The sequence below is a fragment of the Anastrepha ludens genome, chromosome 4 (assembly GCF_028408465.1).
Source record: "Anastrepha ludens isolate Willacy chromosome 4, idAnaLude1.1, whole genome shotgun sequence".
NCBI classification, from domain to species: domain Eukaryota; kingdom Metazoa; phylum Arthropoda; class Insecta; order Diptera; family Tephritidae; genus Anastrepha; species Anastrepha ludens.
The window spans coordinates 121,873,588-122,091,840 of record NC_071500.1 but is presented as its reverse complement, the minus strand read 5'-3'; the positions used below and the strand labels follow the sequence as shown (position 1 = coordinate 122,091,840).

General features: G+C 36.9%; 4 protein-coding genes and 1 long non-coding RNA gene across 9 annotated transcripts; 3 read left to right on the top strand and 2 right to left on the bottom strand.

Moving 5' to 3' along the window:
* Nucleotides 1-10,664: 10,664 nt before the first annotated feature.
* Nucleotides 10,665-169,624, bottom strand: LOC128860929 (nuclear hormone receptor FTZ-F1). 2 transcript variants are annotated; one of them, XM_054098727.1, is made up of 10 exons: nt 166,884-169,624; nt 151,646-153,288; nt 55,217-55,693; nt 25,389-25,609; nt 24,999-25,276; nt 20,459-20,515; nt 20,189-20,387; nt 16,218-16,476; nt 16,042-16,142; nt 10,665-13,813 (listed from the first exon to the last, which is right to left on the bottom strand). In XM_054098727.1, exons 2-10 carry the CDS (start codon nt 153,183-153,185, stop codon nt 13,664-13,666), a joined length of 3,282 nt encoding a protein of 1,093 aa, XP_053954702.1. In that variant the 5' UTR covers nt 153,186-153,288; nt 166,884-169,624; the 3' UTR covers nt 10,665-13,663. The 2 variants fall into 2 exon arrangements, with proteins under 2 accessions (XP_053954702.1, XP_053954703.1); XM_054098728.1 differs by lacking the exons at nt 151,646-153,288; nt 166,884-169,624 and having other exon boundaries at nt 55,217-62,579.
* On the top strand, nt 115,003-115,687 carry LOC128860931 (uncharacterized). Its single transcript, XM_054098731.1, has 2 exons — nt 115,003-115,527; nt 115,587-115,687. The coding sequence occupies exon 1, from the start codon at nt 115,062-115,064 to the stop codon at nt 115,497-115,499; it is 438 nt and encodes a 145-aa protein (XP_053954706.1). The 5' UTR covers nt 115,003-115,061; the 3' UTR covers nt 115,500-115,527; nt 115,587-115,687.
* Nucleotides 169,625-170,018: 394 nt separating the features above from the next.
* On the top strand, nt 170,019-170,575 carry LOC128860932 (uncharacterized). Its single transcript, XR_008454320.1, has 2 exons — nt 170,019-170,107; nt 170,194-170,575. It is a non-coding gene; the product is annotated as an uncharacterized LOC128860932 (long non-coding RNA).
* A 7,753-nt stretch (nt 170,576-178,328) lies between these two features.
* LOC128860930 (E3 ubiquitin-protein ligase rnf146) lies at nt 178,329-195,728 on the top strand. 4 transcript variants are annotated; one of them, XR_008454318.1, is made up of 5 exons: nt 178,333-179,017; nt 185,200-185,353; nt 185,800-186,351; nt 190,140-190,318; nt 190,374-195,728. XR_008454318.1 is itself a non-coding variant. In XM_054098729.1 (4 exons), exons 2-4 carry the CDS (start codon nt 178,595-178,597, stop codon nt 186,681-186,683), a joined length of 1,461 nt encoding a protein of 486 aa, XP_053954704.1. In that variant the 5' UTR covers nt 178,329-178,410; nt 178,592-178,594; the 3' UTR covers nt 186,684-190,102. The 4 variants fall into 4 exon arrangements, 2 of the variants coding, with proteins under 2 accessions (XP_053954704.1, XP_053954705.1); XR_008454319.1 differs by having other exon boundaries at nt 194,757-194,918; XM_054098729.1 differs by lacking the exons at nt 190,140-190,318; nt 190,374-195,728 and having other exon boundaries at nt 178,329-178,410; nt 178,592-179,017; nt 185,800-190,102.
* Nucleotides 195,729-198,637: 2,909 nt separating this feature from the next.
* LOC128860928 (protein I'm not dead yet-like) lies at nt 198,638-212,435 on the bottom strand. Its single transcript, XM_054098726.1, has 13 exons — nt 212,345-212,435; nt 212,159-212,279; nt 211,975-212,091; nt 211,757-211,905; nt 211,587-211,701; nt 211,457-211,503; nt 211,263-211,388; nt 207,746-208,051; nt 206,091-206,188; nt 205,942-206,028; nt 205,670-205,863; nt 201,855-201,992; nt 198,638-198,906 (listed from the first exon to the last, which is right to left on the bottom strand). Exons 1-13 carry the CDS (start codon nt 212,353-212,355, stop codon nt 198,808-198,810), a joined length of 1,608 nt encoding a protein of 535 aa, XP_053954701.1. The 5' UTR covers nt 212,356-212,435; the 3' UTR covers nt 198,638-198,807.
* Nucleotides 212,436-218,253: the final 5,818 nt, after the last annotated feature.

The window sequence follows — 218,253 nt, the reverse complement described above, 5'->3', positions numbered from 1 at the left end:
AATGTCCGCCGATTGAGAAGAGCCGCTGCGACCCTCATGGAAGAATTGAGTGTACATCCGCCATTTTAAATGATTAAAATAAAAAAAAATTTATATTATTTTAATGCCGATTTTGAAAAAAATATATTGACTTCTTCATTTTAAATAATTTTAATGAAAATTAGGGAAAATGTGTATCTGTCCCCTTAAACGTGGTGGTAAATATTTCACCGATAGAGCTTCAGTGCAAAAAATTTATTATAATTGCGCATTTTGAGAAAACAATTTGCTCCCAACGAAATATGGAAAATTTTACCATATTTTCTCAGATAGACTTCAAAAAAGTATTTGTTTATGAAATCGGTAAGACTTGCGAGTGTGAAAGAATACTCGATTTGGATGAAAATATCCCTTAAGAAACCGCAACTGATGCTAAATTAAAAGAAATAATTTATGGGTAGCTTTACAAGTTTCCAAAAAGCAGTTAGTATTTAATAATAGGTAATAGACATACTAATACTATACGAGGTGCTCCAGGATTTTGTTTTTGGTGTTTTCTTGAAGCTTTTCTTTCATTTTTTAAATGGACGCTGAGAGTCACCCTATGGTTGAATGTACTCCACAACTATACTTTAAGCCTTTAAACATATCACCTGTTAAAGTAATCGGTATTGCCAAGATTAAGTTTCCCAAGAAAGTTTTAGAGAGAGAGCATAAGCGAGAATATGTTTAGAAACTCGAGTTCAGCTGAATATGCTGATATGTACATGCCTACTCATTTTTAAGAATTTCATCAATAATTTTCATAAGAATATCAAAGTAATATTTTTGCAAGAATAAGCGTCTGTTCATTTAGCCAAAGCAATCAGTCAATATCTCATACCGCACAATTAGATATCTGGTCTAACAATGGAAAACGAACAATGAAAAACGTTGGTTATTGACAACGGTTTTATTGTTTTTCAAAATTTTCTTCATGATGACCAATACTCTGCTGCATTCGTAGGAACACTCCTTTTATCACACAAAGTGATCATACAAAATCTTATTGTTGCTCGTCATACTCTCACATCTCACAGTATGTGATTTGACGATCTTGCTAAATCATTTTGGCGATCTTGCTCAATCGTCAACATTTTTTGACACAACAATTGATTTTGGATGACTTTTTCAGAATTTGTCGACCACGAGGAAATGTTGTTTATAGTGACAAAGTAATCCTACGAAAATGTCCAATTTTGTTTTACCGAGATATATTTTTAAAGCTACCGTAAGCAACATTAATATGGCTCACACATTAAAACGTGAGTGCGTGCGTTTATGGTAAAATATGTCAAACTTTCCAACGGAAATGTTATATAGAGCCTGACAATACTAAAAGTGTCTAAGGCTAAAAATACTATATAGTACAAATAGCAACTCTCGTATATGTAGTCATCACATGATGCCTTTGCTCAAGGTTGGTTAGACTTGAAAATCTGAGAAGTTGGACAACAACAATAGCCACTCCCCTTATAATGGTACAAACGAAAAATGTAATACAATTATTATTTAACACCTTGTTGACCGGCAATTTTACGCTGAATCTACTATATCATGTCACCGAGCATTATTTCAATGTGGAAATGAAACAATATAAATTGAATTGTACTTATACATAATTAATTGCAATGCAATTTTGAACATGCCTTTTATATAACTTTTAATTTAAATAGCTACTGCAACAGCCAGCCGTTGTTAACCCTTTCGCGATATTGTTGCCATATGGCAACAGTAAACTTTAAAAGGCCGTCAACACTCTCTTGTAAAAAGTTTCAACTTTTTTGTTACATATTTTCAAAAATTGAAGTTTAATGGTTAAACAGAAATAAAATAAATAATAACCGCCCATTATATATCCGTAATACAACATTTTTAAAGAAAGCCTTCTGGCATATAGCACTTCACTCTGAAATTTGTATTTTGCATTTTTAGATTTTTGAGGCATTTTGGGCAAATTTTTTCAACAATTTTTGAATAAAGTATGTAGAATAATTGTTCAATCTGTCATTTGGCATATAAATATTTTTTCGCTCGCTGCTTTAAAAGCTGTGCTAATTTTTAAAACTAAGATTGTTGCCATATGGCAACAAATTTCTCGTAAGGAGTTAACTTGCATTAGATTGCAGAAGAAGTTTATTTGCGATTGAAACCAATACAATACATTTGTTGCCATATGGCAACATTAAAAAAAAAGCACTTAACAAAAAAAATAAAAATAAAAATTTATTTGTATTGTTATTGGTCCTAAAATAAATACTCAGACAAAAATTTGGATTTTTTGGATGGCGCAATAAAAAGATGTAGCGAAAGGGTTAACACGATCTCAGCTTTTTCGTAAACAAACCGCCGTCACAATCTCCATGGCGTAAGCAAATCATCTGACTATTTCAAAGTCACTGAGAGCCGGTTAACGGTCTGACGTTGGCCACCCTCTGCATTCGGTGCATCGTCATTTATTAAAAGTTAATTTCGCCCGAACTTAGACGCCCCTATGTATATATGTACATAGACTTGTTCTGCTTTAGATTCTTTCAAATTGTTAATTATATTGGGTGTGGGAATAAGTTTCAGTCCTTTCTTAGCCAAAGTAAAGAATTATTTAAACAATCAAGTAATGAATGATATTATGTGAAGTATGCGGTATTGGAACCTACAACTTTATTCCATCTTTCAGGCAGCATACAGACTCCTCTGACGAAAAATTCGAGTAGTTTTTTTTTGATCCATTCATTGAGCCAGTTTGCGGTGCTCTCGTAAGAGCGGTTCACCTCTCCAACATTGGCTGACTGCATTGATCGGCACAGATGGTAATCCGAAGGTACACTGTCGGGAAATACGGCGGGTGGGGCAAGATTTCCCAATTCAGTCTCTCTAAATATTTCTCGACGGATTTAGCAACGTGTGACCTGGCGTTGTCATGCAGCAAAATCAGTTTGTCATGTTTACCGACATTCCGTTTTCACATAGATCCCTGTGGCACCTTCTTTCTGGACCATTCCCATCGCGTGCAGACGTTTACAAACTGTTGATTTGTCAGCATCCAACTCTTTAGACATATCATCAAGGGTTCGACATGCGTCTTCATCCAATAATTGTTGTAGTTAAGTGTCCTCGAATTTCGAATCGGTGCCCTTTTGCGATCTTTATCACTCAAATCAAAATTGTAGACATATTTGTATTACAAGAGCGAACATAAAAGTAGTATCAGTAGCGACACTTCTTTTACGAGGGCGGAAATTTATTCCTATATATACATATATATATATATATAATTGGCGCGTACACCGTTTTTGGGTATTTGGCCGATGTGGTGTGCGTCTTGATGTTATTCCACAAATGAAGGGACCTACAGTTTTAAGCCGACTCCGAACGGCAGATATTTTTATGAGGAGCTTTTTCATGGCAGAAATACACTCGGGGCTTGCCATTGCCTGCCGAGGGGCGACCGCTATTAGAAAAATATTTTTCTTTAATTTTCGTGTTTCACCGAGATTTAAACCTACGTTCTCTACCACTCTGGCACTCCCCAAGTAGCACTAAATCGCCGTTTTAATACCGTTTTAAGACTTCCAATAGGCAGATATCTATAGCCAGCCAGAGAAGAGCGATGAGATTTAGGTTGGCGCACTGCCCCAGGCCATCGAAGAATCTTAATCGTCTAGCAGCCAAAACCGGACATTGAAGCTATACTTGAAATGTCTTTTCGCAGGCAAAGCAAAAATCAGAAAACATAGTCATGCGAGTTTAATGAGTCAGGAGTGTAATAGAAGTTTATTACAAAATGTTTTAATATTTTTTGTTGTTGTTGCTTGAAACACATCTCTGAGATGAAAATGATAATAATAACAGCAGAATTAATTAGTAGTTATATTTATAAACTATGTGTGTGTATGATCGTTTTTTCTTCGTTTTTTTTTTGTTTTTGTTTTTTTGATTTACTTGTATTTAAGTGTAACAATTAAAACTTAAAACTTTAAAGATTTTTGCTTTCACTTATATTTAAAATCACTTTTTCAACAGGTTCACATTTTTCATTTCGTTACACGGTGTTCAACAATGCCTATTTTGTAGTTTTTTGTTTTGTTATATTATAATTTTTGTTTTTACTTTTAGTTATAAGTGTATATATATCTTCTTCTCTTGTTCGTTTCTCTCTTTTTTTAAATATACATGTGTACTATATACGTAAGTGTATATGTATGTTTCATTTGTTTCTAGCTTAGCTTTTTATACAGTTATGCTTAAATTGTAACATTATTAAATCGCTTATTTTTCTGCTTCGCAACAGATTTGTTTGCTACTTTACATTTACAAGCATTTCATATAATTCATCATACATGCGTACATACATACATACATACATGCAAACTGCACTTCAATTTGGTTCACGCTCGCACTCCTTTTGGCTGCACAACCCTAAAAGAAAATGGCTTCAGCCGATACTCCGAAGAAGTGTCGGATGGATTCTCAAAAGAAAAAAAGGTGAAAAAATACTTATATACTCGCATTATTGCTGATTTGGGTAAGAAATTTAAGTGATAGTACAAAATCGTTAGTCAAAAATATGTCGGACGATTTGTCATCATTTGGCACGAGCTTGACTTATATTCGACCAAGGACTTCTTCGGCAGTTTATAGGTGACATTTTATGCTGTTGCAACAAACCAGAGCAAACAGTATGTAAATGCCATGCAGGTAAACCCTGTGTATTTTATTGTAACCACAAAATGCCAGCTGAAAACCGTTCCGTCCCGATGGCGTCTCCCGTCCCCATCGAAATTGTGTTTAACTGATTGAATTTTTCGACGGAAGTGGGTCAGCTGATCACCACAGTTCAACCCGTTATCCGCTGTCTCGTTGCAATTCTATTCCGGGCCTGTTGCAGTGTAAAAAACGTACAACCAAACAGTCGCAATTCTCGCACATTATAGCCATGGATTCATGTAACGGCTACAGCTTGCGCTGCAGTTCACAGCTGGTTCGAGACTGGTTTGAAGAATAATGCAGTGTTTTTGGGTTAATTTTATGCGAATTTTAACAAAATATAAATAATTAAATTTATAAATTGAGGTACAAACATTTATCAAGAATTAATAAGGAAAACTAATATACATTCAGATGGAACTTTATGTATATATATATACCCTGTGTATGTATGTACAGCCTTTTTGGGTGTTTGCCCGAGCTCCTCCTCCTATTTGTGGTGTGCGTCTTGATGTTGTTCCACAAATGGAGGGATCTAAAGTTTCAAGCCGACTCCGAACGGCAGATATTTTTATGAGGAGCTTTTTTCATGGCAGAAATACACTCGGAGGTTTGCCATTGCCTGCCGAGGGGCGACCGCTTTAGAAAAAACTTTTTCTTAATTTTGGTCTTTCAGCGTGATTCGAACCAACGTTCTCTCTGTGAATTCCGAATGGTAGTCACGCACCAACCCATTCGGCTACGGCGGCCGAATATGTATATACTCGCGCATATTTCGGAAATATTTAATTTAGGTTGGCCTTTTTTTCAAAAAAAGAACACATAAAAAAAATTGCGTCGTATTTATTTTCTAGGGCTAATTTTGCTTCATTTCTAATAGAGATTCCACCTCTTTTGTTTTTTTTTGTTGAAAATTACTTATATGGTAGGGAGGCGTAAGCATTGACCGAGTTTTCCCAATTTCAATTCCAAATTACCTTGGACGAAGTTTCATTTACATTTATCATGCGCACGGGAGGAAAAACAGACAGACATTGCTAAAACTCGTCTCCTCATTTTGAGGATTTTGATATACTCCTATCGTATATAGTATGTCTGGATTCCTTTATGCTGTTACATGCAACCGTTATGTGAATAAAATTATAATACTCGCGGGTGTAATAAGGACATAATTTGTCAAACCAGTAAGTATGGTTGGTAATTATCGAAAAAATGGAGTCCGTGCTCGATTTCACGTAGAGTTTAGTACTAGTTTCAAACTAATGAAAAAGGATACAGAAAGTGACAATTTACACTCAGAGCTAAGTTACAGTTTTGCTCCTCATAGATGTAATTTATGGTATTTAATACTAGTTTGGAACTATTGAAAAATTAAGCACTATATCTGGTCTGACGAATTCAATACTAGAGCCGAATAAACGAAAAGAGGGTACATGAGGTGGAAATTGAAACTTTCAAGGGCATCGTCGCTTTATATTCACCAGTTGCTTGCATCGAAAAGAGAAGCAATGCGAACGAAGCTCGCTAGTAGCGCAATAATACAGTTCTAATGCGTTCGGCCGCCATAGCCGAATGGGTTGGTGCGTGATTATCATTCGGAATTCACAGAGAGATCGTTGGTTCGAATCTCGGTGAAAGCAAAATTAATAAAAACATTTTTCTAATAGCGGTCGCCCCTCGGCAGGCAATGGCAAACCTCCGAGTGTATTTCTGCCATGAAAAAGCTCCTCATAAAAATATCTGCCGTTCGGAGTCGCCTTGAAACTGTAGGTCCCTCCATTTGTGGAACAACATCAACACGCACACCACAAATAGGAGGAGGAGCTCGGCCAAGCACCTAACAGAAGTGTATGCGCCAATTATTTATTTATTTTAATGCGTTCCCCTGCAGGGTAGTTACATTTCTATGTAGAGGTGCCATTAGATATGGCAAGAAAAGCGATTTTTCTGCGCGTTTTGCAGCCAAACGAAAACTTAAATTCTCCTTTGTAAATACTTGAAAAGTGCTCGAAAGTGCTTCTTTTCGATTTTTAAACAAACAGTTACGAAAACGAAACTTGCATAGTCCGATGGCAATTGTCGAAAAGCGCAACGATTGGGAACGCTTCTTTCAAACTTACTAACGTTACACTGGTAAGTTTGCCTATTTTTGGGGAACAAGTCTATCCAATTATTCGGTGATTCATTAACTTGTGGACTAGGTAGGTTTGGCAGCTGCATTGCACAGCAGATCGGAACAGCAATGTCACTTTGGCCACGAAATGGTGGCAGTTTGTGTTGTAAAATACAGAAAATATTATTCAAAGTTTTAATTCCCTATTAATCCGGTATAAATATATATATTCTTATGGAGTCCAGCTGCAAGTGACCTTTAGTTGCTTTCCGAAAGTGATTTACGTGCATAGTATAATTGCACTTTTAGAAATTTCACTGTTTGACAGACTTGCTGAAATTGCTGAGCTTACCATGCCCGGCAGGCCCTTTAGAAATCATACAAAATCGCCTGCTACATACAGTGAACCAAAAAGTAACTGGGACACTAATATTCAAAAAAATCTAATTTATAAAAATAAATTCACAGATTTTTCAAAAATCATTTGCGTTGAATATATTTCATTTTTGCTATTCAATATACACAAATGTTCTTTTAATATTAACGGTAACTCCATTTATTTACGTAATAACAGCAATATCATAATTTTTCAAGGTCAAACAAAAAGCGGAGCACCCCAATTTTTTAGCACATTTAAGTAAACTACATGTACTCCGTTATTTTTTCATAACAAAACTGCAAAAGTTAATTTTATTTGTCAAGTTTTGCCATTGACATTGCAAATTTTTAATAGTGAAGTTAAATAAGTGAACGTCGAGTGATTTAAAAGAACTTATGGCGCCATTCCAAAAGGAAAAGGGTGCGTCCAATCGCGGAAATTTAAAAAAAAAACTTCAATTGACAGTATTTAATATATTGAAAAAATTATGTATAATGAAAACTATTTTTTTCTTGGAAAAATTGGTACTGGAAGAGTTTCCAAAATTAACTTAAATTTGACCCCTTCTCTTGGTCGTTTATACGCTTAATAAACAAGAACCCGAAAATTTCTGCAGTTAATAAAGCCAAGTCACTTAAAAACTCGCCAATTGTGGATATACAAACTACCAGAAATTTTCTCTAGAAAAACTCCACTTCTTTTTAATGCGAGTAAAAGGTTGAACGGTGCTAAAGAAAAGGCAAACAAGCCAATATTATTTTCATTTCGGAAGGCCTATGCTTTGTCTGTAGAACCAAAGATACAGCGCTCAATCCGTTTAATGTGGTTGACGACTGAGACGGACGCACATTGAGTGGACTCGTTTTGTTTTATTGGAGGCGCCATGACTAAAATGAGTTATATTAGAAACATTGAAGGAGTATACCTGTCATGTCCGACCAACTGTCACAGATGCTACTGTCATTAAGCAGAAGGGACGGCGGGCAGTTGGTTGGACTGATGACGGGCCACTTTCTATGGGCGAAGTACATGGAACAGGTAGGCATCTCAGACAGTGCACTCTGCCCAGCATGTGAAGAGGAGGAGAAGACGGCGGGCCACTTTCTGTGCGTCTTGCCGGCCTTTGCTCGAATCAGACTTGAGGTCCTTGGCACTGATGTGTTAAAAAGCAACCACCTTGACTCTTTGGCACTACAAGATCTACTCAGATTTCTTCGGAGGTTTGGTAGATTTAAAGAAAACTAAAAAGGAAAGCCGAGTGCAGTAAAATGGACTTAATGTTGTCTGAGTGCTATACTTGCTAGTCTGACCCGACAAAAAAAAACAAAAAAAAATATTCCCAAGACTGTCGAAAAATTACCGTTACCAACAACTTATACCTTCATGCAGGACAACGACCTAACTACTGATTGTAAGGCAATGGTTGCTTTACAATGTGTAAAAATTCTATTGAACTATCCTTCTCAAAGCTCAGATCTCAATCCCATTATGCACTTATGGGCGCACATTGAAAGAGAATTGCGTAGAATAGCACTTTATGTTTGAGTTGTAAAATTAAGTTATTGTTTTGTTTACCGGAAAACTTCCATAAACATAATAAAAGACTGAATTCAATACTTTGTATTGGCTTTTACTTTTTGAAAATTAATGGAACCGTTCTCAAGTTATAAGCGATAGAGGTCAGAACAAATAAGCGCTTCACTGGTTCACTGTACGTGCACATCACAGTTTTCATAGTACCTACAAAGAGGTTGAAGTGCAAACTTCATAAAGTACCTATCAATCCAGTACCCACAACATATGATGTCAGTTGCTGAGATGACGGCCAGTTTTCTTTAGAGTTGTGCATGTACTCGTAGGTTATGTTGTTTGTTTGCGGATATGCGCGCACGTCTCGTCTATTAGTGAGTTGCCCTCATCAAAACTTTTTATACTTAACACTTCACATACATTTTCAAATTTTATTTTTATTCTTCTTTAATTCGTAAATTTTTTCATTAGATTTGCTTATTTTTACAATGTAGACCTCTTCCCTTCCCTTACAGTTCCCTTATTAGCTATACCTAACCTGCTGCTTTGCTTTTGAACACTCACAAAGAAAAGCAAGTTGCGCGCATTGGAAAGTCATTCGCATCTATGCAGCAAAAATGTTTGAATCTTTTGTGGAAAAGTTTGAAATTTTTCGAAAACTCACAAATGACTTGCCAATGCGTTTTGCCCGCTTTTCTCTTCTTCTAAAAATCTATGTATATATGTAATTTCATCACTTGATATAATTATAAGGTACGCGCTGCACTTACATTTAACTTTAATTAATTTTACAAATACATATACTAATAGTATATATATATATATCTACATATATTTCATAGCTGATTTAACTACACTTAAGCCAATAAGTTTTAGCAGTGGGGGTGTGTTCTCTGTTACATTAATAACAACTTTTTTTCGTAGATGTAAATTTTTGAATTTTCAAATTTTTAAATTTTTTACTTTTATTTAAACAGCACGATTTCGGTTTTTGCATATTTATGTATGCATGTAATAAACATTCGTTACTAATTGAATTCCAAAAAACAAAATATATATATATATAAACCTCAAAACTAATACACGCATACAAACACACATACATGCTTTTTATACTTTGAATTGTACTCAACTAGTCGTACATACATACATACAGGCAGGTGAATGTTGTAAGAAATACGTTGCACTTATTTGATAAGTGCAGTACATCTAGAACAACAAAGCATAGGACACTTTGAAATAAATTACTGTTAGGTTTTTAGTTATTTTTTCTATTTTTTTGTTTTTTGTTTTCGATTTTCTTTTTATTTTACTGCAGCAGAATAAGGAGCATTGCAAATTGATGCAATTGTTTCTAGCTTATTGTGTTTTTTTCTTTTTATTTTTATTTCTCTGTATTTGTATACCTAAACTACTAACAGCTCACACGTTTAAAGTTAACAATAATGAGAGTAGAATGATTTAAAAAAAGCCACAAAATTGCTTAAAAGAGCATAAATTGTATTTGTGTATATTTAAAAACAAAAAGTAAATAATAGTAAAAGGAAAACAACAACAAAACGGTTTTATGAAAATTAAATTTGCGAGTAAAAAACTACATATACAAGTACATACTTAAACTGATAAAGCCTAATTTTACATACCTATATATACATGTATAGTACATACATACATACATACATATATATACATATTATATTAATTATAACAATCAATAACATTAGAACACTATTCAACATTAATCATTCAACCAACAAATTTAGCAAAGAATTATTTTTATACTCTACTTATTTGGATGTTTCTTATTCGTTAAACATTTTAAAGTTTTGTGTACAGTTTCTTTAATGCTTTTTTCTACATATTTAATATTTATAGATTCCGAAAAAATCAGGTAGTTAACTTTATTTACACATATCCATAAGCAGCAACGTTATTTGTTGATTTTGCATGATTCCTTTTTTTTTTTGTTTTTTTTTTTAATTTTTTTCATTTTAAGTGCTGTGTGTACAGTAGTTTGTGTTGTACAAGTCAAAATCTTGCCGGCAAAATAAAGCAAACTGCGTACTTTAATGAGGCAGAGTGGTGGCATATCAGAATGGGCGTGTTCGATTCGGAAATTCAGTTTAACCCTTTTGCATTTACTAAATACCTTGCGTCGGCAAGACGTTTACTGTTTGTTCTAATGGAAAATAACGTTACAGGACTACCAAAATTTTGTTATTTGTTAACAATTTCAATTGAAAACAGAAACAAAAACAAAAAAGGTCTACGTCTACTGGAACTATGCGAATTTGTATAGGGTCAAAGACTAACGCAGCAGCCTTCCAAAAAAATATATAAAAATTCAGTAAGTTTCCTGCTGCTCTAAAATTCTGCGCCTTGTGTTTCTTTAAAGGACCATTTTCTAACAGAGATCATAAATTATACATCACTCTAAACTGCGCTGTGACTATTTTCGTTTTCTTAGCAATCTGTGAAAGGAAAAAGTATCAATTACGAAATCTCGGCAATGCACGAGTAATTTATAGTCATTTATTTGAAAGTTAGCTACAAAATTTTAAAGAGAATATCAACTGGCCTTTAAATACATACAGACATACATATATCGGGCCGGGAGTGTAATAAGCGCTTGAGAGAACTAAAATGCGTTTACCGCCACTATAAAGTGGTCTGTAAAGTTAGAGGATAGTTGGTGAAACGTTCCTCAATGAATTATTTTTATACTAAGAGTAGACTCACAACTCTTTCGCAGCGGAACATACACCAAATTTTTTATGTTATTCCAACAATAAAATCAATATGAAGTTGTTAGCATAAATTACAATTTAGAAATTGCAATTTTCACATTTTTATAAAAAAATAATGTAGTCCTTATATACATACGGATGTATATAATTGGCGCCTACAGATATTCGGCTTTGTTAGATATTTGGCCGGGCTCCCCCTGCAGTTTGTGGTGAGCGTGTTGTTGTTTCACAAATGGCGTAAAGAGCATTGATTTGTCTTGTATTAATACGATTGCATTATATAAAAAACCAAGAAAATTCACTTAAATTTCTTATTTTGGAATAATGCATATGTAAAGGTTTTACGGATATTCACAAAATTTTATTTTTCGTTCCGCTTTTAAAATTTGTATAATTTCAAAGGAAAGGAAAAGAAAAAAAAAAGAAAAAATAAAAGAAAAAAAAAATAAAAAATAAAATAAAAAATTATAATCAATAAATGAGTCTTTTAATCAAAGAACATTTTTTCTCACAAAGTGTGAAGTTATTATTTGTTTTAAACACAAAAAAAAAAAATACATAAACATTATAAATTCGTTTACAATCTAATACAAATCCATTTCTCATTTCACATTTAATATTATGTAGTTTAAAACATTCCACATAATACAAATAAGCAAGAGAAACGAAAAAAGGCAGGACAGGACATAGACGCTGTGAACTATAATTTTTAATAATAATTCTACTTATCAAATCACTCGCTATTTGATTTCATACTTTTCTTGGGCAATATCATTACAGACCGCCGTGACCGAATGAGTTGATGAGCTACTTCGAAATCTCGTGCATGAAACATCAAATGATCCAAAAAGTTTTTTCTAACAGCGGTCTTTTCCCAGCAGACAAAGACAACCCACCTCCGAGTGTAATTCGGGCATGAAAAAAATCATAATAAAAACTGGCGGAAAACTTTAACTGCTTCCATTTCTGGAAAACATCTAGACGACCACCACAAATAGGAGGAGAGGGCGCGGCCAAACACTTACCCGACTGTAAGCGCCAATTATTTATTTATTTCTTATACTATTACTTTCCACTCACTCTAAGGATGTTAGAGGAAAATAAAAAAAAAGTACACATCCACCCACTCACAGCACTCGTTTACCGCTAAGGTCATACTTGCGATTTCCATTATTTGTTTTCATTACGTTTGTTTTGCTTTAGGTTTTGGATTTTCAATATCGCTAGTTCAGTTCGAAAAGTTGCAAATTCACTTTTTCAAAATCATGTATTTTAATGCCAGAAGCGAGAAAAATAAAAATGCATAGTTTCGTAAAATATTAAGCTACCCGTTTTATTTCCATTCGTTTCTATTCAGTGATAAGCAACTTTGCAAAATCCAAAATCCTCACCGAAAATGTGATAAGTCCCAAAGAGTATAAAAACTTTTCATCTACCTTATGAGAGTCGATTATTTTCGAGTTGTTTTATCTTGGAATATGCGAAATTTTGTTTTAGAAGAAAATACCTCTGAAATAATATTATTCCTTCCGGTAAAATGTGAAAAACTGAACTTGGCAAATTTTCACTCTGAGCTAGCGATATGTGTTGGCTTTAACATTATTGTTTTTGTCCTAAATTAATACATGTAAGTATATGTTTTAATTTAATGCTTAATTATTAAATATTTTCCGAACACATTGTTTGCTGTGTTGCTTCTCTATTTTTTGCTTATAATATTATACAATTACATATATATATATGTATATATATAGATTTATAATATAGTAATATGAATAAACGCTTAAGCTATACCAATATACATATATATTATTTAAAAATATAATATTTATCTTTGCTCTGCCTAAACTGCCTAACCTTAAACTTATCTTCGCTCGTCCTCGTCCTTCTATGTTTTACATTTTACAGTTAAATTGCAAGTGTGAAGGGAGATAACGTAAAATCCATGTGCTACTAAATTACTTTTTACTTCCCACATGTTTTTTTTGTTTTTTGTTTGTTTTTGTTTTTTTCATTGTCTAAATCTAAAAACCAACCCTGAATTTTATTCAGCGTCATTCGACAACAAACCAAAATCGTCTCCTGCCGATTTGAAGCGCTTTCATATTTTATACACATTCACTCATATGCACATACATATATGCACATACGTCCGTAGCTCATTTACATTTATGCTTTTCTTTTAGCATGCAGCATTTCCATTAGTAGTGTCTGCGTGGGTGCACTACCGGCACAATGTTTCGAATAGAGATGGTCTTCGCCTCGTGAAGCCATCGCATGGATATCAGGCAGTATGCTAAGCAACCTCCGAAATTTATCCTAAGCCGCAAAATAGAGAGATTAGTGAAGGCGTAAATGTTGAAATGCATTGATTTAGAATAAATATAAAAGGGATAAGGCATATTATTTTCACAGTCTGTCTAATAGAAGCCAACTTAGAAACTATTTAACTAATTCGATCCTAACAAACTGCATTGCATGAGCGTGGAATATTTATTGCATACGCAACATATTTAATAAAACCTATAGTCACCACCATTACCTATAATGACTTCCCATCTTCGAGTCATACTATTTTTAATCGACTCCAAATCAGCCGAATTTGCCTTCCATCGTCGTTCCTTGTTGTCCATATGGAAGGAGCTGCTCCGGCGAAGAAAGTGTTTGAAACGGTAACTGGCGCTCAACGGCGAAGAGGACGTACTCGTGTGCGGTGAAGATGGCCTGGCTTCTTTTGCCTTAAGGAGGACAGCTCCTCCAACACTTTCAAATTTTCTATTTTTTCTTTTGCTTTAAAAATTCATTTACAATCTAAAGAGTATATTTTCAATGTTTTAAGCTTAATAGAAAAAAAAGTCCCTATAAAGTCAGTGAAGTGATGAGCATCGAACGAAAAATTTGTAAGAACGAAAACTTTAATCGCGTTTTTCGCGAAATACGTTTTTTCCGCGCTGTCGAATATAACTCAAAAAGTAATCAAGATATGAATTTAAAATTTTATAGGGATATTCTTTAGCATATTGGCCTTTGCATGTACGTCTAATTCTATATTAATTTTGACTAAAAATATTGTTTTGATCAATTTGTTTATAAAAAAGCGTAGGTTTTTTCTCTTTCCCTTCCTTTTTGAGTTTTTCGTTAAAAAAAAGGTAAGTGAAACCGGAATAACTTATTTTAATGAAAGATTTTTGTCTGGTTGATTTCAGTTGATTACAAGAGACTGTACATTCCACGGCGCAAACTAAAGGAGCACTTTTGAGCAGCAGTAGCGCCGTCATTTTGTTGTTTTTTATTTCAAAAAAAATTTGTGCTTTTTCATTTAAGCATGAATATTAATATGTAATTTATTTTGAGATAATCGACGAGAGTTTTTAGAAAAAAATGATTGAAAACTCGTTGTCTGGAGGAGCTGCTCCCCTTAAGAAAAAGGAAAAGGTGTGCGAAAAGCAAAGACAAAGACAAAGGCGAGACATTATTCGACAGGCTGTAACTCGGTGACGGGCTGTTACGGCCAATTAAGTAAGTAATATTTGTTTCCCTTTGAGTTTTTGCTTAACTATTGCCCAAACATTTTGAATAGGGTATCCAACATGCGACTGTGAAGGCCAATCCAACATTTCCATCTCATTTTGCTGTTTCCACTCTATCCGCTTTGGGCTTCGAAGATTGGGATCGTTGTCTTCTCGTCCAGGGTTGGATAGTTCTTCCAAACATCTTCACAGCCGACGGTAATAATGCTTTTTGGTAAATTTTATTCATCAAAACCGCACTCAAATTGGCGGTAAACACAAATAAATGACCAAATCCTTTTTCGGAGAAGCAACCTTAAACATGAAACTTTACAGGATGTTTAACAGTTCGTCGATTATCAGCAGTACACCAGAACCGGTGTATGCAACTATTTGCCCAAAAAGGAAGATTCGTCCGTGCATATTGCGATTCTGAATTTGCCTTAGCCCATGCAAGTTCTTTCTCAATGTGTGATAATGAGAGTAGCGATGAGCTCCGAAATTTGAGGTATTCTGCACGTAAACGTTCTCGAATCGTGGTTTTAGACGCACTAACACTAATTTTCCTTAACATTTCTTCAGCATCACGCAACGATAAGTTCGACTTTGTCACAAACAAATAAATTATCTTTATTTTGTTTTTCGGATCTCGTCCGAGGAATTCGTCAACGTTTTTAACTTAGATATACCATTACGCCACCATTACGTCTTCGACTTCCTCAAATATTTTGAAGCAGATGCACGTTACATTTTTGGGCCTTTAGGGTGTGTAAATAGGAATACTGCTTCAAATCGTTTTTCATACGCGTAACTCACTTTGTAAAAACAACGCACGCTTTCTAAATTTCTCACAAAACTAACAAATTGAACAACGGGTTTTGCGAAAAGAATTCGCCTATTTGGAAACATTTAAATTCTTTTATAGCGGAATTCTAAGTTTGAATTTTCTCGGTCACGCTTACATTAGAGAGACTGGATATATTTTCAAATACATACTTGTATGTACTTATTATTGTTGCTTAAATGCGCTTAACTTACCGTCACTGATGGATAACAAGTGAGCGTGTAGTCCAAGAGCGCTGCTTGCACATTCTCTTGACCCTCCAAAACGGTCTTCTTATTCACAATGCCACGTACATCTGAAATGATCATTGTAAATTAATAAACAAGAACTATCATTTCGAGGTATACATGAAACAATTTATAGTCCTTACCTGGATTGAGTAGGATTAGGAATTTCATACACACATAATCCCCCATATCGAACTTAAGATCTTGCAAACGACTTTGGAGTTCATTGAAATAGTCCGCCAATTGGGGTACACCAAGCAGGCCTAGCCAGAGCAGATTGAATACCTGACCGTTATTTAATTGCGTTTCATCGGGTAGGCCGTTGTGTATTCGCTGATGCAAATGGTCTAATACCAGCATGTCGGACCACGAATGCTGAAGCAATTTCATTTGGTCATCAACCTAAGGAAAGTAATGAAAGCAAGTTAATTTATATCAGCTAATAATTTTAGAGATTATAAAAATATAATAATAATTATAATTTTTAGAGATTATAAAGCTAGGCAAATAAGAGTCTTATTACAAGGAAAGATTGTCAGCTTAGTTTTTGAGGTTGTTGAATTAGCCTTAAGAAGACCTGCTATATCGCTGATATACTAATTGTAAGTGTTATCATCGAGGTCAACTACAGGCGGTTGGTTTTCCTTAGTTCCCCGAAAACGTTGGACAAATAAATGGTTGTGTATCCCTATTTCAATTTTTTCTAGAGGTACAGTTGCAACATGACCAGATTTTCCAGATTATGCGAAAAAACAGGCAACCATTTGCTTTGAGAAGAAGCTTCCGCGAATAACTTTAGCTGAATTAAGTTTACTTTGGAACACTCATACTATCGATTGCTGTTTTGTTTCCGGTTCATATGTATGGACCCAGGATTGGTCACCTGTTACGATGTCATAGGGGCTCTTTGAACCACCACAGCTGAATTTTTTCAACATTTCTTTACACCAATCCACAGGAGCCCTTTTTTGGGCAATTGTCTAAATACAAATCATCCTGGAGACCACGCGATAAGCCACATGATTGTTTCTGGCACAACAACCGCTTTCGGGACAGCTTTCACGAAATTCATCCCGCAACGATCGACGGCCCGTTGTGCAGTGGCTAAGTGTGGAGCTTCAACGTCAAAGGTTGAAGTAAGTTGATCAATACACTATTGCCTCGTCTCCATGATACACGTCGAAAATTGTAATAAATCATGGCACGAAAATTCTCACGAGTTAGTTCCATCTTTTGAGCGAGATGAATTTTTCAACGAAAAATGAAAAAAGAACGAAAATGCTATATCTTCTTATTCTTAATTGGCGCGATAGGCCTTCCTCTTCCTCTGCTACCACCTTCGGATATCGTATCGAATACTTTCAGTGCCGTAGCGTTTGCCTCCATTCGTACTTGACATAGCCTCCGGAACCGCTGGATCTTTATTCGCTGCTCTATGTCTATGTTTGCGTACAGCTCATACAACTCATTGTACCATCGCCTGCGTTACTCCCCATCGCTAACGTGCAAAGAACCAAAAATCTTACAAAGAATCTTTCTCTCAAACACTGCAAGTGACGCCTCATCGGATATTGTCATCGTCGATGCTTCTGCGCAATACGATAAGACGGGCATGATGAGAACATTGTAAAGTGTTAGTTTTGTTCGTCGAGAGAGGATTTTGCTACTTAACTGCCTACTTAGTTGGCAAGAGAGATTCTACGTTGGATTTCAAATATATCTAAGTTTATGTTAAAAAATACTAAGTTTTTCGATAAAAATATCGAATTACAGCTCATTCCACGTAGTGTTGCAGAAGGGCAAAATAAAAAGGGTATCCCTCGTATCTGCTTATTCTTACAACTTAAGAACGTATTTTAAGTAAACCTGGTATGATAATTTTGTGTGAAACAGAAAGAATCCAAAATACTGTATCAAATCTAAATTTTATAAAAAGAAAATTAAAAAAATTGAGAAAGCTATTTTTTATTTTGAAGATTGAACATTGTCATTTATGAATGAAAAATAATCTCGTTCAAATAACTGCCACGACTGGCTTTACAGTAGGCCATTCGATCAACCCAATTTTTAAGCACATTTTCGATTGTCTGGGTTCCAATTTCATGAATGGCAACTTCGATTTCGTGTTTTAAAGCATCAGGCGTCTCTGGATGGTTCGCACAGCATTTGTCCTTAACGGCTCCCCACAAAAAATAGTCAAACGGGCTTAAATCACAGCTCCGAGGTGGCCAATTGATATCGGAATTTCGGCTGATTATTCGGTTTTCAAAAACGGTAGCCAAAAGTTCGAGTGTAACTTTGGCAGTGTGACGAGTTGCACCGTCCTGTTGAAACCAAATGTCGTCCATGTCATCCTCTTCAATTTTTGGAAACAACTCGTTGAGCATATCACGGTAACTTTCGCCATTTACTGTAACCGCGGCTCCTCGCTCATTTTCGAAAAAAAATGACCCGATGATGCCGCCAGGCCAAAAACCGCACCAAACAGTGACTCGTTGTGGATGCATTTGCTTCTGTACAGTAACGTGTGGATTTTCTGAGCCCCAAATCCGACAATTTTGCTTATTGACGTAGCCACCGATGTGAAAATCAGAAAAGAAGAAGAAAAAGACTCACCACTTTGGAAACAGGTTTTCAATATTTCCCAATTTTGTTCAAGCGTATAGCATCCTATTTCGTAAATGTTAAACCTTTAAGTAAATTATGAACACATTTGACATGTCATTTGTGTTACCATTATCAAAAAAATAGGTGGTTCAAAAAGCAAACGCTATATGGTCCACCCTGTATAATGTGGACGAAACTTCTAATTTAAGACTGTATAATTTGTGATTATGAATGTGGCGCAGAGTGTGTTAAAAACCAGCCACAGATCGCAGCATCGATTCGATTTTTGTGTGCTCAATTAAGAGCTCAAAACTCAAAAACACAGTCTAAAAATGCTCTTCCTGTTAGTGCATACATCACTTACAGAGGGAGACCTCAAGTGCTTACTGTAGTGAAGAGCAACGAGCAACTGCGGTGACAACGCGCTTACAACACGTGCAATGAATGGCACGAGCAGTGAGAGCATGATCCAACTGACGGAGACTTATGCTGGCTCCTGACTTGGAAACAAGTTTTCTAAAGCGAACTCAATGCGTGTATAAGTTAACTCATCGCCAACCTCAATGCAATCCCTGGCATCTACGACGGCGACCGCATTTTATTGCGTTTGTCCATGAATGTGCGCGCCCGCTTACCAACACATAAACACTATTTAAATAAAAAAAGGAAAATACTAAAACAGACACACACTCAGTCGGGCAGTAATGCTGTTGTGTTGGTAAAACCTTTGTGCAATGTGTTGTTGCGTCATGAGCTTGAATTGACTGACGACTGTGTGAATGTTAGGTTGTACGAGTAAATCCATATACTTGTGTGTGTGTGTGTGTGTGTGTGTGTGTGTGTGTGTGTATGTTCAGTTCACTTCGTTCAGCTTTGGTTGGTAAGTAGGTCAGCCAAGCAATCAGTCAGTCAGCGAGCGAGTCAAGCAACAAGCAACAGCAGCAACAACAACAAAAACAACTATAAAGGCAGCAGCCAACAGCAACAGTGCCAACATGAACAAGCAAACGAAATCGAAACTTAATTCAGACTTGAGTGTGGTTGTTGTTTTTGCTGTTGCTGTTGCTGTTGCTGTTGCTGTTGCCACTATTACTGCCTTTTTTAGCTTCTTTTTTTGCTGTTTTTTTGTTGTCGCCTGACGTCCCTTACAACGCCATCACCCCTAGCCATCAGCCTGTGACCTGTGTGTGCGTTTACATAATCGCTACGGCGCGCGCGTACGAAAATTACAGACTCAAAAAAACAAAAAAAAAAAACAAAAAACAAAAAAAAAAACCGAAATACACGAAAATAAATACGAATATATAGTATATGTAAGCACATCAATATGCGCGTAAAATTAATGCATAAAATGCCAACAACAAATTGACCGTGGATTACGTAGCTGTGGCGCTTGAGCTGTGCACTTAATGGTACAATAATTTGTTTCAAGCCATAATTTGGCATTTCTTTATTTGGATTTTGGCTGTTTCGCATCCCTTAGGTGCGACATTTGTATTATTCTCACCTTAAGGTCCTTGAAGAAGACAGTGTTTCTTGCCCAATCCACTTGAGAGAACAGATTCTGATCCAACACTTTGCACATCAGCTCGAAGAGATCAACTTCCACTTGATTGTAGGATTGTTTCTGTAGTAACGCAAAGAGTTGTGTCTGCCATTCCCGATCATCTATTGATTGCACAAAGTCACGTATCATTGGTGAAACCCTGTAAATGGAGACATTAAAAAAAACATTATCACAAATGCAAGGATTGATATTTAAAATACGTTTACTCACCTGAGCGGCTCGATTATGGAATCAGCAGTGCTTGAAGGATGCGTGCCGGAGTCGAAGCTAGAAAGAAGTAGTAAAATGAAATTTTATTAGAGGACTTTAGTATGTTGTTATCAAACATAGAGCATGGGTTGGACATCAATGATTGTTTGAATCAAATCAAAAGAGAGGTGCCGTTTTGTTTTGGAATTTTTAATTCAAAAAAACAGAGACCAAAAGGCAAACCTACATAAGTATTTGTGGTTAAAATAATTTAGTACCCCGTATTAAATAACTTTAAAACAAAATTTAGAAAACAAACCTTGATTTTCTTTACCGATTCGGGCGCGTCTGCCGTTTTGGCATAAGTACTGACTACCGACTTATCATCGGAAAAAACTGAATAATTGCGTGGTTCGCCTTTTTTAACTGGCTTTCAAGATATATAGATTTTTTTCTACAAATGTGAAAATTCCAAAATCTTAAAACGCCTTTGTTTCGTAAACGAAATTTTAGTTAAAAAAATCAGTTTAATTCCTGCGATAATCAAAATACCTTTTAACGGTTAGGCATAATTGTGTGCATGTATTTAATTATATATAAAAAAACTAGCCGCATTTAATTTGATATATAATTTGTTCTAAGAAATCCCACAAATGTATTGTATGTCCTGATTTTCACTGTCCGGCCAGACACAAATAATATACATTTTTTTAAGAAACTTTATGGGGTACATGGAAAAATTGCTCGAAAAAAGACAAGTGGGTACCAATCGACACGTATATGCGCCAGAGCCTAATTTTGACCGCTAAGTGTTATATATTTACTTTCTTATATTTAGTGATTGAAAAGAGCAACATTATAAGTGTTTTTTGTTAATAACTTAACGGAGAAAAAGTCATTTCGCTCCTTCAGATATCTAATCCTGGGATCCTTGGGATCTTGACTTTTTTCGTCAATCAAAGTTTTTCCTTATGCCCCATAAACTGTGTAATTACCAAGAATACCAATACTAAATACTAATAAAAATATTATTAAACATTAAAATCGACTTCTTACTGTCCCCTTCGTCTCTAATTCCTGACCGCTATAACAGTAAAAATTTAAACTTTATGGTTGAATCCTATGAGCGTTTGTATTAAAATTAATAACATTTTATGCCTTAAAATACCAGCATCGCGTCTCTTATAGCAACAATATTCTCGAATAGAACGATTTCATATGTATTGCAATTAAAGAAAATTTGCCGGAGCCTTCCTTTTATTGCCAGTTCAACTAATGAATCAACTGACGACATGAACAGCATACCCACATCTGGTGGCCAATTTTTTTATATTCTTATACTTTAAAACTATTTTCCGATCTGCAGCGGATACTTGTCAATGGTTTGAAAGGTTACTCTCTTCCTTGTCTCGTCCAAGTAAGTTTTAGAAAATTGTGTATTTAATGTACTTTCAAGGCGCGTTCATTAAAGGCGGGGGCATTAGACCAACCACAACGTTTTGCACATTAGAAATTTCATGACAAAAGAAAATACTAAAGAAAAAGATAAGGATGAACTGTGTTGCACAGCCGACAAAGTTGGAACTAGGAGCATAAAACGATAGTGCGAATGGAACACCTTTTCGTGCCGGCATCCGAATGTACACGGCGAAAACAAAAAAATTAATCAGCTGGTCTACCGATATTTTCCTTTATCCTACTCTGATACCCTATATTATTTCGTTATTATGTTTTTTATAGACTTTTATATGACATCTGTGCATCACTTTCTTTTTAATAATTCTGAATGAACAAAATGTCTTACATGCTTGGTGGAAGGCGTTACAGATATACTCGTGAGTCTACCTACACCTGAGCCCCGCTTTTTTTTAATATAATAGAAACATTGATCTCATAAACTATCATGAGTTTTGCCTACTTTTGGCTCATGTCAAATCTAACTAACAACTTGATGAATTTATAACAGCTCCCTGCTGTCCAGGGAAGTAATCCAGTTAATTGCAGGGCCTTAGAAAATTTCTTACATCCAGTGGTTTTTAGTCACATCAGCGGTGTCGATATCAATAACTCTGGTTTGACTTCTCCATAACACAGTGTTGACATTTCTGTTCAGTAAGGTTTGGCAAGTCATCTTGAATTGTTTAATGCCAAAACAACGCTTCCAAATTGTGGAAATGTACATTGAACAAACTAAATCTGTTCGCGAAGTTCATAGAGCACCGGCGGCATCATAGCTCCTTATTTTTTTCGAAATGAAGAAGCAACTGGCGTTACGGTAAATGGTCAGCACTACCAAGCTATGTTAACTGATTTTTTTTTTAATGTAAATTAATCGTTGTTGATGTGGGTTGCCAATTGATGAATTCCTCTATTTTTCCAAAATTTATAATTACTAACATTGAGTGACGGGATTTCTCAGTCACGAATGCGCTAAATTTTTGTGTGACAACAAAAGTTACTCTGTTTCACTCTAGTTCAGCTCCAGACCCACTAACCTGGCTTCCCTATCCAAATTGCAAAAGGCAGAACTAACACAGTCCTTTTTAAGGCCAATAATTGCACGCTCTCATGAAAGATTGTGCCAGCTTGGTTCTGCTCTGCAGCTCGCATCATTTTCTCCAATATCAGGTTACAAAAATCGCACGAACGAAAGGTGCCTTGTCTGTAACCTCGAATGGCTCGAAGAAGTCACTCCCAATTCTGACAGAGCTGGGACTATTACTCAACGCCATTTTTTCATAGCCATATCACTTTTGAAGGAATACCAAATTCATCGTGTGCTATCTTAGGCAACTTTGAAATCGACAAAGAGATGGTGTGAGTCGTAATTTACACCGGACTCAGAATTCGTGTTGACGAGTGCAATTTAAAATACCATCGCATTTTATGAATGATAAAGAGTATTATTTCAATTTTTTGTATTTTTCTTCTCTTTTGTTTGTACTTTTTTCCTTTTTTTGTTTTTGCATTTTTTAATATTTACATTATTTTATTTTTTTATTAATTATTTTATTATTTAAAATTTTATTAAAACTATTTTTCAATATTTTTATTTCAATTAAATAATTAAATTTTTTTATTTAAAATTTAAAATTTCCTTAGAGCATAAAAATAGTAATACTTTTGGAGATATAAAACGATCTAATAAAAAAGAAAGAAACAAAATCATCAGGTATTGCAAAATATTAAAAAAAAAAAATTAAATTTTAACTACGTTATTCGTAAAGTAATAGAATTGCAGGGCTGTTATTTCAGCTTTTAATGGCAATTATTCTTCAAAAGAAATAATAGATATCGTTATTAATAATTTCGAATTTTTTTAAATAAAAAAATATTAATTTTTAAATTATTAGTCATAAAAAAAATTTCTGTTAAATCATTCGGAAACATGAAAAAATTCAAAAATATGTATTTTTATCAAATATCAATTCTGAATTTTCTTCGCAAAACCACTAGTTTCTACCTTATGGCCCTATGTTCCACACTGGAACTCAGGGAATTTAAGATTATGACTAATTTTTACAGTCTGGATCTATATTCAAAACACGCTCCAAGAAATAACGGTAAAAAATTGTTCTATTGCAAAATCCATTCGAGTAGAAATTCTCTATTAAGATTTTCAATATCCAAAGAGGATAAACAATTAGATGCTGGAACTTTTTTTGAAACAAAAGGTTTATATGCCAAATTTTACTGCACCAAATTGGAAATAAGCATTAAAAAATGGGTAGTATTTTTTATTAATCCAGAACCTTAATTCAAACAACCTAATATTCCAAGTTAATAATTTTCAAAAAACTTTTTTAAGTAGGAATTTTTTTCAAAATTTCCACGAACTTTAATTTCATAATGCATACTGAATCTTATTAAATTTTAAGTTGTTAAATAAAACATACTGAGCTGCTCTTCTTCGTCAAAACTGTCCGATGCAAAAATGCCAAATGAACGCCATAAGATTTTAATTACTTAATTTAATTTTCTTTAAATTCTCAATACTTTTCGAAATATTTATTTTGTTATTTATTATAGTTAGTTAAATGAATTTATCACTTTGAACCATTTCACTATTTATTGAAACCGCTTTTGAATCATTTATTTATCACTATCACAAAATAACAGATGTAAATTTTTCGCATTAAGTGTCGAATTTCATCACCCTTAGTGAAATCAGGTATTTTATCATTCCCAATACTCAAATTTCATTACTTATGGCGATTTGACTTCAAAAGTGCCCCGCAGTCAAATGAGCCATTAAGTAAATTATACCCAGTATCTCGTATAATTTCTCTATAACCCCAGATTAATTAAACCGAACCGAATTCAGGAGCCAAGCTCTGAAATTTTCATGACATTTTTCAGTCATCTCGAGCGGTACCTCTCAAATATGTTTTAAAAGCTTACGATTTTGAGCATCTCATTTTTTGTCTTAAATATATCCGCAGCACCTCTCAATCGAGCCGAGTACGAAGATTTTACGATGTGCACGCACGTATGTTTCTATATGTATATGCATCAACAATCGTCATTTAATTTGCATTTGGTTAAATAGTAAATTATGTACCACAGTTTCGATTCGGACGTATTTTGCAGAGATCCAGTTCCAGTGTCGTGACAATTGCCACTACCACCGCGGTTGAGTCCATCGCTGGTGTTATTGCTGTTGCTATTGTTGGCGCCGGTGTTGCCACCATTGCCGCTGACACCACCACCACCACCGCCAGCGCTACCGCCACCACCATTCATAGGCGGAGATATCACACCACCACTTGTATTGACCTGCCCCAGCGCAATGGCAATGGGACTGGGCGATGAATCTGGTGATTGTGTGAGAGAGGACACCTGTGTAAGTAGAATAAATTATTATAGAATGCAGTGTGTTGCTATCTAATAGGATATTTTGTATATATGCAGTTTAATTTTATAGGATTATTTTCTTTTTATCATCTCTTACCTGAGGTATTTGAATTTCTTGCTTTATACTCATATTCGGATATGCTTGTTGGTAGCCAGGCGAGAGTGGTGACGACTTCATGTCAACCGAACCAATTGAAGTGCGTAGCGCTTGCAAGGCCAGTTGTCGTTGTCGCATCATTTGCAGTTTTCGCGCCCTATCACGTTTGTACATGGGCCCGAACTTATTGCGACCACCACGCATCCGATCCGCTCTAACGGCTGGAAAAAAGAGAACATTTCAAATTTAATTGTTAATCACTGTCAATTTACTATATAAGCAATAGTTTAAGCATATCATCGAACAGCATTCCTGCTAGGAAGCTTTAAAGCTTTTGGCTGATGCTTTCGATGGGCTAATCAACAAATATTTTTATTTGTTTATGCCATTATTTTATCGTTACATACTAAAGATAAGTTAAGACTAAAGCCTTGGGAAAACATATATCTGGGATGGGCGAAGTTTAGATCAAAGCTTGTAGAGATGATGTTTAGAATAAGCCTTCGATAAAATAAAGCTAACCTGTTAACCAAGGGTTTCCTGAATCAAAAACATATCAATTGAAAGCTGTCTGAATTGGATGTCGTATTTTAAAAATTTCCATATAAAAGTATTTATCAAAGGTCTATTGAAAATATGTGGCTACCAGTTTGTCTAAAAAGTAGAGTAAATCGATAGACTCAGAGGCGCTTAACCAGCATTTTCTTTCGGAAGGGGTCTTCTATAAAATTCTCTCAATTTTCTAAACAAAAAAAATAATAATAACACACAAAAAACAGTAATGAAAAGAAATTAAATTGAAGTCACACAGGAACAAATAAAAAATAGAAATAAATAGTTGGCACTTCTGTTAGGTGTTTGGCTGAGCTCGTCCTTCTATTTGCGATGTGCGTCTGGATGCTTTTCCACAAATGAAGGCGCCGGCAGTTTTATGCCGCCTCCAAACATCAGATGTCTTTTTATGGGGTTCTTTTTCGTGACAGAAATTCCCTTGGAGGATCGCCATTAGCTGTCGCAGAACGACCACTACTAGAAAACAATTTTTCTATCATTCGATGTTTCATGACCGGGAAACTGGGCCATACTGAGTGGCAGTCACGTACTAACCCATTCGGCTACGGCGGCTGCCAATAAAGACTTTTAATCACTTGAAAAGAAAACTATAATTTGATTTCGATTCGTCGCTTATTTTCAGCAAATTTTTCAAAAATTCTTTCCACGGTGGAAACTTGAGTATTTATAGATATTAATTAAAAAATGTGCTGGCCCATTCAATCGCTCTCGTGTCGTCGTAGTTCTTAAATATACACCCTCTGACTTGATTAAGACCAAATTTAGTTTCAATCAAAACTTTTGTCACTCATGGGGGGAAAAAATCACAAATATGTTATATTAGTTTGGGGAAAAAGAAACCCATTATTTTCTCGGTAAACGGCTTTAGTGATCGATATCTCGTAAAGTATCGATCAAACAATGTAAAGAGTATGTTCGTTGGTGACATTTCACACAACTCAGCAAAATAATGTGCTCTTTTTTGTTTGTTCTGTTCAGTTGAGTGAGTTCAGTGAGTTACAGGGAACAAAGAGAAAATTCGGTGCATTTTACAGTTTTTCTTTGATAAAGGCGAAAATGCAAGCCAGGTTGAAGACCGTTGAAATTGTGAATGATGGTTATGGCGCCGATGCTGTAAAACCTAATTACGTGAAATTTTGGTTTCGTCGATTCCGTTCAGCCATTTTTTAAATATAATCGAAGTTGACCGGAATGTTAGTAGTTTTAAACCATTTGCGCAAAACTAGATTCATAAAAAAAAAAATGTATGTTTCGGTGCCACACCAATTAACACCAAAAACATGAAAGATCGAATTTACATCTGCGAATCCTTGGCCAAACGGAATGAAATCGACCCATTTCTTAAACGGATGGAGACTGGGGATGAGAAATGGGTCACGTACGATTATATTGAGCGAAAACGATTTCCATCCAAGCGTGACGATGCAGGGGAATCATTTATTTTGAGTTGCTTCCGTATGGCCAAACACTAAATTCAGATCTCCACTGCCAACAATCTAGCGATTGACCTGAAACGGTCAGAATTGGCCTACAGAAGAGGTGTTGTATTCCATCAGGACAACGCAAGGCCACACACGTCTGTATTGATTCGCCAAAAACTCCGGGAGTTCGGTTGCGGAGTTTTAATGCATCCGTCATATTGTCTGGACCTGGCACCAAGCGATAACCACCTTCGTTTCTCATTGCAAAACTTCCTGAGTGATAAGAAATTGGTATCGAGAGAATTTGTATCAAAATTTCGGCAATAGTTTGAACCCCAAAAGCTTCCCCTCTATATTACGCACATGGCCTTAAACCCAAATTTTGCAGAACGCTTGCAAACATCGGGCAGAGTATTATGCTCTATATTCGCATGTAGGATCAATCATATGTTGGAAAATCGCACCACCATTAGCAAGTTTTTTATCCCAACACAGATTTTGTCACAAATTGAAATTCATCTGTAACTTCAGTAGGTCAAGGTCAAACTAATTGCTCTGCCACATTTAGTTTATTTAAATAACGACAAACCAGATCAGATGCAAACGAAATTCTATAAATTTGTATGCTGCTCGTTATTTGATAAGTGTCCCTAAAATATTATAAAGTATTGGTTAAAAGACTGCTCGAAAATAAGGTATATTTATTTCTAAACTTTAGTTTACTATTTTTCGTAAACTACATATATTGATTTCTTAGTGTTATTTAAGGCGGGAAATTCACTAAAAAGGTGTTGAAAGGAATCTGCTCCTTTCCCTATCGCTACAGATTGTATAGAAATAATGAAGAAACGCTTCGAACGTGACGGTCCTGCGAGCCACGATTAAGTGCGTTGTTATCATATTCTCTGCCGAAATAATTTCTCTGCACTTCCTGTCACTTACTCGATGGATTATCCCTGTCCCGCGAGTCGTTATGCTATTTCCATATAGTGCCCCGCACCTCACTGTGCACTAAAATGGGAATACAGTGGTGCTCAGAAGATTGGGTTTGAGTGAGTTCGCTTACACTTCACTCGGGATGCCCTTCCCATATGATAACCTTAGTTTTTGTCATTAAGCCAAGCAGTTGCCTACAGGAATCATTTTTAGCATATCATTTCATAGCAAGAAAATGGTGCTAGAAAAAGCTGCAGGTCTGAGCTAGGCAATCGCAAAATGTGCATGAGGTATAAAGGCCAACTGAGGCCAATGACGTAAGATCTTTGGTATCTAGCCTCTTTTATTCAAAGTCAATAGTGCGGGATTAGGAACCACATCCTAAGGTTCCTGGCCCCGGTGTTTACAAATTTACCCTTTCCCATTATGCCAGCGTGTGGTGGTGTAGTTATGTTGGATAGTTTGCAGTCAACTGTATTTTGGATTTCGGTATCCCATTCGAGGGCGCTATTTGTATCTGACTTAAGGCTTCGATTGTTGCTTGATTATAGATAAAATACATAAAAGTCTACAGACTTATTTGATTAGGGAATCGCTGGCATCCAAAGATTAATGTGGTTTTTAATTAGCATTTTTAAGTCATCCGTAAAGTGTGGAGTCTTGTCGCTATAGAAAAAATTACTTCTGGTTGAAAAGTGGATTTTGAGATAGTTGCTCAAGTCAGCCATATTCGATACCCTAGAGCGAATTTCCTCCGTTAGTTATAACATAGGTGAATTTCCAATTGATAATAGTTGAAAAATATTTGCTGCAGGCTGGTAGCCTGCCATCATATTATTTGAGACTATTTCCAAAAATGTTCTTATTTGTGGCAAAACAACTCTTAGTTTCAGTGCAATCTCATACTACCTTTATTGCTCGTGATCATTAGACCAAAAATTTGGCTTATGTGCAGTTCCACATGTGTCAAGTTCACCTTATTAAGCTGAGTGCAACTTCTGGATATTCAATAAACTAAACGCGATTGAGTTCTTTGAAGAGAACCGTTCCGTGAATAGAGGGACGTGTCGAAAATGGAGCTTAACAATCGTTTCGAAAACTGGAAAAAACTTTGAAGGGATATATTGTAGATTTTAAATAGTAAAGATAACAAAATTCATAATTTAAATCTAAATATGATCGTAGTAGTAAGAAAGAGCGGCGGCCAAAAATCTGCGGAAGGGAGAAATTGAAGAGCGGAAGCGATTTTTTTTTAATCGGTACAACATAGCAACTCGGTACAGAGATACATTTATCTTTAAGATATCGACGGATAAGCAAGTCAATCGTGAAGTAAGCATCAACTATGGAGATAATTGAATGTCGTGTCTTGATTAAATTCCTCACCAAGATAGGAGAACTCTTTAAATCATTATGGAATAAATGTCATCCGTTTACCGACACTCTCGCCGAGGAACCTAGGAAATACACAGATTTATAAGTGGCATGAAGTTAATCGAAGATGTTCAGCACTTAGACGATGTCCTCAGACATTGTTGAAACACGCGAAATCTTGAGCATAATCTATGAAGTTTAGAATATCCTCCATAATATTAAGATGTTCATTTAAAAACATTTTTAATTTTGCGACATAGTCTCCTTTTAGGCTTATACACTTCCTCCAACGCTATTCTGGTTTGTTAATCCCTTTCGTATAATAAAAATTTGTCCCATGCTGAAAAATAGCCATTCGTTTCTCCAATCACCTACTTATTTGAATAAAATCTTTTTCCGTCAGCCATTTCTTCAAATTGGGGAACAAATAGTAGTTCGAAGGATCCGAGTGAGCTAAGTCTGGAGAATAGAGGCGATGTGAATCAAGCTGGATCCGTATTTCCACTAATTTTGCGACCAAAACTACTGAGGAGTGAGCTGGTGCGTTGTCGTGATGGAAAAGGAAAATCACACGACTTCCTCGATTCAAAGCGGTCACCCCTCGGCAGGCAATGACAAGCCTTCAAGTGTATTTCTGTCATGAAAGAGCTTCTCATAAAAACCAACTGCCTTTCGGAGGCAGCATAGAGTTATGGTTCTTTCCATTTTTGGAACAACATTAAGAACACCGCGAAATCGGACGAGGAGCTGGGCCCACCACCCAACTAACGTTGTAAGCGCCAATATTATATTTGTATGCTAAACAAATATGCTTTAAAATATAATTTTTCCACTTGCACGTTTGTACCCCTTTCGCGAAATAAGGACAAAAATACCAACAAAACAATATGTTCAGGCCTCAAACTGCTGCGCCAGAAGCGAGGGTGGGGAGTCGTGGAGATGACACCATTCCATGATGCAAACGTGATTGCAGTCCAAACTGCACTTAGCGACCGTTGGGAGGGAGATGACCTGCCACCACCAAGAACTGGGTTTCACAAAAAGAAAAAAGACTACAAAAAGAGCTTTTTTATTTCTTCTCATTTCAGTTTCGTTTTTCCATAGCTCGTTCATTTCGCCGTACACTTCGTATTGCTTTTTCACTCAAACAAGAAACTGTAATTTAGGTCAAGCATATTGTTTACAAATATTCAACGTGTACGTATATGTTACGCGCGCACATCACATACACATCTGCAAACAGGCATGCAAATACATTTGAATAAACCATTGAAAGCGAAAACGAAACGCATACAATGAAAACTAGTTTCGACACAACAACAACAGAAAAAAGCGGAAATGCATGTGTATGTGTGAGCAAGCGGCACAAAAAACTGAGCAACCATGCGAGTGCGTATGTGTGCGCACAAAAAGCAAAACTTATATCGACGTCGCCGCTATTACTGGCCGCGCTGCCAAGTGAAGCAAAGCGACACAACCAACACATCAACACTACTGAGAGCGCAAATGACTCCACAAACTGAATGAGATGCGCCAAAAGCTTTTCTAATGCCTCTCGCGCGTTACAGAAATCTAGTGAAAACCCCCAAAACTATTTCCAATATGTGGATGATGGAGCAATAAGCATATACGTGTGAATGTATGTGCACCCCTTTACACTTTACCCACACAGTGAGTTAATACGTGCGCTCCCAGAGCAAACCGCTCCAGCATTGAAGCATACTTCTCAGCGCTCTCAAAATACACAAATTTGAAGCGCTGTTGGTCGCAGAGTAGTATGAGGGTTTCTTCAAGTGTTTTCTTTCAACAGCAACACTGTCGCTAACAGCAAGAGCAATACCAACGACAACAATTTCCCTTGCTGCTCACCAACAACGAACAGCGAATACGATTCGAAGTGTTGCTGTGTAGCGTGTATTCGATTTTGAGTGGAGTAGGTCAAGGACAGAATGGAAACTGGGACACCACCACATACGCCAATGCGCACCAAGCAACATCTAATGCCGCATCCATCGTCCCATCGCACCATCGTACTCCACTGCTGTGAGCCACAGAGCACCACAGCGACGTTGGCAACGACGAAAGCATTGGAAAGCGCTTGAGTATGAGGAGCTTAACACTCTTGCCGCTTGGTTGACTCAGGCGCGCAACTATTAGCTAATACTAACACCACTATCACTATCACTTTCAGTATTAACAGCAACAATAAAACTATTGCATATTGTACCACATGACCGACCACTTTCATTGGCATTCGTTGTTCGGCGGCATGCGACATTCGGCATTCGCCGCACATCTATTTTGCATGCTTACATCGGATAATCCAATTTGAATTGTGCCGCCAATTTCAAAACGAGGTGAATGCTGTCTCTTATTGTTGGGAGGAGGTCTAGCTAAGGGGGATATGCTCCCATTACATTTTGTGTATACGAAGTAGGAGAAGTGCGTTTGTATACATTAGTACATGCATATATAGAGTACAATACATACATAGGTCATGGTACCGGTAAAAATCAGAATTTTTCATGGCGGAATATTTAATTAGGTCAGTTTCGCAACAGTGAAAAGTATGTAAATAGATTTCTGGAATTCGTATGCCGGTGCATGGGGACAACAAATTCATACATGGACATACAAATAGATACATATGTATATAGAGTTAATATGTACATATATAAAGTGATAGTTCTAAATAAAATTAAGACGTGCGTAAGTAGGTATGCATATATATATACCATATATATGTATATATATAAAAAAGATACACCATTGACAATAAATAAAAAAAAAAAAAATAACGAGATTTTTCTTGCTTCCTCTTCCCTCTTCTAGCTTTTCTTCAATTTGCGCGATTCCTCGATTCTAATGCATGTCCATACGAATATACATTTAAGTTTATACCATAATTTATGTATTGTACATATACATAGCACATATTCGAAAGCCTTTTACATGGAAAGAAATTTTCAACAACGTATGCAAAAAAATTGTTACAAATTAACGCCATTTTTGAGGGACTTCAACTTACACCCTATTACGAGTTCTGCGTGCCCAGAAATTGTCTAAAGACTTATTGGTGAATTTTCTGCAAAGTTTGGAACAATAATTTTCAAGACTTTTATTGCAAAATAAACTATCTTTTCAAAAATTAAAAAAAAAATACATGAAGAACATTGCGAGTATTGTAAAAAGAGAAGTGAAACGATTCCTAACGCCGGGCAGAGGAATTTTTGATAAGCTACTTTCACTCAGCAGAGTAGACTTAAGACTTCTAACTGGTTACTTTATAGGCCACTGCAGTCTAAGATACAACTTAACCAAAATTGGTCTCTCTGAAGCCATCATCTGCCGATTCTGTGCAATGGAACTGAAAATTCAGAATACATCCTTTGTAAATGTCCTGCACTACACCGAAAACGGATACAGCACCTTGGTGGTATTGTCAAGCCTCCATATATATTATATAATATAATAAACCCCGTGTGCCAAAATTTTTAAAAAGCCTCAAAATATAGGTACCTCAGCAGGCTTTGCATAATATTGTAGATCTATTTATTTTGGTTGCAGTGCGCCGTTCGCAGTAGCCTAATAATAATAATAATATTCAAAGAAATGTTTATATGGAAAAAGTGTATAATGCCGTCAACTGGAACAAAAAAATTATTAACTTTAGATTTGCACTTTGTGTACTAAAATTTAATAAGTTATACATATAACTGCATACCAAACATCTTTCTAGAAATTCTAAATAAAAACCGTGTAATTGTGATGAAAAATGTGTGCATTTTTTTCAACTTTTACAAAAAATTCTCAGGTTTAAGTACTTTTTGTAAGACCGAAAGCTATACTTATACTAAACCAAAGAACATTCAAACCAAAAAAAATCACAAAAAAGTCAACAAAACTGGGCAAATGCTGGGGTGCTATCGTTTTGTCGTGGGCAGTAAAAATCCAAATGTATCTTACTAGGTAAACACGGACCGCATTGCTGTGCCTTTAGGTTTATTGCGAGATTTAAGGTAATCGCAATGTACATAGGTATGTATAGAACTTGCATTTTCCTACAAAGACTAAATTCACCATCGCCATTGTAATGGAAGGCAAACCGATTTGAACTGACTGGATCGAGCAACACTTTATTATTTTATGTTAGACCTCCATTTGATCCCTTTCAGGTTATTGCACTTGCTATGCTTGTGTTATGTAAATATATTAGGTTTTTTAAAAATATAGCCAGCGCCACCTACGATAAATTTTGTATATTATTGTAATCTTTTAGATCTGCTGAAGGAAAAAATCGTGCCACAAGAGCATTTAAACAATAGCTAAAATCCATGAATTAAAGTTCGTATTGTTGGAGCATTCATCGAATGTATCAGGTTTGGCGCCTAGTCACTTCCATCTGTTTCTATACCTAAAAAATGCATACGTGGAAAGCATTTTTCGTCAAATGATGCGGCCATAACAGGCGTGGAAGCGTATTTTCCATCCCTTCCAGGTCCTCACTTCAGGGAAGGAGTTCATAAATTGAAATCTTATTGGAACAAATGTATTGATGATGTTCAGGGAGACTGTACTGAATAATAGAATGAATTTAAAACCATACGAGGTGTGTTCAAAAAGTATCAAAAAATTATTTTTCTTATCTTTTAGCTCCTCCTTCGATGACGTCTTTATCTCGTCAATCGTAGCGTAGCGTCGTCCTTTCATGGGCCTCTTCAGTTTCGGGAATAAGAAATAAGAAAAAGTCACAGGGGGCCAGATCTGGGGAATACAGTGACTGTGGCATCAGTAGTGTGCTGTTTTTGGCCAAAAAGCAACGATGTGTGAGCACGGACGTTATAGTGATGCAAGAGCAAATTTTTGTTCTTCCACAAATCCGGGCGTTTCTGGCGGACCGTTTTGCGTAAATTGCGCATAACTTGCAGGTGATATTCCTTATTGACCATTTCACCCTGTGGCAAGAACGCATGATGCACAAAGCCCCTGCAATCGAAGAAAACGGTAAGCAAAACTTTTACATTCGACCGGACTTGGCGCGCTTTTTTCGGTCTTGGTTCGTGCGGCAGCTTCCATTAAGATGATTGAGCTTTGGCTTCTACGTCATAACCATAAACCCACGACTCGTCAGCAGTTATTAGCGTCAGGAGCAAATTTGGGTCGTCGCGGACAGAGTCCCACATCTCAATGTTCATCCGATGCTGCTTTTGGTCGAAATTGAGCAGTTTTGGTACGAATTTTGCGGCGACCCGCAGCCCAAATCATTGAAAAAAATCGAATGGCACGAGCCAATCGATATATCTAGGTCCTTAGCAACTTCTCTAACGGTGATTAGACGATTGGTCAATACTAGTTTCTTCACTTCATCAATTTTTTCGTCTGCTGTTGAATGTTCTGGCGTCCGGCACGCTTTTCGTCGTTCACATCTTCTCAGCCTTCTGAGAACATTTTGTACCCCCGATAAACGTTGCTTTGGTCCAAAGTAGCTCTCCGTACGACACAGTCAATTCTCGGAATGCATCCGCGCACTTAATTTCGTTTTTCACACAAAATTTGATCCATCTTTTTGAATAGGTAAAAATCGAGCGGCTACGTTGGGGCTCATTTCGTCCGAATGGATACAAACGCTCCGGCTTTGAAAGTATTCGATGCGGTACTAGCTGGTGGTAGCAGAGGAAGAGGAAGGCCTCCTCTGCGTTGGAAAGATCAGGTGGAGAAGAACTTGGCTTCATTTGGTGTGTCCAATTGGCGCCGGTTAGCACAAGAAAAAAACGACTGGCGCGCTTTGTTAAACTCGACCGAAGAGAAGAGGAGGAAAAATCGAAGACGAGCCGAAACACGTGCAAGCAAAGCAGCTGTCAACAATTAACTAAACATTCAAACACTCGGCATGAGTGAGAGACATGAGTACCAACATATTGCCACAAAAAAATCGAAATTCGAATATACGCAAACTGCGCAAATTCAAAATTCGCGATACTTTTTGATCACACCTCGTATGTACATACTATATACTCTCATGCATTAATTTTTGCATGCATACATGCTTTGCTAATGACTTCCCCCAGGTTCTCTTCGAATTTGTGGTATGCGTTTCGATTTTGTTTTAATTATATCTGCCACGTCATGACTACAGACAGATTTATAAAAGTTTATCTTTTCTAAGAAGAAAATAAATGTAGGACTCTTCTTAGGGGAAGTCAATTTCAATCATGAGTTTTATGATGAAATATTCGTAACCTCAGCTATGTAAATTGGGACATAATATTGACCAAAAGCTTTTCCGCTTCTCCACTTTTTTTTCGTAACCTGATTTTTTATGTAAACGACTTTACATTATCATATTTTATTTTATAATTTTACCCTTCTATGCACAAAACAAAAATTACAAAAATGTGGCGCTTCATAACAGAGGATAAAAATCAAGCAAACATTTTAAAAAGGAAAGTGAATGGACACAACCAAAGCAATCCTTTTTGTGACACTTTCGAAATTAGTGCTTAGTCATGGTGGACTTATATAGGTGAAGGGATGAGAGCAGTACGAAAGATTTGGCACTGCCTTATTGAAGGTGACTGCCTTTTTGATGCTCTAAAAGGGATAAAAGACAGAAGAATACAAAATGTCTACACTTTTTAACTATTGAGGGGGCGACTATGAAAAATAATTATGCCAAATTTTAAGCAAACGTAACTACTATTTTTATTCAATTTAGTCAAAACCTTGACTATTGAAAAATAATACGAGGGCAAATCCAAGTATATGCTGGCGCTCTGCAGGGAGTCACGGCATCTTGAACCACAGATCGAAATTAAAACCTACAAATTCGATGTGGTCAAGGACTTCATATATGTAGTTTGCTTCCGCTATTACCAGCAACAACGATGTCAACCTTGAAATCAAGCGAACGATAACTCTTGCCAACAGTTGTCAACACTTTGGGGTAAGTGCGCAATAGAGCAGTAAAGCCATCTCCCGACGAACGAAAACAACAATCTACAAGACACTCATCATCCCGGTGCTTCGCTATGGCGCTCAGGTTTGTACAGTCAAACAATCAGATGCAGCCGCTCTTGGAGTTTTCGAGAGGAAAGTACTTTGCAAGATTTTTGGTCCTGCTGGCATATTAGAATAAACCACGAACTGTATGAGCTTTACGGAGATACTAGCGCAGTCAACCGAGTCACCCCGCAGCAACTAAGGTGGCTGGGTCATGTCGTCCGTCCGTAGAAGAAACTGCTCCGGCGAAGAAGGTTTTTGAGACGGTAAATGGCGGTCGACGGCAAAGAGGACATCCTCGTGTAAGATAGAAGGACTAAATTGGAAATGTCTTAGCATTCACATTCCCGCATCCTAGATAAAAGATCCAACTACGGGTTCGAAACACTCGAATGGCTTTCGGTAGATAAAACCCTCTCAAAGTGGGGAAATTGCATGTCAAGAAATTGATAACGTAATTACGACAAAAGCAAGACGGGATCTAGCGTCCATAATATTTAAATAAATAAATTTAGATCAGTCAACATAAGAGATTTACAAAGATTAATCGATTAGATTAGGCGGCCGCCGTAACCGAATGGTGCGTGACTACCATTCGGAATTCACAGAGAGAACGTTGGTTCGAATCTCGCTGAAAACACCAAAATTAAGAAAAACATTTTTCTAATAGCGGTCGCCCCTCGGCAGGCAATGGCAAACCTCCGAGTTTATTTCTGCCATGAAAAAGCTCCTCATAAAAATATCTGCCGTTCGGAGTCGGCTTAAAACTGTAGGTCCCTCCGTTTGTGCAACAACATCAAGACGCACACCACAAATAGGAGGAGGAGCTCGGTCAAACACCCAAAAAGGGTGTACGCGCCAATTATATATATATATAATCGATTAGAGCTATTGCTTTTCAAGCTCTTACTAAACGACTTTATGCGAAAGTGAACGCTGCACTTGAAAAATATTTTTTCCCGCTCCATTGTCTGCTCCATTATTTGCCTTCACCTATAGTAAATTTGATTTACCTACCTTATTACTTTACCCACCGATCTCATTTGACACCTATTATTATTTTTATATGGCCCAAATTAAATCTTCATTGGTTTCACAATTTCTCTATATATTTTCATTTTGAATATCTCGAATATAACAAAATTTCTATGGTATTAACATCGGTGGTCTGGGCAAGCCAATGAAATACTTCTATCCTATTGCACACAGACATAGGCCAGGCTTTACAAATTTAGGTCGCCGGCCTGTGAGAATTTCAATTCAAGTGGAATTTCGCCAGCAGGGCATAGTCACATAACACCTTATGTATTTATTTATGTATATACATGTGTATATATTTATGCTTGTAATAATGTAAACCCACGTACAAAAAATCTGTAATGCTTTTAGCGCTAAGTTATAATCCCATCTCTTAGCATGAAAATTCTACTTGTACCATGACAATGTCTCGTATTTCTGGACTTTCCAGTGGTTTTACAATAGCCAGGTATTAATAATTATTATTTTGGCCTACATATGCGCTTTGCGGGATCTAAAACAACTTCTAATAAGCTGGACACCGCGGCGCCACTACCTACTTAATAACATCCTTTTAATCCGCAAAAAGGATCGGCCAAAAAGTAAGAGAACTTCAACTATCGCAGCAGTGTATGAGGAATACCGAGACGGGTCTTTCACGGCAGGCACGTATAGAGTTCACGTAATCTCTGACATTTTACAACTAAATGACAACACCCACATTTTCGTTTCCTAAAATGGTAATATGATTAAATTTTAGGCGGGGCGTGACTAACAAATAACGAGATCAGACTGACGCTGTTATACGAAAAGTGCATGTCTTCCAAGCGTCAGCAATCGCCAGCTGTTTAGCGAGAAGCCCTCTCTTTCGAATGCAGTAGTTATCGCTTTTGTACACACATCAGTATAGCCAGCCATTATATCCATCGTTCGGATTAGAGTTGTTGTTTTTTTTCGCTTTTTTTCGCGGAAAAATGCTAATATGCGTCAAAATAGTGTCTCTCTAGGGAGAATAAGGAGATCGCAAGACTGATTGAAATTGAAAACTACGCTGATACTATTATAAGCAAGCCAAAGCGAGAGGACTGATCTTCTTTCTTCCAAAGTCTTGAGGTAAAGCAAAAGCTAGCGAGATTTATATAAAGGAATGCGCGCAATCAAAACTCCATAAACGTAAAGCATATTTAAGAAAACATTTTGAACCCATTCAATCCTTTTTATATAGGTTTTATTACTTCACCTCCATTCTACGTGGTGAAAATGATGTCACGGGTCCTCCACCAAGACCATGCAACTGGTCATCTCATACCAGCTGTGAAGAAGTTTCTAGCCAAATACTGCTTAGCAATGTTAGACCAGGGAACCCTGGACGCAAGGTGAGTAAATGAATGTGTCCTTCTTAGGACGCCGTCTTGGACCTCTACCTCGAAGCAATGCAGAAGCAGTCCCGGGATCGAGGGGAAAATCCAAGAGAGAAGGAGGGATGGTTTTAGTGGAGTCACCACACACGTAGAAATTGATAACGTTCCTATATGGTGCGAAGACCTTTTTAACTCAATCTCACCGCCCAAAAAAAAAACAAAAAAAAACAGCAAGCAATGTTAGGCCATCTGCTTTACTCCGTGCAACCTCTATCGGTTTCCTAACGTAAAATTTGCAATATCTAGAGGCCGGACTGTAATTAACGGATGTTGAGTTACTTCGATTACGCCGAGACACAATTGATGTATTTAAATTAAAATTTACTCAGAACTTTCTGTAGCAGGTCCTACAGTTTTATGCCACCTGCGAGCTGTTGAAAATTTTTATTAGAAATTAGAAAAGACTTTTTTTCTCTGCTGGGTGGCGATCACTTTCTAATTAGTTTTGATGTTCCAGGCCCTTAGAGCCTAAGGATTGAACATTCAATTTCGAGCTAGCGGCTTGCAGTTCGGCAAAGCAAACTCAACTATGACGAAAAATTGTGCAAAGTTATAAAAAGCGAAGCAGTGCATTACAACCATCGCAGTCTTATCGGAGTAAATAATTTGTTGATAAAATAATGACTCAGACGCCAGCACCAATCGATATGTACTTAATATGGAAAGAAGCTATTAAGTAAACTAGGCCAACAATCGATATTTATTGAAAACGGATTTTGGTATACATAGATAAGTTAAAGAAATATGTAGAAGAAATTTGTTGGACCTGGTGTTCTCAACATAGTCACATTCTTTTGAACTTGAATAAAATTTTGTTCTCGATTTGATGAACTTCCTAAAATGACTGTCAAGCATTAGCACCACTACAGATGTAACTAAAAACCAAAAGAACTCAACGTAGGATATATAGAAGATATCGCTCGTTTGGTGGAAAAACGTCATAACACAAAAATGTTTTTGTTTTTAGAAAAGTATGCAAATATGACTACGCCCTCTTTTTTCATATTGGGTAGAAAATGTATGGCGATATCTATTAACAGTACCTCGTTAGATGAAGGAGGGCATAGTAAATTGAACATTTTAAAATCGTTTTCCTACAATTTTTGATTTTTGTGTTATGACGTTTTCCCAGTGAGATATAAATTATGCACAGCAGAACTGTGGGACGATGCCACCTTTGCACGTGAATTATAGTATAACTTCTCCCCTGAAAACCTTTACTTCCTTCCGACTTCCTCTGGAAGTGCGAGGTTTGAAGCAAAACCTCTGTGAGTCAATTTTTAAATTTATGAGCTTGTCTACTTTTATTAAAGCTCGGAAGCGTAATTTTTTGGCATCTCTTGTGATTGCTAATTTCCAGCGCAAACACGCAATCAAATCCTCTTTATAGGTACTTATGTGCCTTCTAAGTTACGTTCAAGACGTTGTCATATACTTCAGAAATGTCTTATGTCATATAACCACAAGAAAATCGGTAGGTTCTGTTGTTAGCGCAGTCTATTTTTTTGCTCCATGCTTGCTGAGCGCTCAATTCCTCGTGATCGTTGCTAGAATACCACTTCTACTAGGATATTTGGCGTAGTTCGTCCTCGTTCTGTAAAAGTTAAGCAAAAGTTCTTCTGACGTTTGAATTTTACCAACTTTTTTATCCAATAATAATCAGTTCAAGAGGATGTAACTTTCGCTTGAAAGAAGCTCACGCAATTTCTCAGCCAGTCCAAATAAGTAATACCAAATTCATCAGAAAGTATTTCAGTCCGCAGTATATGATGGACCATTCAGACTGCTTACTTGCCGGCAGCTAGAACTCTCCCTCGTTTTCTCATGGGTGCAAAGCGTAAATGTCTTAGCTAACTCAAGGCAAAGCTGACTGCTGGGCACTTGTACATACATGGAAGCCATGCTCAAGTACCGTTTAGTGACATTACTTTAGTATACAACGCATGAAGCCATAACTCAATTGTGACGCACTTTTGATTAAGAAATCATCTCAAGAAACCAGCGAGTCGAATGCTGTAGGACAATTATGTAGGACATTATACGTGTAATGCGGGCGTATATAAATATTAGTTTGGGGAAAAAGAAATCCATTACTTTCTTGGTAGATGGCTGTAATGATCAAATAGAGTATCGATCAAACAATTTACAGTTTATGCTCGTTGTCAAGGTGAAATTTCACACTAAAAAAATCGTTTGTTGTTTTTTGTTTGTTCCATTCAATTGGGAGTTGCAGAGTATTTTAACTATGGAAGTCAACAATAATTGATATGCGTGAATATCAATACGGATATAGCTGTGTTCTCTATAATACAGGGTGGGCCATGTAAAATTTGCTTTTTGAATCGGCTATAAAAAACAAACTAATCAATATTTTTTCAAACTTTTTTATTTATTTTGAAGATTGAACATTGTCATTTATGAATGAAAAATAATCTCGTTCAAATAACTGCCACGACTGGCTTTACAGTAGGCCATTCGATCAACCCAATTTTTAAGCACATTTTCATGAATGGCAACTTCGATTTCGTGTTTTAAAGCATCAATCGTCTCTGGATGGTTCGCATAGCATTTGTCCTTAACGGCTCCCCACAAAAAATAGTCCAACGGGCTTAAATCACAGCTCCGAGGCGGCCAATTCATATCGGAATTTCGGCTGATTATTCGGTTTTCAAAAACGGTAGCCAAAAGTTCGAGTGTAACTTGGCAGTGTGACAAGTTGCACCGTCCTGTTGAAACCAAATGTCGTCCATGTCATCCTCTTCAATTTTTGCAAACAACTCGTTGAGCATATCACGGTAGCTCTCGCCATTTACTGTAACCGCGGCTCCTCGCTCATTTTCGAAAAAAATGGCTCGATGATGCCGCCAGACCAAAAACCACACCAAACAGTGACTCGTTGTGGATGCATTTGCTTCTCTACAGTGTGGATTTTCGGAGCCCTAAATCTGACAATTTTGCTTATTTGTGAAAATAAGCTTCATCAGATAAGATGATTTCAAATTTCTCACAGTTTGAATAGAAGACTCACCACTTTGGAAATAGGTTTTCAATATTTCCCAATTTTGTTCAAGCGTATAGCGTCCTATTTCGTAAATGTCAAACCTTTAAGTGAATTATGAACACATTTGACATGTCATTTGTGTTACCATTCTCAAAAAAATAGGTGGTTCAAAAAGCAAACACTATATGGCCCACCCTGTAGCAACGCGACATATGGCAAGTTTTGACTACTTCTTTTATTTTTAATTTTTATCCTTTTATAAAAATATAGTTTTTGCTGGAACAAAAGCCATATCACTAAAAGTTTCAAATTTTGTACAAAATTAAAAAAAAGTTACAAATTTGGATCGAAATTCTAAACTTTTTAATCAGAATTTTTTAGAAAAAGAAATGCATTTTGATAGCCCATTAAATTTTAGTATAACAAAGTGCCAATGTGAAGTGACCCAAAGAATTGCGTGGCTACAAAACTGCATACCTAGACTAGAGAGTTTGAAATTTGAATGGTAATTTCTTGAATTTTCATAATGCAAAGTTTGCAACTTTGAGTTCTATTTCTTTTAGTGTAGTATAAACTATGTGTTTATAAAAAAACCATAAAGAAAAAATTTAAAAAAAAAAAAATTAAAAAAAAGCTAAAAAATTAATAAACAAAAACAAAAATTTTAAATTTAAAAAATACTACAAATTTTGGAACATGTCGCACTGCCATTATTGTGTACAAGAGTGTACACATATATATAAATTCGACATTATATATATGTATATATATATCTACATAAGTATGTGAATATAAGCGGACATATACATAGATATAATACAGGATATATGTATATGTACATATATAAAATACATATAGACAAAAACTATTCACATAGGCATATCTCCATATGTATTGCCGGAGTATCTTTTCATATATGTACTAAATTCGAAAAGCTTTATATGTACAATACATATGTATGTATGCTTGTATATACATAGTAAACATATAGGTATTATAAAATTATGCAAACGGAACGTTGGAGCGGAAGGCAAAAATGAAAAGAAGTGAATAAAGAAAGAAAGAAAGAAAAAAACATAAATAATAATGAATTAACAAAAAAAATCGCTCTCTACATGTTGCATTGATTACACACATAAGGAAATCTGGGTCATGAGCGTAAGAGATGGCGCTATGGACCAAGTGCGCATACGCGGAAACGGGACGGCAGTATGAGAGTAGTGGGCATGGGGCACGTACATCTATTATAACCACATACATATGAGCACACACACACACACGCGCGTACAACAAGCTTGCAGATCAATATGTATATCGCACGATGGATGCGGCAGCGCGGCTGCGACCACGGCACTGAGACTGATGGAGCGTCAGCCAAATTGTGGCGGCATTTTGGCTTTTTGCGCTATGATGGAGCGCAATGTGAACCGATTAACTACACGCTCAGTGGCGCCGCTTGTCAACGCGAATGCGACTCTGTGTTGCTAGCCAGCCAGTTTGTAACACAGGATCGTCGAGTTGGTTCGGGGCTGCCTCGGTCGCCGTCGCCGTCGCAGTCCTCGTCATCGTCAGCGCCATAGCTAATTTGGGATACTAACTTGTTTCTGTTTTCGTTTTCGTTTTCATTTTCATTTCAAGTTGGAAGATTGCAACAAACAACGTAAATGAAAATGAAAACGAAAATTGACAGGAACATTTTTTTTTCCTTTTTTTCTCTCTCAAGCTCACTTATGCACTACAATTGAGCGCCGCAGCTGAGTGTCGATTACAAAATGCAATAAAACCAAAGTGTGGTTGAGCTGAAGAATTGACGCTCGTTTGGGCGTATAGCAATTGGAGGCGATGAAATTGCACGAAAATAGTTAAAATCGTTTGATTGTTGCTTTTGGAAAAACAAAAACAAAAACAAACAATATTGACACAGAAATGCGCGTAAGAATTGCCGCAAAGTTGTTAACGTTGCACATTGAATGCGGTCTTGGTTTCAGATGCAAGTGCTCAGCATACATACATGCATACATACTTAAATGTGTAGGTACTTGCCCATATGTATGTATTTGTGTGATATGAATGAATTTATGTATGTGAGGGACATGAATTGAATGACAAGTTCAAATGTTGAAATGGGCTTATGAATGTTCCAAAAGTGTCTCACATACAAACCCATTAATCAATAAAAAAAAACAATCAGGGTTAGAGTTATGCGCGTAAGAAGATTATTAAGGCTCGTGTTGGAAATATGGATGTGCATAGTTGGCACATGACTTGACAAATATTTTTACGAAATTCATCTAAATATAAACTTTTCTTCTTCTCGCCAGCCATTTATTCAAATTGGGGAACAAATAGTAGTCCCATGGATTCGGGGGACCCAAGCCTGGTAAATAGGGCGGATGTGAAGCGAGTTGGAATCTGATTTCCATTAATTTTGCGATTTTGCGACCACAACTACTGAGGCTTGAGCTTGATCTTGGTCGTGATGAAGAAGGAAATTCGCTCGACCTCCTCGGTTCCTCAATACGTGCCAATAGTGCCATCTCTCTGCCTTTGCACGGACTTTTCAATCGACCTTCGGATTTCAAACGCCTAACTCAGTTGCCGTTATGTCAGGCACGAACCCAAGCGACGAAGGAGATCGCGGCTATTTTCTTTCATCGTCGGGGTCACTGGCGAGGTCCATGTTTGACCATTTTCAAAATTAGGAAAAGTTCGATATGTACATACACCAAAATTTTGATTGCACACTTTAAAAAATATTTTATTGATTCCCAAAACGATCTAAATCCATTCCTAACAAAATTTGATCGCCATTTCTTGAAATTTGTAAAAGTTACGCCTTCGTTACATCAGAAGAGTTCGTGAGTCCAACGATGATGACGAACGCAGTGGCAAGCCGTCGACATCAAAAACTGTTGAAAACAGCAATTAAGTGAAAGAAAAGTTGATCCATAACTGCAAATTAACCATCGAAGAACTGACAGATGGCTTGCTTATGGATCCGTTCAGGACATTGTAGTTAATAATTTGGGTTTGCGCCGTCGTCGTTTTCGAAAAAGAAAGCGATGCTCTCGGGATTTATGGATTGCATTGGTATTGTACACCACGAATTTTTGCCAAAAGGTCTGACAGTTAATAAGGACTATTATGTTATTTGGGCGTTGTGGAATGTATCGTGAAGCAATTCCTCGAAAAATAAAGGATTTGTGGGAAAACAACTCGTGGGTTTAGCGACATGATAACGCACCGCCACACACTGTCCGTCAATTTTTGACCAAGAACGAAACGAATACCATCCAACACCCATCGAAATCACCTGAGATGGCTCACTGCGACTCTTTTCTGTCAAATCGAGTCAAAAAGCTTCTTCGGGGAACGCATTTTAACATCCGAAAAGAAGTAATGAAAAAAATCGAAGACGACGCTGATGGCTACAGCGAAAATAGAGTTCCAGAAATGTTTTGTGAGCTGGCTCAAACACTGGCATAAGTGCGTTGCAGTTGATGGAGAAAGTAATTTTAAAGCGATACTATTACTTTGGAGGAATAAACTTGTATTTTGAATTTACTGAATATATTCCGGGAACTTTTTCAACAAGGTGTTATGTTCTAGCGAGAGAACTGGAACACAGTCTTCAAACTGTTTTCACCAAAAGAGATTGTAAGAAACTAGGAATGACTGTCCCCACTTTTTGTAATACTTTTGTAGTCACTAACTAGTCCCTTCTAAACATGAATTAATCTTAATCTGAATTTTAACAGTTGTAACTCAAATTTTAACAGCTCAGCTCATTTAGTCCTTAGTAAGTCTGTCACTCAACAAGTTTGAATGCTTTCGACTACCAAAAAGTATTAAAGATTGGAGTTGTCCAGTGACAAAGTACCTTTCTGAAAAAAATTATAAGTAAAAAAAACTAATTTCTATGTCGTCAAAAAGAGAAGAGAAATAATATATACTTCTCGATAACAAAACAAAAAATGGGCACAGCACTTGAAGAACGTCCGCGGATGATCCTTCACTACATAGAAACAATCGAACATAAAACAATTACATTAGTTTGGATTACCACACGAATTTTCAATCATTCAACGGAAGAAAAATTGATGAAGCAAAGAAAAATTAGAAGAAGAAGACAATAATAATCAACAATCAGAAAAAATAAAATATACATTAAAACAGAGTGTTTTCACACGTGCAAAAGTAATATCAGACTAAGGAAGGCCCAATTGCTTTAGGTTGTCGCTAGAAGTTTTGATCTTTAAAGAGAACTGTAAGTGGATGGTTATACTTTACGAAATGTAAAAGGTAATAATACAAAACTAGCGGTCTTGGAAGAACACAGGCTTAAAAAAATACGATCGGAGGTAAAGTAGCTGAATTTTTGATACTTAAATATAATATATCCACGAAAAGATAGCACAGAAAAAATCTTCGTTGTAGAAGGATCCCCAGAAGACCTCCTTTTATTTCAATTTTTTTTTTTATATTGATATAAATTTTTTAAAAATCTTGCTGCAAAGCATTACCATACTCAAAAAGCTAGTAAAGAAGGATAAAAATCAGACGTTTTATCAAAAGATACTAGTTTTAGCCAAGGCTTATAGATTGCCAGGTTGAGCCAATCTGTTATGGCGAAACACGAAATTGTGCGAGCAACTTCGGCTACCGAGTACCCGGTAACGTGGTAGCCGAATTCTGTCCGATCATTTCACACCCATCCAGTCAGTCATTGTTCCGACGGCAACGAAGCAACATGAACGAAGACTGCGTTGGTTTTTTTCGTACAATTATTTTTTTTTTTTCACCAATGCAACCTAAGTTTTACATAAACAAACCTCTGTCATGACCCCGGTGACGTCAACTACTCAGTTGATTCTTTCAAATTCGCAGGGAGCCGGTTAACGGTCTGATCTTGGCACCACCATCTGAATTCTTTTTACCCTCAATTTTAGTCGGACGAATTTTTGAAATTTTAAAATTTTAAATTTACTACTTAGGGTATAAGCTCATCCGCGATTGATAAGTCAAATAAAAGTTTTGTAAAGGAAAGGAAAAATTAATTTTACGATTACAAAATTCTAATCCATATGATCACAATGAATGAATATCAGTATTTGTAAGAGAAATTGTATTTATTTATATATTTGTATGTTGCGTGTAATTTATATATGTATGTTTAAGTGTAATTCTCACAGTCACAACATATTTCTGAAGAAGCAGGCACTACGTGACGACGTGGCGATTGAAGTTACCTCAGCAGAAATATAATAAATTGTTAAATTTTTTGTTTTTTAATTTTACAATAAATTGACAGTTTTTTAACTTCATGATAAATAGTTTAATTTTCTTATTTTATTTTATAATAAATTGTTTTTTATTTTGTTATTTTATAATAACTTGATAATTTTTTTTTAATTTTATAATAACTTGTTATTGTTTTTTGTTTTGTAAATTTTATGTATAACAAATTGATCATTCTCTCTTTAAAATTTTATAATAAATTGAGAATTTTTTTTGATTCCATAATAAATCGCTAATTTTTTTAATTTTATAATAAATTGATACATTTTGTTTCGCGTATTTTTTTTTCTCTTTTTTATTTTTTTGAGTTTTACTTGGGAGCGAACCATTATTTGTATAGAAGAGCCTATTGTAAAATTTTTGACATGAGTTTCTCTTAATAATCTAAAATATATTGTATGTCCTGCTACACGTTTTAGAAGTAATTAATACTAGTCCTTCTTACTAGCACTACTACCTGAAATGTATTACATCACATTCTATTTAACCTGGAGGTTCTTTGCCTCAGGTTGGAAATTAGTTGAAACCAAATTTCTTTCAGTACTTTTTCCAGCTAGTCTACAGCTGGAACCTATCAGTGCTAAATCGGTGCTAAAGGCACTTATTCTCAACTCTGTATAGTTGTAAGTCTATAAACCAATCTTGCTCGCTTTTGTGAGCCCCCACTGCACTTAACTTTAGCAGCATTTATCGGCAATGCACAAACCGCAACCGGTAGTATTGCATCCGCACATAACTACATAATTACACTCAGCATAATTACCTACACACACTCTTGGATGCATAAACACACCAATACAGAAGGCAAAGGTGTGACCAACGTCAAACCGTTAATCGACTCTCAATGAATTTGAAGGCATCAGCTCATTTGATGACGGTTTGTTTACTTTCAGGGATCGACAAAAACCGAGATTGTGTTGGCGATGTAAAAAAGAATCAACGCAGACATTGTTTATATTACTTCATTGCAGCCTGAACAACGACTGATTGGAGGAGCGTAAGAATACGTGTGAAACGAGCAGGCACAATTGGGCTGTCAAGTCCCTTCTGAAGCAGTAATCAGAGTTACCTGAGCACCGTGGCTATCCTTTTAAACAGAGTAATTAAATAATAATGCGGCATACAGCCACTTTTTAGTCAATAAATCACATTTTAGCATTGGTTACGTTCGAATCATGGCATACTACTCGTGGCATGCATTTCGCTTTTCACTCTTGCATCGTGATAACTGAAAGGCAGCAGGACCTAAGAGGCTCTTAGTGGTATGCAAAGATCATAAGATCTCAACGGTATTAGATGTAAATATAATATTATGAACCGCAATAGCAACACGTAATTTTCAAGGTCAGCGCACAGCGACGCATATTATCGTAAATTTTCTTATAAGTGGACACTGAATTATGCATAGGAACAGCCCACTAAGTACTTGCACACCACTTGCGCAGCACTTGCTCATTCAAATTAGTTAAGAATTGCAGCAGTATGACAGGTGAAGGAAATGTTTATAATATAGCGGTACCATAGTTGAGGTATAGTTGAGGTACCAGTCTGGCACTCCCAAAGTGGCACTCCTCCTTAGTGCAGGCACCGTTTTGATATCATTAGAGACCTCCAACAGGCAAATATACAGAGCCAGCCAGGGTTGTTGATGTAATGGAGAAGATTGATGGGTTGGCGCATACTGTGGAAGAAAGGAGCACCCAGTGACCATAATCTTCCAGCTCCCAAACACAGACATTTATAGAGAAAGTGCTCAATTGTCTCCTTCTCTGAAATAGGTAGGGCAATTCCCCTTTCAAGTCAAGAGATGCCGATGATGAGGGTAGAGGTAGAATTTGTTTGAAATTTTGTTATTCCACCAAAATTTCGGCTTCAGACGCCTTAAAAATGTTGCAGACAACCTATGGGGACTTTGCTCTATCGCGTGCACGTGTTTTCCAAACAATGGCGCTCCCGGGAGGAGCCGAAACCCAAAAAACCACACCAAAGTCGCTCAAATTTTAAGGTTATGCTGACTATTTTTTTCGATTACGAAGGTGTGGTGCACTCGGAGTTCCTTCCGCAAGGCCGATCGGTTAACGCTGAATATTATTTAGACATTTTAAAGCGTTTGCGCGAGAACATTCGTCTTAAAAGGAAGGAATTGTGGGACAACAAGTCATGGTTCTTGCATCACGATAATGCACCAGCTCACATATCACGCCTTGTTCGCGATCATTTGAACAAAAATAATGTTAATATCGTTCCGCAAGCACCGTATTCGCCTGATGTAGCTCCATGTGACCTTTTCCTGTTTCCCAAGCTCAAGTTGCCGCTCCGTGGAAAACATTTTGAGACAATTGATGTCATAAAAGAGAATTCGCAGAAGGAACTGAAATCCATGCCGAAATCGGCCTTCCAGAAATGCTATGATGATTGGAAAAAACTTTGGCATATGTGTATCGCCTCCAATGGTGATTACTTTGAAGGAGATAAAATAAAAATTGAACAATAATTAACCGTTTGTGTTTTATTAAATCAGTCTCGTTCATATTTGAGCAGAAGGTACCTTTCGAAATCTTTCCGCTAATAGAAGCAAATAGTTTTCAAAATCAAAGTTGATGAAATGAGTTAAACCCTTCAATCTTCGTTGACCTAGGATATGGGCAGATAGTACCAAAGAGAGAGGGATTTTAGATGAATAAGTTAAAGCGGCCGTCATAGCCGAATGTGTTGGCGCGTGACTACCATTCAAGTTCGTATCTCCGGTCATGAAACACCAGACGATAGAACGTTTTTTCTAATAGCTGTCGCCTCTCGGCAGGCAATGGCAAACCTCCGGGTGTATTTCTGTCATGTAAAAGCTCCTCATAAAGAATCATCTGCCGTACGCAGTCGGCTTACAACTGTAGGTCCCTCCGTTCTACTCAAATTTGACCTATTATTTTTCAACTAACTGTATAAGGAAAGTATTTTCGTCAAAAAAGGCGACCCTGTTTTTCAAAATTATCAGTAGCTTTCATAACAAAACTGTCCTGACTGCCAAAATGATAAAGAAGACAAAAACAAAAAAACTAAAGATAATAGCAACGAATGCAGCAAAAATGCCAAAACTTATTAACCGCAAAGCAAAATCAACTAAAAGTGAGCCAACAATAAAATTATATAAAAAAGAAAACAAAATCAGTAGTTCGAGATACCTAACTCTCAATTAAGGAAACATATTTTGATTTCAACAACAACAAAAAACAGAGCACTAAAGTGAAACAAAAAAATATGTATTTCAATATATATATTGTACATACATAACTACACATTTATGCATACAAATGCAAAAACATGCATATATTCGTACGTATAAAAAATGTTAAAGTGTTGGCAATATCAAAATGACAGCACATAACCGCACAAAAAGCAGCTTTAAAATACACCACACATACACACATGCACACATATAGAGTATACGCAGTGAAGTAGCGGTGCGAAGGGTCTGCGAAATAGCCCCAAAATATTCAAAGTACAGCAGGAATAAAGTTAAAGTCGGCGTGCTGCTGCGTCGCACTGCTGGAAATAATTGCGAGCATGTGAGTGTGTGTGAATGGGTGACGAACGCATACGAGTATATGTATGGCAAAAAAAAATTAACCAAAAAACGTGCATGTGCATGTACGTCAATATGTATGTATGTACATATAGAAATGGAAGTATTCTCGTCGCACAGCCAGTTACGATAAAGTGGTAACAGCGCCACTGGCCGCAGCGGCGAGCGCCGCCTTTACACATTTTTTGCCTTAATTTGTTTGTTTCGCTTCGTGTCTTGGGATAGGTCGGGCGCTGCTGTTGTCTTCCGCAACACCAAATATGTATGTATGTATGTACCCAAAATCCACCCACTCGCTTTCCCTCCACACCAGCTGTTTCACGTTGAAGCCTCTGGTGGACGAGAACAGTACTACGGTGCTCATTTCTTTGTTTGTATTTTTATTTTTTGTCTCCTCTTTCTTTAGCTCCCTCCTTATTGTTGTCGCCTGACATTCTCGCTTGCCGTGGTTCTATAGTAATTACTTTTCGCTGTGCTGCTGCAATCGGCGCTCGCTCGTTTACGTTGCTAACGGATACTTCTTTTGCCTCCCTTTCGATGCGTATTTCGAAACGTGCATATTTACCGATTAGCGCATATAAATTGATATTCATTTTTTGGCTGTAAGTATTTTTACATGTCTTCAAAGCGTTCTGCGATTCATTTGCTTATTCACAATATTTAAAATATTGTGGAAGGTACGAAAAATAAGAAAGTGAAATGGAATGAAGGAGCGTGAAACATGTTACTCACATCTCAACATGCACACTCTGCAGGCCATATAACGCGGCAGCAAATAAATATGAAAAATTCTCATAAATTATTTTATTTCATTCTATTTTACGGTTACCGTCACATTCACAGTGTTAAATTACACTATGTCATGTAAAATGTATTGCTACGAAATAAGCGTCATATTGTCGGCTCTAGTGAGAGCGCTAATCGATAAGCGAGTATATGTATGCACTCGCATACAGACATTCGTCCAACCAAACCCACTACTACCGTCACCACTCCACATTAAACCCTTACCAGCCTAAACGCGTGCGATGAAAACACTCACAAATTCTTGGTAATCTAGCGGGTAACTCGTATGTGCCTGTGACTGGTGCAGTAGTTTGAGTTTTGTGTAAGGTTAGTAGTAAAAATTCCTTCCGCAATCGCCTCCTCCTTTTAACTCCTCTGGTTTTTCGTTTTTTCGTTTCACATTCAGTTAAGAAGACCAACAACGAACGCGCGAAGACAAAATATCGATTAAATGCTCCTATTTAGGTACCCATCTAACAGCCTAATAAATACTAGAGGGGGATTATAAATACGGTTGTTAATCACTACAAACTAATGGGATATGATTTATTTAGCAAAATGTTATGAATAAGAAAGAATAAGCGAAATTCGTGTTGAATAATGATGCAACATACAAAATGTATCTTTGCTTAAAATAAAATGGAAGGGGAAAAAATGGTATCCTTCCTTAAAATGGAAGGGAAAAGAAATGCTTCTACGGGGTGGCCTGAAAATGAGCAGCCAGCAAACAGAATAGTTTATTGTATGAACCCATAATTGAGAGATAAAAAAGTTCCCGCAAATCACGGTGCAAGTACTCGGTTGTTGGAGAATTTGATTTCTTGTCATTGAATCAGTTGTTGAGTTGACGTAATTTTAGAGTTTTAATTACAAACAAGGCCTCAAGGTTAAGTCAGGTTAGGTTAGAGTAGTTTACGATTCTGTGATTGTGAAGACAGCACCATGTGCAGAATGTAGAGGTGTGGCAAACTTCAGACCGCTAATCGGCTCACAGCGATTGATAAAGAATCAACTGATTTGCTGACGTAACCGGAGTTATGACAGCGGTTTATTTACGAAAAACACAGATTGTATTGGTGTTATACGAGAAAATTCAAAGCACCCACTCCGTATTTTACTTTGTTGCTGTCTGAAAAACGACTGATTGAGCGAAAGCGAGAATACGTGAAAAATGAGTGGGCAGAATTTTGCTGCCGAGTCCCCGGTGACGTGGCAGCCGAAACTACTCTCACAAGACCAAACCTTCTTTCTAATCTAACATTCTTCGTAGAGGGTACAACTTAGGCTGGAGGTTCATTTTGATGCCACAATGTTTGGTATCCGGCTTCACCTTCCAATTCCCCATGCGGCGAAAGCACTTCGTCTCTATAAAATGCAATAAAATAGAGATTCTTTCAAAAGTGACGCCTAAATGTCAGCAGTGAATAAATTCCTAGAACGCACCTTTTTTTATACCATCTTGGACATTTGTCAAGTAGACGGTTGAACAATTTTACACGATAAAACAACGCGCTAAAATTATTCAAACTAATTACGAAAATGTTCGATCTTTAAGATCAACGTATCGCAAAATTCGTAATTTTTTTAAACAAAGTTAGAACACATCCCTTGTAAATGTCCTGCACTGAGTAGAAAACCTCGGTAGTATTGCCGTGCCTCCATATAAATTATGGAACAATAAACCCCGGAATGTGCTAAAGTTTTTAAAAACCCTTAAAATATAGGATACCTCAGCAGGCTTTTCGCAAAAGATCTCTTTTGATCGCAATAGATTTCTTCACACCCCAAATCGGATAAAAGACTTGGCTAAACGAACAACAAAGGATGCATGTGCCGACTTTATTCTATATATGTATATTTGCGCAAATGTATTTAAAAAAGCGCTAATTTTTTCGTTTTTGGAGACCTAATTGGCCTGTTCGTTATAACAATGCTGCTTAGTATAAACTCTTCGAAGAGTAAGTTAAATTCTGCGATACCTGTATTGTGAATTAATGTGAAACTTGGTTGAGATCTTACAGTGCACTCTCGAAGCACTTTCCCAGTAATTATAAAAAAAAATTACCAGTCGTGATTTGATTGAAGCTTGCATAATAACAAGACCGATTTTGACAAGTTTTTTTCTACATGAGAGGTGAGCGTAGCTCAGTTGTCTTCAAACATCGGGGACATCATAAGTCCTTCTAGGTTTAAACTCTGGTATGAGCTCCTAAAATCAGGTGTAACTGAAGTCTAAAACCAAAACTAAATAAGTATTTGACTAATATCTACAGCCAGTATGACAGCCAAAAATTAATCGCACTGAATCGAGCTTTCCTCCAAAAAACAAGCAGTGTAACAAAAGACAAACAAAAAGTAATAGGTCTATTTATAAGTTCGTGCGGTTTTACAACAGATGGCGTAACTTGATTATTATTCCATCGATCCACATTTCCAAACATTCATTGGAGAGCTACTGTCGTAAGGCACAAACGTCAGTATAAGTTTTTTATTTGAAGCGTAAACAACAATATTTTTACCACACTTGAAAATGTCGAATTTCGTGCCAAATAATGTGTTTTTGGGGGGATTTCTTCTTCATTATTTTAATATAAAGAAAAGATGGGAAAAAGTAGTAGTAAGCGATGGACAATATTTTGAATATTAAATTTGTAACCATTTTACGTCAATAAAGTTTCAAATTTCGAAAAAAACCGCACGAACTTATTCATAGTCCTATTAATTTTCCTTAAAGGAAGTGCATCTACTAAGGAATTGGTAGAGGCGGAAGTACCGGCCCATGCGGTCTACGAAAATGTGAAAAAATTGGCCAGGGTTTGGTTCAAAGGACGAACATCTTTTTCGGCGAGATGTTCAATTGCAATGGCTTTTATATAAATCGTAAAGTGCAAAAGAGTAACAAAGTTCCTTCTCGGACCATACATCCCATTCTGTGTGTATAAAAAAAACTCATACTTCAAATTGGACTCCTAATACTCTTACCAGTAGACGCATTCGCTGCTCTTCAAATTTAGTGCATTGCATTACTGGCGATCAGATTTATGTCCTTGTTATCAATGGCATTCGGTTTAACATTAGGACCTACTCTAACTCAGGGAAGAAAATTCATATGCTTCCAAGAACTTGCATTCTAGCAGCATTTCTCAAAAGTTTACAAAGAATGCTTTATGATGAAATTAATGAACTCACCACAACAGATAGAACTTTTGAACTCCATTTTATAGTGAGGCTACCCTTATTTTTGTAAAATAAATAGTTAACTTAGTGTAGGCTAATAAAACATATGCGCTTTCAGTTCTGCCTGATTAGTCCGCATGCCTCACTTAGCAAAAAATGTCAGTCTCAAATGCATTCTTATGACATAAAATATTTACATAAAATAACATTAAAAAAGTTGTAAGGAAAAGTAAATTTTCACTCACCTTCAAGTTTCATGCCAACCTCGAGGCATTTCTGGAATCTGCAGTAGGGGCACCGCTTTCGTTGCGTCTTGTCGATGTGACAGGAACGCTCTGCGACGCATGTGTACACCTTCTTGTTCTGCACGGTGCGTTTGAAGAAACCTTTGCACGATTCACACGTCAGCAGCCCGTAGTGATAGCCACTCACCTTATCACCACAAACGGGGCATAACTCTTCGAAGAGATGTTTGAAATCGATGCCTTCGCCGGAACCACCCGCGCTTGCGCTGGTGCCGCCTGTCGATATGCCCATGTGGCCACTCGATGTGGCGGGTGGCAGGAGTGTCATATAACCGCCAGCAGCATTTGGATTACTGCCATTGAGTACTACAACATTGGCAGCATTGCTGCTGGCGCTACTACCCCCACCAGCGCCACATCCACCACCACCGCCGCTAACGCTTTGCTGCGAATGCGACGACGTATTGTCTTGATAACCTGCCGGGAATACGTATTGTGAATCAAAATTATAAATATACGAATATGGGAAGCTGGGATTGTTGGAATTGTTGGGAATATTCTGTTGTGGCTGAAGCTGCGCCTGCTGCTGTTGTGTTTGGTAGTGATGTTGCTGATGATGTTGTTGTTGCTGCTGCTGCTGCTGTTGCTGTTGCTGCTGGTGATGATGATGATGATGGGTATTGCCCGAATTAGCCGAGCCACCATCACTGGTGCCACTGCCCGTGTTACCCCCACTTGCAGTGCTCAAATGCAGCGCATAAGTGCTGTAATCAGCCTCGGCGCTGTTCAGCGCATTCGCATCTGCATTGACACGATTGGAGGCGGCACTTGAATTAGCATTTGTTTGGCCATTATTAGGACCGCCTGTGCCGCCCAAAGCCGGACTGGACGACTGTTGTGGATCCAGCTGCATTGTGAATGGTGACATATTGAGCGACGATATGAACGACGCCGTTGCTTGTTGTTGTTCCATTTCTAATAACATTTTTTACGCCCTACTATTATTGCACTATTGAACGCGTCGTCCAGGGCACACAACACATTTATGTAGATCCAAACGAATGCAAAACGAATTGCAAAACGACAAGAAAGTTGGCCGCCGACCGCTGCCGACGACGACAATGACAGTGTAACAAATGCGACTGCGAGTGTGCACACGCGCTTCACGAGAAAGATACTTCCAACCAGGCAGTAAATAAGTAACTGAATAGCAGCGCAGCAGGATACAAATAATAATTCGCGATAATTTGGATAATTGCTGCTGACACTACGCCGTTGCCGATTTGCTACGAGATGTAATGTCTTTGCTTACTGGACGGAAATTCTATGCGTAAGAAATCTGTAAGCAAATGCGCGCTAGAGTGCACTAAGGCTGCCTAGCAGGTAGATGAAATTTGCGTTTCGAGTAGTGTACGAGTTTAGGTAATTTAGTAACTAAATTGGGTGCGTATGTTTGTATGTATGCTTTTGTTTGGGTAGAGCATGGCGAATAGCTGTAGAGATAATAAAGGCAACACGCCCTGTAAATGTAGCTACAGGGCTGGTGTAGTCAAAAAAAAGGTACGTGAGCGTAGGAGCGCGCGGGCTAACGTGTCCTCTGACTGTGCGCCTACTGCGAATGTATCACTGCAGTTATAGTGATGACAATGTTTTGACGTTCGATGTTTGGAAATAATTTACGATACGCAAATTAACAAGTTGCTAACATACACACGAACACACAAAATACACACGCACTGTTGATTGGGAATTTCCTCCGTAAGAGCAGACCCTTTCTGTTTTTACTTTAATTTTGTTGTATTTATTTGTCTGTTTTTAGTAATACAATGCACCTTTCTTGGGCCTTTATTTTGGGTATGATGCTTTTTTTATTTCCGTTTCGCTTATTGGCTTACGCTTCTTGATGTTTTCAGAGAACAATAGTTTGCTTGTCACTTTATTGTCATGGGCTCACGTATTACTTGCTTGTAGTTGTTGTAATGCTTGTTAACAGCACTACGTGCTTGTTATATGTATGTAGATACTTCACACTTTACAGAAACAAAAAGGAAAAAGTAAAAATATTATATTTATCTGACAAAATACCAACAATAAAATTTTCGTTGTAAAACTAGGTTTTGGCGTTTTTACCAAAATTTTGCTTTAATTCGAAGACATGCCATGCGTTGCAGTTAGTTTGCGTTATACAATTTCATTATTTTATTTTTATATTTATTTATGTATTTAAACTTTTTTGTTTTAAATTCGAAATGTTTAATTAATATGCATATATACATATACATATGTATATATATTTTGTTTTCCTTTAAATTTCGCTTTCTTTTGGTGGTGCTGTTGAGGTGTATTGGTTGATTGATTGATTTCTAATATGTATGCATATGCACGTACATATGTACGTTGTTTGTGGTAGCGCGCAGACTGTTGTCCTTTGTAAGCAGTGCTACTGCCTTTTTCATTGAGACAGCCAAGCTAGTTGTTTAAACTGTATCTCCTGCTGGCATTTATTTTAGAAATATGTATGTATGTACATATATACCCTTGCTTGCTTTGTTTGGCTTTTATTGCTTCTTCGCTTTTGTATGCACGAAATTGCATCAATTTTCGCGCTGCACTGCTTGGTTGTAACAGCAATTGATTCTCATATCCTTTTGAACTGTTTTCCTTTTTCTTCACACGAAATGCACGCAAATTACGTTTACCCGTCTCTATACACACATATCTATGTGTATGTACAATATATTTTACTATTTTATCTTTGAATTAGTATAAGTTGCTGCTAATAAACGCTAAGTGCTATAATTGCGGTATACACACACACACTTGCATATGCATTCATAAACAACTATAATATAATATACTATATTTATATGCAGGTACTTAAATTTTTCGATTTTTCATCACTAATTCTCACTGCTGGTTTTTTCGTGTTTTTCTTGCTTTTTGTTGTTTTGTTGTTGTATTTGTACAATCTATATACTGTTTGCCTTACGTTTGGGCCTGTAGGGCAGTAGTGTGCTTACAGGTGGGAGGAGAAGGAGCAGCGGTAAATCCAAGAGAGAGAGAGGTTTAATCACATATACTTATTACACATGCACGTATGTATGCGTTGCATGTAATATTCTTATAGCTGAAATCAGCAGCGCGTCCTTTTATTATTGCTTTATGGTTTTTACACTTTTATGCGCTACTATTTAGTTGCCTCACTTGGGGTATTTTTGTTTTTATTGTTGTAGCGCAAAATATTGTATATGTGTGTATGCGCTGCTTGTTTTGGAGTTATTTCTGCGCTTGCTACGTCTATGTTCATTTGCTTTTATGTTTGTTTTGCATTGAGATTGCACTTGAATTACAGAGGAGGCACACATAGAGTTGCACTTTTTGTTTTTGTTTCCTTTTTAATGAGGGATAAATGGTTTACATTGAGGTTGCACTTGTTTTACAATTTTTACAATGGCATAGTTACTTTTTTGCCACGATTTTTTTTTTCTTTTTTTGAGGATATTTCTTGAGGATTGTTGCAAAGGAGGCAGGTGAGTAAAAATTTTGTACACGGTTTTAGTTCGTTTGTGTTTTTTTTTTCTAAATTTTTTATACTTCTTTGTGTTTGTCAAAATTTGTTTATTTATCTAACAACGCTAGAGTGGGCGCGTTCTTCACACACAACACCCACACAATGCTTAGGCTTATCACTCTTGCTGTAGCTTGCTTTTGACTTTATTCCACAATTTTTCGCAGTATTGGTTTCAAGAATTCATAATTTCTATAAATCTTAAACAATTTACTATCCATTTCGAGTTTTTTATAATTTTTTTTTTTTTTTTTTTTGCAATTCACAAAATTGTTATTGACAATAGGTTTGCACTTTTACTGCAGTTACTATTTGTGAATGAAGCGCTGCGACCCATTTTGTTGGTGGGCTCGCAAATCAAAACAACTTGCAACAACACGCATACATACACATGCGAGGCACAAAAAATGGAAAATTGACGTTAACCAATTGCCGAAAAACAAACGAAACGACGTATATCAACAAAAGTCAGCAAACACACGATCCTCGACTTTCGGCGGGTGCTTAGACGCGGAGTTACGTTCGTGGCAAAGTCTAGATATTGCACAATTTGCGTTGAAACGCTTAGAAGTTTTAGTTGTAAATATTTTCAATTGATTTATTTTTTATTTTTCTTATTTTTGTATTTAAACTCCAACCATGGCTGTTGTAATGATTGGAGGTTGCTGCTATTGGTGCTTCTAAAAGCGCAATCTAGGTACTTGCAAGCTGCTGTTGCAGATATTGCAAAACTGCACTAACTGCCACAGTGTGTTTAGTTGGTTGCTTGGTCGGCGGCGGTTTGCTTATATGCTTGTTCAGTTATTGGATTCATTAGTGGCTTGTTTCGTTTTTGTTTTTACTATTGTTGAGCACTGGTGGCTGATCGCTTGGCTATGCCACGGACTTAACTGCTTCCGCTGCTTGTAGGTGCTGTGGTATTAATGCTATTTTTTGTTTTTTTTTTTAATTTATTCTGGTTTGCTGGAGAATTTTGAAGTGTTTCGCTTTTTGGTTAATTTGCTGCTGTTGTTATTTTTATGCTTTCTTGTAAGTTCTGACTTTATTTGGCGCTTGAATGTGTTAAATTGATTATTTTTTTGCAATTAAGTTATTTTATGGAAAGTGCACACAACCACTCATACAAGGAACATAATCCACGGTGCTGTTCTTGTACTAGCAGAAGCGACACTTTTGGCAATAAAGTTATTGTAGAATGAATTAAGAATTTTTTAGATTTTTAGTACTCATTTTTCAGTTGGGTTTTGTTACTTAATAGACTTATTGATATTAATTTTTTTTTTTGTTCTTTTGTAATCTATTGATTTTTAACAAATAATTAATTTTTGGCTCATATTTCGTGTATTTTCATCTTATATTATTTTATGTCGCATGAAAATTTTTTCCGTTCATATTCCTAAAATTGGTTTTTTCACCAAAAATGCGTATCCTTTACCATTAGCTGACTTTATTTCTTTCTTAAATAATTGTATTTAAAATGTTATTATTTTTAGAGGCTCATTTTAATATTTATTTACAAATATTTCCCATTATTTTTTTTCAAACACTTGAATATTGTATTGTTGAGGCAGGTAAGAAGCTGACACTGTGTTATTGTTGTTGTATTGTATTCATATTTTCTGTGTTGTGTGTTTTTTTTTATTCTTTACTACGGATGCTCAGAAGAAATTTTTACCGAAAACACGACCAACATCAACCGCGAATCTCGATTGACTAAACTCAAGCAAAAGCAAACGCTAGGATTCACGCAGTACTCCGTGCGTTGTGCGCTACCTCACAGCTACACAATTGAAGCTATAGTCGTCGTCGCCGTTGCCGTCGCCGTCGGCGTCGTCTTGTTCGTCATTGTCGCAATCATCGTCATCGTTAGCAACGTCGCCGTCGTTGTATGCGTCGCCGCCTCCATCTACATGACTAGTGTATGTATAGGTATAGTATGTACTTTTTCGCTCTCGTAAAACTACTACTAGCCGACTTAACGAAGTACATATTGCACACGAATAGCGCTAACAGCGCTGTTAGCTTTTGAGCATCAATGCTAACTTCACTGCTGCTGCGCTACTGCAAGTCGTTGCAATTTTTAGCAGTATTCATATTGCAACTATTGTACGGTACGTTCGTCTCTGCCATAACTAGAGTTCGCTTTTGTGGCCCCACCGCCCCTTCAGCACCAACGACAGTGTGTATGTGAGTGCTTATTCTGCTCTCTCAATGCTCCAAATAAAAAGTACAACTACTCAAAAATACAAAAATTTGCCATAATATAAGGCACATACATTTTTACATATGCACATAAATAGATGTATATATATATATGTATGTACTTATGTTCATGGACTTGTAAGTTGGCGTATTCATACAAAGTTATATTCAATAATATATTTACGTAAACTTGTATATATGTACATAGCTTGATCACCAATTGCAAGCGTATGTTCCCATGGAAACTCATACATTATCATAATGCTGGCCATATGAGCACAGAGCTTTTAATGGAGCTGCGCCAACCATAAAACAGCACACGAGTATCCCCCAACATATTTATGTAGATATACAGTATTTTTGTATGGATTTGTATTAAGAGCATATACATATGTACGCATGTGGGTAGAAACAGCCACTCAAAACAAATGCATGGAAACACTGAGTTTCAAAAAAAAGTAACTAAGCTAGAAGTTTGAATAAAATTATTAAAAACTCAAAAGGAAATGTGTATTAAAACGTTGGCTTCCAAAGCAGCACTGATGATCACACCAACAATTTTAGAGACCCCAAATGTTTTAAATGCAAATAGATTTTCGTCATGACCATATACATATCTACATTTTGGTCAGCTCCCTTGGCAAAATACCCAAAAGTACTTGCTCATTTTTCATTTCTCGCGTCAAATAAAAAGCCGTTTTGTTTTCTTGTTAACTTTTTGTAAAATCAGGTTAACAACGGAAAAAATCTTTGCTACTTTCGTATATTGTTATGGAAATTCCTTGGGCTAGTGCTTTTTTTTAATTATTGCATCTATATATGTTTTTTTTTATATTTTTGTCCCTTCTTTTCTTCCATTGCTGTCCCCCAGACGCATTTTTGCCCAGTGAAGTGTTCTGACAATTGGTTATAACACAGTTAGGTTAGGTTATGGTGGTACGGTGTGTACGACCAACTCACTTAGACCTTACAGGTCCGTTGTGATGCTACTGTGCAACAGGAGAACCTTAAACCCAAACCATTTTGTGGAGTATCTAAAACCTGCTCTGATTTTAGCTAAGGCTGAACAATTTCAGAGGAAGTTTTTCTCTCTCAACTGTTCTTCATCTTCCTCATCTCTACAACTTCCACAATATTCAAGAGAGAATACTCATAGTCTCAGGGAATGCCTGCCAAATAACCAATGACCGGTTCTCTCCATGACCTATTGGCCTCTTGGATAATGTGGTTTTTATTAATTTGCTCGTGGCCATTGGTATCCCAATGGTAATTCTATCACTAGCAGTTGAAGAGTTGTACCTTTCCTGGCTAGCTCATCGGCTGACATGGCTGCTTGTGGCTTAAATAAATTTATTCAAATGGAACATTGAATAAGCTCAACAAGATTTCGTGCACTTTGGCCTTTGATTTTCCATTGGAAATATTCAAAACAAGCTTTCCATTTATCGCTCAATAAATTTTGAAAATAGGTCTAAATATGTACATATAATTGTTACAAATAGTGTTAGTACTGTTATCATAAATTCCTAGAGTTCCAAGTTGGAGCATAGGGCCACAGTTCTATGTAGCCTCTAGGAAACCTTATTTATCTAAATTTAACAAATACATAAATAAATTCATTCAAGTCGCCTATCAGTTTTTTACCGGTACATTTTTCCACAAATGACAGAAATTTTGGACGTTTTCAAAATAAATTTCCCAAAATAAACTAAAAACAATTTTTCAAATTTGTGATTTTCATTTTGAAATTCGTAATTTTCCAAACCTACTTCCTAAACACGTTGTTTTTCTTTTGAAACGCAGTGTAATTTCCGGACTCTACGTAAAAAACAATACATTCACTCTCAATTAAAGGGCTGTGCTGTCTATATATGAGTAAGCAAACAGAAATTAGTACACCACAACAGCAAAAGAACACACAGTACCGTTTCGAACTGAAGTTAAATCAGTCAGCAGCAAAGGTAAACACGAGAGAAACATGAGCAAACTCTATACCCTACATACATATGCGGGAAAAAGCCAAAAGTGGAAATTGGTTCTAGCTGTTACTAGAGCGATACACAGTTATGCGGCGCAAGTGTGGGGATTTCAGACGTTCGAAGAATTTGTCAAATTCAAGTATTTTTTAAAGAAAATTTTTCATCTACCCACAAATACGCGATCTTATTGTATTTTCTTAGAAACTGGCATGCTAATTGTCATTTATATATGTACATTACATCTTCACCTTAGGTACATTTTAAAACATTACTTGATTGGGACGCTACAAGATTGCCACACAAACTTTCGAAAGTTCTCATAGAGAGAAACATCTTTTCGCCAAAAGCAGTTCAAAGTACAGAGAATATTGAGTGAGTGGAGCTTTGAAATTCGAAGTAGAGAAAAAGTGGAACGCAAACATTGGTTTACTTTTACAATATTTGGATAAGAAAAACAAACAGACATTATGGGAAAGAAGTCTTCAAGGTTTACGGATATGTAAAGAATTAGATCACAATATTAGTAAACGTTACTTAAATGGTAATGGAGGACAACTTGAAGGGTACAGGAAGTTAAACTGCACACTTTGTAACTTAAACGAATTGGAAAACATAAGTCATGTTTTAGAAAGGTGTTCAATTTTGAAAAAGGTCCGATACGTATATTTGAGAAAGTTTTATTTAAGTCATGAAGAAACTATTAATACTTTAAATTTTTTGTATATTTTTCCGACAGACGACCACAGAATGATTACAGTTAATTCTTTATTAATATAATTTTATTTAAATCATTTTTAGGGTAGAATCACAGGAAAATAAAGTCTATCTACCTATCTATATGAAAAATTCAAAGCAGTCACTGTCCATGTTACTTCGTTACCGTTCGCGATTAAGAGAATACAAAAAGAGACGTCTTCCGGAAACCGCTACTTTATTTTTGGCAAATTTAGCAATTGAGTGATGTTAGTACAGCAAATAAGCAAATCTTTGCGTGCAAATGTATGCACTTAGTCTTTCTCTTCCATTTATTTGTTTATTTTCTGTACAAACGTTGCATTCTATCAATCTTGAATAACAACAGGTTGGAAAAGCGTAAAAATACGTGCAAAATGGGCAGGCACAATTGTTGCAAAGGTGCCTATAATGTAGTAGCCAAAATAACTTTCACAATTTTGCTACCGATGGCCAAATCTTATATTCTATAACTTTTGTATTGACAGTTTAGACTAGTTTAAACAGAATTTTGGCAGAGATTACATAAATAGAAAACTATCTAACCAGCTGCCCTACAGGTTCAATGTGCCTTGAATGTATATCCAAATAAAGAGTTCGTATTTTGGCAACAGCTTTAATGCTTATTGACTTTAGAAGAAAATAAAAATTACCGAACTGTGCGGTGGACCCGTACAGCAGCACATTCTCCGACAAAAATTTATGATTCGGCTATTCGAAATTAATTAAAATTTATACAAAACTAAAAAAAAAACACTACGCGGCCCTAATGTAAATGCGCTGTAAATTATTGTATTTTATTATAAAAATCACAACAGCTAATTATTTATTGTGTAGGGTATAATAAAATACAAAAAGTTTGTTTCTCGCTCTCCTATCTCTCTCTCTCCCTCTCTTAAAAAGTTTGTTGAAAGCGAAAGTGAAATATGTAATCGTTGGCTGTGTGCCAACTTGAGTTGGATTAACTTGACTTTGTTAGCTGCTCACTCAGCTCACAATTCGCTGTTAGTTTTTTATTATTAATTTTGTTTACACCTTTAAAGAATGAGTGTCAGCTATTAACAAGATTTCATGTACCAGCAGCACTGACTGCTATTCGCCTAAAGACTTGGTTTTAAGCAGATGCATACAAACACATACACACAAATACACCATATACATGTATGGCAATAAATATTTAGATAGGCACACAGCACAAATCCTTTGAGCCGAACGATCGCATACATTTTTGCCTTATACAAATATGTGTGTATGTGTGTATGCAAATACATAAATATTGATTACGATTTGATTTCTTAATTCACTATCTTAGGACTGTTCGCTCCATATCCGTGCTGTGCCACCATAAGAAACAGCAGGCTGCCCGCTGATTGATTGACCAAGTAACAAAATAACGGACTTGTGCGTTGACTATTCAGCTCGTTCAGCCGCGAGTAGTTTGTTAGCTGCTCATTGACGGTATGTGAAACAAAAACTATGCGACAGAAAGGTACGCCTTTAAATTGCACAAGTAGGTAGACGCCAATTTTTGCGTCAGTGGCTGGTTTGGCTGTTGTTCGTGCCGCCTCTATTGTTATTTGCTGCACAAGAGCACATTTTTTTCTTAGAGCCAACATAGATGCTGTATACTTCCAGGAAGAGAGCTTTGTTTTGGTAAGAAAGCACGCAACTAGTAAACTAAATCCGCAGTGGTTTAAAATCCTTCTTAAATAACTGAACGGCACTAAGTAAAAGTGCAGCTGAAGAATAAAAATTATTTTTCTGGAACAAAAATGTGTTCAACTGCATTTTTCGATTTCAGTTTCGGTCAAAAAGCGAATCTTACTAATATTACAGATAGAGGCACGTGCAGCTTTTGCAAGGTGGTGCAAAATTAGTCGCCGAATATTGTTTTCGAATAACTTTTTTACTAAACAACAAAAAATATTTAAAGTGTAATGTAACAAGTGTCAAATATGATTGAAGTACGAGGTTATTTCAAAAAATTATAAATCTTCCGATAGACTGATTAATTTTGTGTCACCTTGTAATTGTGGCTGTTGCAATTTGAATAAATAAGCACAATTTTCCGCATAATCCAGAAACAAAATTATGCGTAAAGGTTGGGTGTAGCCGCTTTCATTAACACGTTGAATGCCATGGGGGTCACCGGTGATCAGCACTAAATTTTTTTGTAGCGGTGACCCCCACGGCTAGGATTGCAACAAACACATAATTTGGCTAAAATTAAATTTTTTTTAAAATTTTCAATTTTATTTACGTCATTCCAATAGTGTAATTAATATAATGTAGTATAGAACATACAAAAATATTTTATTTAAATATGAGAAATGTGTGTATAAATTTCATGTGTACATAATATGTTTTGCATAGTAACACATTCATGTTGGCGCACTGGCAAACCATGTAAATCGGCGTGGCATTCAACGTGTTAACAACTCCTCTTGCACTTCCTTCCACGCAGCGTGCCTGTAAAAAACTCGATCAACAAAACACTATATTCAGTGTGTATGTAACACACAAGATTCGAAGAGAGAGAACTTCGATCCACCATTCAATAAAGTTTTGTTTTTTAAGCAGAAGCCTGCATTTTTGGTTACTTTTGTAATAAGCTTGCGTGCGCACATGCATCCACGTAAGTTTTTTTCCATCGTCTACAAATATTTTTGGAAAATATATTGATGATGCTGCACGCTATATTGCACTGGCGCTTTTGAATGTCTGCCAACGAGGAACTGCTTTATCAACTCATTTTCCTTAGAAGTGCTTTTTCGCCCTTTGGGGTGTTGTCCCAATGCTTTATATTATATTTATCCCATGTTCCAATATTAAGGATATGTTTAATATTTCCAGAATTATGCTTCCGGATGATTTTATATTCTGCACCAGGGTCCTTTCGCTATGAGACTACATTCTTACTTTTTATCTCAACTTATAGAAGTACTCTAACAAAAACTCTTACTGCAGAATTTGAATCAATTCATTGTTGAATTTTCACTCATCAACGTATCCGTATCGCTGAAAATGTTTGTGAGGGTTCAGCTATTAAACATTGGCTTTTCTAAAATATACGGTAGCGAATTTGAGCAAAATTCAAACTTATATAAGTAATATACTACATCTAATTTTCATTGACAATATTTTTTAACTTTTAAGACAGCGGCAATATTCCATTAATTGTCGAACTACTAAGTTTTTGGAGCGCAGAATTGTTTCAACTGCATTTTCCAAACCTCTATTGATTTGAGTTTTATTCTATCAAAAGAGTTTTGCAGATGCCCAAACAAATGCTACCCCATGATGGTTGCCTCAAAACTCCCAAGTCAAGCGCTCCTGGTTTCTGGAACATCATCGTAGTGTAGAGATGAAGAAACACGAGGCGGTTTCTATATGTCTATTCTACATTTCAATTTATTTTTTCATACTTTCAATCTACGTCACTTTCCAAAGACTTGGTATAAACTAATGTGCAATAAAATAAAGCCTTGCTTAGTCAATATTATCGGGGGAACAAGTTTTACATAACCTTTTTATGACCAGTTTTTTAACAAAGATTAAATTGATATTTAAGCCAAGTTTGTGTTTGTTTACAGCCGCTGTCTAATTTTTGTTTTACAGAAGCGGTGTATAGTGTTACTTATTGTGGAAAATTTATAATCTCTTCAGATTACTTCTTAAATTCGAGTTGTAAAAACACAATTACGACGCATTGCAACTCTGACCACTTTTGTAAACAGATCGGAACAATGTAGCCGTTTTACAAAGAATGTCACATTATAAATCGAATTTCATACGATTTTACACCTCGGCCATTCAGGTTTTTATTTCCATACAGTATAAAAGTTTTTCAGAAATTTTGGGAAGTAAAAATAAAAGTATTGATGCATGTGGAAGAATATGAAACTTAACCGTCTTCCAACTGTCCTATTTCACAGTGTAGCCTCTTCTAACGGACCCCTCTATTAAGCGCACACTTCACTTAAGCGAATATTTTTTTCTATACCAAATCTTATGTATCGGAGGAAGTTACCCTCTCTTGGACGAACAAAAGCTGACTCACGGTGATTGTCCGCCCAAGAGAGGTTTCACTGTATATGTGAAATAAAATAAAGCCGAGCAATCGGGCGTTCGTTTGAATAGAATCGTACTTCCTGTAACATATTTTGCATAAGCGTTTGAAAAATAATGAAAACTTTTAATGTGATTATTAACCACAATTCCATGAAGGTGGGTTCTTCGTGCTTGGCTTGTTTCTTTTCAAGTTTTCTCAAGCATCCCAGTTAAATAAATTTAAAATATTGAAGTCCCATACCTTTCGCTAAATTCTTTTGGCGTTTATTTGCCATGGACATTTTTTGATTTCATGCATTGCATATGTCTTAAGTCACTTATTCATTATAAGATTAAAAATTCTTGAAAACTTTATTTAAATGACTTTAGTAGAAGTTTAACATACAATGTAAGATTTAAATAAATATAGCACAGAAAGTAATTGCCACGTGTTGACAAATTATTTCTTTCCCAATTAATTTTAATCATTTTTTAAAAGAAATTATAGTTCATAAAAACCATATAAATCACAGTTTTTGTGTAAATTAAAAAAAAAAATTAACAATTTTTCATTAAAACTTCACACTCTTCTAGAAAATTCCCCCTTCCAAGTGACTCAAGACTCGCCTCAACACAATCAGCAAAAAAATTGTCAAAAATCAACGCGATTTTTGGATCACTTAAAACTTGAGCTCACGATACTTCCGGAGATTCCTATACCGCATGGGCAAGGTAAGCGATCCCAAGTGCATATACTGCGTGGCGCGAGCGATGACACTGAACGCACGTTTTTCAGTTGTGACAGAGGGCTCGCGGAAACCGACCGAACAGACCGAGCAAATTAATCGGCAAAATCCTCGAACGCGAGGACAGCAGGAACATGGCAATGGCAGGTACATCGGAGACGTACTACGGAAAAATATATAGCCCTCGATACAGTGTAACAAATCAAAGCTTCACAAACAGTGACACAAGAAGACGAGCCTATAGCATGAAAGCAGACTGCAAATACGGTGGACTCAGATGTGGGAGAACAGAATTGGTACTTTATGGATGCCGTTTTGGTTCCCCGAAGTAGTGCAGAAAATAGCCCCGGGAAGGGGGTCTGCACAGAAGGAGAGGCCCTCCTCTGTTTTAGTGGTAACACCACTCAACGCAGTAGACGACGGTCGCTGTAAGTGGGAAGGCATTTTGAACCCTATCTCACCCACAAAAAAAAAATACCGAAGTTTAATGAAGTATAAAACTGCTTAAACGAAATTGTTCAAAAACTTCTGAGTAAAAAATTTTGAATTTTGATCAAAATTTGTCGATTTTCTACAAATTTTGTACAAAGTACGAAACTTTGCTTTATATGGTTGTTGTAGTATGAACTATATTTTTATACAAAAATAATTGAAACATTTTTCTTTTCACACTGACTGTAGTATACGATTCAATACATATATTAAAAGGAAAATGAAATTTCTGAAAACTCAACTTTTTGTGCTCAGGAAAAAAATCATTCATTTAATTGACACCCGTTTACATAACGTAGGGCCTGTACGGACGCTATTTACATTTTATTTCAAATATATTACATTTGATAAATTACAGTTCGTTTCTGGTCTTCATAATACAGCGGAAGTACAATAATAAAATTTAACTAAAAACATTACTGAATGTACGATTCTATTTTATTGCACACCACTTTATATTACAAGAGCTGTTCGAATTTAAAGCCATATAATCATAATTTGTTACCGAACTTTTTCCACTAGCTAATGAAGTGACGTATTCATGTAACTCCCCCTAACAGAATTGACACGCCCCATACAGACTTACGGGTACATACAGAAATTCAGGCAAGAAACTAATTAAGATTTCAGACACTGAAACGGTACAGACTTTTTTAAATAAAAATGCCTCAATTGATTTCTCTTTGATTGCCGATTTACATTAAATTTCCAATTAAAATTTCCAAAGTGCTAAAAAATTGGAAATGTTTTATCAACTTTTCCTTTCCAACGCATCAGCGCCACTACACAAATATAGTCAATATTTGATGCGTCACTTTCGATAATGTATCGCAAGATTTCAAAATGCTACATACATACTTACGCCAAAAGCAAACCTAAAATTACGAAATCTCATCGATACCGCAGCAAAAGGCGTGAAAATGTAACTTTTGTGAATATCGCTTGTGTGTGCGGTCCGCCGCTGTTTGCGATTATTCAACATATTTCGATATTTCAACATGCACACACACAAGCATATACATGCGGACGTGTACCTGCGTTCGCATCCAACTCGGAGCAGGCAGACAGCAAGCCAGCAACGGGCATTTTTTGGGTTTTTCTGATTCTTTCAACACTCGGCCAAACGCCGCCAATTTGAGTTTCCGTTTGCCAAAAAAACAACAATGGAATCATTTTTGCTGAATCCATCGAAAATGAAAACGAAAGTGCGCGTGGAAGTGGAATGATGCAGCGCCGGTTGAGCGGTCGAGCGAATGCTTAGTGAAAGCCACCAAAAGTGAGTAAATAAAACAAAAGTTAGTAAATAGCCGCTTGAATTGGGCCAACACTGCAGAAACCAACGAAAACAGTAATTCAATAAAAACAAAACTTGGTGAACACCAAAAATAACTTCGCCCAAAATATTGAAAACTTCAAAGATGAAAAATGAGTAACAGAATTAAATCAATTTACGGGCATCGCAAAAGTAAGTGGGAAGAAATCGAAAAGTCGATCGCACGCAGCCAATTGACTTTGCCCCTGTCGAGAAACGCGGTTACCAGGCCGGATAATGATGATGAAGACAATGCTGGTGTAGTTGTAGCGCAGATACGTCATAGCAAAGAGGGTGAACGATTGCGAAAATCTCTACCTCGGCGCACAACAATGGCGTCATCGCCAACGGCCTCTTGTGCCTGCCCCCAACAGCACTAACAAGCACGTTGTTTCTTAATTTTCACTCTCACTCGCTCTCTCTCTCTCTCTTTCCCTCAATTGCTCACTGTCGCATCGGCGCTCAGTTAGCCGAAACATGTTTGCAGACCTACAGACATTGCCCAAAAACATGCGCCTCTTCTACTCGATATACTGCCACCAATCAGCCAGCCAGCTAGCCTTGCGCACGAGAAAACGGAATCAAGCGCAGAGCAGTGGAGCCACGGCGCAACGCCGCTGCTACCCTGACCCCAACACACAACGCATCGCTGCGCGCGGATAATGCCTTGCCTACATATCTATGTATGTGTCTGCTGATTGGTTGTGTGCAAAGCGCCGAGTTGTGGGGGGCGCGCATGCGCAATAACTTCAAATAAAAAATTAAAATCCAAAAAGAAGTAAAACAAAACAGCTTGAAGCACTGTATTTTTTGTTTAAATTTTTTCTGTTATTGCAGCATAAACAAGCATTTGCCACAGTATGCAAATGAGTGTTGTGTACGCAGCCGTCTCCCGCCTAGGCCGAGTTACTCCAGCAGCAGCATAGGGGTACGTAATAATGCCTGCGAGGGCGGCGCTCACCACACGCTCGCACACGTGCATACGTAGATGAGTCGCTGCCGCTGGTTTTGTAATTTCATAACATTGAGTTTGATTCGTAACTTTGAACGCGGACATGGCCAGAATGCAAAATTATGTATATTAGCTTACTTTTATCGACGGTCGCACCGATTTTCTAAAAACCTACAACAGAGATATGCACAAAACGCGGTTCTTTTGCTGTGGCAGCCAAAAATAAATTCGATGAACAATAACAAATACTTCTCAATACATCCACAGTTCAATCACTGCGTTTTTGCAGGTTAAATGTTTTCAGCAACTGGCCACTAACTCACCGAAAAACATAAAGGTAGACTACAGCAGTCAGCTCAAATCGCTTAACGGCATGTTTATGTACAGTATAAATGTATTTACAATAAACATATATGGCACATAACTACATAGGTGGAAGTGAGGAACTTACAAAACTTTGGAAACTCCAGCCATTATGGCTTTAATGTAAGAACCGAAAGCATTTAACGATCGCAACAGTATTGGCAGCTAGAAACCCAAACTTTACGATTGGCCAATTTATAAGCTTTAAAGGTCAGAAATAAATGTGATCGCTAGATATGCGTCATTGCTGGACAGAAACAATGATTTTTGATAAAACAAGCAGATTATTTGCAGTTATACGTTAAAAACAAGAAAGGAACCAATCACTGCTTTTGTAAAGTAATTTCATTACCTTAGCTGAAAAATCTTTGGTCAGTTTATGCAACAATTTGCAGCAAAAAAATAATAATAAAAAAATTATCAAAAATCTGCTTGTCATACATAGGATATTTTTCTAGAGCTTGAGAACTTTAAATGATAATGCAAAACAGAAATGAATTGAATGAACTGGTGCAACGAAATTTTGTTTAATTATTATCTGGCAGGTAGTTACATCTCACTTATTTTTTGAATATGAAATCCGGCATATGTTCGCCACGACTACGAGTTACGGGCCCATTATTCAATCAGTCCAATTTTTGACCACTTTCTAATCAACTATAAATGAGCCCAATCAGCAAAAATGCGACGCAAATGATGGTAATTTGGCTTCAATTCTTGCACGAGCAGTATTTCACAGGCACGCAAGCCAAGATCCTTTCGAAAAATTTCCCACGTAGTCGAAGGATAAAGGCCAACAAGTTGCGAACGACGACGTCTTCTTCTTACTTTGGAAGTGTGCTAAATATTATATAATATTTGAAAATGCCAAACTGTCATGTTCCGCCAATCAAAAATGGCAATAATACATGGGCAATAAGTGACAAGGAAAACCCTTACTATAAAAACACCCCTAATTCATTCATTACTATAAAAGGACTCAAAAGAGAGATGCAAAACTCAAAGTTAAAAAAGAGCACGGATTCGTTTTAATTAAAGCTGAAGCGTTAAAAAAGTTGCCCTTTATAAGTTTGGTTAAATTGCTAAAGTTATTTAATCATTCCATTAATCTTCATTATTGGAACATTGGAACCTGTGGAAAGTTGCAGAAATGATAATGATTCCAAGACCGTGAAAAGATCCACATCTGGTTTCTTCATACCGAAAAGCTAATCCTTAATCGATTGACGGTAATTATCGGGTCTAAAAACTGTTTACCTTCAAATAAATTGGGCTTTCGCTGTAAGCTCTCAACCATTGACCAGGTACATGAAACTCATCTGAAGATAATAAAAATGAAATGGCTAATCGGACGAAGACCAAACCTGTCCATATATAAGAAAATAGATATATATATTATAATGTAGTGTAAGCAAATTATAAAACCTGTGTGGTCCTATGGGGTTGCGCCGGTCAAAATAATATGATATAAACGTACTGCAACGACTCCAGAATAAAATCCATCGAGATATTCTCAACTCACCTTGATCCGTTCGCAATAAGGATATTCAACGTGACCTCAAAGTCTATACGGTCGGTAAAGAAATTAAATACAAGCAGAAAACCACTCCCTCAGGCTTCAAAGGCACGTGAATGAGGAAGCTAGCAAACTCCTGGCATGATTGCTGTTAACTTAAGAAAGAGACTGTGAAAATATCTGCAAAAAATTGTACTGCTCGTTAATTTATTGTAATTAGTTGCAGTGGCAACAAACATTGTAATATTTTTTATTTATTTATTTATATAAGCTTATACAATGTAAATTTACATATGTACAACCTAAAAACATGCAGCGCTAGCATCAGAGGCTATCAGCTGACATTGTAATATATTTTACATTGTTTACTCGCATATGTTTGTAATAAAAACATAAAATAAATACAATAAATAAAAAAAATGTATAATAATATTTGACACTTGTGAACTAGACATCTGCAGTGGAGTATAAAGATTTCCATCACTCAACTTTTACTTTGTTTTTTGTGATTTAGTAAAAAAGTTTTTCAAAAACCAAATTGATTGATTAATTTTGCGCCACCTTGTAAGTTAATTGCAATGTTTTTATTTTTCTTGAAAGAGTAAACTGTGCCTTTGGAATACCATTTCGTTCAATAAATTCAATTCCATTTTCAGTACATTTTCGAGAGTTTTGTCAGTTATCGAATGTCAGCTTCTCTTTCATGTTTCAATGCTTGAATTACGATTTGATTTATTGGAAGTTTGCACTTCAACCACATGGTCTTTTGTGCCCGGTTGGCGTAACATTTAGCCTTAACGCCGCCCCGCGCAAAATAATCTAATAGAGTCAAATCGCTGCGTTTAAACGGGCAGTTGACAACAACGATTCGACTGATTATACGATTCTAATGTTTTTCAACTGTATTCGAGCAAATTGCGAGTAATTTTATTAGTGTCTAACCATGAACTGAATTTCTGACACATCACAAATGCTATCTTAGCCGCAAAAAAAAACATCGATAATTCAAATTATAAAAATCCAAACGCTCGATGGACCACTGTGTACACTCTCTATTCCATAAAATCGATATTCTGCTTTGATATTTGGATGTAAATAACTTTAGTTGTCATACTTGGTTAGTATCAAAAGTTAGAAAAATCAAAACCGACATATATTGAGATTTACTAGTTGACGTCCAAAATAAACACGACTGGCGTCATAGAAATGTTTTTGAAGTTACATCCCTAGCTGACTTCCAGTGAAGGCTTGGTGACATTCGGTTCAGTGGAAGCGAAGTTATTGCGTCTGAAGTGCCAGTATGTTTTATGTTTGTGTCATCGGTACAAAAATGAGTTTCGAATAAAGAGCTAATATCAAATTTTGTTTTAAAATCGGTAAAGTGTATGGCGATAAATGTATCAAAAATGAACCGAAATCATCGTTGAAATTCATGGAATCGGGGTTGAATATCTCCAAAACATCGATTTATCGCATATTATCTGACCATTTGGGCTTACGAAAAGTCTGTGCAATAAACTGAAAAATCCGTCTTACAACCACTAAGTTCCCTTTTCTTCTGTTTAGTCTGAACATATCATAAGCTTGAAACATTGTTGTTGTTCTCGCAAAGTGAAAAAATACCAACAATAAAAAGTGAGTAAGAGTTAAACTCAAGTTAAACTACAAGCGGTGAGAAGTTTAAGAAAAATATTTATATTATTTTAGCTTATTTATTTATTCATTTAATCTAAAAAAAATCATTACTTTAAATAAATTAAATATTTATTCTAATTTAATAATTTCAGTGATTAACTACACATTTGGTATTTTATTGTATTTTTTTCCTTTTTATTGTATTTTTCCTCTTACCATTTTGCCTAAATAAAAATCCAAAAATATCAAATGACTTCTCTCATTACTATTAGTGTACAAAATAGGTGCTGGAATAACAAATACATATTTATTGCGAAAAAGAAACTATCGCGCATTTAAGGGTTAAAGCAAAAAAATACATTTTTCCAAATCTTAGAGTGGCGCCAAGTATTTCGCAAAACTCAACTGGGCACACAATTTAAGACTATTCAATACCCAATAACGGTACAGCCAAAAACGGCAATATTCTTAGTAACTTCCCAACTCACCCATTTGCGATTGCCCAATGCCAACATGACTGACTGACCAACTGCCAGAAAAAAATATGTATTATTTTTCCATACTGACTTGAAAATTTTAAAGCTTACCAAACTTGGAGGGACTGATGGACAACCAAAAGAAATCGATTGCATGCAGTATACTCGAACAAAAAATCGACAAATCATCATCAACTACTACAGATTTGCATTTCAGAAAAAAAATTCAGGAAAAAATCAAAATACGGCAGCAATGAAACAACAATAACACAGAAACAAGCGATGAAGGAAGGAACTTAACAGAATGAGTTAAACAAAATCAAAATCAAAACCAAAACCAAGTAATAAAAAAAAAAACGCTGCTACGACAGCAACAAATCCATACAAAACTACAAGAAATTAAAGCCAAAAAAATACAACAAACGGAGGCAACAACAATAACAACGTGCTTGCAAAAACAAAACAATCATCTTAACCTGAAACGAAACCTTGTAACATTTTTCCGTTTCGCCTTAACTTAATTGTCGTTTTTTTTGTTGTTGCTAATTTTTTTGTTTTATTTGTTGCCTGCTGTGTTGCTGTTGCTGCTGCTCTTGTCATAAATGGATATGTGTGTTGTTGTATACAAGTGTGTGCACATGTGGCTAGCTGCTGAGCTGGTTCGCTTGGTAGCTTTGTTGCTTGGTCATGCCGGTTTTCAACATCAGCCTCAGCCTCAGCCAGACAATGTTAGCCAGTTAGCCGCATTTGTGCATACATACAAAGCCAATTGCATTATGCGTAAACGCGAATATGACATATACACGTATACAGGGTGGTCCATATATCGGTTTTTGTTTTTTAAGCATATGTTATTTTGACGGTGGCATCGCCCTCGCAAACTTATTTCTAAGGTCAATGCGCTTGCAGCTCAAACAGTAGGTTCATTTAAAAGGAATTAAAATGCAAATAATTTAGAATGAATTATGCCCACAATGCAGCTTTTGAAAGAGTACCATTGAGCAACATCTCAACATCTATCGATTTGACGGTTCTTTGACTAAAACAATTTTACTAGTATTCTAAATTCGATGCCCGACTTTAGGTATAATTGTTAATGGGTATGTAAGAAATTATTGTTTCAGAAACAATATGCAAATAAATAAATAAATATTCTCTGACGAAGGACTTCAAAAACTGGGTCAACAATTTGGGGTACTGAGAGGTCAGCCTAGGCAGCCACATTTTTTTAATTGTTATAAATATATGGACCACCCTGTATATACAGATATGTTTAGCATGTATTTTTATGTGCAGCCGCATATATATGTACGCATGTATGGATGCATGCGCAGGCTTAACAGAATATTAAGCGAGAAAAATTCCATTTACATACTTTCTGATATATGTGTGTGTACACATAAGCATGTACGTATATGTATGTATAATAATATAAAGGACCAAAACAATAACGATTCCAACGACGAAACAAAAAAGCCCTACAGAAGGCTCAAAACAATGAAGGCAAATAACGACAACAGAAACTAAGAAGAAAACAACAGCGAAAACTCAACAATGCAAACAGCGCAACCTACAACAACACCACTACACTGACACGGAATCTTCAAACCGGTGCTAGCAAAAAGTTTTCTCTTCAAGTTGCGCAGAGTAAATTAACTGAGTAAAGAAAACATTGGCGCTTCCAGGGAGAGTTAGAAAGAGCAGAATAGAGTTGCCGTGAATTAAGTTTTAGTAATATATATGGTAGGCCTGAGGGCTCAAGAATATTAAAAATGCTTTAATTATTTTTAATATCCTCGTGCCTATGTATGTATGTATAGTATAATATGTACGGGGGTCGTTTGTAAAGACCGTGCAAAAATAAAAACTATTTATTGTTTGCGACAAACCTTTGTTATTTTTCGACATCGTTTCCTTTTAGGCTTATAAACTACATCTAAGCTGTTCTAGTTTGCTGATCCCTTCCGAATAATAAGAATTGTCCAGGTCTGAAACAAAGCCATTCGTTTCTGAAATCACCTCCTCGTTTGAATAAAATCTTTTCCCGTTAGTCAGTTTTCCCGCCAGTCATTTCTTCAAATTGGGGAACATATAGTGGTCTGAGGGATCCAGGTCTGGGAACAGCGGAGATGTGAAATGAGTTAAAACCCCATGTCTATTAATTCAGCGACCACAACAAGCGACCACAATTCAAACGAATGACAAACACAAAGAAATAAACCGATCTGGCTGAAACTTGATGGGTGTTCTTCCAAGAGTTGTTTCTTACTACCTCGATACGCACCAGTAGCGCCATCTCTCTGACATTGTAGAGTATGTAGTTTCCGCTGAATTAAAGAAGTATGTAGGTTCCGCTATCTACTCCCAGAATTAAAGTGATGGTGTGAATTCGCTCCCTTTATTGCAAGCTCAATGTGGAATCATTGTAGAAAAAAATACTGACACACATTTTTTTTTATATCAAAATACCATCTAATTGCTAAACTTTAATGCATTGATAGTTTGCCATTTCATTTTATAATAGCATTCAGCCAATTTGGCTTCGAATGTAACAAATTTTTTGGTAATTTCCTTCCCAATACTTTAACATTATTTTAATAGGGCTGCCTTTAACTAAGATTTGCTGGTAGTGCACCTGTTTCGCAGCCTCCGCTTCAATTCATCCCACAGATAATCTAGTTAAGTTCTGACGATTGTGCGAGTGTGTGTGAACATATTCCACATTTGTATATCGTGGGCCGTATGTTGGTGGTATTTGTCGTGAACTTTCGAAATTTTCTAACCCTTTACAGCGCTGATCGGCGCTCCGAATGGTGAAACGGCTTCGTTGCATTATTTCGTCTATTTCTACATCCGATAAAGACAACTATTATGCAAAACAAAGATAATTTTGCACTGAGATGGCGTCAATTCACTTTGTTTTTGACTCACTTCAGAAAAATTGAAATTTTTATTCTATTTTATTTTTATTTTTTTATTATTGTGATTCATAAGTTTTGTTTATTGTTTCTAAAGGTTATCTGGAGCAAAAGTTTGTGATAGCATGGTGAATGTGCTAGACAGCGATGCTTCCTCGTATGCCACATTGGGTAGCAGAATTCAAAGTTTTCTACGGAAAGGCAATTAAGATATGCGATTATTAAAATAGGAAATCGCAGAAAAAGAGATACTGAAGAGTAAAAGCAGATTCCTATTTTTTCACTATTAAAATAGAAATATATTCAATGACAACTAAGAACTAAAGCTCCAATTTGCATTCCAATTTTAAAATATGTAAATACATTCAGTGTTTTAAATCTCTTGGCAACTCTACATACAGCGATGAAGAGCGATTGCGTATTCCAAATCGAAAGCTTCGCCATTGCAGCAAGCCCCAACAAACTCACGTACACACACATGGTGTACACAAGCACAAGCGCATGCATAGTGAACTACGCGACCCAAAAACCTAAAGCCAAAGAATTCACTTTTGCTTTCGGTATGAAATAATCGCTGAGTATTTCGGTTCGTCTCACGTCACTCGACACAGTCATTGCAATTGTTGGTTGTAGTTGTTGTTCGCTGTGCTAGTACGACTGCCAATGTGCTCGCTGTTGCTTAATGGCAAATAGTTGCCGATGTAGCAGTGGACGTCGTTGTCGCCGCCAACAGAGCCATCGGCAGCGAGAGCGTTGCATTCGTTTAGGTGATTAGCAATAAGAGGCCAAACAAACAAATATTCGCAAGAGCGGAGAGCTCGTTATTAAATAGGCAGCAGCGGAAGCGGCTGCGATGCCAACGCGCACACAGTCATATACCTCTCGTTTTGTTGACGCTTAACTACGAGTAGTTAGTTTCTTGGCGATCTTACACCCACCCGAACGCCAATATGAATTGTACTCTCAATTTATGATACTCACTGCTTAAACTTTAAAGTCAAGCGCCACAACTCACCCCGCACAACCGGCATCGATCCTATCCTACTTACAGTCACATTGCCCCACATTAACCTGGCCTACCTCACTTATACGCACACATGTAAACTATTACGGCACACTGCCGCTCGTTTGCGCTCTCACAGGCCGAAACAAACTTGAATGTGGAACGATTTGACGGTGGGTGAAGCAGAGAAAAGCTGAATGGAAATATGTGTGCGAGCAACGAAGATACGACGACTATGGCAACAACAAATATATTCATCATTGAATAATGTAATAAGTGAAAGTGTAGCGCTGACCTACTTTTCGCTATAGATTCAGGTCTATGTTAGATAGATTAATTTCGTTTTCGTTTCACTTCGTCGTTTGGCGATTCGTGCGCGTGTGGCTTCTCACGTGGCCACCCCCGCTGGCCCTACACTCGAATCACGCTCGTCATACAGACTTTAGATTTACATGGTATGACCACTCATTTACATATATACATACATATACCATATCCATATCTATGTATGTTTGTGTTTATGTTAGATTGGGCCATGGTATGGTAGGAAGAAGAAGAAACATTTAAAGATGTTGGCAAGTTTTTCAAATGGGACGTGGGGCGTAGATACATTACAGGTGAGGATTAACAGTTTAGTCGTTTAGATACAGCAACAAAATAAAACGAACAAATAAAAAGCGCGGAAATGGGCGTGAAATATACTCACCAAAAACATGAAGTAGATGAAACGGGGCATAACGCGTGTGTCGATGATGTTGGAGACGCATAGAAGAAAATCCCGTGGCCACTAATGGTGAATATCACAAGCGCTAACGTACATGTGTATGTTTCTATAAAGGCGAGCATGAAGAAAAATATGTGTGGCTATGTATGCATAATATGTATGTACATAACTATGAAAGTAAAGGTTTAGGCTGCACGGAGACACGTGCGCTTAGAATATATACAGCTGGTATTTTGGTTAGAATGTAGGTTAGTGGGTGTTTACAATTTTAGTCATCACCATCATTTACCACAACTAAAATACCCGAGTGACAAAAGTGAAAGAAAAAAAACTACACGCATTAGGGAGGAGTTGCAGGGGAATAGCATACTTAGGACACTACATACATAAATGTGGATGTATGTAAATATCTATATGTGTGTACTGTATGCATTCTGATTGGAATGGATAATATGCTAACACTTGAGAAGGGTAGCCATTTTATAAGAACATACTTCCTACTCCTAATACATAAGCTAAGGCAAATGGCGAAGCGGAAGCAAAAGGGGCACATTGTTGAGATATTTGGATATTCACACACACACACATCCATACATATGTAGTACCTACAAATGTGTACAATATGAAGCAAGAAATAGCAACTTCTTCTACGAGGTCTTATTTGACAGTTATGGAGAATATTTACTTTTTTTATTTTATTTTTTATGATTTTATGATATATTCAACTTTCTCGTCGGATAAATTTTCCGCTTTTCTACTGTTTATATATGATTCTGCAAAAAAGAACCAAAATATATAACTTTTTAATTATTTTTCTTTTAAGATGTCTTATTGATAATTGAATAAAGCTATTTCCACGTGAAACGATTTTTTTCGGCGCCTTATTAATTCATGCAGTAAAGGGCTAATACGGTTATACAACAATATTCACAATAAACGAGTGAGCGAAATCTTAGCAATCCAATTAAATTCAAATTTCCGTACTAAAATCAGCATGTAAATAAGTGTGTAAACAAAGTGTACAAAAATTAGCCTTTTAAGGTCTAGAGTTCATATGAAAATCCGATAAAAATATTTCTAGTTTTACGAAATTTTTTGATTTCGCGGAAACTTTCCTCATTTTTCTTGCACTAAAACGGCCTCAAGATCAATGTCATTAAGACTAAATTCATGGCTGTATATAGAAAAAATATTTACAATAATTTAACCTTATTGATACAAGGTTAGACGATAGAAAGAGTATCCAAATTCAGATAACTTGGATATTGGATTAATGAGAACTGAGACTGCATCGAAGAAATTAAGACACGAATAGAAATGGCAGGATTAGCATTGTGTCACTATAAAAAAGTTCTCTGCAGTCGTGAAATTACCATGCAGCTAAAAATTCGTTTCGTCAAATATCACCTATAGTCAGTAGGTACTTTTTTATGCCAAAAAGATATGAACCCTTAAAATGGTCGACATGAACAGAATAGAAGCCTTTGAAATGTGAATATACAGGCGAATGTTTAAAATCTCATGGACGTACATATAATATAACGTTTGCAACAGTGAAATTCTTCGCGCAATAAACCGGAGTAGGCAGTTGCGGTGGTGAAGCGAAGGAAGACAGCTTACTTAGGGCATATTCTACGAAATCGCAAGTACAAAATGTTGCAACTCATCCTGGAAGGTAAAATATGATATAAAGAAGACGAAGTGTTGAAAAAAAAAAAAAACAAATATAATGGTTAAGTAATATTAGACACTGGACTGGTATAGGACACATCAGAGAGTTGTGACGAGAGACAGAGACGCTTTTAATGAAATTACAAACAATATTTTTTAGAAACTTTAAATTGTAAATTGTAATTGAATTGTAAAGAGAAGAAGCTTTTGTCCACATAGAGCTTATGCTAATCTCCAGATATTACAAAAAATTATTAACTTCATAGTAAGAGTTCTATGAAGTCGTGTGATTAGATCCATGGAAAAGGAGACAAATTTGGTTCATTTTGATATTACTGAGAACGTTTCAATTTTAGGAAGCTTTAATTGTAACTGTACTACAAGGAATACGAAGCTTTCGATACTGATGAAACATCTTACAATACAACATGCAACTATGAAAAGGGATAAATAATTTTCTAGATATACATTCAAACACCGGTAAAAGTTCAATAAAAAACGAAATGAAATACCCATCAGTTATTATATTAGATATTGCTTAAATTTTGCACAGAACTGTAGTAACTAACAAAATCTACGCAGAAGCTTTTCTTCTAACCTTTATGTTATACTAATGTCACACACTGTTAACTAACTAGTATGTAGCCAAGCTCCTTGATAGTTCGAGCCATTTTTCAAAATTTGAAATTCTTCGCAATACGTATGTATATGAAAGTCATGCAAAAAAGGTGTCAAAAAAATTTTTAGGAGAAATTATATTTATCAAAAACATAAATAAAAGTGCACACATTTATTTTACTTCTCTTGATAATACTGTAAAATTTGGTGACAGCAGTTCTCATTAATTCTGATCGGTGTTTGAATTTCAAAATGGAATAAAATGATTTACATACGCACGTTGTTCCGAATATTGAAATATTTCAACAAGCAGCCTTTCTTAGTTCAGGATACTTCGATTCTGGCACAAATTTCCAACATTCAGTAAACTACGATCAATTATATTTTAATTGTAAAGCTTTATCGTATTGCGTCTCTATTAACTCTAATTCTCCAGACGCTTTTTCGGTCATAATAATATTAGAAATGGAAAACTAACCTTTATTAAGTTAATTGTGTTGGGTGGTTTCTTCCATATAACAAATGTGGAGTAAATAGAGAAAATGCGCAAGACCATAAACAAAAAGAAACCTCAAAAATCTGTTGGTTTTTTTTCTACCTGAAACTTGCACTTTCTGAAAATTCAATTATTTATAAAACTGCATACCCGAAATTTTTCTTAAGATTCGGACTAAAAATTTTGGAACTTTGATGAACATTTGCCGAATTTTTACAAATTTTTTGTTGTAGTAAGTACTATACTTTTATAAAAAAATAATTGAAATTGCAAAATAAAAAAAAAATAAATAGTCCAAACCACCACATACAGTTTCTTTTGACGCTGACTGTAGTTTACGATTCAATAATTGAAAGAAAAATGAAATTTCTTTCTTTTGACGCTCACAGTATATAAAGTCGGCAAATTTTAATTCAATAAGTATAGAATATTACTTGCATATACATATCCTCCAGCAACGAACATAAATCACCAAAGTAACAGGAAACTAACGATGATTGGATGGGATTTATGCAGCTCGCGGCAACAAGATAGCTCCTATTGAATTTAAGACCAACAGAGTACCACCTCCAGTGATGGTAAATGTAGGGAAAATTCCCTACATGTAGGGATTTTTGTCGAAAAATGTGGGTGTAGGGAAAAGAAGGACAGATTTTTCTTTAAATCTGTATATGTAGGGTATTTTTAAGATCAGAAAAAATTTTAAAATTGCGGAAAAAATTAAAAAAGTTCACTTGAAATAAAAATCCGCAGTAAGATTTCATGCCAGACTTTTTTCCTTATGGCAGCATACTTTTAAATGCGTTAATACGGCAGCATTGCCATTTTTTTCTTCGTTAATGCTAACGGAATTTTTTTTCGCGCGAAAATTGTTAGTTTTCCTGCGTTTTCTACTGCTTTTCACTTTTAAAGTAAGTTTGCAATTATTTTAGTTTTACCTATTTTTTTATTTAAAATGCATATATTTTACAGAAATGAGCTCCTCCTCTTCGACTGACTCTTGGGAGGAACACCAAGAAAAACAATGCAAATATCGGAAACAAAAGTTCAATAACAAGTGGGTTGACGACGACAATTGTGGCTGGTTGGAAGCTGTGGCTAACGATCCATTTAAATGCAAATGATGAACTGCGGCAAGTCTGATTTGCAGAAGCACGCTGAAACAAAAATGCCCAAAAAAAATATGAAGGCAGTAAAAGAGACGCCTAAAATGAACAGTTTTTTTTTAAGAAAAAACCGAGTAAACCAAATGGTTTCAAACATTTCGAAATAAGACTTAGCATGTTCTTCGCTGAGCATAATGTCGCGTTGCAAGTGGTGGACCATTTAATCGCACTCTTAAAAGAAATCGTGGCGGATTCGGAAATAATAAAAAACTGTGAGCTCGGGAGAAAGAAGTGCACCAGCATAGTAAAAAATGTATTGGCAAAAGAGGAAAAAGACAATTTAGTACAAAAATTAAAAGTAAACAAATTTTCCATAATGATCGATGAGAGCACAGACATCGGACACAGATTTTTCGACGAGGAAAGCGAGCGGGTTTCGGTTAAACTGCTGGATCTAATTCCAATAAGAACTGATTGCACTGCAGAAGCTCTGTACGGAATTTTTAAAGAATCCATTTTATCCCTTGGAATTCCATTCAGCAACATAATAGGCAATTAAAGTACATTTTTTCAGCATATGCAAACATTTCTAATGAACTGATGCGATGGTGCCAGTGTAATGCCAGCAGAATTCCTTTGCATCAAGAATAATTAGGGGCATACCAAATGCTATAGTTCTAATGTGCATCTGTCATTCTCCAGCAATTATTGCAAGTAAGGTTTGTTTAACGCCACCCAGAGGACCTGAGGATCTTTTGCGGCAAATCGGTTCGTACGTTTGAAGAAGTTCCAAAAGATGCGCGCAATTAGAAGCTCTGCAGGAAATGCTAAACGAGAAGAAACAGAAAATCCTTCGGTCTTGTACAACCAGGTGGCTCACTCATCATAAATGCGTCGAAAGTGTATTTCAAAACTGGGATGTGTTATTGACATTTTTCAACCAAGCTGTCACGCAGGACAAATTAAAATCAACAGAGGCGATTTTATTTGAGCTCAACAACCAGTGCAATAAGATTTATTTATTTTTTCTCAAGTATGTACTCAATTACTTCAATAACCTAAACGCACCTTTTCAGTCGAAAGCACCTTTAATACAGGTACTCCAACGAGAATCGATCAAAATATTTTTAGGCTTAGGTCAAAATTTTATTAAAAAGTCTGAGCTTAACATGTGCTGTTAGATCACCACATATTTCTCTTCCGCTTGAGCAAGTTTTTCTCGGATTTGAATGTAACGAGCTCCTAAAAACTGTTCCAAAAACGGCTGCAAACAAAATTATAACATACAGTTTTATATTACTGCTTTGGAAGAGATACAAAGAAGATTACCGCTCAAAACAGAGCGAATCAAAGAAATTGAGTTTTTAAATCTAGAAGTTGCAATGGCGGTAAAGGGAAACAAAAATGATCTCACATTTGAGAACATTTGTAAAATAGTATGTGCAGATGTCAACTCTCTCCCACAAGAGTGGAGAACGTTTGAGTTCAATTTCTCTGAGTCGAAAAATCTAACCTTTTGAAGATGGGAGTTGAAAAGTTTTGGAGCGATGTCTGTAAACTTAAAAATTTCAATGACAATTTGTTTTTCCTATTTTGGCTAAAGTAGCAAAGTTTGTTTTATCTTTACCCATGGTAATGCAGACTCCGAGAGAATTTTTTCTATCGTAACAGATGTTCGCACAAAAAAAGGAATAAGCTCAGTCATCAAGTTTTAACTTCGGTCTGCATTATTCGTTCTTTTTTGCAAAACGAAAGTCAAGATTTCTGCAAATTTCAATGCAATGAATCTCATTTCAAGAAAATGGTATCTGCAGAACTCTATGATCACGTGCAGTAACTCAGGAATTCTAAATATTGACACTATGTTCCTTAGCCAAACGCAAATGAGTACAAAATACAAACCTTTGTATTGTTTTTATTAGTAACTTAGCTTTAGAAAATGAGCTGAAAGTAATTTTTGTGATCCTAGTTTAAAAACTCTGTTATGTTTTCTTTTTAAGTTTGTCTTGTTTTAAACAGAACTAAATGTAATGAAAAAGCCTAATTTTTAGTCTTTTTGCTGAATTTTGTTTTGTATGTATATGTGTTTATAATAGTTATAATAAATATGTGTACTTATATATATTTAAAATAAAATTTGTTTTTATTGTAAAGTGTCAAATCAGCACCAAGTCCAAAACTTATGCAAATAATTCAATTTTGACGTTGCGAGTGTCTCATTATAGTGTAAACACAGGAGAAAAAAATGTAAGGAATTTTGTAGGGAAAATTTTTTGTAAGCGTAAGGAAAAGTAGGGAATGTTTTTGGGCTGTGTAGGGATTTTTCAAAAAATCATTTACCATCACTGAACATCTCTCATGTACAAAATGCGCCATCTTAATTTAGTGAACACAACTGCAGTAGCGGTAAAAGCAATAGCTCCTCGGCATTGACTTTAGTAATGCATACAAAATAATTTTAGTTAACATAACATGAGGATACAAATACAACGCTAAATGCATTCAAGGGGACTCAAGTCATACAAGGGTTTGAGTTAACTTCAGTCATACAAACATACATGGGCATTGTACATATAATAGACATGGGACTGTTGACGTCAATATTTTCGCAGCGTTAAGGGGGTAAAGTTAATTCGGCGCAAAAAAAGGATTGTTTTTAAGATTTTTTTTATATACATCTAATTTAATTTATCAACTTCTATATAATAACACAGCATATTTTCCTGAATTTTCATTGCAAAACATTCAAACTTATCCGAGTGACAGTACATCTCTGTAGGAGCCTCGAGAAGTTGTTTTGCGGTATACATAAAAAACTGGATTTTTTAAAGAAGATGTTTATACAGGTAAGCCTGGGAAAAGGCTTTTGTCGATTTTTCAATGTTTCGTAGCAGTTGATAACCAAAAAACTGATTTTTGCCAAAAAAAAGTGGTTCATTTGCCATTGCAAGACATACCTGGTGATATTTTAATATGGTATCCTTGCCACTATTTTTTTTTAGCTTAAGCACTTCAAATACCTTTTATTGTAAGTCTCGCATTTAATTATTATTTCGATTATTTTTATTAAATACAGTGAGAATACACAAAATTTCCGATTTTTTTTTTTAAATTTCCGTAAGTGAAAAATTTCCGATTTTGCAAAAGATTTTGTGCCGAAGAGGGTACTTCCGAAAGAAATGCGTATGAATTTTCCCTGCCCGTAAGTCTTTGTACCTTGTCACATCCTTTCAACGTCTCCTCTTCGATCATAAAATAGAATGGTAGCATTTCTAAGCAATAGAAACTGGTGAACTGTCCGTTACGTACCGTAAAAGTGATTTGAAAGTTCTTGATTGGCAAATCTAATTTGGCTACAAGCATTTGCGCGTTACTATCACCAGAAGATAATCTGAAAGATGCACTAACACCTCTCTGAGTTACTTACATTACACAAATTAGTAAATGCAGGGTATTATAGAATTTATTTCAAAAAACATTAAGAGCAATTTCGGGGAGCGAAAAAACAACAGCAACAACTGCATATAAAAAACGAGAAAACAGCGGCGACGAAATGCGCGGCGACAGCAATAAAAATTACCGCCAATGCAATAATTACAACAACCAAAAACCAAAACAATATAACAACAAAAAGCGAGTAAAGAAAATGTAGGCAATCAGCAAAGGCAGCGAGCAGCATATAAATGCATTTGTATGCATACATACACACATACGTACTAGTGCATACTACTTATGTATTGTATGCATGTGTATGCAATCGCATACAGTAGTTTTCATTTTCATTTTCGATTTCATTTTCATTTAATACGAAATAAAAACTTACTCACACGACCAACACAACACAAGCTCAAGCACGCGCACACTCACGCGGCCAAATGTGCATGCGAGCACAACAATTGCAACAGCAACGATGAAAACTACAACAACAACAGCTAAGAAGACGAGCGCATACTCGCTCGCTCGCGCTCATTCAGAGTATCGTGAAGCGAGCGGAATAGTGGGGTGCAGTATTTGCTGCCTGCCGTCGTCGCCATAGTTGTAGTCGTTGTTGTTGCCATTGCAGCTTATATGCACATAATACTTACACAAAAACCTTGACACACTTTGCGCGCTACAACAAGCCCAGGGACGGTTTCGACCGCAATTCATGTGAGGTTAGTTGGTTGCTTACTCGTCGTCGTTAGTCGCTCGTCATCGCTGGCTGACTTGTTGTTATAACTCGCTTGTTGGTTGCTCGTCGTAGCGTATGCGTTGCACTGCCCGTTTGTCTTTTTTTGTGTTTTCAGTATTTGTTTCAGTATTGTTTGTTGTGTTACCCCTTTTGCCTTGCATCACCCCTTTCAGGCAACAGCACTGTCCCCCACCTTGGGGAGTTGAGGTGCACAGCCTACGAGCAGCCATCCTATCGCATGATCACATCGATAAATGCGTTTTTTATGGATGAGCAATAAAAGTTACATTCTTTAGCGATTTTTAATAGTGTGAAAAAAATTAAAATAATAAAAAATGAATACAATTTCCTTCAAATATTTAAAATGTTATGGGGGCAAACGTGAATTGTTTTATGAGGAGCTTCAAAGCTACATATGGTTTATCAGCCGCTATAGTATGAATGAATGTACGTGTATATGACGTACTGGCAATATCTCCTTCTATAGTTCGAAACCAACGGCGGATGTAAAACAACTTAATTATGGCAAGAGTTTTTTTCTACCGGCGGTCGCGTTAAATATTCGAGAATATTTTTGCCATGAATGGGCTACTCATAAAGACCCTCCGCCTTTCAACGCGGTCCTACGTTTTTCGGGCAACAACACATCACACAGTACAAATTGGAGGAAAAATGCTCTTTGTTAGTGGTAATTTCACTAAAGGCCAATGAGTATGAACAAAAACTTTTCTTGAAACTCAGAGGGGTGTCCCCATGGGTTCTCATGAACAAGAAAGGAAATTAAATTATTCTGTAGATAGAAGGGAGGTGGAAAAAGAGTTGAAACAGACCAAAGGGCAAGAGCAATAAGCCTAAGGACTAGCAAACTAATTTAAGGCTTATACAAATACACAAATAAAGAAAATAGTAATATTTACATATATAGAAATAAATAGAAATAATATGAAATTGAGGAGGAAAGTAGAAGATGATTTTTACATAGATGAAATTAAGATATACAAATTTCTAAATATATAAGAATAAGTAGATAAGATGAACCGGGGTGGCACCGAATGGGCTAATACTCAACTATAAGTACAATTCGAAGCCCGCTGTTGACTTGAAATAATAAAATTATAGGTTTTTTTAATAACGTTCACAGACAACAAAAAACTACCAACTACCGTTGTTTTGGGATGAAAAATCGTAGTCATAAAAAATCATCTCACCTTCGAAGTTAAACATTTCCAAGTTAATTACAGGTTTCCAAGATACAGACAAAATTCAACAACTCAATAAAAAAGTTAGAGGTCATCGTCAGGCCGGAAACAGAAGTGCAGCGCAACAGCAAGTAACGGGGTGACGAGTGGTGATCAGCTGATCCATTTCCATCGGAAAATTCGGTCGGTTAAACGCAATTGCGACGGGGACGGTTTTTAGCCGACATTTTATGGTTACAATAAAATTAATTTTGTAGTGAAATCTTTTCGTTTTCTATGTTTGTGAAGCAACTCGTTGAAGTTCGTTGTTACAAAAAAAACACAACTTATTTCTAAATTATTGATAATTTGCAGATAATAATCAGAAAAACAACCCTGGGTCTTCACCCAGTCGGAGAAAATAGAAATGAATCCAATTATTTTGCCGTTATAATTTCTCATACTTGTGTGTTGTTGTGTTCTAATTTTGACAAGGGTTACTCGACAAACCGTTACCCGCTAGCCGCTGCAAATCTATTAAAGGGGTCAGTGATTTATTGAGAGAGGATAGTAGTGCTTTCTTAACATTGAAAAACGAGTCCGATATATCAAAGGTCTTAGAATGAGAACTAAAGCCTTGGCATGATGATCGAGACGGCTATTTAAGGTCATATTTTGCTTTACATGATTTTGGAAAAGAGGCCTAAAGTGTCTCGATGCTCAAGAAGGCACATTAAGGTTAAGTACCAGCTTTTTTCTACGACTCACGTCAGTGGGAAGTTTAATAAACTTTATACGACTATTGTATGGAGAAAAATCATATAACACGACTCATGGAAAATCTCTTAAGGCAAAAAGTTTTTCCTGTTTTCAAATATAAAAAATAAAAATAAATAAATAATTGGCGCGTACACTTCTGTTAGGTGTTTGGCCGAGCTCCTCCTCCTATTTGTGGTGTGCGTCTTGATGTTGTTCCACAAATGGAGGGACCTACAGTTTCAAGCCGACTCCGAACGGCAGATATTTTTATGAGGAGATTTTTCATAGCAGAAATACACTCGGAGGTTTGCCATTGCCTGCCGAGGGGCGACCGCTATTAGAAAAATGTTTTTATTAATTCACCGAGATTCGAACCAACGACCTCTCAGTGAATTCCGAATGGTGATCACGCACCAACCCATTCGGCTACGGCGGCCGCTATATAATATATTCTAGTATATTTATGTAAATTTGACTAAGAACCATATTTCAAAGTTGTAATTCCGGGTGCTAGTATGTATCTTCATTAAAGGGAAATGCTATTTGATAGTGAGAAAACAACCTTGATCAAAAAGCACAACCGCCAGGTGACGGTCTAAGATAACTGATTTGAGTGTGGATAGCCACGTCTGTTATTTTCATTCATATCAAAATTTTATCGCCATTGCTTGCCATCATTATCCGTGAATTTTTTATCAAGAATGGAGCGTCAGTCGTAGGGCGTCAGATGTAAAAGATGTTGACACATTACTCGAACCAAAACACCGGACATTGGTGCTTTCGAAAGCCACTCCAGCATTTACTATTTGACACTGAGAAGGTGCAGGTCCTGATCACCAAATCGTTGACGTTGTTCCGGTATCCGACCACGACGAGCTTAGAATAGCACTAACGGAACTAAGGAGCAACAAAGCCGCGGAAGCTGTGGGAGAGCTATTCATACATGGCGGGGACCTAAAGTTATTGGATGATATTGGGATCGTCATCATAAAACTTTGGGGTAAAACTTGAACGACATACCCAGCCTTCTTGGCGTTACGTCTTTCAACACTTCATTCAGCAAGCAAATCCCAGTTCTAGCTTTAGTTCTGCCTAGCGGAACGAATGGGTCTGGTGGTGAACGAGGACAAAACGAAGTACTATACCTCTGGTCATGAAACAAATAATCGGCATATCGGCACCCACACTATTTTGAAGTAGTAAAAAACTTTGTTAAAGTAAAGAAGTAAAAGACTTCCGAACATCTGTGGCATATGGAAGAAAATTCTCAACTTAATATGAAAAAAATTCCCAAAAATCAACATGAATCACTTCAAACACCCATTTTATTATACAAAAAAAGATAACGGGCTGAAAAACTGCATGCCCAGAAGTTTTCTAAAGATTCCGATTAAAAGGTTAAACATTTTAATGATAATTTTTTAAATTTGTTTGGTTTTGTGTTCCTATTATTTTGAACACAGATGTAAATATATGATATATCTGGCATTCATAGTTTTGTTTCAAAAAATCTACTTAAAAATTTTACAGCTTGAAGCGTTTCAACTATTTTAGCTATTCATTAAAACAAAAGAAAACACTTTAATAAAATTAAAATAAAATATTTAAATATACAAAATAAAATTTTTCAACGCTCCTGCTTATCAATTAGCATTCAACGTTTACCAACAAAACGACAAAAGCTGTGTAAACAATTCAAGTTTCGATAATTTTTACGATTATTAATACTAGTTGTTGCACGCATATGGCTGTATGCATGTGTGTGTGTGGTGGCATAAATATATGAATCGCTGCATGCATTGTCCCAATTCCGCGCAAAACTGTATCAATAATCTAGCGCCTATTTATAAATATATTATACATTTCTACATATGTATGTGCGTATGCATGTGAAGTTCATTTCGTGTTTTTTTTCATTTTTTTTTTTTTTTGTTTTTTGAAATTTTAAAAATCTCTAATTTTGAATACAAGAAATGTGACGTAGAAGCTATGTTAAATTATGTTTCTGACGTAAGCGTTCTTCGTTTTTGTTTTTGTATTTGTCTAAAATTTTTATTCAATTCAAATTATGATAAATATGCCATTTTTTATCGAGCGTTGCTTCTTCGTCGCCGCATAACATTAACAAATATTTTATATTTTACATATATTTGATGCAAAATACAATATAACCATTCGAGAAGTAGGTCACGAAGCCACAAAAAAAACACAAAAAAATAAAAACAATTGTAATGCGTCCGAGTTTTTTCGGAAATTACTCTCGCGTTACGGTTGCGCTGCAGTCGCTGTTTGGGTACTTAACACTATGTGTGTATACATACATACAAGCATGTGTATGTATGTAGATGGGTTGACGGACTGTCTGTTTGTCAAACAGTTGTTCGATCGGCTGTGAGTTGGGTTGGACGTCTGCTGCCAACCGCCTGCTTGGGTGCTATCGGTGGGCCGTCTTTGCCAGATTTTATAGAAATATATAAATTTGTATTGGTTTGTGCGAGTGCGAGTGCTCTGTTTTGCTTTTGAGAATGAATTTGTAATTTGTATGCCCCTCACACCTTCTGATTATCCCCTCCTTGTAATTGCACAGCTGTGCGACCATTTAATGCTACCCCCTACCAAACCCCACGCGCCCAAATGTTAACCAACCAGTAAGCCAAACAGTCAGCCACAGTCAGTCAGTCAGTCACTTAGTCACTTGGCCTGTCAGTCAGCGACTATTGCAAAATAGTAGTTTTTGGCACGAGTGCGCAGCAAAGGGTTAAATTTGTATGCGATTCGCATAAAATCATGCGTTTATTTAAGTGTTGGAATGTACTATACATATGTAGCTATTCATGTATGTATGTGTATGTATGTATATTTGAATAAAATTATATATATGTACATACATATGTATTGCGAAATTCTTATTGCGTTACTAAAAACCAAAACAACTGTATGAAGAGTTATAAATAAGTTTTGTCGAAATTTCTCAATCCTCAACGCTAATTTAACTGCGCTTCTACCACTACATATAAAATAAGTAAATGATATTTCAATGTAAGGTAGTTAATAAAATAAAGTAGTAAATAAAATAGGTAACAAAATTATGCTGTTGTTTACGAAATCATTCTTGGTTTTTTGTTTTTTGGTTTGTGGGTGAGTAATTTTTTCCAATGACATTCGGGTGAAAAATTTTCAATTTTGGTTAAAGTAAGCGAATATTAGTAGTCATCCAGTGTTACTTATCCACAATTTTATTATTATTAATTCCTTTACAATTTGGAAGTACCCTGGTTACTACATTTATGTACTGTAAGGTCTCTTTTTATGCGGATTATTTTTATTTGATTTTGAAGTTGTGGAGTTTGCATTTCATCTAAAAATTTCTTGGGCAAACATCCATATAGGCTTGTTTAGGAAGCCTACGTGTAGACAGTCTCCAAAAATCGTGGAACGCTTAAAGCGCACACCATTTATTCCACACTGAAATGTAACATTTATGGATGTAAAGGATAGTTAACTCATCACATCCAGTCAGTAATTTTTTTTTAGAGTTAGCTTTTGAAATTCGGGGATTGCACTGCAAATTTAATTCGAGAAGGTCTGCAACTTTGTAATAAATTAGAAAATCATTTTCTTATTAATGACGCCAATTCTAAACGGTCCTTTAAATTACAACGTGAGCTGCAGAACTGGATATGTGAACATCGTGAGCTACATAAAAAAATAAGTAAAACCACTTCTCGTACTGGTAGCTTCGCAAAACGTGATGAAGGTGGACATCCAAAGACTGCAACGGCACGTGAAATGGTTCAAAAGTGAAGAAGCGACTTGAGCGAAATCCCCGACGAAGGGCCAATCAAATGGCGAAAGAACTGAAAATATCTTACCGCTGCATCCGCCGCATACTGAAAATTCAAATCAAATCCCAAAATCAAGCCTTACAAGATCCGAAAGGCGCATGATCTCACACCAAAGCAGCAACAACTCAGACTTGAGAAAGCGAAGGAGTTACTTCGCTTGGCTGAAAGCGGTCAATTTCCGAACATTGTGCTTTCTGACGAGAAAATTTTTCAAATTGAGCAATTCGAAAATTCCCAAAACGATAGGGTTTATTTGACCGACCGTTCATACAAGAATTTGAGTCAACGATTGGCCACCAGGAGGCATCACCCGCCACAGGTAATGGTTTGGGCTGCTGTAACCGCAGATGGGCGCTCTTCAAACATTTTATCGAGCCTGGCGACAAGGTAAATGTGAAATATTATCGAAAGAGTATTCTGGAGGTTGCTTTGAATTCATGGGCAGACAAACATTTCGGTGGCAGACCATGGACTTTTCAACGGGACTCGGCACAGTCTCACAAAGCTCGAATGAACCAAGAATGGCTAAAAAACAAGGTTCCGAATTTCATAACGTCCACACAATGGCTTTCAAATTCACCAGACGCGAATTCGATGGACTATTCTCTTTGGGCCATTTTGGGCCAAGTCTCGCGGCTCTAAAAAAAGCCATTGCCCCCGAGTGGGCCAAAATACCTGCAAGTCACATTCGGGCAGCTTGCGATTCGTTTCTGGACCGTCTCAACGCCATAGTCAGGGCAAAAGGTGGTCATATCGAGTAAAAATAAATTTATTCTTAATTTTGCATTATTTTCACACATTTCTTACTGTGAATTGAATAAAAGTAATTTTTCAAACTAATTTTATGACCCTCTGGACTCTGTATATTACTTTTCAATAAAATAGAATGAATTGAGTTTGAGTTCAAGTTTATTTTAAGGTTTTATATGAATTTCCTTCAGACATTCGAAGTAATTTACTAAACAGCCTATTTCGTTTAATTTTTGCAAACTTTTTTATGCGCTTTCAATTAATTTATTTTAACTTGTTGTTTTGGTTTTATGCGATTTTGGAAAATTACGGAACGTATCCTTACTTTTTCAAGGTAGGTAAAGGGTTTTTTGAAGCGAATTTTTTATATGTACTTTTCTGTAGAGCATTTTTTTTTAATCCTTGTTGACTTCGCTCGGGCGCGGAGACCTCGACAAGACTTTTCCCTCGTACACGGCTCTGACCTGTTGTTTTTGCGACGTCCCATGTGAAGTCGGCATCTGCTAGCTCGCACAATATCGACCTTCTCCAAATATTCTTTGGACGACCGAGACCTCGGCTCCCTTGCGGGTTTCAGCCCAGTGCCATTCTCGAGAACAGTATCTGGTGGTTTGCTAAAAGTGTGACCTAACTATCGCCACTTTCTACTTTTGATTTGCCATAGGATGGATTCCTCATTCGGTGATCCCCACAACGCATTGTTGCTAATGGTGCTCGGCCAGAATATTCTACAGATCATGCGTAAGTTTTGTTGACGAAAGATTGTAGTATCTGTGTGATGGTGTCACAGACCAGCCATGTTTCACTTCCGTACAACAATACGGACTTCACACATGAACTGAATATTCCCAGCTTAGAGCGCCTGGAGATTTTCGAACTCGCCCCTGCATAAAACGAGATATTACAGTATTAATATATTTTAAAAATTTTGCTTCGCAACAAATCTTAACGGATTTCAAAACGAAATTCCATGGTTATGAACATGAAGCGCTTGTGCTAAAAGAATTTTCTTTTAGTTTTAGACAGATTTTGTAGTGAAGTATCAGGTATTTTTTTAGCTATCGTTAACGATGACAGTGGCTTGACATCTGAGAATGGCAAATGTGTTGAAGTGTTGAAGAAGACGTCGAAATGTCGATTCGTCGTCGTCTCAACTTGTTGGCCTCGACTACACGGAAAATTTTAGGTAAGGATCTTGGCTTGCGTGCCTGTAAAATACAACTCGTGCAAGCGAAATTACCATCATTTGTGTCACATTTTTGCTGATTAGGTTCATTCAGATGTATTATTCAAATTTATTGGAAAAAGTAGTCAAAAATTGAACTGACGAATAAACCACGTAACTCGTAGCCAGGGCGGACGTATATAAATAGTTGCCGCTGAAGGGGTTATATACTTTGTGATCCCGAAAAAACGGACGATTGTCATAATTTTTTTTAAATATATTATGTTTTAGAACTTTTATTTAAATGAGGCATATATCATACTGAAGGGTAACTCTAGAAGAATTCCTTTTTTGTGTTTTTATTTTTAAAAATGTTATTATTTATGGCTGATATCGCCCCTCCCCCGAAACACCGTTTTTTAGAAGAGGATTGCGGTAATCACGGCAGCGCATGAGCAGCTCAACTGAAATCAAAAAAATTAAATGATTATTGTAGAAAAATGTTTTTTAATTTTTTCTCAATATGAAAACCGCTTTCCACAAAAAAAAAAAACGATTTTTGAGGGGTTGAAAAATTAAAAAAAAAAAATTAATTCCAGCGAACTATGCAAATATTTATAAAAAATGAACCGTTCAGATTCACGAGGTTGTAACTTCGAATGATTAAAAACAAAGTTTATGCAAATCGGTCAAATAGTTTTTGATAAATAATGATCACCGCGACGGTAATCTTCCAAAAACACGACTTCGAGATAATCGCGTCTAAAGTTTTGCGTGCACTAGTGCGCCGATCTTTATGATTTTTTTGAGTTTATATTTTTAAGATGATGTACTTTTAGAATATGCCATAAAAATTGTTTCGATTTTTTAGTCCAACACAATGTATATAACCCCCTAAACCATTTTTTAGTGCTTGGGCGAGCTCCTCGTCCTTTTTGTAGTGTGCATCTTGATGTTGACTACGAACGGTAGATGATTTCTTTATGAGGACGTTTTTCAAGGCATACGTACACTCGGAGGTTGGCCATTATCCACCGAGTGACAACCGTTACTAAAAACAACTTTTTCCATTATTTGGTGTTTGATACCAGCGGGCATGTTTTTCGGACCCGGGCTCTACCGAATGATGGTCATTTACCAAACCATTCGATTACGGCGGCCACTCATTTGCGATTTTTGCCATTACGAATTATTATTTCAATAATAAATTAAATTGTTTATAAATTTCCGGACATAACCAGATTTTCTTTATCGATTTTATTTGACAGTTGTCGTGAATATTCCTGCATATTTCTTTAAAGCTTTGAGGTGACACTCGCTCACGAAATTTCCTAAAACTCTCTAATTTTAAGAAAACTTTGTGAATCAAGGTTAATCTACTAAAGGAGGTATCGGTAGACTAGATGATTTGTTGTTTCTTTTTCTTTTCTCTCGCCGAGTACATTCGGATGCCTGCATAAAATGAAATGACGAAAACCGTTCCATTCGCACTATCATCCTTTTATTTTTCTCTTTATTTTCTATTTTCTTTTGTCGTGACATTCTAATGCTATCACCCTTTATAAGTGCGCCTGGCTTGTGATTACTAAAGAAAATTCAATGATTTTGTTGATATAGAGAACTTTTATTATTTTCTCAAATCATTATTTTCATTTTTCTCAAAAACTTGCGCATCGTTGTTGTTTGTACAGAAGTGCAAAAGTGCGTTGAACATAGATTGGAATGTTTTGGACTCAGCAGGATAATATTAGAGTCTCACACTTCCATCGAAATGAACGATTTTTGAAAGGAAGTGAAAGTAACTTTTCGGTAATAGGATTATGTCCACTTATGCAAAAGCAAAAATATAAGCTAAAAATAAAAATTAAAAGAAACTCCTCGCCAATCAATTTTGTAATTGGCGCTCAGATGCGCCCTCAGTTTTAATGTCACAAACTATCTACGGATTAAAAAAAGTCTCATTCTAACGTGGAAAGTGCAGATTAGTTGCATAGAGTTGCTTTTGTTTAGGCGGTTGATTCATTCATAAAAAAGTACGCATTTACATAAATGTGAAACCCAATCGCTGTCCATGGGATAGCGTCACTGAGATCAAGCAAATCATTTTTATCGCCCATAATTCAGTCAGCCTAGACACTTAGAAATGATATGTTAGTCGTATACGTATGTACATACTATACATACACATATGCTCTAAAGCTACATACGCTCACGTATGAGTACCTACGTTACTAAGTTCTGAGCGAGTTGCACTTGTTCTTGGATGTCAGCATTGTTTTGTTTATTATTATTATTGTTGTTGCATATTTGTTGGGTGGTGGCACTGAAAAGTGGTCGCTCTCGACCGTGGTTGCGTCGCTCATGCATGCATCCTTATACTTGAGTATTTTTTTGATTTTTTTGCTTTGTGTTTTATTTATGTATTTTTAGGCGCAGAACTGCACAAGCATATCTACTAAGCGGTTGCTATTTTTACAAACTATGCAATCCACTACCTACATGCACCTTCATACAGGCATACATGCATACATACACCAACAGTTGGATGAATATTTGCATACATACATACATATGTATGTGCGTACAATTGCATTGGCAGGCATTGTGTATTTGTCCGATTGCTTCTGCATTGCATTCGTTGCATTTGCGGTCGCTTCTACAAATCACATTGTTTTTATGCTGTTCTTGTTGTTGCTGTTCAATTTTTTTCGTAACAAATCAGCGCAAGACATTGAAGTGTACACACTTGGCAATGATTGGTGGCTAAGGCAGTGGCAGAAACAAGCTAATTACAAGCGGTTAGATATGTACGTATGGACTTAGATATATTTGCATGCCTATGTGCATGTGTGTGTATGTTCAGTATACAAAATAAAAGTGAAAGCATATCCTGAGTGATTTGCGTTCGTTCAGGGTCTAATTATTTCAATCAAATTTAAAGAATTTATGCAATTCGTAGGGATGTTTTTTATAGATTTCGTTATAAACGTGAAATAATTATCGAAACAGTTATGTACATTTCTTTTCAGCGGTGCCTGGGGTTTATAAAGCGCTTTTCAGTAAGAGCGCTTCAACTTTTTTTTTGAATAAAACACAAACGGTTTGACTTTTTTAACTAATTTTTTTTTTTACTATCGAGTTTGAACATATACATTTAAGTATGAAATTCGATTTCTTTTGCATGACCACCGCGTGCACGTTTTACGAAGTCCAATCGTTGAACCCAATTTTCGACCACTCTTTTGCATAAATCGGCCGAAATTCCAGCAATTTCGCGTTCAATATTGGCTCTGAGCTCACAAATCGTCGCCGGCTTGTTACTGTAGACCAATGACTTCACATAACCCCAAAGAAAATAGTCTAGAGGCGTCAAATCACACGAGCGCGGCGGCCATTCGACCGGTCCATTTCTGGAAATAATGCGCTCATCGAACTTACTCTTCAACAAATCAATTGTAGCGTGTGCTGTGTGGCTTGTGGCCCCGTCCTGTTGAAACCACATGTCGTCTAAGTCCATACCATTCAATTGCGGCCAAAAATAATCGTTTATCATGTCGCGGTATCGATTTCCATTCACAGTAACGTGGCGATCGTTCTCGTCAACGAAAAAATATGGGCCAACTACGCCGCCGGCATGTAAACCGCACCAAACAGTGATTTTTTCGGGATGCAACGGTGCCTCATGAATCACGTGTGGATTGCTTTCTGCCCAGTAACGCATATTTTGCTTGTTGACAAAGCCATTGAGCCAAAAGTGAGCTTCATCACTGAAGAACCGTAAAATGGCCGTAATGCTCTTAAAGTAGCAGCAACAGAACGATTATTTTCATAAAAAATTTGCACGATTTGCAATCGTTGCTCAAGTGTGTAGCGTTCTATGATGAAATGTATACTAATGAAGTTTACAAATGACAAGCGAAAAATAAAAAATATTGCGTTGTTCGCCCTCCCTATCGGAAAAAAGTTGAAGCGCACCTATTGAAAAACGCCTTATTTGATTTATGAAGTTCTCATATCTGTGAGCTTCTAACGAAACAACTTAAATTTACAACATCTTAAACTTACGTAAATCGGCTTAGCACTTTTTTTCCACAAGCGTTACATAGGAGAAGAGGGCAATCATTTATAACGTAGCTTAAGAACACAACTTCTTAGAAATTTATTAGAAATATTAAGTTATTGTATGCCACTGAGATATCAGAATTTATTGACATAAATTTAAAATCAGTTCGAGGGACATCATTCCGTATTTTCATTATAATTTTGTTTGTTTTTTTTTTTTTGTTTGCTTAATATCGTAAAACTCGATAGGATTGGGGTGGAAAGCATGTCGAAATACTTATATTTTGAAATTTGGGGCAGCGCCTACTAATCCGATACGATGTGCTGTACCGAAAACTTTAAACGTCTACTTCTGGACAGTACATTTTTCAAGTAACCCGGACTCATTCATAAGTCGAAGTTTTTTGTACCGATTTAACTGTATATTCACAAATATATTTTGGAAGTGCAAATGGATTTTTAATAGCAATTATTTCTCTTTTTCGGACGAAATTTTTTTTTTTAACTTGCGCGTTTGCACCAACTTCCGCTGTACTTTTGCATCTATTCAAAAGTACAAGGTGGCGCCAAAATTTCCATTGCTCAAAATATCTTTTTTTATTTAGTAAATTATTTTTTTTTTTTTTTTTTTTTTTTTTTAAAACACCTATTGGTGTATTTATTATATAGCAATCTAGCACAAATACTAATAAGCTATTTGAATTTGACTTAATTTGATACGGTTAAAATTACAAAGTACTTATCCTATGATATATGCACTTTTTGTTTCTGTAAATGTTTTGGTCACTACTTTTGTTTGTGACTGGTTTATTTATTATGTATTGTTTATAGATAGTTCACTATTTTTTACACAAGTTCAAATGGTTTCACTCGTTTTAATCTTCTGGTTAAGTCATCGTTTTCGAGGAGCTGGAGGGCCTCAATGTTGACATGTTGTTGAAGTCGTTGTTCATGACTTTGCGCAAACTTTTTGATAACGTTGTCGACAATTTCAACATCCAAATCCTTATGTAAGTTGTCATTTCTGATGTACCACGGAGCATTAACAATAGCACGGAGCACTTTATTTTGAAATCGTTGAATGATCATTCTGTTGCTTTGACTGGTACATCCCCAGAGCTGAATACCATAAGTCCAGATTGGCTTAAGGACTTGCTGATACAAGAGCAGCTTGTTGTATGTTGACAAGGCAGAATGTCTACCCAATAGCCAGTACATCTTTCTGTACTTTATTTTCAACTCTTCTTGTTTTTTCTTGACATGCGGTTTCCACCTGAGTTTTGCGTCAAGGGTCATGCCAAGATATTTCGCTGAATTCTCGTACGGAATGATTTGTTGATTGATGTATACTGGTTTATGGTCGATTCTTTTATTAGTGAAGTCGACGTGCACAGATTTGGTTTCGTTGAGTTTTATACGCCATTTGACTGTCCAGCGCTGTATCTCAGTAATGGCTGTTTGTAATTTTTCTGTTGATTCAATGTTGTTTTCACCAGTGGCCATTATTGCAGTGTCATCAGCAAACGTAGCAACGGTATTATTTGTAAATGTAGGGATATCACTAGTGTATAGGAGATATAGGATTGGTCCTAGTACACTTCCTTGTGGTACTCCCGCTTGAATTTTTTTCAGGTCAGAATAGGTGTCTTCTTGTTTTATTCTGAAGTATTTAGTAAATAATGGGCAAATTTTGTTTCTCAGAGCTCACACAGAGCTGTAGCGCCAAATGATGGTGACTAGGATGCCCGGGTTCAAATCTCCGGGCATGAAACACCAAATAATAGAAAAGAGCGGTGTTGAGCTGCGATAAATGCATTCGGAGGACAAACGTTTGTGGGAGTTTTCTTTGAATAGCGCTTTGTGGTGCACTATGAACTCCTTCCAAATGGACAAACTCTTAGTCCCGATTTACATAGGGAAACATTTGGAAGGAAAGCATTTTGTTCACAGCAGAATAACGGACGGGAAAGAGAGTGGCCACGTACTGCCGACACGCGTTCCCTACTGGCGACACGCTTATTCGTATTCTCAAACTTAAAGACGTAAACTTCAAAAGCAACGAATGATGCCGAAAAGAGAGAAAGATAATTTCCAGTGTCTCCCTTCCAGATGTCTCTGTGTGCAAATCGGGACTTACTGTCTGAGTGTTGTGCGCTTCATGCGTGAATTTAATATCGTTTCTAACAAATGGAAGCGAATATGTTGGCACAAGTCTGAAACTATTTTGAAATAGACTTTGAAACATAAATAAAAATTGTAAAATGTGTATGCAAGGCCAGCTTTTACTATGATTACAATAATACAGGGTGAACGATATGAAGTGTTACCAACTTCACACTGCTTGTATCTGTAAAACAGCTAATGACATCAACGTCAAAATTGTTCTAATGGCAGCTCAATATATTGTTTATAAGCCATCAAAAGCATTTGCGTCTCAGTTTTGTTGAATTTGTTTTTTTCGGTGATGGAATTCAAACGTAATAGTGTGATTGCGTTATATTTGGCTGGAAAATCACAACCAGCCATTGTTCGTGAGCTCAGTCACCTCAAAGTGAATAAAATGTTTGTTTATCGCACTATAAAACGTTACAATGATACTGGTAGCATTGCAAAACGCTATGGAGGTGGCCCAAAAAATGCCGCAACAACGCCAGAAATGGTTCGGAAAGTGAAGGCTCGACTTGAACGAAATCCACGTCGAAGTGGAAGAAAAATGGCCAAAGAACTGAAAATATCGCAAGACAGCATTCGACGCATATTGAAAAATGAGCTCAAGGTCAAGGCTTACAAGTTCCAAAAAGCACACGATCTTTCACCCCAGCAAAAAATAGTTCGGTGCGAAAGAGTAAAGGAGTTGTTGCGCTTGCACGAACGTGGCGAATTTCCTAACATTGGGTTTTCTGATGAAAAAAAATTTCCCAATTGAGCAGTTCATAAACACTCAAAACGATCGTATTTACTTGACCGAACGCTCATACGAGAATTTGAGCCTATGTATGGCCACTCGAAGCAATTTCCCATCGCAAGTAATGGTTTGGGCCGCAGTGACCGCTGATGGGCGCTATCTAATCGTTGTTATCGAGCCTGGTGTCAAAGTGAATGCGACTTATTATCGGGAAAATGTTTTAGAAGCTGCTTTAGAGCCGTGGACACGCAAACATTCCGGTCGTAGACCATGGACGTTCCAACAGGACTCGGCACCGTCTCATGAAGCTCGTGTGAACCAAGAATGGTTAAAAAATCATGTTCCACACTTCATTTCGTCACACAATGGCAAATCCGATGGACCATTCCATCTGGTCCATTTTGGAGAGCAAGGTGAGGACTAATGAATATGCCAGTATGGATGCGCTGAAGAAAGCGATTATACGAGAATGGGGCAAAATACCTCAAGACCACATTCGTGCAGCACGCAACTCATTTTTTGACCGTTTGAAGGCTATAGTCAAGGCAGAAGGTGGTCATATCGAGCTAAAGTGAATATATGTTAAAATTGTAATCATTTTTGAACAATTTTGTCTTTGAAATCAATGAAAACTAATTTCACACAATAAAGTTATGGTGTTTTGAATCGTTCACCCTATATATAACAAAATTGTAGTTACTCATTTTCTTTTTCTAAAATATACTATTTACATAGATTTATAATCTTCTCAACAGATTTGTATCAAAGCGAAACAAAATTATTGCAACGTTATTTTATGTAGAGATAGAAAATGCACATTACTTTGCTCCAGTGCACTGCCATTAACCCTTTGCACATTTTCACAATCAACCCTGTCACCTAGTGGCCTCAATAGTTGCAGTTCTTTTTATGCCAAATATTTTAAATTTAAAGTTACTTAACTTCTTTACGAAATTTGCATACACACACACATAAACATACTATGTATATACCAATGTATGTGTGCCACTATTTCTCAGATAGAAGAAGATAAAAAGGTGTTGAAACGAGGGAAATCTTCTAGTAACTGCAAATATACAAAGTGGGTACGGATGTGCATATGTACGATTGTATATACCCATACATATATACATGTATCTATTACATGTTCAATGGATGGACATATATATATTTAACTTAAGCCGCTGATGACTATTGTCGCCCAGTACTAAGCTGTTTCGCTGACTCGCTTGAAATCCAAGCCAAAACCAAAGTTGAAGCTGCAGCTGAAGCATATACTTACATATACACATACATACACATATATGCATGCATTGGAGCTGATGCCAAGCCAAGTCAGTTTGATGATTATTATTATAAGATTTTCTGTTTTTTTCGTTATAATTATTTTTGTTTTTGTTGCTTCTTATATTGTTGTTGCCATGCTTGTTGCCATATTGCGCGTGAGTCTTCAAGTTTTAGTTCTGTTGCTGTTGCTGTAGCTGTTGTTAGATATGGTGACCCACTAACCTACTTTTGCGATACGAAACAAGTAAAAAGCAAAAGTAAAAACAAAAAAAAACTACGAAGCAACAAAAACTGAAAAACGAAAAGTAGAAAACTGCTGTAGAGCTTTTTGATTATTATTATATAAACAAAGTGGAAATAATCGACGCAATCGGCAAACATCGTCGAGTAGCAAGCAAGCAAATCCATCTACCGAGTATTCTCGCACCCCTCCAACATTCAGCGCTGCTTCATATGTAATCGCCACAGGCGTTCAAAAGCATTTAAAGAGTTTTTTAGTGAGCGCAGGCTCTACCGCCGTCAACTGCGAGCGCTGCGCAAATATACATTTTTTTAATATACATACATATGTATGTGTGTGCGCCTCACACAGTGCTAGCCTCTAGCGCACGCACTGCTACGCATAGACGTCGCACACAACAGCGATCGTTCGACATTCATGCAAATGTGCGTGAGCGGCGTGAGAAGCCCACTCACAATCCGCTCGCAGCAGTCGGTTGAGCAAAGCGGTTAGCAGCGATAATATTCGACAATTCGTTTATAACCTAGCCCAACATGAATTTTGAGCGAAAGAAGGAAAAAAATTAAATAGAAATTAAACAAGCATTTTTTGTTGTTTGCATTTAAGTGTGTGAGCGCATTTTCGCAGATTTCCTCAGTACCAGCGGTGCGTTTCTCTGCAATGCTTTACATGGCGCTGAGTTAGATCGGCGTTGCGTGCACTCCTTGGCAACAAGGCCCTGTATGGCCTTTAGGTACAGAAAGAAATAGCTTGCCATGTTTCCCAATAGTTACCGACGACTGTCAGTCATGGCAGACACACTTTGACATAGTAAGCAACTAACAATCGAGGCGCAACACGTGTTTCCTTCAATGACTTGCTCTGTGTACCTGAAATTTTTCAGACTCGTCTGACTTTTTATAAATTTCACAATAATGAAATCGAAAAGTTTCCAACCAATTAGTGTACAACACGTTTATTCGTGTGAATCGTACATTTGTATTTAAATACATACGCACATGCAAAAGCTCACGCATATTTACACAAATTTGTACCTACCCTGCAGGAAAAGCCACACTAGTAAGGAGACATTCTAGTTCAGATGGTGGTATTTAATAAAGGGTACTGTAAAAGACGCGCCTAGATGTTGATTTAAGAGGGTATTCTAGAGGGTGATTTTTTAGTTATTATCTTTTTGGTTGGTTTAAACCACGCACGTTTCGTGTTTTGTTTCACTGTCAAACATCTTCAGTTTGGTCTACGAGTATAGTTTAACCATGAATCGTCTTACAAACGAACTACGCTTGCAAATCATTGAATTTTATTATAAAAATGCGTGTTCTGTTAAGAAAGTTTAGAGTCGAAAAATTGTGTTCAGCGACGAAGCTCATTTTTGGATTAATGGGTACGTAAATAAGCAGAATTGTCGATTTTGGAGTGAAGATCAGCCAGAAGAATTGCAAGAGCTACCAATGTATCCAGAAAAGGCCACAGTTTGGTACGGTTTATGGGCTGGAGGTATCATTGGACAGTACTTTTTCAAAGATGCTGCGAATCGTAACGTAACTGCGAATGGTGAGCGCTACCGTGAAATGATATCCAACTTTTTCTTGCCCAAAATGCAAGAGCTCGACTTGCATGACATGTGGTTTCAGCAAGACGGTGCCACATGCCACACAGCACGCGTAACAATGGACTTGTTGAAAGGCGAGTTCGGTGAACATTTTATTTCACGTTCGGGACCTGTTAATTGGCCACCCAGATCGTGCGATATAACAACATTAAAGCATTTATATGTGAGATAGCGGCCGAAACATTGGAAAGAGTATGCCAAAATTGGACTAAGCGAATGGACCATTTGAAGCGCAGTCGCGGTCAACATTTACATGAAATAATCTTCAAACATTCAATTATACGGACTGTACTATCGATTTAAATAAAAGTGGCATGCATTTTTCTGAATTTTACGTGTGTTTTTTTGAAAAACTTTCCTATAGCTCTTAAAAAATAACCCTTTAGTATAGAATTTTGAAAAAATCGAGATTTTTTTTGCATATTTTATAAGTTTAGACATTTAAGAATATGTCATTAAGAGGACTTTTTAAAATTCCATTATTTCAGGGGTATAGCCTTTTTGGTGACATGGCATCGATTCCGATCCGACCGCTTCAACTCAACAAAAGACTTTTTTCTCAAAATAACTTTTTTGAGCAGGGGGTAAGGATATCTCGAGTTCTAAGGAACCGATTTATTTCAAATTTGGAGAGGATGTTCTTTATACATTCCTTCATCGGATGATCCTAGCTCGAAACTAGAACCCTTTATTTAGTATTTAAAAAAATTGGAATTGTTAAAAAATTATGTAAAAAAATTTTTGTTTTTTCAAGCAGCCGCCATATTGTGAAAACAATTTTTTTAACTTGTCGAAGGTTCATTTGATAGCGGCATCTATAATATGTAAGAATCCGTATGGTTTTTATTTTGAAGGGTTGGAATCATGTACGGCAGGACACCTTCTTCTTTTTGGACCTCTTACTTTGACTGCGCATAATTTTGTCAATTTTAATTTGTTAGTTTTTCTGGGTTAGGTTTTAATGTAATAATTAATAAACAAATGATAAAAAAATGTATAATGCATTTGTGTATAATACATTTTTTTTGTTTCCTTTGTACAGCGCTTCAAAAACCGGGCGAAATGCATGCCTCTACACTAGAATACCCCCTTAAAACAAAAAATTTAAAAATTGAAATTCTTTCTGCAACGGGGCTGAAGTTGGCCGTAGAAAAAAGAAGCGGTCCTCGTAACTGCGCGAAGAAAAAAAAAGAGTTCATGAAATTGCGAATAGGTGACCATGAAATACTGTCTAGGCGTAATGATTGATGCACGGCTCTGGTTTAAGCAACATTTAGAGGAACCTGAGAGCATGCCACACATACCACTGGTATAACGGCAGAGAAATATTAGAAGACGAGCCTATAGCATGAAGCTGCAAAAAAAACCACCATAGCCTAACCTAACCTCATGATTCAATTATACAGGGTGGGCCATATAACGTTTGCTTTTTGAATCACCTATTTTTTTGAGAATGGTAACACAAATCACATGTCAATTTACTTAAAGGTTTGACATTTACGAAATAGGACGCTATACGCTTGAACAAAATTGGGAAATACAGTGCACTCGCGGTAACTCGAATAGCCGCTAAGTCGAACGACGTGCTAACTCGAACACATTTTTTTCCCCATTGACTAGTTTGTAACTCGAACAATATTAAAGCGCTATAACTCGAACAAAAAAACAAATTTATTTGTACACACATTCTTTTCAAACATGTACATTTTGTACATACATACATATGTAATAGTATATGTATATAAATTATATGTATACTAGTGTATTGTCCATATGAATATTTCGATGTTAATATCCCGTTAGTTTTCTGGGAACAACATCTTGCATTGACCAAATTGCTTTAAATTTGTCATTTGTAGTATATCAGTGCACGTGAGTAATGGATCGTAAAAGGTTGAAGTGTTTAACATTAAAAGAGAGGGCTGAAGTCCTTAACAAAATTAAACGTGGACGTAGTGTTACTTCTCTAGCGAAGGAATATGGGGTAGCCAAGTCCACCATAAGTCTTATAAAAAAGAAAGATAAGGCAATTTTAAAAGCAGTAAACAACACGTTTTTGGGTCCTGGGAAGAGGAGAACTTTAAAAGCTTCTGAGTTTCCTAAAATGAAAGCCGCTTTATACAAATGGTTTCTGTCCCAAAGAAAAAAGAATTACCCAATAAGTGGACTCATCTTGAAAAACATAATTTACAGGTCGAATTTACGCTTTATGATGTTAACAAATGGAATGATGGTGCCGAATTTACCGACACAGAAGTAATAATTGAATCTAGTGATTCTGAGTCTGAGTTAAACAACACAACTGAGACATGTGAGCGGATATCATCTGAGGAGGCAGTTAGCTCTTTCAATAAGGAAATTCAGTGGGCCACAACTGAACAAGTAAGCCCCGCAAAGGTTAACACTCTTCAATTGCTGCGTGAAAAAGTCATATTCAACATTGCTGCAGGCAAGAAAAGACAAACACACATTACAACTTTCTTTTCGGCCTAACTTTTCTGTTAAAGCTGACTTTTTTTGTGTAACTGACACAAAGACTGCCAAATATTTGTTGAAAAGTATTGAAACGAATTAATTATTTTAAACATATTCATGTTCATATCCATATGTAAATAAATAAATAAATTTAATTGAAAAAAATCGATATCGATGACTGTTTTTTTAACATAGCACACTCAATTGATAAGTCGAACAAATTCGATAAATCGAACAGCGCCTGTTTTAATTAGTTCGAGTTATCGCGAGTGCACTGTATTGAAAACCTATTTCCAAAGTGGTGAGTCTTCTTCTTTTCTGATTTTCACATCGGTGGCTACGTCAATAAGCACAATTGTCAGATTTCGGGCTCAGAAAATCTACACGTTACTGTAGAGAAGCAAATGCATCCACAACGAGTCACTGAATGGTTCGGTTTTTGGTCTGGCGGCATCATCGGACCCTTTTTTTCGAAAATGAGCGAGGAGCCGCGGTTATAGTAAATGGCGAGCGTTACCGTGATATGCTCAACGAGTTGTTTCCAAAAATTGAAGAGGATGACATGGACGACATTTGGTTTCAACAGGACGGAGCAACTTGTCACACTGCCAAGTTACACTCGAACTTTTGGCTACCGTTTTTGAAAACCGAATAATCGGCCGAAATTCCGATATGAATTGGCCGCCTCGGAGCTGTGATTTAAGCCCGTTGGACTATTTTTTGTGGGGAGCCGTGCGAACCATCCAGAGACGATTGATGCTTTAAAACACGAAATCGAAGTTGCCATTCATGAAATTGGAGCCCAAACAATCGAAAATGTGCTTAAAGATTGGGTTGATCGAATGGCCTACTGTAAAGCCAGTCGTGGCAGTCATTTGAACGAGATTATTTTTCTTTCATAAATCACAATGTTCAATCTTCAAAATAAAAAAAAGGTTGAAAAAATATTGATTAGTTTTTTTATAGCCGATTCAAAAAGCAAATTTTACATGGCCCACCCTATAGAAGGTTAGGTAAGTAAGCTCCCTCGCTCCCTCTTGACAAATCAGCTCCCTTATTTGAAAACGTGTTGCTTCTTTGTAAAAAAAAGTACATGTTTCACAAAAAAACTTTTGAATTGTAGTAAAAACTAAACTTTTGGTGCAAATTATATGGTCGGCAACACTGTTTCCATTTTGACACGTTGCTTTATTCATATTCGGTGAAAACCGTTTATTTAATTGGAAACATTCGAGTAAGTTTTGTAATGAAAACAAATTATTTTGCAAATTAATAATGTTTTTCATTATTTAGATCGATCATATCCTGATTCTGGTTATAGTCGGTTATTCGAAGCTGTCTTTCTGCTACAGGCAGCACTTGTTTGTGAATACTCATGCAAGTAAATCTCGATCAGGCATTTGTACAAATTCTAATTGAATCTTTTCCTTCATTGGTTGTTAGAACTGCAAATACAATCGCGGTCACCTTTCATATACCACAGTTAGTAAATTATGTTAGAATATTTATAAATAAATTGTATTTAAAAGTTTTTATTTGCAAGAGTTCACAGGCGCGTAAGTGCAGCGGGAGGTGTGTTGAAGAGCTAAGTGGTACAACTGTAGTAAGTCCTCGCACTTTCCTTCTACAAGGGACGTAAGTCGTAGTTATTTATTTGAAGTTAACAATTTTTAATACTTCTGGTTTATAGGTTTTTGGTTTCTGCGCAAGTTCAACGTCCCTACATCTGCTCGAATCAGTGCAGCGTTGCAACACCCCTACGAGTCTCTTTCCGCAATTTGTCTCATTGCATTTGATTAACGTAAATTTATGAATTATATAGCAATATATGTATGAAATATTTGTTTAAGACGCTGTGAATATATTTTCCCAACACTTTCTAGTATTAGGGCCAAGTATTATATATTAAGGTAAACAAACCTTAAACTATAACCAATAAACTTGTAATAAAAAATATACATAACAGCTTATTTTGTTTACTAGTAGCATTTCCTTTTTAATGTAATGAAAATACTCGGTTAGAGACTCCATGTTTTTACTTTTTCTCGTTTCACATCTAACTAATATTTGTTTTACAACTACGAACTAACTTAAAACACATACTTAAGTAACAAAACATAGTTCTGCGTGCTCTTGTGTTGTTAGATAAACATCGAAAATATTCTAAATAAATATTATATTTGCTTTGAAAGAAAACAATAATCTTTTTGTTGTTTTGTTTTAATGTAGTTTTTCTCTAATTACAGGACTAATTAGCTGCTTTACGTACTTTTTATTACCTATAAGCAAGAAGGGGAAAACATTTGTCTCCATTCTTCGTAAATATATCTCTATATATATATATTTAATTGGCGCGTACACCCTTTTTGGGTGTTTGGCCGAGCTCCTTCTTCTATTTGTGGTGTGCGTCTTGATGTTGTTGCACAAATGGAGAGACCTAAAGTTTCAAGCCGACTCCGAACGTCAGATATTTTTATGAGGAGCTTTTTCATGGCAGAAATACACTCGGAGGTTTGCCATTGCCTGCCGAGGGGCGACCACTATTAGAAAAATGTTTTTCTTAATTTTGGTGTTTCACCGAGATTCGAACCAACGTTCTCTCTGTGAATTCCGCACCAACCCATTCGGCTACGGCGGCCGCCTTCGTAATGCAGCCCTAAAATAAAGAAGTGTCAAAGCGCCCTTGACCTAACCTTACTTGCATAAGCCAGCTAGTGTAAATTCCCGATACAAAATCGTTGGATGTTAAACATTCATTTTTTTATTTCATTTTAACTCTAGTCGTATATGTATGTAGGAGAGTAGGCAGAAAGGAGTTCGCCTTAAGTTGTCGGTGAGTTAAGTCGTATTTTCGTGTGCGCGCTTTTGCTAATATAAAGTCGTTCTTTTCAGTTGCCCAAACAGACGTGCCGTACTAAACTTCATCTTTTTAATCACCATCTTTTTAATTTAAAGTTGAAATAACTATTGAATAACATTTTTACTAAATATATTATCTTACATTTGGGGGCTCAACCGTCGCGAATAAAAGTTGATAAAAATTTGGTTAATAAGTTGAAAAAACCAATTCGGAAAATCTAATACCGTGCAGTTTTAATTTTTATTAAAGTCGACCTAATTGTGTTTTAAAGTTGAACAAACACGTTAAGAGAAGGTTAAGTTGAAGTTGCTTAAAATCATAAAAGTTGCTAAAAGTAGAATATATATTTTGATATAAAATATAAACGGTACAATTTATGTCTATGCAAAAAGGCGAATCCAATTTGCAAGTGACAAAACCAACAAGCCGAGAGCAGCGCGCAAAAGCAAGGGCAAAAAGGTCAGCAACAGAAGAGATCGATTTACTGGAAGAAAATATAAAAGAGAAGTTTGAAGTCGACGACGAAGTTTTTCTCGACGCTACCAACGACGAAACATCAGAAAATAAAATAAAAGCAGAAATGACTGAAATTGGCGACCTAATAAAACTTCTAACGTTGAAGTTTCAGAAGGAAGAAGAGCAGCAAAAAACAAAGCAAGCAGCAATTTCAACAGAAAACGTTGATAGTGTAATCGGAGATTTCGATGGTCAATTACCGGTGCGTGTGGAGAGCTGGTTCGAGAATTTTGAGAAATGTGCAGCAGCTCTGAAATGGAGCGATAATCAAAAATATGTTTTCGCTCGCAAAAAGATGACAAAGACGGCTAAACTGTTCGTGGATTCAATTTGTGTTTTTGATTATGATACTCTTAGAAAAGAAGTTGAACGAGAATTTCGCCGTGACTTTGTAAGTGCCGACATACACAAACAATTGCAGGAGAGACGCAAAAAGAGTACAGAAAGTATGCATGAGTATATGTTACACATGCGACGGTTAGGAACGTTCGGCAAAGTAGATGACCCTTCGATCATTAGGTACATTATTGATGGAATAAATGAAAAAGCAGAGAACAAAACTTTTTTACATGCTGCCAAGAACTTTGACGACTTGAAAGCAATGCTTGAAGCTTATGAAAAACAAATAGAAACGAAAAGAGAAGCAAAAGCAAATAATGGTAGAAATTCTAGTGCAACGGAAAGTAATAAAAACAAAAAGAGCAAACGAGAACATTGCTATAATTGCGGGTCTACTGACCATAAAAGAAGCGAATGCAAAGAGCAAACTAAATGTTTTGGGTGCAATAAAACGGGACACATATCCAAAAATTGCCCATCAAGTACGCAAAAAAATAATGACGTAAACTTGGTCCATACAGTTGAGCAGCAGCAAAACATGCAAAAGACTGTACAGATTAACAACATAAAAGTTCGTTGCCTAATCGACAGCGGTGCAGAAATTTCTATAATTGAGCAAACGGTTGCAAAAAAATTAAATTGTTCTCTAAAGAAATGTAGTGACAGTCTTTCGGGTTATGGCAATAAAAAGGTGATTGCTATCGGCAGGTGTGAAGCGAATATTACTGTTGATAATCTTGTTTGTGCGCATAGCTTCTTGGTCGTACCAGACAATTTGTCTAAGTATGAGGTCATCTTAGGTTTTGATTTTATCGGAAAATGCGAATACATTTATGATAGAAGTGGTTATAGATTTACAAAATTTCTTTCGGAAAATGAAAATTGGATTCACAATATTTCGATTGAAAATAAAGAGTTAGAAGTGCCAAAAATATACAAAAATCAAATAGAAAATATTGTTAAAGAGTATTCACCTAAAACCGAAGTGACAAGCCCAATGAGTATGAAAATTGTGTTGTCAGAAGATAAAGTTATTCGACATTTACCGAAGAGACTACCATTGCCAGAACAGAAAGTTGTAAGCGAGCAAGTTGAGGACTGGCTGCAAAAGAAAATAATACGTCCGTCGAGTTCCGAATATTGTAGTCGAGTTGTGATAGTCGATAAAACAGATGGTAAAAAACGTTTGTGTGTAGACTTCCGAGACTTAAATAAAATAGTGCAAAAAGATCGTTTCCCAGTTCCACTCATGGAAGAGGTCATTGAAGCGTTAGAAGGCGCAAGCATATTTACAACTTTGGACCTTGAAAATGCATTTTTTCATGTACCAATAGAAGAGAGTTCGAAGAAGTACACCGCTTTTGTTACCCGCGATGGTATTTATGAATTCAACAGAGCACCGTTTGGGTTCTGTAATTCACCGGCTATGTTTTTACGTTTCGTCAACCACATCTTTCGTAATTTGATTAGAGAAAATGTTATGCAGATGTACATGGATGACGTTATAGTGCCCTCGAAGAATGAAGAAGAAGGTATAGAGAAGTTGAAGAAAGTATTAAGTTTGGCTGAACAGTATGGTCTCCATATTAAATGGCAAAAATGCAAGTTTTTAAAGCACGATGTAGTTTATTTGGGATTATTAATAAAAAACGGATGTGTTTCACCTGATGCAGAGAAATGTCTTGCCATACGAAAGTTCCCAGTGCCTAAAAACGTGAAACAGCTGCAACAAATGTTAGGACTGTTTGGATACTTTAGGAAATTCGTTGAAAATTTTGCTGTAATCACCAAACCACTCACAGACCTTTTGAAGAAGGAGGCCAAATTCGTATTGGGCACCGCAGAAATGACAGCCATTGAAAAAGTAAAAGACATACTAACTAGTCAACCAGTTTTGCGTATCTTTTGCCCGTCAGCACCAACGGAGCTTCATACCGATGCGTCGAAGGATGGTCTTGGAGGAATTCTTTTGCAATTATTCGATGGAAAGCTGCATCCTATATACTATTGGAGTAGAAAAAATACTGCTGAAGAAAGTAAGTTACATAGCTTCTACCTTGAAATAAAAGCTGCATATTATGCTGTACAGAAATTTCGTCACTATCTTCTGGGACGAGAGTTTAAATTAGTCACAGATTGCCAAGCGTTTAAGAGCACTACTACTAAAAAAGAGTTACCACCCGCCGTAACACGTTGGATACTATATCTTGAAGATTATAAATATGTTATAGAGCACCGTAAAGGAACTTCGATGAAGCACGTGGATGCTTTGAGTAGAGCACCAGCGAGTGTTTTAATGATTGACGAAATAAGTGCTAGACTACGCCTAGCCCAAACAAGCGATGAACATTTTAAAGCCGTGAAGCAAATTTTACAAACGCAAGATTATGAAGATTACGTTGTTAAAAATGGTATTTTGTTCAAAAGTCAAAATGGTTTACTACTGCTTGCTGTACCACGTTTAATGGAGCAACAAATTATTAGAGAAGAGCACGAAAAAGGGCACTTTGCGGTTGATAAAACAGTTAATGCGGTTCAACAAAGGTATTTTATACCACATTTACGCCAAAAAGTTGAAAAATATATTAAAAATTGTATCAAATGCATTTTATTCAACAAGAAGCTTGGGAAACAAGAAGGGGAAATGCATATCATTGATAAGGGAGATGCGCCACTGCTGACAATCCACATCGATCACCTTGGACCTTTAGATGCAACAGCAAAATTGTACAAGCATATTTTAATCGTTGTTGATGGATTTAGCAAATTTACTAGGTTGTACCCTACAAAAACAACATCTGCAGAGGAGGTAATCAGAAAAATGTCGGAATGGGCTAACATATTTGGAGCACCGCATCGCATTATCAGTGATAAGGGGTCAGCATTTACATCGACGGCGTTTAAAGACTGGTGTCAGACAGAAAAAGTAGAACACGTCCTGACAACAACGGGTGTGCCGAGAGGCAATGGCCAAGTCGAACGATTGAACCGAGTTGTTATAAATGTTATTTCGAAGTTGTCAGCAGATCGTACAGAAGCCTGGTATTAATACGCTGGCAAAGTGCAAAGAGTCATCAATAGTACCATCAATAAATCAACGAAATACACACCATTTGAAATAATGTTTGGTGTGAAAATGAAAACGCCAATGGATGTCAACATAAATAATATGGTGGAAAGTGAAACAGCCGATATTTTAATATCTAATCGTGACAGTATGAGAGAAAATGTAAGAAGACAAATCGTATACGCTCAGAAAGAATACAAAGAAAACTTTGACAGACGTCGTAAATGCAAACAAATCTACAAATTGGGAGATTTAGTGGCTATCAAACGGTCACAATTTGTCGCAGGGAAAAAGTTGGCCAACGAGTACTTGGGCCCTTATGAGGTGATCAGGGTCAAACGAAACGATAGGTACGATGTAAAGAAGGCAGCAGACTTTGAAGGCCCCAATGCAACATCAACGAGTTGTGACTATATGAAGCCGTGGAAACGGGATGAATCCGATCTATCCGAGACGGATGATATTGTCGAATGGCCGAATGTAGGAGAGTAGGCAGAAAGGAGTTCGCCTTAAGTTGTCGGTGAGTTAAGTCGTATTTTCGTGTGCGCGCTTTTGCTAATATAAAGTCGTTCTTTTCAGTTGCCCAAACAGACGTGCCGTACTAAACTTCATCTTTTTAATCACCATCTTTTTAATTTAAAGTTGAAATAACTATTGAATAACATTTTTACTAAATATATTATCTTACATGTATGTATTAGATAGTCTGTAAAATAATCGGTTAAAAACTAAACAGAGCTCTTCCGATATCTGATGGGTAGTCTGAATTCGGAGCATTTCTCCTTTAGAAGTTTCCCTTCTTTCACGCGCCAAGCGTGCCAGTTTATTTTTGATGAGCTCGGGCGAGCAACTGAATCTCCTTTCAAAAGAACTGATAAGCATTACCAAAGCTACGTAACCACCTTATTGTCCTAAACTTATTGGCTTAGCCCGAAAATAAAAATAACGAAAAGGAATGTTCTATGAACATACTAATTGTTGAGAGGCAAAATAGAAAAATCAATTAATTTGACATGTTGAAATTATTTTAAAATGTTCATAATAAATTTTGAATTTAAATTCATTACAAAATATCAATTTTCAACTTACAAATTTGAAGGTATGTAAGTTATACTTTTTGTAGTTCAATTTTGTACTGACATCCGAATGTACACGGGAAAGAAAAAAAATCAGCTGGCCTACAACTACCACTTTTAATAATTTCGCCTAGGTCCGATCATAGCATTCATAAGATACTCAATTTAATTTGGTGTATATTCATTGTTAAGGTGGTTTCGGCTGGTTTCACAGTTTCTAGTGTTAGAGCTTTCTTTATATTTACCTTCATCTCTATATCTCTATCTCCATATCTATCCTATCTCCATCACTTTCCCTACATTTGTCTCTATTTTTATCTCTATCCCTGTCGCTCTCTCTATCTCTAGCTCTGTCACAATTTCTATCTCTATCATTTCCTCTAGTTCTAGCTCTGTCTATCTTAAAGAGTCGAACTCCTGACATTAATCGTTAGAAGGAGTTAGTACTATAAATTGTTCAGTTCGCAACCTGGTACGATGGTACGTGATAATGCCTATGTACCTAGCCTGAAAAATTTATAATTTGTATCAGTACTAAAATTTATATATGTACTATACATTTCATACATATTTGTGTACATGTTGACGGTCTTTAAATTATTTAAAATGCACTTCAATCAATAATAAGTATGTAAGTGCACACAGCAATCTCTCCTAGGTGCAATTGATATGTATTTCATATTGAAGCGCCGCGCAACTGGTGACGACATGCCATCAGCGGCAGTAATCGCCAAGGTACAGCGCAGCCAACAGCCAACAGCCACATGCAATATGCACTCATAAGTGCTGCTTCAAAATTTCCACTGTGCCAACATTTTTGCTGTTGCTGTTGTTGCTGCTGCAATCGTCGCTGCCGCATTGCAATCTTGCCATCTAGGTGACCTACATTTTACGAGTTGACCTACTTTTTCAATGCGTGTTATTACGAGCATTATCCGCGTTACACACTCCCACCGCCCCCATTTCGACACACTCACACAGTGACTAGCCCATTCGCTGAACGAAAGAAAATGCAATAAATGTCCTTAAATATCAAATGAAATGCGTTCTATGCGATATGTGAATTACAATATATGTTATATATGTACATATGTGTGGATGTGTGTGTGGCATGCGAAGGAAACGGAAACGCACACTTCACTAGAAAAGCGCGCCAGAGGCGGAAGTGCGCCGAGTGGTTATACTACCTACCTAACTCATTATAGCGCATGGTACGTACTTGCCTATATACTTGGATATGTGGGCGTATGTATGTATTTGTGTTACATAATAGCTATGCACATATAGATTTACAGCTTTCATAAAAGTCTTCATAAAAGCATTGGTGATGAGTTGTTCAAAGTAGATGCGGAGTGTGCGATGCATTAGGATGGTCGTTGTTGAAGGAAAAGTCTCACTAGATATCGCACAGTAATTATAAACTATGTATGTATTAAGTGTATGTATATGCATATGAAGAAAGGAGAACTAAGTCCCTGCAGGGAAAGCCAAACTAGTATCGAAACATTCTAATTCAGATGCTGGTGTTTAATAGAAGAAATCGAACTAGTTCGTCATGGACCAGAATAATACCAGTAGTAAAATGATCGATTTTTCCGGAAATCAGGTGACTTTTTTTTATTTAGATAAGAAAGTTTAAGTTTAGATGAGATAAACACTACATCCAAGTCTATCAAATGAAGGCAAGAAGTAATTAATATTTGAATTAAATTATTCGCTTTATAGGTAGCCTCGCATCACAATTCATTAAGATTCGAGAAAGGGATTTATAATATTCTTACATTAGCTCAGTTTAAGCTTTGAAACGTCAAAAGAAATATATCTGAGTTTTTTGTAAGCACTTGAAGCAATTTTATTTTTTTGTATGCTGTAAGCAGATGAATTAAACACTGATTAACCAGAAATGCAATCAAGAAAACATTTCAATTGAATTCAAACGGGTTTTCAAAAACAAACGCCACCCAAGAAATATCCTCGCATCAGCCGGATACGTAAAACATGAATCCGAAAGTTAACTATGTAGCATTATTTTTATTTATGCTCCTAATGTGAATACCTTAAATTTTGAATTTTATATTTTATCCATTATTTTTCTAAATTTTATTTTTGTATTAGCTTTTTGAAGAATTTGTTTCAAGTTCTATAGGATTTATTTAAACTGCAAGTTCGAACCAATTTTTGAACGTTTCCCCAATTACTGTACCAGAAAGAAGTTCCATGTAATTAAGAACATAAAAATTCTGTATATACTTTTAATATGAAACATAATACTTTAAGACTTTAAATGGAATCGAATGGATGGGCGTTATCTAAACTGGTCTAAAACTTACTGGACTAGATTTTGTTTGGTTGGTGACAACTGGTAGTTTAACTGGTATTTTGCTGATGTATGGCCGGACAATTGACATTTCGTAGAACATCGCCGTGTTAAAAATATCACCTGCTGACAAGGAAGAAAATAGAACACGAACTGGTTGAGCTAAGAAATGAAGTGGTAGTATTCCATTTTGCAACTAGTATTTTTCCTTGCAGGGTTGGCGTGGAAGCAAAAACAGGTAAGACTGTTCTCTTTCTCTATAGCAACAAAGAGGTTGGATAGCTATGTATAAAGTAAAGGGTGTAGCGAAAAGGAATTATAATTGGATTCAGCTATGGATGAGGAGTGTTAAAAGACTTAAAGACGGTAGGGAGCTAAGCTCATTTACGGAGGTGAGCTCATTTACTATTTTATTTATAAGAGCTCAATGTCTCCCTGTGTATCGCTTGCTGAAAGGTCTTCTTGTTAATTTCAAGCACACGGCATGTCTCTAAATTATTTCATAAGCCTTTGGGGAATTTCAGCGTTTGTGCCGGGCGAAAACAAATTATAAAATAAAGTTGAATATTTTGACACTAAAAACTATTCACTGCGAGAAACTGAATTTTAACTGTTAGTCAGTAGCAAACTTCTGCCATGTGAAATAGATCGATTTGCTCGTGTACAAAGTAAGCGGTGTGCTGCCCAAGTGGCTCATTCATCCGAAATTTCGTGAAGGGGCATCTTAAGGAATAAAACATTCGGTCCTTGTCCTCATTGAGCTTAGTGTGTTTACCGGCAAGGTAAGTCTCCGCAGCGGCTGTGAGTGTGCAACTCCAGCCAGGAACATCGATTTTCAGCGTTTATAGCAATAACTAAATATTTTACGCGAAAGTCTGATGAGAATTGTACAACAACAAAATTATATTGAATTTATTGAAGGCAAACATGTATTAGCTTTATTTGAAACTTAGAACAGTTGTAAGTAGAATTCGTACGTTTATGAATTGAAATAGAACCCATGAGCTTGGACAATTATTGCATTGAACGGCATGAGGCTAAGAAATCACTTATCCTTGGGATAAGACCTCATTAAACTCGCGCATCGTTACTCGCCGAGCGTCCAGCAAAACAGCGCGAGTTTCATCAATCATGGCATCAATTAGGCGACTAACAGCAGGGATTTAGTAAGCCATTGGTGAATGGTCCAAATCCAGGGTGACGAGTCTTGTCCATAACACCTTCCAATCTTTTGTTTGATTTCCGTGATAGATGTTTCGTTCAAAATATAATCGTTAATGAGCACTTGAAAATAATTGGCCTCATTTTTACGAAAATGCTATTATAGCCTAGACAGACGGTAGCGTTAATCGGGATTATCTCAGCAATTAAATGCAAATAGTGCAGATTGACTGCTCGACTTAATTCTCATAATTTAAGGGGATTAGGGGAATATTCGAGGGCAACCTTTCCGAAAATTACAGTTAATATCTATCACTAACACATTCGAAATTTTATTAATTGTGTTGATCATCACAAATCATTATTTTTTGTATCAGGGCAGCTGATACCCATATCTATCGCCTACGATCCATCTTTTATTGACAAAACTATCCACTAAGCAACTCAGCTGTTCACTTATCCACGTACATACATATGTATTTCAAATGGTTGACACAAAAAACTAATTGACAGCTCAGTGAGGAAAAACTATGTGAGTCCTTTGGAAAAACATTGGACTTGGATTTGTTGCCCTATCCGCTTATATCGAAAAAATCGGTTGCTGTATTTGATGTTTCATTTTTGGAATGTTGGATCCATTAAAAACAGATATCTTTATAAGAATTGTGTTTGTATTTCGCTATGTATTTTAATTTCGTTTTTGAAGCATATTTTTTGAAAAGAAAATGTCTAATAACACACACCTTCGTGTATCGAAAACATTGTTTTCTGAATACAACATATTTCTATTTAGGTTTATAAAAAAAACTTGAAATTGTATTGATCTTAAAACTACAGAGGGTTTTTATTGTAACAAATATCTATGACTAGCTTTTGCATTTTTTAAAGTAAATGTTTCGTAGATCTTGTACTTGATGCGCAAAGCTTGCTTTTGTGGCGTCTGAGTTAACATTTGGCAGTTATCAATAAAGCACTATTTCGAGAATATTCCATACCTTTGAGTCAAATTACGGCTGACGTACCATAAAAGAAACAACAAACCTTTTTCATGTACACCCACATTTTGCCACCGACTACTTACTTACCTACGTATTTAATCTATTCGCCTATTCGTCCCAAAACCCACTTCCCCTCACAGATAGTAGGTACTCGTATGCATGTATGTACTATATACCCCTACACATAAATGGTACGCACGTATTTACATATTACTGGTGCCCATATTATTGTGGACAGAAAATAGCGACTGCAGTCAGGTAAGTAAAATATGAGCACAAATGAAACAACAGTAGCAACAGGCGCCAACCGGTCATAAAAAATCTTCTCAACAAAAACAAATGTTTTCCAAAAAACAAAAAAGAAACAAAAAATCATCGGAAACGAATACAATCGGAACAAACTAGTGTCTCAACAACAATACATACATAAATCTAAAGCACTAAAAAAACTCTGTCAACAATTAGCATTATTCATATTTTTGATTATGACACTCGTATTCGGCATTTTTTCAACGTTCGGTAGTGTATTTGTATGTATATCGTGCTGTCTCAGCGATGAGCGAACAAGAAAATTGGCCAAGTGCAGTAGGCCATGCAAATAGTAAAGTAGGTCACTACCACCACACCGCATCGCACCATCCCGCCTAGCATGTTTTGTCTGCTACACAGTTGTACGAGCTCCAAAAATATGGCGAGTTACGGCGATAGCGACGGCGACGACGAAGACGTGTCCACCGAAATACCTAGTAAGACAGCGATGGAGTAGTAGTGCAGCAACAAAAACAAAAGTCCGCAAGCTATTTAGTAATAACACGAACCAGCTGTAGCAACAACTGATTGCTCGTTATGTCTTGCATTCGTATTGTAATGTGAGTGAGCACTCGGTTTGATATTTTTTAAATTTTATGTACATACATATTGTGTACCCATTTGGCCATTGAAATAAGTTCGCATGCTTTGGACTAGATTTTTCTATGAATTTTTGAAACAGTTTTTGAATTTCTTGAATAATTGTTTTCAGTAACCACATTGTGGGCATTCATTATGAGGGTCAAACTATGTATGAATCTAAGATTTTATTCATAATCGGCCTTTTTGTCATCTTAGGATTACTTGGAAATTTGACCAAATAGTTTTGCAAAATGTTAATTGCCTTGAGAGATGTTAATAATTAACCTTTTAAAACACTTTTTAGGAATTTTTATTTCGAAATCTAATTACGCTAGAAGTTAATGTTTTCTGTGATTATAATGAGAATATTGAATACATATATATTATAACATACTTATATCAAACGATTTTTTGTTCATAGGCCAAGCGTTAGCAAGTAGCGAGCAGAGAATTGACGAATAGAAGGGGCCTAATATTAAAAAAATGTTTAGAAATTTTAAATTTATTTAAAATATTTAAATTATAATTAAAAAAAAAAATTTAGCTGAAATTTGCTAATAAAATATTTAACTTGAAGTTTTGAATTCCCTTAAAAAGTCCTGCAAAAAGAGAATTGTTTTGATATTTTCAATAAATTTATTTTTCAATTTTATGTTACATGGCAGTCCCCACATCTGCAAAGCACTTATGGCTTGTGAGGAATAAAGGTTATTTTGGTTCTTCCACGCTTTTTTCCAAATTACATCTCAAGAATCCTGATAAAAATATAGTAAGGTAGAAAGAACTGCGTGCTCAATTCGTCGGCACTGACTTTTTTTTTAAGTTTGCCAGTATTACAAGGCCCATTACCAGATAGCAAGCAAATGCCATGTAAAACCAAAGTATTCGAACATAAATATAAACAACCAAATTTCAAATTTGAAATTTTAACGCCAGATTGATTTTTTACTGTATGATAAATTTAATTTGGGTATTTGCAAATGTTAAACCATAAACTAAATTTTTAACATATCACGGGTGCTATTTTAGCTGCCAAAGTCAAAGTATCGAGAGTTAAAATACTAAACTTTATATGTATAAATATGGAAACTCATAGCCTGCATTTTATTCTGAAAAAATCAAGTGTCTTGTGTGATAAATCTAATATACAGCCATGGTCATATAAATAGCACATTTAGAGTTTGAAAGCAAAGAGTTGAATATGTTTTTAAATAATTATTTTTTATTGGGAAAAAATCACCATAAAAAAATAAAAAACTTATTTACTTAAACTTTAAAACAAAAAAATAGTCAAAAAGAGTTTCAGTTCTGATTTAATTTACGAGAACGTTGATAACTCACGAAACCTCCTGGACACGTAAAAAGAACATCCTAAAAAATCCAAATAAAAGCAAAAATAGTAAAGAAATCAGATAGTTAAGTAATAATATTGTTTTACCAGATTAGTATTTTGTATTATATCCACTGTTTTTCATTACTTCTTCAAGCCGTCGCTCCATGCTTTCTATAAGCTTGTGGCATCTTCCCTTTGGAATCGAGTACCAAGCCTCCTCAACTGCGGCCCAGAAATCATCAAAATTTTTTTTTTTTTTTTTTTTTTTAGCGATTTTGACCTTAACGTCATTCCACAAATTTTCTATTGGTTTAAAAACAGGGCTCTGCGCCGGCAAATCCAGTACATTAATTTTTTCTCTTCTGAACCATTGCTTGGCTGTCTTTGCTGTATGCTTTGGATCATTGTCCTGCATAAATGTCCAATTTAATGGCATAAACTCAAACACAAATGGCTCTATTTTATTCTGGAGTATATCCAGATACTGAAATCTATCCATTTTACCCACCACGCGTACAATCGGCCCAACACCAAGCCAGGAAAAAGCTCCCCAAACCATGATGCTTCCGCCGCCGTGTTTAATCGTCTTTATTGTGAACCTAGGATTTAGCGCTTGATTTTTTGGAATAGATTTGTCTTTGTGGGCTTTTGCAAAGGCAAGTTTTGTGTTTGAATGTCTTTTTGAGAGGAGTGGTTTCTTCTGCTTATGCGGCCAAATAGCTGGGCTTCGTTAAGTCGACTTCCAACAAGCTTTCTGGGCACCTGTAGACCAGATTCTTGGTTTATTTCAAGCATTATTTGCTGTGCCGACTTAAAAGGACCTGCTTTGCTCTTGCGTATTATAGCTCTATCCACATTAACATCAGACTTTCGCGGCTTTTGTTTTCTTTCCGTTTGTTTTTTTGCTTAGATAGTCTTTCTTAACTAAATTAAGAGCATTATAAACCATTTTCCGAGAGCATATCATCATTTCAGCTATTTCTGCATTGTTTTTTCCGTTTTGACTCATACGGCATATAAGAGCTATTTTCTCCGGCGTGCCATGTTTTCCACGTCCCATTTTTAGTAATTACTTTACAATTTTATTTAAGAAACAAAAAATTATGCTAAAAATCGCTGAAACAATATTACAGTTTTACTCTTCGCTGCATAAATTAAAATGTTCCATTTTTGTGCCACTTCAAAACAACAATAAGCATAAATAAAATAGAACGCAAAAAATTCCATCGAAAAAAAAGGTAAATTCCTCGCATAAATGTAAGCTTTATAACGGTAATAAATGTAAACAAACAAATTGATTTGATCAAAGCAGAGTTCGTACTAAGAACTTAACATATGTATAAGGTTCACATTTGTGCTATTTATCTGTCCATGGCTGTATGTATAAAAATGTATGTACATATGTATATATTAGGCTGGGGAAAGAAATCCCCTTTTGAAGTGTTTTTGGATCCAGTAGGCACCGCAAACAAAACGTGTGCTGTGTTTTGTTGGCATTCTTCCAGCAAATGAGCGACGTGTGCTCGTGATTGCAAACTTCAAAATTATCAACTATAAACTTCAAGTCATACATCAGAATTATTAAAGCAATCTTCCAGGATTTTTCAAGTCTTAGTTTACATATCCCTGGGACAACAAATATCCATCCATGATTACTTAGGAGCCGCGACACATCCCTTTCTCAGATATATAATTATTTAAAACATTTATTATAATTTTTATCTAGTCTAATAGTCTTTTTTTAATTATTCTGGTACATAGAAATTTATAAAACGTAGTACTCCAAAATGCTAGAGTTTTAACAAACACAGGTGTACCTATTTTAGCGGCCATATGTGTACATATACTATATTTGTTCAGCTTTTTGTTGCCATTCCATTTTGTTTATTTACGACGAAATAAAAAGCTACAGAATCTAATTTAATCAAATGAAAAATGGAAAGACTGAAAAATTTGAAATGGAAACAATTAAATAACCCAAAAAAGCCTAACAGTACAACAGCAAGGCAAGGCAACAAAAAATACTTCCAACAGCAAATTGCAAATAAGCATTTAAATATACTACATACAATTGCATGGCAGAAATGTGAATTATAAGAATAAAATAAAACCAAAAAACGAGAAAACTAAAAATAAACTGAACTACAAAAAATAAATCATGAAAATTTAGACAAACAGCAGCAATTATAGTGAGCGAATCCATTAAAGAAAAAATGCACACTTCCTCCTCCCCTACACCCTTCACCGCATTTCACACCGCACACCAACAAACCATGGCAGGCGCGTGAGCAAGTTAAACAACTGTCCAACCGAGCGTGTGCAACGCTGAGCAGCCGTATGCCTGATTGCGCGCCCCTTGGGCCGTGGTGCAGTGACGCAGCGCGGCGGTGACACTCATAAATTGTTACATCACTGCGTACACTTTTGACTGTTGATTTTATTGTTACTGTTTTTTTTTGTTTTTTTTGGTTTTTTTTTTTTTAATTTTTCGATTTCATTTTCGGTAGGTACTGTAACAAGTAATTTTTTTGCGCGTTGTTTTATTTCAGTTATTGCTATTGTTGTTATTGTTGTTTCTTTGCTGATATTGCGTTTATTGTTATAATCGCTATCGCGCTTTTTGCTCATTGTCTTTCTTCGCTTCTGGTGTTGGTATTTTTGATTTTGATTTGCTATTTGCTAATGAATAACTGCAGTTTTCTCGGTTAAACGTGCATATGTATGTATGCCTGAGAGGCATGTGGTCTCGTCCTTCTTATCTTAACTGTAATATTTGTTTTTTGTCTTTTTCTTTCTTTTGAACGTAATGTCTGCCCACTATATCTACTTAGTAGTTGCCAGAGAGAATCGCACTCAATACTAAACGCTCAGAGAGCACCAGTATTTAATATCTACGATTATCTTACGCGCTACACTGAAAAAATTAGGCCCCTACTTTTCAATAGGTATATTAAAACAATTGTTAACATAAAAAAAAAAATTTATGAAAAACATATTTTAACAAAAAAAAACTATTTTAACGAAAAACATGTTTTAACATACTTTCACATTTTAATCATATTTTGATTTTGGTATAATCGGGCCCTTTTTACAAATTTTTTTTGTCCAAAAGTGTTAAAACATACATATGTATTCTAAAAAGGTCTTGCTTTCAGCAGTAAGATGCTGTATGTCAAACTCTCCCTGAATCGATTGATTTATCCCGAGCTTTTCGATCGGCGTGCTCAAACTTTAACAGAATATAGCGGTCATGTGAAAAGCCAGCAGCTATTAGAAACTTACATCGAGCGCTTTATGTGTCTATTATGACCTGAATTGTTCGAAAATATACGCTCCAGAACCGCCTACTTCACATCCCCGTATAATAGCCAAAATACCTTTTAAGTCACAATGTGCCATCATTTTCTGTTATAGAAGATTTTTCTAATTAAGATCATCTTTTGAGTAAATAGTACTCGAAGGCTCTGTTATCAACGGGAGAGAGCGAAAACTCAAGCTTTAAAATTCCAGCATAACTTGTAACTCAGATCTGTCGTCACGTGTCACGGGTTCATTCCTTGTCCCTATGGATAAAGAGATTTATAACAAATATGAAATCGAAAATCACGTATGAACTCAGAAGTGCTGAAGCAGAAAAAGGCATTGTGGAGGAAGGTGATGAAAATGTCTAATTTGCCCTTCTCCCCATGATGTAATGTTTGGCGGCAGTCCCGTGCGGTGAGGGGTTCGACGAAATAGTACGCTTATCCCGCCCTCATAGGACCACTTGCGGGTAGCGTACTACCACAACGCCCATAAAAAAAAAAAAAAAGTTGGTTGCTTAAAGTGATGGTTCATCCAGAATCCAACTAGCGGTTTCGCACCTCTTTGTTGCCACGTCCTCGCTAAAAACTTGTTTAACGGTTATTTACGGCATGACTATATCCAGTCTGTGCGGCTTAAGAACATTATTAGGTTGCTGACGTGTTAGCCAAATAGTTGTATGACACTCTCGAACAGAGGTGTGCCAAGGGTTGACGTTTTCTACTTCCATAAGGCAGTGAATTCACAGAGGAAATGGAAAATCGTTTCCTTTTTTCTGGTAGTTTACACTGTGATAGTGTGTGTTGTGAGGAATGCCCATTTTGTGTGCTTGTTCCCCGATAGACCTGAAGCCTTCTATCACCGCTGTGAGTAATTTCGTTTTATATTTGTCAGTATTGACGTTTGTTTGTGGCTGTATGTGAGCCACAATGTTCTGCTTATTTTGCATGGTGTCCGATCCCTCCATCAGTATACCGTGATTTGTAAATATTTTAAGGAAATTACATTCTTGATTGCACCCAGTATTGTGAATACCGATTCTGCAAGAACGTTATTCATGGCAGATCCCCCTCTTGCCAGTTCATCTGCTTTTTCGTCTCCTTCAATGTTCCGAAGTCTCGGGTTTAGAGGTTGTTGTAACTGAATCCAGTGCCTGGATTGCTGTTTGGCTATCCGAAATAATAGCGATATTGCACCTACAAGTTTACCCTATTACTAGTCCTTCCGCCAGCAAGACACTGCAAGTATTGGGAAGACGCACAGATTTTGCAATTCTAAGTATATGGGAATATATAACAGCTCCAACACCACAATCCATTTTTGAACCAACTGTGTAGACTGCAGTGTCAAAGTTATTTACTAAAAGTTCCTTACCCCATTCTTCCCGAGATAGAAAAGAGCGCCCTCCCCGAGGTATACTGGGTTTGTCGCAATAATAGACTGGCATGAAAATGTTTGCCTTCCAGCTTCATTTAACCCAAATCCACTCATGGTAGCCATCTTCTTGATATGTGTCAGTGCATTAAGAGCTTCCCTGGGGCATGATCTAGATGCACTGATAATTACACAAGCGGATCTTTGTATTTTGCTAAGTAGTTTGGTATTGTGTATTCCAAGACCTTTCCACCAAACTACCAATCCGTATGATAAAATTGATCGGATAACCGCCTTATACAACCATGAAGTATGGTTAGGTTAAAGACCCCATCTTTTTCCAAGCATTCGTTTGCAGGCATACAGAGCAATTTCTGATTTCCTTACAAGTAGGAAGGACGTACTTTCAAAGCAAATATCTGCACTAGTTTATGAAAAGTTAAAAGAAAATATGGTAATATGCCCTTCAATATCAGACATTTCGATGAAGAAACAAAGGCGCGTATGGGCGTTGTTGAATGTGTATCACACAAGATGATCGAACCTTTCCAAGTTCTTTACGAGAAACCAGCTGAATACGTGGCGCAATTTAAGCATACTGTTTTGCTTATGCCCAACGGAGTCAATTTGGTTACTGGTATTCCTTTCACGGAAGAGTACTTCGTTAGTGAGCATAGCATAGCCCAGCCAGAACTGAAAGAACTTGTCGCTACACCTTTGCAGCCAAGTAAGAAGGGTAAAGGTGGTGGAAAAAAGAAGGGTGCTGCTGCTTCAGCTGGCACGGACGCGGCTGCCACGACATCGAAGGTTGAATCCGCACCGGCAGTGGAGACCAAGGCCTGAAGAGTGTCTGCCGTTACTGCCTTTTAACAATAAAAACACAATCTAATGATCAATCAAGATGATATAAGTGAAACCAGCAACAGAAACAACATATTAGAAGCAATAAGGTGTTTAACTAGAATGGAGCAGAAGTAACAAACACAGCCATTTTCTCTGAGCCTCTGCCAGATGTGTGTAGACATGGGTAGAGGAGAATTTTAAGAATTATTGTGCATCTGTGTACTCGTGGGTGTAGAGACAGCTAATGACGACCATCCATTTGTCTCTGCACTGAATTTTTTTTTATTTTAACTGAAACAAGATTTAAAATGTTTACATACACATATAAAAAACAATGTTGCCAACGCGATTCTAAGTAGACAAGTAAAGGAAATTCCTAGGCCCGTGTACCTGCGCATCCTTTCTTGTGATCGGAAATAAAAGCTCTAATAAAAACAAACCAAACAGATGTAAAAATGATGCACATCCTTATCGCTCGTTTGCTGGAAGAGAGTCATAACTCAAAAAATACAAAATTCGCGAAAACAGCTTCAAAGTTTTCAATTTACTATGGCTATCTAAATAAAATTGACTACGCATTTTCATCATAATGAGATGCTGTCGCCACGAATTTTTAGACATTATATTAGAAAAGCTGATGGGCACCATTTCTGCATATTTATGTATATAAAAAACAATTTTTTTCCGTTATGACTTTGTTCCAGCAAACGAATGTTATATTGTACATACGTATGTATGTATGTATATTCATATATTATATAATATACAGCTAAAACAACGAGAAGAAAATAAGCTACAGTAGTTGCAACAAAACAATTACTCCCTTTGTTTCTTTGTAATGCTCGCAGTAGTTTTTTAGGTCGCATTGTACAAACAAAATAAGAAAAACTTCCCCCACACGCACATACCATACATACAAAACAGTTCAACCAAATGCACCATAGAATTGCATATCTAAACATATGGTATGTATGTATAAGATTATAAACTCCCAGGTAATGTAGACTTGCTCGTCGATAAAGGAAGCCACAAATACGGGTATCTTTTTATAGCATATAATTGACGCTTACCCAGTTTGTGGAGTGCTTGGCCGATCTCCACCTTTTAACTGTGGTGCGTGTCTTGATTTTTTCCACAATGGGGGGGACCTATAGTTTTACGCCTCCCCCGAACGGCAGATGGTTTTTAATGAGAAGCTTTTTCATGGTAGAAATACACTCGTCGAGGGGCGCATGAAGGCGCATCAAGTCACATAGGCCACTGGGAATCGTTTTGTCACCAGTCGCGGCGATGCCAAATGGCACATTAGACCTTTACTTGGCGTCTCGTTGAAGATGTGTGTCGATGTTATGCGGATAATCCAGTAACGATCTTAAGAGTAAAGTGAACCTCGTCTCAGTTATTCAAAACCGTCAAAATTTGATCGACAGAGTGGTTTACTGCGAAGTCAGCCAAGGCTGTGCTCAGCCGTGGCTCGTGCTTCACACACGACAATACCTGTATTCGGACCACCTTGTACGCGTGTATATGTGTTGATGTGATTTTACTATCCAATTAACTGCTTACATACGTACAAATGATTATATGAGCCCAGTATATGTGAGCTTAAAGCTCGCCCATTGCTACATTAAAGCCTTTGTTTATATTTGCACAAATACAAATGGAGAATTTTAAAAACTTTTTAAAAATGCTCGGAAATACAAACAAAGCACACATGCTACATGTATAATTAAGTATTAAAGATGTAAGAGTCTGTATTTAAAAAAGTTTTAATAATTCAAGGACTGTAGGTAAAAATGTGATAATAGTGAAAATAATTAACTTACACGAAAAAAAAAGTACAAAAAAATTCAAAACACAAACCTGCAATGTGAACTAACTAAAATAACATAAAATAAAGTACGATAAACAAATAAAATTACATTAAATAAAGGATAGTACTGTAAAATTAAACAAAACTAAAATAAATAAAAACAAATAATGTAAAATAAAATTAATTAAATAAAAAATAATAATAAAAATAAAAAAAAAATTTACTAAATGAAAAAAAAAATTAAATTAAATTAAATTAATTAAATAAATATATTTACGAAAATAAAATATTATTTTGAAATAAAAATAAAAACCCAATAAAATTAAACAAAATTAAATTAAATAAAAATAAATGAAATAAAATATATAAAATAAAATAAATTAAAAAAAGAACCAAATCAGGTAAACCAAAATAAAATAGGACAAACTGAAATAAAATAAAAGTAAAATTAAATTAAATTAAGTTTAATTAGGATAAATAAAAAAATTATAAAAATAATAATTATTTTTAAATAAGCGATAAAAAAAGTATTGTATATAAAATAAAATGAAATGAAACAAAATTAAATTAAATTCATTTAAATTAAGATAAATAAAACCCTTTGCTTGGGCACCTATTGCGGCGCGTCCCAGGTGGTGGATAGGGTACGCCACAGTTATCTTCTGTGGTTAAGTAGGTCATAGCCTTGGTAAAAGCCTACTCGCGAACCCGCCTAGTTCTCGTCAACCAACAACTATGACAGGAGGAACAACATGCTGTGCAGTGTTACTGCACGCGTGCCATAACTGCCATAATTGCTGGCAGTGACCCATATCCACTTCGGTGGACGGCGAGAAGGCACTCGTATAAGTAGGTCATGTCTCTGCTAATACGAATGGAATAAACATGGACTCACGGGGAGAAGGCCACTTCCTTATATCAAAGCCTACCAATCCAAGGTGGAACAGCAAACATGCATAGCTTAGGGTGAGCTAAGTCGCAAGTATGCGGACTCTGGGGCACCTGTCGCACCCCAGTTTCAATTCGACTTACCACGGCATAGGGCTCTGGCGTGGCGAACCCCATTATTTCCCTACTTAAATCCCAGGTTACGACTGCTGACACGTCAGCTGACTGACCGCACCGCAAAAAAATGTATCAATCAATAAACACAAAACAAACAACAAAACAAAAACAAAAAATTCCTTCCCGACGTGGAAGACCTCTTGGCTCCACCAAAGTCATGGCGGGGTCAAAAACCACCCCTTCGGTGGCGAAAGTGCTCACTAAGAGCAAAACCATCAAAGAGACACCACCGCATTCCCTTGTGGCTTCTACTTCCTCCAAAACCGACTCGGCTGCGGAGAACCAATTGATCACCAAAGCTGTTTTGCCAGAAACTGAGAAAACAACTCGGACAGAAGTCTCCAGAAAACCTATCCCTCCTCATCTCCGTCGATATAGAGATCGAAGGCACGCCACTTTCCTTATGGAAAAGCTCGGCAAAACCCCTGAGGAGGAGCTGTCCGACCAACAGAAGTCAACTCTCGATTGGGCCCGGGAATTCTTTCGGAAGTATGAGGCGTCCAAAGAAAATCCTCCTAGTTCCAAGGACCCCAAGAAGCATAAAACTTCCCCTGAGGTCAAATTACGCAAGTTCTGCGAAGTTGCCAGAGATAGTCTGGTCATGGCGGTGGTGGATAAGAGCCACCCCGACGGTTTCGTCTCTCCATCAAGCTGGAAGATTGTGGAGAGAAAACTTCAGTTGGGCTACCTGGACGTTTTGCAGCAGAACCCAGGACCTCCTCCTTTCTGCTCTGATGCGGGATGGTTCCAAACAAGGGTCAAGTTGATCGCGTGCTCAGATCAACGCTCTGTCAGCCTGTACGGCAAGGCCCTCGACCGACTCGACGAGGTATGGCCCGGGGCGAATCTCCAGCTCATCAATAAGAGCGAAATTCCCAACAAACCACGCGGCAGAGCAAGAATACCTGTAGAGCCATCCGATCCGGAAACCATCCTGGAGTTACTGAAGATCGGAAACCCGAACCTACCCACCGAAAACTGGAGGGTAGTTAAGGTGGAAGAGCCTTCAGGAAACTCCAGACATGTCACGCTGCTCCAGGACCAGGAAAGCGTTCAAGCACTGGGCAACCGCAAGGGGATTGTGGCACTCGGGTTCATCACCACTACCATCTGGACCTATCAGCCGAAAAATCTCCTCGCACCCAGCGAAGAGAGCATGGCGGCCCCCGATATGGATGTCGATAAGCCTCTCTCCCAAGCTTCGACGATTGAGTCCGACTCGGAATCAAACAGCGAACTTGTGGGAAACTTATTCAATATTCAACTCGAGGTCGAGGATAAACTTTTAGATAGCGGTGACGACGCGAACGCCACAGTCATTGAATGCTCATCTAACGGTGGTGCAGATTAATCTGCATCACTCTAAGGCTGCCTCAGCAGCCCTCATTCTTCGTCTCTCTGACCTCAGAGAAGATATCATTCTCATCCAAGAACCTTGGATATCAAACGACAAGATATGCGGCCTGAAAGATAGGCACTACACCTTGTTTCAAGGTGAGGCTAACGTCAGATCGCGCTCTTGTATTCTCATTCGAAAACATATTAATGCTTTTCTTCTTCCCTTTAGCAATGCTGACACCATTGCCATAGAGGTTGAAGCTGTCCACGGCCCGATTTGGATTGTGTCGGCTTACATGCCTTACGACGCAGCGGAGGCGCCTCCTCCTGAAGCAGTGAGAAGGCTCGTCAATACGGCGCATCTGAACCAGAAACGCGTCATTATTGGAGCAGACGCTAATGCACATCATATTGTTTGGGGTAGTACAAACAACAACACACGAGGTGAGAAACTCTTTGATTATATTCTAGCGAATAAGCTTGATATATGTAATAGAGGTGATGTCCCTACGTTTCTTAACTCGTCTAGAAGAGAGGTACTCGATATTACTCTTGCTAGCGAATCATGTACACAACTGGTGCAGGATTGGACCGTTGATAAACAGCACTCTTTTTCCGACCACCAATATATAACATTCACTATAAAAGCCGAAACGGCAAAACCCATGAAGTACCTTAAAAAAAACGTATGAATTGGATCAAATATAGGGTTTTTCAGTAAGAGCGCTTCAAGTTTTGAACTTTTTTGAATAAAACACAAACGGTTTGACTTTTTTAACTAATTTTTTTTTTATTATCGAGTTTGAACATATACATTTAAGTATGAAATTCGATTTCTTTTGCATGACCACCGCGTGCACGTTTTACGAAGTCCAATCGTTAAACCTAATTTTCGACCACTCTTTTGCATAAATCGGCCGAAATTCCAGCAATTTCGCGTTCAATATTGGCTCTGAGCTCACAAATCGTCGCCGGCTTGTTACTGTAGACCAATGACTTCACATAACCCCAAAACGGGACGGCTTGTTAAATGGACCGTGAAATGGCCGTAATGCTCTTAAAGTAGCAGCAACAGAACGATTATTTTCATAAAAAATTTGCACGATTTGCAATCGTTGCTCAAGTGTGTAGCGTTCCATGATGAAATGTATACTAATGAAGTTTACAAATGACAAGCGAAAAATAAAAAATATTGCGTCGTTCGCCCTCCCTATCGGAAAAAAGTTGAAGCGCACCTATTGAATAACCCTATATTATATAAAGTGACATCAGGCAGTTTGAAATGGCAAATGAAAACGATATCGAAAACGCTGTCAACATAATAAGGAAGACGTGTCAAATCGCAGCACGACAATCTTGTCCCCTGACAAAAACAGGAGGTAAGCATAAACCTTTTTGGTGGACTCCTGAAATCTTAGAACTTCGCAATCGAACTCGGAAACTATTTAACCAATCTAAAATAACAGACGAATGGGAAGAATATCGGCAATGTCTCAAAGACTTCAAGAAAGCTGTCAGAAGTGCAAAACGCACATCCTGGCGATCATACACTCAAGAATTAGAGAACACTTCATTCCGAAAACGGGGAAACCTTCACACTGCAAGCCAAACGATTTCAGTCAAAATGGTGCACCGAATGCGGACTAAATGCGAATCCAGCAAAGACAGATCTTGTTCTCTTCAATAAGAAACAACAATCTCCTCCACTGCAAACAATAACTTTAAAAGGGGAATCATTACTTCTATCAGATTCAGCTAAATATCTAGGAGTTATTCTAGATAGGAAGTTGAGTTGGAAATTGAACATTGAAAACAGATGTAAAAAAGCTTTCATAGCTCTTTATACTTGTAAGAAAGCTATAGGCAAAACCTGGGGTTTTTCACCTCGGATCATTTATTAGATATATACCTCGATTATCAAACCGATACTCTTCTACGGTGTGGCTGTATGGCGGACAGCACTCGAAAAACGGTGTAGAGTAGCCACAACACCTACTAAGGCTCTAAACACGTTGCTTCACTTGTTCCCTATTGATCTGGCTGGCAAAGCGATTGCAGCGAAAGCAGCGACACGCATGAATGCCATATCGAAATGGAAAAAGTATCTTGGCCATTCGGCCATGCTGAACAGGAACACTGTTATCTCTTCCGACATAGACTATCATATAAGTCTTTCATCACCACCCTTGCTATTCTCCTGTTCACTCCCAACCAGGGAAGAATGGAAGACAAATCTTACCGAAATCGATGGCCCTCTGATTATATATACAGATGGTTCAAAACAACACAGTAAAGTGGGATTTGGAATCTTTTCCAATTCCCCTCACATCAATCTATCATTTAGATCACCCGACTACTGTAGTGTATTCCAAGCGGAAGTATGCGCTATCTGGAGAATATCAGTAGAGGATATCCGCTTTTTCACTGACAGTCAAGCGGCCGTTCGAGCACTCAGCTCCTCATACCCACTCAGATGTGGTTCGATCCTGTCTCTTATCTCTTAACGAGATAAGTGTTCAGAATTCTGTCTAAGTTATCTGGATATCGGGTCACAGTGGATTCGAAGGTAACTGCAAAGCTGATGAGCTCGCGAGAGCTGGAGCTGCGCAATCAAATGTTAGTAACTTACCCACAATCCACTTTCCGCTCTCAACATGTAAAATGATCATTGATCGAGAATTTCACAGCATTGCTGATCGGAGGTGGCGAGTGGAAACTACTTGCGTTACGACCAGACAAATCTGGCCATCCTACAATCTGAAACAGACAAAAACCCTTATAAGCCTTTCGAAACACGAACGAAGGCATATAATATCTCTTATCACCGGCCACTGCCTTTTGGGCACTCACGCACGTCGGCTCGGGGTTCCTTAAAACGACCTGCGATACTGCGAGGACGAAGATGAGGAAGTATCGAGCAGGCATTTGCTGTGCAGTTGTCCCGGCCTAGCCAGAAGTCGACTCGCTCTTCTAGGCTCTCCAACAATTGACAATCTTTTAGTACTCTCGGACCTAAAAATCAAATCTCTCATTAAATTCTCGAAACGAATTAATATCTTGGACCAAAATCTATAGTAAAAATCTCGGTTAGGTGGGGAGATCATATAATATAATGAGTTCTAGGGCATTACAACGGACCCAACTTGCGGTCTATGTGGCACTCCGATGCGTGGTCACCCTTAAGCCAAACAACCAACCAACCAAGATAAATAAAAACATTATATAAAATAAAATTAAACAAAATTAAATTAAACTGAATTAAAATAAATAAAAAAATTATATAAAATAGAGTAAAATTAAATTAATGTAAACTAAACTGAAAAAATAAGACTTATGAAATTTGATTTAATCAAACTGAAGTAAATAAAATAAAACAGACAACATTAAAATGAAATCGAATAAACGATAATAAAATAAAATAACACAAAGTTAATTTAAATTAAATCTAATTTACGTAAATAAATTAAGATAAAATAACGAGTAAAATAAGTAAAAGTAAGTAAGCGGCCGCCGTAGCCGAATGGGTTGGCGCGTGACTACGATTCGGAATTCACCGAGAGGTCGTTAGTTCGAATCTCGGTGAAGGCAAAATTAATAAAAACATTTTTCTAATAGCGGTCGCCCCTCGGCAGGCAATGGCAAACCTCCGAGTGTATTTCTGCCATGAAAAAGCTCCTCATAAAAATATCTACCGTTCGGAGTCGGCTTGAAACTGTAGGTCCCTCCATTTGTGGAACAACATCAAGACGCACACCACAAATAGGAGGAGGAGCTCGGCCAAACACCTAACAGAAGTGTACGCGCCAATTATTTATTTATATTTATTTATTTATGAGTTTTTTATAGAAATTTATGAAAACTAAACGTTGTTGAGCACTGCCTTCTATATGTTCTAGGGTACTAAGATTTTGCATAGATTATTATTTTATTAGATGTAACAAAATGAGAGGGTCCCTAGGTCTCTAAAAAAAACTTGAGTTTTTTGGACCACCCTAGTATGCATGGAATATTGCAGAAATATTGCACAGTTTTTTTTGGAAATTGAAAATGATTAAGCGCTCCAAAATATGAAATTGTCACGCATGTAAAATATGTAAACCTATCAAACACTAAAACCTGATAAAAATGTAAATTTTATTTTTTATTTGGTCATGTAAAATTTTAGAAGTGGAATCTTTGAATGTGTAGAATTTGGACGTTCGAACGCACGGTGTAGAAATGGATAGCAACGCTTTAGAGGGCATTTCGTAGCCAACTGTTCAATAGAGTGGCACGCGGAAAATGCTACGCAAATTGTCTACAAAATCCAATAAACTAAAGAATAACCTGGCATCGCAAAATATTCAAATGGAAAAGTTAATCGTATTTTGGAATAACTGCGTACCAAGCACCTCACACGCTCGAGTGTTTATGTGAGCAATACAAAACCAAAGGTATGAGTATTTTGTACAAAACTTTTCACGACTCAAGTCCCGCCGGTCAAAATTACGCCAATTGTTATGGAATTCAAAGGAAACAAATTGGTTGAGAATAAATCGAAAAACTTGCACAACCATCTTACGCTCATGCGTTGAGCGTTATAAAGTTCACTGGCTTCAAAATAACAAACAATCGTATTGCGTTGGATTTATCTCTTGATTTCTTAGGCTACGTTCCGCTGAAAGACATTCACATTGAAAATCCTAAATCTATCTAACTGAGTATCTGAGTATCGTCAACCATCCAAAAAATTGAAAAATTCTAATGAGGATGAAAGAGATAACGAAAAAACCGAATATGAATTTTAAAATATTCAGAAATATTGTAATATAACAACTCTCAAATTTAAAAATAAAAAGAAAAGAAAACAAGTTACATTTTTTTCGCATTTTAAATTTTATGGACTAATAACATGGAAAATAATTTTCAATGATAACGTCGTTTGCGTGTTCGCAAATACTGTAGTTTTGTTTTGTTAAAAAATGAAAGTTTGCTTTTTTTATATTAAATTCGTCACTATTTTAAAGTGGTGCATTAATTCTGTAAATTTTCCTTCTCGTTTGGAATTTCAGATCGGCCGCTGCGCTGCCAGCCATAGCGGAATGGGTTCGTGCGGTACCAACATTCGGAAGAATTAAACAACGAATGACAGAAAATGTTTTTTTCTAATAGCGACCGCCCTTCGGCAGACAATGGCAAACCTCCGGGTGTATTTATTTCATCAAAAGGATCCTCATAAAGAACCATTTGCGGTTCGGAGGCAACCTAAAACTGTAGGTCCCTCCATTTTGGAAACACTGTGGAAAAACATCAAGACGCACACCACAAATAGGAGGAGCTCAGCCAATTACCAAATAAAGGGTGTAAACGCCAACTATATATATATATTTATGTATATATCCCCTATTAAATAACCTATGAACCACTCTATATATAAATGCTGTACGTTATGCGTATAATAGTTTCAACTGGAGTTTTAAAACACTGACATACTCGTATCAACCGAGCGCCATTTAAATGAGGACCAGTTTGCGCTCGGAATGTGGAAATGGCATCAATTATCTAAGTGGAGAGCCAAATTTTTCATTTCCTGGTTGTAAATGCCTCCAAAGAAAAAGGAAAAATACATACTCGTACTAATAAATCTGCTTACAGTTGGTTCAGAACATAGTTACATAAATTTGCACATTGCAGATGTACTTGAATCGAAGGTGAAATACTTATATACGAGTATGTGTGTACATGTGTCCACAAGTATGTATGTATGTGCAGCATTAACCTTGAATTTATTTGTAAAACCCTCGCATATATCCTTGTGCCAATTAACTGCTTTATAATCCTGCTATCCACAGACTGCTGACATACCTACACACGTGTATATATGGACATATGTGTACACACATCATGAAACTGCACAAAACCTATAATTTTACCACTTAATTGGCCAGAACGGAATTTTCAACTTGAAAATAAGGATGGATTTTCGCATATCATTTGTAGCAAATTTATTTAATTAATTATTTTATGCATCGATAATTAAATAAATAAAAATTAGCTACTAGCCATCAACCATCAGACAACAGCCAGCCAATCAATCAAATGGTCATTGCAAGAAATGTAAAGCAAATTATTGTAAATTCACGCTCTCGAATATTTCTAGTTTCGAGTTTATAGACAAAATTGCATATGAAAAAATGCGCAAATAATAAATTTTGCAATATAATAAATCTATAAACACAAATACAAGAACATGCCTAGAACGAAACCAGGTCAGGGTGCACGCGCGAATAGCTAAGCAGTGAGTGAGTGAGCTGTGGTAGTCGCGATTGGAAGGGTGAGCGCCGGCGATGGCGGGACTGGGTTCCGCTGCACTATATGCAATATTGGTGTTGGCGCGGGGAGGGGTGCGCGTCGCTCAGTGGGCGTTTTGCCACCATCAACACTGAGTGAAAAATATGAAAAGTGAGCAACCAAAACAAAACAAATCCACAGACTTGTAATATTGATTGCATTGTATGACAACAGCGACGAGTGACCAGTCGTCGGCAAAACACGAAGCGTGCCAAAGCGGTACAAACTAAATGCACAAAAAATATTCGATCGCTATAATGCGCGCAGTGTTGTTGCTGCTGTTGTTGGCCATCATTGATGGCTGACGGTAATGCTTTGCAGCAGTAAAATGAAATAAAAGCAGCTCATGTGGAGTAAAGGAGAAGCGGGAGGCGGGTATGCGGGGCCAAGTTGCATTGATGTGCAAAAACGAGGAAAAGAACTGAAAAAGCGCAAAATGCGGCGGCAGCAATTAAGCGATGGAAAAAGGGGAGTAGGTGTGAGGTGAAAGCTGGCGAGAGGTGGTGATGCAGAATAAACAAGACAATTCACGAGTAGTCGATGGCCAACTAGGTGTGATGTCTGTGGCGGCGTGCGGAAGGCCGTTGTAAATAAGCCAACAGGCAGCAAAACGACTACGCCAACCAGCCACCCACCACCCAACAGAAGTGCGCTAAGCGCAAGCAGACAGCTGCTCCCGGCAAATTCGTAAACATAGCACTTACAAATGTATGTATGCGCTATGTGTGAGTGTGTGTGCATGTGTTTTAGTTTAGATTTTTTTTTTGTCGAGCAGTATTGCTCCACTTGCAAGTGCAGCGCCACTGCTGTTGCCACTGCAGTCCCCTCCCCGACTGCATAGGGCGGCGGGGCAGCGTGGTGGCGTATGTGTGCAACGCACAAAAGTGGCACAGGGTCACGTGGCGACCCATTGGCACACTTTTCATAATGGCAATTTTCATTGAGCTAAGGTCAACAACAACAAGCACACTTGCGCACACAAACACACACTTTTGTGCATACGTATAAGTACTAAGGCATAAAGCGACACAATTGCAGATATACAGCTGAAATACATATGTACACATGTATGTACATGTATACAACAACAATAACGACGATATACTATATGACAGCAGCAAAAATGTTTAAAAATGCATTATTCACAATTTTTCATGATTTTTCTGCGTAAATTGTTTCACGTTTTTCTTTATATTTTCTTTTGTATACAGATATTTGTTTGTTCTCATTTTTGTTTAGTATGATGCCACCGCTGTGTATGCACCAGCAGCTTTACCCCACCGGCATACCAACCCAACGGATTGTGTCTTAAAATTCGCGTTAATCGTAAGACTAACAAAAGCAGGTGGTTCGAGGCTTCTGTGCGGATAATAAGAAAATTTTGATTTCATTTAAGCAGGGATCATACATTTTCTTGTCGGAAAATAATTATTTTCTAGTGAAGGTGTGGTAGAAATATGAGTTAGGGCTTTTCTGTATTAAAATAACGAAATGAATTTCAAATTACCAAAAGGGTAAGAAAAAGTTGATAAATTATATAAGAGTACATATGTACTTGCTATCAAGAAATAACAATAATAATAATAAACATATGTATATGGCAACAACTACCATTCGGAATGTAGAGAGAACGTAGGTTCGAATCTCGGTGAAGGAGCAAAATGAAGAAAAACATTTTTCTAATGGCGGTCGCCCCTCGGCAGGCAATGACAAACCTTCGAGTGTATTTCTGCCGTGAAAAGCTCCTCATAAAAAATATCTGCCGTTCGGAATCGGCTTGAAACTGTAGGTCCCTCCATTTGTGGAACAACATCAAGACGCATACCACAAATAGGAGGAGGAGCTCGGCCAAACGCCCAAAAAGGGTGTACGCATCAATTATAATTATACGGCAACCCTGTTCAAAAATGTTTTTCTAAAGCTTCATTTCATACTTTGTGGCACTTTGTGGCACTTTACTATTTCTACTTCTTTATTATAAAGATTATTGTTTTAAAAAATAATAATGTGTAGTTACGTCCACCATCCTTCAATATCACAAAAATAATTTGTATATTTTAGTTACATGGCAACCATATTTTGTTTATTTAGACCTTGTGTCTACAGTCTCTTTTCAGCCTTCTACTTGTAAGCCGGCACAGCGGATCTATTTGCGTTTATACTTTACGTTATATATTACTTAAATAAATCCTGAATTATTATTATAACGAAATAATGCGTGCTATTACAAAAAATTGTATGTAACGAAAGCATTAAAAATGATGGCAACCCTGTTCAAAAACATTTTGTAAGCTTTATTTCATATGCCATTTTTTGCAATATATTACTTCTACCTTGAAAAAAATGTAGTTACGTCGTACCACTCTCCAATAATAAGCCTATCAAAAAAATTAACTATACATAGTATTGCCAAATTTTACAATTTAATTGCATTTAACCAAAACATTCAAAAATGTGCATAAATTATAGACAAGTACGTATGTACGAGTACATGGCAACCTTGTTAAAAGCTACTTTTAAATAACTTAATATTATATTATACTCAATTTTTGACATTTTCCTATTACTATTATTTAATTCTGGTTGGTATTTTAAAAGATAATACCGCAACCCTGAATACCAATAATGTCTAGCTACTTCCACCATGCTTCAACTATTAAGTTATCAAAAAAATTAACTGGAGTCTTTCCAAATATTACAAATTAATTGCGCCTAACCAAAACATTAAAAAATATGCATAAATTATTTATAAGTACGTATATACATGGCAACCCTGTTAAAAACTTTTTTATAAAACTTCATTTTATACTAAATTTGTGGCAATTTGCTACTTCGGCTTTTAAGTATCAAGGATTTTGTATTAAAAATAATGAGGCAAGCCTGAAAATTTATATGGTAATGATGAGCATTCTTCAATAACAAAATACTATTAATTTTTACTACACATCCCAACAGTAGTGGCGGGATCCACCCAGCGATCTCATTAAACTTAAACATACGCTTGTCTGACTAAAAAACCGACCGTCGAGCTGAATTAGGAGTTAAACGTGCCTAAAACTCTGGTGCTGTTGAGAAAGCAAATAACAAACGAAATAACAGCCAGATTTGAGGTTGCACGCGAAGTACAGTTAAAAATTAGAATCTCAGAACGGACTTATGTGAAACCACCTGGTGACACCACTTGAATGAAGTTTTTTCCCCCTGACTGACGGTGGCTAAAGTATAAAAAACTTTAAAATTTGCGCTAAGTCGAAAGTCGCTAACAGACATTGCAATGCAATTTATTTTCTACAGCCGGCCGCCAGATGTTAGCGCTTACAATGTCATACCTTTGATTAGGCTTGTAAGGTAAGGCTTGTGTTATTTGTTTAGCTAAAAATGTAATTAATAATTACACAAGTCGGTTGAAGTAACATCACTCGGTTGGGGAAGCCAGGTGAGGGCAAGCAAGTGCAAATGGTTGCACACAGACGACTTAGAAATACTTTTATATACATACATATATGGATGTGTTCTACAATATATGTATGTATGTGTGTTAATGACGGGACCTCAGACAAAAAATTGCGTAGAATTAATAGAAAAATTCTGTATACACGCGGAAAAATTATTTCAAGACTATTGAGTTGCTGTCATAATAACTACTCGTACAAGAAAAAAGTGCTTTAGCAGGTATGTATGTATGTAGATATGTGCAGCATCTCCAATGAAAAATTGCACAGTCTTCCCTTCTTCAGAACTATACTGAAAAAAGGAAAGCAGGCAATGATGGGTAGGCATCTTTATAGATATGCTTCTTTTTATAATCTTCGCGTATTAGATAACTAGTAGGATCGAAAGAGTTCATGGATCATTTCCCAATGAAATACATTCCCTATGAAATACATCTGTTGTGGGAACGTCTATCAGCCTAATAATAAAAATGTCTTCGCCAGTTTAGACTATCATCAATCAATGGTGTTGCAATTCCGCTTACAGACCGAGCGACATATCTGGGAGTAGTGCTAGATCCGAAGCTTAACTGGAGGCACAATGCAGAAAAGCGAGTGAAAAAAGCTTAATTGCTTAATACATTTGTAAAAGGGTTATCAGTAGAAACTGGTGTCTGAAGCCTAAACTAGCACTTTGGATGTATACCACCATAGTAAGACCGATTATGGTATGCTGGAGCATACCGGAGCATTGGTATGCTGGCCTGCATTAAACAAGCAGTACAACGAGCAGCCTCCACAGGCATACCTGTAGCTATGAGATCGTGCCCGGCAGAGGCCCCAAATGTCATGCTCTACCTTTTCTTCAATAGACTTACAACTACGGCTAACAGCAACGAATACCGTCTTCCTAATAAAAGAAGTTGGTTCTTGGAATGCTAGAATTCTTGGTCATAGTTTTATTTTAGACTTTAGAATAGAGTTTAAGGTAAAGTTCCCCACGCGCAAGCAATGGGGTTTGAATTCAGTACTCGAGGAGAATACAACTGCACTTTAAACTGACGGATCCAACATGGATTACGGCGTCGGCACCGGTGTACCTATAAACGAAATACTTAAAGCTTCCAAGTATTTTCGCCTGAGAAATAGAAATAAAGGGTTTTGCAATAACAGGTGTTATTTTGAATAGCCCGCTATTTCGGTAGATGTCACTTTTGAAGGTGTAATTTTTTGATATTTGACAAGTAAAAACTACGCCATTAATAAAAATGGAACGATACACTCTTAAACAACGCATTGAAAAAAAAAATGGTGAAAATTTGGCAGAGACGGTTATTAAAACTCGAACAGTTTTGGGTCATTGTGAAGCACCTTGTCGGACCGCAATACAGAAATTGGAGAAAAAATTCGAACTGTTGGGACAAATTAGTGATGTGAAAAATGAACCCCGTGCACGGCGCTCAAGAACAGCCGAAATTATTGCTGTTGTAGCCGAAAGTGTTGAAGAAAACCCAGGTTTGTCCATTCCTCGTCGTTCTTTGGAATTAGGCATTCCACAAACGTCATTACACCGTATTTTGCATAAAGATGTGGGTCTTAAAGTTTATAAAGTCCAGTTAACACAAAAACTCAAGCCGGCCGATCATCAACAACGTCGTGTCTTTGCTGGATCGAAAAATCATCTTGAGTGATGAGGCCCATTTCCACCTCGGTGGCTTCGTCAACAAGCAAAATTGTCGGATCTGGGGTTCAGAAAATCGAAGAGTTATTGTTGAAAAGCCTCTCTATCCTTAGCGTGTGACTGTTTGGTGCGGTTTATGGTCCGGCGGAGTCATTGGACCTTACTTTTTCGAAAATGAAGCTGGAGCAACAGTTACGGTAAATGGGTTGAGCTATCGAGAGATGAACAACGATTTTTTATGGCCGGAATTCGTATTAATCTGGACAACGTTTATTTTAAACAACACGGCGCTACGTGCCACACAAGCAACGAAACCATTGATCTTTTACGGGAATAACACCTCTTATTGGAAAACCCTGTAATATTTTCTCGGGATAAGGGAAGGTTGCCGGATAATTAAAAATCACCCATAACAACTATCAGAAGTAAGTATATTTTCAGATAGTCAAGCATCTATCTTACCTTTAAAGTCACCTACAACCAATTCAAAAATCGTCAGACAATGCAAAGAACTTAATGCTTTCGCGCGCACGACAGCCATCACTCTCATCTGGGTACCTGACCAAAGGATGAAAAGGAGGATGAACTGACAAGACAGGGGGCTCTATAACGAATCCGAAGCGTTAAAAATAGGCTGTTCCCAAGCCGTGCGCAAAAGGGAGATCTTCAGAAGCAGGCCGTTGACAGATAGACTAACACGGACACCTGCAAAATAACTACACAAACTTGGCACAATTTCAGCACATCCAGGACTGACGAGTTGTTAAGAAAGCCACGAGCAGACACATGCAGATTCACGTCAACGATAACGGGTCACTGGGCCGTGGGAGACCATACCAAGAAGATGCTGTATCAAAATGGAATCTTTTGTGCTAATTGGGTCTGGGCTGTGCCACTCAGAGAAAGGCAAAGCTGAATCTTTTACAGCAGGGACCGACGGGTCATTGATCAAGATGACTAGTAAACCATGATGAAATGACGTCAATTTAGTAGTCCACTTTCCAACCCAAAAACTGGTTTCTTTATTAAATTTTCGGCATTTTTTCAGCATATCATCACTCTAAAACGAAATAATGGCATTTACATGGCGAGCAAGTGGATGGCGTACAAAGGAATTCCTTAAATTCCTCTCACTTCGCGATCCGTGCCGCCATACAGAAGCTTTCATAAGCTGCTCAGCCACTGTAACATCCATCAATGTCATCAATTGTGTCTGTATGTACATATGTATGTCTATGCCGCGCTGTGACATTGCGGCTGGTGTGGTTAAGTGCGTGTGCTCACGTCTATGTATGCGCCTGCATTGCATTTGTGTAAGTGCGACCGCCAATGTTGCAAATATCAATTAGTGGTGCATGGAGAACTTAAGATAATCAGGCAGTAGACCGCCTTCTCTTACACTAACCGCCAACATAATCAAATTCAGCAACAGTTAGAGTTACGGCAGCAAGCTCGCATTACAGAAATAAAAATAAAAAGTGGAAAATAACAAAAATAACGTATTCTATAGCTAATGGACCTTCGACACACTTCAAAAGTGATAAGAACTAGCGGCGACAGAGACAAATGGAGAGCAAAAAAAGAAGATAGTTAGCGTTTCTATTCAGGGTCAACGTCAGCCCCAAAGTCCATGCAAGTTGTAGTAGTAGTAGTAGTGAGTAGTCTGCGTCATGGCGGAGTGGTGCACTCGCTAGGTAAATACTCGTACACATCTGTATGTAGGCTGTTGTGGATTGTCACGCTGCAGCTGAGTGTGGCGGACGGCCGCAATCGCAATTAATGTTTACTTTTTTTGCTGCATTTTTTTCATTCTCTAATGCTGCACTATCATTGCCACTGTCACTGCCACTGCTGACGCTGGCGCACATACATACTTATCCTTAGCACGCATTCGTTGTTTACACAAATGGCACAAGGTCACCCAGAGACCGCTCGCCTTCCGCCGCCTACCGACTCCCGTCTGCCACGCGTTGTCTACAGCTAACAGTGACTATTTTTGCTATTGTTTTCTAATAGTGCGACGACTGGTTTGTTTGTGTGTTTGTGGATATGATTTTTCGTTTTTAGTAGAACCAAATTGTTGCGCGCCGTTGCGCCGCACTCACTCGCTTGCACTTGCAGTTGCTCGCGCTCTCACTCGCTCACTCAGAATCATAATTGGAACATGACGCATTCAATTTGGGTCAAGTGCAATGCGGCGCTTCTAATATTGGAGATTGAATACAAGGATGCAATGCAACGGAGGTCATTTGGCACTTTGTATGCACACAGATGCATGCACACACACATGCGGTTTCGTATGTAAGCGTTTGCATATGTATGTATGTATGTACAGTGTTGCGCGTAATATGAGCTTTATTGTATAAATAAAAAATTGCCTCTTTCTTAATTTTTCTTTAAAAAATGTTCTCTACATATTCAGCTAATATTGAAAACTTACAAGTGGGAAATTAAATAAATATTCATTCAAAATTCCTGGTTACTGAGTACTTGGAAGTCAAGATTTGAAGTGGCTGTGAAAGTTTGGCCTCCAGATTGCGCGAAAGTATGTTCAGATATGAAGCTGCATATGCGTCTGCGCTTAAAATTTGTATAAAGCAAAAAACGCGCAGTTCTATATGTGCTTACGGAGCAGTTGGGAATGAATTCCGTGCTTTCAAGTTTTGTTATGTAATTTTTATCGGCTTTCTGCAATCTGCTTTATCGGGCATAAAAATTAATTAAAACTTATCTTCCCATTTGTATTCTTCAGTTCTTAATTTAACTCCATAAATATTCATTTGATATTCGTTGAACAGTGTTTTCACAGAGTGAAGTGTTTTCAGTGTACGCGCAGACACATAAGCTAATACATTAAAAACACCGGCTATAAATGCCTTAAAATTAATTGTTGAATAGAGTAAATTTCATGGATTGAGTTGGTCCGGGTTCGGGGTCGATTGTGGCCACAAGTTATAATTTCATAAGACAGACTTTAAAAACATTTTCTGTGTTCAAATTTATTTAAGCCTTTTCAATTCTAATAAAGATTATCGAGGCTTATTTAGAAAAACAATTACAAATTTGTTATTAAGGTAAAAATATTGAAAAAGAAACTTAATATTTCATATTTTCTGTACTGTCTTTACTACATTTGTTGAAATTTTAGCTCTCCTAAATTAGTATATTTCCATACCCTGAATTCAAATTATAAAAAAACAAAAAAAAAATTAAAAAACTCTAATTCGTTGAAAATTACGACCTGTAAAACATTTTGAACCTGAATTTTCGGAGTTTCCTTATGAGGTGCCGTAGATGAGTGGCCTAAACATGACTACTATTGAGTTGGTCCGGGTTCGGGGTCGATTGTGGCCACAAGTTATAATTTCATAAGACAGACTTTAAAAACACTAAGGAATATTTGAAACGAAAAAGTCAGTTGTAGCAAGAGAAGTATTATTGGAATAAAATATTGCTCACTTTTGCATAGGCATCGCCTTTTTTGTAATGCCAACAAAAATATTGAATTTTATTAAAAATATGAGAAAATATTTTTAATCCCAAAATTTTTTGTAAGAAATTATTCCTAAGGCATTTTAAATATTATATTTTACAAAAATCAAATATCATATCATTTATGAATCAGCAAAAAAAGCTTCTTAACTTTTGCTCAATACTGTATGCACCGACATACATACATATGTAAGTATGTATGTGTGTATGTGCATATTTGCACATTCATCAGACTAAACTTTCAGACATGCAAGCAGCAATAAAGCATACGAAAATATCAAATGCAAGCAGAAGAACAAGCATTCAACTCGGCTCGTCTAGCGGTCGGGCGGCGTAGCTAGCTTTCGCTTTCGCATGCACAACTACTGCTATTCTGCCGATGCCGATGTCGCTGCCTCTGCCACTGGCACTACAACACATTGCAACTGCACAAAACTAACTTGCATTTAATGCCTCCGCCGCCTGACATTGACACACTTTTTGCGCGTCGACGCAGACAAACACACACACATACACTCGCAAAGGCAAACATGCTTTCGTCGCTTTCGTCGCGATCATTGTTCTCGGCGTCGTCGTCGTGGTTGTCGTTGGCTACACCTGGAAATGGGTCAAAGTCAACGCTAACAAATCAAATAGACACAGCGAGGCCGTCACTAAGTTGAATTGGGGCAGCACACCACTAATGCTCGTTTTTGTTGTTGCCTGTACAACAAAATTACAAGTGCATTGGTTGCAAGGTCCTCTGTTCGTCTATTATTATTGGATAAATGCATAGAATTTGAAACCAAAACATAATACGCAGCACCACCAACAAAGCCAGCAATGCAACCTTGTCTACCAAGCAGGTTTGTTGTTGTTGTGCAAGTAGAAAAAGTTGGTTTAAAGGTTTTTCTCTAGCGAAGGAAACCTGACCTTTAAGCATTTCAAGGATAAAAGGCTTTAAATGTTGGAAATTGGTTTAAAGTAGCAAAAGTGGCACGCAAATGTGCTGAGAAAATCAGAAAAAATGTAAACGTATAAATACACACACACATATGTGTGTACGTAGAAAGCATTTATATATAGTTATTTTTGTGAATGAAAAAATATTAGTTAAAAAATTCAAGAATATCTACAATATAATAAGTTAGAGATTATAATAAGTATTTGAAAGGTTTGCAAAAAAATAATTGATGGATCCAGGGCATAAAGACTTAAAAAGTCTCACAGATACAGCCTCATTTGCTTGATAAGTTAAATCTTATATGCATGTAAAAATTAGTATTTGTTTGCCTGTACGTACTTTAAAAGCTGTCAAACTAATCATCGGAATGCAATGGAACTTCGTCAATTAATTGCTTGCAATCGCCCGAAGAATTTAGGCATAGTAAAATCGTTTTAAAATAAGGGGGCGTGACACCTCCCATACAATTTTACGGAATACTGAAATTTGGTGCAAGTACATAACATATTAATGCTTAAAACACTGGTTGGTAAAAAGTTCAAAAGTTCATAATTTTAAAATTTCTTTCAAATATTTGGGTTTCTAAAAGTCTATTACCCAACCCTATAAATTTTTCAAAATTTGAACATTACTCTGAGTTTCCCATGCAAGTCGTGATATCCTTACCCACAGATCCTTTATGTTTTGATGCCGAGACTTATAGTTACTTAGGCATCGAGATCGTAAACTAAACTATTTGGGTCTACACTAAAGTTTCTCTTGGAAGTATATAGAATACGAGGCATCCTCTAAATCACTGAAGGGAGCAAAATAGATCTTAAGATCACCCTCAACAATAAAAAAATCTATGAATTCAAGAGTTTCATTTCCTTAATTATTGTGTTTTTTATTTCAATTTGAATAACTGCAATTTTTAAAAAATACACCCGCTATTATTAAATTTTTTTTTTTTGCTTCCTATTCTCAAATTCTCAAAATTAAATACGACGGGTGCATATTGTGATGGAATTATCTCATTAAACAGCGGCATAGGAATAAATAAATTTTTACCTAAATTAAATGTCTATGCATTGCAAGCGTTAAAATTTTACTAAAACTTTGATATAATTTTATTGATCTACTGATCTGTGTGCACAGCCAATGCCAGAATAGTTGCATCTCAAACTAATGAAAAAAAACAATAATTTGTTCGGATAGTAAGTCCACCATATCAAAAGGGAACAAGCTTGCCGACTAAAAAGCTGAGGCTGCAGGAATGGAACCGTTGCATATCTTTGGTTGTGTGATGAACAAGCCCTTCTCGACCTGATCTTTCCAACGTAGAGGAGGCCTTCCACTTCCCCTGCTACCACCAGCTAGTACCGCATCGAATACTTTCAGAGCCGGAACTTTTGTTTCCATTCGGATGACATGTCCCAGCCATCGTCGCCGCGGGATCTTTATTCGCTGCGCTATGTCTATGTCGTCGTAAAGCTCATACAGCTCATTGTTCAATCGCCTGCGATACTCGTCGTCACCAACGTGCAAAGGTCCAAAAATCTCTCCCAAAATCTTTCTCTCAAACACTAAAAATTACGCCTCGTCGGTTGTTGTCATCGTCATTGCTTCTGCGCCATACATTAGGACGGACATGATAAGAGGCTTATAGAGTGAAAGAAATTTACCTCTCAGTTGCCAACTTAATACAAAACAACACTTGCTGGCAAGAGAGATTCTCCGTAGGATTTCAAGGCTGAAATTGTTATCGGTGTTAGTGTTGGTTCTTAAATAAACGAAGGCTTTTACAACCTCAGAATCATAACTGGTTCCGGAGGATGGTTCCGTGTGTAGAAGGCCACATAGGGCCAGATAGCCGTTCACTTAGGAGTGACCAGGACGATTCTTCTGCATACGGTCCAAAAAGCTCACAACTTCCGGGCTTAGCCCAAGAATCCTCTGCAGAGCTTCCGAACACCCGTTCGAGAGCGTGCTAATGTGAGAAGACGAAGCAACCCAGGATAGCTAGTTGTGCGCTGGGATTGGGAGACGCCACATAAATATCGCCGAACGAAAACACGCACTAAGCCTCGGATGAGAACATCTACGGACTAATTAACAAATATTTCGAAGCGTAAAGAACTGCGGCATGGAGCGCAGCGCAACCCATTATGCAAGCTTCAGTACAACAGGCAATAGATAAACCCAACGACCCAGCCATATGCCGTAACAAGGACGTCACTGCGTTCATCCGACACACATCGGTATCGGGACAATCGGTATACACATAAATAGTGAGAGGCCACCTCCCTACCCTTACTGCATCCTGTCAGCATGAACAGTGCAGCACCTTTTGGCCGACTGCAGGCATTTTATGAATCTCAGGAAAATAAGTTTCGACAACCATCTCTCTTCGAAAGTGCTAAAACTAAAACAAAATGTATATTCTATGAATTAACTTTTTGCATTACTTAATTTTTTTTATTAATTTATGTGTCGACTGTAACTGCCTAATAACTTTGATTTTGTATTAAAAAAATAATATTATTAACTAGTGCTACTTTTATTGTAAAATAAGAATTTATTCTTATTTTCCATATTCTCTTCTTCTATACTATAAAGGTGAATGTCTGTACATTGTCCGCGCATCACTACGAAACGACAAATCAAATGACGTAAAAATTTTAATACATTCATATTTTCACCCAATGAAGGTTATAGGCATGTTTTTATGATGGAACTCCCTTCCCACAGCCCCCAGGCCGCGCCACCACTCTCATTCGTCACTAATAATCGAATATTTGCTTAAATTTAATCTAAAAATCTTAGTTTTTCCTATTTCCCACTATTTATAGCACACTCTAGACTTCATAATGCGCACAAGCGGAGCGCGAGCGGGGCCGCGGGTTAGGGCTGGTACTAAATAAAATAAAATAAAGTTTATTGATGGCGGGGGGAAAGTGCGTCATTTGTCTTTATAAATTTCGGTATATCGGTCGAGTTCTAAGCTATCGTTTAGTGCAGTAAAACAACGATATTCAACAAAGTTAAAGTTCTCAGGTACAAAAATAATTACACATTTATATTTTATTTTATTTTATTATTCTTATTCTTTATTTTTAATATGTAGGTATTATTCCTTTTTTAATCTGAAAATCTGAAAAGTCTGCAAAACCTGAAAAATCACTACCACCAACAGAATATTTCCAACCATAATTGCTTCCAACAACAATAGAAAGTGAATAAATTGTTCAACAGCAAATAAATACTTACCAAAACTAGCTTCGCTTACTTCCTGATCATCCATATCATCCATGGACGATAGTGAATCACAATCAATGCTAGCATTCGATGAGTTCATTTGTTGCATCTGTTGTTGTTGTTGTGATTGTTGCTTCTCTGGCTCTGTGGCACCACCGTCCATAGAATTCGGCGACATCACTGTGCCATTCCCACAAGTCTTATTGTTGCTGGCGTGAGTGACGTTTGTATGGGCACTATTGCTATCGCTAATGCAGCTGCCATCAGGCAGAGTTGATACGATGACTACTGCACTAGGCCGCTGAGTGGGCAAACCCCCACCCGCTGTCACCTCGTCAACAGCCTGCAAAACCGTTGCCCGGCTATGGCCCATTGTTGCAATACTGTTCATGCTTTGTACATTATTTTCATTGCTATTGCTGTTAGTGTTGGTGTTATTGTTGTTGTTGTTATTACTGCTTTTACTGCTGCTACTGTTGCTGCTGCTGCTGCTGCTAGCTCTGACAATTTGGCTGTGATTGCTGCTAATGAAATTATTGATAGTGCTTGTGATGCTTTTACTGTTGGCAGTGTCAGTGGTTATTAATGTGGACGTTGTTGTTGTTATTTGGTTATCAGGTGAGTTGTTGTGATGCTCGTTATTCGCTTGGCTATCCAGCGTCAAAATGTTAAAATTATTCCCTGCATTCGCATTCAAATAGTTGACACCCGCAGTCGCAACAGTGGGACCGAGCACTTCTGCTTGCTGCACCTGCTGTTGCGGCCGTGGTTGCAGTTGCTGGTGATGCCGATTCGTTACTGTGCGCCCATTTCTATTGCTGCCATGCCCCCTCTTCGAACGGCTAGTATTGCTGTTATTGCTATTGTTGCTATTATTTCTGTTCCCACTCGTTGTTCTGCTGTCTGTCGGCACGGTAGCCATCACACTGGAATTTAGTGCAGTCACCGTGGTTGCAGCAGCCGTGACCGTGACTGTGGCCTTTGAAAAATTCGCCTCAGCATCGTTGATGGCTTTCAGGGGCAAGTAGTGCGTCACATGTGTAACCTGCGCCGTCTCGCAGCTCGGCATGTCCTTCGCCTCTGTGGCAACGTCGTCCTTGACATATAAAATATTCGAAAAGTTCGACTCGACGTCATTACCATCGTTAATCAAATCGTTTGCAACAATAGTTTTGGCAGGCACCAGCACTTGATTAGCCTCGATATTTATGAGTGAAATATTCTTAAAATTACTATCCGCCGACGGTGAATTGGGGAATTTCAGGTCACAAAGACTGCTAAGCGACACGCCATCAATATTCGCATCAACGGTACGGTGATCGAGCAGCGCGGATTGTTGAATGCAATTGGTAAAGGCGGCATAATCGCTCGTTGGCTTCAAACTGCCCGACCCTTGGTGGATCGTTTTGTGCTCGTATATGAAGGGTGTGACCGGGGCACTGCCAGCGCTAAGCATTTGATCTTTGTGATGATGCGTATGTGTTTGTATGGTGTTGCTGTTGTTACTACTATAACCACTGTCGGACAGCATTGGAACGTTAAAGCCGTCCATTTTAGGACGAAACTATGAAACACTTATACTGATATTGAGAAATGTATTTATATTTTGTACACCTATTTGTAGTAGTAGATTTGTTAAGTCCCAGGTACAATTTCTGAAAATAGAAAGAGAAAAATTGTTGTAGAAAAATGTCGCATAATAAATAAATAATAATTATGCTTTTTTACAACTATGAAAATTTGTCAAAAACACTCTTTCATATTTAAAATTTCCATACTTTCCTTCACACAAATTTCACCTCTAATTTTTTAAAACAAAACAGTTTAAATTAACCGACCAAATATGTTCGATAAATAGAGATTTACTCTTAGACACAAAATTACGATTTGTTTAAATGAGTACACCCGAGGGAGGGGTAATCTCTCCACTTCTATGGAACCTAGACAATAATCTTCTTTAGGACCTTCAAAAAATGAGAGGTAAGATAATTTCATATGCCGATGATATTGTAATAGCAAACTCGGGTAAACACCTTCCAACACTGTGTGAACTTCAGCAAAAATCTCTCAACACACTATCTCTTTGGTGTAAAAGTCGAGGAGAAGTAAATCCGGGTAAAACGGATCTGATACAGTTTAGCAGGAGACATAAAACACCTGCTCTTAAACAAACAGGAAGGGCTAAATATCTAGGACTTGTACTGAATAGAAACCTAAATTGGGGGCTCACAGGCGCAGAGAGTACACACAGCTATGACGGCATTGTACTCCCGCGGAAGGCTAATTGGGAAAAAATGGCGGCTGGAACCCAGAATGATACCACAATACAGTGGTTAGAAGAATTTTCTACTTGTAGTATGGTGGAATACCTTTGAGAAGGGTGTGAACATTAAAAGAGTTGACAAGGCTCGCATCTATTCCTATAACTGTGCAATGTTAACCACACCATCAAAAGCATTATATGCGACATTAAACGCCCTTGCCGTAGATCTTCAGGCAGGATATATCACGCGCAGAGAGGCAATAAGGTTGAACACTTTAAGTAAGTGGTCAAACACGGACTACGGCCACGGTAAAATCCTGGCTGGCATTTTGGAGCTTGCCGGTCAAGTGGACTATGCATTCCCGCCCACACTTCCCATTACCACGTTCACAACCCTCCTACCATCGAGGGAAGAGTGGAAGCGGGACGATTTAAGACAGGACGAGTACATCCATGTATACACAGATGGATCAAAGGTGTATATTCCGAACATCTCCTTAATTTTTCGGATTCCCGACTACTGTAGTATCTTTTAGGCTGAACTGTTGGCAGGTTGTCAAAAAAGTCTTGCGGTATTTTTATTGAATTTTCAATTGTCCATAAAATTGATTATAATAATGCGATTTAAGTCAAATATGTGCCGTATTCTTCGATGACGAGTTCCCAACGAGATGCCAACTTCATAATGCCCCTCTTATAGAAGCTCGCTTCCCTATTGTCAAAAAACTCGGAGAGCCAATTTTCACAGGACTCTCTTGTGGACAACTTCCGACTACCAAGCTCGTTCGCCATGGACAGAAATAGGTGGTAATCACTTGGTGCGAGATCCGGACTATACGGTGGATGCAAAAGAACCTCCCATCCGAGCTCCCGGAGCTTCTGGCGCCACCAAAGATGTGTGTGGCCTGGCGTTGTCCTGATGGAAGACAATTCGGCCTCTGTTGATCAAAGATGGCCTCTTCTGCATGAGTGCTGCATTCAAGCGGCCAGTTGTTGGCAGTACAGGTCCGAATTGAGCGTTTGGCCATAGGGGAGCAGCTCATAGTGGATGATTCCCTGCCAATCCCACCAAACACACAGAAGAACCTTCCTGGCCGTCAATCCAGGCTTGGCCACCGTCTGGGCAGCTTCACCGCTTTTCGGCCACGACCGTTTGCGCTTCACGTTGTCGTAAGTGACCCACTTTTCTTCGCCAGTCACCATCCGCTTCAAAAACGGGTCGATTTTGTTGCGATTCAGAAGCGATTCGCATGCATCCATACGGGCAAAAATGTTGTTTTGCGTCAAGTCATGTGGCACCCATACATCGCGCTTCTTTTTGAATCCAAGCTTCTTCAAATGGTTTATAACGGTTTGATGACTCATGCCCAGCTCTTGGCCGATGCTACGGCTGCTACTATGCCGGTCTCTTTCGATCAATTCAGCGATTTTATCGCAATTTTTGACGACAGGCGTTCCGGACCGTGGCGCATCTTCGATCACCTCTGCACCAGAACGAAAACGTTAAAACCATCATTGTGCGGTGGAAATGGAAACTATATCGGGTCCATAAACTGCACAAATTTTATTGGCAGCATGAGATGCATTTTTGCCTTTATCGTAGTAGTACTGTAAAATATGCCGTATTTTCTCTTTATTTTGCTCCATGTTTGCGACGCTATAACTCACCAACGACTAAAAGCAAACAACAATTAATCAAACACGTATTAGCACGTGAAAAGAGCTTTCCAAAAAGCTCTAGCGTGAACCGATGCGACGAATACAACTAGAACTACGCGCTTGCAAAGACAAGCTTGCGGAAATACCGCAAGACTTTTTTGACAACATTTAAAAGCCGTGATGCTGGACAGTATGATGCAATACCTGGAGATGATATCTGCATTTTCACTGATAGTCAGGCGACGATAAAAACCCTCAAAGAGCAGTCGACAACCTCCAAGGTAGCCATGAAATGCCCCACATCTCTTAACGAGTTGTCTGAGTCATTTCACTAAAGGTAACATTGGTTCCTGGCCATTGTGAAATTAAGGGTAACTGCAGAGCCAAGTTCGCTGATGAGTATACAGACAATGACACAGGCATACCCTTACAAACATGTGAGCTACTTAGCTTTGAGGAAATTGTAAGAACAGCGAATGAAAGATGGTGTAATGAAACCACTTGCAGGATCGCCCGACAATTGTGGCCGACTCTCAAAGCTAAACGCACAGAACCTTGCTAAGCCAAAATAAGCACAGTCTTAACACACTAATTTAAGCTATAACGGAACACTGCCTAATATTCAGACATGCCCAGAGGATGGGTGTGTAAACACATTACTTCTGCAAAAGAAGTCCAGATAAGGAAGAGGAAGAGACGATCTCGCACCTTCTGTGTCATTGTCCTGCTCTATCCAGAGGTAGGTATACCATTTACGTAGACAATCCTTTAATGAATTCGAAGATCTCAGTACTGTGTAAATCCGGAATCTTCTAAAAATTTTGAGAAATGCACACTGCTTTTAAGACAGATAAGGATAAGTTTCCCCCGCGGTATCATTACGAGCTATGAGCCTGAGTGGATCCCACAGTGGCCAACCGTTTCAACCTAACCTTAAATGAGTCCTGTGAGCAGAGTCTTCTTTACGGACGCCTCTAATTTAGTTACATCGTCGATCAAGAGCTTTCCTTGAGCACATTTTGTGCCGAGCTTTTTCAATCCTTCCCCACATACATAAAGCGTTTATGTCAAGATACATATGTCAAGACTCTGACCAGTATTTCGCCGTGTTTGATAAGATTGCGAAAAAACGTTTTCTGTTTTTCTAAATTCGTCCAGTAATACTGAAACTTTTTAATAATCCCGTAATGATTTTATCTAAAGGATGCTCTATGGCTGTCTGTAAAAGGGGTAGCTTCTTTAATACTTCACAATGACCAAAAATCGTATGATACCCCGGGCCATGTTCGAAGATCTGATTTTTATTTGTGAGCGAAGTGAGGCCATACAAGTTTAAAAATAATCTCGTGCGTTTTGAATATATCGTTCATTTACTGTAAGTGTCATAATAAACATATAAAAAAATTCTAGATAAATATGCAGAAATGACCATCAGCTCTTCTTTTTTGTGGTGTAAAAAATGCTGACGATATTTGTTAACGTTAACTCATTATGGTGAATTAATGTATTTACTTTTATTTACGGAGGCATAAAAAATTTAAAACTTTGAAGCCATTTTTCCCCCCGACGTTTTGGTTTCTTCGATTATGACACTCTTGCAGCAAGTGTGGATATGTAAATTTTCGGTAAGCTTCTTATACTCAGTTTGTTCTCTTGAGCTCATAGTAATAAGTGGGTTTCTTTCATGATTAAATTTAGTACAGGGAGCAGCGATCGCATACTGAAACGGATTCGTGGTTTGCTAGTCAAGACTTAATCCACAAAATTTTATGCAAATTGATGGCCCTGCATGCGTTGCATGGAAGCTGCTCACCAAGGATGATATTGTGGTCAATTTATATTTTTTTTATTTACAGAAATTTTTGTAGTGTTCATGATATACTATATTCTCGCAGAGCCAATACCCTTTAGTTTACAAAATAACTCCATATTAATGAAACTTTAAATAAGTGGCTTGAAGGAAAGAAACATATAATATTTATAAATTATTTTGAGTTATACAAAAAATTCGATAAGCATTTGATGAATTTGAACCATTTTAAGGCGAATGATTATATTTATATGTATAATTGGCGCGTACACCCTTTTTGGGTGTTGGACCGAGCTCCTCCTTCTATTTGTGGTGTGCGTCTTGACGTTGTTCCACAAATGGAGGGACCTACAGTGTCAAGCCGACTCCGAAAGACAGATATTTTTATGAGGAGTTTTTTTTCATGGCAGAAATACACTCGGAGGTTTGCCATTGCCTGCCGAGGGGCGACTGCTTTAGAAAAAACTTTTTCTTAATTTTGGTCTTTCACCGAAATTCGAACCTACGTTCTCTCTGAATTCCGAATAGTAGTCATGCACCAACCCTTTCGGCTATGTCGGCCGCCAAGTGAATGATTACTTTAAATAAAAATAGATGGCGTGGAACCATAATAGGGCACGTATATACAATATATGAAAAAAAAATCCCAAATCGGTTATTTCTTGTATTAAGTCCATGGTTACAGATCCAACAGACTAGCGGTTTTTTCAGGTCTCGGAAATATCCGGGATCTTGAAATCTATTATTTCATTTATTAAGACTATGGTTACAGAGATACAAAATTACTTAAATATAATATTTAAAGATAAGCTTTAAAAGTAATTAGAATTGAACTGAGATAAAAATAGAGATCTAGAAAGGGCGAACTCAAGATCGAGTCTATTATGCCACGATGGAACGATATCGCGAGCTGAGGAGGGATGTGGGAAGACGTGAGCTCGAAGAGCTTGAGATGCTAGGCGACAGCAACATGGCCCAAAAATTGTATCAAAATGTCAAGCGCCAGACCAAAGGTTTTAAGACCGGGGCCAGCTCCTGCAAAAACGAAAACAACGATTTGGTGACGGATGAACAAGTCACTCTTAGGTTATGGAGGAATCACTTCTCCCAGTTGATTAATAGTGGATGTAGCAGCATAGATGAGGAAGTAGATACCGATACCCCAGACGCTGACGATGGAATCATCGTGCCTCCCACCCGTCCTAGATTAAGCGAGATTTCAGGCAAAGCGATTCGCTATCTTGTGCTCTGCTATCAAAACACAGGGAGTCTTCGCATCTTGGACAATATGTTAGTGTTGACAACCAACAATTCGAAGTTGTGAAGGACTTTATCTACCTTAGGACCAGTATTAATAACAGAAATGACGTCAGCCTGGAGATCAAACGGAGAATAACTCTTGCCAATCGGTCGTACTTTGGGCTCAGTAGGCAACTGAGAAGTAGAGCTCTCTCTCGAAGGACTGAACTGGCACTCTACAAAACGCTCATTATTCCCGTTCTAATATATGGCGCAGAAGCATGGACGATGTCACCAGCAGATAAAAAAGTTTTGGGAGAAAAATTCTACGTAAGACCTTTTTCGCCCTGCGCGTTGGTGAGGAGTACCGCGTACAGTGGAACAGTGAGTTGTATGAGCTACATATATAGGGGCATGGACATAGTTAAAGGTGTAAAAATACAGCGGCTACGCTGGCTTGGCCATCTCACCCGTTTAAAAGAAAACGCTCCAGCAAGGCGAATTTACAACACGGTACCCCAAAAAGGAAGGCGTGAAAGAGGAAGACCACATTTCCGTTGGAAAGCCCATGTGCTGCAGCCTGTCTCCACTCGAGATTTCCAATTGGCACCAAAGAGCGCAGGACAGAAACAGCTGGCGCGCCATTTTGAATTCGGCCAAAACCGACACACGGTTGTAGCGTGAGTAAGTCTATTAAAAATTCTATTAATTTCATTAAGATACCTAGTAATATATATATATATATAATTGGCGCGTACACCCTTTTTGGGTGTTTGGTCGAGCTCCTCCTCCTATTTGTGGTGTGCGTCTTGATGTTGTTTCACAAATGGAGGGACCTACAGTTTTAAGCCGATTCCGAACGGCACATATTTTTTATGAGGAGCTTTTTCATGGCAGAAATACACTCGGAGGTTTGCCATTGCCTGCCGAGGGGCGACCGCTATTAGAAAAATGTTTTTCTTAATTTTGGTGTTTTACCGAGATTCGAACCTACGTTCGCTCTGTGAATTCCGAATGGTAGCCACACACCAGCCCATTCGGCTACGGCGGCCGCTTACCTAGTACAGTAGGTTCTGTTTTTATGCGGCTTTTTTTTATGCGGTTTTGAAATAGTGCGGTTTTTTTTTTAATTACAAAATGCATGTCGACCTATCGGGAATTGTACATATAAACAAGATTCTAAAAAAGCTAAGCAAAAACTCATCACAGATTACATCAGAAATGCTAACCCTACAAGTATGGAACCGCCTGCATAACTATCTAGATCAGACGTTTCCTAAAGTGACGAAAGTGATTTTACGCCAAATCCTAAATGAACGCGCAACATGTGGGTATTGTCTGATTCTATTTCTGACTTAAATTTATTTTTCGATTCTGACGTTTCTTAAATAAAGTTATAATTTTCAAAAATACAATATTTTGTTTATGCGATTTTATTTAATTTTTTCAGATTCATGCGGTCTATGGAACGTATCTATAGTTATAATATGGGACTAGTGCCCTTTTTTATGCGATTTTATTACATTATTTCAGATTTATGCGGTTTTAGCATTTGAGACGTATCTATAGTTTTACTATAGAGCTAGTAGCTTTTTTTATGCTGTTTCTTGCGGAACGTATCTACCGCATAAAAACAGAACCTACTGTAATAGGTGAATAATTTAAATAAATTGATTTAAAAATTTTACCATGCAACGGAAAGTGAAAACGCAAAGCCCTTTGGGGAATCAATGTTGCCACAGAAAATGTCATAGATTATGTCAAGCACTTTCACTTTTCTAACCAATACTAATAACATTATATATCATATGTTAGCTGAAGTATGATTTTCGTAAAATGGCATCTTTAACAACAATTGAAAAAGAGCTTAAAAGAGAAGAAAGATGGTTAGATCAGCAAGTTCTGGTCGAGCTTACAAGGTTCCACTTATACTAAAGGGGATTTTCAACTGGCACGGGTCGATTTTGGCGCCCTGTGGCAGCCATTTTCTTTTGGTGACATCTGTCAAATCTTTTGTTTATTATTCAGCTGTTTATGCCAAATCATCGTGGCAAGCTACACGATTGAACAGCACGTTCAAATGATAAAACTTTATTATCAAAATGAGTGTTCATTAACGCAAACGTTGCGCGCATTGCGCCCATTTTTCGGTAAACGTGGTGGCCCTTCTAATTTCTTATGGCCCATATTGAACCATATGGACCTAGACGACATATGGTTCCAACCGGACGGCGCTACGTGCCACACAGCAAACGTCATTTTATTCCATTTCAACATCTAACCGCCCTTATTGAAAAACCCTTTATAAAATCGTATGTGTTCAAACCATGTTGACGTAAAGTAAGGTTTGGCAAGTCATCAAGAATTGTTTAACACCAGAACAACGCTTTCAAGTTATGGAAATTTACTTTAACGAAAATAAATTTGATCGCGGCTTTCATAGAGCACTTTGTCCATTTTACATGCGTTTTACCGCTGGCGACATCACACTATGGGCCAGAAGACCAAAAAATTTAGCCAAAAGTCATTGAAAGATTTTTCAAAATGCAATATAGTATCATAATATAGATAAGTGAAAGTAGTTATTTTGTAAATGTTATAAGTTTTAATGAAATATTTAAGCTTGTAATATAAGTTAATATAAATGTAAGGCTTAAATGATCACCATATAGCTATTGTTCTAAACTGTCACTGTTTTACTGAAATGTAGTATTTGTCATTAATTATATTGCATTTTCTCATTAGTTGCAATCATGTAGTATGTGAAAATAGTCAATAGCTGAAAAAATAAATCTGATGTTAGAAATATTGAGAATAATTGTGAAAAATTTTGTTTTTTTTTACTACTTGTTAATACGCCGATTGAGCCTTGCGCAAAACTCCAGAAGCTATAAACAATTTCTTTACATTAACGTCTTCAGTAGTTCATGTGTAACAAGCTAAAGGTGCGGTTTGCTGCGGTTTTTCATTTTCTTTTTAAAAAAAATGAAGTTTACTGATCTATGCGCGAGTTGACTGTATATCAATCATTTGCCAATAGGGTGTAAAAAGTTAACCAAGTATTAAGAGTCACACAATTTTAACTTATTTAATTCATAATGACTTCATTGAAGAAAAAAGAGGTTCTTCAAATTGTTAGGTAATAATGACATGAATATAACCGTTGATTCAATTTTAACTAAAATAGGTATCAATAAATCAGATGTAGGTTGTAAAGGATTGGAACGCTTGAAAAATGCTTTAAATATTTAAACTATTTAAAAAGAAATGCAAAATATCAGCATTGCAGTAGGCAAATAGCTGTCTTTGAGTCACAAAATTCAGAGTGGTTAGATTCTGAATTTACTATTCCTGACTTAGACCTCACAGCTAAAATAAGTAAGACTGAAATACTTAAAAGAGGTCGTCCATCGCTCGATTTTGCAGAAAAATCTACTAGATCGAAAAGACGAGAAGTGTCTAAAATCAGTGAAGAACATGATAATGATCGTCAGAAACTATTAATGGCTACTAGTCATGCGGCACGAGTTTCAGGGGAAGCAGATTTGCGATCGGTACTTAACGAACTTTCAAAAAGCGAGGAACAGGCTAAGAAAATTAGAAAAATAATGACAACACCTTTTCCTACAATAGAAAAGAAAAGCCCAGAAGTGGCTTTAGCATTTCTTTTCGATAATTCTATGTCTAAACAAGTCTATCAGAATATGCGATTAGCGACCAAATCTAGTGGAGCAGACATTTGGCCTGCGTATAATGCGATTAGAGAAGCCAAAGAAAAGTTAAGACCGTCGAAAGAGTCAATTAAAATTTCTGAAACGTTAGCTGAAGTATCACTTCAAGAACTTTTAAACCACACGGTGAATAGAATAATAGAACTACAAAGAGAAGTTTTACACTGTCTTATTCAAAAAAATAAAATTACTGAGCTCAAAACTGTTCTGATGTGTTCTTGGGGATTTGATGGGAGTAGTGGGCATTCGCCTTACAAACAAGGTTATGATTGTGTCAATGAGAAACAGACTCCTACAGATGAAAATCTGTTCGTTACTACACTTATCCCCTTAAGGTTATCAAGTGAAGTGGATGTAATTTTGTGGAATAATCTTACATCTCAATCTCCAAGATTTTGTCGCCCTATTCAAATTCGATACGCAAAGGAATCAACAGAAGTAATTCTTGCCCAAAAGAAGGCCATCGAAGAACAAATTCTGAAATTACAAGCCTTTGAAATTTTGATTGAAGGCTGTCGTCTTAAAGTACAATATACATTATTAATGACTTTAATTGACGGTAAGGTATTAAATACGATCACCAACACGCCATCAATGAAATCTTGTGCTATCTGTCATGCTGTTCCTAAACAATTTAACGATCTATCTAATATAAAGAGTGTGAAATTTATGCCTCATGAGGAGTCACTGTTACATGGAATCAGCCCTTTGCATGCCTGGATAAGAATTTTCGAATTTTGCTTACATGTTTCTTATAAATTGGTTATCAAAAGATGGGATGTCAGAGGTGCTAAGAATAAAGAACAGGTAGCATTAAGAAAACAAGAGGTGCAATCAATTCTGTGGGAAAAAATGGGACTCAGAGTGGATAAACCAAAGCCTGGAGGAAGTGGTACCAGCAATGATGGAAACACAGCTCGCAGGGCATTTAAAGATAGTAAACTTTTGTCTGATTGCCTTGGTCTTAATCACGAATTGCTTCAACGTTTTAAGGTAATTTTAATTAGCCTCTCTTGTCATCTTCCTCTCGATTCAAGTCGATTTGAAGAATTTTGCACCTCTACTGCAAAACTGTATGTCTCGCTCTATTCGTGGTACCCTATGTCTCAAACGGTTCACAAAATTCTTATTCATAGCGGAGAAATAATAAAAAACAGCATCTTACCGGTAGGTATGCTCGGAGAAGAAGCATCTGAAGCGAGAAATAAGGACTACAAAAAATTTAGACTCCAGCATAGTAGAAAGCATAGTAGGATGGCAAATTTGGAAGACTTGTTTTGTAGAGCTATGGACACCTCTGATCCTCTTTTATCGAGTTTACGTTTAAAAGAACGCCTTCAACAAAAAGTTCAATTATCTCTTCCTAAAGAAGTGCAACTTTTATTGAAAGAGGTTGAAGTAGATTCTAATCAATCAGGAAGTACCAATTACGTACAGGTAAGTGAAGAACTAGACGAATATGAAATTGAGGAAATTGATTTTACAGAAAAAATCTTATATTTAGACGACATAGAATTATCCGAGGAAGAAGACTCACAATCTGATGTAAATGACGATATTTGACCTCTCGTAGAGCAAGCAATTAGTATTTACCTATTTTTAAAAAAATTTATAAAAAAAATAAAAACAAATAAAATAATATTTAAAAACTTAAAAAAAATTTAAAACAACAAAAAATTAAAAAAAAACAGAAGGCGTCTGAAGTCGCACTGTAACCTCCTCGTGGTAGATTCCGGAAACTACAACTTATTATGTAGGCTAACTGCAGGCGTGTCTCTTTATCTGACATATTGGATCCACCATTTTCAATTGTTTAAATCTAATTGCAGATTTGTCAACAGCGATACAAAAAAGCCCGAGTAACAAGTTTCAAATTAATCAGATAAAATTTAAAAAAAAGGTCCGCATAAGGGATTCGACATTTTTAATTTCTAAAATCTGGCAGCAGATTCATAATCAGCGCCCCCAAAAACCCCTAATGTAACCCCTGGTAAAAAATAATTAATTTTAAAAAATTTATGTCCGCCATATTGGATCCGCCATTTTGAATTGTTGAAATCTGACTTCATATTCGTAATCAGAGACCATCAAAACCCCTAAATACCAAATTTGGTGAAAAAAATCCAATTTTTTAAATTTCATGTCCGCCATATTGGATCCGCCATTTTCAATTGTTGAAATCTGACTTCATATTCGTAATCAGAGACCCCAAAACCTGTACATAGCGGTATTAAAAGTTATAAATTGTTGGTGTTTTGAGAATTATGAATTTTGGCCACTTATAAGGGTCTCCTGGCCCATAGTGCATCAGCGGCCCTTATTTCTTTCACCGTTTATTGTGAATGGCGAACGTTATTGAGCCAACTGAATTTTTGTTTCCAAAATTTAATCAGCTAAACATCGACGACATCGCTTAACAATCGATTTAATTCAATATTCAAGCCACAATTGACACCATTGAAAAATGGGACTGATCGAATGGGCCATGTAACTTGTAGCCGCGGCGGACATATCTCGGATATCATATTCAAAAATCAAATACCATGAAATTATTTACCAAATTATAATAAAAAGAATTCCTTCCATAAATATTTCTGTTTTGTATTATCATTTAAAGTTCTCAAGCTTTTAAAAAACACCCGGTAGTTTTGTATGGTAATATATTCTGTATTCAGAATTCTGTATTTAATTAAAATTCTTGATAAAATTAATTAAATGGTGTTTTTCTAAATTCTGTCCCATAAAAAATTCTATAAATGAAATTCCGAGAACCGTACGGATAAAGAGAAAAAAGTATGCACTTAAAAATTATAAGCACCCCACAAATATAGTTCATACTTCATCAACGACTACAGTTAAGTCTCAAACTTCTTTTCAAAATTTCATCAAAAATTTCCACTTTTGAACCAAGCTAGGTTAGGTTGGAATGGTTGCCCAAGGAATGAGCACACGAAGATAAACGGATTCGTCCTTTATGGTACCATTATGAAGGAGGAAAGGTGAAAGAGAAAATCGATGAGATGAAAGGAGATGGCGGGGAGAGGTGGTGGTGGGATGGTTCGCAGGGTGGGTTTAGAGTGTGTGGATTATGAACGATGACTGTGCTGCGGTTGCGTCGACCGCTTTCTTCTTCTACTTCTTAATTGGCGCGATAACAGCTTACGCGATTTTTGCCGAGTTTAACAAAGCGCGCCAGTCGTTTCTTTCTCGTGCTAACCGACGCCAATTGGACACACCAAGTGAAGCCAAGTCCTTCTCCACCTGATCTTTCCAACGCAGAGGAGGCCTTCCTCTTCCTCTGCTACCACCAGCTGGTACCGCATCGAATACTTTCAGAGCCAGAGCGTTTGTATCCATTCGGACGACATGACTCAGCCAACGTAGCCGCTGGATCTTTATTCGCTGCGCTATGTCTATGTCGTCGTAAGGCTCATACAGCTCATCGTTCCATCGTCTGCGGTATTCGCCGTTGCCAACGTGCAAAGGTCCAAACATCTTACGCAGAATCTTTCTCTCGAACACTCCAAGCGTCGCTTCATCGGATGTTGTCATCGTCCAAGCTTCTGCGCCATACATTAGGACGGGCATGATGACAATCTTGTAGAGTGTTAGTTTTGTTCGTCGAGAGAGGACTTTACTGCTCAGTTGCCTATTTAGTCCAAAGTAGCAGTTGTTGGCAAGAGAGATTCTACGTTGGATTTCAAGGCTGACATTGTTGTCGGTATTAATGCTGGTTCCTAAATAAACGAAGTCTTTTACAGAAATATCTACTACCACCAAAAGAACTTCTCCAATAAACATCGGATTAGTTTTTACAGAACCCCATACTAATAGGCCATCTGAAGGAATATGATACAAATATTTAGATTTCCAACATTTGAAATTTTCCCCTCTTATCACTGTGCGGCGTGAAAAAGAGGTAAAATTTCACGTCTTAGATTTTTAATGATTATGTTGTGGCTATCAAATAAAGCAAAATAGCAAAAAACAGAAATCATAATAAAATAATAACATAACAGCAGTTTTGCATGCTCTGAAAAACAAAGCGCATTGTTATTGTTTTTGCACTTAATTACATTTCATTTCATTTAATTGTTATATTTGCATCAAAGTATTATGAAAGTTTAAAAAAATATCGCCACTAAATGTAAACAAAAAAATGTGCTTAAAATTGTAATGATGGGTATCTGCAAAACTCTACGGAGTAAACCAGAATTTAAAGCTTTTTTAAAATGCGTTTGAGCAAATTGTACGTTCACAAACCGCAAAAGGTCCACATCGATTTAGTAATGGATCTACCGGAAATAAGTCCAAAGTTAGTTGAACGGGTATGGGAAAAATTTGTTTTGAAAAGCTCGGAATAAAAAATAATTCGCGCTCTAATTTGTTAGCGAACTTTTTAGAAAACCCCATAAATAACCTTTAAATTTAGAAACCTCAAATAATAACCCATGTCGTTTAAGACACATCAAATACTCGAATGCAGCGAAAGGGTTAAAAACTGCTTTGTAAAAAATTGTTAGCGAATCAAGTAAATAAGGCGCTTACCTAATAATGCTAGTATCTCTAAAAAGCAGTTGTAGTTGTTGTACTTGCTGTTCGCACTGCCTTCGCCATCAACGCCGTCGTCGACGAAACTTCTGCCACTGCCACTGCCGCTGCACATGCGTTCTTATAGTTATTTGTATTTTTTACACCATTTCTGGTTATTTTAGCACGCCGAAGCAATACATACTTGAGAATGATGACAAAACAAGTAAATAGCCACTGCGAATAGAATGCAATAACAATGAAGATGTTGAAGAAGAAGAAGCACACGAAATCCAGTTGGGGCCGAAAGCAAAAGTGTTCGCCAAGTTGTTTTTTTTCCAACTTGTTGTTTTGTTACTTTTCTATACACAAACACTTACACAAACCGACGATCAAACAAACAAACGAACGAGCGAACGTACATACGTGTGTACGTACATTCATACATAAGTACCGCACGAATTCGAGTGTGAACGACGCGAATGCGATGGGAAGCGGATGAAATGAAAATTTCGCAAGAATATCACAACGAACACCGTATATGAAGAAGTCAATAAGAATTTTGTTGAGGAGGAAACTGGAATATGTGCATACACACAGTACAACAATAACGATGAATTTATGAATACAATGTTGCTGCCGCTCTTATTGTTGTTGTGGTTGATTATAATTAGCACGCCGATTGATGTCTGGAACACGAATGTACCGCACCGACTTAAAATGTACGATAAAGCTGCGCAAAGTAAAAGTAGAAGTGTAGATCCAAAAAGGCAAAAAATATGATTGCCGTACAAAACGAGTAGGAAAATTGTTGAAGAAAAATAGCAGCAAACAAGACTGAAATTAAAGCACGCGATGCGAATTTTATGTGTGTAAATAGGTGATGTAGTAATGGTAGTGAATGACGACGATTGCTGTTTAGCAAGCTCGTGAGGTGCTGCCGCCACTAAGCCGCAAGGGGGGAAGGTTATACATAGATCGAACAGAACGGCGGCAACTGCGGGCAACAACAACAAAAGCACACACGAACAATTTTGTACACATATACACCCAGCGGTCCACAAGTTGCGCTACTACTAATTCTACTTCCACTTTCAGCTTCACAGTCCTTCTTGCTATCTCGCTCACACTTGCACAATCTATCACTGGCTCATTCACTGACTGATTGCTTTTGCGATTTGCTCGATATGTGCATATGCACACACATAAGTATATATGTATGTAATAGTATGTAGACGCTCCCTGTATACCACTGCCCCTTTACTGGTTTACGCCAGCCGTAGCGCTTATTTTCCTTTTGCTTTTGCTTTTGCTTCGTGATTTGTCTCGCCGTTCTATTCAAGCAACAGTTTCCGCCAGTGCGCTAGCTGCAAAAGCTCATTGTCTGTATACACAGCAAATGGCAATATAATGTTTCCGCACTGACCCCCCTTTTTTTAAACTTGCTTCCTCTTCTTCTTCTTCTTTATGGTGTTGTTCTGTTCTGTATCTACGATTTGTGGTAAATATGAGGGATACATGGACACGGACGCAGGGGCAGTGTGCTATTTCTCTTCCTTGTAATAATTTTGCACTGCTGCGTCTATTCAGTACCACACCAAATGTATGTAACTGTTGTTACTATTGCTCCTCCACACAATCTGCCACTCCGCAAAAGTTGCTTTTACTTCCTTCTTCGCCCCGGATCAATGTAATGCTGCTTCTTCTTGTAGTGCCTATTGTAGTTGTTGGTGCGTAGAATTCAAAAGTGAAGTGCTCCAAATTCGCCGATTACTTTGGTAAGCCTATACGTCGGACCAAAGCAAGTTAGCGGCTACACAGCTGGTATTTCCGCGTCCAACTTTACAGATACCTGCGCTTACACTTCAAGTTTAACATCGAAAATGGCATCTGCAGGTCTCGAAGATTGTCTTAACCGATACTATTGACTTCTGATTGACCACTAATCGTGCCTAATTCAATTGTTTTATAATTGGTACACCGCGGCGGATGAATATTTCTGCTGGTGCTGCAAAACCGCTTAGTTGCGGTTTCACTTTGTTCGTTATGAGTTTTAGATTTATTAGTACACAATTATTAGGAACATTAATCCCGCACCGCTGCGAAAGCTCCAGAACGGAATTGCAAATTGCAGTCGAATTCAAAAAATATCTTACGAATCGCTTGCAGCTGTAGCAGGGGTCACAACTAGTTATCGTCTCGTCGTCCGACGTCGCTACCCACAAGACCTCATCGTATACACAGCTGCAAGCGCACAGACAGTGGTAACGCCAGGTACCAGTGGCAGTGGGAGGGGTTCACTCATATATGGGAACAGTCCCACTCTAGCTATGACACAACAACAATGCCCATTATTCGCAACACCAACTACTCTATATATAATATATTAATACTTGCGTGGACTTCGCGGTTGCTCCCGAACGCGAACGCGATAATTCCTTCAGCACACTTCACTTCACTTACTTACTTACTATACACACTATACAAGAAGACACTGCTTAACTTCATTTCAATTTGTGTACTTTTCGAAGAGTAGAAAAAGTTCTACATACAATTGTGCAATTCGCACAATTCAACAATGAAATCTCCTTCTTTTATTGCGTATTTTGTATTTTTTTCACTTTTTAATTGTTACATTACGTTACGCAGCACTTGATTTAGATTATTTGAATATTTCACTTTAATTTTGCACTGATTTACGATATTTAATTGGGTTTGTTTTGGCTGCAGACGGAAAATTAGGTCTGTAGGCCAAATTCGCACTCTCAATCTCGACTGACACGAATGCGAACGGAACGGGAACACAGGCGAACGCAAACGCTGCAACGAAGAATGGATCACAGGCACGGGTACGGGCACGAAAAGCGACAATGTGCGATAGACGATAGAAGACAGATGACAGAATACCGAAGGCAGCAGGCACACAGGCAGTAGGAAGGGCGCAACACACCAACAACAGCTACCAAAGCTACGACACAGAAACACAGTGCCAGAACATCCAAAAAGCTAAAAAACAAATGACAAACACAGCAAAAAACGACTAAGCGCGACGACAATGAGGATGTGTTTGTGCTTGTCTGTGGTGCGATGGAGCGTTGTTTAGCTGTTGCGTTGGGAAGGTATCGCTGTTGCTTGGTTGCTTGGTTGCTCTGTTGCTGGTGGAGTCGAGGAGAGCGCGCAACGTTTATGTTCTGGATACACGAAGAACAGCACGAAAGAGGATATGCCAAAACTTAGTAAAGGTTGGTAAAGTTTTCATGTTCACGTTCTTTTGTGCTTATTTCATGTATGGCATACCAACACACAACCACTTTTATTTCATGAACAGCTGCCGTTGTGAAGAAGTTTGGCTCGTCATTTGCACTTGGCCTTAAAAATCATTTGAAGAACAAGGACGGCAGCAACCGTGCGAACGCTGACCAAGCAGCAACAGCGACAAGAACGAAAAGTTTAAGCATAAGCTTTTAGCGTAAGCTCGAACTGCTCGCAAGTTAAGGCAAAAGCACGATATTTATATTTTGTTATTGTTTTTGCTGGGATACAAAAAAGCTTTATTCTGTGCACTAATTTTTGTTGATGAATTCAAAAACACGCGCGTGTGTGCATGTGTGTGTTTAGTAAACATCCAATAGCGTACCTGTCATTGTTTGGCTAATTGTGAATGAGTACAAAATAGCTACATAATAATAAACTTGGTCACCGTAGTTGAATTGCTGTGTGTAACTACCATTCCATACGACCTGGGTTCGAAACCCGTTGTGGACATGAAATACCAAATGATAGAAGAGTATTTTCTAATAGCGGTCAGTCCTCGGCAAGCAATGGCAAACCTCCAAATGTATTTCTGCACAAAACCCCATTTACTGCTCGGAGGCGACATAAAATTGTAGGTCACCCATTTGAGGAACAACATCAAGACGTGCACCACAAATTGGAGGAGAAGCTCGGTAAAATACCTAACAAAAGATGTATGCACCAAAAATCGCAATTCTCAGATACCCTTTCCTTGGTCTTGCGGATTGACTTCGGCTTGCGGTACTGAAACAAGTAACAGATAACTGAATTTTTTGTGCAGTCAAACTTGGTAAACAAAATCATGCGACCGAAACTACGGTTTTTTTTATCTGTTTGTGTTTGACAGCAAATTGTTCACATCGTGACGTCGTAAACGAAATTGATAAATGTCCGAACAATACATCACAGTTTCCCTTATTGCTTTAATCGTTGTGGCTATTATATCTAGCTCCTGGTGACGCTCAAGCATGCATGCTCTGCAACTTATATGTGTGCGTGTCGGGTGCTTGACGCTTATATCTAAAATTTTTGATTTTCATCATGCAAAAGCCGACAACAAGTATGTGTGACACGAAGCAAGTACGAGTGTCACCCGACACGCACACATATAAGCCTGCTGGACATGCATGCTTGATCGCCACCAGGGGCTAATACAGCCACGCTACACTTGCGCTCACATAATTAAGTCGAAGGGACTTATTTTTTTACAATATTCGCCATATTTTTCATGGTAAATTTTTTCGTTAATTTTTATATTGTATAACAAAAGCCTTCTAAATCAAAAAACCAAATTTTGTACGAAAATCACAAATTTCAAAAAAGTTTAAACTTTTCATTCAGAGTTTTCCATTCATTTTTTATATTTAATTAAGTAAAAGTTTGAAATCTCTTAAAATTCGCGTTGATTTTTTTATTTTTTTTTTTTGTTTTTATGTGCATATACAGCATATGTTTGGAAAAAACCAGCACGACCGAAATCCTAACAGAATTATACATTTTTCGTTTAATCCACAGTTACAAGTGAGCCAGCCATTGACAATTTGCATGTGAAATGATTTATATGGGTTAGTAACAGGGCGAATTGAATATCTAAGGTGGCGCGCGATTTTGACAAGTCTGACGTCAGCTCCCTTCGCAATACAAAGAAAACGAACAAAACAAACAAAAGTAGGAGAAATCACATATTTGTGAAAATTCAGTGAATCGCTTGAAATTTAGTATTCTGATTTGTGAGATTTAAACTAATCAAACTAATGAAAACGAAGTGCCGTGTTTTAAATTGTGAAAGCATAAGTTAATATGAAGCCTCCAGATGCAGTTTGTTTGCGTCTTTATGCGGAAGACACCATGGCAAGAAAGTATGTGTGTCTGCGTATAATTTTTTCGTTTGGTTGTTTCCATTGCTTTCGCCTACTCTTCTTCTTCACAAACAAGTAATTCCTCTTCCTTGTTGTTGTTTCATGAGCTTGTTTATTCATGGGCTCTTACGACACGGCGAATTCGGAAGGCGCAATCGTGTATTCTATCATTCTTGGGATAGTAGTTTGCTGCCAGTTAGTTTACCCATAGGAAGCAAATGGGGTAAAAATATCTAATTTTTTTTTTCATTAAAACTTGGTAAAATAATATTAAAAATACGTTTGAAATAAAATTCACAAGTTGTCGTCGTTATTTTAAAGATGTTTTTGCTTCAAAACTTTGATCAACTGTTTGATTCGAAAATGAGTTGTGATTTTGAAAAATAACCTTTTTACATCTATGCCAATTGTGAAGTTTCGTTATTCTTCTTATGTGTGACAATTTCATCTAACTCATTGAATTCTCCAGAGGGATCTACATACATTGTAAAACTCCATATCAAGCCACTTGGTCTTATCGACTTCGATATTAAGCCTTGTACTCAATATTTCGATATTCCTTGCTAAAAGATCAAATTAATCATAACGAATCTGATAAGTGAGACGAAGTACCTCCTGTCTTCAAACAAACAGTCGGCGCACTCGCGTGTCAGCACCCACGTCACTGTTGACAGTAATACAGGGCCGTCGAGGTAAATCCGGAATGTTGAACTTAAAAACAAAACTATTGGATATTTACTCAAAAATAATTTTATTTGCACTAAACTTTGTATAATGTGAGTACACATATCATAGTTGAAAATTATTCAATGTAACCTCCATCTCGTGCAAATACCTGCTCCAGCCGGGACCTGAAGCGCCCACATGCGCGAGCTACCTCCTCTTTGTCCATTGTGGTCATCACTTCCTCGATGGTTGCCTTCAGAGTGTCCTTAGTGTGAGGCTTCGCGTTAACTTTTGCTTCAACTGTGCCCCACACGTAATAGTCAAGAGGATTGCAGTCTGGGCTTGAAGGTGGCCAAAAATCTGGTGACCAGTGGTAGGGCAGGTTGTTCTGGAGCCAAGCCTGAGCCTTCTTTGCCTTGTGAGCAGGTGCGGAGTCCTGCTGAAACACATATCATCTTCCAACAGCCACGTGGTCCATCCAGGGTTGCGTTTTTTTGTAGCCAAACCACTCAATTATCTCTTTAGGGCTTTTTCCGGCGCGAAGTGGCTCTAGTATCGCAGCTCTTCTGTCCTGCTCTCGACTCATCGTTTCATTAGCACTTACTCCGGTACTCCAATGTCAATCAGGAAACAATACACTAAAAATATGTCCCTTTATCAGCGGTTTTAGTCTTAACGCTACTGCTCCAGAGCCTTCGAAATGTTTTCCGGATTTACCTCGACGGCCCTGTAATTTCGAGGTTGTAAAAGACTTCGTTTATTTAGGAACCAGCATTAACACCGATAACAATGTCAGCCTTGAAATCCAACGTAGAATCTCTCTTGCCAAGAAGTGCTACTTTGGACTAAGTAGGCAACTGAGCAGTAAAGTCCTCTCTCGACGAACAAAACTAACACTCCACAAGACTCTCATCAAGCCTGTCCTAACGAATGGCGCAGAAGCTTGGACGATGACAACATCCGATGAAGCGACGCTTGGAGTGTTCGAGAGAAAGATTCTGCGTAAGATTTTTGGACCTTTACGACGACATAGAGATAGCGCAACGAATAAAGATCCAGCGGCTACGTTGGCTGGGTCATGTCGTCCGAATGGATACAAACGCTCCGGCTTTGAAAGTATTCGATGCGGTACCAGCTGGTGATAGCAGAGGAAGAGGAAGGCCCCCTCTGCGTTGGAAAGATCAGGTGGAGAAGTACTTGGCTTCACTTGGTGCGTCCAATTGGCGCCGGTTAGCACGGGAAAGAAACGACTGGCGCACTTTGTTAAGCTCGGCCAAAATCTCGTTAGCGGTTATCGCATCAATTAAGAAGAATAATCTGATAAATGTGTTTATCCATAATTAAAATTTTTAAAACAGATTTTTCCGCAACCGGTACTTAAGTTGAAGTCGGCTGGGTTGGTCATTGAAGTCATATCGTTTAATATGTACATATATAAATCTAGTTTTCGATTTCAGAGACAAATGGTTTTTTGAATTCGAATTTTGCATTTAGGGTATTAAACCGAATGTTTAGCAGCTTTATCGACATAACAGCGCCTTATTGGCACGCGCTGTAGTATTCGAAAAGATGTGTACTGCTGATTTATGTTTTTGGCGATTACATTCGTAACGGCCAAATGTTCCTACGATAGCTTTAACACAATCAATAAGTGCAGCAATCGCGATATTGCTGCTTTAATTTTATTTTTTATATTGTTTAAAACATTTGTCTTTTTTTATGTCGACATAAAACGAGAAGCAACCTAGTCAAAACAAAACAAAAAAGTCGCCGTAGTCGAATTTTTTAGTAGCTCGAGAGAACCAAGAATGGCTGAAAAACAGCGTTCCGAACTTCATAGCGCCCACACAATGGCTCTTAAGTTCACCAGACCTGAACCCGATGAATTTTTCTTTTTGGGCCATTTTGGAGAGCAAAAATGGAAAAAGTCATAGTCTGCATTCGGGCAGCTTGTGATTCGTTTCTGAACCGTCTGAAGGCCATAGTCAAGGCAAAAGGTGGTCATTATCGAGCAAAAGTAAATTGATTCTTAATTTTGTATTATTTTCACACATTTTTTACTTTGAATTGAATAAAAGAAATTTTCCAAACTAAATTTATGGCCTTTCTAATTGGTTACACTTCGAGTACCGGGCCCTGTATATTATAATAAAAAAAATTGTGGGACCATATGTTTGAAACTTGAACTGAGGATTTCAGATCGAAAGGAAACGTGCTATTATGAAGCTTCTAGGTTGTTAATGTAGCGAACAAGCGCGAAGCACGAATTTTTTAAACAATTTTGGTTGAAAGCAAAAAATCTAAGAGAGTGATGTGGATAGATAGATAGATATATTGATCTACTTAAACTTATGGAGAAAATGTGTATGTAAGGAGGTACCGCAGTATTCAAACAAAATCACACATTTTTCCCAATTAGCAATGCGTTAAGAAAACACTTCGTTCGGTGACATTTTTAAAGGCGTGCGTGCGGGTCACTTGGACTGTTTTTGTTGAGAAACATTTGCTGAGTATATTACCCTGCAAAGCACGATTACCAAAAACTCCAACCCATTTAAAAATTCAGAGATGCGAAATCCAAAAACCAACATACTTATATGAAATGAAATAAGTGACATTTTCATCTTTTTCACTAGAATTTATGCACCTCATTATGCACCGCGGCCGCCGTAGCCGAATGAGTTGCTGCTTGACTACCATTCGGAATTCACAGAGAGAACATCGGTTCGAATCTCGGCGAAACACCAAAATTAAGAAAAACATTTTTCTAATAGCGGTCGCCCCTCGGAAGGTAATGGCAAACCTCCGAGTGTATTTCTGCCATGAAAAAACTCCTCATAAAAAAAAAAATACCAGTCTAACGGTTAGACGCGATAGAAGTGAAACTTTCCGTAAAACAAACTGAGAGAGAATGAGACGAAAGCAGCATTAGGAGCGGGATAATTATAGGTTCATTATAATATTGCTATAAAGTTCATATTTTATTTTCTTCACTTTATTTCAACAAATGATACGAGTGGCTTATTATAGCTAAAATATGATTTTTACGTTAAAATCGCTACTTAAAATCATTGGAACTTTATCGTAATCTTTTCTAAGTATCCGCGATACTTCTGGTGTATACTTTATTAAATTTTCGTGAATGAATTCCGTGATGCTATTTATTGATTGATTCGGTGAAATATAAATTGCCACAATTAAAACTGTTTTTCCATTGCTCAATCTGGTTTCGCATGCACATATTTCTCCCACTATAGAGAGCTGAACAGACAGTGATTCTAGTTGCTGTGCATTCAGATCTATCTGTGGAGTTACAATACGAGCACCGTCATTTTGATTGTGGTATATTGTAACACCGCCTGCAATTGTGGTAAATATTTAAAAATGAAAATATTTACGAATATAAAAATACGGACGCAATACAGCACACACGGTTGCTATTATGAGCGTCGTAACGCGTATAATACACAGACATACTAACATACACGCAAACATTCGTAGGACGCTTGGTTTGAATTTTTTATACATATGTATGTATGCTATACTATGGCCTAGCCTATGTACGTACATATTGTACATATTTGTGTTCTGAACTTCCAGCAAAACAATGCTTATTAATATACACATATGCATCTACATACAACCGCACACACAGGCCACTCACTTTATTCCTGTAAATGCGTATGTCGTCCAAAGCTAAAATTCTATGCCTAGCGACTACAAGAACAAAATGCATTAATAGGCGCAGGCGTAGCGGCCATCATCCTAGTTGCCATAGCGCTGAACAGTCGCGGCGGCGCCGAACAGTTTCAACTATTGTACTGTGCAACAAAAACTCATCATCAAAAAATTGATTCATAAAACGAGCCGCCCATATGCTAATTTTCTCGACAATTCAAAAATATTGAAATATTTAGCGTAGAATTATTTGCCAATATTCAATTTTTGTCAAGTCGAGTGCCCGCGGCTCCGTAAATATGTTTGCACCCATATATGTATGTAAATCTATGTTTCTAAATGCTCGACAACCGCAGCTGCCTGTTCAAGGTTACTGTACATTAGGCCGGGTCGATTTGTGGGAAGGCAAAAAAATCGCCCATTGCTCTGTGAAAATCATATTCTAGGGATCAGAATAAGAAATTTTGCCGAAGGAACCATACCTCTAAAACGATTTCTGATGTCCCCCAATATGGGTCGAACTTTTTAGTTTCTTTTCTATAACTCACATTCATTCATTTACATATGTTCTGACTAAATAAATTTCTTAAGAGAAAAAATAGATAATATTACAATATAAATAAATAAAAATAAAGAAAAAAACATAGCCATTTAGCTGATTTTTTCATGTAAAGGCCAAAAATGGTGATATTTTGAAATTGGGGGACATCAGAATTCGTTTTAGAGGTATGGTTCCTTCGGCAAAGTTTCTTATTTTGATCCCTAGAATACGATTTTCATAGAGCAATAGCGATTTTTAAATCGACCGCCCTACTGTACATGCAATGCTGTGCCTATGAATGTGCGCTGTGCCTATGAATGCGCGCTGGATTTCTTGAGAAATTTTACCGTATGTTTTGCTGTGGCGAGGCACATATGTACATACACACAACATATATACATATATCCGCATATATACATACATATATAAATTCACAAATTTAAATTTGCTTATGCCATCCTTCTGTGTGCCTGGTAATGAAGCATTTTCTATACATACATATATATACGGATATCTTTTTTCTTCTTATTTTTGGTGTCGCTTTTTCGTTTCATCGAGTCTCAAATCACTCCCAACGATTCTAAAGAAGTTTTCACTTCAAAAATATCTATCGTTCGGAGTCGGCTTGAAACTGTAGGTCCCTCCATTTGTGGAACACCGTCAAGACGCACACCACAAATAGGAGGAGGAGCTCGGCCAAACACCCAAAAAGGGTGTGGGCGCCAATTATATATATGTATATATACTCCTACTATACACATACATATGTACATATTTCACAAATGTCGAAATAAAATTTGGCAAGTCTTTGTGAAATCCAAATATTTCGATTTCTGCATCAAAAGCGTTCCCTATTTGTCCTTTGACTGTGCAAATTTAAAAAATTTCAGACTTATATGAGCCTTGAGAAGAGAAAGTTTATAAAAAACGCCACGCAGGTTAAATTCTTATTATTTTAATTATTTTGAGACGTATTTGAAATTGAAGAGGTACACACATTTGAGAAGAGTGTAGAGAAGTCTATTGACCGGGTCCATAATCGGCTTAAACAGAAAATTAGATTAAACCAAAATTAATTATTTAATTGTAGAAGTTACTTATTTTTTTGTTAAAGAAGCAAATGTAATTTTTGGCAGCTCTTTTCTGGCGCTAACAAGATATGTTTATTTATATCAGTTGCTTCATCTATTTGCCACTTTCTAGCGTTTGGCGAAACGAAAAGCCCTCCTGTAAGCCAATAGTGATTTAAGTAGTAGGTTCTTGCAGGGATTTTTTAATTTTGCATGAATAGAAATTTATATTTGTAATAGTTTAAAATAAAAACTGTTTTATTATTAATGCTCACCGATATGGCAGCTCTACGCTGAATTGATACAGCGTCACCTGACGGCAACAAAATCGCTTCTCCACCTGTTTGCAATTCGTTACGGCGAATATCGAAAGCAACGAGGCGAAATTGTTGCTAAAATAAAAACATCCAAATAGTTCTTATTTGTTCAGATTTAAGGTAATTTGGTTGTATTTGAGAGTTGTTGTCGGAAGCAACAATCGCGGCGATGTCATAAACAGAAAGTTGCATCAAGAAAATAATATAGAAAATTTGCCAACGCATAACAGTTACAACATTGTGCAACTTCAATAAGATTATAAAAGTAATAAAAAGTGTTCAATATTTCATTACTTGAAAGTGAATGGAGCAAAGCGAAGAACAAAGCGAAAGCTTGGATCAGGGGGCCAACGTATTAGCGACCGTATCAAGAGTGATGGCAAGGCGTGAGGAAGCAAATGCGGCGGTAGTGGTGCCACTGGAGTCTGAACAAAATTTGGTTTTGCCCGCAATGCCAGTGTCTGCATCATCAATTGCAACAACAACAGGCGACGTTGCAAATGCAACTGATGCCGTAATCGATCTTTGCAACACTAGCCCAGCCCCTTCTACCTCGAAATCAGCTGCCGCCACCATAGCCGTAGATAATAGTCCTGAGGAGCAGTCGCAGGGTGGGGAGGACGCGGCTGGACCTTCAACCACAATCGAATGCCCAATATGCCTACAAACTTGTATACACCCCGCCCGTCTGCCATGTGGGCATATCTTTTGTTTCCTGTGCGTGAAAGTAAGTATAATGTGGTATAGAATTCATAAATACAAAATACAAATGCCATTGCCATTGTTTTTAGTAGATAAAATGGAAAATAGCCAAATGCATGTCCATACGTCGGCATAAGGCGTATAGTACACTAGCACATATTTAAATCTTTCAGCGATACGTGAGCTGTTTGGTTGAGTAGCCGCAAGTATTTTGAAAAAAAAAAAACGCAAGTGTTTTGTGATTACGCTTTTGTTTTACAATACGGAAGTTTAAAAAAAAATCGTAATTTCGATTGAGATCCCATAGAATGTGACCAGGTTGTATATAGAATGGCAAATTTTAAAATTCTAAATGGAAGGGTAAAAACTTGTGTTCCCTACTAAGCACTTTTTCACCGGCATACAGATATGTATGAACGAATTTTGCGTATTGACTTTCAATGCACTAAATAGGTATATTTATTTTCATAACGCTTATAAAGCATTCCAAATTTACGTTGAAAAAAATTGCTTGCTGCCGCAGTCACTGGCACGTGCAGGGCAGGCAAACCATTGCTAATTCGACCAAAAATATTTAATTATGCGCACTGCGTATGCAATTTATGGTTTAAGTTCAAGTTTCGGCATTCAAGTCGATACGACGTCATAGTCTACGCAGTGGTGCTAGATTTGGACATCCATAGACCGCCGTTCGATGTAGCCAACATGTTTTAATCATAATAACATCTAACTATTTGCAAAAATTGTTGCAATTGTGATAAAAGTATTTGAAGACAACAATGAAAGCAACGGATTTGAAGGCTATAGATTGTGGCTATTATCTTACGATAACGCTACAACAAATGAGAAACAAAATTCGTGGCTCAACTGTTTGTTTCTTGATTCAGTTTATATCTTGCCAAAATAGTCGCCAACGCTTTTCGACAGCAAATGGCTGTTATGTAGCGATCTTATTTGCAAGTACGTACATACATATGTGTTCACGTATATAGTATAACAGAATGACTGGCATTGAAAATGCACTGTTTACGGTGCGAATTGTCTGCGCTCTAAGGTTTTCTCTTAATGAGATACCCAGTCATACTTCTTTATTGTTTTGTTTGGATCTTTGTCTGCTGCATACCTAATTGGAATTAATTGAGTTGAAGAATGTTAGTTTATTTAAGAGTTAATTAATTATATACATATAAAATTTCGAGGTGCAAGCGAATAATTTTCCGTTCTTAAAAATTCACAAAAATTATTCGCTCACAAAATAAAAAGAAAGTAAACATACCATCGTTTGTTGGTCGCATTTTAACAGTATCTGAGTATTACATACAGCTGCGGTCAAAATAATAGTAGTGTCCACACAGTGGGAAAAAAATGAAAAATAAAGATTTTTTTGAGTTGTGTTTTTTTTAAGGAATTGTGGCTGTTAACAATAAAATCATGATAGTAAACTGAAAAAAATAATTCATTATAACGATAACCAAATACAATTTCATACGAACTTCAAAAAAATAGTATTGGGTATTGGCGTTCTTAAAAATAAAATAAATAATTGGCGCGTACACTTCTGTTAAGTGTTTGGCCGAGCTCCTCCTCCTATTTGTGGTGTGCGTCTTGATGTTGTTCCACAAATGGAGGGACCTACAGTTTCAAGCCGACTCCGAACGGCAGATATTGATTATGATTATGAGGAGCTTTTTCATGGCAGAAATACACTCGGAGGTTTGCCATTGCCTGCCGAGGGGCGACCGCTATTAGAAAAATGTTTTTTTTATTAATTTTGCTTTCACCGAGATTCGAACCAACGATTTCTCTGTGAATTCCGAATGGTAATCACGCACCAACCCATTCGGCAGAAAACAATAATTGTGCCAATAAGTTAATTGATTACATATTCGCCTTTGCTGTTTACGACCTCTTCCCACCTCTCGGCCAATTTGTTGATGCCGTTCCGCCAAAAATCGCCTGGCCTGATGTCAAAGAAGTTGTCGAGCCAGTTTTTAAGGACCACTTTGTTATCGAAGGTAATATGGTTTGACAGGGAGTGGAAAATATGGTAATCGGTCGGTGCCGGCTTGACCCTCGGCTTTGGCGTATTTCCTGGAGCCACCCCCTCTTTTCTTTGCTTCATATTAATGTATAGGCACCATTTATCATCTTCCGTGACAATTCGGTACAAAAAGCGGTACTAATGACCGCGTGTTGCTCGTTCCCACGAGAGTCGGTTCTACGTTACCGAAACGACTCGGATTTATATCCGGCCGAGAACTGTCACTCCAGCAGCATTCCCCGTATGTAAGTATGGGGAATGTTTATGCTACTACAACAACAGTATTTTAGTATTTTTGGTTTGTTTAGTTATTAAGAAAAGGCAAAGAGAAGCAATAGATATTTTAATTGCACAACTCACTGCTAGTAATAGACAGTTGCTTAATAAAATCTAACGAAAATATTATTAGAATTATGTCCACAGAGTCTTCTATTTGCCGACATCCGTTTTATTTAGTTTTTACTTTTACGTTGCTGCTTACATTTGTAATGAAATTATTATCGATAACACAGAAAATGCAGGGTTGTACAGAAAAAAGTATATTTATAATCTCGGATTTCGGGAGAGGAATTCTGTGTGGTTGATCTCGCTTTTTAATTGTAGATTGGGAGTTAAGCTCGAAAAAGTAGATAGTCGAGTTATACAGGGTGGGCCATATAGCGTTTGCTTTTTGAACCACCTATTTTTTTGAGAATGGTAACACAAATGACATGTCAAATGTGTTCATAATTTACTTAAAGATTTGACATTTACGAAATGGAACGCTATACGCTTGAACAAAATTGGGAAATATTGAAAACCTATTTCCAAAGTGTGAGTCTTTTTCTTCTTTTATGATTTTCACATCGGTGGCTACGTCAATAAGCAAAATTGTCGGATTTGGAGCTCAGAAAATCCACACGTTATTGTAGAGAAGCAAATGCATCCACAACGAGTCACTGTTTGGTGCGGTTTTTGGTCTGGCGGCACCATCGGGCCATTTTTTTTTCGAAAATGAGCGAGGAGCCGCGATTACAGTAAATGGCGAGCGTTACCGTGACATGCTCAACGAGTTTTTGTTCCCAAAAATTGAAAAGGATGACATGGACGACATTTGGTTTCAACACGACGGTGCAACTTGTCACACTGCCAAAGTTACACTCGAACTTTTGGCTACCGTTTTTGAAAACCGAATAATCAGCCGAAATTCCGATATCAATTGGCCGCCTCGGAGCTGTGATTTAAGCCCGTTGGACAATTTTTTGTGGGGAGCCGTTAAGGACAAATGCTATGCGAACCATCCAGAGACGATTGATGCTTTAAAACACGAAATCGAAGTTGCCATTCATGAAATTGGAGCCCAAACAATCGAAAATGTGCTTAAAAATTGGGTTGACCGAATGGCCTACTGTAAAGTCAGTCGTGGCAGTCATTTGAACGATATTATTTTTTCATTTATAAATGACAATGTTCAATCTTCAAAATAAAAAAAAAGTTTGAAAAAATATTGATTAGTTTTTTTTTTATATCCGAATCAAAAAGCAAATTTAAATGGCCCACCCTATATGTGAACCTACTATAGGTCTCAATTGCATTCATTTTTGCTCAGGTCAGTCATTATTTAATACTTAAAAGTGGATAATTTTATATTGTAGTGGCAAAACAATAGCTTATCAGCATTTTTCTCTATGCAAAAAATCGGATTTTGATGCTACTTTTTATAGAGGGGTATGTCAAAACTCACAAAAGATTGCAAATTGCAATAGATAGCAAAAATGTGGTTCTAGGAGCTTACTAAACCCTGTCAGTGCGATGTAGTCACCTGTAGTCTTCGTCTACCTCATCTAACGGTAGGCACAGGAAGGAAACTTGCTGTTTCGGCAGGTTGGGTCCAGAAGGAGAGGGGTGTTAGATGAATGAGTTTGATGGGGCATGTGAAAAGGTAGTTAGTGTCGTGCGAGGTGCCTTCACATGCCGGTCATAGGTTTAGTATGTCGGGGTCGATTCTGGATAAGTAGGAGTTTAACCTGCTAAACTGCTAACCTCGGGGAAGCTGGAGCTCTTCGTCTGCAATAGGTGGTGGTTGGACTCCGATAACGGCATTCGGGGGTCGGGAGCTTAAGAAGGTGGTAAGGGTCTCCCCATGAATGCCGTTTATGGCCTCTCTGTACACTATCTGATCCTGGAGTGGTCCTCCACGTAGTTGAGGAAGTGCCTCCTGATGTGCCTGGGAGGTGGCTCAGGCTGAAGCAGGTGTCTGCATGGGTGAGGCCTACGGTGACACCCTAGCAGAAACTGCTTGTTGAGCAGTTTGTTATGCTCCTTCACAGGAAGCATGTGAGCCTCGTCATGCAGGTGTTGTATTGTCCCGGTCCTAATAGCAGTATTTTGGCAGGTCTGGAGCTTCGTCCACTGCGTATCACAGACAGGCGCAGCATAGTTAAAAACCGGTCGGCCTATTGCTTTGAAAGTCGACAGCAACATTTCTTTGTCTTTGCCCCAAGTGCTGCCGGCAAGCGACTTGAGGACCTTGTTGCGATTCTGTACTTTCGTTTCAATAGCGGTTGTGTGCGCGGAGAAGGAGAGCAAGCTGTCAAAGGTGACTTACCTTTAGCTGTGGTTTGAGCTTCTTCGTGAGAGTCGTCTTGGATTTAGTGGAAGAAAGTTGGAGATGTCTTCCTCGTAGTGAAGAAGCGGGAAAGTCTGGTGAAATAATCGTTCACAAGTCATCAATGTTATTGCCTGATGCCATTATCGAACAATCGTCAGCGTAGCAGACCAGGGAAATTCTCTTTGGTGGTTGGTGGAGCTTCAATATATAGAAAGGACACCACCCTGCGGAACATCTTGCTTTATTTACCTCTATTTTGAGTTTTGGTCTCGAAAGATGAAAAATGACAGCTGGAAGGTCAGCTGTATAATATCGTCCAGCAGCGTGAAGTGGCTGACTGTGTCGAAAGCCTTCTTCAAGTACAAAGCTACTAGGACAGTTTTCTCGCAGGGACGGTTTTTTGTTAAGCCGCGGTTAATTTGGGTGTGTATGGCGGTGAGTACTGTGTACTCTGGCGGAATCCATGCTGATGTATGGCTGGGGAAAGGTGTTTCGTGCAGAGTGGGAGGATGACCTCAAGAGTCTGCACTTCCCTATAAATTATTGGCGCCTGCTTCACAGTGCCAGTTATTGGCTGAATATCTATAGAGCCGAGTTGATCAGATAACTTAGATCCAACTGTCGTGGAAACGACACTTAGTTGTTTGTTATTTTAGTGTTTTAGTCGGTATTCTCTGACCGTTCTAGAGATCTTTGATAGCTAAATTCTTGAAAAGTGTATAATTACAGGGACATTTTTCTAATAGTGGCGAAGTTTCGTTGTGTCTTGAGTATAGTGCTTGAAAATCAGTTTTTGAAATTCTAAGCCGAGTTCGCTGGCGGTTTGTATGTTTACGCAAAATTCTATCTGAGCCTGCGTTTCGTCTTCCTACTTTTCCATATTTTGACCCAATTAGAATGGATGATGGGGCCTATAGAATCCGGTACGATTCCGAACTAAACGATATCACTCAGAACGAGACAGTTGTGCGTTTAGTTAAAGCCTGCTGACTGTGCCGTGGAGAAAGCCATGGCAGGAAAGCTAATGGACGTGAAGGCTTAAGTCAGACCGAGGATCCGATGGTATAATAAGCACGTAAATACGAAGCAAAAGCTGAAGACCTACCGCTTTGGAGGAGCATTTTGAAGGAAGCTTTGACGCACCCCTCGTTGTAATGCTGTGAAAGAAGAAGAAGTTGTCCATATTCCAATTTTTTAATTTTACATGACTATTTCCAATGGATTACATAAATGCCAACGATGAATTGTTGTGAAATTGAAAGTTACTGGTTCTGCTTATTCTGCGAGTCGTCCTTAGAGACACAGCCACATTTCCTTCTCGAGTTCGAGGAGAAGAAGTGAATATCTTGACTTGGGGTGGGCCTGCAGATTTCTTAAAAGAACCTGGCTTAGTTGAGGTATTGTGAAGAGTAGAGGACGTAATGGATTTCAAGACCGACCTCTCTTTTGAATCTTGTCTCATTCATTTCTTTCATTCTTTCTAATATAATTTAATTTTTAATGTAACCATAGCTCCTCCAACTCTTTAATCATCAATAAATAATAAAAATATTATTATATTAATTATTTGCTCCAGGGCGTCGCTTATAAAAATCGGCGTTGTGCTATGTGTAGACGTGAAATACCGCCTGAATTCCTTGACCATCCTGATCTGGTGAATGGCATCGATGACATTTGTGCAACTAAATCCACCGAAGATGGTTATCAGTGGTTCTACGAAGGAAGAAATGGTAAGTGTCGACATATAAAGAATTCATTTACTCACAAAATTAAGGTAAACTCCCTCAGGCGGTTGGTGGGCATATGATCCGCGCTCTTCCAAGGATATCGAAGAAGCGTATCAGGCGCGCATGCTCAGTACAGGTACGGTTGATCTGGAAGAGGGCTGCCAACATGAGATACTGATTTGCGGCACAATGTATACGATCGACTTTGGCGATATGGTGCAGCATCCATTCGATTATCCCACACGAAAGCGCAAGATCTGTCGCTCGAAGCATATGCCAACCAAAGGCGTAGCTGGAATACTCAAATTTAAATAGAAATAACACGTACACGCACACAACAAATCCACTGCACATAGATACAATATAATAACTTGCTTGTTTGTTCAAATACTCAACTCCTTATTTCTACAAATAAATTTAATCAAATGTTTTTACGTGGAATTTATTAGGTTGGTGGCAATATGACGACCGTACCAGCCAGGATATTGAGGAGGCATTTAAGAAAGGAGAAAAATCCTGTATCATATTGGTCGCTGGCTATGTGTACGTAGTCGACCTGGAAACAATGGTGCAACAACGCCAAAATGAGCCTAGTCGTTGCCGACGGGTTAAGCGTGATCTTGCCACGATACCGAAAAAAGGTGTAGCTGGGTTGCGCATCGAGGGAAACACTGTTATAACCGACTCAAATTTTGCTTCACAAATCTACCAACAACAACAAAGTGTAGCTATAGGTCTTGGTGCCTCGAATACACCAACAGATTCCTCATCAGATCTCAGCCTACCACTAAACTACTATAACATGCGCCACCCGGCCAATGCGAGCGATTTCATTTCAACTATTGCCGCCACTGATGCGGCCATACGTATAGCAAGCGATATAATCGGATCCACATTAGCCCATGCTGATGAACTTTCGCGCAACACAGCAGCAGTAGTGGCTGCTTCAGCTCAACAACACACAGAGGATGATGAACGCACTGCACAACAACAGTTGAGTGGTGAGAATACAGGGAATTATAGTGGCAGCTATCACCCAACGGGTAACAGGGCGACTGGCACCTCCACGTCATCCGGTCATGGGAGTGGCAGCGTGTCTGCTACGGCGCTTGTTGCGCATGGTAGTCGGGAGTTGCTTGATGCAGCCGAAGATCTACTCGATGCGACACAAAGTTTGATTTCCGAGGCTGATCAACAGACAATAGATCTGTTTGAGCAAACATTGAACGATTTCCATGCGCTGACATTACGCAACATCATCGACTCGGACAGCGACGAAGAGAATGGCGGTGACGTGGATGGCCGCTATGCACAGCGTCATATACGATTCTAGAAGTGCAAAGGGAAAATTATATAGGATTGAAAACATTCACACACACACACACACACACACACACACACGCAAACAATGTTTGCAATTTACGTAGGGAAGTGTGCATTTAGGATAAAAGTATTTGGAGCGCGGTGAATTTTACTGTATGTAATTCTGTGTGTACAGAATTGGTTAGCTCAGTAGACAAGGTGTTCTGCCTATAATTATAATATAATACATACATGTTTGTATGTATGTATGTGCCGGTGTGTTTAATCTTTAGCGATAATTTAAATACGGAAAATTCTAAGCGAGTTATAATTGATTAAAATTTTAGGTTTAGAAATGCAGAAAATGCATAAAAACTAGTATTTACACTATAAATAAACTTAAATGTTCGCTTGTATAGAAAAGTAGTAAATGTATTTAATTGCAATAGAAGAAGAATAATAACAATTGACAACTAAAAGACATGTACCTGGCAAACGTAAATATTTTGAGCATTCAGAGTCGCTACTTCCTAGTTTGGACAAAATGAAGATGTCATAAATAGCAGCTGTAAGGTATTTCATCTAAAGTTTACCAAGCTGAAAATAAAGATATATGCAAAAAATTAAAAGTGTAGAAGTGTAGAGTCTCTCCGGTTCGAAAAAAGGGCCAATAATATTATTTTTATGAATAATAAACACAAGAAATGCTTACCTACAAATAATCGTCGGCTCATTAAACATATTCTAAATATTTAGCTAAGAAAAATACAATATTACATACATACATACATAACTTATAGGGTGTAGAGAATGTGTAGTGTAGATGAAAAACAAGTTGTTAATTACATTGACACGCAATAATGCTTCCAATAGATTTTTTTTAACATATGAAGTGATCTCTAAATTCAGAAAATCATTATGATCCACGATATATGGGTCTATCTCCAGTACGAGAAGAGTCTGAATTCATATCCGGCCAAGGGCTAACTCTAAACCTTTATGCTGTCAGAACAACAAGGACCGACTTAGGTCACAGTAGCAGCAGCATTCACCAAAAGTTTTTAGTCTATGACAACACAGCGATCGCTGTGTTTTTTCAACTGTTCTTGGCCAGATGCACGGAATTCGGGAATTTCTCCATGTACTGCCCCCTGCATGAGCTTTAAGGTGCTTTCCGAAGTAAACAGGTATTTTTTTAAATAAGCAGTTCCTTTTTGATTTTATCCCAAATAGTTTTCCTTCCAAACAATACAATAATTTTCACGGTCTAAAAGCAAATTGCGGCCGCCGTAGCCGAATTGGTTGGCGCGTGACTACCATTCGGAATTCAGAGAGAACGTAGATTCGAATTTCGGTGAAACATCGAAATGAAGAAAAACATTTTTCTCATAGCGGTCGCTCCTCGGCAGGCAATGGCAAACGTCCGAGTGTATTTCTGCCATGAAAAGCTCCTCATAAAAAAATATCTGCCGTTCGGAATCGGCTTGAAACTGGAGGTCCATCCTCCATTTGTAGAACAACATCAAAACGCACACCACAAATAGGAGGAGGAGCTCGGCCAAATTCCCATAAGGGGTGTACGCGCCAATTATATATATAAAAGCAAATTAAATGAATGCTTTGATCAGTCGCCGCGATGTTCATCACGATTGTCAAAATGACCAAGCGTCAAAATCAAACGAATACGGTTAGCATATGATAGTAAGCTACTACAACAATAACAACAACAGTTAACAGTTAAAAGTCGTTAAACCGATATTAGCAGTTAAAACAGAACTGAATTTTAGCTCTTTGCTCGATGCTGGTTTTAATACCGATGACAGATGCGCAATAATAACGCTTTATTAGCTTTTGAAAAAATTGTGCAACTTCAAATTCAAAAAAACTTAAAAAAATCCTTATTTCAAATCTCCAGAAGAAGAAGTTTTAAAGATTTGTAAAACAGCATTCATTTTGAACTGCTTATATTGAAGCATTTTCTATTTTTTTTTTTTTTGTTTTTTGGGCAATCTTTTTTTGTATTGGGTAATCAATCCATCAAGAGTTTTATGGCAACATCTAATAATTCCAAATTTTATGGCAATATCTCATAATTCCAATTCATGAGATGAACACCGCTGCTCCCATAAATCTTTAGCATCCTTGACCATTTTTTTGTTGCTTTGATTTCTGTCAAAGCTTTGATTGTACAAAGTTCAGCACCTTTCAATTGGTCTGAGGTTAGGACAATTTGGTGGACTTGTATCAAGAGTTCATCAGTCAATGTCATATTTTTTCCAAACATTCCTTGATATACGAGGGTCGTTTTTTTATTTTTCGACATAGTCTCTGTTTAGATTACGCACTTAATCTGACGCTGATCTAGTTTGTTGATCCCTTCCAAATAATAAGATTTCTCTAAGTTTGAAAAATAGCCTTTCATTTCTGCAATCACCTCTTCATTTGCATAAAATCTTTTTCCCCGTCAGCCATTTCTTCTAATTGGGGAACAAATAGTAGTCTGATTGAGGATGTGAAACGAGTTGAAACTCTATTTCCATTAATTTTGCGACCAAAACTTTTCAAACCTGAGCTAGGGCATTATCGTGATCGAAAAGGAAAATGACTAGACTTTCTCGACTCAAACGAATGCCAAACACAAATAAATATACCGATCTGGCTAAAATTTGGTGTGTGTTTTTCCAAGAGATTATGTTTAGATCTCAATACGCGCCAGTACTGTCATCTTAGCTTGACTGAGTTTTCGACTTAAACTTTTCGTGCATATTCGCCCACGAATTCGCAGTGGAAACTTCTGATCTGGAAGCTGCTAAAAATCATGGCTGAGTAATTTTTGAAATGATCTTGGAACACGAAATATTTAAAAATTGAAGCTTCATAATTAATAAAAATATATAAAAAATAAAAAAATGATTGCATTAAATTTAGGTGCAAATTTATTCCTTAGAAATGCCAAAAAAAATTTATTTTTTAATTATTGCATAAAATGTTGGTAGAAATGCATTCCTTAGCCGTTCTTTCTTGCCGTTCTTTCTTTTTCGTTTGATTACTTTGGAACGCACCTTGTAAAACATGCTACGCTATAAATAAATGTATAAGCGCATTTTGTTTTGCATTACTGTTGCATTACTATCATAAATACTATTGCAGGCATTAATTGATACTAAGTACATACATACGTACATATAAATAGGCCCATGCATACATCTGTTCTACTAAATATATAAAATTAGCTAGTTATACATATATACCATTATTATAGAAATTGCCAAGCGTGTAATAGTAGAAATAATGTTAGTAATAATAATTATTAAGCAAAACATGCATTTTGCCTGATGAGCTGTTGTAGTATCATAGTACTTACTTATACATGCATACCATACATATTCAAATATTAATCATGCACATACACATATACCTACATATATATATATATATATTAATAATCAACTAATAATTGTGTTAATTTCTTATTTCTTAATCATAGGCGTGAATCGTTCCTTCCACCTTTTCCTATCCGTGCAATACATTCTCAAAGATTGCGTCATCAGTATATTGGAGTTTTACAAATCCCTACTGATACCCAACTACTGTGTACAAAACTAAAACAAAAAGCAAAAGCCACTTGTTGTCCACTACAAATATCCCGTTATACATGTAGTAGTCGTAAGTCTAATTTATCACTCAATAATACAGATTAGTAAAATAATTTACCATAAAGCATAAAAACTAGTTGAAGAAGAAGAGCACGGAGAACTAAACGCGCATACGTATTTGATTCATATAACAGTCAGAGCGGTCTCTCACACCTGTGGATGTTATTCTCGTACTAAAATGATGCAAATTTCTAAATCATTTTTCAAACTCATAAAATTAATTTGTACTAAATTTTATATTTCATATACTATAACTTTGCATACCTTTCTCCCGACCTATTTACGTATATTTTCAGCACAGCAAGATTTTGATTTTTAGACCAAGCAGAAAATAATTTTTTATAAAATCACATGCACAGATTATATAAAGCAATAAAGGTAGACACCAAAGTGTATTTGGCATATAGGACTGCCCTAGTTCTCATCAAGCTTAATTTTCTTTTTGTCCTGTACTGTTTTGATCACAAATTTTCATTAGCACCTGCCTACCTTTGAGCTTCATACATTCCTACAGCGTCTGTGGACTTCTGGCAAAGCAACTCATTTGATTTTAGCAGCTTTTGCTTTCTTGATGTTCCGATGCGATTTTTAAAATTTAAAGTCCCTTAGATGCGATCAAATCAGATCCGAATTAGAAAAACAAAATTTGATCTTTCCCAGTAAAGCGGGACTGATAGTTCGAGTACTTCTGGAGTATTCGCTTACTCGCCATTGTTCCCTATAATTCTGTGCATAATCATAAATTCTAAACGGGCTTCCAGAATATTTATTCCTGAAACTTTCTAAAGAAGCAACAAGGTGCTAGCGAAAAACGTTTAAAACTCGTAAAATAGTTTGGGGAAAAAGAGATCCATTATTTTCGCGGTAGATGACTGTAGAGATCGATATCTTGCAAAGTAAAAATCAAAATATTTAAAGTTTAACATTTCACACTAAAAAACTTATTTTGTTGTTTTTTGTTTTTTTCATTCAGTTGTGAGTTACAGAATGTTAATAATGGAAGCCAAGAAAGAGAAAATCCGGTACATTTTACAGTTTTTCTTTGATAAAGGCGAAAACGCAAGCCAGGTTGAATGTCGCTAATATTGGAAATGGTGTTTGTTGTGCTGATACTGTAACAGCTAATTACGTGCAATTTTGGTTTCATCGATTCCATTTAGGCATTTTTGATGTTAAAGAAAATATCGAAAAATGTTAATAAAATCACAGGAATAATCGAAGTTGACCCACATGTTAGTAATCGTAGTATCGCCCAGGATAAACCATTTACGCAATTTACCCTTGATCAAAACGCTCCCGGAATATATTCAGTAAATTCAAAATACAACTTTATTCCTCAAAAAGGCTCAACTTTATTCCCCTTCAAAGTATTCGCAACAACTGCAACGCGCTAATGCCAGTGCTTGCTCCAGCTTTCGAAACATTTTTGGAACTATATTGTCGGTATAGCCATCAAAGCCGTCTTCGACCTTTCCATTACGCCCTTTTGACTGTTAAAACGCATTCCCCATAGTTGTTTTTTGACTCGCTCAAACAGAAAATCGCAAGAAGCCATATCAGGTGAATTCGTTGCTGTTGAAAGGTATAAAGTCCACGAGTTGTTTTCCCGCAAATGCTCTTTTTTTTGGCGGATTGCTTCACGTAAACATCTCACCATCCCCAAATAATTGTCCTTATTAACTGTCTGACCTTCTGGTAAAAATTCAAGGTGTAATCCGTAAAAAGCATGAGCATCGCTTTCTTTTTTGACTGAAATCGACGTGGTTTCTTTTGGTCTCGTTTCATTCGGAGCTCTCCACTCAGTGGCCTGATGTTTGGATTGCGTGTCGTACTCATAAACCCTTGCCTCGCCCCCAGTAATGATGCGTTTGATGTATGTCGGATTTAGCCTTGGAAATCATGTCTTTGACGATATCAACGCGGTCCCTTATTTGCATGAAATTCATGTCCTTTGGGACCAACTTGGCAGCAGCACGGCGCAAACCGAAATCATTAACTGCAATGCCCTGACCGGATGCATAAGCAATGTTCAACTGCTCTGTCAGCTCTCTTATGGTTAGTTTGCGGTTATTGATAAACTTTTCTTTCACTTTATTCATGTTTTCATCAGTTTTCGATATCGACGGCTTGCTGCCAGAAAGGACGTCATCCTCGATGGAGTCACGATCACCTCTGAAGCGTTTATGCTTCTCTCTTTAGAGTATCATTACCGAAACGTTTTTCCAACATTTCTAAGGTTTTCACACCATTGAATCCATTTTAACGCACAATTTAATACAAACTCGATGTTGCTAAACTTATAAAAATCCGAAACAAGTGCAGAGGTAGATTTACTCAAGACGGCCCAACTTTTACAAATGTTAAGCAATGACGATCAAATTTTGGTAGGAATGTTAACTACAGATGTGTGAACCTAACCAGAGAAACAAAACTCAAATCAGTTTGCTAAGAGCATCACCGGGCGATTGTTCCAGAACTTTTTAATCAAGTTGGTATTACCAAAAAGCAATATGTGAGGGATACTTTTTTCTTGGACTCATTTTAACACAGAATTACATAGAATATAATTGACTGCACTGCATATGACGAAATACTATATTATTTTGCAAAAAACTACCGTTTATCGGAGCAGAAAAAGCAACAAATGTCAGCTATTCCAAAGATCCAAAGTATTCTTCTTATTTTTGCCCTGAAAAATAATTGAGCGGCACAAAATCAAAAAAATCTCATACATACCAAAATCGAAAAATTTTGAATTTGTTAAAATTTTGTTCAAATATGTGACAAAAAGGTCTTAAGAATTTCGCTAACTCAGGAATTCAAAGCAAATTTGAAGCCGATTTGTTCGTGTCTAGTTGACTTAATACATTTTTTTAGTGAATACTTACCAAACATATCAGGTGTATATACATATGTGACCCTCGCTGAATATATATGAATGTGCAACTTTTTAAAAATCTTGCATAAGCATCCAAGTGGACCAGGGGAACCTATTACAAGTCAACATTGTCAGAGCGCTTCACCGATTTTAGCCGTACTTTGAGTAATATACAAAGTGGTTTTCATTGATGACAAACCACTACCAAGGAGTTTTTGTGGCAGACACCACTCTTTGCGACTTATGCACCAGACTTAGCTCCACATAGGTACTTGCCGGCCATCGTTTCGTTGCATACGAAAATGTGTAAAAGGAAACGATTAATAGTTTGGCTCAAAAAACGAACTTATTTTTGGCGGCACTTTTTAAAATTGTATGAGAAATGGGAAAATACGAAGGTTAGAAAATACTTTTGAAAAGTCGGTGCAAAAATAAAATTTACTTATTTGCTTGCCTTTCTTATTTTTCGACATAGTCTTCTTTTTGGCTTATACAATATATGTACTTAGTCGAACGTTGTTCGAGCTTGTGATCCCTTCCGAATAATAGGAGTTTTCCAAGTCTGAAAAATAGCCATTCCTCACTGCAATTATCTCCTCGTTTGAATAAAATCTTTTTCTCGCCAGCCATTTCTTCAAATTGGTGAACAAATAGTAGTCCTAAGGATTCGACGGAACCAATTCTGGTGAATAGGGGGCATGTGAAACGAGTTGGAACCCTATTTCCATTAATTTTGCGATCACAACTGTTGAGGCGTGAGCTTTGTCGTGATGGAAAAGGAAAATCAGCTTCCTCGATTCAAACGAATGCCAAACACAAAACAATTTGCCGATCTGTCTGAAACTTGGTGTGTATTTTTTCAAGAGATGCTACTAACTAAACATAACCTCAATACGCGCCAGTAGTGCCATCTCTCTGACTTTGCATGAACGGTTCAAATGACTCCCTTATGTAACTAACAAAAGCGTAACTCTTTAATTAAGATATTTGTAACATTTTCGTAAATTAAAGGTGTATTTATCAATTTAAAAAAATCCGGTTTCATAGTTATACATCTGGTATTAGTTCAAATATCTCATTAAAATCAAGTTATTTAGCGTTTCACAGGTTGCTCAATGGATTTACACTCTTTGGCAGAGTTTTATAGATATTATTTCGAACTAAATCACTAAAACAAACTCACTATTTATAGCTGCTTGTGGATGCAAACTCTTGAAACAAACGCACTTTCTCTTACTTACATGCATAAATACATAACAGCTGCCAGTGGTTTTTGTGCGTGCGCATGTTTACTTAGCTTCATAAATTCGTTTGCAGCAGTAGTACTAACCACCTCTATCTGGAAAAAAATACTGCCGATCGATTCATGCCTTCTATTGCATTGCCTTCATTCATTCCATGCGTGTTTTGTTTGTTTTTCGATAATTCATGGACCTTCTTTTTAAAATCATTTTTAACAAACCGGAAAATAGCCCAAAACGCCTGTGCAAAATTTATAGTAAAGCATTTGAGATCCTTTGATCTTCCAAATATGACATTTTCTTGATTCCTTTGTTTGATTGTTTTACAGAGACAAAAAACTCATTCAGCATTTGTTCGAAAGGTTTGAAAGCAACGGCTGCTACTTAACAAAAGTATGCTTGGTTTTTTCGAAATATGTACGATTGAAATAAATTAAAAGTTAAATTGAATATAAAAAAATTGAAATAAAAATTAACAGAGTACTGCAAATAATGGATGAAATTTATGGGTCGGGCTTGGTGTAATGCTAAGAGGGCAATTTTAGGTAAAGTAAATATAATGATTTTTTTAAGAAGCTTGGTAGAGATGTTAGGGAGTGGATCCTGAACAACCCTTATAGACATAGATTTACCTTCAAAGTGTTCTTTCCAAAAATTCATCGGCAGAAGATGGCTGAAGACAGGCTTGAGCAAGTGAATTCGGACCCAATGTTTACCGAGCGCATCATAACAGGTAATGAGACGTGGGTATATGACTTTGACATTCAAATCAGTCAACAGGCGGCTGAATGGCGCTATCCAGATGAGGCAAAACCCAAAAAGCACTTCAAAGTCGGTCAAAAGAGAAAGTCATGCTACTCGTTTTCGTTGATTATCATGGTGTTGTGCACTTGGAACTCGTTCTAAATGGTTCCACGGTAAATAAAGAATATTATTTGGAAGTTATGCGACGTTTGAGAGGGAATATGCGTAGGAAACAGCCAAATTTGTGGAAAGAGAACTCATGGATCTTGCACCATGATAACGCGTCGTCTCACAAGGCTGATATTGTGAACACTTTTTTGACCAACAACTCGACAAATATCATCGAACAACCACCGTATTCACCGGACTTAGCGCCTTGTCACTTTTTCCAAAACTTTGAGTCGATAGAGACCATTAAAGAGAATTCGCTGAAGGAGCTGAAGAAGATCTCTTCAAACGCGTTTAAAAGGTGCTTTGATGGCCGGACTAATCGTTGGCATATGTGTATTGCTTCGAATGGAGCCTATTTGGAAGGCGACAAAATAAATTTTGATGATTAAACAACTATTTTGCGTTTTATTGAACAATTTCTGGTACTTTTTTGACATAATGTATGTATAAAAACAAAAACAACAATCCAATCCAGTTGCCTTTTTAATTGGAATATTTAACAAACTGTTGACGAACGCGTAGGTACTGTAGAATATATCCGTACCAAAAGATGCCAAAGAAGTAAACGTCAAAAGTAACGAATGTCGCCGAAAACAATTTTGCCCATGTGACCGCGATTGAAACATCAAAAGAGAATTTCCAGTGTCTGCCTTCCAGATGTTTCTGTGTGTAAATCGGCACTAACAATTCATTGAAGTTGGAAATTAGAATTGTGGTGCCGGATGTCTGCAAATGGAAATAAAAATATGAACAAAAATGAAGTATTTCAGTTCAGTGTTGATGATGTGGATGGGGGTTATTGTGCCTCCTTACTACACACATTCATGAGACGTTTTAATTTTTGGTTTAATGGCTTTAACGCGGAAAGGGGCTCTACGCAGAAATGCTGTCGATGACGTAGTCGGAGTTTTACTGATGAGGGTACGAGAAGAGTTCTATTAAAAAATTCGAATTCTAAATTCCAAAATTCCTAATTTTCTCCTGCGACGACTTTTTCCTTAAAATACTATGTTTATATTTTCAAAAATTTTTCTCAATTCTAAACTAAAGCAAAAAATACTGCAGATTGCAAATATGTTTTCAGTGAACGAACTTCTTTCTTATTTGAGGTGTCTGGCTACGCCAACTTTTCGCTGTATTATACAACATTAACTGCAACAGTAAATTACTTAAAAATTATAAGCCTCCGGGGGCCGTTTTCAATTTTAGGATGGGGACAGAGGGTGTATAACCACCACATTTTTTTTTAAAGCGTGTTGCATTATACGAGTAGATAGTGAATATATCCCAAAATTTATTTTTAAATTATGCGTCAAGTTACGTAGGTTAGGTTGAATTGGCTGCTGCTGAAACCAGCGACACACGCCTTAAATTGAGGCGCACCGTGATACCATAGTTTAACTTACTAATCCGCCTTACTGAGGTCTACGACGCTTCATTTCTCTTCCTGGTTCTTGCAGAATATCAGAAAGATACGCATAGCCCTTTTGCATTTTTCTCTGCCAATTAGACGCTGCCTTGTTCTTCTTTTTTTAAACTTCTTGCTTGTTGGCCTGGTGGTTCGACATGGTTATGATGTTAATTGGCCGCCAAAATGTTGGGATTTGACTCCATTTGACTCTTTTTTAGTGGGCGCCGTTAAGAACAAATGTTGCGCCATCTTCCAAAGATGAGCCAAGAATTTAAAAATACAAGTTGCAATTGGTGAGATAAAAGTCGTAAGTGGCGAAAATATACTGAACAAGTTGGGTTGTATAAAATCAGCCGGAGAAGTTATTTGAACGAAATTGTGTTCCCTATTTAACGGTAAGATTTACTTAATCATGTGGGGCTACAACCGTGTGTTGGTTTTGGCCAAATCCAAAATAGCCCGCCAGCTGTTTCTGTGCCCGTTAGAAATCCCGAGCGCCGACAGGTCTTGTAGCACTTGGTCCTTCCAACGAAGATGTGGCTTCCTTTTTGGGGTACGTGTCGTAGATTCGCCTTGCGGAAGCGTCTTCGATCATACAGGTGACATGGCCAAGCCAGCCTTTTACGCGCTTAACTTTGTTCACGTCTCTTATATAGCTCGCTGTTGCATCGTACACGATACTCCGCACCAACGCGGAGCGTACCAAATATCTTACTTGATTACTGCTGTCCTGACCTCCTCGTGGAGCATTGGACCAAATATCTTACGGATAATTTTTCTTCTGAAGGCTCCAAAAACTATCTCATCTGCTGTTGACATCACTGGAGTGGAAAGCTTGGAGGCTTGCTGCCAATATTAGTTTACTACGGATGTCCGTAACTTATCCAGCGGACGTCACGCGGAGGCAGTGTGCCAACTTGAAACGAGAAAGGAACAAAGATCTTTTGTGAAATTTGCAATGCGAAATGTAATCGTGTACTTTACTTTGTATTTCTGCTCCCTGGACCTCCATTGGTAAGATTTTTTTCTTCTTGGTCGACGCAGTAAACGCTTACGCGATATTGGCCGAGTTTATCAAATCCACACCAAGTGAAGCCAATTCCTTCTCTATCTTAATTCTTAATTAAATTAAAGAATTTAATTTAACTCGACTATAAATAAAAGGTTCATGAATATATGAGTATTTTGCAACATTTTTTTTCTATTATATATCTCTACATATATATAATTGGCGTGTACACGCTTCTTGAGAATTTGGCTGAGCTCCTCCTCCTATTTATGGTGAGCGTTTTGATGTTGTTCCACAAATGGAAGGACCTACAGTTTCAAACCGACTCCGCACGGCAGATATTTTTTATGAGGAGCTTTTTCTTGGCAGAAATACACTCGGAGGTTTGTCATCGCCTGCCGAAGGCGACCGCTATTAGAAAAAACTTTTTCTTCATTTTGGGGTTTCACCGAGATTCGAACCTACGTTCTCTGTGAATTCCGAATAGTAGTCACGCACCAATCCATTCGGCTATGGCGGCCGCTGTATATGACAATATTTAAGAGGTAAGACACTAGCATTTTGGATAATTTGAGTTTTAGTTTGTGGTCTTCAATACAATATTCAGTTGGTCCTATTGTGAAACAAAATTTTTTTAATATTTCACTTCACGATTTAGCCGCAATACCTCGAAACTGCTTATAAATGCTCGCTAAATTGTAAACCCGTTTTTCTCGAAACGTACATATATTTTTAGAGTAGCACGAGACCGTAAAAGCCAGGTATGTATAAGTAGTTTAGATCGAAACCACGAACGGTCTGGCTGGCGAAAGTTTTAAGCATGGCTCTATAAACTTAATAGCATAAAAGTAAACTTTCGTAGAAGTAATTTCTGTTAGCATTTCATGACATATATTTAAACAAATTTTATTAACGCAAGTAATGTGCAATAATAATATTGAAACGGAAACCATTACAAATTTTTCAAATGAGGATAAAGTACTGACGTTTTCATATTTGCATTCGCAAGAATTGCTCCATTCTCTTCCAGCTTAGCCCAATCAGATTATGTTTTGCCTTCTAGACCCCCAAGAATATTATAACATATAACAGTTGCATAGATGAGCGATATTGCTGTGAGTGTTGGTATTATACCGCCAAGAGCCTGAAACGGAAAACATAAAAAATTATATTAGTTTATAATTCAACAAGAAGTTTGTCGCAAGCAAGTGGGCCGCCTTAGAAAGCAGGAAATCATGTGCAAGGAAATGGATGTATCGACCAGATCCATGTCAAGACTAATTAGAGATGATCACCACATGAAATCTCTCCATCGCTCAACTGGTCATCTTTTGACAAAGCGTTTGAAGAAAGTTATACTCGACAGATGCCAGCAGCTTCTGCGGTAAAAATATTCTTTTTGCAGATTAGAGTTTTCACTGTTAAAGAAGTTTTTAATAAGCAAAACGACAAAATATATGGTAAAACTTCCAAAGACGCGAAATGTTATTCCAAGGGTTCGGTGTGTCCACTATCCAACCTCCGTAATGGTTTGGTGGGGAGTGTCTTGTAAAGGCGTTATATCTTTTCATTTCTGTGAATAAGGGGTTAAGACCGCGGCAAAAGTGTACCAAGAGTATCTCTTAGAAGGCGTGATGAAGCAGTTGAGCAGTACTCTCTTAATGGAGAGCGGTGGATCTTCCAGCAAGATTCCAGCAATTGGAGAACATAACCTGTTAGAGGCCTCACAGAAATTTGGAGAGTCTCAAACAATCTTTGGTTCGAGCAGCGACGTCAATGCGAATGTTGAACATTTCGAATGAAAATTAAGATTTGTTTTTTAATATTTACATGATTAAATAAAACTAACTTCATTAAAAAAAGTATTCTAATTTCATATTTATAACGGATTTAAATTGTAACAGAACTTATGGCAGGACTAAGAATAGTATCTACAGAGGTGACGATTAACGGTCAGAGGTAGATCTATGCATATGAGCACAAAACAAAAAAGCAATCGACTGCATGGGTCCTTCAAGACAATCCACGTCCACTTCTCAATAAAAATTGTTAGAATAAAGCAAACTAATAAATACATATGTGTTGCCGAAAATTCTAATAAATCTTAGCAAGTAGAAAGTGATTTTTGATAATGAAATCGTAAAAGAAATCAATATTAACGCTTTCGAGCCTAATAGTTACGACAGCGCGATTCCTTGTCAAGTTATAAAGTCTTCTAATAAAAATAGAAGTAAGTTAAAAAAAATTCAATAACATTTATAATTTTGAGATTTATTCAATGTAAAAAATTATGCTATAGAAAATTGAAAAAAGTGAAACCAGGACTAAACAGTAAACTAAACTAAACTAAACAGAATTCAATATTCAAGCCATCATTGACGCCATACGGCCAAAATTGGAGTGATCGAATGTACCATGTAACTCGTAGCCGCGGCGGTCAGATGTCGGATATCATATCCACAAAATAGATACCATGAAACTGTCTACCAGATTATAATAAAAATATTCCAACAATATTTCACGTTTTTAGCTCTTAAAAAAACATCCGATGTAACGTCTCTGTAAGTTCTATCTGCATACGAACTCCGTTCTGTTTTGAGGTGCCTGGCAACACCAGGGTGCGGTTTTCAGTTTATCAATGGGTATACACTACTTTATCCCCCCTTATGCACATTTTTTTTTAAGGCGTGCGGCATTATACTGAATATTCCCCATGAACTTTTTTGATAATTAACAAAATGAACTTTTTTTGGTATTTTTTCTGATAATTAGAAAAACGATACTTTTTTTTGTTAATGTTCACATTATATATATATATGTATATACATATATATACATATAAATATAATTGGCGTGTACACCTCTTTTTGGTTGTTTGGCCAAGCTCCTCCTCCTATTTGTATCGTGTTTTGATGTTGTTCCACAAATGAAGGGGCCTACAGTTTCCGAACGGCAGATATTTTTTATGAGGAGCTTTTTCATGGCAGAAATACACTCGGACGTTTGCCATTGCCTGCCGAGGGGCGACCGCTATGAGAAAAATGTGTTTCTTAATTTTGGTGTTTTCACCGAAATTCGAACCTACGATCTCTCTGAATTCCGAATAGTAGTCATGCACCAACCCTTTCGGCTATGTCGGCCGCCACTTAATGTTCCCATTATTGACACAAAAAACAAAGAGGTTTTATTTTCGTTTACTTGCCCTGACCACTATTAATTCGTACCCCTATGATTTCTTTTGATATACACCTCGTTGCAAAATTATATGTACACCACTGTTTTTCTTATAAAAATGTAGTTCATACTACATACAACAAAAACTACAGCAAAGTCTCAAATTTTCCAAAATTTCATCAAAACTTCCCACTTTTTCACCAGAATTTTTCGAATTTTCTTGGATATGCCGTTTTATAGTTTATTGAATTTGTATATAATAAATTGCAAGTTTAAATTTTTCTTTAGTTTTTTTTTTTATATTAATTATTACTTTCAAAGTACTTTATATTCTTATTTGTGATGCGTTGTGAAGCGTTCCTGAATCTCAGTTTTTTTTTAGTAATTTAAAAAATTTATTAATTAAAGATTTGTCTGCATTAATAAATTTATAACTGATTTTAAAAATCAGTTATCTTAAATTTTAAATGGTTTTATTTCATGATATGTTTAAATGCTTTCAGTTATTGAACTCCTTCTCTTATTAAAAATGTTTCATATGTCTCAAGGTGAATCTCGGCATGCCGGACTTTAAAAATGTCCCGAAATTCCGGGATGAAAATTTTCCGCTAATATTGATATGCGATTGATAAATATAATACATAAATAATGTTTGTTATACACAAGGTGGCGCAAAATTAATCACCATATCGGAAGATTTATAATTTTTGCAAATGGCGTCGCAGGTCAATCATATTTGACACTTGTGAACCAGGCAGCCAATACTTGTCGGTTTGGTCAAAATAAAGATTTCCATCACTCCAAATTATTATTTTTCATTTAGCATAAAAGTTATTCATGAACTAAATTAGATCATTAATTTTGCGCCACCTTGTATTTTCAAAGTGTCGTACAATTTTGTAATTTAGCCAAACTTACCATTTTCTTCGTGCTGATCTTAGCATGAGTTGCCACAAGAGCATTTGTAGGCGTACTGAAAGGAAAGAGGAAAGAAACGCTGCATCCTAGAGCCGCAGGAAACAGCAATTTGATAGGATGCAGCTCGGCGGCAATTGCCTAAGGAGAGAAACAGAGAAACATTTTTTTAAATTATACAATTTGTTGTACGTTTTTTTTTAATTGGGATCGTTATTTAGTTTCTTCTGAAAATGAAGTTATTTTTCTCTTTATTATGATTTATTTTTAATTTGATTAGATTTTATTTTAGTTTAGTTTGTTTCACTCTTTCCACAAGGGGAAGACCTACTGCTTTAAGCCGACGCCGAACGATAGATGGTTTTTTATAAGGGGCCTTTTCATGGCAGAAATACACTCGGAGGTTCGCCGTTGACGTAGAAATGTCTATCATTTGGCGTTTCATGCACGGAGACTCGAGCCTGCGCACTTCCGAATGGTAGTCACACACCCACCCATTCGGCTACGGCGGCCACTGCTTTAACTTTGTTTTAGTGTATTTCACTTAAATTTTATATCTTTTTTTCTTAACTGTATTTCGTTTTATTTTATCTTACCTCATTTTATTTTATTTCCTTTATATTTCAATTTTTATTTTATGTGCTATTTTTATTTTACTTTATTTTTATATAGTTTTACTTTACTAGGAATTATTTCTTTTTTTATTTGTATTTAATTTTAACTTATCTTACATATTTTATTTCATTTTGTAAAAAATAAATTTTTCATTTTCATTTTCATTTGCATATTAATTTAATTTATTCTTCTCTATTATATTTTATTTATACTTTTTATTTTTTATTGTTTTACTGTTTTTTATATTTTACATTATTTTTACATGCTTTTTACTTTACTTTGATTTATTTCATTTTACTTTTATTTTTAATCTTTTTTGTTATTATGTTTTTTTATTTTATTTGGCTTTAGTTTTACATGATTATACTTTCTTTTGGTTTATTTTATTTCACATACATTTTTTTTATTTGCATTTAATTTTGATTTATTTACTTTACTTATTTGAGCTTAATCGATCTCGGCTATTGCCGGAGATTACACATCCCGTATACAATTTTCAAGGGATTGTGCTCTGGTGGTGCGTAGTCCAAGTTCTACGCCCTTGCGATTGCTATTGCTTAAATATTTAAAAATCTACGAACTATGCACATGTGTCCAGTATGGTCGACTTCTGCATGTCTTCTAAAAGGTGTTGGCAGTCATACTGCTTCAAATTTTTGATTACATGCTTAGGCACTAATCCAGTGGACTATATAATTATTGGAATTATATTCACTTCCCTCGCTTTGTACATCCCTTTTAGTTCTATGGCCAAAGCTGTATACTTCGATATTGTAGTGGAGTATGTGCTTTGGATGTTGCGATTAAGAGGCACCGCTATATCAATTACTTCGATTGATTTACTTATCTTGTCGAACAAGATGATGTCAGGTTTGTTGGCAGCTGGGGTTTGATCTGTGGAAATAAATCTGTTCCAGTACAGTTTAAAATTTGCATTTTCCAAAATTGCCCTTGGTTCATATTTAAAATACAAAACTTCTTCTTGTAAGAGGCCGTGTTTTATCGCAAGTTGTTGATGGAGGATCTTTGCCGTATTGTTATCTCTCATGACATATACATTTATTTTATTTTTTATAAATCTATTTTAGTTATCTTTATTTTTATTTCTTTTTTTAGTGTTTTTTTTATTTTACTTTATTTTTTATATCATTTTTGCTTCGCTAAAATTTCATTTATTTGTATTTAATATTATCGTATATCATTCTGTTAACAAAAACTTTTTTCATTGTCCCATTTTAATTTTTTGCATTTTTCTTTTATTTCTTTACTTTATTTTTACATGTTCGTACTTTGGTTTATTTCCTTAAATTTTATTTATTTTTTTATTTGTATTTAATTTTACTTATTCTACTTCATTTTATTTTATTTGTATTTTTAAGTTTTTCTGTAAATTTAAACTAAAGAAAATATGTCATGCTTCATTTATTTTATTTTATTTCTTATCGTGTTTATTTTATTTTATTTTTTACATGATTTTATTTCGCTAAGATTTTATTTATGTTTTTATTGGTATTTAATATTACACGGTGCTACAAAATAAAAGTAACCCATTTTTTAACCGATTTTTTGTTTCAATATGGGCTTCGGAATGTGCGTTATGAATGTATATAATTCTAAGATTGAAAGATTGACGTTCAAAAGAAATTTTCAATAACAAGCTCTGGTTTGTGTAATTTTTCCACGTTTTTTTCAATGTGATGCAATTCTTTGGCCTCTATTCTCCAACGGGCACCACAAATATAAGTATACAATAAAATGTGCTCGAAATAAGCTATTTTTCATCTTCACACATTGAAAACTGTAAAAGTTACGATTTTTTTTTAGTTTTTTCTCATTTTTAAAAATCCAACTGAACCGAGACTGCGAGAGAATACCGCATGACCGATAGTGATTTACTGCTCATTGTGGGTAATTTTGAAAGACAGCAATAAGTTTACATAACTATGAATACATCTAACATATCAAAACCCAATATAACCCACGCTTACCTAATCCAAACTGACCAACCGAAGCTTGCATGACACAGCAGAACCGTTTGCAATTTGCCTGTAAGCTTGTACAATTTATTGAGTTAAACCTTCCCTAACCTTATTTAAATTAAGCTAATATGCACATAAATTATGATAGGTAAGGTAAGATTTTTTTTGGTTTGGATGAAATCAGGTTAACTTAGGTCAGGCCAGGAAAAGTGCTAGGCTAGATTCGATTGAGTTAGGTTAGGGTTAGGCCAGGTAACGTTAGGTAAGGTGTAATCTGATCAGGTCAGAAAATTGCAAAAGTAAGTCAGCAAATTGCGTTACTTTTTGCAATATTTTTTTTTACGTTATAATATTCTTCTACGGTCTCTGTTCAACTCGAGAATGTTCGGTTTTTATTTTATTTTTACAAAAACGTTCTTCACTTGGAAAATTTCTTATCAATTTTGATGAAATAATGCTTGCTAGATTCGGAATGGACACAGGTATGAATAAATATACTTAATTATATACGTATTTCGCGAATAATAACGGAGAGCCGCATTAAATTTGCAAATATGAAAGTAGTGAACAAAACTTTCAGTTTACTGCTTTTTTTTGTTTTACAAAAAAATTCGTTACATCTACACTTTTTGATCGATTTTTGAAATTAAATGCTTTTTACATTCGGAATAGACACAGTTGACTTTCTACTAATAAATAAACCTTTCATTTCAATATTATCGACAACATCTCGTTAAACTCACAAAAATTGGAAAATTTGACTACAATTTAAGTTTTTTATTGAAAAATCAGTGGTTATTTTTGCTTAGCGTGAAAAATAAAAAACATACGTCAGAAGGTCTAACATTTACCTCAACATAACTGTTTCAAGATTGGAAATCGGATAAAATGCAGACGAGCTACGAATTTTTAAGTGTCGGAAAACACCCAAAATTGGTTTTATAACGGTAAATAAAAAATTTGAGGGTGTTAAAAATTTTTGGAACACGGTTCCGCGTCGTTCTCGGCTAGATCTACAGTGCTCATCATCTCACTTCAAAAGTTCTGATTCACTGTAGCACCGTGTTATCGTAGCCCACATATTTTATTTTATTTTATTTGCTTAATTTTTTTTTAATTTCTTCACCTTTGTTTAATTTCTTTTATTTTTAAAATTTAATTTTATTTAATTGTATTATGTTTTTTTATTTACTACTACTATTTTTTTTAGTTATGATTTCTTACGAGTTCGCTTATTAAAGGTATAACAATATTGATTGCTGCCACATTCGCACAGAAAGTTGTGATAAATGCTCCAAAAAGTATAGCAATAAATTGTAAAATTGGTAATGGTAATGTGCTGAACATTGTCAGCTTGTCTGCGATCCAAGGTGATAATCCAGTTCCTAAAAAGGTCTTAGCCAACCCGTTGCCGCTACCTAGAAAGTGTGGCGTGTTTAAGAAATTTGTATTTGTATCTGAACTAATAAATACAATATATAAGATATGCCACTTACCGATCACAAAAACTATGCCCCACGGCAAATTTGTATTAGCATACTTCCACGAGAGCACAGATCCGGTTGAACGGTCAGTGAATGGACCTACGGTATACGTTTATTTCTCATCGAGATTCAGAAAATTTGTAATAGGAAAAGGTACTTACCACGGCCGCCGCAAAATTTGAAGGCTCTATAATGGGCTGGCAAAATATAAAGCATCGCAACAATCGGAATAAATGCTGTGGGAGCTGTAATGAAGTCACTAAAATTGGAAAATTATGAATCAACAGCTCTGCAAATGGATTGGATATATAACTAACGTATAAAAATATATGAACTTATCCTACTCGGTTTGGTTGGGCCGTAATTTTAATAGTAAATTGTAGTGCCCAGTGGTCCGAAGGCGCTCGCTCCCAACAGTGATTTTAAGTTTCAAGCAGACTAAATACGAAGATGCCAAGGAATATTTGAGATTGTTGGAACCCACCCAGTGTACGCATTGCGCTTCGCACAATGTTAAAATATCTGGTAATCTTGAAGGATTACTCACTTTTGATCAAATAAATTAATTTGTCACGCTAGAAAATAGGGCAATCGTCAATTTAAACGGTCGGCTACTTTTCCTCTCGTTTAGTGTCTAATGAGTATTTCGGGGCCCCGTTTTCCCAACTAAGTAGGTGAAATGGTATATTGAATATTGAAAAACGCATTAAGATCTTACAAGAAAATGTTTGGAGGAAAATGTTAATTCCCCGGCATGGATAGTAATCCGGTAATTCCAATATACAGGTCCCATATAAGGATTACAACCCCCTGGTGCGGTCGCACAGTGCGGCCGATTCCCAAAAAGCTGGCCAAATGTCGAAAAAAAAAAGTTTCTAGATAGAGTTTTTTTGTCTTTGGGTTGGCTACAGTAATGCCTTGAGTAGTGAAAACCGTTCATAGCAACGTCCTGTACCCTAAGTATCCTCTGTATTTTCAGTCGCAACGTGGCCTTCGTTTGAGCATCGTATTACTGTCGATGAATAGTGAAAGTTGTACACATTTGAAAGATTTTGTAATGGAGTAAATTGAACAAAACCAAATGGAATCATCTTCGGAAGTTTAGTAAAATACGAGAAATCTTTAGTACATATCAATACCTCGACACAGAATTTTTAGCTGCAGCAATACGTAGATACATTTTTTGCAATTTTTTTTATAAAATTTGAGTTTTCAAACTGTATAGTAATACAACGCCATCATATGCTGCTTTGAAACCTATTAAAGGTTACTCAAAAAAGTAATGGTTACTGAATAAAACAAGATTCAGCTGCTACCACTTGCTACCTTGCGACCCCGAAAACATATAAATTTACATGCATCTTGATTATGTTCTTGAATATACGCTATTTCACGTGAGGCGGTGGCCAATAGGGGTGGAAGGGGGTGGATTTTCAAAATTTTAAGATCAAATTCGTAATCAGCGACCCCGACAACCCCCGAGTAAGAAATTTTGAATCAATTACTTAATTTTTTGAGTTTTGGCCAGCTTTTCGGGAATCGGCCGCACTGTGGGTCGCCTAACGATCACAGGAGCAATCTGCACGGCTTAAACATACCGCTAATAGAAATGCTTATCAAGGAAAAATCATGCTCCCCTGCTCACTTTGAAATGAATTTTGTACGAGTAGGTAAGTACTCGACTCAGGCACTTCTGTTCTTCGATTAACAAATTGTTTGCCAGTTCTTAAAATTGCTTCAGTCAAAGTAGGTTGATCGTCAAAAAACACTAAAATATAAATAATAAATTGGAACACCAAGAACTCTGGTTACTCACGTCCTAACGATATACGGCCATGACAGCAAAATGGACAGCAGTATTAGAAGTAAAATAATAATTTGAATTTCATGTATGCTTAGGGAGCCAAGATCCGCAAATTTCTGTTTTACTGAGGCTGCAACTTCGTTAGAACTCTTGGCAAAGTTTGACAGAGCTGTGCTGGTTTCGTTTTTTGGGCGGCATAATCCAAAGTGTGTAATCAAGAGTGTTAGGTATAAGAGAAATAGGGCTACTAGCACCCAAGGACAATTGTAGGCCGTGAATCTTTGAAAAATTACTTGCCCTGTGTTATTCTTATATAAGCTGAAAAAAAGTAAAAAAGTGTTAAAATTTGTAAAAGTCCGCAAATCATTGGAGAAATAGTAAAATTCAGTTATATAAAGAATCGCCTATTTTAAAAACTCTCAATTCAAGCGACTTAGATATCACATCCCTTAGAACTCTAGGAAAAAGCTATTTGCTGGTGGGGTTTTTTACCGGCTTAGTGAAACAAAAAGTGCGAGAATGAGTTAAGTGTATAACATTAAAAATTAGCAAAAGAATTTTTTTGTTATGCATCTATACTGGTCATCAGGGTAGATTGTTGGCTTTTAAAGAGTTCATCACTTAGCACACCCCTCCCGAAATCTTACGCATCACAATTAATCTCAGCGAATATCTTGATTGGAGCGTTGAAAGCTGTCAACCATGGCAAGAAAGGTAATCGCTGTGTTTGATGATGAATGAAATGAAAGCAGGCACACAACAAGACGGTCTGAGATCGTTCCCACGACAGTCGGTTCTACGTTACCGGAAAGACCCGGATTTATATCCGGCCAAGGACTGTCACTTCAGCAGCATTCCCCATATATGTATGGGGAATGATTACGCTGCTACAACAACAACATTCTGAGATAATATACACCACGAGCTTAGCCCATTTGCTTTACGCATTTTCGGATGGTGGCCTTGATGGCTCAAAGAGGTAATTGAGTAGGTGGCAATGACCAAAGGAAATTCTGGCCCGTGCGCCTCTTGCCAAAAAGGATAGATGTCTAGCACCAGAGTAAAACAAGTTCGTTGTATTTACCTGCAAAGCAAAGCAGTGGCTGGTATTACAAGTTAGTTTTGGAATGTAGTTAAAGGGCTGGCCAATGCTTAAATGGTTAATTTAATTGGAATATCGAGATGTCATATTCCTTAAGAAAAAAGTGAAGTTTGTCTCTAATGTTAGCGATTTGGGTACCTGATTCAGACTCAGGCTACGTTTTGGAGTCGCCGATACAAGTTGTCAAATCCAGAATGTAACCCCAGGGCATTTAAAATTTTATAGGAATCTATTTAGAAATATTAATTGAATAAAAATAGTGTAGTTGTACAGTGTTGCAAACCCTTTGCTCTTCGCAATAAATGTGATCCTTTTTCATACCCAAAATGCAAACATTTTTGAGTTTAGTGTTTGTTCCTTTTCTCAATTTAAGGTTACCAAAATTGTAAGTTAAAAAAAAGTTTGTAGAGTTAAAAAAAGGCTTAAAAAATGGCACTCTTGCATTTAACGCTTATGCTGATTCTTATATAATTTGGTGTTTTGAAAGTGCAAATCTCACTTTTTGATCCTTTTGAGGTTATGCAAGAATATGGGCTGTTCTTCTCTCAACTCTTCTTAACATTTAAAACCTTTTTAAACATTTTAAAAAGCTTTTGAATTTTATTGAATAAAAATGAGAGTTATAGTCATGAGAGTATATTCATATTAAAAAAAAAAAAAAAAAAAAAACAGGTAATGAAGAAACCATAACGTCCGTTTGGAAGAGTAAATTATCTTGTTACATAACCTCAAATATAGTAAAAACAGGCTTTTAAGGAAATTCTCTCAACATAAGATTTATATACAAGGATGGATATTTAAAACTATGTTTCTTCATTTTCTGTCTATTGTACATAACCATAACACATTTATTTAAAAAAATCCACACAGTATAGACATTTTGTCACGCATACAAAGTTCTTTAACTAACTGAATAAAGATTTGGTATTTTCTATTTAAATGGGCATTTCAGTGTTTTTTTGTATCCAAACTACGCAACACTGCAATTGCGATAGATGAATTTACCTGCTCGAAGGAGAAGAACAAGAACAAACTTGGAAAAAATGTAAATAAAGCGAAGAAATATCACAGAATAAATAAAAAATAATCGGAAATTTTTTAAGGAGATTGTGAGATAAATTTTGTTTGCTGCTGCTGCTTTTCTGATCACTTGATGGCAATTCGTTTGTTTACAAGCAACGGCAGGCAAATAACAAGCAAGTAATATTCGTATTCGATTTGCACAAGACACCCCACAAAATTTCTATAATTTAGAAAGAAGCTGTTTTTTTATAAAAATGACCTTCAACGACTGCTTCATAAATACCTAAGCAAACGAAAAGATTTCACTACAAAATTAAATTTATTGTTACCACAAATGTCAGCTGAAAACCGCCCCGTCGCAATTGTGTTTAATAGGCCCGTTACAAAGGGTCCGTTCCGTCCGTTGTGGCAACGAATTTGACTGACAGCTAAATAGATTAGGTGTATTTGGATCGAAGGCGACACATACGTGCCGTACGCCATACCGGAATGCACAAAAATTGGCAACTTTCTACTTTGGCCATACGGCAAGTGCGGCGAAATGACAACTGTTTAAAGAAGAACAATTTTGTATCGCGCAAATTTTTATCGATGGAGTTTCTTATTATGTCAAATTAAATGCAGAAAATAAATGTATATTAATTTAAATGAATTGAGTAAATTCAAATGCATCCTTAGAAAGTAGAGTAAAAAGAGTAGAGAAAAGGCTAGGCTTAACCTAGTTGTCCTGCAAAATGAATGTGCCTCTCGATCCCGCAGTTATGATCACTTCCACCGTTTACGACTACCATAAATTCTATTAAAACCCTCTTGCGCTTCAATAAGCATTCATTTTATAATATATTTCACAACCAACGGACGCAAGGGACACAAAGGATTGATCGTGACAGCCCTATAACGGACCGAATTTCCGACGAAATCGGATCAGCCGATCACCACCCGTCAACCCGTTACTCGCTGTCTCGCTGCAATTCTGTTCCGAGCCTTAGGCCCTCCATTGCTTGCCTCTTTGTATACTGCAGCTGTATAATTCACAAGTGTCAAATATGGTGGACATACGACGCCATTTGCAAAATTATACATTTTCCTATAGGGTGATTAATTTTGTGCCTCCTTATAAATTGCGGGAGTCGTAAATGTCGTATTATTGTAAGATGTAAACTTTAAGCGGTTAAAAATATGATTAGGAGGTTCACAAGATGTCCTACAAGCCATATTACGAAGTTTCGCACAGCTAATAAATAATTGGTTGTGTCAAGTCTTCTAAACATTTATTTAACCGTTAAAAACATTAAGACATAAAGCAATACGACACTTTTAACACCTTGCCAACCACCTATATAAATATGTGTGTAGGTGTGCATTGCGTACAAATAGTTCAGATTTATGATTTATCGTACTTACATTTCATATACACTCCTAAATCCTATGTTTGTGGGAGAACCGATTAATGTTCCACAACCGCCAATTGTTGCCGCATAACAGACAGCCAAGTAACAGCCTGTAGCAAGGGAGGAGGGCTCTCTATCTCTGAATAATAATATTAATACAGTTTTGAGCGAAATATTTTAACAAAGAATAACAATAATTTTACGCACTCTTCCTCCTGACCAGGCTTTTTATCCTCTTTGATTTTTAGTCCGCCCTACAAATACACGAATACAAATGAGTTTACGGTATATGGAAAATACTAACTTTTAATTCTTGCAAAGGTCTAAGTTTACTTACAGCTTCAAACTCTTCGAGCAGCGACTGCGCTATGGGCAGCATGAATGTTGCAACAGCCACGTTGAATAGAAACATGGATGTAAGGCCAGAAGCCATGATAAGACCAAAGAGAGCACTGAAAAACTTCATAGAAACTTCAAGAAAATCAAAGGGAATATTTTGTAAGTTACCGCTTTGGGCTGCAACCAATTTTCGTGATTAAAGTGATCGCTATACGTGTATTCAAATTGCTGTATTGAAAAGCAAGACCCAACATAGCGGCGCCTAGGAAAATCGCCAACGGACCTACCATGTAGCACTTACAAATGTCGTCCGAATCCTAGAAAGATGGTGAAAGATGGTCAAGTGAAAATCAATTAATTAGCGGTAGAGGTATTGAAATTCCCACCAAAACGCCTATAAATGGCATTACACAAACCGGTATCAAACCGGTCACATGTGGCGGCAACAGTCCACCCATCCAGTAGGCAGCCATAACGCAAAATATATATAGGCCACGATTGTGCTGCAAAAATCCGAAAAATTCTAATTAACCAACTTTTTGGTTTCATTGGATGGTGGGGTGGACTTACCGGTTCATAAGCCGGTATCATAATTGGTAAAAACACCAACGGTATTAAAAAAATTAGGAGGCCACGCCAATGATATTTCAATAAACGTCCGTACATTCGTGGACATGATGTATCTTCCTTGCTGGTAGGACGTAATTTGGAATATGGATTGAGAAAAGTCAAATGTGAGCTGTTTAAAGGTCTTACCCTTCTTCCATGGTTGTTATTGAGCCAACAAAAATAAGAACAAAACAGTTGTTGCGTCAAATGAAATTAATTAATTTTAGATTTGCTGTTTATTATTCAAACTTTTTTGTAATTCAATTTTTTCACCAAAAGTCAGAGATACACATAAAGGCAGAGCTGTAATTTTTTTATTATGATAAAGTGGTATTTTCTCGATGTGTATTGATTAACATAGGTATGAGAAACCCATATATTTTTATATCCTTGTTCACTCCGCTCGGCAACCTGAGGCCTCGACAAGACTCTTCCATCGCACACGGTTCTGGGCTGTTGTTTTTGCGTCGTTCCATGTGATGTCGGGATCGGCTAGTTAGCGCAACATCGACCTTCGCCAATTGATCTTGAGCTGACCGCGACCTCTACTCCCTTGCGGATTCCAGGCAAGTTTCATTATCGTGATGCTATCTGCATTAGCTAAGCATGAGACATATCCATCGCCACAAGAAAATCATATTATACGAAGCAACTATTATCTGGGAGTGAAGATTTAACATTTCGCTTATTTCAAGTCTGAAACATAATTATAGTTTTTGCAGACCACTTAGGACTAGTATGAGCTTAAATTACTACAGATAATTAAATGAAAAAAAAAAAATTGAGTTTAGAAATTCATAAAATTCATTCCTTGACACCGAAAAGTCAAGTGCAATAGAACTTGAGATTACGCGCATAATTTTTGTTAAGCAATTTAAGATGAGATGGGTGATTGTTGCGTAGAGATCTAGCAGGGATATAAAAGTGGATGCTCCGTAAGCGATGCATTTCTCCTTTAATTACATCAAAAACAAAAGACAATGAGAGTTTAGACCTTCTACTCTCTACAGGCTTTAGATTAGATTAGATTTATTGCAAACCACTTCGACATCATCGTCTTTTGTGACCTCCACTCATCGCAGTACCTCATTCAGATGCAGTTCCCTTATTAAACTTAGGACATTGCTGGGTTGGATTGAGTATATATGCCTTTCTTCTGGCTGAAAATGACCGAGATATCTCAATCTTCTCCGCGCTATAACGTTGCATTCAAGGATTGGTCACAGAAACCCAAGAGCCAATGGACCATATCCCGATTATGTGCAGATGACTACGCAGTCTGCAGTGGCCTGTGAGAATGCCCGTGAGCATTTTAAATTTATCCTTGAGAAGAGTTTTGAGTTTTTTAAACCTCTTTTGGTTGTCGAATATGAACTGTGGAATATACGAGTATAAGTACAGTCTATCTAACAAAAGCGTGACCGGCAAAATTCAAACTTATAGTTCCGTTATTAAAAAAATGTAAATGCTGCTAAATAACAGTATTGGGTGAAGTTGAAGCCGTTTTAAGGAAAATTGGTGTTAATGCATCCAGAGAAACGATTTGGGGCGTTTACGTACAGAAGATCTCAAATTCCGGAGCACATTGAAAAAAGACTTGCATGGGCTAAGGCAATTTCATAACTGAATTGGGCAAACGTAATAAATTGTCTTTTTAACTTTGACTGTAAGATAACATTTGACTATAAACTTATTTTCTCCTTCTTCTTGATTAGCGCCATAGCCGCTTACACGATTTTGGCCGAGTTTAACAAAGCGCAAAAGTCGTTTCTTTCTAGTGCTAACCCGCGTCAGTGAAGCCGAAACACTAAGTGAAGCCATACCATTCTCCACCTGATCTTTCTATCGCAACCTAATTTCTCCGTTGCTACCACGCATCGAATACGGGTACTTTTTGACACGGAGCGTTTGTATCATTGCTCCATCGCGTTTGATACTCGCCATCACCAACGTACAAAGGCCCAAAAATCTTCCAAAGAATCTTTCTCTCAAACACTCCAAGGTACGCCGCATCGGATGTTGTCATCGTCCAAGCTTCTGCACCATACGTTAGGACGGGTATGATGAGAGCCTTATAAAGTGTTAGTTTCGTCGAGAGAGGACTTTACTGCTGAATCGCCTACTTAGTCCAAAGTAGGATTTCAAGACTGAGAAATTTAGTTTACATTTAGAAAATTGGTCGACTTTTGTACGGCTCTTAATTGTATGACGTCGTCCGTCACTGCTAATTCACGTATCCTGCTTCGTAGCAAAGATTCCTTTCAACTATAGATAGGTGTCTGCGGGTTACTCGTCTACAGTGAATGTGACAGTTGTTGCTCATCGTAGTTCTTCTCTGGCCTTTTCGAAGTGTATGTGAGGTGCAATATTAATCTTGGAACGGTATATAGTCATCTTAACTTACCTTCATGAATTATGAGGCACATTTCACTCTCACTGGAGGAGTAAATAAACAAGTCGTCGGATCAGGGACACTGAATTGAATCGAGTATGAACAATCTCTTCTTCTTGATTGGTGCGACAACCGCTTACGCGACTTTGACCGAGTTTAACAAAGCGCGTCACTCATTTCTTCTTCGTGCTAATTGGCGCCAGTTGGAAACACCAAATCCTTCCCTACCTGATCTTTCCAACGCAGAGGAGGACTTCAACTTCCTCTGCTACCACCTGCTCGTACCGCTTTGAATAAAAGGTCCGAAAATTTCCCACAGATGAGGCGTCCATCGGATGTTGTCATCGTTCAAGCTTCTGCACCCTGCATGATGCTAAAGTCACTGTTTGGTGTAGTGTGTGCGACGGTTATTATCGAGTCATTACTTTTCGAGGATGACATGTGACCGTACCGTAACTACCAATGCTGATCTATTAATACCGAATTTTTGCAGCCCTTCATCAAGGAAAACCAGTTGGAAGATTATTGGTTCGAGCATGGACTTTTACTCTAAGGAAAGAAACTTGCCCTGCAGATACAACTAATGGTTAGAATATTCCACAACCAAATGAAATAATATATCTTGAAATTCACTTAGATAGAAGACTCACGTGTCTGAATCATATTGAAAAGAAGGGGACTACTATCGAGCTTAAAATGAAAAACCTATATTGGATGCTTCATTCGAAATCAGCATTACCTCTAGAGTACAAAGTGTTACTGTATAAAGCCATACTAAAACCAATAGGGACATATTGTATAGAATTGTGGGGAACTTCTACGCCTTCAAATATCGAAAAATTTCAGAGAGTGCAATCTAAAGTCTTGCGGATAATTACGGGAGCTCCATGGTATATAAAGAACGCTAACATTCACAGAAATATTTGCATAACTGATGAAATACTACGGTTGAGCAAACAATATCTTCAAAAGCTTGAAGACCATTGCAATAAACTAGCCCGAAATGTACTTCTAAATGAAGGTAAAACAAGATTGAGAAAAAAAGCCATCTTCAAGTTTGCACTATCTTAATTATCTTATCTCGCACGAGGGTCCGTCCACGAAGGCAACGGAATCCGGGCCATTTCTACTTTTAGTACGTTCACATCGTCATGAGAGATAAATGCAATTTCAAGAGAGACTGGTCACTGGGCCTTCCCGCTCCCTCCATCCATCCAATTCCATCACATGAAAAAAAGTAAAAATAAGCGAATCAAAATAAAAAATCGCACACCATCGTTGTGAGCGACAACGGCAGCTTTAAGGGAGACTGGGAACTAGGCCTTTCCAGCTCCCAGCTACGAACAATCGGATACTGGAAATCCATCCTTTCTCGCTCCATCCATTCCTTCACTTCCATCACATTCACATCCGATTTAATTATATACATATGTACATATATAATATATCTCATTGAACAAATAATTACTTTATTAGCACTGGCAAGGAAGCAAAATTTAGTTAGTTGTTCGTATCTTATAAAACAAAGATTCAATAAATAAAAAAAATGAAAAAAAACATGGTAGCGCAACATGCAATTCCTCCACACTATTTACGGTAATTGAACAGATAAATTGTGTTATAACAAATAAAAAATCTAAAATTTTCATTAAATTGTTCATAGTTCTCATGTGCCAGGTATAGATGGAACACCCTGTAACATGTGAAGCGTTATCAAAAGACCCCTCAACGTCGAGAAAGACACAGAGTACTACTTTTTACTTTTAACTAAATGCAAATGTAAAAAAAATGTGATAAAAAAACATAAAATAAATAAAAGTTTTATTGTTCCACTGAACGCTTTCATTTTTCATTTTTCAGAGATGAAAACCTGAGCAATTTATACTGGACTTTAATAATTTCCACTGCTTACAATACATGCATGCCATTAGAGCGTCTCTAAAGTATATTTTAAATTTTTTAAATGTCTATAAGTTTATATTTTATTTGTTTGCAAAATACCCCAAATCAGTGGTGAATTTCAGAATTGAGTAATTGGAGTCTTCCTCAGCATTTTGAGAAATAATATTTGAGTTCCACTTGTCATTGAGTTTATGCGTCTACCTGTCATATCAGTGAAGGTAAATACAACACAATACAAAACTGGTAGAAAGCAGATGACTGTAGAAGAAGAGAGGATGTGCTCAAGAATGTGTTAGTGTATGTACTGTTTGAGTAAACACATATACGAGAGGACTTCTTTTGCGTGCATACAACGTTGTCAGCATGTTTGCGTACAGGTAATAAGTATAATGGGAATCGTTGTACATAATATAGAATCAAGTGCATTCTTGTGAAAGGGGGTCACAGTGGTTGAATTGAAAAAAAGATAGTATTTGAAATCTCATAATTCGTAAAGTAAACTGTTTTAAAAGGCGTTTTGAAAAGAGGCAATACATGTGAATATGATCGTCAAGAATTTTTTTATTACTGAGTTCAAATCCCATAAAATATGTATATTTCATTTGAAGAACTTTTTGACTAGCGATCACCTCTTGAAAGACAATGATAAGCCACTGATTTTATGACTGCCATGGAAGAGTTTTTCAGAAAAACCATTTGTCATTCGGAGGCGTTGTAAAACTGTAGAGCGTTGTATTTTAGGGATAGTGTAAAGCTTGGCCGAAACATCTTTCAATTGCATAATTAATATTATTTTTATTACTAAATTGAAGTATTTGACTTCTGAGAGCTTGAAAAAAGTTATGTTTTCACTTAGTCCTAATAAGCTGACATCTTATTAGTTGGCTCGTTGAGAATATTTTAGAAACGAGATCACAAAAATTTCATTGGTTTCGCAAAGAAAATGAGTTTTGTTTAAATATTCTTAAAACAAAAAATACCTGCTTATATTTCTGGATAAAAGGGTTTTTCAGAATGAATACATTTTAAGCGTAGTGTGAAACGTGAAGGCAAACCCCAATGAAAACATTGTCGTATATAAACAAATAAGCTATTTTGTATTGGCGGCAAATGATTCATGGCATACATAAGAGGTTTTTTTCTCCTCTAAGTATCGATTATTATAGGTACCAAAAATACGGTGATAATAAAATTACATCAATTGTGTTCGTTATCAAATTGTTTATTTTACAAATTGCAAAATATCGTGCTAAATATTCTCAATTTACAAAAGCATGAATTTTTAGACTTCTACTCTCTGTTCCATTTTTTTATTACTTCACTTTCCCTCTATTTCGCTTTTTGTTAACATAATTGTTTGAAGTTTTCTATTTTTCTATCTTTTTCTCTTTTGTTGTAGGACAAGCATCATTCGGATCGGGATACAGTGTGTGTGTTTTCAGTTGACCTTCCATCACAATCTTCGTCTCCCATTCTCTTTACATGCTGGTTCCATAATTTTCTTTTCTGGTAGAATCGGTTAGTAGTAGTATCTGTTGGAATCAATTAGAAAAGTAAAGAAACATGCCTATTTACACTCGTGCTATACTTGACATTTGTTCCTGATTTTTCATCCCTTGTATCAGACAAACACACAAATTCTTCTCAACTGTCGGTCAAATATCATACCTAACGGCAACGGTCGCATTCTGAAGGGCCTTAAAGTTACTAAATGATATTATATAAATACATGCGTGGTTTGTTTATCTTCAAGATCATTGTC

What these genes read in the sequence shown, in the direction of transcription:
- LOC128860930 (XM_054098729.1), top strand. Translation starts at nt 178,595, where the DNA reads ATGGAGCAAAGCGAAGAACAAAGCGAAAGCTTGGATCAGGGGGCCAAC. An exon ending in TTTGTTTCCTGTGCGTGAAA is followed by an intron (nt 179,018 to 185,199) that starts GTAAGTATAATG and finishes TATTTGCTCCAG; the next exon opens with GGCGTCGCTTATAAAAATCG. An exon ending in GTTCTACGAAGGAAGAAATG is followed by an intron (nt 185,354 to 185,799) that starts GTAAGTGTCGAC and finishes GGAATTTATTAG; the next exon opens with GTTGGTGGCAATATGACGAC.
- LOC128860928 (XM_054098726.1), bottom strand. An exon ending in TGGCCGTATATCGTTAGGAC is followed by an intron (nt 206,189 to 207,745) that starts GTGAGTAACCAG and finishes TTCCAATTTTAG; the next exon opens with TGACTTCATTACAGCTCCCA. An exon ending in GGGCATAGTTTTTGTGATCG is followed by an intron (nt 205,864 to 205,941) that starts GTAAGTGGCATA and finishes CACACTTTCTAG; the next exon opens with GTAGCGGCAACGGGTTGGCT.
- LOC128860931 (XM_054098731.1), top strand. Translation starts at nt 115,062, where the DNA reads ATGTTTGGTGTGAAAATGAAAACGCCAATGGATGTCAACATAAATAAT.
- LOC128860929 (XM_054098727.1), bottom strand. Translation starts at nt 153,185, where the DNA reads ATGGACGGCTTTAACGTTCCAATGCTGTCCGACAGTGGTTATAGTAGT. An exon ending in ACGTCCGAATCGAAACTGTG is followed by an intron (nt 20,516 to 24,998) that starts GTACATAATTTA and finishes ACTTCTTTCTAG; the next exon opens with CTTCGACTCCGGCACGCATC. An exon ending in TCTTCTTCAAGGACCTTAAG is followed by an intron (nt 16,477 to 20,188) that starts GTGAGAATAATA and finishes TACTTTCCTTAG; the next exon opens with GTTGATGACCAAATGAAATT.